Source organism: Lampetra fluviatilis, chromosome 37 (assembly GCF_964198595.1).
Source record: "Lampetra fluviatilis chromosome 37, kcLamFluv1.1, whole genome shotgun sequence".
NCBI classification, from domain to species: Eukaryota; Metazoa; Chordata; class Hyperoartia; order Petromyzontiformes; family Petromyzontidae; genus Lampetra; species Lampetra fluviatilis.
The window spans coordinates 9,714,607-10,002,964 of NC_136311.1; the positions used below are offsets into that span (position 1 = coordinate 9,714,607).

At 50.4% G+C, this 288,358-nt stretch overlaps 4 protein-coding genes across 4 annotated transcripts; 3 read left to right on the forward strand and 1 right to left on the reverse strand.

Moving 5' to 3' along the window:
* The first annotated feature begins 5,961 nt into the window (after positions 1-5,961).
* NLK (nemo like kinase) lies at positions 5,962-175,369 on the forward strand. Its single transcript, XM_078873811.1, has 11 exons — positions 5,962-8,043; positions 111,471-111,600; positions 127,603-127,658; positions 150,801-150,907; positions 152,353-152,438; positions 155,276-155,485; positions 158,367-158,468; positions 166,824-166,910; positions 167,584-167,782; positions 170,028-170,121; positions 170,545-175,369. Exons 1-11 carry the CDS (start codon positions 7,484-7,486, stop codon positions 170,597-170,599), a joined length of 1,686 nt encoding a protein of 561 aa, XP_078729937.1. The 5' UTR covers positions 5,962-7,483; the 3' UTR covers positions 170,600-175,369.
* A 19,323-nt stretch (positions 175,370-194,692) lies between these two features.
* TMEM97 (transmembrane protein 97) lies at positions 194,693-199,665 on the forward strand. The gene is made up of 3 exons (XM_078873812.1): positions 194,693-194,855; positions 195,678-195,822; positions 197,459-199,665. Exons 1-3 carry the CDS (start codon positions 194,739-194,741, stop codon positions 197,740-197,742), a joined length of 546 nt encoding a protein of 181 aa, XP_078729938.1. The 5' UTR covers positions 194,693-194,738; the 3' UTR covers positions 197,743-199,665.
* Positions 199,666-201,740: 2,075 nt separating this feature from the next.
* Positions 201,741-210,645, reverse strand: IFT20 (intraflagellar transport 20). The gene is made up of 4 exons (XM_078873814.1): positions 210,327-210,645; positions 206,346-206,431; positions 205,137-205,240; positions 201,741-203,916 (listed from the first exon to the last, which is right to left on the reverse strand). The coding sequence occupies exons 1-4, from the start codon at positions 210,451-210,453 to the stop codon at positions 203,835-203,837; spliced, it is 399 nt and encodes a 132-aa protein (XP_078729940.1). The 5' UTR covers positions 210,454-210,645; the 3' UTR covers positions 201,741-203,834.
* Positions 210,646-214,048: 3,403 nt separating this feature from the next.
* On the forward strand, positions 214,049-224,446 carry TNFAIP1 (TNF alpha induced protein 1). The gene is made up of 6 exons (XM_078873813.1): positions 214,049-214,857; positions 217,767-217,936; positions 218,619-218,708; positions 219,458-219,510; positions 219,867-220,062; positions 220,550-224,446. Exons 1-6 carry the CDS (start codon positions 214,386-214,388, stop codon positions 220,772-220,774), a joined length of 1,206 nt encoding a protein of 401 aa, XP_078729939.1. The 5' UTR covers positions 214,049-214,385; the 3' UTR covers positions 220,775-224,446.
* The last annotated feature ends 63,912 nt before the right edge of the window (positions 224,447-288,358 follow it).

The window sequence follows — 288,358 nt, forward strand, 5'->3', positions numbered from 1 at the left end:
GTCAGCTCGATTGGATCACGGGAAGTGGGTTAAAAAACGACCGAAAGATTTGCACGGTCGTAAGCAAGCAAGCGAACTTAATATAAAGGATTTTAAAAAATGGAATACATTGCAAAATATTGCAACCACATTTAATAATGCACGTTACTTTTTAAGGACTCTTTTGTATGACTTGATTTCTAACGGTGCTACAAAATATGAAATGGAGCATCACGATGGATCTCTTTAACAGCAGGATGTATACCCTTTCCCTTGGCAGGAAATAACATCAAAGGGCGCATCTACAGGAACACTGAGGGCCCGGTGTGATAATCTGGTGACCTACAAAAATCCATGACCTTTTGCAGCCTGCCAAAAATATCTTCGCGTGAAGTGCATCCACTGGGTATTCGCCAACTCTTTTGAAGTGTAAAACACAAAAAATGAATAAGTAAATGAAATTCCAGTGCTCGTGGGTAATTTTATATTGTGATTGGCATGAGCACTCACTCCTTTCACGGGTTTGCATGTAAACAAGAACAGATGCCACCAGACTAAGTTCATTTGTCAAGGCAGTTGACTATCTGTGGTCATATCTCTCCCTTGCAAAAGAGCATTGTATCTCAATGAGCTAGCACGGATTGAAAATAAATAAATAAGAATTCCATATGTCCATTCTAGCATCACAATAAACGATGCATAATAAATGCGAGTCATAATCACACGCGTGCCTGGTTGAATACAAAATAAACTGCATCTACACTGACACCACCGACCATGACAATGTTTAATCATGCCAAAAATTGGATGCCTCTATAGACAATAGAGCAAAACGTGACGTTAAATCTGCAGTAACAAAATCAGATGGCCCACGCTCATATATTTAACCCTATCAGTTATTTCCAGCCATTAACATGTCAATAAATTAATGCGCTGTCTGATATTCAAAGTTGTCCTGGTCGTGTTGTGATTTTTCTAATCACTGCCACATTAAGTTCACCATCAGTGACCATCAGGCTGGCTGTAAGATACTGCGTTAGCCCTTGCTGCGCGTGACATGTCTAGTAACAAAGGGGGTGGGGGAGCATTGGTGTGGGCACTGCGCTGTGGACCTGGCAATGCACCAATCTACATTGCTTCTGCACAGGAGTCGGATCTCATTGCTCCATGATTTTTCGTTGGCTTTCATGTTTGGCGTTCTCCCTTTGGCTGTCATTCCGTCGTGAGTCTCAGGCCTCCATCGGCCCGTTGGCACCTACAGCAGTTCTAGATTTGAAGCTTTCGTGACTGCAAGGATTCATATTCTTAGGTTTTTTCGGTGAAGTCACGTAGGTAAAAAAAATAAAAATTAATAAAAGTGAAATAAAAAATAAAATAAAAATCACGACGTTTCGGAGGCAACACAAGCTTCCGTCTTCAGGTGGAACCGTCACAGCACGATAGCTGTATCAAGAAGACGGAAGCTTGTGTTGCCTCCGAAACGTCGTGATTTTTATTTCTTTTTAATTTTACTTTTATTAATTTTAATTTTTTACCTACGTGACTTTACCGAAAAAACCTACAGCAGTGTCCTGCTCAAGACCCCCAGCTACCTTTCATGGCAGTCACATGGTGTCTGTCCTTTGCATTCGTTTTCTGATCCACGTGCTCCTCTTTCTTTCTCTCAGTGGAATTCCAAGCGTGCAAGTGTTCCTCCATCAGTAAGTATGTTTCCATTTAATGTCGTAGCATGTAATATCCACCGATTGAAACCTTTATTTAGGTACAGTGGCACTGTTACTTTTCATCATCTATTTCAGTATTGCAAAAGCATTAAAAACGTATTATTTATTTAATAATGTTGTTGTTAAATTTTCCGGTTATATCCCTTCAATGCACGTTAATTTGTAGCATTAACTTGTGTGGAACTTTTGCTTTGCTGACATTTATATTGAGTCCAACTTTGCAAGGCTTCTCCATGAAGTTATTTCATCATTTCCTGTTATTGAATGCTCTTGGTTGTTATAATAATAATAAAAAAGTACTATTAAAAAAATTAAGATTGTAAAATATTTTCTAAACTTTGATGTTTATTTCTCCAACAGGCAACTGGACATATGGGACAGGTTTGTTCGTATCTCAGGGAGTTCGTAAGTCGAATATTCGTAAGTAAAGGAGTCCCTGTAATGATAATACAATATGAGCGAAACTTATCAAGTTGTATTGCAATCGTTTACCCTATTGCTGAAAAGTTGCCAAACTAATCAAAGTGTTGCTCAAAATCTGGAGTGAAAAAACAAACCAGAGCAAAGCAAGCTATTTGCTCATATTTTGTGCTATGAAGAAGGCCCATTACCTGAAACGTCACTTAATATATTTTTCTTTTCAAGGCCCGAGTGTTACTGACGAATATGTAGATTTTTTTTATTATTAACAAATATGCAAACGCATTTTGGCCTGAGAGCTCCCTCGTCTTCCGTGCTGCTAATTAAACACTCGTGATGACAAACGCATTTTGGAAAGTGTTACATCATAAATCCATATGTTTGCACAATTATTGTTATTATTTTCCTCCTCATTTGTCTGTAAACATAAAGAGACAGTCTTTTAAAATTCCGGTCAAATGAAAGGTTGTGACATTTTCGCCACGGCCACGAGAGGGCGATGGCGTTCCCAACTCGCACTGAGAACTAGGCCCCAATGACACACAATTGGAATAAGCAGCCATAAGATATTTTTTTGGGGTTAGATTTCGTAAATATAAATGTGTCGCTAAACACGCCACCACCCGATACAGCCCATTGGTAAGGTTTGTCACGTAAACAAAACGTGCCAATTCGTTACTAGTTCAGCACACACCCGCTGTGTTGGAGAGTAAACCCACAACGTTTACAATACGACTATGACGTTTCGCCGGTAATTACAACCAGCCCCATCAGGCGACAGCCAGAGTTGTGGAGAACTCATCCTGCTTCGGTCTTAAACAGAGGGATACATATTTACAAATAAATTTACCTTCATATTTACGCGTTAACCCAAAACAACCTCTTATTGGGTGACACAAGCCTACGAATAAGCAGATCATTTATCTCCTTCACACATCTCTCTCTCTCTGTGCATTATATATATATTTAAAATGTACACTTCTCATCAACCACAATGTCTTCTGGGAGTGCATAATTTCAATAGCATTGATTCCATACCACACACAGTTCAGTGGGCATTAAGCTCAGAGGAAGTGGTAACCGAGGAGTAAAAGCAATGGAACAACAGTGGCTGGCGAGATGACCAGGTGGGATCGGTGAGATTCTGCGGCAGAGGCAGAGTCGGCATCACTGAGGTAAGGCAGGGGTTCAAATCCGTGTTTCGTCCAACCTTGGGTAACCCAGATTCTCGATCATAGCGAATTCATGTTAACCCAGTCATAAATATTCACAAAAACGCATGTCAAATTTGGGCGTTCGTCTCATTCGAATACAGTGCATTCCAGTTTCTGAGAATAAAAAAAGCTGGACTAGTGATTAACTCCGCGTGAAGAATTTAACACGTAGGCTTTCACCATCAACATTATGAACTATAATTGATTTTTGGGTCAGATGACGCGAGTAAAATACCTGATAATCCTGGTTCTGTCAACGAAACGTCGTATAACATTTTTATATGTTGCGAGGTTGCTCTCCAACACACCGGTGTGCTGAAGCAGTAATAAATTGGCACGTTTGTTCACGTGACAACTTTATTAGTTGTCTGTGTTGGGCTGAGGTGGGTTTATGACACGCATTTTTCCGACGCGATCTAACCCCTATTTATTTTATCCGTTTGAAGAGTGCACACTATTAAACGCGAACCCACCAGCCTATGAACGTGATGTCAGATCGTTCTGACGCCATATTATTGGGCCGATTGACGACACACGCTGGTGCACTGCTCACTGCTATGAATTCATGACCGAAATGTCTGTCTCACGCGGCGTGGTGTATTCCGCAAATATGGTCGACTGTGAGAGCGGGCACAAGCCGGCGTGAGTAGATTAAACGTTGAGTTTTATAAGGGCACCACGGGGTGACCAGCCCCTCCCCACCCAGCCCCACCCCTCCCACCCCCCTCCCAGCCCCACCCTCCCCACTCTCCCCTCCCCACCCAACCCCTCCCCACCCAGCCCCTCCCCACCCTCCCCTCCCCACCCAGCCCCTCTCCACTCAGCCCCTCCCCACCCTCCCCACGCAGCCCCTCCCCACCCTCCCCTCTCCACCCAGCCCCACCTCTCCCATTTTTGGATTCACGACGGACGGACGGGCACAATAATCCCCTGTGGGCTGGTGGAACCAGGTGGTTCTTACCAGCATAATTATGCCTTCAGTGACGTTAAAGAGGACCGTTTCTCACGCCTGTTCCAAAGCGTGGCAGCGAATTCTGGTCTCGTTCTCACGTTCGCGGTTCATGAGGACATTTATCTCGCAAGAGGCAATCACAGCAAGACTCAAATCAACAAACAGCTGTGATAATTGCCATACCTAGGTTGCGTGTCCCGGGCTGACACGAAAGTGTTAAGCTTGGTTAAACAAAAAAATATAAATACTTTAAAAGTTAGTCGAGTGCGTCATAATTGTCAATCTCGTGACGTCAGTGTTTCGCCACTCCGAATTCTCTTCACGCGTCAACTCGGAAAGGTCAATAGAGCGCTAATGACTGTGACCCTGGCCGTGATTTCCAGGTCCCGTCTCTCGTTAACGACGCTTCCGTGTCGTGTCGAGCAGCAGCGGGCCGGCTCCCGGGCGAGCGTCGACAAATTGAGTGTTTTTTTGGGTCGCGTCCTTCGTTTAAGGAATAAACAACAAAAACAACCTCTACACATTCGTCAGTGAGCCTTGAGAGTAAACCTATACGAGAAGCGACCCTGAATAGCACGCGAATGTTTGTTTTTGCTGTGCTTGTGAACAATTGACAACGCAGCATCACAAAGTCATTTGTTTGGCTTTATACTGGTAGGAACCTCCTGGTTACACCAGCCCACAGGGGATTATTGTGTCCGTCGTGCAGGGAGGGGCTGAGTGGGGAGGGAGGGGCTGGGTGGGGCTGGGTGGGGAGGGGCTGGGTGGGGAGGGAGGGGCTGGGTGGGGCTGGGTGGGGAGGGTGGGGCTGGGTGGGGGGTGGGAGGGGTGAGGCTGGCTGAGAAGGGGCTGGTCACCCCGTGGTCCCCTTATAAAACTCAACGTTTAACCTACTCACGCCGGCTTGTGCCCGCCCTCACAGTCGGCCATATTTGCGGAATACACCACGCCGCTGTTGACCCTGGCCATTGACCGAGCAACCCAACCTTCCTACCAGCTCCCTCCGCAGGAATGTGTTATAGGCTGAGTGCCGCCCCTGCAACCCTCGGCAAGGCATGACCAGCTACACACACACGTGGTCGCATAGGTATGACCCGCTGCAAACACACGTGGTCGCTCGCTGCACAGACACACACACGTGGTCGCGCACAGCTGTTGTGGGGGAGAAGCGCCGACCGCCCTGTCTCCCGCCCACGTGACCTTCCACGTGCTCTCCACGCTCCTCCCACATCTCGCACCACGCCTCCCCCATCTCTCGTCCCGCCCACGCCCCACCCCCCTCCGCTGTCGGCCCCGCCCACGTCGCGAGGCGCGTGCGCGCGCCCAAGCGAGCACTTCCCCCCAAGGCCAATCGGACGCGAGCTCGCACAAAGAGCGCTCGTCCTATTGGTCGCGAGCCCAGGAGCGCGCGCCTCCACGGCGGGGGTGGGGGTTTAGGGGGCGGGGACGAGCCGGTGCAGCCGTCCAATGGGCGTGTGGGGCGGGCGCGCGGATGCGGATAAATTTGAGGGGGGGGGGGTGGCCCCGTTGTTAGCCCGGCGGGTGGTGGGCGGTGATTGGTGGGCGGTGTCGGTGGGCGGAGCGATCACGAGTGTGGGCGGGGCGATCACGAGTGTGGGCGGGGCGATCACGAGTGTAGGCGGGGCGATCACGAGGGTGGGCGGGGCGATTACGAGTGTGGGCGGGGCGATCACGAGTGTGGGCGGTGCGATCACGAGTGTGGGCGGAGCGATCACGAGTGTGGGCGGGGCGATCGCGAGTGTGGGCGGAGCTTGCCGCAGGGGGTGGCGCCTCGCGGGCCCGGGCCTCGCCTTTTGTTCGCGTCGCGCCGAGCGGCGAGGACGAGGCGGAGGAGGAGGCGGCGGCTCGGGCTGCCCTCCTTCCCTCCCTGCCTCCCTGGGTCTCTCCCCACAACCGCGGTGTCTTCCCCCGGGGTCACTCGACGTGCTACGCGTTGCTTCCCCATTTCCTTCGCACGCACGCCGCGGTGCCGGCCCTCGGCAACAGTCCGGGAACGAGCGCGGGCTTGCTCCCATCGGCAACCCGGCGTCGGCCACAGGAGGAGAAGGAGTGAGTGGTCGAGGGCGATCGGCGTGGATACAACAAACAAACAGCGAGTGAGTGGGCTAGGGGGGACGTGAAAAGGACGGGATCCCGGCGGGCTGCGAGGAGCTCCGAGCGAGCTGGCACCAGCCGAGCCGGGCCCAGCCGGCCTGGGGTTGCGGCCGGACTGGGGTGGCCGAGCCCGGCCGGGCCGGGTTTGCCCAGGAACGGACGAGCAGGGGAGGAGGTCGCGCCGGGCTCGGCTCCTGGAGCTACTGCCCCTGCGGGGGTGACGGGGTCGGGATGGCCGTGGACACTCAACACAATCGCCACCACCACCGCCACCACCTCCGTCGCGATTGTTCGAGCGGCAGCCGAGTTGCGTTGTCGTCGTCGTCTGCGGCGGCGTTGTTGTTGGCGTCGTTGGCACACGCACTGAGCTGAGAGTCGGGTGGTCGGGCACTGGCGCCAAGTCCCCGGCCTCTCCTCCTGCTCCTCCAACCCCCACACACCTCCTGCTGCACCAGCTGCGCTGCAACCTCCCCCCCCCCCGGGGCCATCGCCATCCAGCAGCAGCAGCGCGTCTCGTCCGACTCGCAACACCACCGACATCACCACCAACACCAACACCACTGACATCAACACCACCACCGACATCACCACCGACATCACCACCAACATCACCACCGACATCACTACCACCACCGACACCACCACCAACACCCACCCGCCTGCTCACTTCACTGTCGACCACTTCACCTGCGCCATCATCATCGTGCTGATCATCCACCCACGTCCGCCCGCCCCCAGCGCTAATAATCCCATTAGCATCACCACCTCGCTCATCTTCACGACGAGCACCCCCCCCCCATCCTAAATCATCTCCCAGAACCATCACCGGCACACCACCCACCCCTCTCTACTCTTCCTCCACCACCACCACCACCAACCACATCAATCCACATCTCCCTTTTCACCACCATCATCATCGCCACTTGAGCTCCATCATCTCACTCGCGCCCATCAACGCTCGGCCACCTCCCTCCGTCGCTGTTGTTGTTGAGTGAAGTAGTCGAGACGAAGACGAAGCAGCAGCAGTATCAGCAGCATCAGCAGCAGTGGAACAAGACGTGCTGCCCTCCTCCTCCTCCATGGCGCTGTGCGGTGCAGCCGCCGCCGCGGGACAGAGGCAGACGGCGACTCGGCTCATGGTCTACAACGGCGGCGTCCCCGCGGCCACGGCGGCCGTGGGGCCGGCCCACAACCACCACAACCACCACCACAACCATCACCACCACCACAGCCACAGCCAGCAGCAGCAACACCACAGCCAGCAGCAGCAGCACCACAGCCAGCAGCAGCAGCAGCATGCCGCTCACTTCCACCCGCAGCCTCAGCCACAACAACAACAGCAACAACAACAACAGCAACAACAACAACATCCTGCAGCAGCGGTGCATCCTCAGCACCCGGCGTCGGGTCCTCACGACTCGAGGCAGCCTTACTTCCCCTCGCCTGCACCCGCAGCGCCCGTGCAGGCTGCCGCATCTGCAGCGGTACATTCGCATCAGCATCACCATCATCAGCAGCACCACCAACCCCAGCAGCCCCAGCAGCAGCAGCAGCAAGCCCCGGCAGGACCTCGGCTGCCTCCCGCGGGAGACGTGGAGCCGGATCGGCCCATCGGCTACGGCGCGTTCGGCGTTGTCTGGTAAGGCGATGATCTTCACTCAACCTCCTTGCCTCGTCTTCTTTTTAATAAAGTGCCGCGTGGCCAACAACAATAGCAGCAGCAGCAGCAGCAAGGTCGGTCGGTAATCGGCTTTGGTGGTGGTGGTGGTGGTTGTTGCACGGCTGTGGTCAAAGGATGTTTGGGATGAACGGTGTAGGTGGAACTCTACAAAAAAAACACACGCGCGGCTGCGTGGTTGGGGAGGACATGGCAGTGCAGTACAACACGTGGGTTGATTCTCTCGAAATGCGTGGTGGGATATCTCCTGGTCCTCCCGGTTTCCGCGCACACAAGCTGAACCACCACTCATTACACTGCACTATACACTACACTCCACCACCACCCAACCTCCCCACACCGCCGCCTCTCGAAATGTGTGGGGGGATATCTCCTGGTCCTCCGGTTTCCGCGAACACAAAAGCCGAACCAACCACTCATTACACTACACTATACACTACACTCCACCTCCCACCGCCGCCTCCAATGAAGCAAGACCCTCTTGACTCACCAGTCTTGAGACTCTGAGACTTTCTGTGTAAACAGGGGGGGGGTTATTGTTATGTAGTTACAGCAGTGCGTGGCTGTGTGCCGCAAACCAGTCAACACATACGGTTTAGCTGTCTTCTTGTGCGGGGAAATTGAGTTTGCAGCTCCAATACGCCGTTTCAATCTGGGCTAACAAACATTTTTCAAATCAGTTTGTGTTTCTCCCTTGCGATGGGACTTTGTAAGATGAACGTTGAGATTGATAAGGGCACGGCGTGACCAATAAGGGGGTAGTGTAGTGTGTAGTGTATTGTGTCATGTATATGATGAACGTTGAGATTTATAAGGGCACGGCGTGAGCAATCAGGTCTGAATTGGTCTGTAATAAGATAGGGGCACTGATAAGGGGTAGTGTATAGTGTAGTGTATAGTCGTGTATTGTGTCGTGTATATGATGAACGTCGAGATTTATAAGGGCACGGCGTGAGCAATAAGGTTTTAATTGGTCTGTAATAAGATGGGGGGGCACTGCTAAGGGGTTGACAGAATGAACACGACCGATCTGGACAGATCTCTTGAAGCTAAGCAGGGTCCACCACCGACTCAACCATTGCATAACACACACACACACACAGGTCTCTTTTGGTTGTGGAGGGGCTCCGTGTTGGCACGGGGAGGGAGATTCAGGGCAGCAAACTCCGTCTGTTGGACTGTACTATGTATGCTCCAACGTCTATGCTCGGCAGCCCGCACTGACCAGCGTAGCCAACAACAACAACAAAAAGTGGTCACGTGGCCCCCCACGATCGGCACGACGTGGGGAGACGCACTCATCCAGCAGTGGATTGACACAAGAAGATGTGTACGTGTGCGCGCACTGCACACGTGTGCGCGCACTGCACACGTGTGCGCGCACTGCACACGTGTTGTCGTAATCATCGCCACTCAGGGGAGACAAAGGCGGTCGCGCGTGGTTGCTGCCCCCCCCCCCACACACACCTCGTGTGCCGTGCCGGCCTTCATATGTTGCTACTCGCTCACAACACGTGGCCTAACAGTCTGTTACAGGGCTACACGAGGGGGGGGGGGGTGTTTGTCGTCTTTGTTGTTGTTCAGGTGGCATCTTCTTCTCATTCTCTTGAGCCCGCTGGCTATTGGGAGGATCTCGTTTGACTGCACTGGGTCGAGGGAAGGGGGTCTGGAGGTCGTCCTTCCTTGCGTCTGGCTTGTTTTGTTCTTGCCGCTGTGTCTCCCCCCCCACCCACACCCACACCACCTTTGCATGGCTTTGTTGAACAAAAGCGAGACGAGGCGAGCTTGTGCGTGTGCCGGTGACCGGAGGTAGACGAACCCCGCCACGCACGACAAAGCGAGGCGAAGACTTAAGGGAGGCGTCGTTGCATTTGGGTTTTTGCGATAATAGTGGACGCGCACACACCGCACACACGCACGGCACACCGCACGCACACCACACACCGCACGCACACACGGCACACCGCACGCACACCACACACCGCACGCACACACGGCACACCGCACGCACACCACACACCGCACGCACACACGGCACACCGCACGCACACCACACACCGCACGCACACACGGCACACCGCACGCACACCACACACCGCACGCACACCACACACCGCACGCACACACACCACACACACACCAAACACACACCAAACACACACCGCGCACGGCACGCTCACGGCACGCACAGGACACACACGGTACTGGCACGCACACACACCGCACACACACCGCACATACCACACGGCACACACCGCACATACCACACGGCACACACACCGCACACACCACACGGCACACACACCGCACACACACCGCACACACACCGCACACACACCGCACACACCACACGGCACACACACCGCACACACCACACGGCACACACACCACACGGCACACACACACCGCACACCGCACACACACGGCACTCGCACACCGCGCACACACACCGCACACACCACACGGCACACACACACGGCACACACACACGGCACACACACACCGCACACACACCGCACACACCGCACACACACACCGCATACACGGCACACACACATGACATACACACCGCACACACACACACACCACACACACACACGGTTTCTCCTCCTTATCGAGCGAGCGGCGGTAGCCGTGCTGGCCAGCGTGCGTGATTGACAGCGGTGATCAATGATGGGGACTTAATTGAACGTCGTCGTTTCTCCACCAAACCCCCCACGTGGGTTCGCATCACCTTCGGCCAGTGCCGTTTTGCCATTGGCGAATTTCTCGTCGATTTCCCCCGCAGTTCGTTTTGAGACAGAGAGAGAGAGACCCCTTGCCACCCATGGACCTGTCTTTGTGGAGAGCACGTGGATAACCAGGGGTAATTCTTCCTCCGACTTTAATCCCCCCCCCCAGCCCACCCCACCACCGGTTCGCCACTACCAATCATTGCAGTGCAGTGCATTACTTAATTTTGTCAACTAGAGGATTACACCGATTATATTTTTTCCAGCCTCTTGTGACTCGGAGATAAGCCGGTGATGTCATCAAGCTACGGGTCAATGTAGGCAAACGCGACCCATCCCTTTTGCGATTGCTATTTTTTAAAATTTTTTAAAACATCGCCGCTTGCTTTATTTATCTCCGCTAACGTGCTGCGTTCCATGCCCGGAGTAGAACGTGTCCGAGAGTACGTCCATCATCCACGGGAGTTTTGAGCGATAAAATGTAGCTCCTGTAGAGCTGCGGTCGGTGGATTATTACGTCTCGGGGTCTCGAGAGATGGCGGCGACTCTGAGTGAGAGTGGCTTTCATCCAGCAGTGGATTGGTCATGGCTGATGATTTAATTGAGGATACATCTCACGATCGCAATCTTATCGCGTGGCCTGCTCGACGGACGCTGCCGTTATTCCGTTGGTTAATAAAAGTAAAATAAAAATCACGACGTTTCGGAGGCAACACAAGCTTCCGTCTTCAGGTGGAACCGTCACAGCACGCTTGCTGTATCAAGTAAATGAGAAATTCCAAGAGATACTACTCCGTATATATACTGGTTGAGGGGGGGATGAGTCAGGACAGGCCCCCTTTTTATTAATATGGTAAGGTTGGTACGGCTTGAAACTATGGCTAGTCTGCATAACAAAGGACTGAGCCTTTGTTATGTAGACTGGCTGAGATGGGGGGGGGTTGCCAGAGTTGTTAAAAAACAACCTAAGAATATGAATCATTGCAGTCACGAAAGCTTCAAATCTAGAATTCCGTTGGTTGTTCGGGGGGTACCCATTCGAGTTGCCATGGTGATTGCGGTATCTATGGTGTGCGTTGCTGCTGCTGGTGCCACGTCGCGATGAAACGTGGTTGAGTGCCAGTCGGACAGCTGGCAACATTTACTCCACGTGTGCTGAGGACCGTGGAGGCAGCGTTGCCGCATTTGCTTCTCCGCCGAAAGCAGGACATCCCACGGTTGATTGTGATGACTTGACAAAGGAATACCAAAATACGGTCCTTTTTTGGAGGTTTAAGTAGTGAAACGATTACAATTAAACTGCTTGCACACAACAAGATAACACGGCTTCACCAAAATAAATGTGTTAGCGCTACATCCGGGGCTTAATTTCTCACTGAAATAATTTCCATGTTCGCATTGTAAACTGGAGTCGGCACTTTTTGACCAGTTTCCACGACTTCAGCCAGATGGATATCTGGATGTGATGTGCCGGGAATGGAAATACTGTGTTTTAGATTTTCGCAACCAGCAGTGTGGTACTCAAACCAAAAGCACCGATCGACGCGAGTTTCCTCCAATTGATGGCCCTGGCAAATTGATGGCCGTGTCAGTTTTAGAAGAACACAAAATATTTCAAAGTGTGTGCAGTGCTGTGTCCCAAATCTTCCACTGCGTGCAGTGGGGGTGGGGTAAAGTGTCTTGTCGCTCCATGTTCTACGACGCCTCTGACCGGTCTGGAAGACCCCAGATAAAAGGTTGAGTGTACTGTCAAATGTTGTCGTGCCGTGTGTGTGTGTGTACGGCCCTCATTTGTCAGTCCGCTTTTGGACAAGGGCCTCCTCCCCCATGCCGTGGGTGGGCCATGGGGGTTATTTGACCATATTTCACCACACTGTTTCAGTGTGGGTTGCTAAAGGCGAGGAGGTATAGAGAGAGGGAGCACTTTACCAATGCAACAATGGATTTCGATGCAATGCCGTCCCTGCTGATAATTAATCGCACCTTCGCTCACTGCCTACAGTACCTGTTTTTATGCACGGTAGTCGTCCACCCAAGTACTGTCCAGGATGAACCCTGCTCGGCGTAATAGCGCATAGCAGTGCACCACGGTGTCATGCCACGTGTTTTGTATTATATTGTATTTATTCTACAGAAAGCACCGCTGAGGACTACACGTTCCCCTGTCGGTACCGGAGTTGTGGTTTTCACCTTCGCACCGTTTCACTCTTCTGTGCTGCAGCTTGTCACATTCCGCCGATGTGTACGCGCTTTGTGTGCGTCGTTGTGTACTACGGGATGATGCTGTGGTGTAAAAGATTAACACGCTGGACTTGCTATCCAGACGTCGACGGTTCGGACTCCCGGCACGGCAGTATAAACAGTGCTGCAGGTTTATTAAATCCACCCTCCCTCTGCCTCTGTCCACCCAGCAAGTATAAATAAATGGGTTGAAAACGATTTGTCGATTGGCGGTTCTAAGTAATGTGTGGGGGGTGCCTCCCACATCTTCCCCAGATGTCTGGCCAGCATGGGACAGGAGGCCAAAATACAATCTAGGAGAGGCTGTCCAAGAGCTCCTCCTTCTGCCAGCAATGGTGTGAACAAGATATTCCAGGGGCTGCAGCATTACCTTGCCAACTGAATAGAGGACCACCGCTGAGGACCCGGCTACGCTGTTCCCATGTTTGTGGAGTGCTGCTTTTCACCCTAGCACCATCGCACTCCTGTGTCGTGCAGCATGCCGTGTGTAGCAGTGCGTACGTGGTTTTGTGTGGTTTAATGTATCCGGGAAATCGTTTCAGAGTCTCAAGACTCTCATTCGTGGGGGTCATGCATTGGGACGTTTGACCAATTCCTGCTATTCTCGCGTATTATGGCAATATGTTCGGGAGCCGAGTGCAATGTCGAGGTCTGCTAGCCACGAGAAGGCTTCGGGATGAAGTTTAGGTAGTTTTGCTCTTCCTCCATTGAAGGAGCGCGAACTAAAGTGGTTTACTATGTGGTCAGTAGCTTGGGCGACATGGTCACAGTTGCACTGTGGTTTATATTTATGGAGGAGATGTGCACATCGGCCTGCTGATCTTCTGATGCGGTTGATGGTTACGCCGGCTTCTTTGAGGAATGTGAAAGTCAGGTGGTGCGATGTTTGTGAGGGGTCTCGAATGAGGTGTTTGTTCTGGACGTCCACGTTCTTCCGTATCTAGGTGAGAGTCCAGGATGGTGCGTTTTATGTTTGAGAGGAAAGCAGAATACCCAGGCAACATTCACCACGCATACGGGGAGATAACGTTTTGATTTAAAGCTTTCGTGACTGCAGGGATTCATCTTCTTGGTTCTTTCTGTAAAGTCACGTAGAAGGGAAGTAATAAAAGAATAAAAATAAAACATAATCAAATAATTCTCACGATGTTTCGGCCACAACGCAAGCAGCCGTCCTCAGGTGAAGAACAGGTCTGTCGGGAAGACAGCATGTCAAGAGGAATTTAATAAGTTTAATAAATTCCTCTTGATATGCAAATTATTTTGTCAAGGCGCTCTTCCCACTCCAACCCAGCTTAAATATACGCTCCAAGCCTGGTGGTGTTTCATTCAGACGCTGTCTTCCCGACAGACCTGTTCTTCACCTGAGAACGGCTGCTTGCGTTGTGGCCGAAACGTCGCGAGAATTGTATTTTATTATGTTTTATTTTTATTATTTTATTATTTCCCTTCTACGTGACTTTACCGAAAGAACCAAGAAGAAGGGGAGATAACGTTCTCAAGTTTTGCGCAGGAAGGTTCACAATTCCACTTTCCATTGTCTCTTGACCACCTCTCGTGGGAATATCATGGGTTTGCATGATCCTCCAACCCTTGCCTGCAATACACCGAGTCACAGACGTACACTGCACAGCCGGCATATTGCTATAAAATTCCATTCCGATATTGAAATTTGGGTCTGTGTTCCGGTCACAATGGATTTAACTTCAGGTACATTGTTGAAGGACCTAACACTTGTTTTTTTAAGCGTGGAAGCTTTTGCATAATGCACTTTTATTTATCTGGTGTCTGATGAGCCAATTGTAAAACCGAGAGCAGCATTTGTTCTGCAATGGACTACAGTGCAGAAGTAATGCGGCAAGTGAAGTCCGTTTATTCACGCGTTGCAAAGTTGATTTTCCCGTGTGTAGTTGAACATCCAGAAAAATCACAAGGCCCACGGTGCTTTGAAGGCCATCTGCCATATTTGAGGTACATCAAATAGCTTCCACATCACCGGAATTACGTTTTCCAGGTCCGCGGACAGGAGGTAGGCATAATCCTTTGGTTCAGCCTGAACGTGTGACAACTCAAAGGACTTCCCATGGCTTTCTGCGCTTCTCGGCGCTCGGCTTGTTTTAAAAGTGTTTTTTTTTCCTCTCTCTCGTTCGACGCGCACGCACGGCCCACGCCGACGGTGTCGCGCGAGTCTCCGAGGGCCTGCCAGTCAGAATAAACACGACTTGCATGAATTCGCCGCGTCCTGCGCGTTGTGATAGAGCATGGGGTCACTGCGGCGGCTGAGCAACGTCAAAGTGTCGGCAGTCCGTGACAACCGCGAGTTGGTGAATGCCCTCGCAAGCCCGCAGCCCTTCCCTGTTTAATAACGGCTCTTACCCAAGTGCCAGATATTGAGCTGCAGCTGATTTTCAACCCTCCACCACTCAAAATGTCACACACGATACATTGGGTCCCTGGCAAGCATTCGCAAAGAGACGGTTTAGAAAGCCGTCAGTAATTTTGCATTAATTGGCTGTGGCAAGCAAGACCATTATTTAGCTGTGACGGTCCCACCTGATGACGGAGACTTGTGTTGCCTCCGAAACGTCGTGATTGATTATTTCTTTCTATTATTATTTCTAATATTTGTATTATTTATTTTTACCTACCTAAGAGTATGAATCCTTGCAGTCACGAAAGCTTCAAATCTAGAAAGAAACAAGACCATTGTTTTTTAAAAGTGTTAGAAGAGCCGCATTTATGTCGGTGCAAACTGTGTTATTGGATAACGTTCCCAGATTCTGTTTTAAGTGCCAGAGGTCTGGTTACGTTCAAAGCTATGAGCTCATTAACTGTAAGAACACTTGATAACCGTTGGACCACGCGGTTGCACAAGATGATAACGTGGTGGAAGAGGAGTCGAGGATTGTAATGTAATCGCCACCACAGTACCGATAATCAGTATTGTATCTCCTCGGGTAAAGAACACATTACTAAATTACAGTATAAATAATGCCGTGAGCTCTGGGTTAGAATATGCTCCGGAAATACAACGGCACCCCAAACGTGTACCCAGTGCCAATAATGTTATACAAGTCTGATCTCACACACACCTACCATATTATAAGACTCACTCCCAACTTTTACTGCGTAAGATGCAACCCCCCCACCCGGCCCCCCCCCCCCCCCCCCAAAACTTTTACCGTTAAATACATTGAAAAAAGTCTCGTCTTATATTCCGCCGGAACATGGTACAACTCTCGATTTAAAGCTTTCGTGACTGCAGGGATTCATCTTCTTGGTTCTTTCGGTAAAGTCACGTGACTTTACCGAAAGAACCAAGTAGATGGTACAACTCCTCGTGGCTATTTAGCGTCGCGCCTTGTACACAATCTACTCCGCACACGATTGATGAACGGAGGCGAGTGATTTTTGGAACGACGCCTTCGGTCTGCCGCCGTCACCAACAGATGGATCTGTGAGCATCGCCTCGAGGACTGCAAGTCCTCTGTGCTTCTGTGTTGCCTTTGCACCAAACGCTGTGGGAACAATTGAGACACTCTGTGGCTTGCAACTTAGTTCTAGGTGACCGGGTTTGGGCCCCCCCCCCCCTGCCTGCCCCCCCCACCCCCCCTGGTGCTTGAACTGTTAATATCCGAACGGCTAAAAAGACAAAGATCCCCCGTGTAGCCTTAACAGACTGTTGGGGCAAGTGCTGTTAGCGAGCACCTATGAAGGTCAGCACGGCACACGAGGGGGTGGGTGGCCGGCACCACGCCCGGCCGCCTTTGTCTCCCTCGTGGCGATGTTTACTGCACACCGCACCAGGTACTTATTTTGAGGCTGAGTCGACCTAGGGGAGGCCCAGGACCGGTTCAGATAATCTTCACCGGTGTTGGTCGTGAGCGGGAATCGAACTCGGGTCGCCGGGTTCATAGCGCAGCGCGGTAACCGCCACACTGCCGCTCCCCACACGTGTTACGACAGTGATGCCCGTCTCCATGCGTTTAACTTTCTACCTTTTGCCCTAACAGTAGTATAAACTGTATTCTCCGCATTTTAAGATGCAATTTTTTTCTCCTGCGTTTTAAAACAAGAGTTGAGGTTGTGCGTTTTTATAGTGTGGTACACATGTGTGTGTGAGATCATATTATTTCAACTTTATTGGCATTGTAGTTTCTGGAACGTCGCATAATCTGGAGAAGACGGTAGTTGCTACCCGAAATAGTTTTACCCCTGAGACATAATTCCAGCCAATCTATGTACGTAGAAAAATTTAATGTTTTTTTTTCAAATGACAAGGCACTTATTTTGAATAAGATGATCGGCTTTTTATTTAATGCGACATCGCCAATGAATTAGTTTCATTTGCCTTAATTGCAGTGAAAGTAAATGAATAGAAGGCTTTGTATGAAGGTACTTGCTACCCACTGTTTTTGTGTATGATGTTGTGTGACTGACAAAAAACCGTCTGCCGATGCTGTTACAATGTCGAAAGCTCTTGACCCAGGGCATTGTTGGATTATGTGGCACGGGTGTGCAAGGTTTTGTGGGCTGTGGGCAAGGTAAGCCTTTATCAGCTTGGGCCAGCTGTGCTTTGGCCTAACAGAAATGTCCAAGATACAGCCCATGCGCACTTCATTAAGTGTTCCGTTGCTCAATAGGGAACAACCTTTTACCACCATTGTAAATGTGCGTGTGGGTCAAAGCGAAAATGTGGAAAATGTGAGCGGCGCTTTATAGATGGGGTAGTTTGGAATTTTACGTGTGCGTGTTTGTATTAACTTTTTTTTTTATCGTGGTATGTTCTAGTATAAAAACAGGCCATCTTGAACACCCAGTAACATGAAAATGCTTCTGCCTCAGTGGGTGGAGAAGCGAAAATTGCAATTGTGCGCGCACTGCGTGGAACACAGGCCCGCGTAGGCCGTTTGATGGTCGCCCATAATCCATTGTGGATTGGAAAAAGATCCACTTTATATTTAAATGTCGGAAGCCAATGGGGCATCCAGATAAATGAGGACACGCATACACTCACGCATGCGTGCCTAACTGCTTTACATGCATACCTGCTTGTGAAAGCACGGGCTTTCTCTGGAAATGTCTCGGCGGGCATGCCGTGCCAGTTAGTGCGATGTAGGCAGCGCTTAATATCATCTCGGGCTCTGCGGAGTTGGTAACCCAGAAAATTATTTCCCTCCTCTGCACACCGTATCCAGGGTATGCCTCCACGCAATGGTCGTGGCGTCGTAGTCACATGTCACCTACCTACTCCAGTCGACCAATAACAATCCAGCAAATATTTGTTAATCAATTCAGCCCTGGGATGATGGGGAATGTGTCTTTCATGGGAGAGGTTGTGTTCATCTTCTTTTGCGAGGGTTTTAATTGTAAATACATATTTCCCTCCTTAAAAAGTCCAAAACTGTACTTGATTTAATATACAGAAGTAGAATTTTTACCACGAGTCATGGGATATATGACTTAAGTAGGAAGCAGAATACTATAAAATGTGCATTGGAAAATCTAACGGTGCTCGGTGTTGCGAAATAATAAAATGTAAAGCAGCCTTACAGACTACTCAGCATTGATACCAATTGTCAGTTCTCCGAGCACTTTAATCGCAATGTTCTTGCGAATCAATTCCAGAATTGAAAATGTTAATTACACACCCACTGATATGTGTGTGTTTGGAGTAAATCTGTATGCAGCAATTAGAACCGCCCTCAACGTCTTAAAAAAGAAATCGCACATACATTCCGACTTCTCTTGCCGAAACCAGATGTCTGCACCCATGATGTGTGAGCAGTGAATAATGAAAGAATGTCACCACCATCATATTAATGATAATGAAGGTTTTGTTCATCCAGGACGAGTTTCGCTAAGTTTCAAAACCCGTCTTCTTTAGTGTCCTGTATCGACACATCCAATTCCTTTTCTAATCATCATTTCTGCCTGTATCCCGCACAGTATTCGCTCACTCTCGTCGAGCGAAAGAACAACTTGATGGCTGATTTTAGAGGGCAGAGAAAACCCGAGTACCCGACCAGAGTAGACGCCTGCATATCGGAGAACATCACACGTAGATCTGAGCAGTCGGCTCGCAAGCCTGCTTGCTGTACTGCTAGCATCTGGCCACCACACAGCCCCTGGGGTGTTGTCCAGGATAGCATGTCCCATTGTGCCGAGCTGCTCGTGTGGTGCTTTTGAGTGTGAAATTGCATCCAGTGCGACAGGTGAAGCTTTGAATGGAGGTGAGAGGGCACCGTTTGACCTCTGTACTGTGACCCTGCGCTTGGCTGTCATGGTGTCGTCTTTTACACCAAGCTTAACACAAGCAGCCGACCGCATCATATTGCCCCGTCGTAACTCCACGGCGGCAGTCACGTCTAATTTAGCTGCCAATAATAAAAGGTAAATAAATAAATATGCTGGCGTCCATTTGTCAGTCCACTGCTGGATGGAGGTCTCGTCCGTGCGGTGTCGGTCGCAGTGGTTGCACGATGGTGCGTCGCCACGCAATGTCGGCGGCGTAAGAACGGCGTGGACTCGGTTTGGTGGTGGGGAGGTCCGGAACCGGCTTCAGATGGCTGCTCCGGTGCGAAGCCACGGCATGGAATCGAACTCGGGTCGCTGTGGTTCTCAGCGTGGTGTGCGAACCTCCAGTCCCATCCCTCTCTGGGACTTGTTGTTTTGCTGCCTTGCCCGAGCTTGCAGTTGGTGTTGACGAGTCGGCAATTTCTACTTGTATACTTTCCATTCTTATTTTGCGACTTGCTTGTCGTTTTTTTTGTACCATGTGTTGATGAAACTTGCTGACCCGCCCCGACTGGATGTCTGTGAAAAATAGATCCTCATAGCTCATCGGATTCCTTTTCCAGTTTATTAAATCACGATTTTGATTATTCCAGGAAAAAATGCGGTCTGACGCTTCCAGACTAATTGCCCCCAGAGGGGTGGAGGGCGGGGGGGGGCAACGGAGCCCACTGTCGCGCACATCACGAATGTTCCGTGTGCGTAACCCGAACTGACATTGTGAAGTTGCCGGGGTGGCCGTTGGTTTTTTGTAATTAAAAGTTAAAGAATTACGGTCTGGAGTGTGCCGCCTCCGCCGGGGATGTGCCGGAGCACAGAGCCGCAGGAATGCCACGCCGCCGAGTTGGTGGCGGACGGGAAAGAAAAAGCCCGGCGCCACAATCTACCGCGGTAAATCGGCATTTTTGCATTGAAAAGGGAGGGAGGTTTTTTCTTTTTATTTTTCGCAGGAAAATTGAGCCCTAAGCAGTGTGACATTTGCACGCGCAATTATGTTGCAAATTTTCGAAGGAATAAAAATGTAATTCGATGAAATTAACTGTCTAAATGTGTTTTTTTAAAATACGTAAACCGCTCGTAATAACGTTCCCTAGTTCCCCACCGCCTTTGGATAGGTTTTACGATAATGGTGGTGGAATTACGATGAATGCAGTATTCGGTTTAAAAATAGATATAAAATCACTCGTCACAACACTGACAGGTTTAACTGCATTAAGTACATAGCATGAAATAACTACGCCGCTTCTCCGTATTATGAGATGCTTCGGAAAAGTAAGATGCGCCCGAAACTTTGGGGTAATTTTGAGACGAAAAAATAGTGTGCGGTTTTATAATCGGTAGAATGCACTGCTCTATTGAGAGCCATCTTGCAGAAGATGGTCGTGGCTTGCGCTGCTTAGCGTTGGGAGAGAGTCGCCTCGTTTTCTGATTTATTCTGAACAAATATGTTTGCACGCATCTTCCAGAAGATGATGCATTACTATGGAGAGTACTTTTTCGGAAGATGGTCTTTAACAACTAATATTAAAAACACATTCTCCGGAATACACGTACAGTTAAAACCTCATTATTTCGGTTCTTGATCATTCGTAATTGGGGATAATTCGGCGCTGCTGCACTTTCGGCGTGTATACGGTTCATTTGAAATTCGCCACGAGCCGAATTGCCGTACCGAATTGTCAAATTTCGGCACGCACGTGGTGAGACGCCGCGCGCCACGACCATAACTACGACTCAGTCCGGTGGCGAGCGTCAGTGCAGACCTGTTGCTTTGCACTTTACCTTGCTGATGCACTCACTCTGTGCACGCCAACCCTCTCAGAGACGTCGTCGACACCGACATCAAGAAGTAATGGGAAGGGGAACCGAGGTACGAATCCCTGAGGTCTGCGAGACAAATCCAAAGTTTTGGATGGAGTTGATGCGGCCGTGTGTCAACATGTATGGTGTTTGAAGAGTTTGGAAAACAAATTTTGAAAATAATTATTGGGGTAGGAGGCAATGGGGGGGGGGGGTGGAGAGAGTGACATTGTAAATAATTCTGAATATTGTATAATTCGGCAAAGCAAAAGCCTAGTCAAATTATTTTTCTGCCCAACTTTTGCTTTTAATTTACAGGTGCATTTTATAACTTTGAAAACGGTCGTATCCACAGCGAAATAAAATACATATCTGCCATCTTCAACAATAATATGCTAGTATTTAATTTAATTTATTATTTTATCTTTATACGTGACTTTACCAAAAGAACCAAAGAATAATTCCTGCAGTCACGAAAGCTCCAAATTAAGTTTAATATCCCCCCAATTTACGTCTCTCCCTTGTACGTCGTTTCGCGAACACGTAGTCACTTCATCGTTGACACCGCTACCCGATTTGCGTCGCCTCAACCCCGCACCTACGTCGCTGGCGGCATCGTTCCGCCCTTCCTCGTTATCCGTCGCCTCGGCCATTGCCTTGACCAACCCTGCAAGCAAACAACTTTGCCTCGCACGTACGGAAGAAATGTACTCGAACCGTAGGGTACAATTCATTATTCACGTGTACGGTATTTCGGTGACTTTGGGAGAAGAGAAAAAAAAATCGCTTTGACTCGCGCCGTTCCGATTATTCATCGCACCTTCCAGGAACGCATGCCCGACCCGTAAAAACCCGGGGATGTGGCTGTACACGTTTTGCGAGCGTGTCATTTTAACCTCGAAAAAATTAACCCGTAAAAACAAAGTTTTTCACTCTAAATCATTTATATGCGTGGCGGCTAGAGTCCTCTCGTCCTCTGGCTTGAGATGGCTGCCACCTATGGGTCAGATGATTGTCTGCCAGCATTAAGCAATTGGTAATTAAATATTTTAAAAAAATTCCCTAAACAGTGTAAAATTTTGGAAACATTTTTTCACGAAAATAAATTGTCACAACGAGTCTGTGTGGAAAATGTCAGCTCGATTGGATCACGGGAAGTGGGTTAAAAAACGACCGAAAGATTTGCACGGTCGTAAGCAAGCAAGCACGCAAACAACCAAGCAAGCGAACTTAATATAAAGGCTTTAAAAATACACCGCACCGTAACCTGGCGCGTCCACACCCCCCCACCCCCAGGTTTTAATTCGCAGGCAGTGCGATCAGGAACCTCGCAAAACAAGCGCCCAACTCTCCCGGCAGCTGTCTTTGCCCCACGGTTTTCGCGTGCTCGCCGCCGAGCGAGTTCAAGAGAGCCCTGCGATTTGCAAGTTTCTTTTTTCTTTCTGCGGTGTGCACAATTATCGCGGAGTGCCATCTGCTGTCGGGTGGACATTGAAGAGGAGGAGGGTGGGGGGGGGGACCCCCGTTTTTACATTGTTCACAGGAGTAGCCCCGTTAAACGGTGGTGCGCGTAGGCCACACAACAAATCTGATCCTTTGTCTTCCCACATTGTGTGGATCTTGGGCGGTGGTGGGGGGGGGTTATTTGACCATACTTCGCCATTCTGGCCAGTGCGGCTCGGTGAAGGTGGGGGAACATAGATGTGTGAGCGTAGTACAGTGCAACGGCGTGTTTTGCTACACGTTGTGTTCTTCTGTTATCATTCGTGGCATAGCAGGGGCTCTTGTGACTTGCAATCTGAATGTAAGAGTTCAAATCACTGTCCGGGGTCAACTCAGACTTTCATACTTTGGAAGAGTAGGCCAAAGTGCCCTTCTCGTAGAAGCCCTTCCGCCAGCCGTGACGTATGCAAGTAAGCGCAGAGTTGCATCGCTTCGTTGAGCTATCATTTAGGGCCTGGCTCGCTTATGAAGAAGGGCCTTGACTGGTGGAATAAAATTGTTTATCGTTTAGCTCCTTAACATCGGAACCTTAAGGAGAAAGTCCAGAGTGTTTCTTTGGGGGTCGTTACGTTCGTGGGAACGCCTGAACGACGATCACCCTCGACAGCGCCCAGTTTCCAAAGTGCGTTTTTGACAAAGTGCCGCGCTACGAACGCGCTCGCTCGTGATTTAAAGCACCGGGTTGATAAGGGCTATTTGTGGAGTTCGTCGCAAAAGACATTTTGAATTAAGCGTGCGCTAACAGCTCTGGACCGGGCTCTTGTTGAGTAAAAATTTTGAAAAAATGCGTCCGCTAACAGGTCAGATGGCCGTAGTAAATGGGCCCTGGTGAGCACATGCAACTCGGCCGCTGTGAACAATGCACGCACCTCGGATAAATGCTGCTGCCACCACTACGCAAGGCTAATCCAGCCAACGACAACAAGGCGTGCTTACGTCTCGTATTTGTGTCCCGCTCCGCTTGTACGCAGGCTCGAGCAATATATATATGTCTACTTGTGGCTTGTTATGCACGCAAGCCAGTGGGCCATTTCCCCCCCACCACACCACCCACCCACCCACCCCCCCACGCACCGCCGCCCCTGTAAATCCCATCCGAGGCGGCCGGCCGGAAAATTAAAAGCCGGCCTCGAGCATAATCCAGCACAGTGTGGCCATGTGAGAGCACGGGCACAACGCGCGTCGCACACGTACGCGCCGGGCACTCGCACGCATACCCGAGCATCGAACGCTCGCTCGCTCGCTCGCTTCCTCGTGCGTGCGTCTGTGAGCTCGTGCCTCCGGGGGGCACGCTTCAGAGTGGCGGCGCAGGCGTGCACGGCTAATTAGCGGCGTGGATGCACGCGTGTTATTGCGCGCACACCCTTTCCCTCGGGAGCCGGAATGGCCGTCGCTGCGGCGACATGGTGGGGGGGGGGGGTCTGCAATCCTAGCCCCCCCCCCGTCCGTGCAGACGGCTCTCTCCCCGGCAAGGGCCGACGTCCCCCGCTGATGCACAGCCCTCGAGCGCGGAAAACAGCGAGAGCAGTCGGGGGGTGGGCGATGCTGCCACGGTGAAAGTGGCGAGCGCAACTGCAACTTTCAAATGTCGAGATTGGCTGGCAGTTTGATTTCTTCCGGCGTGGCACTTGAAATGATTCTCTGATGCCTCCCCTCCCCGTCATACCAACTTCTGTCCACCCGGCAGTTTTTTAAACGGGTGCACCACGGTTAGTCGATCGGCAGGTCGTGTGCGGTGGAGGGATAAGTCTCCCGCTTCCATGATGTCTGGGCAGGCCCAATACGCCCTCTGGAGAGACTCTCGAGAGCTCCCTCTCGCGGAGGCTCTTCGCTGGCAGTGGTGCGAGCGAGCGGTTGCAGGGCTGCGCCTTGACCTGTATACCTTTTGTAGCTGAACGAACAAAGGGCTCATCACTAAGCAGCTCTTCGTTCACCCTAGCAGCCGTGGCACGAAAATGTTCTGATTTCGGAGGTCACGATTCCATGAACGTGTCGTTTTTTATTTTTGTCCGTCTTTACTCATTGATTGCACAATTTTGTTTGCATTGGTCTAATTGACCGTGGCATAAAATGCACAAATAATTTGCCTAAATATATTATTATCGATTCAAAGTGTGCATCTTGACTAGTACGGTAACGGTGCTTTGTGATGGATGAATTTATGGATCGCCGATTAGCACGGTTGGCTACGCTCGGTGCGAAAGACGTTCAACATACGTACGTACAAACATACAAACGCGTGTCGGTGGCCTTTAAAAAAAATAAAACTTCCGTCCCCAAGGTGAGCTGTGGATTTGCTTATGCACATTGCTCTCGCGAACGCAATTTGCTTAAGTTCCTCCCATGCGAAAACGTCCATCAGCATTATTTTATTGAGGTACTGTGTATTTACATGCATGGCAAAATCAAAGTAAAGTGATGGTCTTAGCATTTTCTTAAATTCAAATTAACCAATAAAATGCTATAGTTTGCAACCGCAGAAATTACCCAGGTGGTACCGGTAACCACTTAAGGAACTTCAAGTTGAGGCAGATTTAAAAATAAAATATGCCTGGTAATAATTCTCACGCCCCCCCCCCCCCTTGCAATCCAATGCATTGTCACGTTTCGGCAATGTAATGTAATTCTAGATTCTGATTGCTGTATTTTTTATTTAGTGGTGTGCTGTAGCGCCGCGGGTGACTGCAGGGGTCACGTGAACTAATTCCGCTCAACAAAATTAGGAATTGAAAGCGCCTGATTCTCACAGGTACGGCGGTCTGCCCACATTACGAACGTGCATGAATGTGGTGCGATGTTAACTACCTCGCCTGGTATGCAGGAGCTCGTGGGTTCGATCCTGACCCTGACGATGCCTGATGTATATTTGGAGTTTGCGTGTTCTCTCTCCCTGCGGTTTTTCCCTCCACATGTAGAATCAACGCACGTTTAGAGTCTTTGCCTGCTATAAATGTCCACGTGATAATCCACTTTGCTGAGCTATCACTTGTAGCCAGGGCCTTAACTGGTCAAATAAAAAAAACTGTGTCGATGACCACCTATGAAAGGGGCCAACTCGCCCGCAGTCGTAACACCTTCAGCCCTGTTGTTCCACAGTCACAGCCCGCGAGAAGGCGATGGGGATTTGTGTGGAACTTTGTCCTTGCTACAGAGGTCACGGGGACCCGTCTGACCCATGTTGATATTCACGGTTGAATTCAATCGCGTATTAACGATTGCTGGTGTGGAGCGGCGGCGCTGCGGCTATTGCACCGCACTACGAACCAAGCTTCCCAGAGTTCAAATCCGGACGGTGGCCAACGCCTCACCAACTCCGATTAGCACGATTGGCTAAGTACGGTGCGACCAGAAGTTCAACATGCGTACGTACAAAACTTCCACTGGCCAGCGTGGTGAAGTACGGTCAAACAATTATTGTTCTTTACCTTGATTGTGCAGCCATGCCAGACAGCAGCTGTTCGTACGAAGAAGGATTAGTAACGCAAGCACGAGGTTAACCCAAGGGTACGTTTGAGGCATCGGAAATTATGGCACCGTGGTAATAATAACAATTAAATGTGAGCATTAATTACGAAGTTATTAGTCATAAATAATGTTCATAGTTGACACTTTAATTACAGTACGTGCGTCACGTCGCGAGTGCAGAACTTATGCCACATCCGTGGATCGTTAATATTATTCTGGTGAATCGTAGCGAATGTGTACCGGCACAGATTGCTGTTATTGGAGGAGGTGTTGGTTGTTTTTTTTTGTCGCATTATTATTACTTCCTACGACCAGATTCCCATCAGTACATCAGGTGCAGCGTCTCACAAGGAACTTAGCGCTCTGCTCTCTGATAAGCTGAGAGGGATTTAAAAAAAGCTGGATTTCTTAAGCCTCTCAAGCCCCCCCCCTTCCCTGCCCCTTATCCCCCTCCACTTTGCTGCCCCCCCCCCCGACCCCCATCCTCACTTGACCTCCCCTCACATCCACTTGTCAAGAAATCTCCACCGCCATCATTATTTCATGAAACACAAAATAGACGTCTCCCATGCAGTTGCGTCGGACGTAACGAATGGCCGTTAAGTGCTTTTTGTTGTTGGTTGATTTTCTGTTGGGGCTGCCGCGGTGTAACGGTTACCGCACTCGACTTGAAATCCGGAGATCAGCATTTCGATCTCCCGGCGTGGCAGTTAAAGCAGGTTTCTTAAATACCTCCACCTGGCAGTTAACGTCGGCATCTTTACTTGTACTGGAGGAATTCGATGAGCTATGAAGCTCCTTTTGTTATCACAGACTTCCAGTTAAATTCACAGATGTCCGGTAAAACCACCACAGGTCCCTGAAGTGGAGGCCTTCCTGCTGGCAGTGGTGTTTGCTTGCAATTGCAGGGCTGCAACTGAACTTTTTTCTCTTCTTGTAGTTTGTCGAAGTTGGTTCTCACTCGACGTTTGACGGTTGCATCTATTCATCGATTGTGAAGGCTCGCATTAACGCGCGTCACGTGACGCGTACACGAGATTGGTTTTTGTTTCCCCGATTTGTGCAAATCGTAAGCGAGGTGACGTTACGCCTAAGCCAACGGGAGCAAGCAAAACTCTGAACTGGGCAAACATTTTAAACGATACGAGTGAGAGGGTTAAAAAGGGAGATGGTTCTTGATTCTGAGATGGAATTGTGGGCCCCCCCCCCACCACGACTGTTGATTGTCCTGCGGGGTGACTTTGCACACCTGCGGGTTGCAGCTGACCCATGACGGGGTCCCGTCGGTACAGCAGGCTTGGCTGTGGCACATTTAACCCCCCCCCCCCAATCAGGTGCTGCCACATGCCTCTAAATAGGCATCTTAAAACAGTTAAAAATCAGCACGCAATTAGAGAATAATTTTTTTATTGATGCACTAAGTGCAGATAATTTGACGGATTTGCTGGCAAAACCAGCGTGTGGTTTTACTCTCGCAAAACAATGTTTCGTTGTCATGTTAGTCCATTAAGCGAGATCGTTTACGTCCATTAACATTTTAAGACGGCGTGTCTGATGATAGTTTTCCATTTCTGCTCGCTGTCGGGGAACGGTTGCTTATTTTAAACCGATAACCTCTGAACCTGGTCCCAGACGCACGGACACACATACTCTGCGCAATCTCTTTCAACAGATATTCCAACTCGTTTCCCTACAAGCAAATGATCATGGATTTGAATTGGCTGGCAAATATTGAATCGCTGCAGGACTCGTCGCCACGTTGAATATTTGGAGGGCTTTAGTCTCCCCAGTGTACCCGCCCCTGCCACGTTTCTATGGCCACCACGATGTGTGCTCGCAGCGTTCTGGAACCGGGCTCGCTGGTTTAGCCCCTGTTCCCATGACAGCCCAACAACAAGCGAGCTTGAAAAGAGGATCCCAGGGTCTCCGCCAGAGGTCACAATCGGGTACCCGTACCCTACCCGATACCCAGCTACCCGTACCCGGCCGGGTACGGGTACCCGTTTGCGACCCTGGTGCGGCCGGGTACGGGTACGGGCAGGCCGTGAGTCACTGGTGAGTAGCCGTTTGTCACTCATTTCGGGTAGGGTACGGGTACGGGTAGGGAACGGGTACCCGTACCCGGGCGGGTATGGGTTACGGGTCGCCGTTTGCGACCCTGGTGCAGCCGGGTACGGGTAGGGGTAAGGAATCAAAACCCGTTTGCGACCTCTGGTCTGTGCTTCAGGAAGGGGAAGCCACACGTACTTTTGCCCTGGGGCCGACCTTGGAAGCAGTTGCGATTGTCACCACGTCGGTGCCGAAAGGGGGGACGTCTTTGACGATCGGGGCCGAGTTGAACTTCAAGGCCATATTTTTTTGCGAGGCAAAAATACATTTTTACTTTTTGAAGTTCTTACCCTCGCCCATTTGCCACGTTGAATGTTGCAAAAAACATCTTTTTGCATCCCCCGTCCCACAGCTCTCCAATGTATTTTCAGATTTGTCCCGCGCATGTACGTAGGTACGTATGTTCAACTTCTTTCACACCATACGTAGCCAAACCGTGCTTTATCGGAGGTGCGAGCGATGTCTGCCATTTGCCCCGGCACGAACAAAACGATGCGTGGGTCCGCAACCCGAAAACTCTTCGGGGTAGCCATCCAGCGGAACCGCGGACACCCGCAGCGTCGTATTTCTCTCAGACCCTTGGGTGAAAAGTACGAAGGGGGAAAGGGGGAAAGGGTGTGGGGGTGAGCAGGTATGGGGCCGAGCCCACGAGGGCTTCGTGTGCTCGTGAAGTGTGGGGGCGCGGACCCGCGCCTTGCTGCTGATCCTGGAGCCTTCGTCAGGCCATTCCTGGGCCATCGAGCCTGGCTGCCAGCGGTTGTGTAAACGTAGCACGAGCGTGAGGTTAGCCAGCACAGCCCTCGGTGCGTTGTGCACCAGTTCGCAAGTTCGTCGAAGGCGCTCTTTAAGGCAATGCCGTTTTTTTTTGTACGAACAATTGTGGTTCCCGGAACATTTGTTTAGCTTTATCTTCAATCCGACACATCCAGAGAGAAGGACGAAAAACTTGCAGGATATCAGTTGCGAAAGTAAATATTAGGTGTGCTTTTTATGTAATAGTCTCATGTCTTTTAGCTGAACGATTTGTTTTTCCTACTACACCCTTGGCGCGATCTGGATCCAATGAGACCACACTTGTCAACGTTGAGTAATTCTTCGTTGAGTCGCATGACACGTTACACATTTTGCAAGCTTATATATTAACATTGCATGACGGTACTGGTGGGTAACAAAAACAACAATACTAAATCGGCTATTTATCAAGTGTTTGTGCGAGATGTTAACTGCCTCGACTGGTATACAGGAGGTCGCGGGTTCGATCCCAACCCTGCCCGCCGCCCGTAATATTTCATGTCTCTCTCCCCGTGGCCGCGTGGATTTTTCTCCAGTTTCTCTGGGTTTTCCCTCCAGATATATAAACATGCGTTTAGAGTATTTGGCTGCTGTGAATTTCCGCATGATAAGCCACTTAGTTGAGCGGACACTTGTGGCCAGGTACGCCTCTGAAAAAGAGCTACGTAGCTCAGTGGGCCTTATATGGTTAAATATTAAATAGTTTAATAGTTTTAGTCTTTAATAGTTTGAAATGCAAATAGCATCTCAGGCTGCAGGTAACTTTTTTTTCTTCAGTATCAGAGGGGAAAAGCAGTTTTAACACGTAGTAGGCTTTCGCGACGAAATTTTACACGTATTAGATTGGTTATTGTTGGGGTTCGATCGCGTAAATATAACAACCCCCCCTCCCCCCATTACGGGAAAGCGTTTGGTTGCAGCGGTATCGGTGAACGCGTTGGGCACGACAACTACGCGGCAATCGCCGCCTCGAGGCGGCGGACGCGTGCGGCACGGAGAGGTGGAGCAGTTTTGCTCGCTTTGAACCAAGCAAGGTTCGAGGACTGTGGAAAGCGGTGCTTAAAGGTTTTTTTCTTGTTCGAAGCACTGCGCAGTTGAGCCCCTTTGAGTCGCTACGGAGCGTGCGGTGATTTTTGAACGCTCGGCGCAGTGATTTGAGCAGCGCCGGGGTTCAGATTCACTCCGGGGGGCTTTCTTAGGCCTTGGATTTTGAGTTTTTCCTTCCCTCCCTTCCCCCTCCCTTCCCCCTCCCCAACAAAATGTTACTTACACATTTAGTGATTTTCTGCTCCCTTGAGCACTGGTGGCATGTTTAGCGATACATTTATATATTCATGCGATCTAACCCAAAAAAACCTGTGGTGTGGATGATATTGGTCACCTATGTGTTAAACCGACTGTCAGACCCTTGGTCATCTCTTGTGTTTTTTTACAGCCATGGGCCGTCGGTGAATATTCCACATTCCACAAATGGCACGGGCAAAGTCTGTCCATAGGACAACCACTGCTGACCCCCCCCCTCCACCACCGTACATTGTTACTAATTTGTAATTAAAGTAGTTGCTGTACGACTACCAGTATTGTGCCAACATTTAAGTGACCTTGTTAATTGTAACTGTAATTTAGCCTTTAAATTCGCATATATCCTATTTCAAAACTAGAGATGAAATAACCGTGGTAAATAATAATGGAGTATTTGATAGTGGGGTGTGGGTGGTGGTTGTGGTGGCGGTGTCAAGATTGGCCTCTTTGGAGGAGGCTCGTGAAGGACACCTCTGGGTAGTTGGAGACAGAGGAGAGTTGTCGGCCTCCAGCAACAACGGAGGGCAGAGGAGCGCTGCTCCAACAAAAAGCAGAGCACCGAGTGGCCAAAACACGGCAAGTTGCCACAGTATGGGGCACAGGTGGTGCATTGGCCATTCATCTCATTATTCAACCCATGGCACCTGGATCTGCCCCGCGATCTCCTGTCAGCGGACGTTCAACACTTCACGGGGCCTTAAAGTGTACTTAGCCTGGCACAAGCGTCGTGGTGACGTCACCGCCACTTAGTGGCGAATGGCGGTTGTTGTTGTTGTTGTTGGTGGTGGAAAGTACAGCAAAGAGAAGCAATTGGAATATCCAACGAAGTAGCCTCTCTAAACCGCTAATGCCCCAGATCCCCGTCGGTGCCACATGATGCGCGATGCGGTTCTGTGTGCCGGGGGGGGGGGTGGGGGGTTGTGGCGTGGAGTTGCGGCACACGATGGTTCGACGGCCTCGTGCCGTGCCCGTGCGATTATAAAAGTGAAGCGGCGTCGTCTCATTTCCTTTCCGCACCGAGCTCTGTGTCCGGAGCCGGGTCCCCTCTGGGCCATGCAGGTGAAAAAAATGCAGAGCCCACGCTCGCTCACTCGCTCGCTCGCGCAGGAGTATGCCGATATAAATAAATGAGAACCGATGAAATTGCATGGCTTTGGTTTATTTATGAGTCTCCGCTAATGTCAGATGTGGCAGCTGGATGCTGCCCTCTGCTTGGTTGATGACCCTGCGGGCTTACTTGCAGTGGCCGACACGACATCACGATGTTTAATTTTTCCTCTAAATGCGCCACACCTCACCAGAGACTGTTGTACAATAATGTCCACAGCAAGCGTCTCGCAAAATACATTTGGTTACAGTATTTTACTGTTAATTTTCCACGAGCACACATGCTAAGCAAGTTTAGATGTGTTTGCCTCTTGCCTTGGATTTATTTTTAATTCATGACACTAAAAGTTATTTTCCCAATTAGTTTGCAATGACATTGAGCTCAAGAACACGACTGTTCTCAAACGCATGTTGCGTCACCTTTCACACTTGATGCTCACAAGCCAAAGAGCGGACGACGGACAATTGCGAACGGTTTTGGCGGTCGTGCGGTCCAGCCTTTCTGCGCTTTGTTTTCCGGATCGTTCCGCGTTTCGCTCAGGCACGGTGTCGGACGTTTCGCTCCACGTCACGGCAGCTTCTTGGGGAGCCGAATCGTTCGAATCGAGGAGCTCCCGAGCATGTGGAACCAAACGTGGGACATCACGCCGGGCCCTGCGCGGCAACAACCCACCAGCGGAGCGCACAGCCAAACCGGAAGACATTTGAAACATTCGATTTAAAGCTTTCGTGACTGCAGGGATTCATCTTCTTGGTTCTTTCGGTAAAGTCACGTAGAAGGGAAGTAATAAAATAAATAATTTATTATGCTTTTTTATTATTATTTTATTACTTTCCTTCTACGTGACTTTACCGAAAGAACCAGGAAGATTTGAAACCTTGTTTTAAATCTAGATTGAAAACTCATCTCTTTGGAGCTGCTCTGTTGTGTTTAGTTTGTCGTCCTTCCCCCGGGACCTCCGATTAGCACGGTTGGATACGTACGGTGCGAAAGAAGTTCATCATACATGCGTACATAATATACATCCATACATGCAAACAGAAATTGAGGCGGTGGATATTGGCGGGGGGAGGGTGACCAGGTAATGGTTTCAAGTCTGTGAGGTTTTACTGGGTTAACGAGCATAATAAATATATATATAACTGCCAGGTTAAGCACGTTAAATATTAATTCAATAAGAAAACATGTTTTTTTTTTACAGCTTTTCACTCGTTAGCCGTTGCAAATAATTCAAATATTTCGTAATTTGGAAGACTAAAATAATGATTATCTACAGCAAGGTTTGCTGAACAATAGATGATGCCCTTTCGGAGTTGGCGCAACTCTGAGACACACGAGAGCATATGACTACACGGCCGTAGGCGTGGCAAAATATTCATCATTTCAAAAAGCTACAGGGCACCGACGCAAGAGAAAGTGTCAGCTGGGAACTTCGTATATGCCCACAGCCAAGCAGTGTCGGGGAAAATATTAGATTGTGTATTCCTCGGGCAGGGATCCAACTGATGAAATGGAGAGGTGTGTTGTGGAGTCGCTCCTGGAAAAACTGAACTTGGTATGATGAAAAGTAACGTGCCACGTGCCGAAATAATCACATTTTGAATCTGTGCATAGCTCCTGCCGTGGCATTCAGAAACATGGACATTGACCAATGCATATGGAACAAAAGTTGGAATCTGGAGCTGGCGGGAGCTCGATAAACTGTTGTCGCGCCGCGTGACCTGAGCGGGAGTGAGATTTGGCAGAGGCCATCATTCAGCAGTAGATAGATCATAGCTGATGATAGATAATTCCAGTCATGAGAATAGGTTTCTCCCTTTTTTCTGGCAACAAAACAGGTGTTAATATATTCTTGGTTCTTTCGGTAATGTCGCGTAGAAGGGAAATAATAAAATAATATAAAAAAATACAAATTTCAAATTTTCTTTTAGTGGATTTCACACCTGACGATGATTGCTTGTGTTGCAGTCGAAACGTCGTGAGAATTTTTTATTGTTTTATATTAATATTATTTTATTATTTCCCTTCTACGTGACTTTACCGAAATAACCAAGAATACGAATCCCTGCAGTCACGAAAGCTTTAAATCAAGATGTTAAGATGTTAAAACACCAAACTGAAACCTTTTTACAACGAATCATGTGTGCATTAACCACAAGACTTGTGGTCAGAATCCAAACAATCCCGGGTTGATTCCCAGCAAACGGACGTTACCTGAGGAGGCTCCTTCGTGCAGCGGCGTGAGCGTCCGCGAATTTGAGGTGATGGTGTGGGTGAGGTCGTGGCGCCGGCCACACCAACCCCCGCGCGCTTAACATGCCACGGCCGCCCCGGGTAGGTGGTTGCGAACAGCGGTTGTCCCACAAAGCGAAATTAGATTTTATATTTTTTGAAAGGGATATGCCCAGCAAATATACCTAAAATGTACACGCAAAACGAGACGTTTGTAGTATGTACCGGTAATGACGCGGTCGTACACGAATAAATGCAATGGGATGTGATTCATATATTAATTTGTTATAAAATACTGGCTTTTACGTGTGTGGTAATTAAACAACACTGGTAATAATAATGCATCAACTTGGCATACAATTTGCAGTGGACGATGTTAATCACGAGCGCCGGCTTCCTTATTGGGCTGTTTCTTGATGTTTGCGGGTAGAATGTTCCGAATTCCTGGCTTCTAATTTTCGGAGCGTTTCGCCTCCTTTGGAAAGCAAGCGAGAGAGAGAGAGGGACCTTGCCGGATGTGCGTGTAGAAGTACACAGCGCACACGTGTGGGTCGCGTCGTTCTGAATTGCGAATGTCAGGCCATGCTTCCACTGCCGCATGAAGGACGTAGTGTCAACCCGATTGTACACAACCCCTGCCAAGCCCTTGCCCCCCACTCCCCGACCCCCCCCCCCCCCCAGTTGCCAGAACATTGCTGCCTGGACAGAAGCCTCCTTCATTCTGCTCTCTGGATATGGAACCGCCTCCCCGTTGAGCACATTGTCGGCGAGGTCACCGATGATTCTGAGTCTTCAGGCCTTCAAATGCCGAGCTCTCGCATGGACATCTCCTAACTTCGCCACACGCCTCCTAGGGACACCGAGTTTTATGAACTGCGGTGACGAATTATTATGCCGATTTAGATGTATTAATTCATGTTTGAATATTGCTATTGTTCACAATTGCGCCCAATGCAAATGAAACCGTGCTAATGTTTTGCGATATCTGCGTGTATCTCTCTCCTAAAAGTAGAAGCCATCCGTTTTTTTTGTTCTACAAAAAACAATTCTGCATCTTCATTCGTTGGGCACATCAAACAGACCTCATGTCATTGTCATAGGGTTACAATCGAATATCAGCCATTGTACATGCAGTGTGGTTGCTGTAGTCATCACTGACCAAATAGAAAGCCTATTGTTCTCACTTTGATAATGACCCAGGTGACGTGTGTTGCTTTGGATTCTAATTTGCTTGCTATTGGCTTTCGGGGAACAGTACAACTTTCTCCGTGCACATTTTTGTGAGGTCGAGCGTGCTTAGGTGCTCATGTAAGGTGATCACTTGATTAGGGGTGGGATGATTCGCTCCGCCCTGGCGATTCGATACACTCTCACGATGCGTTTTAACAATCGTGGCGAACGGGCAGCACCTGCGTTTGCTGCAAGAGCGATCGCGTCGCTTACAGCGAAGTCTACGTGCTGTCACTCGACTGCTGGGCGAGGGCCTTCCCATGCCCGTGGGGTTCGCAGGGGGGCGTGGGTTATTTGACCGTAACTCACCGTGCTGGTGCTTGCGGATTAGGAACGATGGGTAGCACATACGTAGGAGCCTGATAGTACGACACAATGATTGATTTTGCTGCCTTGTACTTCGCTGCCCACTTCCTAGCCCTATATCCTGTAACAACGTGTTTATGCACGGTGGCTACACGTCCAATCAACACGCAGGCTCAAGTCTGCTTAGCCTCCGAGATCTTGCGCAATCGGGCATCTTCCAGGCGATGTTGGCCGTAGGCTTCGTGCAGAGGAAGAGGTCAACTTTTTACAGTGCGTGACTCGGCGCGCATATCGTTAAAGCCGAAGAATCGATCGTGATCTCTGGATCTCGGTGATGCACCGTTCCGCACCGTGCTACTCATCGAGCACCCGTGGTGTCGGTCGGCGCGTTTGGGAGTCGGGTGTGAAACGCGGCGTGTTTGGCAGTGCACTCGACAGGGGCCCGCCCCCGTTGGGCTGACACGAGGGGAATTGTCAAGCACTCGCACATGTCCAAATTGCAAATGTTGCATTTGCTCTTAAACGTTTCGTATTAAACTTGCTTTTCACATTTTTTTGGCGCAGCTGACGCGTACAAAATGCCAATTTTTTACGTTAAATAAACGAGTCACGCAGATGGGTTGAGTGACACTTTATTTTTTCATGAATTGTGAGTTTGACGGTGTTTGTTTTATTACGCAAACTATATTCATGATTTATAAGCGGTCCAGAGCTCGTTGGTGAAACCGCAATGTACGTATGTATGTTGAACCTCTTTTGCACCGTACATAGCCAACCGTGCTCATCGGAGGTCCATACAATGCAATCTGGATTTTTTTTTTTAAGCGTCTAAACGTGACCGCATGTCAAAGCACGGTACAAACAGCGGGATGCTTGCCCACGTAGAGTTTTGGAGTGGGTGGGTTTTTAAGGCTTTCATTTTGGCAGGGACAGAGCTGCAGAATGTTACAGGCCAGAGACTAAATTTCGATTTAAAGCTTTCGTGACTGCAGGGATTCATCTTCTTGGTTCTTTCGGTAAAGTCACGTAGAAGGTAAATAATAAAATAATAAAAATAAAACATAATAAAATACAATTCTCACGACGTTTCGGCCACAACGCAAGCAGCCGTCCTCAGGTGAAGAACAGGTCTGTCGGAAAGACAGCGTCTGAATGATACACCACCAGGCTTGGAGCGTATATTTAAGCTGGGTTGGAGGGGGAAGAGCGCCTTGACAAAGGAAGGCACCCTTCCCCCTCCAACCCAGCTTAAATATACGCTCCAAGCCTGGTGGTGTATCATTCAGACGCTGTCTTTCCGACAGACCTGTTCTTCACCTGAGGAGGGCCAGAGACTCTTCATCGAGTGAAACGGTCATTCATGGTCAGCCAAGATCAAAATCTCAGACACGAACAGGGGAACTGCCGGAGTGAGGAAGTCGCACACGTTCGGAGCAGCAGCAGCAGATAAAGAGCGACCACCCGGCGAGTGGAAGTTTGACTTGGGGTTTTGACAGAGGCAGACGTGGAACCCGGTATACTGGTCACCAATCTGTAGCCCACCTCAGCAGGAAAGGTAGGCAGACAGGGGGGTGAGTCCACGGAGGATGTTGAGCATGATGAAGGGCGATCTTGTTGTGGTCGATTTGGAAACTGGCTTTTGGGGGCCTCTGGAGGGATCTGACGGGAGCTGGGTTTTGTGGGCCCTTTCGGGAATGTGGGGGGTGGGGGGCAGTCTGGTGGTGCCATTCTGGATCATTGAAGGTTCAGGATTTGTGGAGGCCTTAGCTGAGAGAGAAGGAATAGATGTGCTATCGAATACATTTTTAGCACCAATTTGGAAACGACATCTATATATATACACACACACACACAAACGGTCAAACGCTTAAATCATTTTAGCCTGGGAATTCAACCGAGCTCCTATCCCATTTGGGTACATGCTGCACGAGAGCACCTTCTTGGTTCTTTCGGTAAAGTCACGTAGAAGGGAAGTAATAAAATAATAAAAATAAAACATAATAAAACAATTCTCACGACGTTTCGGCTACAACGCAAGCAGCCGTCTTCAGGTGAAGAATGAGACACTGCTTCACCTGAAGACGGCTGCTTGCGTTGTAGCCGAAACGTCGTGAGAATTGTTTTATTATGTTTTATTTTTATTATTTTATTACTTCCCTTCTACGTAACTTTACCTAAAGAACCAAGAAGATGAATCCCTGCAGTCACGAAAGCTTTAAAACGAGAGCACCTTTTAAGTAAGATTGATGTGACGCTTGATGTGGCTCCTGTGGCCGGACTTAAGTCCACCTTTGTATCTCCAGACAAAAGGTACTAATATCTGTACCGATCTACCCAACCGCAGTGAGCACTACCCCATCCAGTCGCCATGCTGAAAGACCTAAAGATCCACCGTCGTCAAGTCTCTATTTACACATTGTTGGGGCAAGCACTGTCAGCGGGCAAAGGTACACGAGGAGGGGGGGGGTGTGGCTGGCCAACGCCACATCCAGCCGCCTATGTCTCCCCTTGTGACGATGTTTACGACACACCTCATTGGGGGGGGGAGACCCTGGACCGGTTCTCAAATATATTCGCCGCTCATTGTTCGCGAGCGGGAATCGCAACCGATTGCCCCACTAACCCCGCTCCTCGCAACCAGCCGCGTCGCGAGACAATAGCGCACCTGCGGACCCAGCAACGACCTGGCTGCCCCGCTCTGAACATGCAGCCCGTGGCAATGTGCCGGCAGTCAAAGGGGCGCCGGACGGGAAGTGCACATGTGCGCGGCGCAATGCTTTCCAGCGACGATAACGGGTGCAGTGGAGGAGGGAGGGGTGGTGCGGTTTTGAACAGCAGGCACGGAACGGGCACGGTCCAAACCGCAGAGGTTTCACGCACACGCTCACGGTGTGTGTGTGAACAAAGATAAAGATCCCCCCCCCCCGTATAGCCTTAACAGACTGTTGGGGCAAGTGCTGTGAGCGAGCAGCACCTACGAAGGCCGCCCACGGCACACGAGGGTGTGGGTGGCCAGCACCACGCGCGGCCGTCTTTGTCGCCCCAGTGGCGATTGTTTACACATCGCACCGGGCCCAGGACTAGTTCGGATAATCGTCGCTGGTGTTGTTGGCCGTGAGCGGGAATCGAACTCGGGGCGCCGGGTTCGTAGCGCAGCGCGCCGACTGTTACACACGCACACACGCCCACTTGGCGACGCTCTCGGCATCATCATTGGCATCATCATTGGCATCATCATTGGCATCATCATTGGCATTATCATTGGCATCATCATTGGCATCGCACTGGCATCACACCGGTGTGGCTTGCAGGAGGGGGTTTCCCGCCTTCCAGAGGCAGAATGTCTGAGCGGCTCGCGTTTGATATTTCGATTGGTGACCCGGCGCCCCACACTGGACATCTGTGCAAAAAGAGCTTCAAAGGTCGTCGGATTTCCTCCTCCCGTCTTAAACGAAGTCGTTCGTCACGTGGCTCGAGGAATCAACCGCTTGAAAAAAGTAATCGATCAACAAATTTGATTCGATCAATCTAAATCATCGCCTCGTCGTCATCGCTCCCGTGTGTACGAGCGATGATCGAGGCTCCTTGCCTGTTTATTCGGATATTGCTCCTTGCCAACTTGCCAACAATCAAGAGACGATTGTTCTGGCGGCTGCGCGTGGTGGCGGACGGAACAAGCGCACCGCCTGTCCGGTGAGCCGGTGTTACAGCAGAGCCAGCGGCGATTTTAGATCCGTGACGGTGCCGCGTGGGTTCTATTTTTTTCACGGGGGGGAGGGGTGAGAAATACCAACGTGAAGTATTTTCTTTTAAGTGGCAATTATCAAAAACTCCGAGATCGCTCGAGAGAGAGGGGAGCCCCGCTGCGTTCCGCCGACGCCGGGCGCAAGAGAAAGATGACAAAATCGCTCGCGTTCGGGAAAGAAATCGATCGCGGCTACCCGTGTAACCGCAGTCTGTCTCCGCTCCTTGAAAAAAAAAATTTCTTAACGGCCTTTCACCTGTTTGCAGAGAGAGCGGCGGTGGTGGGGGCGACATTTGTAGTGTATCAACGACGTGGGGCAATGAAATCGGCCTGTGCGCACGTGTGTGCGCACAGGCCTAGCGCACGTGTGTGCGCACAGGCCTAGCGCATGTGTGTGCGCACAGGCCTAGCGCACGTGTGTGCGCACAGGCCTAGCGCACGTGTGTGCGCTAGGCGGATTGTTGTTGTTACATCACGGGGGTTCGTGAGAGGCGGCAGAGGCGAGCCTGCGGAGGCATTCATCCAGCAGCGGATTGAACCCGACCGATGATGATGATGATGAGGATTGCAAAGGAGCCGCTTGCCACCCTGATGGAGAGATGTCTTGTGGGGGGGGGTCGTTTGTCTGTAATGCTGCAAACAAACCCCGGTCGTGCGTCATCAGAATTAATGAAAGGAAATAACAAAGGCTAATAGTGTAGGGTTTCTCGGTAACTTTTAACAAAATTACTCCAGTGACGGGTCGTCGGCATGTCAGCATCTTTCTAGAGTGGAAATTTTGTTTGGCCGCCTTCGTCCGGATTGGGGTGGTGAGATTTGATTCGATTAAACGCCGGCGATTGTGGCGATGCCGACGGCAGCGGCCACGCGCCGCCTGCGTGCGTGGGGGGGGGGGCTCGTGAGCCCGCGTAGATCCGCACGCACACCCCACACGCACACCTCGCACACAAGCACACACGCACACCACACAAGCACACACGCACACCTCACACACACCTCACACACAAGCACACACGCACACACGCACACCCCACATGCACACACGCACACACACACGCACACACGCACACCCCACACGCACACCTCACACACAAGCACACATGCACACCACACACGGGCACACACACTCACCATGCACGCACAGCACACACGCACACCCCACATGCATGCACACACACCCCACATGCACAGACGCACAACCCTCCACCCCCACACGCACACCCTACACCGCACACGCACACACATGAGCGTTCACGCCTTCACCACCTCGCTGATCTCGTCTAGGAGGCATAAACCATCATCACATGAACTCCGGTCATCCTCACAGCAGCAGCAGCGGCTTTTGGCTGGCGATCGAACAGAGACAGGTCACTGCATCACGTTCCCTCCATATGTGCTGCTGTGGCCGTCTGGAACGCTCTTCCTTTCCGATGTTCAGAAGCGACTGGAGCTATATGCACTTTTCAAGACGGATTAAACACTCATTTCTTCCGACCTACTTTTGGTGTTTAGTTTGTTGTCCTTTCCCCCGCACCTTCGATTGGCACGGTTGGCTACGTACTGTGCGAAAGAAGTTCATGCATACGTACATAATGTGCTGGAATGTACAAAATCTAAAGGTACTCCGTTGAGCCATATAAACCACGGGGGGTAGGGTGGCAGGCGTGGTGGTGAGCTCCTACTGGGCCCACGTGTCACACCCTAGGGGGGCATGGGGTGGATGTAACCACAGCCTTTATCTCTCGGTATCGATATTCATCTATGCTCGCCCACTAGGCACATAACAATTCACCCCGCTCGCAGCGGTGCAATTTGTCAGTTGAGAGTCTACGCAAAAATAAATTGCCTTCTTTTTCTAATATCATGTAAAGGCAGCGCCTCTAGCGGCTGCCACAGTCGTGCGAGCCAATTACTTACAAGATTTATGATAATCTATCCGTACGCGCACAATTCCGTTGGCGGAGCACGAGCGCAAGGAATGTGATTTTAATTGATGAATCGGCGTATCCGTGACGTGCCCTAGCCCACGAGCTCACCCGGCGGATGAATGGGTAGCCCCGAGAGAGAGTTTCGTTGGATGGAGACGATGGAATTTCGTGGGTTTGGCAGAGGTCGCAATCAGGTACCTGATACCCGTACCCTACCCGATACCCGGGTACCCATACCTGGCCGGGTACGGGTACCCATTTGCGACCCTGGTGCGGCCGGGTACGGGGGTAGGCCGTGAGTCACTGGTGAGTAACCGTTTGTCACTCATTTCCCAACGTCTTGTCTCTTCTCACAATTCAAGTTCCTAGAATCAACCGACCCGCGCCTGCAACATGGCTTCATCCCAGAAGTCGCGACCCTGGTGCGGCCGGGTACGGGTAAGGAATCAAAACCCGTTTGCAACCTCTGGGGTTGGGTAGAGGAGCACCAGTTTATTGTATCGACAGGGGGGGGGGGGGGTCCCGCATGCCTCTTTTCTCTGGCTGAGCAAGTGGAGAGTTGGGGGATGGTGGTGGTTGATCAAGTGGGGAGCACGCAGGGGATGACGTTTATTATTTTAAGAGCACGCTGCGTGAAGTGGCCCTTTGTAAACACTGAAGCGCCCGTTAATAATGGCAATTCTGTCGCCGGGTTAGTGACTTTTATCATCCGAATGATATATTTTAAGATTGCGTGCCTGGTAAGTGGGTATATTAAGCGGCGCACTTGCAACAGAAATTCTCCAGCGTTGTTAGGCGTTCCGTAATATGGGGGAAAGTGCGGCGGTTAGCGCCGCTGCACCACGCACACGGTGACCCGAGTTCAATTCCCAGCCGCGGCGAACATCGCTGGCGAGTGATATCTTAACCGCCCCCCCCACTCCTGGCCCCCCACCCCTTTCACAAAGCCGTAGTGACCGGCATGGTGAAGTATGCCCAACAACACCCACAGCCGACAGTGTGGAGGCCTTCATCCAGCACTGGATCGACAGAGGGCTGTGAATTAGAGATGTTAAATTGAGAGCGGGAATTGAACCCGGTGGCCCGAGTTCGATTCCCGCTCTCATGGTCACCAACACCAGTGACGATTATCTGAGCCGGTCCTGGGCCCTGCCCTAGGCCAACGCGGCCTCAATTGAGTACCTGGTGCAGTGTGTAAAAACATCACCACTGGGGAGACAAAGGCGGCCGGGCGTGGTGCTGGCCACCCACCTCCTCGTGTGCCGTTCCAGCTTTCATAGGTGCTCGCTAACAGCACTTGCCCCAACAGTCTGTTACAGGCTATACGGGGAAACGTTGTCTTCGTGTATGTGTTTGAGTTGGTGTGCTCCCAGTCGTGTGCGGTGAAAGTCCCATGAGCATGTTGGCAGAAATGCAGTCCTAAGATTTAGTGCATACAAAAATGGATTATACGTATTGACTTGCATATAAGTATTCTGTTCGTACCCTTTCCGACTAAGTATGTTTTTGTTCATTGAGCGGTTCTGTCTATCAGATCTTTTAACAAACAAAGTTTGTGCATGAACGGCCAACTTCATTCCGTTCTCTTCCTACAAATGTGAAAGATGTAAAAGTATAATAAGATGCTCACTTAGCAGATGGACTTGCCCAGCTTGCGTGTTTTCTCTTTTGACATAAAAAAAATGTTATCCAGACTTTGATCGGCATTGCAGAATTCAGAGAGGAAAACCAACAATAGGCCGCATTTGAGTTTAGCAGTGGTTCAATACATGCCAGACTTGTGATAACCGTGTCAAATGCCAACGGGGTATGTCTTTCTGTCATTTAAAGTCATTCGTTTCAGCCCAAAACACAAAACTTAGTCGATGATAGCTTACATAATTAACTTTTCAATCCAGATTGAAAACTCATTTATTTATTACGGCTTTTCTTGTGTTTAGCTTGTTGTCCTTAGCCCGCACTACCGATTAGCACGGTTGGCTACGTACGGTGCGAAAGTAGTGCCACATACGTACAGACAATAATGTGGGGGACGCTGTGCCCGTGGCGTAATATCAGACTCGACTTTCAATCCGGAGGTCGCCGCTTCGATTTCCTGGTGCAGCAGTTGCAACAACAACAACGGTGCAAAGCGCCTTTTACATTCCTCCGCCTCCGTCCTCCCAGCAGCACCGATGGAGACTCTGACGGTGAGTCCGTCGGCAGCTCACACGCGATGGAGTAGAGTGCAGGTCACTCTCGCACCTCTTCCAGGGCATCTGGCCAGCGTGAGTGATGAGGCCCAATAACCCAGTTGCACGAGTCAACATTGCAAGGCTTGCACCTTTAACATTTCTTTCGGAGTAATATTAATCGTAATACGCAGCCCTAATTTTCATGCGCGGCACGATGAAGGCCTCTTTCCATGCCACGTGGGGCTCGGAGGTTGCTTGAACATACTTCACCAGACCGGTCAGCGCTGGTTGCTGTAAGGGAGGCAGCCGGGAACTGGCTCTGATGTCACTCGCCGCTGAATGTTCGGGTTGGCTGGGAATTGAACCAAAATAACATCGCAAGAAGTGCGTTTTCACTTCGTTTTGTTTCCATCTACCACCCACGTTGGTGTATTTATGTTTTTCGACTGCTGCAGTTGAAATATCTGAAGAATTCTCTCTCGGGCGTTCGATCTCACTTTGGGATGGGTTATTCGGACCCGAAATGTCAAGTGTCGGCAGGACAGAATGATTCCGTAGCCGGGCGTTACTTGATGCTCGCGCATCTTGCCCGGGGACTCTCTCACTCTTGTTTTGCCTCTCGCAGCATCGCTCTTAAGTGGATTAACGCGTCACAAATCTCGTGCGTGCGTGTGTCCTCAAAGGACAGTGTGCTCAAAGAAATGGAGATACCCAAGTCGGTCCCGGTTTCTGAGCGGTTCCTGCAGACGGGTTCGTCGGGTGAATTTGTAACGTTGCCTGACGACGTTTCGAAGGGCGAAGAGGCCCGATGCGAACGATTGTTCACGGGACGGGGTTCGGAACAGGGAATACACGAGCTGCACTCCGTTCTGTGTCTCCACATGTGAATATGTTTTAACCCGTCGGCCTGTTGGCTTTCCCAGAGCCGGTGTTATGCAGCGGCAGCGTTTGCTCGTGCAAACTAATTCCGGACCGGTTTTGACCTCCGTAGATCTCATCAGCAGAGTCGGGCTTGTTGAACAGATGCTGCTGAATTGCCAGGCAGGAGTGTTCCATGAGCTTTTACAAAAGCTATTTCTTGGAATTAAAAACTATTTTGCTTTACCAACCACGGAATGAGTGCTCTCACAAGCCAACTGGTTTTGCAGTCACTTAAAATTTAACTGGATTTTGTCATCGGTCCTACGACTGCTATTTGGAATTTGAAAATTCATTCCATGAGCGATAATTGCAGCAAAAAAACGTAATTGGTAGCCAATGCTCGTCATAACAATGAGGGCGGTCAATTGGGACACGTAATTATTGTCATCCGTACTGACCCGCCCCGTCTGTGGTTTTCTCTTCGATCTGAACTGTGTTTTTGAATGCTCGTGAACAGGATTGTGACGAGTAGAAGCACGTATCAATGCGATTTACTCGGCATGGCAACGATTCGTTGATTCACGGACTCGGCCCGGACGAGGAGGAAAAAAGCACTCGCACGCACGGATTGCCCGTAACGCTTTTGCAAGCACACGCGGTGGTCTTTTTAATTAGCGTCGCCTTCCGAGTTCCAAAGCGAGACCGGCATGTGACATCGGAAGATGTTGTCATGGGGGGGAGGGGAGGCGAGCTCGTGTACGCGGCGAGTTACATCATAACCCTGTTTTATTGCCATGATTTTTGTGGGTAACTCCTTTAATTAAGTCCAACACAACTTTCAAATAAATCTTCACTTTCAGTCTGCATCATCTTTACAAACGTTGTCGTGACCCGCTCCCCGTGTTACAGACGGACGTTACAGACAGACGCGCATAGCTCTTGCATTAACGCTTTCATCCTAATTGGGTAGGCATTAAAGAGTACCTCATTGTTCTCTCTGCTGAATCGACCGTGGGGTGTTCATCTGTCTGGACTGTCTTGGGGGCCCACAGGACACATTTCACATTCCCAAGGCCCCTCTCCTCTCCAGAGGACAAATTGCTGCTTATCAGTTTGCGAATGCCGCTATTTTTATGACGGCATTGTAGAAACCAGGGGTTGGCAATCTGCGGTTCCGGAACAGCATGCAGCTCTTGAAATTTTGAGATTTTTTTAAAATAAAAATTTAAAAAAATTGGCTCTTTGTCAGTTGGTTGCCGACCCCTGACCATGGAAATCCAATTTACCATGGAAGGCCAGTTTACCATGGAAGGCCAGTTTACCATGGAAGTCCAGTATACCATGGAAGGCCAGTTTACCACGTCTCCAGAGCCGATTGCGGCTTCGTGACGTATTATTTATGAAGGAGCCACAGTCTCGTATTCACCACGTGAATTGCGGGTTATTGAAATATCGACTTTTTTTGACCGAATTAGAAAAAAAATGTATCTTGTTATTTTGTTTGCAGACCCCCTGGTATAAACCTCGGACAGGGACCGGCGGTGCACTGGATAGCACGCTGCACTATAGACCTGCCTATCCGAGTTGGATTCCCACCCATGTCTAACATCAGTTGCGAGTGATACCTGAACGGACCTGGGCTTCCCCCCCCCCACCCCTTCACCACCGCACACTCAACAGAATGGCTAAGTATGTTCAAACAACCCTCTTATTACTGCCACAGTATGGGGGAGACCTTAATCCAGCAGTCGCTTGACAAAAAACTGGAATGTGTTTTATTATTTTACGCACTCCATCAACGCGATACGCTGTCGTAAACATTCTCGACAGCTCTGCTACCCCGAGCTTGGCGGTGGAAGTTCCACATTTTTACAGTGAAGTCGGTCACCTTTTCGACTGTCCCCTCACCCTCGCGCAAAGCGGTAACCGTTTTTCTCACCAAGTTTTTTGACGACCCCCCCCGCATCCCCACGGAGATTAAACTCGCAACTTTACAGCTTACAAGTACGAGCACTCCTGGACGGCGAGTGTCCCGTGACCGGTCGGAGTTTTCTTTTGTCCAGGAGTAACGGGGGATGGCCAGTCCCGCACTCCGTTGGTTGGTGTGGCACAACGCACACGAGACGATTCCGTCGCAGCGTGGTCCCTGGTGGCCTTGCAAGCCCGGCCGCATGGCTCCGTTTCCCGTAAGGCTTATGGAAAAAAAAACAAAGTGCGTGTGAAAATTACACACAAACCACTGGAGCCTTGCTTTGGCTTCATAGTTATCGTGTTTACAGACTTACTTTTAGTTTAACGAGCAGAGTGGAAAACTTTCATGTTCCCTATAAAGGCAACCGTTTTTTGAAACTAATGTATTTCGAATAAAAAATTCATAAGCCGTAAGCCGTCCATAAACGTTGTTAGCCGTGAACTTAATTAAAATCTGAGTTACGTTTAGTTTTTTTCCGATTGCGAAACTGGCCGTGGCGCACAAGCGCATACATCAACATCCCAACACATTCGTCAATAACATTCCCACCCCCCCCCCCCCCCCCGACAAGAAATATGTTATGAAGGGTGAAGGGACATTGCCCAAAATGTCACCTAAAATGGCATCTATTTTCCCTTTCGAGCAGTGTTATTGACGAATGTGTTGGGTTGCCGTTGTGGATGGCCATTACACCCGCCGTGATTTTTTTGTGTGTGTGCTTCGTGCGTTAAAAACGTCGTCGCTTGGAACTTAGTCCAAAAAGTGGACCCCCCCTCCATGCTCCGGAAGATCACGTCCTTCGTACCGACGTGTTTCGGACATTTTGTGGACATTTTGCTACTATCGACCGGCTGTTCACCCGGCAGTAGTAATGGGTTTATGCCGGTGCATCGGCAGGGCCGCGTGTAGCCGCTGTAAAGTGCGGGTGCTCACCACCTCTTTTCGAGGTGTTTTTAGCCAGCGTGGAGGAGGAGGCCAAAATGTCTCTTGCGAGGGTGCTTTTCAGAGCTTCCTCTCGCGGGAGGCACTTGTGCCGCTCGTGTTTTGAGCAATTGCACGGCAGCACCATTTATCACTTTTTACACCGGACAGGAGGCTGTTGTGTTGGGCGGTTTGAGAGCGGGCGAGCGAGCGAGCCTCGTGCCATGTCACAACGAAGACCGTCTTTTCCGCTGGGCTTAAGCGGCGAGCGTCACAAAGCCGTTTAGTCGAACGCACGGTGGGACGCACTCGGCACCTCTTGGCACGAGCTTCCAGGTTGCGTGCCGACAGGGCCCTTGGGCGGGCGAGCGAGTGCGGGCACACGGCGAGCTGTTCCTTGCGCTGCCGGGCTCGCCCACGGGTTCACGCGACTCCGGCATTACCCCCCCCCACCTCGCTCGCTGTGCCGTGCTCTCGCCAATCGCGGGGCAGGGAGAGAGAGGCACCGCGCTCTGACGAGTGTCACGTGGCACCGGCCTTGAAACGCACTGACCGGGATTACCCCAGAGGCGTAATGCGATCGCACGCTGAGGTGGCAGATTACCCAAGGGCTGTGGGCGGTTTGAGTTGCACGTCCGACCCTCATTGACGACGGGCGTTACCACAATGTGCCACATCGAACCCAATCACGAGTACGTTTATTATCCACGCCGTTATCACAGCGCCAGGTTGTCTTGCGGAGGCTTTATGTTTCACCGACGATTGTAGTTTTCCATAAACATTGGGAGTTTAAGGGGCGACGTTGCAATGTGGCTTTACCCAATCGGGTAATTTGTGGAATATTTTTTGTATTGTACTTGCCCCTCTTTTTCGAATAATTTCACGGGGTCTTTAAAATCCATTGTGAAGCAGGCGCCACATAGTTTTGATGGTTAATAACCCTGCTGTGTTTGCTAGGGAGGCCACTGGGCTTGAACCACATAGTGGGCCGTGGAGGTGAGAGTGGGCCGTGGGGTGAGAGTTGGCTGGGAGGGTGATATTGGGCCGCAGAAGTAAGAGAGTGGGCCAGGGGGGGTGACAGTGGGCTGGGGGGGGGGATGAGAGTGGGCCTTAGGGGTGAGAGCTAGGTGAGCCACGGGTGTGGGAGAGGGTGGGGCCATGGGTGAGAGAGAGTGGGCCGCGGGGGTGAGTGAGAGAGTGGGCCGCGGGTGTGGGAGAGGGTGGGCCACGGGTGTGAGAGAGTGGCTCTGCTTGAGCAGCGGCAGGGGCAAAGTGAGCGTTTGGGTTTCACGGCGGCGCGTGGTAACGCTCCGCCTGCTGCTGCTCCTGCACTTCTGCCAGTCGCACGATCACGATGAGAAATCACGCCGCCGGCAATGCTCACCGCCCCCCATTCCACTGCCCCCCCCCCACCTCGTCACCAGCCGGACCGTGGATATTTTCCCGTCTGTCTCAAGGACGGAGTAAAAATAGCTTCTGTTTTTTTTTTATTCGGCAGTTCGTGTGTGTGTGTTAATTGACTTGAGCAGCAGCATGTTCAAGTGAGTTGCATTTTAATGAGCAATGATGTTAAAACGATAAAGAGGTTTGTTTTGCGGGATTTATAAGGTATGGTGAAGTGATTATGGCAAAGTGATTTGTCAGCTCTGCTAAGTTAACACCTCAGTGGGGATGGTTTAGTTGTATTTGTTTGTGTTTGGGGGATTTATTTACCTTTCTTCTACTTTGCAATCCTGTCGTGTTTTCGCAGTTTGTTGTTGTAACGTTCTTACCCGAACCGACTGGACATCTATGAAAAAGAGCTTTGTAGTTCATCGGATTCCTCCAGTGTAAATACATATTCTGTTAATGTCATCATCAAAGGACTCAACAATTATCAATGCCATCCTGGGCCTTAATCTCCACATTACCAGTGGGGTCCATTGCTAGGTTTGGTGTTAAAAACTGCACCCGTTGGTCGTTTCGCCGAAAGTTCACTGCCGACAATGGGAAGAACAGTGCCACTTGCTGACTCAAGCACCTGGGTACGGAGTGCGGTGTCGTGATGTCGAACAGAGGGGCGGGCGGGGGTGGTAGTGGTGAGCCAGCATCGAATGAGATCGGACGGAGCTTGACCCAGGGACCTGCTGCGCTCGCTCGGAGAACTCGAAGAAGCCACTTGGGTCGCGTGAGGAACACGCACGAGTCAACGTAAGCGTTCTCGTTCTACGTATCTGTCTTGTGTCTCGTAAACACGGTGGATACGCGGACGACGTGTGTCTCCCTTCATTAAACTGCGTCTCCACACTCTTTGGTTTTTTCGGTAAAGTCACGTAGGTGAAAATAATAAAAATAAATAAGAATACAAATAAAGAATGAAAATAGAAATAACTAAAATTAAATCGCGATGTTTCGGGCGCAACACAAGCGTCCGTCATCAGTTGGGGACAACCACAGCGAAAACAGTTGCTGAAGTATGCCTCCACGTAAAATAAAACGCTTTTCTTTGTTTTCACACAAGCCATCAGCCCCACAGCCTTCTGGGAGTGCGTGATCGCAGCAGCATCTATTCAGTGCGAGCAACCTCTGCACTGGCTTCGACCTACTTTGTCTCATCAGCAGTCAAGGTTGCTTCAATCCGTGTCTCTGAACTGCCAGATGTTATAGGCAGAGAGGGCCCTTGCTCTAAAATGTGGGTTATTTATTATGTGTTGAGAATTTAAACAGAATTGTCAGCGTGCTTCCCCCCCCCCCGTGCTACCATCGCACCTCGGTGCGTGTGCCAGAATGGCAGTGGTGGCGCACGGCTAGCCAACGTGGCGGCGCTCCCAAGACCGACGGCGTTTTACTTTTCGCTCCTCGCCGCCGTTATTGAGCCGCACGCGCCATCGCACTCCGTCGAATATGCCCGTCGGGGTATGAGCGCGGTGCACTTCGTTTGAGACGAGAGGGGCACTTGGAAGTGGCGTCGGCAGCCGCCCCCCCCCCCCACCTCGTGTTGGGGATGGGGGCGTGGGGGGGGGGTTGGCTCATTATGGCGAGGTGTCCTGCAGCGACACGTGACCAAGACGAAACACCCCACGGCCCTTGGCGATGAACCCAGACGTAAGGGGGTTGCGTTCTCTCTCTCTCTCTGCGGCCCTTTCACCAGGCAGAGAATAAACCCGCTGAGCGTGACCGTCCCAACATGTTCATCTACCTCCTCGAAGTGAAATGTAATTGGCTTCTTCGTGAATGGGTTTTAGTCTCGCGGCGAACACAACTCCCGGCGTGTCGGTTGAAACGACGATGGTGCCACGCGTTCTTAAATGTCTAAATCACCGGTGGTCAACCTGCGTCCTTTCCAAGCTCCTGAATTCACGACTCGCGGCTCTATCGAAGGGACGTAACGTAGAGCATGCTGTCACGTTCGTAGCTAAGAGCAATGACTTGAAGTTGCACGATATAATATTACAGTAAAACCTTGGACTGCGAGCATAATTCGTTCCCGAAACGTGTTTGTAATCCAAAGCAACTCGTATATCAGTTGTGATCACGTGACGCTCGGGAGACAACGCTAATGCACGTACTACTCGTATTGCAAGACCTTGCTCGTTTATCAAATTAATATTTATTTAAAAAAATTGCTCGTTTTGCAAAACACTCGCAAACCAAGGTTTTACTGTATCTGTACACGTGCCTCTTTGCAGAGCCCATGGGTACTGTGACAGGTTGGCCATCCCTGGTCAAAATAATCCCCCCCCTCCCCCACCACCTCTGTCCACCCAGCAGTACAATTGGTTACACCGCAGTTAGTTGATCGGCAGGTCCGAGACGGCTGGCCTGTGTGGAAGAGTAGGCCAAGATACCCACGAGAAGGGGCTAAGCTATGTCTGCGTCCAGTGGTGGCCCTCCTACCAGCAGGGGCATGTGCAAGTAAGTTGGAGGGCTGCACCTTGGCTTTTTTTGCCAAAGTTGCATGAAAAATTGGTAGCATCAAACTATTTTGTTTTCTTCATATGTGAGAAGGGGTTTGTTATTGCAGCAAATTTTTTTTTTATTGTGACAAAATCTCTTGCCCACGAGAGGCCGGACAAATTAATAAGTGGCTGACGAACCCCACAGAATGCATTTAAGGCAGGTGAGAGGAACCCTTGACATGCACATTCTGGGTCATGTGGGAGACCTGGGGGGGGGGGGGGGGGACACTGCTGGTGCCAGTGGTGGTCAAGGCCATTTAAGGGCCCTCACCCGAAATGCTTTCCCCCCCCTTTTTCATTTAACGAAATCCTTTGGTCACATGTAGTGAGATTATAGAAATGTAGACTGTAGATGTAGTGAGATGAGAGACAAGATACGCAGACAAGGTTGAGATGCAGAATAGATCGCGTAAATATATAAATGTGTCGTTAAACGCGCATCTGCCCGACACGGCCAATTAGTAAGGTTTGTCACGTAAGCAAAACGTGCCAATTAGTTACTGGTTCAGCATTCCGGTGTGTTGGAGAGTAAACCACCACAACATTTACATTGTGGTGTGCTGAACTAGTAACGAACTGGCATGTGTTGTTTATGTGACAAGTCTGTGTCGGGTGGTGGCGGGTTTAAGGACACGCTTATATTTACGCGATCTAACCCAAAAAAACCTATTGTCGATAATATTGCTTGCGAAAGCGTCCTGCTTGTTAAAGGTGGAGATGAGAGATAGTAATAGCTTTTGATATTAATCAAATTGTTACGTCTTTTGTTACGGATTGGATTTGAGCTGAATTAATGCGCCCTTATTTTTTTCATGAAAACCCAGGGCCCCCTTGAACTTACTTGATTTTCTTTTGCCCTGCGCTGCCACTGACTAGTGAGAGACTGTTAGCTTCGAGGCTGTCTCTTATGAGGCTGTCCTTTATGAGGCAGACAAGTAGTGTGGCCATTGTTGGGGGCATTGCGAATTAAAACGCAGCAGTGTGCTGACAATCTTTGGATGGAGAGTTTTGTTTGCTTTCGGTAAACATAAACGAAAAAATGTTAAACTGGCTGGTTCATCAGACCGTGAAACGTTGTATGCATTCCACCTTGAGGTTATTTGTATAATTTGGTACCGAGTTATGCAATTAACTCGTGAAATTATAGTTTAAAAATGTAATTTTATTTGCTCTTGATTTTTCTTGTTGAGGCAATGAGTCCAATTGTGTAACGGCACCTGTTAATTTGGCCCTGGAGGTAGAGTTGAAACGGATTCATCAAGTAAATAATTATTTACCTTTTAATGTATTTAGTTATCCATTAATCGGCAGCCATTTTAAAATGGTGGCTGCCAGGCACCCGACCTCCAAAATGCGGCAGACTTATGAGTGGTGATGTCATCAATGCCATTTTAGATTTGGACTCTCTGATAATTATTAAAATGGTCGATTACTTTCCCGATTATCGAAAAAAAAATTTGGGGAAAAAAGCCCTTTTTTCTGATCCACATTTACTGCTGGATCGGAGGTGATAGGCGTGGCTTAGTGACATCATCAGCCGTGTCACGCTGGGCATGGCTTTTTGAGCCCTGCAGTGGCAAGATGTTATCTACCTCGCCCGGTTTACAGGAGGTCGTGGGTTCGATCCCAACCCTGACGATGCCTGCTGCTGTATATTTGGAGTTTGCGTGTCTCTCCCCATAGTCACGTGGATTTTTCTCCACTTCTTTGTCTGGTTTTTCCCTCCACATTTGGAAAATATGCGTTTAGGGTATTTGGCTGCTATAAATATGCACGTGATAAGCCACTTCGTTGGGCTATCATTTGTGGCCAGGTCGCTTCTGAAAAAGAGCTACATAGCTCAGTGGGCCTGACCTGGTAAAATAAAAAAAATGTAGTTTTTAATAGTTGAGTATCCTGCCTTCGGAAGGCAGGTGATGTGAGGGCAACCTCCATTTACAGGGGCCTGAGTAATAAAGGCCAAAAGTGTAGTTGGTTACAGCTTAATTGGTTAATTGTCCCAGTTGTAATGCCTTTTAAATGTTAAATGCCACGCTTATAGTACATGTTTTGATCATCACAGGTTGGACATTTTTATTTATTTACGTATTTTCTATGCGCATTGTTATGCTCATATAATTTGCTTAATGGCAGCAATTTTGATAGATTCATAGATTTACAGTCGTTGACGCTTGGGGCTCTGCCCAGATGTAGGTGACAGTTGTGCTGACCCAGCGTGGAATCCAGTCATGCCGCCTGCGTAGGGTTTTCGCGGTCGTTGCTGTGCAGCCCTCGGACGTATTTTCGGGGTCGTAACGCGTGTTGTTCAGCACCGTGTCCCGACGTTCCGCTCCAGGTGCTGGGGGTGAGGGGGGGTTCTTCAGGAACCGAATATTCACTTCCCGATCGTGGGATTCCCTGGATGAGTTTTAGATATCCCTCGCCGCTGATGTTTGACACTGCTCGGAATCGAACCCAGGTCACCGGGTTTTAAATTATGCAGCGAGCTGACAACTGCACCACCAACTCCGCCCCTTGCTTATGCAGTGCCCTGCTAAAAATATGACCATCGCAAACTGCTAAATCGGTTTTTGAAATGCCGTGACCGAATATCGAGCTCTTGAAGAAGCTCCTAGCACTTGCAGCGAAACGTTGGACATCGTACCAAACGTCCTTCCCTGCTTCGCTCAATGCCGTCCTTCACAGTGGCTCCACTCAGGGGTATCGTGATCGTCCAGGAGAAGCAAGTTTTAACTCTCATTCTAAAAATACCTTTTTCTTTTACAACCTGGGCCATTCCCCCCCCCCCCCCATAACCTCTGACCCGAGGTCGTACAGAAATCCTGGCGTGTGGCCCCTTCTGTGACCCCCGTCCCCGTGCCTGACATGGTAACAAACGAGCTTAAAAAAAAAACCCCAGGAGTGTTTGGCCTGCAAACACTTGAGCAGGGCGGGATGGTGGGGGGGGTGAGCCTCCTCTGTTTCATCCCCCTCGCAGCAGCAGTGCTGGGATGAATTTCACAGTCAGCTGTTGGGCTCCTGCGTGAACAAAAACAACAACAAACAAACTAACAAACAGAGACACGGGGCCCCCTCTGGCAGAGAGGGAGCCGGCCGGATGGTGGAGTCGTTTGGAGAGCGCGACACATAACACGGATAGGTGCCCAAATCGAATGCTGATTTGAAGTGGGGTGGGGTCAGCTCGTGACCAATCATCCCTGTCGAGTTGATAAAAATAACCTTTACCGTTTTGGAGGACCTAAAAGGGTTTTTGACGGAGTAACTTGGGCCCCGCCCCCCGCTGTAGAAATGTGGAGTTTTTCCACCGCTGGCTCGGAGCGACGAGACGGGGTCTGACCTTTTTGTGAGGCAGTTTTCGTCGATCGGATTATTACCAAAAAAATTGTTAATGCGAAACAGTTTGGATGAATATATCTTGTCATGAATATAATAAAGGAATATTTTTTTATTCTAGGAATGAGAATTAACGAATAGTAGCAAATTATTTTCTGACGCATGTTTATGCAGTAAAAAAAAAACATTCTTTTACAGATCTTCGTCAATCCACTATGGAATGTATCGTCAACTTCCTTCGCACCGTACATAGCTAACCGTTCTAATCGGAGAGAGACAACTAAACACAAAAAGCAGGTCTACATAAAATTAGCTCCAGTGGCTTTTTATTATCAGAAGGAGGAGCGTTCCAGATGGCCACAGAAGCGTACCTGAAAGCGTGCGATGCACTCACCGTCTTTGTTCAGTGTTTAGCCAAAATCCGGAGTTTGTGTGATCGTTCATGCTCCTTGGTGAGACCAGCAAGGTGTTGTGGTTCATTTGTGGCAAGCACTTTGTGTGTAATGCGTGCAACATCATAATGTATTCGTTGGGCAACCGGAAGCCAATGAGGGCTTCCCCCATCCCGTATCATTCTGGAGCGTTATTTGACCATACTTCGCCATGCTGGCCAGTGCAGGTTGGTGAATGGAATGCCCCAGACCAGTTGAGTCACCGCTCTGCCATGGCCGGGAATAAAACTCCGTTTTCGCCGGGTTCATAACGGCACGGAGCTTTCCACAGTGTCTCCCCTTCGCCCCTTGTTTACGCAATGCGGTGCTAAAATACGTCACGTCGCCAACTGCTGAATAATTATTTCATTATTGCACTCGTTGCACGGTGCTCGGTCGCTGGGTAATGTTTTCTGTTATTTGCAAACGACATCTCGGCATATTGTGTGCATGCGGGCATGCAAATAAATATGGCCGGGTGCGTATTTCAGCAGGTGATAAAAAGCGTGAAGTTCAAATAACTTCTTTTTTTACGGAACCTGCAAGCGCAGAAATGTACAGAAGGTCGCTTAAGTGCAAGGGCCGTAACTTTATGTATAAATAGATAAATCTGACGCTTTGGCGAGCTCATCAGGCAGCACATTGCACGTGAGCGCTAAATCAAAAGGGGGCACACGTGGTCCTAAGTGGCAAAGGGCAGACGCAGGGTGCCTGGGCTCACACGCGTGTGACTCTCCTCCACCCCTCGCGACAGTCGCCCGCCTGCCTCCGGTGCTCCGTGCTCAGCTGCCATCGTCGGTGGCAATCCGCTCTGCTCCCGCTCGCCGCGAAGCAGCCCACGGGAAAAACTGCCTCGGCTCGTTCCCTCCTTTTCGAGGATCCGTGGATCGTCCCCCTGCTGTTATCCATGCCGATTGTTTTTACATTGATGACTGGCACCGCTCCGCTTTGGTGAAATTGAACCCCATCCTGTGGCAGCCCCCTGTGCCCGCACCGTGTGACCCCCTCCGCGCTGTCAGTTCCTCGGCACTTTTAAGTTTATCTGAAGCAGGGAGCTCACAAGAAATGTTGCGCTCGTTTCTGCGAGTAGAAAATTGAGAGGTGGGGACGTCCACATCATCCTGCAGGTGATTATTGTGGTTGTGGCAAAGAGCTTGGCGCTCAAGCGCGCGGGCCTGCTGTACCGCAGCGGACAGCTGTCTTGAATAGAAAGTGGCCGCGCACGCGAAAAGATGAGGGGAGTGCGGATCACCGCTCGAGCCAAGTGACCCGCGCTCCTAGTGTGTCCACTGCCTCGGGCGTCAACATATTCTGGAGGAATGCGTTCAGTGCAGCGCACTGCCCCTTGCATGATTTGGCACCAAGAAGCTGCGGGAAAAAATTTGGCGGCGGTACCGCAAGAGACCCATTACACTCCGTAGGAGTGTTTAGGCACAGCGGTTGACCTTAAGGAGCATCCCGGGACGAGCGCTAGGCCCCTACTTTCTCGTGAATTACCGGGCACGGCAGGAGCCCCTGGCTACGAACGGGCCTGGGACCCAATGTGCTGGGGTGGACAGCAGGGTCTACCATCGGCCTCCTCAGCATCTCCCGCTGGGGCCCAGAGGGCCCACTACGTGCCAGCACCAGTGAGGGGCTATTTGCAAACAACGTAAGGGAGAGAGATGGCCCCGAACAGCCGATTGAGCCCCACTTGCCCCACGATGGTGACATGCACCGACACAGGGGCATAGTAGTACCTTAGGGCCCGGGGGGACCATGACGAAGAGCAGGAGGAGACGCTGCTGGGTTTGTGGCCCTTAAGAGATCGGCGGCCAGAAGGGCTTCAATGGCGCAGAAACGGGGGAGTCCGTCAAGAGAACACGGAGCTGGAGGAGGCCTTGGAGCCTGAGAGGTTCCAGAGGAGGCCCTCAGGCAGGCCCAGGAGAGAGCCCTGGTGAGTGGGTTCAGAGAGCCTACAAGACGCCTTGGAGTAGAGATTTTAAATCTCCTCCTGGACAGGTCGAAGGTTGGTCGTGCCCATGTCAGGATAGGAGAAGGCCAGGGTACCTCGGAGACCCACAAAGTCCCTCCAAAAGAAGGAGGTGAAATGGGGCCCTGAGGAGGGCTTGTGGGACTCGAATGAGGATTCCCACCCCACTTCCTTTGCATGGCAATTCCTCGCATGGGAATGCAAAGAGGCTGAGGGAGCGGCCGCGTTTGACGGCCTTGGAGCGATCGCCCCACACCTCTCCGAGGAGGGGGACGATGAGAAGGATGAGGGCAAGAGACAGTTTCTGTGGGTGTGACCCACGGACGTTTAACCGTGCTTAGACAACCTCCCTAATGAGGGCGGACCTCTACAAAAGGTCGATGGCCGAGGTTGGTCGGAGCGCGGCGGGAGGACGACGGGTTCCTGCTCAACGGATTCGTGGTGCAAGCCTCGCGGGCCATTAAAATGGCAGAAGCAATTTAGGCCGCGATGGGCGCAGCACAGGGGGTGTGCGGGCAGGTCTTCCTGACCAGAGAGGAGAAAGCTGGCCGCCTCCTGAGCGGAGGCAGAAAAAGCTGATCGGAGGAGCGGAGGGGAGGAGGGGCAAAGTGCCCAGGCGGTTCTCGGTAATCCTTGGTCATGTGGAGGCCGCCGCCGCGGTGGACACGGCTCCGCGGGCCAGATTACCGTGTGTGTGCACTTCAGTGCTCCCTCCTGGATAGCTGGGATTTCTCGTACGGCAACATGGGCCACTTCGTATAATTGTCTTGGTGGTGGGGGGGGGGGGGGGCGGTGCGGGGGTTGGAGGGAAAGATCTCGTGGTGGTTAAGATCCCCGCGGCCACGGGAGATGGCGGATAGAGAGACGGTGCCGAGCGGCTCAGCTTGTGGGGGGGGGGGGGGGGTGGTTCTTGTTGGGGAAAAAAATGGCCGTTGCGCGCCCCGAGGTATCCCGAGCAATTCGTACAAAGGTTCAGGGAGGCCCGGAAATAAAACTGGGTTCATGTCCGGAGGCGAACGTGATGGCGAGGCGATATTGCGTCGAGGTACCGGCGGCAAGAACTGTTCGTCAATGGGCACGCCATGTCTTTGCCATTGGACGGGAGGCCCGGAGTATTTCTTCCCACCGTTTCCGATAGTAATCCCAAGGTACCGGAAAATATTGGGATGGGAACAGGGCTCAGGCCGTCCTCGCCGCTCCCAATTGGCCCAGGAAGACGCGGTTTTCTGTGTGCGAGGCATCTCAGGTCCCATTTTTGAGGCCGGATTTGCTCGGTAAATTCATCCTGTAATCCGCGATTACCCGTGATATTCCTCCAGTCGATGACAGTGGAGTAAATTCGCAGTTAACCCTGCGGATGATGAAATTCTGACATTTCGTCCATCACATCCTTGCACGTAGCATTAGTTCTGCTCTACTGCCGTAGTCAAGTGACAAGGCAATAGCCCCTGCCTACTCAATGTGTGCTGCGAAGAAGGTCCATTGCCTGAAACGTTGCCTAAGACTGATACATTTCTCATTTTCGGGAAAGTGCGCCTGACGAACGCGTCGTTGTCCGTTCTTTGTTCCCCCGAGGAGGGCTTCATGCGGAACAGGGAGGGCGGGCTCCCTCCCCACCTCCGTCACATCCTCCACACCGCGGCCATCGCCCCCACGGTGACCGCTGATTTACGAGCGAGATCGTGGGCTCGTTTAACGAGTCGCGGCGTTGAACCCCCCGCCCGCTCTGCCGCCCGCGCCGCCGCCGCCGCTAATGGACGCCCCTCGCGTGCAAAGCGCTGCCCCCGCGCCAACGTTAGCGCCAGATGCGTGTGCAGCCGTTTTGGCCCCGGCTGTGGCTCCGTACGTGAAGCTGTTTCCTTATTGCTACGCTGCTGTTGATTCACTGCCTGTCTGGACCTCTGGCATAAATACACAAGAGTCGTAATGGCGATGTATTCTGGATGCTCTTAACCTCGGGTATGAACACTGAAACCCTAAGAATCTTAGCACTGCTTTAGTCTGGCTCTCTAAGCCTCGGTCATTTACACAGCATGCTAAGAATCTTACCGCTGCTTTAGCCTGGCTCTCTTAAGCCTCGGATATTAAGAGTGTACCCTAAGAATCTTAATGGTGCTTTAGTCTGGCTCTCTGAACCGGGGGTATTAATATACAGCAGTACCCTCTTTATCCTAAAGGTGTTCTAGTCTGGCTTTTTGTGCTGGGAGAAATACCGTTGAACACAATCTTACCTGTTCCTGAATTGGGCTGTGTGTCCTTAAGGTATTAGCAATGAACCATCGTCGTCAGTTATGATTAACCCACTGTTGTGTCAAGTGCTGCCCAAGCCTTTCTTTCACCAACCTGCCACTGACCAGTCTGGTGAAGTATGGTCAAACAACCCCCCCTTCCTCCCCACCGCCCCACCGATGACGGGCATACTTAAACCGATGAACCATAACAATAGTAAAACACCGTGATGCCCCCCCCCCCCCTCCAGGTTGATGGCACAACCTCAATTAATTAGCAGGCACGGCGTGGGAACACCCAACAGTGATGAGTGGGAAGGGTGTCGTGATCGCCAATCACCACCCACTCGTGTGCTGGGCCATCGTTAACGGGCGCCCGCTGAAAAGAACACGGAGCTCTGCGTCTCTGGAAGCCGGAACGAGCGGGTCGATATCTTCACTCGCGTTGCGAAATATGGAAGAGTGTCGGCAGAGAGTGGTTCTCACCGCCTTTTCTGTATCTGCTCAACCGGCAGGAATATTCCCATCTGTTTGTTGTTATTATTAGTCTCTAAAGAGAATAAGTTCGTGCTCTGGTGTTGTACCACTCTTGTTTTTTTTCTCCCCGATAAGAGGCTGCAGATAGGAAAAATACTATGGGGGGTGGCGGGGGGACCGAGTTATATAGCTGCTCACCCTGAGCTATGAATGCTCTGATACGTTCATTGTCTTTGTGCTTCTAGATTTGAAGCTTTCGTGACTGCAAGGAATCATCTTCTTAGGTTTTTTCGGTAAAGTCACGTAGAAAGTAAAATAAAATAAAAACAAAAATCACGACGTTTCGGAGGCAACACAAGTCTCCGTCCCACCTGATGACGGAGACTTGTGTTGCCTCCGAAACGTCGTGATTTTTGTTTTTATTTTATTTTACTTTCTACGTGACTTTACCGAAAAAACCTAAGAAGATGTCTTTGTGCTGTTCACCGTTTGGCATTCTCTGGTATGACACTGGTGAGACTGGGCCATTTAAGAAGGCTGTCCTCTGGTCTATATTATCAGAGCATGTTTGTTTGCATTTTAACCACAAGTACGTGTGGTTAATACAGACTTGAATCCTTGCAAAAGGTTTCTATTTGATGTTTGAACATTTTAACACCTGGTTTCATTGCCAGAAAGGGTAAAACCATTTCATGAAAAATGCCATTTCATAAAACATTCCAGCTCCTGGCATGATTACATCACGAAAAGAATACTTTTTTCTTTTTATAATTGCAGCTACAAACAATACTGTTCATGCACATCTGTTTGCTTGCCACGGAAGCGGCGTTACATTTACACGGACAGAATCTTAATTGAAATTTCCATGAACACATAAAATGCACTTGCACCAAATGGGCCTGGCTCTAAGCTGATCCCATTACGAGTCACTGCAGCCAGTGCGAGATGAGCCCGTTTGGTTGAATTTAGGAAGCTCGTACCCACCCCCCACCCCCCCCCACCCCACCCCCCCCCACCCCCCCCACCCCCCCCATGTAATATTCACGTGGAGCAACCAGAACGTTTCGGGAGGGAGCAAAGATTTATTTTTTTAAGTCACGCTGACCTAATGGGAGCCATATGGCCCCTTTGTTTATCATCACCAAATGTACTGATCGTCTCGCTGGCTGTAAAGGACAACATATGCACGAGGGGTGACCACCCCGAGATGGAGCAATGAGATTCGTTCGTGAGCAGGGATGCGGCGAACGGTAGCAACACCGTGCTAGGAGTGATGTTGGATGGCGTAGCGAGGCCTTCATCTAGCAGCGGGTAGACAATCGCCGATGGCAATGACGATCATAAGTCCTGTCGGTCATATTGCCAAACTGATTCCGGCCCAAGCAGGAGATGGGTTGTCAGTCGTCCACCTTTGGTGGCCCTTTGCAAGTGGGAGGAATTCAGCTTTGCTACGGTAGGGAATGAGTCTCTGCCATGGGACTATGTCAGTGTTGCCTCGCTACGAAAGTTTGTACCTATTTCATCGATCCCCAAAGGGACGATGGTCGGTCCGAGTGAACTCCCCTCCCCCCTCCCCCAACAGTAATTTTAACTCTCGATCTTCTGATTGTCGATTGCTTATGACCGCATCGCTAACCCCGCTTTGGGCATTCTATGACTCTATATTAGGACTCTCTAATTGGCCGAATGGTAGCGCGCGTTTGCCGCTCGTCGCACGGTGCGAACCCAGAGGCCGCCCCGGTTAATGCTGGGGGTGTAAGAGAGGGGCCGTGTGGGCTGCTGTCATGATACCAATTTTGCCACGATGATGCTCGCATATCTGACCTAATTTGGTAAAAGCCACATAGCAGCATCCCCCCCTTACGGTGACGCGACTGCAGACTGTAAAAATCTTCAACTTAGCACCTTCGTGATAGCCTTGCACTCTCTGAATATCGCCATTGGGGATGGTGGGGGGGGAGGGGGCGGCGCATTTGCGCGCTCGTCACAGGTTCGCGGTTTGGAAACCCCGGCGGGCCACCCTGATTAATGGTGCATGCGTGCTCACCACGGAAATGCACAACGCTGCCTGCCGTTCGCAAGAGTAGTCCGTTGCGTCGCCAGCGTCGCGGCCCGAATTTGTTTTATTTGCCAAGAAATTCCTCGCAGAATTCCTCGATCGGAATATCCGTAGCAACCGGTCGTTGCTTGGCAGTGCCCTCCTGCAAATGAGTTATGAGGCTCGTTGAGGCTTCCCTTGGTGTAAACAAGCATTACAATAATCGCGCAAAGACCAAATGCGCCAATTATAATTCTGTTTTCTTCATGCATATGTTCAGTAGCCGAATGCCAATGTCGAGGTCTGCTCGCCACGGGAGGGTTTCAGGAGAGAGTTCGTGGAGTTTTGCTGCTCCTCCGTTGAAGGGGAGTGCAAGATTACAAGTTGATCTTACTGTGGTCCAGAGCTTGGGTTGCATGGCCCCGTTCACATCGGGGCTTTTCTTCAATGTTATGAATGCACTGATAATTGAATTTGATGCCCCGGAGAGGTGGTTGAGATGCGCAGGGGGTCAGACCATTGAGCGCGCAGCACTGCCGAGATCAGCCAGGTCGTCAATTTGTCGTCTTGTTCCCGCTCTTAAAGAGTTAAAAACTAAATCCACTCTGTGCAGGGCATACGAACGGCTTGTGCCCCTCGTGCGGATAAAGAGGCACGTTCAGGAGACTCGGAAATTAAGTCTGTGATGTTGTCTTCTGACATTGTTCCGTGACACGCTGGTGCGCACTGCTCGCTGCGACAATTCCAAACGTAAACATCTTCGCCGCAGGACTGTCAATGGACAAGAACATAATGAGTAGCGTTAAATAAATATAATATATCTTTCATCGAGTGACACTTTATCAAAATGTGCAGTTTAAATTTCGATTTAAAGCTTTCGTGACTGCAGGGATTCATCTTCTTGGTTCTTTCGGTAAAGTCACGTAGAAGGGAAGTAATAAAATAATAAAAATAAAACATAATAAAATAATTCTCACGACGTTTTGGCCACAACGCAAGCAGCCGTCCTCAGGTGAAGACCAGGTCTGTCGGGGAGACAGGTTTGTCGGGGAGACAGCGTATCATTCAGACGCTGTCTCCCCGACAGACCTGGTCTTCACCTGAGGACGGCTGCTTGCGTTGTGGCCGAAACGTCGTGAGAATTATTTTATTATGTTTTATTTTTATTATTTTATTACTTCCCTTCTACGTGACTTTACCGAAAGAACCAAGAAAATGTGCAGTTTGTTCAAGTCTTGTGAGTCTGGCCCATCAAGTGAGTGTTTTTTTCTGTGGTCACATGGGTGTTTCTTCAGGTTCCCACGCACACTAATTGAATGTTCACTGCGTCTTAACTAACGTCCCTTTTTTAATTGCCGGCAGCCGGCGATGGCGTCGCGACGTCACAGCTTTGCAAAGCGGCCCAGTGGTGTGCGGCAGCCCGGGGGGGGGGGGGGGGGGGGGGCCACCCTCTTGTTTTTGGAGCAGGTGCCCACGTCTTGGGCAGAGGAGAGAAGCCTTGCGGGCCCGTGGTTTATTTTTTTCTACCCCGAGGACATTTCGACGTGCGCCGCCCATGTGCGACGTGTACGGAAGACAACAGTCCCGGCCCGGCCCGTTATCGCAATTACTGCATTTTAGGTTTTATCAGTTTGCGCCGCGCCTGTTCACTTGCTCATTTAAATCGTGATTGGAGAGCAAAGTGCCCGACAATAACGCAAAGCGGTCGGCAACAAACGCCACCGTATTAGATAGCGGTTAATGTTTTCGTTGGGCAAGGTCATTCGAAGAGGCCTGGGATTTAAAGGGGGCAGTGGGAGGGGATGAACGGGAAGCAGAGGTCGCAACCGGGTACCCGATACCCATACCCTACCCGATACCCGACTACCCGTACCCGGCCGGGTACGGGTACCCGTTTGCGACCCTGGTGCGGCCGGGTACAGGTACGGGTAGGCCGTGAGTCACTAGTGAGTAGCCGTTTGTCACTCATTTCGGGTAGGGTACGGGTACGGGTCGAGTACGGGTTCCCGGCCGGGTACGGGGACGGGTACCCATTTGCGACCCTGATGCGGCCAGGTACGGGAACGGGTAAGGAATCAAAACCCGTTTGCGACCTCTGACGGGAAGGAGAGAAGTATTTTGTCTGGCGAATACGCGGGTTGAACACGTCATTGACGAGGCACATTTGCCCGTTCTTCTCGATGGTTGAAAGAGCACGCGCGGTGCAAACCGAAAACGCGTCTCGTTTGTAATTGGCTGTATCCTGCCGCCGTGCGTAGACACACACGGTCTGTGGGCGTCTCATGGAATCGTGGCTTTTCCCCCGGGGATGCTCGCGTGCGTCACATGAATGTACCCGTGTGTGATTTTGGAGGTTTGTATGGCTTGTATGTTGAACTTCTTTTGCGCCGTACACGTCGCCAACACGTGCTAATCGGCGGTGCGTATTTAGAGGTCGGCGCACCGCTGTGTTCTTAAGCAACCAGAGGCCAAAACGGGGTGGTGTGGCATTGGGGACATAAAGAAAGTCCACCATGGTTGCCGGTCTCACCAACTTGTTTGTGGGTGATGCCAGCCGTGATGGCGACACCAAAAGCACTACAGTTACTCGCCTACCTTTAGGTCTATGAAGGTGAACAGGGGGGGAATCGTCAATTTTACATTATTTATTAACCTGAGAGAGATGGAAGAAAAACCTTTTTCAAAGTACATCCTGACTCACAGCTCCCAACAAATGTCAGACATTTGTCCCAACAGCTCCGTTGTCAGGGAGGGTGGATTACAGAAGCTTCTGTTGTGGGTGGAGTGTGTTAAAAAATTAACCGTAAAAACAAAGTTTTTCACTATAAATCCTTTATATGCGTGGCGGCTAGAGTCCTCTCGTCCTCTGGCTTGAGATGGCTGCCACCTATGGGTCAGATGATTGCCTGCCACCATTAAGCAATTGGTAATTAAATATAATATTTTTTTACCTAAAAAGTGTAAAATTTTGAAAAAAAGAAATTGTCACGCACAACGAGTCTGTGTGCAAAATGTCAGCTCGATTGGATCACGGGAAGTGGGTCAAAAAACGACCGAAAGATTTGCACGGTCGTAAGCGCGCAAGCAAGCAAGCAAGTAAACTTAATATAAAGGATTTAAAAAAGATACTGCATTTGGACTGATCCTACAAAGACAAAGATCCCCCGTATAACCTGTAACATACTGTTAGGGCAAGTCCTGTTAGCGAGCATCTATGAAGGCAGGCACCGCACACGAGGGGGTGGCTGGCCAGCACCACGCCTGGCTGCCTTTGTCTCCCCAGTGGCGATGATTTTTACACACCGCACCAGGTACTCATTTGAGGCCGAGCCGACCTCGGGGAGGCCCAGGACCGGTTCTGATAATCATCACCGGTGTTAGGCCGTGAGCGAGAATCGAACTCGGGCCGCCGGGTTCGTAACGTGGCGTAGCGCTAACCGCTGCACTACCGCTCCCCGCGACAGTGCAGTTGTTCGCGCGCTGCGCTACTTATCCCGCACGCGCATTCACAACGGGAACATCTGAATGCATGGCTCGGCAATGCGCACACGCATGAGCGAGAGCCTTGCGCAGGCAGTTTCACTTCACCCCCGCAGGCTTTGTGATTTGAAGTCTACGGCTGAGACAATACCGCGGGGTGTTCATCTCTCTCGTGGCACCCCCTTTTCAGAGGGCTTAAGAGTGCATTTCGCTTTTTCTTTATTTCTACGTAACTCTCTCTCTTCGGGCGTTTTTGTTGCTTCTGCCAAGCCCCTTGAGCCCGTGCCACCAAACGGACCGTCGTCGCGCTCTGACGGCCACGTCGTCCGCCCGCGCGCCTCCTGGATATACGCGCGTCAACGAATGGCGCGTGTCGACACTGCCGTGCCGTATCGGACGAGGTGGTGGTGGCGCCTTTCGTTTGTGCTTCTTGGGGAAAACGAGGGCCCTTGAAAATATGGACGTGGACGTGCGCCAGCCTCGCATCGTGTGGCAGCGGTGGCGCCGTAGCCAAAACTGGGACGTCGTGACGTGTTAACTACCTCGCCTGGTATATAGGAGGTCGTGGGTTCTATCCCGACCCTGATGCCTGCTGTATATTTGGAGTTTGCGTGTCTCTCTCCCCGTGGTCACGTGGCATTTTTTCCGGGTCCTCCGGTTTTTCCCTTCATGTTTAGAAACATGCGCTTTGAGTTTTTTTGGTTACCATACATTTCGACATTGTAGGCCACTTCGTTGAGCTATCATTGGTGGCCAGGTGCGCTTCTGAAAAATAGTTCTATAGCTCAGTCGGCCTTACCTGATTAAAGTAACAAAATAGCATCGTTTTAAATAGGACCTTTTCAGCAGAGTATTTTTAACTCGTCCGCGAATTCCAGGGCACGTATTTAAACAAGAAAAGAGATCGACGTAGAGACTTGTGTGTAACCCATTGCTTCCACCCCTCCACGCGGTGCTTTACAGCGGGCCGCGTTCTCAAGCAGTGCATCGTGGGAAGGCGGCTCTTTAGCAGAGAGAGCACGCAAATGGAACGCCGGCCACCCTCAACAACAGCCAGAGCAGTACCAGTGTTGAACCGTTTTTTACACCGTGATGGATGGCTGGCACTGTGTTCGTGTCAATAGCGCTTCAAGCACACGCGCACTGTTTTCCGTGTAAATTGTAAAAATAAACAACAACAACAACAAAAAATGGTGCGGGGAACGTGGCAAGCAAGTTTCTTTATTTCTTAGCTGGAGGGGGAGGGAGGGACGCTGTTTATAATGAGTTTGTGTGTGGTATTGATTTTTTGCGTTGAACGCGGTCCCATAATCTATATGGAGTGCTCTTGCCAATAACATCTGGTAATCCATCAGCATTTGTTTAACAAGCTTGGCTCTGCTGATGAGACCCAGAAGGTCAATCCTGCACCCGAGTTTTCTTGCTTAAACACGTGCTACTTGTAAACGTAGGTCTGGAAAAGCCAATAGACTGATGTACTGAAACTTATTCTACTTCTACTCGGAGACAGCACGGAGTGCACGCTTGGACGCGCACTTACGAAGTGCGAGTGCATTCCTCTTAATTTCATCGTGACGCGTGCGGGCGGTTTAGAAAGAGATTGAGGGTAAAGCCACCTTGGTTATGCATTCCATTGATACGCCCTTGGTTAACGTGTTTGACCGCCTTAGCGTTATCTTCGCGCTCGCTCCGCATCTTTGTTCGACATTCGGCGCTTCCTTTCCGAGGGCGGGGGGGGGAAACAAACCACCCCACCCGCCCTTACATGAAAGGCGCTGTGGCCGCTGCTTTGCTGCTGCTGTAGCTGATGCTGTTGCGGCTGCTGCTGCTGCTGCTTCTCTTGCCCGTGATCCAGCTGGGGCAGGGTGGGCGGCGAGGACCCTGAGGCCTGCGCCGCGAGTCCTTGGCAGACCCGGGACCACTTTTTCTCGTGTAGCCCCCCCCCAGGCTATTGAACGCTCTTCCACGATATACCAGATGGATCTGCGAGTCCGTGGACGTTTTGAAAATGCGCCTTAAAACCTATTTATACGCTTCAACTTGTTAAACTTTGACTTCCGTGATACAGGTTTTTTTTTTGGGGTTAGCTCGCGTAAATAAATAAATGTGTCGTTAAACCCGCCACCACCCGACACAGCCAACTAGTAAGATTTGTCGCGTAAACAGAACGTGGCCAATTCGTCACTAGCACAGCACGCCGGTGTGTTGGAGAGCAAAGCCACAACATTTACAATCTGAGTCCGACGTTTCGCCAGTAATTACAACCAGCTTCATCAGGCGATAGCCAGATTTGTGGAGAAATCCTGTTTCGTGATGGCATCGCTTCATTTCGTAAATGATTCCTAAAATGTATTTATAACGTCGTTTTTATGCCGAGTGTCGTCTGCTGCTGCTGTGTCCTGTACAGCGCTTTTGAGATCCTCGATGAAAAGCCGCCACGTAAATGTAATTATCACTGTTGTTACTTTCCAAGCAGAGGTTCCCCCGCCTCCCCGCCGCCCGCCGGCCTGCGCGTGCCGTTGGGATGCCGCCGCTCTCCGTGCCCTGGCGGCGCATTGGCGGCGGCGGCGCAGGATCGCACCCTCCGAGGGCGGCGTGCGGAGCCAGACGCACGCGGCTCACTCCCGCCGGCGTGCTGCGTGCTGCGTGCGTTTGACCGAGCTTGGCGGTTCACCGCCGCGGCGCTTGCGAGGGAATCCTTGGCGAGGCGGAGACCGTTGACGGGGCCGCATGTTCATTTGCTTGCGGTCGCCGCTGCCGCGAGGGCGTTCGGAGATGGGGGTGGGGGGGCCCCGGAGAAGCGTAAGCGTCTCCCGTCGTCACACGTGGTGGTGGCGGTGGCGGTGGCGGGGATGCGGAGGGGGGAACGCGTCGCGCGCGGACTATGCGGCCGAGGCGGCGCGATCGTCCGTTCGGTGGTTCTCGCGTCCTTTGTTTATTTTCTTTCTTCGCAAAGTTGCCGAGCACAGGCCCGGAAGGCCCAGCATTGCCAAGCGGCTGGCTATGGGGACGGCATTTTTATTTTCTCCAAATGGGGTAAGAGATGAGAGTCGACGCATTTCTTGAAATGAGCCAAGGCTATGAGAGCTTCGGAACGGTGGACGATGGGTGGCGAGATTTGAAGGGCGGGCAGTGTGGGGAAGCGGCACAAAGAGAAGTGTCGTCACCTGCAGCTGTGGTGGTGGGTGGTGGTGGTCTGCTCGACCGAGTCCTCGCGGCCGGTGGTATTGACGAAGTGAAAACTCGCGGGAACGGCCATCGTGTTTTTATAGTCGCCATCGCAGAGGTGATAAGGAAACGACTGACCACCGATGCGCGAGTAAATCGTAGAACGCCGAATTATCAAATCAACCTGCTGCACATTAGTTCAGTCCCGTCCAGTGAAGCTAGAACTGGATGCGTCCACCCCAGATATGACGGGCAGCCTTACAACTTTGGCCAAATTAGGGCCGTGTGATCGCAGCAATGATTGCTCAGAGCTGCCGACGAGCGCTTTGTTGTTGTGTGTGCTCGCCTGGTAACGAGACCCCCCATGGCGCGACACCCGCAACAGTCCCTTAGAAAAACCGAGTCCAGTTGTAGGTCTTGCTTCGCGGTGATATGTCCCGTTCTCTCATTAATGGGACCGTGGCACTGCAGCGGCTGTCCTTTCTCTGTTAAGTAGCACGCGGATTTTCTTTTATTTCTGCCGTCTGTCCGTTGTGTGTGTGTGTGTGTGTTTTTGTTGCACATCTGACCTAGTTTTTTTGTAACTGCTGGCCATCCCCCAAGCAGCATTGTATGTTTGTTGTGGGGAGCGCTAGTGTAGCGGTTAGCGCGCTGCGCCACGAACTTGGTGACACGAGTTCGATTCCCGCTCACGGCCGACACCAGTGACGATTATCTGAACCGGTCCTGGGCCTCCCCTAGGTCGACTCGCCCCCAAATGAGTACCTGGTGCGGTGTGTAAAACATTGCCACTGGGGAGACAAAGGCGGCCGGGCGTGGTGCTGGCCACCCACCCCCTCGCGTGCCGTTCCGGCCTTCATAGGTGCTCGCTAACAGCACTTGCCCCAACAGTCTGTTGAGGCTACACGGGGGATCTTCTTTTGTTACACGTCTGACCTAGTTTTTGTTGTAATGGCTGGATGTTCCCCAAGCAGCAGTGTGTGTGTGTGTGCCGGAAATGAAAGTCTGGGGTCCCTAAAATGTTGCATCGATTCTCTTGCTCGAGGGGCAAAGGAAACAACAAATCGAGCAGTTGTTAATGCGTGTGCGCTGCGCGAGACTCCCCAAGAATTCGCAGACGCAATTAATTCTTGTAGGTTGGTGTAAAAGGCGCAACAACAATGAAAAACCAACACGTGGACTATTCAATTTAGACCGGCTTCCCCACCCCCCCCATCTCATCAAACTCCTCAAGGCACGCCATGCATCGCAGCCCAGTTTCCTGATGAGGAGACGATTGGATAATGTGGACGGCAGCTGGACTCCGGGACGGTTGCAGGAACGGAGTTTTGAGAAGCTCTCACGGGGTCGGGCGCACAGGGGGGAGGGAGGGGGTTGGTTAAGGAAGATTTAATGCGTAAGGCTTTCGCGACCAATATCATTTTTGGGTTAGATCGCGTAAATATATAAATGTGTCGTTAAAACCCGCCACCGCCCGACAGAGCCAACTAGTAAGGGTTCATCTTCTTGGTTCTTTCGGTAAAGTAACGTAGAATGGAAATAATAAAATAATTAAAATAAAACTAATAAAATAATTCTCACGACGTTTCGGCCACAACGCAAGCAGCCGTCCTCAGGTGGAGAACAGGTCTGTCGAGAAGACAGAGTCTGAAAGCTTTAAATCGAAATAGTAAGGGTTGTCACGTAAACGGAACGTGCCAATTCGTCACTAGCACAGCACTAACCGATGTGTGTTGGTGGCTTGGCTCTCCAACACACCGGTGTGTTGGTGGCGGGTTTTAACGACACATTGAAATATTAACGCGATCTAACCCCAAAAACCTCTTTTATGGGTGGCTAAGGGGAGACTTTGCGCTCACCCCGGCGTGCACGAAAGGCCACGCGAGCGTGCCCTCGGTGGCGAACCGCTCCGTGCCCCCGTCGCGCAGATAACGCCACGCAACATTTTTCTGAAACGCGTCCCTGAGGGATGTTCCCCGGCACTCTTCCCCCCCCGCCCCTCCCTCGGGTGCAGGGTGGATGATTAACATCGCTGGATCTTGAAGAGAGAGAGGAGCTGGGTAACGGCCGGCCCTCGTCTAGCAGTTGGATCGACCTCAGCCGACGATGACGAACTTGTTTTTATCTGTGTGTGTGTGCGTGAATCCGATAACGCGCGAGTCGGTCTGCCCAGAAGGGTTGAATTTGCTTCGCCGTTCGTCCGGGTGGCGGTCGAGTCGTCATCGGCCGTAGCGATGAGACCCGATCCTTCGTCAGTGACCGCCCCCCTCCTTGCTCCCGCGCCCCCCCCCCCTCACTCCCGCGCCCCCCCCCCGCCACCTTCATTTGAACAACGTCGTCGCTGCTCCCTCCCGCCGTGGGTGGGGGGGGGCGCGGGGGGTGGAACGCGCTCGTAACACGACGTAGCAGGAAATCGAAGCGCACTTTATTAAGCGGTTTGGGGGGAAGTTATTACTTTTAGATCGGACGGCCAGACAGATTGGACGGGTGCACGGATGTGTGATGTGTGGCGTGTGATGTGTGTGCGGTGGGAGAGGGGGGGGGCAGCAGCTGGGACGAGAGACGGGACACGGACGGCACACGCGAGTGCCCCCCCCCCCGATCGCCGTGGGTCACCCGCGGGGGCGCACGGCACGGGTGCGACGCTTGCCCCCGCCGCCGCCACGTGGATGCCAGGGCCTCCCCTGAAGCGCGCTGCTTCAACTAAAAAAGGAATAAAATAGCGAGAAACTAAATATTCGTCGTGACAGCGCGGCTCGGGCAGCAGCAGCAGCAGCCGCGACGTGACCCAGGCAGCGCTGGAGGAAGCTGGGTGTGTGTTTGTGTGTGCGTGTGTGCTCGCTCGCGCGTGTGTTTGTTTGCACGTACGCGCTTACATTCCCTGCATATCTGTGTAGTGCATGTGCAAGTCTGTGTGTGTGTGTACAATGAATGTGCGTGTCTGTGTGGTGTGTGTGTACATCTGCGCTACGAACTCGGTGGTCCGAGTTCGATTCCCGCTCACGGCCAGTGACAATTATCTAAACCGGTCCTGGGCCTCCATTAGGTCGACTCTGACTTAAATGAGTACCTGGTGTGGTGTGTAAACATCGCCACTGGGAAGGCAAAGGCGACTGGGCTTGCTGCTGGCCACCCACCCCCTCGTGAGCCGAGCAGCCCTTCATAGGTGCTCGCTAACAGCACTTGCCTCAACCGACTGTTTAGGCTATACAGAGAATCTTTGTCTTTGTGCGTATCCATTGCGGTGTGCGGGTGTGTGTGCAAAGTGCATGTTGTGCGCGCATGCATGTGTGTGCGTGTGCGTGCATTCCCCGCGTGTGCGTGCCAGCCGTGACGAATCGCAGAATGCCGCGAACGTTTGGCGCAGCGGACGCACGTCGATGGCACGCTCGTGGAACTATTTCTCTCATGCCCGAGCCCGACGTTTGGCACGCGGCGTTTCCCGTGGGTGTTGGAGAGAGTGGTGAATGTCGCGTGTGCTCCTGTGGTGTACAAACGGGCGGAGGGAGATGCACATGCTCAACGCGTACGACCCCATCCGTGGGCCCGGCCATCGACTTGCGACGTGTTGGTCCGATTCTGCCCCCGCACCTCCGAATGCCACTGTTGGCTACGTACGGTGCGAAAGAAGTTCTCCACACCCACACACGTAGATACATGCTGCTCAAGCTCAGTGTGTGGATTGAAACTGCAAACCATAATTTTCCAGAGGCAAACAATCATTACACTAAAATGTCTCCCTTTATTGAGTCTGTGTGCTTTTGTGTATTTTGGCATTTGTGTTTTGTATATTGCCTGCGGAAAGCCGGTTGGCTGTTCATTTCTCAGTGCATTATGTTGCTTATTCCTGTAACGACAGGGGCCAAATGCAGCCGATGAGACTCGATCAAAACCGGTCTGAAGTTCGGCTGCTAGAACAAATCCTGCTGGACAACATTGGGTTTAGATGGCCCACAGGCTGATGGACATGAACGTTATTTTATTTTTGTGGTGATGTAACACATCCCTGCCTTGCTTATTATCACGAATCTCATCTTTCACGAAAAGGTTGACTCCAGATCGGCATCGTAACAATTTTCAAACAATGCTCAGTGTCAAACGCAGAACCCTTTGTGACATCCTTGTCATCGTCCATGAACAACGTCCTTTGGCCAGAGAGAAAATTTGGCACAAACACCACGATGAACCCCGACCTTGCAGTTGCAGCTCGTTGCACCGAGTGTCTGTGCCGTGTACGAGCGTGCGTGCGTGTGTTCACGCCTGTGCTGTGTTCGCATAGTGTAGGGGAGCGGTAGTGTTTCGGTTGGCGCGCTGCGCTACGAACCTGGCGACCCGGGTTCGATTCCCGCTCACAGCCGACACCAGTGAGGATTATCTGAACCGGTCCTGGGCCTCCCCTTTGTCGACTCTGCCTCAAATGAGTACCGGGTGCGTTGTGTAGTAAACATCGCTAGCACTGGAGAGACAAAGGCGGCCGGGCGTGGTGCTGGCCACCCACCCTTTCGTTCTGGCCTTCATAGGTGCTCGCTAACAGCACTTGCCCCAAACGTCTGCTAAGGCTTGTACGGGAGATCTTTGCCTTTATCTTTGCTGTGTTCGCGGCGGCCACCTGCGCGCGCCGCGCTTGTTTAGTTTCCGACTTGTTCACGCCCGACTGGCGCCCGCCGAGATGTTGGATCTTCTTAACGGGGAGGTCGAGCCGTGGCGTGGAGTGGATTGTACGACGACGCCGGCACGCGATGCAATTTGCACATCGCGGCATGGTGCCTCCTGACGTCAGTTGTTTTTGCAGCAGACACCGCTTCTCTTCGCTCTTCATTCCAATCGGCTCCTTGATGCTGGCCGATGCTTCCACGACCTTCCACGACCATCATCATCATATCTCATCTGTTGCTCATTTTCCCTGTCATTCCTGTCCGTCCTCATGCCTCTTCCACTCCACCGGCCCGTATCGTTCCTGGTCGTCCTCAATCGCTCGCGTTGCGATTGCTTTTTCTGGATTTCCGTTTAGTTCCCATGATGCTGGCATGACCGTACGCCATAACAGTCTGAATTCATCCATCCTCTCCAATATCGTTTGTTTCATCAAGTTCTTTCTAATGTTTACATTTCGTATTCTATCTCACGCCGTTACTCCCATTCTTAATTTTGCAAGAGGCATGACGCTGTGGAAATGAATTGTCATACAGGTAAACTGTAAACTTTTTATTTACTTCTTCTTGGTTCTTTCAGTAGATGAATCCCTGCAGTCACGAAAGCTTTAAATCGAAATTTTTATTTACTTATTTTAAAAAAGCCTGTCCAACCCCCGTACAAGCTGACCCAATGGCAAGAGGCTCTAGAGCCCATTTATCTCCTGTTAACATTCTCAATGACCTGGGATCCATTTTTTTGGTGATGAGAATCGGTGGATCTGGACATCTCCACGTGCCTTGGCCTTCTCCGAGGTTGTAACTCTCTCTCCCTGTCGGCGCGGAATGTCAACAGACGCCATCGCCGCGTGGAGAGGCAGGCAACTGTGGACCGACCTTTCCATAGCACACATTGTGTTGCCCTCGGCATGAATTCAGTGCCGACTAATACCACTCTGACCTGCCCGGGTAACGTGGCGATGTCCTGTTGTGGTTTTGTCACGTGCGTTATTTCACTGCCGTTATTGGCGTGGGCCAAGGCCGGATTTACGTCCAATGGTGAATCCTTAACGGGGTCAAACACATCCTTTCCACGCACCTGAATGCGCGTTTGGGCTGTTGACACAGTGGCCTTAAATATGTTGAATTGAGGTGGAGAATTTCAGAAGGGCACAATTTTTTTTCTCACTGATATTTTCCATTTCTGTGCTTGGAAGCACAGTACGATAAGAAGGAGGCGTGTAATCGTACACTCCCAGCGATTCGATACGAATTCACGATTCAATCATGATTTAATTTTATAAACATATATTTTGGATTATTTTTTATTGTCTTTCATTTTTGTCTCGTCTCGTTTTTATGGTTTTATCCGGGCAATTAGCCCAAATGTAACATTGGCATCTCAGTTGCGTATAATTAGCATGAATAATGTACACTCAATTCTCACGCATGATTTGATGTATGTGTTAGGCGTAATAATTATTAAAGGCCGATTTGAATCGATGCATCTTTTAATGCCTCGTAATATTGTCGCGAGTTCACATTCTAGCTTGGAGGGGGTGGGATTGACGCTGCCCCCTGGTCTCTCTCCGGGTCACTAACACGACTACCACATTGGCACAATTCTATCGCGTTTGTCCCACGAGGAGACTGGGGCCCCACCATGACAATGTGAAATGTTAGCTTCTGGTGCAGAGCTGCCAGCTGAGATGAGGCACAGACCCACCCACGCGTTTTGTTTTTAGCAAAGGAGAGGCACTCTTAACGTTGACCCCCCCCCCCCCCAGACGAAGGTCCTCTTCTAGCAGTTGGATTTACAAATTGGGTTTTTTTCGCGTACGAGGGATCGCATGTGCATCGCAGCCATGTGCGATTCTCTCGCCTGTGCCATTGCATGTTCAAGAATACCCGAAAACGCACAGAACACGCGTGGCAACAGATCGCGGAGAGCGCCATCACGCTTAAGCCGAGCCGACAGATTGTAAGGGACCGCCATCACTTTTGATCTTTCCACAGTTCTGGAGGAGAGGTGGGGGGTGGGCGATGTGGGTGTGGGGTGGGAGCAGCGATTGTTGGGATAAATTTGGTGATGCCTGTGATGCAGTAAATTAGGTTGTGGATGAAATATTTTTTTCGACGAAGCGGTTTTAATTACCAGCATGTCAGCCCCCTTGCGATGCCGCCAATTGCCCGAGGATCATGGTTACGGTGACAAATACGAGGCATTATGGAATACAGCACTCGGAGAACGTTATATTTTTACATGCGCCAGATGGCCCGCGCAATTATTGGCGCGTGTGCATTTGCAGAGCGATCCGTCTTCCCTTGCAATATTCTCATCATTACGCCATCACAGCAGCGTGAACCGGAAGAAGCTGTGAACTGGTTTTACCCCCACAGCACAGCGTGGTTTCCACTGCGTGAGCGTATGCCGCCAAGACCCAGTGGGACACTCGTTGCTGAAGCTCTCAAAGTCAAAGAGTCCCCGGCTCCGACTTGGCAATAGGATCGTGGACACTTCAGGCGATTGACCCATAAAAGCAGCAATTGAAATTCCACATTCTCTTGGCAGGGACTCGGCGCTCTGTAGAACAACCTTGACGTGCCTATTTTATTAACCACAGAGAGATCGTGGGCCTGGTATTTGAACGCGTGACCTTCTGACCTCTTCTACTGAGACATCGTGCGGGTGATGTTTTTCTTTCCCCCACTGGATATTCGGCGTGCCGAGCCAGAACCAAATCCTGAAGTGCTCGTCTCACAAGACATCATTATATGGCTCGGGTCTAAGCAGGCCCAGTGGCGAGGCCTTATGACACTTTTGTTGCATGTGACATCGGTCAGTACATTGGAAGAACACAGCGTCACCACGTCATCTACATGCCTCTCAACTTGGTTATTTGCCTGTGACATCGGTCAGCCCAGTTTTACTGTGACGGGATAGCATCACCGCATCATCTGCATGCAACTGGAACTACAATAACCTTGCTGTCAAGGAGCATAAACCATCACGCGAACTCTGGTCACCCACGCAGCAGCGGCTTTTTGCCTTACCTTCGAACAAAGACGGTCACCGCATTGCGCGCTTTCATATGCCCTTCTGCGGCCGTCAGGAACACTCTGTCTTCTGATATTTGCAACCCACTGGAGCTATGCACTTTAAATCTGTTTTGTAAACTAATTTCTTTAAAACTGCTTTTAGTGTTTCGTTTTTCGCCCTTCCCCCTCTGTCACCTCGGTTGGCTATGTGCGGTGCGAAAGAAGTTCACTGTACGTACACGCGCACAGCTTGATTTGTTAATTGCCTGTGACGACCGTGGCGGCAGTACAATAATAACAAACCTTGGGTGCCCTCTCCTGCACTGTGCCTGGGCCATCGACCGTACGTGGTTCTGGCATGGCTTAGGTTGTACAGTCGAAAAGAGAGGGTAATACAAAAAATTATTGTTTACATTTATAAAGCGCTTTTCACCCAGAGGTCGCAGGACGCTGCACAGAGCTAAAAGCAAGTAAGTAAATCACTCGCATAATTCTAAAACCTAATATAAGCCACGCATGCTCGTGATTTGACCTCAGATGCAAATACCCCCCCCTCCCAACACTCCAAAAACACGTAACCAAATTAATCTGGAGAAAAGGCCCTTAAGAAAATAAATGTCACCTTTGTTGGCTTCCCGTGATACAGCTTTGCCTGCCTCGGCGGCCCTCCCACGCACGGGTGGGCGGTGTGGTGGCGTCCCAACATAGCCCAGGGGGGCATGGGGGGGGGGAAGCCTCTGGCAAGATGCTCAACAAATCGCGGTGGCGGAGCAGTCCATGGGGGTTGGGGAGCGCGAGTCGTGGTATCGGCGCTGCTGCTCTAACGTGTTTACGAGAAAGAACATTGGGAAACGAAGGCGGGTTTTATCGCGTGGTCTAGCTGACGCATGGGGGGTATCCCCCCCCCTCCCCCTCCTTATAATCCGTGTAATCTTAGCCGACGGCCAGAAGCCTCCGTTTTATCTAATTATGAGGCCTGGGACTCTGTAACAGCTTAAATGGCTGCACTTATTAGCGTGTCACGCACATGTCTGCTTTGCCCTGAGATTTTCGTTCATTTTGTTGTTTGTCTTTTTGATTGTACGTGTGTACGTTGAACCTTTTGTCGCACCGTACGTGACCATCCGTGCTAATCGGAGGTGCCACTGGAAGATATACCGCGATGAAATAATGAATAGCCATAACGATCTTTACGCGAGGCCTGTGAACGTCACGGCTTAAAGGGCTGCACGTATTCGCCTATCGCACAGCTGATGGCTGCCATCTTGAAAATGGCACTTTGTTTTTAATTGAACGTGGAGTGACGTTAAAACAAAAAATAAATGAAAAGCGACACGGAGTGCGCCGCATTCCCTTAGCTCTGACACACACAAGTGGACGGAATCATTCTGTTGTGTGCACGTGCAACGATGTTTGATCGGCAAACAAAATACCGTGTCGCTCTTTGACTCGGTCTGAGCCTTGTGGCAGTAAAGTGTCACATGCCTGTTGCCTCTTTTGGACTGAGGACTCCTTGGGCGCAGATTATTTTTTTTTTGCGTTTGCCTCTTGACGCCCTGTCTGATGCCCGGACCTCCTGGCGGACCCGTCTTGTTGGAACGAGCGGCGACGTATTTTAGCAAAATGTGGAATAACAGAGACCGCATTTGTCCGTACCAGAGCTGGGACTATCGGTCTACAATTTACGCGAAACGTGACCTCCGACTTTTGGACTCAAACAAGCCTGTGGCAACGTGCAACTGAAGAGCGTGGCAGATGTTACAATGAGAGTTGGGGAAGATGGTCACTTCGGTTAGAAAATCGACAAAAAATTATAATGCGATGTCCTTTTCATGCAGGCCATGACGTGCCCCCAATAAAAAATGGCTGCCGTCCCCACAAGCCACACCCGGAGCGACTTGGCTGAGATCGCCATGCCCAGTCCGTTAGCTCCCATCCAGCATCACTTGCGGAAATTGAGATGAGACTTTTGTGCCATCTGATAAGTCGAGTAATTGAACTGATAATCGGTAGAGTAACCGCGTGCTTGCTTAATTGGATAGCACGGCGCTTAGTCAATGCCGCTGGCGTTCACGCCTGACCATCGACCCTTTGCTGACCCTCGCTGCTACCTTTGCACTTCACCAGAGCTCCTCAACCAGACCTTTGTGCCCCAAAAGGAGACTTGCTGACGTTTTATGGGTGTCCTGTTTTAGACGGTCTGCCTGACGGTCCAACCTTTATTCATGTGGCAGTCGCTGACACGCTCCAACTGCATCACATCAAATCCATCCGAATACCGGACACCCATAAAACTAAATAATCTGATACGAATAATGCTAATTCTTCCAAACCATTCCCCACAGACGGGCCTGGCCCTTGCAGCTTACTCAAAGCCAGCAGAGATCTAGGCAAGGAAGTGTATCTACTCGGCATGTAAAAATGCGGCATGTTTAAGCACACACCGGGCTTACAATGCAATGCTTTTAGGGTGATGCATTACTCCAAAGTGCGCCAAAAGTGACACTGGGATATGTGGCTGTTTGGAGGTGCGTGGGCAGTGAAGGCTGTGGCAGGGTGTATGGGTATACGCTGTCGAGGTTTCGTACGGTTTATGAACGCTTTGTTGCAAATGGACTCCAAATGTGGCATGCTTTTCCAGCGGGTTACTGCAAGATGCTTCTGTGCTATTCAGCTGGGAACACGTCTGCAAAATGTAACGCTCTTTTTTTTTTTATCCCACCATCCTAATTGAAATCTCGTGCCTCAAGTTGCCGGCTGGGGTGGACAGCCACTTGCTGGACGAGATTACGCCCTTTTTTTTTAAATCAAACTACTGCGCAGATGTTTCAAGAAATGCAGGGTGGGGGGGGGGAAGCGGCCTTGCGCTTAAGCAGATTACGGCTGTCCACGTGAATTGTCACGGCGGTCCTCTGATGCAAAGTCTTTGATGTGCTCTCGCCAAAGACACCCGCAAATATAATTGTGCTCGTCTCCTACCTGTGTGTGTCCCCCCCCCTCACTTCGTACAATTAAGAATGGATTTACGGTCTCCGAAGCTGTCCCTCGCTCCCACTGTTTTCCCATGTGTCGTGTTTTTTGGTGCGCAGGAAAGCCAAGGGCCTAAAGGCCTCGAAACGCCTTTAAGCCGCTCCTTTGTTATTCGATCGCGGGCCCCCAAAACATCTTAGTCGCAGGCAACAAAACATCAGGGCGTAATAGATAAGAGAGTGAGTGTTTCTTGAAATGAGTTGTAAGGTTGTAAGAATTTTTGGGGGGTACGTGCCTGGCGTGACGCGGTGACTGATGACACCGTTGTGGTGCCATCACCCCTCTCCCTCCCAGTTGAATTGGTTGCCTCACTCGTTGGTCAGCGGTTGCAATTAAAACGAAAACTATTTCAAACTACGAACTATTTTTTTTATTTTACCACGTAAGACCTACTGAAGCGTAGAGCTCTTTTTTCAGAAGTCGACCTGGCCTGGCTGCAAATTATAGCAAGAACGAAGCGTCTTATCGCGTGGACCTTTATAGCAACCAAATACTTTAAATGTGTGGTGTTGATTCTAAATGTGAAAGGGGGGGAAAAAACACGGAGGACCCGGAGAAAAATCCACGCGACCACGGGGAGAGAGAAAGCGAGACACGCCAAATCCAAATATAAAGCAGACGTCGGGGTCGAGATGTAACCCACAACCTCCTCTATACCAGGCGAGGTATTTAACATCTCTCCACCATGGCGAGTTCTAGTCACTAGCCCTATGATTGTGACCGCAGTCTAACCCAGGGGGGGGGGGGGTTTTCTAAAAGCCAGCAGCTAATCCTCATTCGATGTGACTTTGCTCACCCACTCTACAACTCATTTCCTTTAAGTGTCGCTTTCAGTAATGTGGCATAATTAAAGCACCGTTGCCTGGGGTTGAGGGGCGGAGGTGCGGGTTGCCTGGAGTGATAGCCACGTAGATAATTGAACAGATGATGACACGGAGAATTAACGGTGGAATGCTGAAGAGGCCCTTCTGGTCAATCATCGTGAGCCAAAGGCCTCGGATGGAGGCAGCAGCAGTCCCTTATCAGGGCTTACGGGATGGGGGTGCGCACCACGATAATGGAGGTGCTATTATTTGCCCACCTGCCTCGGCTTAATCACCACAGCGATGGCCATTATTGCGGCTGCCTCCGCGCACCGCCAAAGAGTGCCTTGGGGCTAAGTGTGCAACGCAGTCGATGCCACGCTGCCACGCGCGAGCCGCTCTCTTCGCTTTCCCCTCCTCCGTTGCCAATGCCAACCGAGCCGAGCTGAGCGTGCTCGGGGGTTCTTTTTTTTTATTCCACGCTTCCTGACGATTGCACACCTGGGTTTTTTTTTTCCTGGAATGCTCAGCCCGAGTTGCCCCCCCCTGCTCTCCTTGTTTGACAAATTAGATGTCTGGGAAATGTCGCGGTGGTTTCCCCCCCCCCCCTTTCTTTCTTTTTAGACCAAGGCGGTAACAGTAGAAATTGGGTGCGTGCTTGCATTTATTTGTTGGCCTTTAGAATTGGAACTGCCTCTGCAGCGTGCTCCTTATTGGGAGCAAGCACGGGCGACGGGAAAGGCTTTGCCGAGGGCCCCTTCATGAGGCAGTGTTAATTATAAAAACAATCTATTTTTGTATTTTAAAAGGTAAGGCCCACTGAGCTATTTGTGTAGCTCTTTTCTAGAAGCTGCTACCTGGCTATCACAAATTACAGCTCAACGAAGTGTCTTGCAATGCGGAAATTCGTAGCAACCAAATACTCTAAACGCATGTTTCTAAATGTGGAGGGAAAAACAGGAGGACCCGGAGAAAAATCCACGCGAACGTGGGGAGAACATTACATCTCCAAATATTCAGGCATCGGGTCGGGATCGAACCCACGACCTCCTGTATACCAGGTGAGATAGTTAACATCTCGCCAAAATGGCGTAAAAATCGTTCGTCCACTAACCACCTAGGGTTTAAACCTTTGAGGTACACAAAAAACAGGGACATAGTTAAAAAGCATCGCTTTTAATAGCCTGGGAAGGCTTACAGATTTTCCACGATTGCTTTATCAAAAATAGGGTGATCTTGGGAAAACCGGGACAGGTGGCAACCATATCACCAACCACACCCTGGCATTTCAAGGAATGATCACAGTAGAATTAAAGAAATTTTAATTGTTTTGCCTTGTTTGTGCGGTCTCAATCCTTCCGTTAGACTAATGGGAACGTTTGATGTGAATTTGCGCTTAATTTGTGTAATTCGTGTTTCTTAATTTTGAGACACCAATTTGATACATGTGTGAGGTATGAGAATCAATTTTAAGCTAATTTTTATTATTATTATTCATAGCTAAATAATTGTTCTACAAATGACGGAAGAGATGTGAAATGATCTTCGTGAAAGTCAGAGCCGGGGGTCATTCCAATCTGCATCTTGATGCAGTCTTAATTTTTCCGTTGGATCACATGACCAGAAGCACCCAATCATATTGATGGATCCCCATAGTAACAATAGACACGTGTCGCCGGAAAACTAGGAATAATCGGACACAAACAGCTTTCTTTTGCAAAATAATAATTAGGTCTTTCATTGCAACATCCACAAGTGAATCCGTGTACTGTAATGTCAGATTTATCCCCAAAAATACATATGAAAATTGCCCCTGCATCTATACTAGCGTTTCATAATCGGAAATTTTAGTTTCGTATTGATGTGAAAAGGTGACGCCATAGCGAGTGATGTCACTTCCATTGCGCAATGTCGGTGCCCTTCCCAACAAAATTGCCGTCAAATGATGCATAGCTGTCAACCCATACGGTTTGCCCCGTATTCTTGTACATGGTAATTGAGTTTTCAGGTCCATAGGCGTACAGCCGTTTCAATACGGGCACAAAGAAATGTGTTTTTGTCTATTTGTTTGCGGTGCTCCCTTGTGATGGGGCTTTGTAGGATGAACGTTGAGGTTTGTAAGGGGGCACGGGGTGACCAATAAGGTCTGAATTGGTCTGTAGTAAGGGGTTGGCAGGTATGAATGATGCCACTTAACAATGCTTAAGGTAACTTTTACTTAAATGATTAAAATACTGTTAATAAGGAAGCTTTATTAAAAGAACATAAATTGAGTTATTAAAGTTATCACATATACTGCATACACAAAGACATTGATACCAAATGTTGATCCATTTAAAACCTAAAATGCGAAATTTAATTAAAAATTCTGCCCGAGTGTCCAAAATTTTGACATTTGAAAAACAAAATTGGAATGTGAAACTCATCCCTTATGTATTTGTGGGTCTAGGTGTTGGTTTTAATAGAAGAATACACAGTGCTTATTAAACAGCCATCACTCAACCACATTTAGAATTAAAACCTGCAGAAACCAAATGACCTCAACACATGCTAAGTTGCTTCAGTAACATTTAATTACTATAATAAGGCTATTTATTTCCTTTCGGACTACATAAGCGATCTGGAAACCATCGTTCATCCAAGTTATTTACACTATATATGCAAATATTACCTTTAAGCGAGTGCGACAGAAGAAATTAGTTGAGTCATATCGTGAACCTGAAATCGTGAAAACGTATTGATCGTGGCAGGATAGAATTGCTTCTTGTTTAATTCACGTATGATTTTTCATAGTCTGCTTCATGAAACACAAGGTACTAAACAAAATGCCAGCGAGCCAAAAAAGCAATATGCTTAATCCGGTAAAGTAAAATAAAAAATAAAAATCTCAGTTTAACGGTAGTCTAGGGTGGCAAAACAAAACACTTATTGGCAATGCGCACGCGCAGGCCGTCACGCGCCGCGTTTGTTCCCTTGTTGCCGCTGACGAATCATCTCGCGAGCATTCTGGAGGCGAGCTCGTGTGGCCCCAGCAGCAGCACGTTCGCCCGCTCGTCGCAGAGAGCCCCGTGGTTCGAGACCCACGGGCCGCCCTGGTTAATCCTGCGTGTTCGTGGTCCCAGCAGCAGCACGTTCGCCCGCTCGTCGCCGAGAGCCTCGTGGTTCGAGACCCACGGGCCGCCCTGGTTAATCCTGCTCGTTCGTGGTCCCAGCAGCAGTGCGTTCGCCCGCTCGTCGCAGAGAGTCCTGTAGTTCGAGACCCACAGGCTGCCCTGGTTAATCCTGCGCGTGTTTATTCATACGCTATGGTCATCAACGCCTTCCTCCCCCCCCAATAGGCTTGGTTAAGGAGTCGCTGAGGAAGATGGCTGTGGGGGGAGGTCGTGTGCAGATTGTAAATGTTGTGGCTTGGCTCTCCAACACACCTGTGTGCTGTACTAGTGGCGAATTGGCCACGTGTTGTTTACGTGACAAACCCTTACTAGTTGGCTGTGTCAGGTGGTGGCGGGTTTTAACGACACATTTATATATTAACGCGATCTAACCCAAAAAAACTTCTTATGGACTAAATTAACGCATACGCTATGACAATATATGAATTAGCCGAGTTCCCCGAGTGCTGGATACGAGAATGGTGTTCTAATGTCAATGTCCAGAGCTTGTCGGTGACTGCTGATGTGGACCAGATTTGACATAAAATAGCAAAGTCTGGTATTAAACATGGTAAATACATGCTCCGTCTGCTTTGCAGTGGAAGTTAAAGACCTTTTTTGAAAGAGATTTGGCGGCGTGTTGCGTGTGGTCACGATCCAAATCTGCCAAATTGTAAAAAAAAAAAATGTTACCCTCATGTGGGGACATCCCTTGCCAGTTTCAAAGTGTAAGAGTAGGTTTCACCCTTTCTGGCAATAAAAACAGGAGGTGGTAAGATGTTCAAGCACCAAACTCAAAGCTTTTGCAAGGAATCATGTCTGCATTAACCACGCGTACTTGCGGTGAACGTGTAAATAAACCCAAAACAAAACAAAAAAAGGCAATGCATATGCTGTCAGAGGATGGTTTTTTTTTGCATGTTCACCACCACAAGTACGTGTAGTTAATGCAGACATGATTCCTTGCAAAACGGTTCAGTTTGGTGTTTTAACATCTTAACACCTCCTGTTTTATTGCCAGAAAGGGTAAATACCCTTAGGTTTTTTCGGTAAAGTCACGTAGGTAAAAATAAAAAAATCGGCATCTCTTGGGGAAGGCCAGCGTCTCAAAGCTGTGACTTCTTGTCTCGTTGTCTGTTAAAGACTCTTAACAGATCGGTGAATTTCCCCTCCGTAGAGGGCATTAATTCTAGATTTGAAGCTTTCGTGACTGCAAGGATTCATACTCCTTAGGTTTTTTTCGGTATAGTCACGTAGGTAAAAATAAAACATGAAAATCGGCATCTCTTGAGAAAGGCCATCGTCTCGATAAGCGACAAAACCTAAGAGTATGAATCCTTGCAGTCACGAAAGCTTCAACTCTAGAAAGAAAGGGTAAAACCTACTCTTACAAATGTACCCTGCGAAAACGGTGGAAGCTCTCTCCTCCCGGGGTAAATAAATGTTGTCATCCAACGCGACCCTCTGGCGTGCGATGCCGGAGTCGACGCTTTGGCGGCCGTCGCCACCCACGCCGCCACGCACAGCTGCAGCACCTGGGGGTGCCCCCGTGGGCCCGGCTTGTTCCATCCCGGGCTTGTTGGGCGCCGACTTGCGCGCGCGCCGTGCTGTTAGAGGAACCCGCAAAAAAAAAGACGTTGGCTCAAGCTCACGTAGAATAATTAGTGGGGGCTGGGGGGTTTGTTGTTGTTGCTGTTGTGTCGCGTTCCATGGTTAGGTATGCGACCGTATTTTCTGGAATTATAAAACGCTCCGGAAAGTAAGACACACCCCAAACTTGATATATTTATGCAGCAATGATCCCTCCTCCTCAACTGCAATCCAGTGGAGCGCGGCAATCCTGGATCACCGTTCAGTTCGCATGCCGATTTTCTTATTTATTTATTTTGCCCACTGTGACGCACACACAATCTTGAGTAGCATAGCATCTGTAAACTCTGGAGTTGCACTATACAGTGTATGCAAATCGGAAATAATTAAATTCTTACACGTTTGATTTGAGTGCGTGTGTCGCAAGTAAAAAATAATTGATTCTTACACGTTTGATTCAAGCGCGTGCGTCGCAGGTTTGAAATCGATTTCAAGCGACGACTTGTTGCATCTCTGCTTGTAATGCACGTTGCAAAGAAACAGTGCGGCGAGCGGTGGTGCAGCGCTTCGCGCTACGCTGCGCTACTATTTGAACGGGTCCTGGGCCTCGCCTAGGTCGACTCTGCCTCAAATGAGTGCCTGGTGCGTTGTGTAAACGTCGCCACTGGGGAGACAAAGGCGGTCGGACGCGGTGCTGGCCACCCACCCCATGCGTACCGTGCCGGCCTTCATAGGTGCTCGCTAACAGCCCTTGCCCCAAGAGTCTGCTAAGGCTACATGGGGGATCTTTGCGTTTTTCGAGTGCGGATCGCCGTTTAAACTTGGCAAATCCGCCCTCTCGGTGTTCCTACTGCCTTGGGCGTGGGCCGTGCGGTAAGCGGTCCACCCCAAAGTGGGGGCAACCCAGGATACCCAACGCTAGGCTCACACGGGAGCGACCAGGTGCAGGCAGGTGCCCCTGGGAGGAGTGGGCCACCGGCACCGCACGCCGAACTGGAGAGCGGGGCAACACCAACGCTCCGTCGAGCACTCAAGCCTGAGCACCCCCCCCCCCCCCCAATTTGCCGTGGTTCTCGGACCTTGTTGGCCAAGGCGGTGGGTAAGGCACAGCAGCTCACGCTGAGGCCAGAGGGGAGAGTGCTGTGCCAAGACCTCCAAGCAGTGAGCTAGTTACATCGTGGTGCGGGTGGCGGCTTCCCCCCCCCTCCATTCCATCAGGGGGGGGGGCGGTGTTGGCCAGCACTAAATTAAATTAATAATTTTTTGAGTACCCGGAACATGTGTGGCATTCATTTGTACCAATCCGGAGTGTGTCCGTGTTCAAATGTGAATCTCGGTTTGGACACAAGTACCATACAACTCTGCTTTAAACAGCTTGTGGGCTGGTGTGAGGTGGATTGTCACATCGGAGACGGCTTGGAAGGGCCTTCCGCCAGCAGTGGATCGATCACGGCTGGCGACGGTGCTTCCAGCTTCCTTCAATCCCCAGCGATGAAGATTCATTGCCGAAGCGATGTTAAACAACCGTGTTTATTGACATCGCATCAATTCAAATTAGATGACGTGTAAAAAAAAAAATAGAAATGCTACAATTCCTCTGCTGCTGCATATGTAGTCTTCGCTGACCGGGCTGCAGGGAGCGAGTGCCCAGCGGACGCGGCAGTGCGCAGCGCGAGCTTTGACAAGCTGCTGCGGCACAACGGAGCGATGGCGTCGACGGCGACTCTTCGTCTCCGCCGTGATCAGTCGGCCCGCTCGCGCCCCGTCGCCGGATTGCCTCCGTGCGTGCCTCGTTTCCCCCCTGGGCGACCCCCGATCACGCGACGCGATCACAGCCGTTGCCGGGGGCCGTGAGTGCGCGCGCGGCTGCTCGCGACGCCCCCGAGGTGGTCGAAAATCGGACGGGAATGTCGGGAGCCGTCCTAATTGGAGCGAACGTCGCCGCGGCGATCGTCGAGCTGGGAGGGCGGGAGGACCGCTCCGGTGGAAGTCGCCATACATCAGCGGCGTCTCGGTGCTCATGAGTCAAAGCCTGCTTGTGGTGTGACCTGGGATCGCCTTCTCATTATCACGCAGCAGCAGCAGCAGCAGCTGCAAAGGCTCCCCAGGAGGACGGCCGTGCCTCCGTAAAAAAAAACAACAACCCCCGGATAAAATTAGTGCTGCGCACCGTAATGGAGAGGCGCCTCAATTATTTATTTCGGCAGCGGCAGCAGCAGCAGCATTTGGAACTGATTAAATAATGAACACTCCGTGGGTACGGATATTATCCCCGGGCACGAGCACGCGCACGCGTTTGTGCGACAGGGCGGAAGGGAAAGCGCGCATGTGAGCGGTGCGGTAGCTGGCGGATGCGCTGCAGTAGAACGGGGACGAGGGTGAGTGGTGGGGAGGTGTGTGGAGGACAGACGGTTGTGAGGAGATGGTGCTGCTGTTGCTGTTCGCTGCTGGAGAATGATCATCGGCAGGATCTGGATGCCGGTTTGTCACGTGAAAGGGGGTCCCGTGTCTCACTCTCGTTTTTTGTTGTTGTTGCGCGGGATTGTGTCGCCGCGGAAAATCCCCGTGCGGCCTGCGGGCTCTTCCCCAAATTAACTTACATTTAGTGCCAACGTTTTTTCAACCCTTGAGGGCACGCAAAAAGCCTTTCGGGGAGGGCACGGGCCGCCGCACGGATTCCGTGCGGGAGAAATTGGGAGCGCGCCCGGAGAACATCAGCGTCGCTGCGGCAAAACACCGTAATTGGCACGACGCGAATGCCTTGCTATCTCCGCGCTGAGCGGAGGTGTGGACGCGTGGTCTCTGTGTGAATTGTGGCCTTAGTAACCTGGAGGGGGGGTCGGGTGTGTGTGAGGTGGGGGGGCACCGGTGGTATTGATTGAGGGGCCCCACTGTACCACTGGTTGAGAACCACCGCTCCGCCGCTGTAGTCCTCCGTTCTGACCTGGGAGTTTAGAAACACGCGTTTACACGTTTCAGATAAATTTGCGGCTATAAATGTCCAGATGGTGGGCCCACTTTGTTGAGCTGTCATTTGTGGCCAGGTCGATTTTGGAAAAGAAGTTGATACCTTGGGTGGGTTTTGCCTGGTAGGATGGGGATTGTTTTAGTTGTATTTTTCTTCTTGGTTCTTTCGGTAAAGTCACGTAGAAGGGAAATAATAAAATGATAGAAAGAACCAAGAAAGAAAGAATCAAGAAGATGAATCCCTGCAGTCACGAAAGCTTTAAATCGAAATTTAGTTGTATTTGTTTGTGTTTTGGTGATTTGTTTACCTTTCTTGTACTTTGCACTCCGATTGTGTTTTTGTTCTGTTTGTTGTTGTAACGTTCTTACCCCGTGCCCCAACTGGACATCTCTGTAAAAAAAAAAGACCTTTATAGCTCATCGGATTCCTGCAGGATAAATAAATATTCTGATCGTGAGTTTACAGTAATCTTGTGCACGCAGTGCGGACCCTCGGACACTGCACGGTGTTTTGGAGCCGCGTGTTCGATGGTTTCATATGTCGGAGAAAGCACCCGTCCTTTCCCCATTCGCAGTTTTGCCGCTGCTGGTATCAGCATCGAAGAGCCTCCCTGTGAATCCTTGACACGTTACATGGCACAGTGGTTGGCAGCGCTGCAACTTGCAATCCGGAGGCCCCCGCCGGTTTTAGTCCACCCGGCTGCGTTAAGTGGTCGACGGCACCGGTTCGTCGACCCGTTTACGAATGTGAGCTTCTATTTTTATTTTTCATTTCCTAGTTAGTGCATTGGCCAGGTTGGTTTGCGATGGTGGGGTAAAGTGTGGGTACTCCACACCTCTTCCAAGACGTCCGAGCAGTGCGGAATCGCAGGCCCCCCCAGGTGCTCTCTAGAGGGGCTCTCCGGAGCGCTCGCTCTCTCTAGCGGAGGGCCCCAATCCGCCAGCAGCGACATGAGAAAGACATTGCGGGGCTGCACCTTTGCCCCTTTGGCATTCTCAGGACAATTATGTATTTTGTACATTTTTGTGACACCCATTGTCAAGATGCACGTTCTGTGGTTGCCATGACGATGGCAATACAATTGAGGTTAAGCAAAATCACCCTTTGGCTATGCACGTGCGTAACATTGATTTGTGCAATGTGCGGCCCTCTTATCAAGCCACTGCTGGTTGTGGTGGCTTGCTTTTGTTTTCGCTTGACATACTTCACTTCGGTGGTCCAGTGCAGGTCGGTGAAGTTGGGGCTGGTGGGCCGGGACCATTTCGGATCACTGGTTTTAACGGCCGTGGCTGGGAATCGAACCCGGGTGGATGGGTTCATGGCGAGCACCGCTCTAACCTCTGAGCGGTGCTGTGTGCTCGTGGCAGCTGGCTTCGCTGAACCCACCAGCAAATGCTGGACGTGATTGTTCGCTCGCCCTAGACTGACGTGCGTGATTAACAAGGGTAATTGTCCACGGCTATGAATATACAGCAAAATGGTTTTTATTAAAAATAGTCGGGTGACATTTTGACCTTTTGTAATGTGCTCTGGCAATTTTGGCAGACATTGCTCTAATGAAATGCTAGCCATCTGATAACCTTGAAGATACGGGTTTTTTTGTGGCTTTTTCCTATTTGTATTCCAAATTGTGCTACCAAATCATGCCTATAAATAAAAACTGTCAATATAGAACCCAGGGCAGAAAGCAGTGTAACATCTGTTGGAGAATGGTTTAATAATAATAATACGAATAATTTACATTTATAAATCTCCTGTTTGCAAGATTATCAACGTGCTGTGTATGTTAAACGTGTACATCATGGGTAAAGTGGGAGAGAAAAAATCCGAAGGCAAATTGAAGAATGTTCCCAGAAGATGACCGCACAAAACTACTTCCAACATCCCTCAAATTAACAACAACAACAAGGTGTTAGTTTCACAGAGCGTCGCTCTCGCGAATTGCATCTTAGCGCCGTCGAGGAATCAGAAATGAGCTCCGATGCAGCCCAGGCGGTGAGCCGGTGCCAAAAATTGCCAAAGATCTGCAGTCCTTGAAATGCACGGTTAGGCTGGGAGGGTGCCGATTTAAAGTGGCTTAATCGGTACCATCACGAGGAACAGTGAATGCTGTTGGTGTGGTCGGTAACAACTGAGCACAATAGATGTATTTGACGTATGTTGAACTTCTTTCGCACCGTACGTAGCCAACCGTGCTAATCAGAGATGCGGGGGAAGGATAACAAACTAAACACAAAAGCAGTTTTAATGAAATGAGTTTTAAATCTAGATTTAAAAGTGCAAAGCTCCGGTGGCTTCCTAATATTGGAAGGAAGAGCGTTCCAGACGGCCGCAGAAGCGCATCTGAAAGCGTGCGGTGCCGTGACCGTCTTCATTCGATGGCCAGCCAAAAGCCGCTGCTGTGAAGATGACCGGAGTTGGTGTGATGGTGCCTGCTCCTTGACGAGATTGCCTGGTGACTGAACAACCGTCGAAGTGAAATGCCAAATCTTTGCTCTGTGCCCCGTGAACAAACACTGACCGGTGTAAGTTCATTCACGAAGCTGACGAGAGACAAAACCAGGGCGATTCCTGCAAGTACTGAAGCCTACAGTGGCTCTCGTGTCCCGTCTTACCGCAATGCAGCGTGTTGAATGACGTTGAATGTTCCACGTATTCCAACTCGCTTTTCAATCGCGTTTGACGTTACAGAAGCGTGCTTGAAAGTCAATCCGGGGTGCGCGAGAGCCTAGGAGCTTCGGAAATGCGTGCGTGTGTCGGAATGACAGGTCGCACCCATTAAATCTGGCAGCCTTTTTTTTTACTTAGCATCAGCTCCCCCTGCCCTCGACGGGAGAAGCAAGGAGTGGCATCATGGACTGACGACATGTCACTTTGATGGGAAATAACTTGCATTGAGAGACAGTTGCCGACCTTCCCCCAGGTAAAATGCCTTGCCGTTTTATTTTTTAATTGAAATGACGTGTGTCCCTTCGCAGTTGCTATACGTCTCCGTGTACACGGGCGGAATACGTTTCTTTCTAGTTGGTGGCACATAACAGGTGGGGCACACCCAGATAACATTTCATTCGGGAGTGACGGGGGGGGGGCGCTGGAGGACACATTGCCTACCCGAGATGATGGAGCAATGAAATCGGCTCGTGTGCGTAATGTCGCGGAATCGTGAGGAGGTGGCGGCAGCTTGGGGGGGAAGGCCTTCATCCAGCAGTGGATTGAACATGCCTGATGACGGTGATGATGAGTACAAAGTTGGAAATAATTTTTGTTCATTAGTTCTTTGGGAAAGAAATTTCACAATAGTCTTTGACATTAAATACAAAAACACTTACCGTATGATGATATATTTAAAAAAAATTGTTGTTAACATTCAACGGCCACCTAAATGTTTGATGGTGGGGGAGGGGGGCTGCTACCGCCCCACTACCGCCCCCCCCTCCATTCTCCGGGTGTGCCACCGGCACGCAACGTGATGCAGAGCGGTAAACATACTGTTGGAGGCAGAAAAACAACAATAAAATCATTATTATCGTACGAAAGTCTCTAAAAATTTGCGGAGAAGAAGAAGAGAAATTACGCTTTTTGCAGCTAGCCATCCCGAGCGCGCGCGCACTGTTAGTTAGATGCATAAAGAGGCTTTGGGTAACGTGTGAATGTTTTAGCGTCGAGGAGATGAAAGCTAGCTGGTGTGATCCTATTTTTCGATACTGGCCCCTCGGGGTACCGCGCTGTTGCCTGCTTCAGCTCGCTATCGGTGGCAATTAGGGGGTGGCTCTCTCTGCATCATCCTCGTTGCGCTCGTCACAGGCGGGTGTCGCTGGAGTAATTGCGCTAATGTGAAAAAATAGCCTTGTTGGCCTATTTTTAAGGGGTGTCTGCCCTTTTTTTTAATCCTCCTGTTTGCAAAAGTACGGTTAATTATCGAGTTTGCACGCACGCACGCACACAAAAACTCGTCGAAAAGCGAGCGCACGGTGCATTATTTTGCTTCGAGGCACGGGGGACGTGGGCGTGTAATGCCACCCCGTTCGCCTCGTTAAGATTCCACTGTTTTACACGGAGGTGGAGGAGAGCTTTTTGCCTTGTGGACGATGTTACGTTGTTTTAGTCGCACAGGTGAGCCGTTGTTAAGGCTCTCTCTTTAACCCGTCCGTGTGGACTTGTTTTAGAAATATCCCCTGGTGGTGCATGAGGTCCCCCTCCCCCCCTGAGTTGTTTACGGATTCCTCCCGCGTTTCCAAGCACTTCTTTTTCCCCCCCTATCAGGACCCCTCTGAAAATGTCTCGAGACTCATTGAGACTTGTTGTGGCATTTTGAATTGCGGCCACGACAACCTGTTCACCCGTAGACTCACACGGTTGGTTGTCCTTTCTCCACACCTGCTTTTTAGCACGGTTGGCTACGTACGGTTACGAAAGAAGTTCAACACGCATACAGACCGAGAGCCGCAGACCCGCAGACCGTGGCCTTTCTATTCAAACAACCGCCGGGGGTATTTGTCGTCCGCCTTACAGTGAACCGAATAGTTCCATACGGCAAGTACGGTACGGTACACCACCGGCTCGCCGTGGGCAGAGGTTGCGGGTGAATATGTGAAGAGGTTGGATACATGAACACCCGTAGGAAATTATTGTTTCGCCATGCGCTAATGCTGCATTTGGTGTTGTCAGGTTGGTAAAGCGGTCGGGGCGGATACGCGACGTTGCCGCGTGCTTGGGCGGGGGAAAAAAGTAAGCGAGTGTACGTGAGATCAAGAAGGCATTGTACGTACGCGCATGTTGAACTTCTTTCGCACCGTACGTAGCCAACCGCGCTAATCGAATGGTCACACTCGTGGAAATGTACCATACACGAGTCTAAAATAGCGGTTAGTGCACACACGTACCTGCACTGAATGCGGGCCGCCAATTGCTCGGGGGTGGACGTGCGACATTGGGCTGTAATCGCAAAGCTTGCAAGGATCGCTCCCCAAGCTGTCGTGTCAATTTCACGGAGAGAGCGTGCGAACCGACTCGCACCTCGGCCGAGGCGCCACCGGGGAGGAGGGAGCCGCGGCGTTGACCGACCGCCGAGCCTGCACCCGGGCTCGTGGCCGGGCCGGCGTGCGCATGTGGCCGGGCCGGCGTGCGTTTTGATCGTCGCAACAGACGGTCGGAGCATCGTCCCTCTCCCCCAATTCCCCCGTCGCCATCGATCCAGGTGGCGCGCAGACCGCTCGCTTTCCCTCCCGTCAGCCGCCACGTGACGGCGGCCCCGGTGCGCGTGCCCCACCGCTTGCGCGTGCCCCGTGTAGAAATCCCTAATCGTGCGACGTGGCGTGCGCATTAATTGGCAGGTGTCCGTTAATGTTCGCAAGTAACCCCCCCCCCCAGCTTTGTTCTGAAATTTTCCCAGCCCCGCGTATTGCGCAAGCACGTCCACTTCTGTGGGCTTGCGTGTTCGAAGTGCTGCGTTTTCGCCGCCCTTTTGCTACTAACTACTTTCTTTTCGTCGCTACCTTATGTGGCCTCCCAGCTGCGGTCGTTTCCCCCCCCCCCCACTGTGCCGTGCAACGTTCGGCGTGATGTCCGCCGACGTTGTGCTCTGCGTGTCCGGGTGGAGCCTTTTCGGCGTCCGAATTCTTCACGGCGGCACAACCCAGTAGCAACACACCGCAGCCAACCGGCACAACCGCGAAAACCGACCCGGCAGCAACCAATCGCATTGCTCGTCGAGCAGTCGGCGCCTCGTGATAGACCCCGAGTGCAGTGTGCTAACGGACAAGAGGTCCGTGTGTTCGGTGAGCGCTACACGCTTTGGGTTAATATCTCCTTTTGGAAACTCCCACGGGAGCTGGCAGGCTCAAATAAAAAAAGCATGACTTTGGTTTTCTCCCAAATAAAAGTTCGCCCCTGTGCACTTAAACGCATCTCTCGAAAAGCCCCGGTTGACGTGTTAGTTCGTTAGTGAGTGAGTTGAGAAGATTGCTTTATTGCTACTTTCTGGTGAAAATCTATATTGCCTGCATCGCCAACAGCGACGGGGTAAAGCGCCGATGCGACGTGTTTCCTGTTCCCACAGTATTCCAAGTTCAAAGGGGAGCAGCACTCATCTCCCCGCCCCCCTGGGGGCAGTGCTTGAAAATCTGTATTTTCACGGCAGGGGTGAGACTGCCATTGACTTTCTTAGGGAGTGGTGCTTAGTCTATTGGCTAAGGAGGGGATAATGGGGCTGAGCTATGTCGCTGACCAGGCTTTGAACTCTGGATCTGGCAAAAGTGAGATGAGCCGCCTTAAGCACATGACCACCCAAGTCGCATCTTAATGGGGGTGGAATAAAATAAGCACCGTGTAAAGGAAGGTTGGGGAAAGGATGTGCACATGTTATTTGTGCCTCCGTGTGTATTTGCGGGAGAGGTGGCAGTGCAATGGTTTGCCCAACGCGCTATGAACCCAGCAGATCCGGCAGAACACTAAACGACCAAGAACACTGGCCGATATTTGCACCGGGCCAGGGCCTCCCCTAGGTCGACGCAACCTTAAATGAGTATCTGGTGCGGTGTGTGTAAACATCAACATTGGGGTAGAAAAGGCGGCCAGGCGAGGTGTTGGCCACCCCCTCGTGCGCCGTCCCGGGCCTTGACGTCGGTGCTCGCTGAACGGCACTTGTTCCAACAGTTTGTTAAAGCTATGGGGTGGGGGGGGGTCTCTCTTTGTCTTGTGTGTGCGTGCATGTGTGCGCGCACAGCCTGCGATGCCATCGGAGGGCTTCGAAACCCATCCACGAAAGCCATTGCCCCAAGCTGCAGGGTACAATTTGTCACATTTCCGCATTAATGCTCCATTTGTCAATTTCCGAGCGAGTGGGTGAGGAGAGTGGCTCTCGCGACGGAAAATAACGGCGGGCGCCCCCCCACCCCCTTCCACCCCCCGTTACGCCGACGTGCCGCGCACTTCAGTGTCCTCTACGCGGAGTGCCGGGGCATTCCTGCGCGCCGCTGCCATCGACACCGGCAGCAGGGCCACCGGGGAAGCCCCGGCTTTGGGTCAGATGAGGTGTTGGAACGGAGTGGCTTCTGGGGCTGGGCTATTGGCAGGCGAGGAAGGTGACGGAAACGTCCTTGGGCTGACGGCGAGACGTTAACTCCCTCGACTGATATATACAGGCGGTCGTGAGTTCGAACCCAACCCTGACGCCTGTATATTTCGATTCATAATCAACGTTTTTGGGTTTAGATAGCGTTATTTGTAAATGTGTCGTAACCCTCCACCACCCGACACGGCCGATCAGTAAAAAAGTGTCACGTTGACAAAAGACAAATAGTTCACTGCTTTAGCCCACCGGTGTGTTGAAGCGTGAAACCACAACATTTACAATTTTTGAGTACGACGTTTCACTGGTAATTGCATCCAGCATCAGCGGGGCAATTCGCCAGAATGGTGAGGCTCTGCTTTGGCTCCCCGAGTTTGCGTGTCTCTTTCTCTCTCTCTGCCCGTGGTGACGTGCATTTTTCTCTGAGTCCTCTGGTTTTTCGCCTCCACGTTAAAAATCATGCGTTTAGAGTATTTGGCTGCTATACATTTTCATATGATAAGCCGCCACTTCGTTGAGCTATCATTTGTGGCTAGGTCGCTTCTGAAAAAGAGCTATGGTAGCTCAATCGGCCTTACCTGGTAAAATAAAACATTTAAAAAATAGGTGTGGGGAGTGGGAAAAGGTCTGGTGGCTTTCTGGGGTTAAGTCCGATGTTTGTTAAAGAAAGCTGGGGTATTGGTGGGAGAGTTAGGTGGTGGAAACGTCCTTGGGCTGACGGCAAGAAGTTAACTACCTCTTCTCCTGGTGTGCAGGAGGTCGTGGGTTCGATCCCGACCCCTGACGCCTGCTGCTGTATATTTTGAGTTTGTGTGTCCCTCTCCCTGTGGTCGCGTGAATTTTTCTCCACGTCCTCCGGTTTTTCCCCCACATTTAGGAATCAATATTGCGCTTAGAAGCTGTGGCTGCTATAAATGTCCACGTGATGATAAGCCCACTTCGTTGAGCTATCATTTGCGGATGGCCAGGTCGCTTCTGAAAAACAAGCTGTCCAGCTCAGTGAGCCTTACCTGGTAAAATACAGAATAGTTTAGTTTCGACACAAGAGGAGGAGTGGTGACACACACACAAGGGTGAACATTTGGTGTTGCTCCATCAATGGAACCTTGTTTCACGAGGATTACAGATTTTTATCGCAAATTTATTTCACTCGTCGCGCTTTCTGGTTGCGTCCCACCAACAAAATGACCATCTTCCGTTTCGCGAAACTTTGCCGTGTAACGCGACCTTTTTTTTGCTCGTCCTTTATCTTCAGGGCCACTCCGCAGGCCCCTCCTCGGCGAAGCTTTTCCGTCGTTTCCTGGAGTCTATTTTATAATGCCTGGGAAATCTGGGGGGGGAAATAATTATCACGAAACGAAGAAATCTGAACTGGAAAAAACGAATTTGGCCGACCTGGCTCCCGGTGTCTTTCACACATCTTCACGGATAAAGAATAAAACTTGCGGGGTAAAGAGTGATTTTTTTTTCTTCTTCTATGAACGAGCGATCCGTGCTGTGTTGTGGATCTTAGGGGTGAGACAACCGGAGCTCTTGTGGGAGAGGGAAGGGAGGGAAAAAGCCTTGAAAACATTCATGGAGGACCCCAGTTACATTTCAACTCAAGGGAGGCGTTTGATATTGGGGCACACACACCGTGCACGCACGCACACACACCACGCACACACACACCCGCGCGCACGCGCACGCACACACAACGCGCACGCACGCACACACTCCGCGCACACACACGCACACACACGCGCACGCACACACACCGCGCACACACGCGCACACTGAGATTTTTGGCTTGGGGAGGGGGGGTCAGGTGTCCCCCCCTCATTTTGCCTCTGTATAAAAGATGGTACTCGCTTACGGAGCTGGGGGCAGGCCTGTCCTTTGATCAGCTTGCTCACAAATATCCCCACTATAAAGGCACTTGCTGAGCTTTCATGAGTGTGGCGAATATATATGTGTGTGTGTGTGCGATTTGTAACCTTGATCATTACCCGTGTAGTATCGATAATTCAGTGTTAATGTGCCGTTTTTGTTGGGGGACTACTGCCGTGTAAGTTGTTATCTTGGTGTGGTCTGGGACTGCTTTGTTGTTGTTTTTGGCTGCCTTGCGAAATCTTGATCAATCAGACCTAAATGACTAATGAAATAATGAATTTGTATTTTTAATGACTTTAATGCTTTACGATTTTCTCCATGTTGCACTCTTATCAGTTTTTTTGCACTCTTGTTGCGACTCGCGCGAGCTCGCGGCTGGTCAATGCCGCGGCCAAGAAGCCGATTGAGTGAAAACGGCGCGCGCCATTTCGTGTTTTTTTTTGTCTTGCCGTAAGGAGAGCGAACAGCCGACATTTCACTTATTATTTTAGAATGTTTATGGTGAAGCGCATCGGAGATAACGAGCTCTTGAGAGCAAAAACCGACGTAGCTAATTGCATTTCGGTAAACTTTCTCCTGAAATTGAGGAATGATTCGTCATGCTGAGTCTCGAGACTTATTTGTTTGAAACGCCCTGCACTGACGCGACTTGTCACTTGTATTTAATGAGTGTTTTACTTCACGTCCAGAATTCAGAGTGCTATGAGAAACCCCTACGCATGCGAGCTTGAATAACACCGAGCGCAGCCATCGCAGCATCGCGCCTACGACACCTGGCAAGCCCTGGAGGTCGCCCTTCTAGGCACTAAACTGGCACAAACCCCCGGCTTGGCTTCGCGAGGACTGCCCGAGGCTGGGCCCTTTCAGAACGATTTGGCCGCTGGAAAATAGTTTGTTTAACCCTGTCTGTAACACAAACATACAGACCAAAAAGAACTGAACGGTGCGTAAAGGGGCACCTTTTGGCTGCGCGTTGGCGTTACACCGAGGGACCGAGAGGAGAGGTACGCGTGGATCGGTAGAGGGTACGCAGGTCAACGGTAACATTCCCATTGTGAAGGGAAAGTAACATTGGGCTTTGGGCAGGACACGTCGCTCGAAGATGGATTTGGACGGTCAAGAATAATCGCGGAGTCGCACCCAAGGATGGAAACGCCGCGACACCTGCCGAGGAGATGGAGCGACGAAATCTGTCGCTGGGTGGATTATTACATTGCGGGGTCGCGAGCGGTGGCTGCGGTGGCTGCGGCTTAGTTTGAGGGAGTGGCCTTCATCCAGCAGTGGATGGACAATCGCTGATGATGATGTTGAGTATAATTTAGGTGGCGGTGGAACCTCATTAATAATCTTGCAGTGCACAAGCAAAATGAAAGGCCGATGGTGAAGAAGCCTTCTTCATTGTGCATTCGTGATAATCCTCGTTCACTCGCCAACTGATTTCACTTGTTAGTGGGGAGGGGGGAGGGGGCTCTGCACTGCCTACTTATACGTTGGCTGTGATCTCCGTGGCCCCTATTAGGCCCTTCATTGTAGCTAATTGCGTACGTTTAATTCCCCTCAACGTACGTGCGTGTGTGTGGAAGGAGACGGAGCAATATCTGTGACGAGCCTTTCTCTCGAGAAAGAGCTGTTTGTTTAAAACAGCCTCCGCTTCAAAGCCTCGTAACATAACACCCGTGTAACACGATTTTTGTTCCTGGGTAGTAAGTGTTATTTTGTAATTGCGTATGCCTCCAAAAGTATTGAAAATGGCTGTTATTCCCCACAAACTTTGCTTTTGTGACCTGGACTTTACGTGAAGGAATGACACAAATGCACACCACGTTTTCTCATTGAAAATAGGTACATTTCAAAATATCACTGTCCTGGTCACAAAAGTTTGTGGGGAATAAGAGCCTTTTTCTGTACTTGAGGCAAAAGCAATTAGAAACTAACACTGACTACCCAGGAACAAAAAACTTTTTTTTTGTTACACAGCGAGCTATAATCAGCCGCCCGCTGTGTGGTGAGCATTGCAGTTTTACTTTTTAAAAGGAAACGTTGAAAATGCTGCGTTTCCAACGGGCAACACTGCGGGCTCGGTCTCCGGGCCGCATATTCCGACGTGTTTCCCTCCTTTTATATCCCCGCCACGTACGCGTTCGTAAATATTTGCCGGTGGACTGGGGATTAAATTGACGAAGCGTCTCGGCTCGGGTGAAGCGATTTAAGCAGGTGGGGCCGCTCTTTTGGGAAAACGACTTGAACGTGAAAAGCGACGGCTCCTTGGAACAAAAAAAACCACGCTTGACCAGTGCGGGGATCGTCCACGACCTGCTTATGGCACACGGATCAGAAGCACCGGGGGCATCGACAAGCGTCAAAGCAAAAAAGCTGAAAAGTCCACAAAGACGCCATCAAGTTTGAGGTTTATTTTGTGTTTAACCGGGGCGAGAACTCAAAAGTGTGGGGGGGGGTCAGGACGAGTGTCATTTGCAAGGGTGAGATCTGGGTCGCCAAAACGTCAAAAGCAAAACAAACAAAAGAAATAGTACAGCAATGAGGTAAAGGCAAACAAAACATGTCAAGTGAAAACGTTTACAACGTATCTGTCGTTGGCCAAACACCCCAATGCAAACGGCAATGAGAGGTGCTCACATGGAATTGCGCCACGAGGCAGAAAGAGGGGAACGCTTTGATGGAAGAACAATCGCAAGTTAGGGTCATCATCATCATCATGATCGTCGTCGTCGTCATCATCTTATTGTTTGTTAATAAGTCTGCTGTGCAGGAGACGTCGCTGAAAAGGGATCATGTCCAACGGATGACACTGATGACCGAGACGTCTGCCAGTCGCAGGGCGGAGGGAGTCCCGTTCACCGCTGAATCTCGGAACGCGCGAGCGGCTAGGCGCTAATGAGAGGTGTGACGCCGCCGTTTTTTAAGAGACATTGTACTGCAGCGACACGACCCGCGCTCTCTATGAAAGCTGGCGCCAAAATTTGCCGAACGTGTGGCCTTGTGGGGAACCTTCATCGGCACATCTTCCACACCTTGTCGTCCGGTCGGACGACGTACCGCTCAAGTTATTTTATTTTAGTTTTTTTGTCCGATTCCCTTCGGACGATGGACACGTACACGTCATCGGAACGGAGTCGATGACGCGCACGAACGAAATTGGAATGGGAAAAGGGTTGAGGAGAGAGAACTTGCCCGAGACTACGACTCCCAGCGTGGAGGCGGAGCGGCGAGATCGGCTCCTGTCGGAGCGAGACGACGAATCGTTGGCAGCGGTGAGACCGCGAGGGACTGGCGGCGACTCGGGGAGTTAATCGACCAGCAGTGGATCGACCACGGCTGACGACGATGCATCACGCGGCTGACCCGTCCTGTCAATTAGGAGCAGTTTCGGAGGAGACGCCCTCCCCGAACGCTTTCGCCGGAGCTGCTCGTGGACGTGGGCAAAGACGTCGGTGCGCAGAGGGGCACCTCGGGAGAGCCGACTCGCCAGTAAATTTACCGCGAGTTTAATCAACCGCATACTGCCGACACTGAGGGAGATTAATTAATGTTAAAGGGCGTCCTCTGCACCAATAGGCCAGATAACAAATCCACACGCCGCTGGCCGGTAGTACGGCGGTGGTGTGCACGAGGCCTTTAATGAGAGAGCGCACGAAGCCTACCGAAAAATACATCAATGTACAGTAATTTGATTTGTGTAATTGCCCCTGTCGCGTCGGTTGACGGCTCAAAGTTTCATGGCAAAAAATGTACCGTTGACGGGGGGGGGGGGGGAGAAACGTGGGAGTCGTGAACGGTTGTGAAGTGAACGCCGCTCTCGTCACGCGGAGGCCTGAAGCTGACGCGTAGAGCCGCGTGCACTGCCATGGCAAGTCGCGGGGGGCGGTTCATGATTCATTTATAATTATCGCCGTAATTGGTGGAGTTGTTGGCAACAACAGAAAAATAAAACAAGAGTGTAGGTCCATCGGCGGTTGATGTACGAGCGACGTTTTTCTTTGCGGAATAATATTAGGGTCTTTTTTTTTGTAAAAACAGTATCGGGTGGCAATTAATTGGTGAAAATCCTTGCGTACGATCGTGGTACGTGCATCGCCGAAACATTCATTTTCTTTAGAATGAATCGTTTATGAAAGCTACAAAGTACACGCTAATTATAATATATACGTGCGTTTGACTGCGCAAGGACGTAGGTTATCTGCGTTCGTGCTGCACGGCCCTGCGACGTGTTTCCGGGTCGTGCCGTGTGCTTTTTCCTTGCACGGTGTCCGACGTTTCGCTCCACGTTCTGGGGGGGGATTTTTTTGTTGTTGGAATGGTCGTGCCCAACGACGTGCATGGCAACAACAACAACAACAAAACGCATCGGAGAGCGGGCTCCGTGAATTACGGCGAGGAGAATGAAACAAGACGGGTGATACGAATGCGACGGTAAAAGCGACCCCCCCCCCCCCCCCAAATCGTGACGCAAACCGTGGCAGTTGATCAAATCGGTGGGGCTTTTGAGGGTGCTGAATTGTATATGCTACAAATAGCTCCGCTGCATGTCCAGTATATCTTCGTGTGTAAGGGTGTCCCCCCCGAGTTCAAGTCCCCTGTCAGGGCCACTCGGCAGCGCCACCTTCCTTACCGGAGCCAACGGGAGTTTTGAGTAGTGGCTGATCAGCACCGAAGTGCCAACAGTTAAGTGGCGTTCTCCATTTAGCGTTGAATCCTACCGTAAGAATGTGGCATTTTCAGTCGGTTTTGTTGCTGCGAGACATGAGCACCGTGAAGGTGCCTAGAGGCTGATAGGGCTTTGAAACACGGCCCCGTGGCGTAACAACTCGCACACTGGACCTGCAATGCAGAGATCTTCTGGCGCGGCAGTTCCAACAGTGAAAACCTTTCTAACACATTCCTCCTGCGGAGGGAGCTGGTAGGAACGTTGGGTTGCTCGGTCAATGGCCAGGGTCAACGGCGGCGTGGTGTATTCCGCAAATATGGCCGACTGTGAGGGCGGGCACAAGCCGGCGTGAGTAGGTTAAACGTTGAGTTTTATAAGGGCACCACAGGGTGACCAGCCCCTCCCCCACCCCTCCCACCCCTCCCACCCCCCACCTAGCCCCACCCACCCTCCCCACCCAGCCCCTGCCCACCCAGCTCCTCCCCACCCTTCGCACCCAGCCCCTCTCCACCCTCCCCTCTCCACCCAGCCCCACCCCTCCCTATTTTGGATGCACGACGGACGGATGGACACAATAATCCCCTGTGGGCTGGTGGAACCAGGTGGTTTCTACCAGTAAAATCCTCCCTCCTCCGGTCCACCCAGCAGTATACGTGGGTTCACCACAGTTAGCCAATGGGCATGTCGCTTGTGGTGGTGGTGGTGGTGGTGAAGTAAAGTGTTGATACTCCGACCCCCTTCCGAGACTCTCTGTCCAAACGTAGAAGAGTAGGCCAAAATACCCTCCGGAGGGTCAATCTCTCGAGCTCTCACCAGCTGTGGCCTGAGCGAAACAACATCGCAGGGCTGCAACCTTTACCTTTCAATTGCACCTGCATCTCAAAGTGTGCTGGTCGGATTAAATAATAAGGGCGTTGTGCATCACAGGGACGAGAGAAAGGTCTGGGGGCCTGGACCCGAATAGGGCCATGGAGGATGACAGCACAGATGGTTGGGGGGTGGGGGGGGGAAGGGAGTTCCAGATCTGGAGAGCAACACCAGACAAAAAGGGGGCAATAGAATTCCCATTTATCATAGGACCTTTTTTATTTGCCACTATCAAAATATGACTAATGAAAATATATTTTACCCCTTTTTGGCAATAACACGGGTGTCCGCGATGTTCAAACTCCAAATAGGTACCTTTTGCAACATCTGTTTTATTCTAGATTTGAAGCTTTCGTGACTGCAAGGATTCATACTCTTTGTTTTTTTCGGTAAAGTCACGTGGGTAAAACAATTAATAAAATAAAATGAATGAAAATAACTAAATGCTGTGCCTTTTTTTACACCTGATGAGGGAGGCTTCTGTTGCCTCTGAAACGTCGTGATTTAATTTAGTTGTTTTAATAAATTTTATTTTATTGATTTACCTCTGTGACTTTACCGACAAAACCAAAGAGTTTCTGTTTTATTGCCAGATAGGGGGTCAAAACCTCTTCTTATTTTTCAAAATTCCCATTTGAGTTCAGCAGTGATGTCCTCGAGTGATCCTCACCGATTAATTTGTGTGGTTTGAACAGTTTATATTGCATGGGGGGGGGGGGGGGGAGACAGTTTTACCCTACGAAACATTTATTTCAATATATATATGAACAAAAACATGTTTCGCTAACATATTTGAGTACCTTCAAATGTGCATGTCGCGGAGAAGATTGTATTAGAGCATGGATAATAATGGGTGAAAGGGGAGTGTGCTTTCCGAAATCGAAATGATTTCCTTGTACTTCACAGCACCCCGTCGCTTGCTCCCTATCACGTGTCCCGCACAAGCGAGCGAAGCGCGATTATCTATTATTGGTTTTGCCGCGTGCGATTTTAATTTTTTTTTTCTTTTCCTCTCGTCAATCTGCATTGCAACGGCTTGACGTGCACGTTTAAAAAAAAAATGCAAAACGCGCCACTGCATCTTTGCGCGCGCGCGCGCACAGTCAAGGCCGACGAATAGCTTCGGCAAAAATTAGGTCAGTCGTTTTTAGGAAGATAAAGCGGCAGCGCGCGCACGCACGCACCCACGCACGCGTACATCCTCGCGCGTTCACGCTGTTCGCGCGTGCCACAGCACGTTAGAACACGTAACGGACGGACGTGACAACAAATGTATTTTTAGCAACGCTCTTTCGGCCTCTCGGCCACGACAACGACGACGTCAAACGCAACCGTTCAGCGGCATTGAAGGTGCCACAATATGCAGGAGAGCCTGCGTGCATTGTTTGTAAACACCCTCTTTGCACTGTGGTTTGTGTGCTCGCTCTATTTCTTTCACGGTAATCGTGAAACGAGTGAGTGAGAGAGAGAGCGAGCGAGCCCGGCGCGTTCAGGGCACGGCGGAGGAAGTGATGCGCGTCGTGCGTGCGTACACACAGCGTACCCACGCACGATCTCAAACTTAATTCCGAATTGGCATCTGTTCTGACGGCCACGACAACAACAACAACAACAACAACAAAAGAAGACGAAGATCCCCCGGATAGCCTGAACAGCCGGAGCGGTGGCTTAGCAAAAGAGCGAGTGGCTCGCGAGTTCAAATCTTGGTTGGGGTGGGGTGGGGGGGTTGACTCAGGCCCTGTCCTCTAACCCTCCCGGGCCGATGAAATGAGTACTCGTCATATTGACAGACCCGCCCCTGCCATAGCAATGTGGAATTTTCACCACTGGCTCTGGAGGCGAGCACTGCGTGTGTGTTGACACCGTGCTCTAGAATTCACTCCGTGGGGTGAACTGGTGAGCATTGCAATGAGAAAGCCCTCTTTTGCTCAGAACAAGGAATTTCTGTGCATTGTTCGTTTGAACTGTGGCTTGCGACCTCATCCTTTAATTCTCCTTTCCCCCATTGTCATTCTAACCCCTGCCCAAAGTACTGTGAGTCAACAGGTAAGGCCCACTGAGCTGCAGCTGCTTAGCTCTCTTTAAGAAGTGGCATGGTCACAACGGAGTGGCTTATCACGTGCACATTTAGCGCAGCCAAATACTCTAAATCAGGGGTCGGGAACCTTTTTGACTGGGAGAGCCATAAAAGCCAAATATTTCTAAATATATTGCATTGAGAGCCATATAGTATTTTTAACGTATAATAAATTAAATATGTCTTACTTTTAATGCGACTTCTGGTGCTGCATGGTTTTGCTGATGGCCTTGTAGTCTGGTTCGTACGTGGTGAGGTTGAGCTTCATGCAGGCGTTGAGGCCCCGTGACCCGTGAAATTTATCTTCAAAACTAATTTCTGTTTACTTTAAAATGACACAGTATTATTAAGCAATATCACAAGTATTTAAAAATCAGTTCCAAACTGATTTTTTTATTTTTTTTTCAACTCAAAATTGTCTGGGAGCCATATGCCGTCACCAGAAGAGCCATATATGGCTCGCGAGCCATAGGTTCCCGACCGCTGCTCTAAATGCACAAACCGGAGGACACGGAGAAAAATCTACGTGACCACGGTGGGAGAGAGGGTCAAGGGTTCGGGATCGAACCCACGACCTCCTGTATACCAGGCTAGGTAGTTAACAATCTCCTAGCCACCGTGTCTCGAGACGGTGCTGTAGCCGCATGGCGGGACAAGTGCCTTGACATGTGCCACCGAGCAAGTTGCTCTAGGGGCTGACGATTGGATCCCTGCACGCGGCTTGCCACGCGGGTTGGCACGCTGGTTGCCACGCTGGTTGCCACGCTGTGAACATGATGTCTACACCAGATACGTTCTACGGGAATCGCGTTGTCTGTTTTTCACAATAGAGTTATGTCGGCGATTATCGTCGCACATTTTATTTGTAAAAGTATACGACCATATTTCTCTTGGAAAATATTGACGGAATAGCAAACACAATAATTACAGTTCTAAATAAATGCCTTGTACCCGTTTAATTGATGCTTAGCACAGTCCTTTTTTATACAAATTGACAGCAGGGTAGTTACATGACATCATTATTTCGTGGTCCTATTATTTAATTATCTGCTGCGTAACCGGCAATCGCACGCGTTTATAAGTGCCATTGGTTGTAAATGTGCGACAGTTAATCAGCATCGGAATATTTATTTAAACTGGGGGAATCCGATGAGCTATTAAGCTCTTTTACAAGCGGACCCACGCCGAGTGACCTGTACAAAGACGAAAGAACACTCGGGCAATTCTGGACGCAGCACAAACCGATGTCTTGCAACATTCGGCATGTCGTGAAAAACGAGTAATCGTATTGCGACAAGGGGAAGCGCCGCTACTGCTACCGAGCGCTGCTGCTGCCAGGGCAGCGACGTTTCCCGCGTGGCGACAGATGTCACGGAGGAGTCTCGGTTAAAAAGTGTAACCTTTTTTTTCCCCCCCCTCTAAAGTGTATTGCCTGAACATGCGCGCTGAGAGCTTGATGATTAGGTAATACATTAATTAACATTTAATTTTAAGCAAACCGTGAATTATTACACGAGGCAAAAAATAAGTTTGCTAATGGATATTACTGCGGTCAATTAAAACGTACATGATGATGACTAATGGCCCTAACATTGTCTCGTCATTATCATTAAACAATCTCGGGTTCTTCCGCCGGATGCGTCACCTTTTCGCGTGCGTGCCCGATGCCAGCAGCGGCGACACAAAGCGACCGCACCTCGTTTTGGTATTTAAGGCGCTGAGCGTCTTTGTTGCACGCGACTCCGTTTGGGCAGCACACAAACTGTGCCCGCACGCCTCCCGGGCGGAATAGCCCGCGATTGACGTTGCGTTCCTCCGGGCCCGGTTATCCTGACCTTATCACAAATTGTAGACCGCGCCATCCCTGCTGCGGGGGGACGATGGCCGCCGCTGCTGCCCCGTCTTGGCACCACGCGGCCGAGAGGTCAGCGGCCGGGGGGGGGGGGGCGGCGACCTTACAAGCGAACCCTTCGCAGGGCGCGTGATAGCCGTGCAACGGTTGAAGGATGTGGCACAAGGAAGGAGAAAGCCGGTGGCGAGGTGTGCTGGATTCACAATGGTTAGCCGTGATGCTGTTATTATCAATATATTGCACTGAAGTCCAAAGGTGGAGCGGTGGTTTGCGGTGACTAGCGGCACTTTTCCACCCAACGGAGTTCGATTGCTGGTCACGGCTAACATCGGTGACGAGTGATCATGATGTGAGCCATGCACGGGGTGCCCGCATCGCCGTTACTGATCCGCACCGGCCAGCGAGGTGAAGTATGGGAAAATAATCACACGACTCTGCACGGCTTGGTGTGGTCTTCATCCAGATTTGAATTGACAGAGTTTTGTGTGTACATATATATGTCCTGGTGAGGGGTGGGGTAGCGTTTAGCACGCTGCGCTATGAACCCGGCAACCGAGTTTGATTCCCGCTCACGGCCAACACCAGTTACCATTATTTGAACCGGTCCTGGGCCTACCCTAGGTCGACTCGGCCTCAACCGAGTACCTGGTGTGGTGACTAAACATCACCACTGGGTCGTGGTGCTGGCATCCCACCTCCTTGGGTTGCCGTGCCGGCCTTCATAGGTGCTCGCTAACAGCACTTGCCCCCAACAGTCTGTTACAGGCTATACGGAGGATCTTTGTCTTTTACCATTTTTTTTTTTACATTATTGTAACAATCACATACTGTGCTCCAAGCCTGCCCACTACCCTGCCAACCGCCCCCCCCCGCCTCTCGGCCCCCCCTGCACCACACACGAAGTGAGGAATTGCCCAGCCGTGGGCGAGATTTAATCCATCGACATGAAAGGGGTAAAAACCCTGAAGTGAAAATATGCGCCGTGTAGCCCCGGAGTGGGCCTTTACGAGCACAGAGCGTTGCACCTGTGGGCGCAGCAGCGAGAGGCTCACGGGGCGTGCGCCGCCGCTGCAAGTCCGCATCAAAGGCGATTGTGACGATTTAACATATTTCACTCAAAGCGGGCCCTTTGTCAAAAGCAGCCCCCCCCCACTCCAAGGTGCCTTAAAAGTAACTCGCGCCCTTTCGCGTTTTCTTCAGCGCCGTGCCAGCAAATTCAACCTCAAACTGTCGCATTTAGCGCATCGGCCACACGCAGACACCCGCTCGGACGCGCGGTGCACGCGCACCGAAATGGCCACGTGGATCGGCCGTGCGTTTTAGTCCGCGCTGGATGAAAAAAAAGCAGACTTCTGAGTGCGTTGACTGAAGTTTCAATGGAAGACGTTTCCTTGGCGCTGAAAGCGAAGTTCACACAAAGGCTGCTGCGTCCCCAGCGCCGGCCCGGATTGGCCGTCGCTGTCGTTTCCCCGCGCGTTTTCCTGCTCTGATTTTTTTTTTCCCGTTCATTCGTCTCAGGTGGCAAACGGTGTTCTTTGACGACGTTTGTGCAACCGGGGCTCTGCTGAGCGAGCCCTAGGTGCGATCCAGGAGGCGCCAGGTTGTTATCCACCGCGGGAGCTTGGACCGTGCCGCTTGCGAGCGGCGCGTCGTATACGACGCTGTGACGCCGTGTCCTCGGGTGCGCCGACCGACGTCACACACAAAAAATGCGTCATTGGCCTCCCCTGGCCCTGCTTGGCCCCGAGCCAGATTCAGATGTCGTATCACAGTTTGGTTCTGGTTCGGCACGGCAGATGGCGAGTGGAAAACCAACCCACACTTCGAAGGCCCTGCTGCCTCGGCCCGGATATGTGCCATTGAACAAAGGGTATTAGATTTCCTTCATATTTATAATCGGGAGAGAACTCTTCTAAAACAACAATCTAATTTGCAAGCGGAAACCTGGGCAAAAACAAATGCAACGTCGTGAAAACATTTCCAGTGTGATAAAACGTGTAAAGCAAGTACGTACGCTACTTTTACCGCGCGAATTTGCCACTCTAACCAAAGAATAATTGGGCAGTCGTTTATCATGACCGTTTTAATGAATTTTTACGGTAGGTTTTATGTTTTCAGTGCGATAACTCTTCTGCCGCTAGTGGTTTGATTGTCTTGTTGATGGAAAGTGCCTTCCTGCCAACTACCAAAAGAAAAATCATCAAATGGGCCCAAAAATGGCACTCATCTGCCAGTTTTATTACCCACCAGCAACGGATCTCGCCACGGTGGCGTTCGATCCTGACCCTGGCGGCCAACATATTTGTACGTTCTCCCTGTGGTCTCGTAGATTTTTCTCCAGGTCCTCCGGTGTTTCCTTCCACAATTATAGTCTTGTGTTCAGAGTATTTGGCTGCTATAAATTTCCACATGATAGGAAGCCCACTTCGTTGAGCTATCAGTTGTGGCCAGGTCGCTTCTGACAAAATAGCTATAGAGCCTTACCTGGTAAAATAAAAAATTTTTGTTTAGTTTGTTTGTTATGAGGTGCACTCTAAGGCTTGAGCAGCGCAACTTGCAGAACAAAGCGCCAGCAGACACACAAGCGCACGCAGTAGGTACCGCGACACGTGCGGTGTGCCCGCTGCTCCGACAGCGAGTGAGCGAGACAATCTAGATTTGAAGTTTTCGTGACTGCAGGGATCCATACTCTTGCTGCGGTTTTCCCACCTGATGATGATGATGATGATTGCTTGTGCTGCAATCGAAACGTCGTGATTTAATTTATTTTATTTTATACCTACGTGACTTTACCGAAAGAACCCAAAAAGTATGAGCGAGACAGTTTGGCCCGCGTCGAAAAATCTGCAGCGCCGCTGAGCGAATACTGCTGGTTTCACGTGAAGCGGTCCTGCTCGAGTCACGTGAGAAACGTAACGGAGCTTTATCCACCACGGAGCTCATCACGTGTCGTGTGCACGGAGAGCAAGTTGTGCCTTCTCCAGTCCAGATTGTCTTGGGCGTCGTTTTTCCCGTTAGGCGTGCCCGTCTCTTCGACGAGAGTGGATTCATCTTCTTGGTTCTTTCGGTAAAGTCACGTAAAATGGAAATAATAAAATAAGAAAAATAATATTTGATTGTTTTATTTTTGTTATTTTATTATTTCCATTTTACGTGACTTTACCGAAAGAACCAAGAAGATGAATCCCTGCAGTCACGAAAGCTTTAAATCGAGAGTGGATTCTTCGCGCAAGTGTAACGTCGCATATCGAATCGTAACGTAACCGCCCTGACCACATTGACCGCCCACGCCACAGTGCAGCATTTGTGCACGGTGTAACTGTCCTATTTGTGTAGATATTCACGTTTTTTACACACATCCACGTATACCTTTGAGTCCCCAGCGAGCCGGATATGTGCGACGTCGTTTCCGTATTTCACGTCCCATCGTTTTCAAGGGAATAGCATTCTGTGCCGTAACCCAGGATACTAATATGACAATCACACATTTTAATATTTCAATAGTTATGGATGTGCCAAAATAAACTCCCCCGCTCTGGTATGAGGAGGCAGCTTTTTATAGTTGTTCATGGGAGGAATCGATTTGCTTGCAAGAGAAAAGCAATAAAACTCACAATTACTGATGGCTGTTATCGATTGATAAATAGTGAACGCACGATGCGGTGTACGCACTTTTAACGTCCTCTCTTTTAATACAAAACATCTTTTGAGCATCCGAGTGCCATCTTGTGCTTCGTTAAATGTACATATTTTTTCCCCTCCACTGTCCAGTTGAGCTTAACTGCCGCAAAGAGATGGAAACTATTCCTTGGGGAGAGCATGGCCCAGTGCTGCGGGACTGGGGACAAAGTTGGATGCTTGCATATTTTTACCGCACACACATCGTCGGTTTTACTTGGGTGTAATAATGGTGCAAACATTGGATGTAAACGCTTTAGGTGCAGCCCTGCAATTGCTAGCTCTCATGCTGCTCCAGAGGGCCCCTCTACAGGGTGCTTGGCCTCATCTTCCACACCAGCCAGATGCCTCGGGAGAGAGGTGGGAGAGTAGCCCACACTCTGGTCCTAATACACGCGAGCTGCCGATGGACGGAGCCGTCAGTCTCCATCCGCACTGCTGCTGGGAGGACGGAGGGGTGTAGGCGAGACGTTAACTACCTCGCCTGGTATACAGGCGGTCGTGGGTTTGATCCTGACCCTGACGCCTGTACGATTGGAGTTTGCATGTCTCTCGCCCGGTGGTCGTTCGGATTTTTCTCCGCGTCCTCCGGTTTTGCCCTCCACATTTAGAATCAACATGAAGCGTTTAGGCTATTTGGCTGCTGTGAATGACCACGTGATAAGCCCACTTCGTTGAGCTGTCATTTGTGGCCAGCTCGCTTCTGAAAACGAGCTACTCGGCTTAGTGGACTTTACTAGGTAAAAATACATATAGTAAAAAACATGTAGTTCATTTAGGAAACTCTCGCCTTTGTTTCAAACTGCCGCGCCGGGAGATCCAGTCGAGCCGGCGACGTCTGGATCGCAAGTCCGGTTTTCTTGCTAACCGAGACACCACTGCAGCATCTTCAACATCGCCTCTTTGTCAGTACGCTTTGCGTCGTTATCTGTCTGTGTGTGTTCATATTTCTACCTGCGTTTGACTTTTTGGAACCCGCGGTAATTAATATCTAACCTTGTTATTTGTATCGATCGCTGCTGCTTGCGATATTGGAGCGAGCGTGCGTGCGCGTTGGTGTCCGTGCCATTGGACCCCCACCCCCCTCCTCCCCCTATTGATTTAAAATGCAAGTGCCGTCGACGATGTTAGCGTCAACGAAGACTGCTTTGTCACGGGAAGTTTGTTTATTTGTTTTGTGATTTTTATCCGTGCCCGTAAATAATGCCCACGTCACCCTTGGACCCCAAGGATCTTACGCCGATCCCCAATATAATTGTACGATTTCCAAGAATAGCGCAAAATCGCCCTCGCCCTCTTCAAGATCCTCAGCGTAATCGTCTTCGTCGTCAGCCCAGCCTGCCTCTCCCCTCCAATCCCGCTCTTGCTTTCCCCTCCACACGAGCAGTCAAGGCCCACTATGTCGGTTTTGCTCATCTCGTTATTTCAGATTTCGGTGGGAGATCGCTCCGTTCTCTCCTCTGCGACTGCCGATGTCTGGAACTCTTCAACCTTCTGAACGTTTTCACCGCAGGCTCCCCCCCCACCGCCACACACCCCCTGTTAAGTCCGAACGCGAGACTTCTAAATGCGCCTTCTTCTCTCCAATTTGGATGCTAAATGACTTCTCTCTACTCTCGAGCCTCTTCCCTATCTCTTCTACATTTGTCTCCCTGTAGGCGTCCCTGCGTGTACTAATTTAACCCTCCCACCATAACCCCCCCTCCCCTTGTTTGAATCGAACGTCCTCTTTCATTACACGCGGAATACCTTCGTGCAAGTCGGAATTGCACTGTGGGTTGTTGCGTTTGCGCGGACGCTTTCAGACGTCGGTGACGGTGCAAGTGTGACCGAGGCTGATATGGGCCTGGCAGTATATTTTTCGTGGAGTAATTGACGTGCATGCCCTTCAACGCAATACTTTAAGCCTCCGCATGATTGTCTCTCTGCCTAAAACATTGGTTGAGTGCAAGGACCGTAGACCGGTTTTGCCATTCGTTGTGCTCATCAGCAGAATCGCCCTTGCTTGAACCAATGCCGGTAAACTGCACGCGGTTCGTGGCCGCGGACCCCTGTTGTTGTTGATGATGATGATGATGGGGTGGCGGTGCTGGTGTTTGCAGCAGTGTGCAGCACTCGTGGTGCTTCTATCTGCCAGACGGTCTCGGTTAACTCGTGACAACCTGGGTCCGCGCCGCCGTCACCTCCTGCCAACGAGCCTTCCCCACACTTCACACGATCGCACGTAGCCCGTGCACCTCGCCCGACACAAGCGCCACAGGGGGTGGCGGCTGTCGCTGACGTTCCGTGTGCGCGCGCGCTGTGCCCACGACAGGTCGGTGACCGACCCACGGGACGGGAAGCGAGTGGCGCTCAAGAAGATGCCCAACGTCTTCCAGAACCTGGTCTCTTGCAAGAGGGTCTTCCGTGAGCTCAAGATGCTCTGCTTCTTCAAGCACGACAACGTGAGTGCCCCCCCCCCGTCCCCGCCCCCCCCCCCACACCCGAGCACGCCACGCCGACGGCTCCCGTGCTGTGCCGCGGTCAAGGTGGTGATGCCGTGTGTGTACGTGTGTGTGTTTGTGGGGAGCGGTGGTGCAGCGGTTAGCGCGCTACGCTATGAATCCGGCGACCCGACTTCGATTCCCGCTCACGGCCAACACCAGTGACGATTATCTGAACCGGTCCTGGGCCTCCCCTAGGTCGACTCAGCCTCCTTTGTCTCCCTAACATCGCCGTTAGGGAGACAAAGGTGGCCGGGCGTGGTGTTGGCCACCCACTAGTGTGCCATGCCGGCCTTCATAGGTGCTCACGAACAGCACTTGCCCCAACAGTCTGCTAAAGGCTATCCGGGGGGATTTATTTTCTTTGTTTTCATGTTGAACTTCTTTCGCGCACCCTATGTAGTCAACCGTGCTCTGCAGAGCTGCAGGGGCAAGGAACAACAAACTAAGACGCAAAAAGTAGTTCCAAAGAATTTCGTTTTCAGTCGAGATGTAAAAGTACAGAGCTCCCATGGGCTTCCGAATATCGGAAGGAAGAGCATTCCCAGACGGCCGTAGAAGCGCGTCTGGAGGGGGAGGGGGGCGGGGGGGGGGGGTTTAATTCCATATCGGAGCACCGAGTGCTCGCAATCCAAAATATTTCCGTTGCAGGGTTGAGGACAAACTGTCCCCTGCTCTTGTCGAGCTGGGTCCGGCTAAGGGTGCCGTCGAGCGCGGATAACAAAAAAACATATTTCGCCACTTGAGTGCGTTTGCTTTGGCAGCGGCGCGCTAGCGGGGGGGGGGGTTGTGCTTTACGGCCAAAGCGCGAGAGAGCGGCGGGAGCGCGGAAACTCTTCCGTGGCGCGACACGCAGGAGCGGCGTCAGCTTTGAGGCGTCGAATCAACGCCCCATCTTCTGCCTCGCGTCACCGGCGACCGTGCTCTCGGAGACCGTCGTTTCACCCCCCCCCCCCCCCCATCGGCGCGCCCCCCACGCAGTTCTGTCCGCGGCAGATCTGGAAGTGCGGAGCGTCGACGGGGGGTGGCGAGGCATCCGGACACCTTTCTGTGATGGAGTCTTCCCTACCCGCAACATTTTTTAGACCTTATTATTATTATTGGCCCATCTATCATCATTCCTTCCAGCTAAGCATCGTGTCCCTGATCCATTATGATGTCATTTGCCGGCCATAATTTCCCTGCACCACCAATTAGCACTTTTGGCTACGTACGGTGCAAAATAAGTTAAACGTACATACATACATACACATCATAGTCTTGAGATGCCATACTCTTATCTGCAGCACATGACCCAATCTTATCGCTCCATCTCCGTCGCGGTCGCCCTCTCGGGCATGTCCTCCTTTGGCTCCGATTCCATTCCCAGTCTCGGCCATTGGCTATCAGACGTTTAGCAGAATCCCTCTTAACGACCACCCCTGTTAACGACTAATCACTTAGCGACGGGCCTCCATAGAGCCAGTGTGTAGTGTATAGTAGTGTAGTGTACAGTGTAGTGTATAGTAGTGTAGTGCCTCCATAGAGCCCAATGTGTTCGCTTGCCGACCATTCCCCTGTTAACGACGGGCATACGACGAGCACGCGACCGCCATTTTCGGCCAATCGGCGATCTCCAAAGTGGTCTGACCAGGCCTCGGCCAATCAGCGACGTCCGTTTACAAGTGTTGGGGCATTGTTTACATTCAGGAAAACTTCTACAGTACTCGCATAACAACCAAACCACTTAACGGCCGGTTTCGTGGAACCAATTACCAAATGGAAGGAAAAATTATAATAGGTTTCACCCTTTCTGGCAACGAATTAGGTGTTAAGATGTTGAAACACCAAATAGAAACCTTTTGCAAGGAATCAAGTCTGCATTGACCACAGACAGTACTTGCGGTGAAACATGCAAACAAACATCGCTCTGATAATAATATCTGGGCATTGCCTTTGAAACCGATTGGCCTACATATCAGAGACGGCAGCAGCCTTCTTTGGGGCCTCGTCTCAGTACTAGCGTCAGGCCAGAGAGGAACGCCAAAAGTGAAGAGCACAGAGGCAATGCCACTATCAGAGAGCCTTTCTAGCTCGGGGCGAGCAGCTGCAAAATGGGACCTTTTTTGCGAATATCAAAGTATTTACTTTGTATCAAAGTGTTTACTTTGATTCTGACAAAACGCATGTTGATTTAGAATCAGCATCACGCGTTTTGAGTATTTGGGTGCTACAAACATTTACACGTGACGATAAGCCACGTGGTCGGGCTATCATTTGTGGTCTGGTCGCTTCTGAAAAAGGGCTGCGTGGCTCAGTGGGCCTTACCTGGTAAAATAAAAATAGTTCGGTCGAGATTTTACAGTTTTAACGTGCATATCACCTTGATTATTTTGCACGATTTTATGCATTTGTTCTCACAAAGCATTTATTTTCAACCTCTCCTTCCCCAAGTGATACGGTGCTTTTGGAGATCGTAATCAATTTTCTAAAATTGGCATAACATTTTCATGAATAATAAAAGAATCAATTCTCACGCGCAATTTGATGCGTGCATAATGAGCGTAAGAATGTGCTTTAATTGCTCGGTCATTAGATGGCCCACTTATACATTTCCTGCTTGTCTCCGGATGCATTGTGCGCCGCTCATCTAGCGTTGTCTGTTCGGAGAAAAGGAAGTTTGACACCATTTGCCAAGATTTAAATTAGACACTTTCTTGGGTCGCGTTGGCGGTCCGCATAGAAGCGAAAATGTTCTGCGATTGTCTCTAGCCAATAACCACCTGAGTGAGAATTTGCAAGTGCGGCAATGATGTGGAAGAGATTTAAACAATTGAATGAAAACAATTAAAAGCGCTAGAAATTTGGCACATTTGCGACGTGGCCAACTTTGTGTGAGGTCCTGGTGACTCGGCACTTAGCCGAATGCTTGCTTCCAGCTCAATTAAGAAAGCCGATACTTGACCCCAACATTTACATGAAATATTGACCATGCGATAAATCCGGCTTGTGAGATATGATGATGATGTATTGAAATGGTGCGTTACATATCTCGATTCTAATCGCGTGCCATCAATATTGTGCGGCTAGGCTCGGTGGCGCTTGTGCGTGCGCGTGCTCACGTGCGCTCCTACATTGATGAACCACCCTAATCAGGACTAATTGGGTAGGGACTGCCTCTGCGCTCTCAAAAAAATGTTCAGATTAGCAATTTTTCTAGCAATAGATTCTCGCCGACATGCAAAGCGAGCCGCCGTTGCATAAGAAACACAAATGCGCACATTCATATGTAAATTGGACCTTTTGTCTAATTTCCCCTGGTTATTCATTATTTTTCGCCACCAGGAGGACGCTAATAAGGCCGCCCCCTCCCCCCCCCCCCAGTTAATGTGCCTCGTGTACACGGCGGTGCGAGCCTGCACACTTCGCGAGAGCCTTCCCGTAAGTCCGGGTTGACGCTCGCCGCCGAGACGCTGTTGTCGCACGCTGGGGCAAAGCGGGCGCGGCGACTTTGACGGGCGGTGCCGCGCGTTGCCTCGCGCCGCACCGCCAAGACGCTCGGAGAAAGCCCGCCCGCGCGCACGCGCAGGCGGGGAAACGCGCAGAAACTGTCTCAAACGGACCAAACTCATGAGGATCTCGGAGCGCTGCGTGATCAGGCAACTTGGCTTGCCGGTCACCGGATATCGAACGCGTGCCACGATAGGCGTGCCTCTCTCGGATGCCTCGAATTTTCCACGGGATAATGCGCGTCTCGTCTTTTTAACGCTCCCCCAAAGCAAGGCAGACGGTGTTAACGCGTGCGCTCTGCCCGTCAGTCTGTCTGTCGCGCACGGGTTGCGCGGGGATGATGGGGGTGGGGTGGGGGGGGTGCATGATAAAATCTCATGAAGACGATTCAATATGAATTCAACTTTAGTAGAAAGAGTTGCGTTGTTATTCGGGACTTTGGTCATAGAAAATTGGACACATTGATCAAAGTGTTGCCCGTGCCCTCCCTGGCAGAGCTGCTATTAAAAGCCCTGTTGTCGCATCGTGCCCTGTGGCCCAAATTGCTCCGAACGAACACCTGGCGCGATCGCTGCCGTTATTATCGCTAAATAAATACGTCCGGGGATACATTCCTGGGGGTAAAAGCCTCGCCACAGAATCCGTGCACTTGGAGTAGATGATAATTACGTTGCGGTTACATTATTCCACACGGGTGGGGGGGGGGATTTTTGGACTTCCCGTTGGCAAATATTAATAACTGTCCGGTGTTGTATGAGGTGTATTTTTCATCGACGCTCATGTGGGTGTGGCTCTGTGGTCAGAATTTTTTGACTCGGTGGGAAATTTGCGATTGCAAACGCCGTTCGGGATTGACCCCTTCATTCCCCTTCAAGCTTCTGGCATTGATTATATGTGATTCCCACAATAAATCGTCGCCCTCCTTGTCATAGGAATGTGGAATTTCCACTCCTGGTTCATGGCCAGCCAATGGAGATGTAAGCATCACCTAATTGCCCATTAGAAAGACATTTGGTGTTTGTTTACTTTTAACGACAGAATGTAAGTGCCAGTGGCTTCGTAACTGGGACATCTAAGTAATAATAAAACAATTTGCACGCAGGAAAAGTGTGGGTACTGCCATCTCCTGCAAGAGGTTAGGCCCAGTGTGAAAGAGTTGGCCAGAATACTGAAATTTCAGTGTGTAGGAGTGAATTCCAATCAATGCAGTTTCAGTGTTTGATGGACAACCCAAGGCCAAAATGTTCATCAGCTACGACGGCGCTTGGTGAATTTTCACCGCCTGCAAGGGCGATAAAAATGCTTTTTTTGCACACGCGCGTTCGCAAACTTTATAGCAGCCCAATTGCTGTATTTGTGCGTGCGTACGTACCATACCATCGGTTTATTTTACAGTGACCAGCCAGTTTAAATCTCTTAAATGAACGAGAACCTTCCGGTGTCGGTCAACTCCACTGACGTCGCATCGGCAGCTTACTGCTGGAGGGGGCCTCCAAAGAGAGGGGGCTCTGCAAAGGGTGTTTTAGCCTACTCCTCCGACGCTGGCCAGAACAACTTGGAAAACGGTGGGAGTGCCCACAATCTACCCCGCCCCCCGGGTGACCAGCACCAACTTCAACCCGTGCACGCACGTACGTTGAGCTTCTTGTCGCACGAGCGTACGTAGCCAACCGCGTTGGCCTCGCGGTGTGCCCCCGCTTTATACTGCTGGGTGGACGTAAGGCGGCGGAGGAGTGGGTGTGGTGGTAGGCGACTTGGAGCCTGCACCATTGTTGCAACTGCCGCGCCGGGAGATGGAATAGAACCGCCGACTTGACCATTACGCCACGGCGGCATTCCGCTCCCGCTCCCCCCCCCCGCCCCCCTCCCCCTTTGCTGGTAGGGGTCGCGCAACGAATGAAGCCGTGGCGAAGGGTCGAAGTGTTCCAAAAAAACTTGCGCGTTCACGTGCGGGGTGCTAAGGAGCCTTAATGCATGCGTGCGGGGAGGCAGCGCGCTGCCAGATGGACCGACAAGTGAATTACGCAGGAAGCTGTCAGCCAGCGCTTTATCCCCCTGTCTGTGGCATTAAGGGATCTCGGAGGAGCACGTCAGAGACGTGCGCTCGGAGTGACTCGAAGAGATGCGAGAGTGGAAACACATGAATTAAAGAATAAACAAACCAAAAAAATCAAATGTGCCACATCGGCTGTGCAGTTTGCGGCGGGACACTTTATATATATCCACATATTAAACAAAAAAAATCCAGAACTTGATATATAAAACGAATTGTCACGTAATAGTGGGGTTAGGATATGTGCAACAGAGAGGGGAGGTGTGCAGATGGTCAAATGGGGGATGGAACAAACGTGTAGGCGTGTGAGATGGATTACAGCTGCTCTTGGTTGTGGAGGAGGTGGTAAAGCACTGAAACCCTCGTCACTGGATTTAGACGATGATGACGATGACGACGGTAACATTCATTCTTTTGTTCTCACTGCCTCCCCTGTAATGCGTTCCCAAAACCACCCATCGCTCAACCAAGCCTCTCTTCTCCTTGCACGCCCAAAAATAGAATTAAAGGAACCCGATGTTTTGGGCTATAGCTGCTGCAGTATCTGCCTTGCGTTATTATCCCTTAGATTCAGTTTACATTCTTTGAAGTGAGTTTTTATGCTGTTGGTCAAATCTCACCGAAAGCCCCGAGGCAGCGCAGACAAAAGCCAAAAAAAGACAAAAATAACAAAGCTGGGATTGAGATCGAGAACGACTCTTTAAAGATCGCTGGCGCATGCACACTCCCCGTGTTTGGATTGCCAAAGCTAAACAAAAACCTCGGTATAAATTGAAGTGGTCCATGATCAATCACGGACCCGTACGACCGCAACCATCAGCTGCCCCCTTACGCGCGCCATTGCTCAGCCGTGGCGAGCGCCGGTCCGTGCAGGGGGGGGGGTGGGTCCGGGGGGGGGGGCGCAGGTTTTAGCTCGTCGGGGCCTGTTTGTTTCTTCGTGAGTGCCGCCAATCCACAGGGCTCTTCTTTAAATCTTTTAAAACGGTAGAGATTCTTTTGCCGCGTCCTTCGGATTGCACCGCCGCGTGCTGTTAAGGTGCGATGTCAGACGTTTCGGTCCATGCCCCGGGAACTTCTCGGTTTGCCTGCAGGTACTTGAGCAATTTTTTGTTGCAGCACGTTTCAAAAAATTGTTTGTTAAAATCTGGCTTTTTTTTGCATGTCATTTTGTCCCCGTCCGATGTCCCGCGGGCGGATTCAACACAGCTTGCGCCAGCTGCATTTCTCTTGCCCTGTCCTAACAAAACATTTTTGTTATTGTCCTCATCATCATTGATATCAACGAACTCGTTCACACGACGGCCACTGACCACACACCCTGAGCGAAGCCATGCTTTTTTTTTCCCCTTCCCCGCCGAAGAAGCTTCCCATCGCGCGGAGAGCAAAACTGAATTGAGTTTCCTGCAGAAGATCCCAGCACGCGGAGCGAAACGTCGGACGTCACACGCCGAGCTGCCCTTCAGCAGGGCCGAGCATTGTTTTAGCGCAAACGCAAACAAAAAAAAAGACCCCGTTCGGCAGAGGCGGGCGGAGGTTTTTTTTTTGTTTTCAGAAGCTCAGAAGGGCCCTGCTCCCCCCGTGGTAGTCTCCACGATTGTGCGCACTAAAAAAAAAAGCGCGGCCAATGCTTTACAAACACAGCGACCGCTTATTTAATGCTGGTGACAGCAGGGGGTGTAAAGTGATTGTGTCTGTGCCGGGTGACCTTTTACAATCTAAATTTATATACGTTACAAAGACAAAGATCCCCCCCCCCCCCCCCCGGATAGCCTTCAGCAGACTGTCGGGGCAAGTGCTGTTAGCGAGCACCTATGAAGGCCGGCACGGTGGCACACGAGGGGGTGGGTGGCCAGCACCACGCCCGACCGCCTTTGTCTCCCCAGTGGCGATGTTTACACACCGCACCAGGTACGCATTTCAGGCTGAGTCGACCTAGGGGAGGCCCAGGACCGGTTCAGATAATCGTCACTGGTGTTGGCCGTGAGCGGGAATCGAACCTGGGTCGCCAGGTTCATAGCGCAGCACGCTAACCGCTACACTACCGCTCCCCACTGCACACACGCGCGCACACATGCGTACACACATTCAGACGCGTATATACGAGCATGCATGTTTATTATGCGTGCCAAGCCCCTATGTGTGTTCACGCTTAAAGCAGCGTTTTGTTTTCCCAAGCAGAGATGGTCACTGAGCTATATTTGTCGTCTATAATATCTTCAACTATCCTTGCAAAGTGTCGAATTATACACATTTGCAAAAGGAGAAAATAAATAAGTAACCAACAGTTTTGATTTAAAGCTTTCGTGATTGCAGGGATTCATATTATTGTTTCTTTCGGTAAAGTCACGTAGAAGTGAAATAATAAAGTTAAAATGAAATAATAGAAATATATAAAACAATAAGATTCTCACGACGTTTCAACTGCAACACAAGCAATCATCATCAGGTGTGAAATCCACACGGGATGATGATTGCTTGTGTTGCAGTCGAAACGTCGTGAGAATGTTATTGTTTATGTATATATATTATTTTATTATTTCCCTTTTACGTGACTTTACCGAAAAGAACCAAGAATATCTAACCAACAGTTATGAATTTACTTGAGTGTATTTTCGCTTATAATTTCTTTTCAAATTGAACGCAGCGTGTCAATTTAATGTAACGCCAAACTTTTTTTTCCGACGGCCCCCTTCCGTATGTCACCGCGGGTCGCCAAAATGAACTTCTCACACGGGGGATGGCACGGCGCTTTGTTGATATCCGCAGGAAATTACACGGCGACTGTTTGTCTCTTCCAAATGCAATGTGGGTGGTGGTGTCAAGCGCAGTGACGGCCACACTCTCACCAGTTCACTTTGTTGTTAAGGCAGCGCTTAATTCAGACGTTGTTATACCCATAGGTTGAAAGCAAGCAAACTAGAATCTGTCCGTCCACACAGACGTCTGTCCCGTCAGCCTGTGAGTATCTTTTGGACTCCGTTCCGTTCGGCAGCGTTTGTTTAGCTGGGCCCAGAGGTCGCAACCGGGTACCCGATACCCGTACCCGGCCGGGTACGGGTACGGGTAGCCGTTTGCGACCCTGGTGTGGCCGGGTACGGGTAAGGAATCAAAACCCGTTTGCGACCTCTGGCTGGGCCCTCTCTGACCTAGGTCTCGTTAGAGCCCTCTATGAAAACTACAGTTGGTGCCGAAGTGACCCAAGTTTTGGTGGGGGGGGGGGGAAGCAGACAAATACGTTTCCTTCGCATGTCTCTGCCCTGCACGTAAAAAAAAACACATTTTGCACACATTCCCATCAGCCATGCGACCTCTGGGTGCGCATCATTGCGGCAGCGTTGCTGCAGCACAATCAAAACCATGGACCGGTTTTGACATGCGGTGTCTCACCACCAGAGTGTGAGGCTTGCTTGAACTAACGCTCGTGAACTACCAGGTTGTTATAGCCAAAAAAAACCCTCTCTTTAAGATGCGGGTCCTAGTTTGATGCGAAACTATAATACAAAACGCCGACTAATGTCCTTGCCTAGAATCATCTGATGTTTAATTGGTCACAACACCTCCAGTCAAGCTTTCAAGGAACTCAAAATTGGAAGATATTTTATTTACGTCTCATCCTTCACTGTCTCTTGCGCATTAAGTGGACAGCACACACAAGTGCGTGCATGTGTGTTGGTGCGAGATTTGACCACAATTTTGCGTGAGTTGACATGGCTAGCTTAACACTGGGCTTTAAGCTCATGGTGGCTCTCTCCCCTGTTGTTCCCCGTTCTGTTAGCCAGCCCTCTTCCCATGATGCTGGACTGCAGTATCAGATGAATAGGTAAAGATAAAGGTGCAGCCCTGCAATGTCCTGCCCATGCCTCTGCTTGCAGAGGGTCTCCAATGAGAGGGAGCTCTAGAGAGTCCTTCTAGTGGGTATTTGGCCTACTCTTCCACATTGACTAGACTTCTTGGAAGCGGGTGAGAGTTGTCCGAATTTTACCCAGCCACACTCTACCAGCCATTCGGATATTTGGGTGGACAGGGGTGTGTGGAAAGATTGAATAAACTTGCTCCGCTGTTGGAATATCCACGCCGTGGGATGGAACCGGCGACCTCTGGATTGCAATTCCGGTGTGCAAGAGCCGTCCATGCCATGAGCAGCAATTCCCTAAAACGTCCACGTCTTTTGTCGTACGTCAATTTGTGTGCCCGTCTTTGATTGAGGGTTTGCTTGTTGATCAATATCTGTTCATGGGGGAAAAAAAGCTGCTCGTCCATCAATTCACAACTCATAAATCTGTCACCTTAAAAGTTCTCAAGCGATCGAATTAAAGTGTGAACGCCAACTATGTTCGGCCAATCGGATTGCTCGCTTTGTCACTTTCAGGAGGGGGGCCGTAGCGACGAAACATTTGCCCGTTCCCTGCTTTACAAGGCGGTGTGTGAGTTGGCGCAGTGGGAACGGTGGTATCGCATGCTGCGCTATGAAGCCGAACGACCAGGGTTCAATTCCCAGCCACGACTGACATTGGTGAAAAATGATAAGAACAATACATGGACTTCCCCCACTTAGTGGTCTGTTCGTAAGTCGATTTGTTCGTAAATCTAACTTTACTCCTGTCGATTCCAAACATTAAACACAGGGAATGGCTTTAAAAAAGTTGTATAATCTCCTGTAGATGTAGATGCCACTGCTTCTTCTTGTTGTTATCTTACAGTTAGATTCTAATGCACCACTGAGATGACCGAATCGAGCGATTTGAAAATGTCCGGAATTCTCTATTTTAATTCCAGAGGCAATGTCACTGCCGCCGATCTCGGGCCTTATGAGAAAAAAAAAGAAAATCTAATTTGGTTGATAACCCGCGTGGGTTGCAGTGGCAACAACCGGCTCCGGTTGGGGGCGAGTAGGGGGGGGGGAGGTTGTTTTTGGGGCCGCAGGTGCGTGCCTGTGCGCGTGCCTGTGTGCATGTGCGTGCGTGCGTAGGAGGGGGGTGGTGGCGCTGCAGCCGCAGCCGTGAGCCTGCTTCTAAAATCTGCTGAAATCCACGGGAGCCGCATTGATTTATCAGAGGCCGCGCTATTTTTACCCAAGCTTGCCACGTCGCCGCCGCTCGGATAAGATGAAGCACTCGCGTACGCGCTCCCCCGCAGGCCCAGTAATTGGCTGCAAGGCTCTGCCCCCCCCCCTGCCCCCCCCAGCCCCCCTCCCTCCAGCCCTCCCCCAGCCCTCCTCTTGGTCCCAAATACCGACCCCCACCCCTTCCACCCAGCAATGGGGGGAGCGGTCGACGTTCACAAGGCGAGCGGAGGAGCGGAGAGGGGAAATCCGAGAAATGATTAAATACATTTAAACGGTGCCTGCGGGTGCTGCTGTGGTGCGATGGTGCACACTCTGGACTTTAACGTTGTTATTGTTGTTGTTATTATTACTCCGCTTCTTTAGCCTGGAAAGCTCTCGTCGAATCTGGAGAAAAATTTTTTCAGGAGGGTCTCTCTTGAGCTTTCTCAAGTGGGAGGTCCTTTCAACAATGCCTTACATGCCACAGATAGTTACATATTCAGCAGAGTTAGTTTGATTCTGGGTGGAGCGGTATTGCAGTGGTTCGCAAAACTGCAGCGACCTGGCTTTGATTCCTGGCCGCGGATAACGGCGGTGGCAGGCGATCTCTGAAAAGGTTCTGTTCTGCCTTCACCAACACTGCACTGACTAGGGTGGTGAAGTTTGATCAAACAATTCCCATGATTGGCACAGCGGTGGCAAGATGTTAACTACCTCGCCTGGTATACAGGAAGTTGTGGGTTCGATCCCGACCCTGACGCCTGCTGCTGTATATTTCGAGATTTTGCATTTCTCTCTCTCTCTCTCCCCCCGTGGTCGCGTGGATTTGTCTCCGGGTCCTCCGGTTTTGCCCTCCACATTTCGAAACGTGCGTTTTAGAGGATTTGGCTGCTATGCATTTCCACGTGATAAGCCACTTCGTTGAGCTGTCATTTGTGGTCAGGTTGCTTCTAAAGAAACTATATAGCTCAGCGGGCCTTCCTTGGTGAAATAGAAAAAATGTTAGTTTAGTTTTTAGAGGCGGCCTTCATCCGGTATTAAATGAATAAAGGACAGTTTTTCTTGCCCTTGGCGGTGTCTCGTTGCCGCTGGTTATTTGGACGGGGGTTTGCGCGCGATCACCGCGACGATCCTCGTATTTTTTTGCCGTGATGTGCCATCACAATGCTATCGGTGATCATTTTGACGGCCGTCTCGGTCATCCTCGCGTCTTGAGTCTCGGCGGCGATCCCGTTGTGCCAAACTAGCGACGTTGATGGTAATCGGCGAAAGGTCACAAGTGACGACGGCCGTGACGATTGCCGACCGCTCGCGCCGTACGCGCTTGCATGTGCATCGAGCGTCAACATTGCGGGGGGGCAACAGCAGCAACAGCAGCAGATGTGTCAGTTTGGTCTGTGTTTTTGGTGGCATGTAAATACGAGCAGCCTTGTGTTCTTAAGGCTTTTTCTGGACAGTGTCGCAGCAGGCTGATGGCACCAGGCGAATAGCCGCGCTCGTTTAATCGCTCGTGATTTATCGCCGCATGCCGACCGTGAATACCTCCAGACACCCCACGCTGGCTGCTGCGCATGTTGCAAATAAATAAATAGGCAGAGGCGCAGCCATGCAATTGCTTGCTCATCCCACCGCTGGCTGAAGGGGCCTCCGCCGGAAGGAGCTCTATAGGGTATTTGGCCTCCTCTTCCACGCTTACCAGACATCTTGGAAGGGAGGGGGGGGGAGTACCACCACTCTTAGGCTTTCGCGACCAATATTATTCATAATAAACATTTTTGGGTTGGATCGCGTTATTTATAAATGTGTCGTAACCCTCCACCACCCGACACAGCCAATCAGCATCTGGCGAATTGCCCGATGATGCTGGATGTAATTACCAGCGAAACGTCGCACTCAAAAACTGTAAATGTTGTGGTTTCACGCTTCAACACACCGGTGGGCTAAAGCAGTGAACTATTTGTCTTTTGTCAACGTGACACTTTTTTGCTGTTTGGCCGTGTCGGGTGGTGGAGGGTTACGACACATTTATAAATAACGCGATCTAACCCAAAAACGTTTATTATGAACCTACATTCTGCCCTACCGATAGACTGTGTAGTTGTAATATATAGGGGGAGGTGGGCGGAATAAAAGCTCTATTTGAAAAGGGCACTGAAGAAAAGTAACCGTCAACGCTGCTATACAGTGGCCTTTTTCAAGCGACGGGATTTTTTTTTTTTACACACATCGGCAAATGAGCAGGCGGTGTGGCTGCTGGGTCAGCACACGGAATGATCGTCCGAGATGCTACAGAACCTCAACTGCCGAACTTTGAACCCCCCCAGACTCGAAAATCTCTTGAACCGTGGTTTTACGCTGCCTAATCACGAGGACGCCCGGGCGATCCCCAGATAGAGGAGGGGGAGGGTGGCCTTGCAAAATGTCTGGGTTTGACATTCTTAGTGAAGATATGCATTTAACAAGCGAACTCTCCGTGCCCCGCACGTCCACAATTTGCTGTCAACAAAATCAGCGTGGGGCCGGATGTGCCTTTCTTTTTGTTGCGAGCGCAAGACGAACGAGTCTCGACCCTCGCTGCACGCGCGACAATTTCACCGCCGCGGCTCCGTCATTTAACTATTTATAGCACCGTGCGAAGCAAGAGAGGGCCCCAATGTGCCGCAATTTCTGATGAACACTTTGAAATAAATTTCCGACAACTTCAAAGCCCCGAGGTGTGGTTCAATCCCCTTTCCTTCTACCCAGACGTTCGTGTGTTTATGCGAGAACCTTCAGAATGTTCCGTAAAAGTATAGTGCATTTTTGCTCGTGTACAGCGCTGTTGACGCAGCGTCGGACAATAATAAAAACATTCGGCCTATCGGTTCGGCTCAAGGATGAGCGAATGCCAAAAGTGTATGGCTTCAAATTTGACTTCAAAGATTCGACTGTGGCGGTCCCACCTGATGACGGAGACTTGTGTTGCCTCCGAAACGTCGTGATTTTTATTATTTTATTTTTATTAATTTTAATTTCATTTTTTACCTACGTGACTTTACCGAAAAAACTAAGAGTATGAATCCTTGCAGTCACAAAAGCTTCAAATCTAGACTCCGTTACCGTTAGGGCAGAGCAGCACAGCACAGCGTCTCACTCCGTCTCTCGCGATTGCCTTACCCAGCGTGCTTGACGGGGGGGTGGGACTTACCTCGCGGCCGCGCGTTTTCGCAGCGGCATCATATTCGTTCTGTCCTCGAATGCAGCCATCCAGTGGTACACATTGGAGCCTAATCTCATGCTCAAGAAGAAGAAGAATTACTATTTACAACCCTTGCGTCAATCCACTCCCGGATTATTTTAATCGTGTGCAATTTTAAACAACAGCCGTATCAGACATGAGTACATCTGTAATCGGCATTAATCATTGGTTCACTGCAGCTCACAAGACCTCGGTCCCTGCGAGGCTTGCGGCGGAGTTAGTAGATGTCCATGTTAGTAGATGTCCATGTGGTGCTCAGCATTTGAAGGCCTGAAGACTCGGAATCACCGGTGACCTCGCCGACAGTGTGTTCAGGGAGAGGCAGTTCCATATCCGGACAGCAGAATGAATGGGTGCTTCTGTCGAGGGAGCACGCTATGGATGAAGGCCCCCCCCCCTCCTCCCCACGTCATTGTCGGTCATGGAGGTTGTGTTGACCGTGCTTTGCCACGCCGGTTGTGGGGGGCGGTGTTGGTGAAGTGTTGGGGCAGTCGCCGCCAGGATCAGTTCAGATATCGCTCACCGCTGGTGTTAACCATGGACAGGAATCCGTCGCAGGTTTCGTAGAGCAATGTACGAACCAGGTCTTGCCACCATTCCACCCATTATTCATATTACGTGGCGTTAAAGTGCTCTGTTTTTTTTACCACCGTGAAGTCATTCGTTGTCGATGCTGAGAGTAAATCACACTTGCAGGAATCACAATTATTATTTTAAATCTCAATTAAGCCTGAGATGAGAGCTTCATTTGAGCTGGAACTATCTGGGTCGGCATCCGGAAAAAAATATCTGCATCCCCAGAGCACCACCTCTCGCTACGGGCTGTGGCTACCAGTCACGTGCCCACTCCAGTTCCACCAATGAACCAAAAAATATTCGGTGAAAATGAAGCCCTGCGTGGGACGGTGCTTATACAGGGTGCTTACAAAATATTTTAACACTTATATGAGACTATCGTTTTCAAAGAATTGATTAAGAATACACTAACATGATGACAAATGTAATGTTAATAGCTTCAAAAGTCAGTCTCCACTTGTTCGCCATCGTTGTGAACACATGGCCTGAAATCTTCTCCAGGTGGTGTTGTTGCAAATTCTCAGGAGTGTTAACATTTTATTTAAGCACCCTGTAATACCTACCCCGTTGGCTCTCCTCAGCCAGTTGGAAGCAATTCCACGTTCGTATGGCATGGATCAGTCTCGACATCAGATCCAACCAGTGATCTCTATAAATAGATGTGCGTTTCGTGGCCATTTCACTGTCGATGGCACACCCTGCCCAGCCAGCACGATGTGGACAACCGTACCTCGGGGCCATGAGATGTAATCTGTCACACGCGTGTTTGTGAAGCGGCAGCAGAAAAAAAAGTACATTGTGACAACGGCGCGTCTTATCATTTTCCCCTTTGTCTCTGTCGTCTCTCGGTTGACGCGGTCGCAGGACAATTATCGTCATTATTTTGGTGGTGGGAGGGGGGCGGTGTGGGTAAGCGGACTTTTGAGCCGCGATAACGGTGATTGACGACAGCTCTCCAAAGTGTTTTTGGGTTTGTGCGCCGGCTTTTGTTTGGCACGATGTCTGATGTTGCTTGCCACCATTTTGGAAGCTTTGTCAGGAACCGAATTCTGTAAGGAAAAGCTCCCCAACAGGTGTAGTGAAATGTCGGCCATCGTGTGTCGATCAACACGCGGCACATCGCGAAAATACGTCGGAGGACGGTACAGCACAACCGGGAAAACCTATGCCATAGTAATGGTGGCAAGATGTTAACTACCTCGTCTGGTATACAGGAAGATGTGGGTTCAATCCCGACCCTGACGCATGTATATTTGTAGTTTACATGTTCTCTCCGTGGTCGCGTGGATTTTTCTCCAGGCCCTCTGGGGTTTTCCTTCCACAGAATCAAAATCAAGTCCAGAGTATCACGGTTTGGCTCCTGTTGGGCATAGCGACCACCCGTACCATCGAGGCATCGCGCTGGCTCGGCATAGATGTGCCAGCGGAAAAGAAGGGGTCTCTGTTTGTGACTCCACATGCACTGGGTGGGGGGGTCCATTGTTTGTGTCGTTCTTAAAGCCATGTGCTCACACCACTGTCTCTCCCCTCCCCACCCTGGGCCTGTTGTTTCTCTGCCTGCAGGTCCTTTCAGCCCTCGACATCCTGCAGCCACCCCACCTCGACTACTTTGAAGAAATGTATCCTTTTTGGAGGTGCACGCCGGTTGGTCTAAGTGTAGTGTATGTCGACTGAGGCTCACACACACCGTTGTAGGAGGCAACGCGTTTACTAAACAATTCACTGTACACCGGGTTCTGTTGCTAAGTGTGGCTAACTTGTTCTAGGCTGCTCACTATGTGCCTGTCTGTGAACTCTCTTGATCCCCGAACGAGCCCCGAATCTCCGAACGCGCTGCACTTTTATCCCTTGGCCCCGGCCCCCGCCCCTTGCTGTATCAAGGACGGCGCCCCCGTTTCTGGCCACGTGTCCTTAACTCCTCCAATCGAGGCCGCGCTTCCGGTCACGTGTTCTTAGCTCGTCCAATCGAGGCACCGCTTCTGGTCACGTGTCCTTAGCTCGACCAATCGGGGCACCCGGCGCTCCTCCACCACTGTGGCTGTATTCACGGCACTAAGTACTCGTTGGGTCTTTCGGTAGAGTCCAGTAGATGGGACGATTGCTTGTGTTGCGATCGAAACGTCGTGATTTTTTATTACTTTTGATTATTTTTCTATCTACGTCACTTTACCGAAAGACCCCAAAGAGTGTGAATTCCTGCAGTCACGAAAGCTTTAAGTCACTATAGAAGTGCGTGTGTGTGCACAATGGGGAGCGGTGGTGTAACAGTTACTGCGCTGCGCTACAAACCCGGTGACCCGGGTTCAATTCCCGCTCACGGCCAACACCAGTGACAATTATCTGAACCGGTCCTGGGCTTCCCCTAGGTCGACTCGGTCTCAAATAAGTACCTGGTGCAGTGTGTAAACATCGTCAATGGGGAGACAAAGGTGGTCAGGTGTGGTGCTGGCCACCCACCCCCTCGTGTGCCACCGTGCCGGTATTCATAGGTGCTCGCTAACAGCACTTGCCCCAACAGTCTGTGAAGGCTATACGGGGAATCTTTGTTTTGTATGTGAACTGGTCCTGGGCCTCCCTTAGGTCGACTCGGCCTCAAATGAGTACCTGGTGCAGTGTGTAAACATCGTCAATGGGGAGACAAAGGCGGTCGGGCGTGGTTGCTGGCCAAACACCTGCGCGTGTGCCACTGTTCCGGCCTTCATAGGTGTTCGCTAACAGTACTTGCCACAACAGTCTGTGAAGGCTATACGGGGAATCTTTGTCTGTTTTGTGTGCGCGCGTCTTTGACCATTGTGGGGAGTGGCAGTGTCACGGACAGCGCACTGCGCTGTGAAGTTTGGTGTCTCTCTGACCACACCACAACCCCCCCGTCGTGTGCAGTTACGGCCTAAATCAGGTCTTCACCAACAGCACTTGCCCAACATCCTGTGTGGGCTCTATACAGAGTGGGTCTTTGTCATTGTTTGGCCATCGCCGGACTCAAAAAGTGGGAAGGTCGGGAGTTCAAATCCCAGTAGGGGGTTTATTCGGCCCATCATCCCCCCCAGAGTCATAAAAACATGGTTACTGATTTGTCCTATTTTCTATGTCTGCACAATTGCGCTGCCGCTCAAGCGAGCACTGCTTTGGAAGGAAGCTCACCGGTGGTCGTTCTTTGGATCCACTCGGCCCCGCTATAGGAATGTGGAATGGTCACAATCAGAAACGAGCCCCCAATCTGGTGATCGCCGCCCCGGGGGAGAGACGTGTTTTGGACGCGGGGCGAGCGTTCGCCGAGTTTTGTACCTGGGCAGGAACTGCAGACGATGTGCGGTGACTAAGATGGCACCAGGGGGAACTCATCCCATCGCGGACGAACGCGCACAGTCTGTACCCTGCGCCTGAGCTCGCGGAGCGTTGATTGCGCCGCGGTGTTTTGCGCAAATTCCCTTTCAAGCTCCGCTCGTGGCTGTGAACCTCCGGGGTGGGTGCCTCATCCCAGTAGCCGGGAGCACCGCTCGCTCGCTCGTGCGAGTGGCTCGGCTCGGCTCGTCTTAATCGGCAACGCTCCTGCGAGGTCGCGCCGCCGCAGTCGCAGTCGTCGCGCCTGGTTCGCTTCGACTGCGCGGTGTTCAATTTCTGTCTTCAAGCACGCGACGACGCGTTGAAATTCATTCGTTCTTTTTTTTTGCAATGAAGAGGAGCCCGGAAGGACATGGTTACTGTCGGTCGCATTTTTTGGGTGATCGGGCGGTTACCTTGGTGGCCCCCAGTTGTGTAATTCCCGACCATTGGACATCAGCCTTACGGACAAAACAGCTTTCTTCTAATTATCCCTTTGTCTCTCTGGCTCTCACTCTGCCATCCCACTTTATTATCTGCGTCATTTTCTTTTCATTCTCACTCACGGTGCCTTGAGACATTACCGTGACAGGTACTTCATTAGCGCTAATTATTATTCTTATTTGTAATAATCGGAGGCCTTTCTGTGCAGTGCTCCGGACACGGCGTCCCATCGCGAGCTCCTCCAGCGTGTTCCATCCCGTCCTCTGCGTATTGTAAATGTTACCGTTAATCAAAATGTTAACATCGGTCGAAACCATGGGGGTCCTATGGGAGGCGAAACGTCAACCGAAAAAAACGCTAACTAATGTCACTGTTAACCGAGGGACTTTGATGGAGACGCAACAATCCCACGGGAGTGGGTGAGGTTATCCGGGGGATAACCGCTGTTGACTACCCACGCAAATTTGTGCTCGTTTTACCGTCCATGGCAAGGATGAGGCCTGTCCAGGATTGGTGGGTCACAAACACTTTGGCCAGAGTAGCGCCCGCCTGGGATTTTCCACGGCACAGCTCCGTCGGTGACGGGCGGCCGGGTTTGCGCATCGCGCCACGTTACACCGCACCCTCCTGAGCTGGCAACTGGAACCTGTCTTCTGGTCCGTTCATTGGCTCAAGCAGCCCAGGGAAATGTGGGGGTTACTGACTCCCGTGACGCACGGGTGGGTAGGCAGATAGACAAACGCAAATCCCCCATGAAAAGCCATACAAGACTGTTGGTGCTAGTGTTGTTTACGAACACCTTTTTGAAGGCTGGAACGGGCGCACAAGAGTGGTGCGATCAGCCCCACGCCCAGCCGCCTTTGTCTCCCCAGTGCCCATGTTTTACGCGTCGCGCGTTTCGGGCAAACGAACGCACGAGCGCACGCCCGAGGCAGGGGCTGCCCATTACCCCGCGCCAGGCCGGATGGGAGATAAAACGAGGTTCCGCATTTTCTCTGCATTTGTTTACTAATGCCCTCCTTGCATCCCAGGGGGGGGAGGTAGGGGGCAGGGATTGTCGCCTTCTAACGGGGAGCGTTAATTTTGGAGCGTTAATTTTGGAGCGATTGTTGCAAAAATGGCAGCGCGTGGTCGGGGGGTGCCGGCTATTTTTATCCCAGCGCGGCAGCCGCTAAATAAAGAATGATCTAATATCGTGCCTTTTATTATTAAGGGGTGAATTATTAACACGGGATGGTTGAGCAAAAACACAACACGATATTTATTTAATGTGAGAGAAACAGCTCTGTAGGAGGCGACGCACGTATATCTGCGGCCTGCGTGTAGATGTCAGCCACTCGCACGGCTCTCTGCAGCATCGCCTCCCCCCTCTGTTCCTCTCTCGGTGACATGTCTGACGTCCCTTCGTCTCGTCTCTCTCTCTCTCATGTGTGGCCTCGGCGTATTCGCCGCGGGTGCGACCGAGGCGCCGTTGGTGGCAAGATGTTAACTCCCTCGCCTCATATGGAGGAGGTGGTGGGTTCGATCCCGACCCTGGTATCTGCTGTATATTTGGAGTTTGCGTGTTCTCCCCTGTGGGTCGCGTGGATTTTTCTCAGTTTTTTCCCTCCGCGTTTCGAATCGACATCACGCGTTTCGAGAAATTTGCCTGCTGTACGTTTGCACGCGGTGAGTCGCGTCGTTGAGCTGTCGTTTGTGGTGGCGTAGTAGCCAGGTCGCTCCTGAACAACAGCTTTGCAGCTCGGTGGGGCCTCATATGATGAAATACAAAATAACATTTAAAATATGTATATATGCATAACGCTGGTGGACCGTTTTCATGTACAAATCAAATTGCGGATACTTAAAAAAAAAAATTGCTCGCAATAAATATTGGTTTAATAATTGTGTATTTAAAAAAAAAGTGATTGCGTTGGCCAGTTGTGCATAGGCGCGACTAACACAAACTTAACAATAATAATGTTCTAAAAGGGGAAGAGCTGAGAGGCAATGTAACGGAAAATGGACCTTAATAGCACAGTGACTAAAATATGTCTTATCATAGTAATGACGACTATTTTTCTCACCGATGACGACAAATGTCTTCATGCGCTCTCATTCGGAAATTCCTCGTGGCGTTGCGCTCCTGTCGTCTCTGTCGATGTGACCAAGGAAGTGAGAACGGCAGCCAAGTCGGCACTTTCACGGCAATCCGTCCGGGTGCCGCCCTGGTCGTAGCCGCTGGCGCTGCTGGCGCTGGCTGCCTGCGACGCTCGTCGGCAAGGGGACCGGGAGAGGGGGGGGGCGGCAGCGTCCCCAGCCTACGCACCCCACCCCCCCCCCCCCCTTTGCGCCCTCTTGCGTGGTCCCCGAACCTCGCTATCGATTGTGGCTGAGGGGGTCTCGGCGGCTTAAGTGGAGGCTGGTGGTATTGTGGGGGGGTGTGGGTGCTCTGGGTATTGAGCGGTGGGCAGGCAGGCAGGGGGGGGGGGAGGCTGTATGGCCGGGCCGCGCAGTGGCAGGGCGAGCGAGACACTTGAGAGCGACCTTTGTGCCCTCCCGTTGCCATGGCTTGATGGGTGACCTTTCCGGGACCCTCGTTTGAGTGTTTGGTGAACGGTAAAACAATGGGTGATCCAGCCGTGGTTGAATATTTGTAAATAAATAAATAACTGCGGTTCTTGGGGGGGGGGGCGAGGGGGGGGGTGTTGGCGAATATAATAGATGGCTGTAGCTGCATTGTAATTGGAGGCAGCTTTCCCCTGTGCTGCTCTCCCCCACCGTCCCCGTAAGAGCGCAGGATTTAGAGGACCTGACAAAAGCGAGCAGCCCTAGAGGAAGGGAGGAAGGAAGTGGGGACGCGAGTGTTTACAGCGCCGTCGTGCCGGCCCTGCGGCTGCGCCCGTGCGTCAGGGGACGGCGCGCAGCGACTACCGCTTTGTGGAAGTTCCAGCGGAGACCAGCTCCTGCCGTGCGAATGCGGAATGTCCGTCGCTGCCTTGAAGGCCCCCCCCCCCACCATCGCAGCCGTGAGCGCGTTAATACCCGTCACGCGAGCCCCTTGATGAACCCGGATCGCCTGTCTGCGTTATCGCACGATGGGCGCGCAGTTGCAGGTCGTCTGCGTGGACTTCGGTGCAGTCGCCGACTTGCAGTTCGACTGCAGACTGAAACGTATCCTCGGCAAATTCTGAGCCGCGTTGCAGCGCCGCGTCGAGGGAGCTGCCGGTGACGGTACAGAGCCGAGTCGCCGAGCATTGTGGGAAGGGAGGGGGGGGGTGAGAAGCGCGAGGGCTGACGAAGAATCGAGTCTCATCGCTACCGCCGATCGGGACTCAACCGCCCCGACAATTCAACCCCAGACATTCCTTCTCGTGAGGGGGGGTGGGAGGGGCAATTGGTGTGCGAATGATCACGCGAAAAAAAAAAACACGAGGACGCTGAACAGAAGCTCAGGGATGGCAATGCAAGCTAACGTCTCCCAAACTTTGTTGTGCCATCGCGATACAGCGCTGGGCTTGCGTACGAAGGTGAAAGGCGCTGGGCAGTCCTGCAATTCCTTGCTCACCCCACTCGTGGAACAAGGGGCCCTCCGCTCGAGGGTGCCCTCGAGAGAGGACCCTCTCGGCTGATGTGTTTTGGCCTACTCTTCCACACTGACCCAGACGTCTTGGAGGAGGTGTGCGAGCTTCTCGCCCTGCACCCCACCGCACGCAAACTTGTCGGTCGTGGTCCTGTGCCGTACCCAATTATATTGCCAAGCAAGACATCGGCCGCCGGTGGGATTCAAGGCACTTGGCCTATTGTTTCAATTGCCGCGCCGGGAGGTCGAACGTGGCGACATCTCGTTTGCCAATCTCAGCCTGCCGACCACTAATACCGCGGCAGCGTCCGTCCGTCCGTCCGTGCGAAGACCTACGGGGCGCAATTGTACAAGCGCATACAATTCCGCAACGCGTTACGCTACCTGTGCATTTGTGTCATCTGTGCGTTTACGAGCTGATGGTTTTTGTTTCTGTCCTCGCGCGGAGGGAGCGGCGCTTCCGCTTGCCGTAGGGCCCGTTGTGGCGAGCGCCTCCAATGGAGAGAGCCCAACTTTAATCGGCTAGTCAATTTGGGCGTGACAGCGCCGCTTGGCGCTCTCGGTATAATCTCGTGTGCCACGGGAACTTTTAATGTCCGCTGGTAGACCCCCCCCCCCCTCACATATGAAGCCGTTACACAGATTGCGTCAATTAATCAACGCTCCCGGATAATTGTTGCGTTAACGGATTTTCGCCGAGGAGTGAACGTGACCCGCGTGGGGATCGTCGAAGCGAGCTCTAGCGCATTATATATATTTTTTTTTGCCGGTCGGATATCGCTCCTCGGTTTCGGTCTCTCCTGCCAGACTCCCCAACAGCAAGAGCAGCAGCAGCACGCTTTGTGAGCGTGCTGCTGCTGCTGCCCGCTGCACTCTGCACTCTGCCGGCGCTGTCGCCGGTGAAGCTGCCGCCGCTGCCACCATGGCCACTGCCTGCCTTTGCACGTGCACACGTGCAGCCCGTTTTGTCGATCCACTGCTGGATGAGGGCTTCCCCCACCCCCCCACCCCCCCCACCTCGCCTCCCCCGTGCCTCGCATGGCCCGTGCGCAGGTGCTCCGTGGATTATTACTCGACAGGATTGTCAGAGATGGCAGCGGCTTGGGAAGGGCTTTCATCCGGCAGTGGATTAACAGCCAGGGCTGATGGTGATGATGATGATGAATGCTGATTAGGCTGTAGAATATTATGCACGTTTGGATTTGATTCTTCTTGAAACTGACGGCTCCTTAAGAACAGGTTAACTTTTGGGATTAACTCGCGATTAGTTGAACATCTCTAAACGTTTTTGTTAAATCACGGTTAGCTTAAAACAACAACAAAAACTTGATATGCTGCAACAAATAAAAAGAGCAATAGCCCAATTTTAATCTTCCAATGTAATTCGAGAAGAGGCACGAGGTGCAAACTTCTGTGACCTTTTTGTAAGCCGATGCACGAGCGGCTGCTTGGCTGAAGTTGAACGCTTTCTGAGAAGTGGTCCCGGGGAATTGACCTTTTCGTGCGATAAGTGGCCGATTTTTCTCTCGCGATCCCACATGCAAATGCGAAGGCAGTTGCGTTCAACTTGTTTTATTTTTGAATCGCGTGCGTGTGAGCGTTCCCCCCCCCCGCCCCCCACTTTAATGGGGGGAAACGGATAGCTTGCCTTTGTCTACCATTGCCGCATCGAGTCCACGGTTTGATTCCTCCGTCTGTGCCGTCGATTTGTGTGAACGGGTTGATAGAAGAGTGCGCCAACCCACTGTGCCACCGCTCTTGAGCCACTCGTGACTTATCTCCGATTGCGTTGTGACCCACAGTCTGCCCCGTCGCCGCGTGACGTCCTACCCACCGTTCACCTGCGGTTCTTCACCAGGGTGAACTTTGCGTTTCCAGGATGAACCCTTCCAACAGCGTTGCCCTATACTCTCTCTAAAGTGCAACAAAAAGTAGATTTTACCATTTACAAAATAATTTATTGAATCTAAGTGCAATGAATGCTTCGAGTCTACCTGAAATCGGTCACATAAATTTGCTGCAGACACAGTCCAAACCGTGATTTTTTTTTTTCAAACAAGGTGCGCAAAGAATTTGTAAAATAATGGAGGCATTAAACTTCAAAGGCAAAGGAAGGCAGCGTTGAGTGTCCGCACGCAGCGATCGTAATGTAGACACTCCCGGCTGGGGGAAAATAAGGATTGATCTTTATGCGAGTGTTTTTCGCGAAGTTAAAAGGGCGCGTTATGTACGGGGGGTGGGGGGGGGCAGTCGCCTGACGCGCTACGCTTCCGTCACGCACGAGCTCCGTCGTGTGCCGCTGGGCACCCGGAGAACTGAATCTTATTTAATTTTAGCTCGTGGTGAAAAATCATTACGATTTATAATTAGACGCATCGCACGTACGTATCGTGCGCCATTGAAGCACTTCCCAGCGAGCGACCTGCGGCCGCAGACGTTACTTCAGGCCGCTTGCGCGCTAACAAAACGGGCGCTGCTGGTTAATCTTCCGATTACGTCTCAATTAGCTAATTGACAGCGCGAAGTGGAGCCGAGGTGAGATCCGAGAAGCTCGCGTCCCGCCCCCCCCCCCCCCCACCGCAGCCCACCCAGCAGGGGCCTTGTGCCATCGTTTGGCAGCGGGTGACGGGTCGCCGTTAACCGTCGCGTTGGCGCACGATCCGCCCCCGTTGCCCGTGCGGCGTCAGAAAGGCGCGCTTCCTCGTGTTCCGGGGTTCGCCGCGGGTTAGCTCGATGGGCGGGGGTCGCGTGTCCTGGGGGGTTACAGCGCGGGTGCCACCACCACCGCCGCAGGGACATCCGACTGGAGAGTACTCGTGCTGCTGCTGCTGCTGGGGTGCAGCGGTTCGCAACGCCGGACTGACTCGGACGTGCGACCAGAGGCCGCCAATTCAGTTCTATCTCCCGGCACGGCAGTTGAAACAATGGGGCAGGTGTTTTTTTTTTATCCACCCCACCCCCTCCCACCCCCGCTAACCACACCTCTATCCACAAGGACGGATCACAGTTTAGTCAATTGGCAGGTGTCGTGTGTGGTGGGATAATGTGTGCACGCTCCCCCACCCACCCTCTTCCAAGATATCTCACTCCCGTTCAATGTCCCATTCAGCGTCTCATTACAATTCAATGTCCCATTTAGTGTGTCATTCAATGTCTCATTCAATGTCCCATTCAGTGTCTCATTCCAATTCAATGTCCCATTTAGTGTGTCATTCAATGTCTCATTCAATGTCTCATTCCCATTCAATGCCCCATTCAGTGCCTCATTCAATGTCTCGTCCCTTTTCAATACCTCATCCCATTCAGCGTCTCGTTCTCTTCCATTGTCTCATTCCCATAAAATTCCGATTGAATGCGAGTCGGCGACTGCTCGCAGGCGGAGCGACTTGCGCCGTGCGTGCGTGCGTGCGTGCGCCGCGGTGGTGGGAGAGACGCACTCACCGTGGGAGTCACTTGGCAGTGGATGCCACGGTGGCACCCGCCGCTTCACGTCTTTAATAGCCTTGTTCTGGGACCCAGTCGGTGTTACAAAACATTAAAGCCTGGGCGTGAAGGGTCCTCCTCCTCCCTCCTCCTCCCTCCTCTCTTCTTTTCCTTCTTCCTCCTCCTCCTTCGTCTTTCTCTTCTCCTTTCCCATCGAATGTGCCGTAACAAAATCTGCACACGCGGGTTACGATAAAATTAGAAATCGGCGCCATCATCAACAGCGAGCATCTCTTCTTGGTTCTTTCGGTAAAGTGACGTAGAAGGGAAATAATAAAATAATAAAAATTAAACAGAATAAAATACAATTCTCACGACGTTTCGGCCACAACGCAAGCAGCCGTCCTCATGTGAAGAACAGGTCTATCCGACAGAATACGTCATGAGAATTGTATTTCATTATGTTTTATTTTTATTCTTTTATTATTTCCCTTCTACGTGACTTTACCGAAAGAACCAAGAAGATGAATCCCTGCAGTCACGAAAGCTTTAAAGCGAGCATCTCATTTCACCAAGCTAATCTGGCAAAATCCTGGGGAGTTCGGTGGCACTGTGGGCACTGGCCAATGCACGACCCTTCAAACCACGTGGGATTCCTCCCGCCACCCCCGATAGGTCTTCACCTTCCTTCCCGCGTGCACGCCGCTGCCTTAGAGAGAGGTCGTAGATGAGGGGGTGAAGGCGCAGCCCTGCGGTTACAGCGTCAACGCCACCGCTAGCGAACGGAGCCCTCGGCTAGAAGGGCGCTATGAGACCTCCTTTACCAGTGGCAAAATATAGTAGTAGGTTTTTACCCTGGTCCAACACCAATGGAGACTAGGCTCTCAGGCAAGCTGTCTCGGGTGTGGACCAATCAACTTGAAGGACAGTGCATATCATTACCATTATCAGAGTTGTTTCTTGTTGTTTGCATTTTGACTGCTTGTGTTGCGGTTATTGCAAACATGATGCCTTGTATTTTTCGATTTAAAGCTTTCGTGACTGCAGGGATTCATCTTCTTGGTTCTTTCGGTAAAGTCACGTAGAAGGGAAATAATAAAATAATAAAAATACAACATAATAAAATAATATAATAAAAAAAGATAAAATAATTATTTTGATTTTTTTTTCCCTTCTACGTGACTTTACCGAAAGAACCAAGAAGATGATGCCTTGTATGAAGGTGTCAGTTTTGTACCAGTTTAAAGGGTAAAAACCTACTACCAGAAGGTGCTTCGGGCCGCTCTTCCGCACTCGCCAGAGGCCTCGGGTCGAGGTGGCAGCACCCGGCGGACGCTGATGTTCGTCTGGATGGAGCGGATGTTGAAGGGGAGTGTGTCGTGGCGCATCGATGAATGTTGATTTCTTAACGCGCGTTTTGAATGCACGTGGGAGGAAACCAGAGTAGGTGGAAAAAAAAATTATGAATGGGCGACGGTGGGGGGCGGGAAACGTTTAGCGCTTCATACAGACGCATTGAAAATAATTATTGGCTGTACGTCCGCTCTGCAGCCCCAACCTGCAACACTTGGTTTCCCCAGGCAGTCTCAAACGCAGGTACGTACGTACGCGTACCGTGTGAACTGCTTTCGCGTGCCGTACGTAGCCAACCGCGTTAATCGCAGGTGTGGTGGGGGAGGAAGGGATAAAAAAAAGTACTAAACGGAATCAAATTTTCCTCTTTGCGAGATCCTGCAGTAGCATCGGAGTGCATTTGGGGGATCGATGGGTCATTCGGATGGGGACCGCAGAGGTGTTATGCGTGTCATTGGCAGTTCCAGCTCCCATTAGGAAACGGACTTAAGGATGTAGCTTTGAACATTATTGTGGAAAAAAAGCGACATTTTGTAAGATCCAATGACTGAAAAATGATGCTTTTAGCCCGTTGAAGGGAGGCATTTTCACAGTTCGCAGCAACTGAACAAAGGAGGACGATTTTTTTTGTTACCCTTATTCGAGAATGTTAAGTGAATCATGGCCAGGCGTATGAGCTGACACGGCGTTCTTTATTGGTGGCTTGGCAAAAGACCTCGGGCGGTAGCGCGCCAGTGAGTCAAAACGCAACTCTTTGATGCCTCCGTAGATCTCGTCCCAAGATAAATCCTCATCTCGATCCAACGTGAACACCCAAACGCTGCCTTCCATTTGAAGTTGACATTTCAATTACTTACGCGTTTTTTTTCAGACGTTCGTGATTTTTGTTTTTTGTCGCCATCTGCAGCAATTTCATGAAACGCTAATTCAGGAAGACTCGAAGGCCTTCATTATGCTCGAGTTCAATTAACTTGTTGTCTTAGTGAAACGTTGACTTTCATCGTAATTTAGAGAGGGAAAAAAACGTGTGTTAGTGCCGTTTGAAGGGTGTTTGTGAGTGAAACCAGAGCTCATCCTGGTGAAGCTCAGGTGCTCGTTAATTAGTTGGTGAATCCTCTTCATCCCCTGTGGGACACGCCCCAAGAGAGGTTGGTCGCTGCTGCCGGCTCGGCCTTCACGGTCTCGCGCCAGCTGGTCTTGGGTCTCCCAGGTTTCCTTTTGCCCGGTAGTGTCCATCTTCGGGGCAATGTTTTATATACGGTCGCTGCTCCATTCTGAGAACATGTCCCGAGCCATCTGAGTCGCCATCTCTCGATGTCTGTGCGTGATGCTGGGTCCACCGGTCTTCTTGTACAGTTCGGTGTTGTGGACTTGGTCTTGTCCGGAAGATGCAGCGGATTCCCCTCGGGCATCCGTTATGGAAGCAGGTCCTCGTAGAAAGCTTCAAATCTAGAATTAGCTCGTAGTAAAATTAAACGTTCTGATCGCGTGGCCCCCGGACCAGACTTCTCCTGAACGAGAGCTTCATATCATCAGATTCCCCCTCCTCCTCTTCTGGTGTGAACAAACTGATTCTGGTTCTGACACGGGGGCATGCGCCACCGATGCCGTCGTTGCGTTTGCCGTTGGAGGCAAGTACCCGCCAGCTGAGCAATGCCGCCGCGGTGTATCGGTGCGCACACTGGCACGGGGACCCAGGCGTCGCCGGATTCTATCTCCCGGCGCGGCAGTTGAAGCAATGTGCGCGCGAGTTTCCTTAAATCCTCCCGCCTCTGTCCACCCAGCGTCGCAGTTAGTCAATTGTCAGGCCCCACATATGGCGAGTTAAAGTGTGTGGGTCCTCTGGCCGGTGTCGAAGGGTAGGCCAAAATTCCCTCTTTAGTGTGACTATCTAGAGATCCTTCCAGTGCAGCACGGGCGTGAGCCGGTAAATTGCAGGACTGCACCGTGACGTCTTGATCTACGTAACTGTGATATCTTAACCTGTGATTTCTTAATCTGCGTAACTGCGAATGTCTCTGCGCGTCTCTAGCAAGAGGCGATGCTCTCGCCGCGGGCTCTCTCATCAGCCGGCCGTGTGTGCCGTCCATATCGGCCTTCCTGGAAATTCTCGTGTTTGCATCGCGGATTCAATTGAAATGCTCTCGATAGGAGAATTCCACCCTTGTTTTAGCAACGTTGACAAAACCACAACAACACAAAAACTCTTTGTCTCGACAATCAGTGTGAAGCTTTTCTTCAGGTCAATAAATTACAAACATTCGTGACAGTATATAACCCCGGGTCGTTAAAAAGCCCTCGACTTGATGCACGAGCGAGCGCTGCGTGTACCCTCGTCTCTCTCGCTCGGTGCCGACCCTTCGCTGAGACTTCCTCGCTGCTTTGCCAGTAGCCCTCTCCGGACTCGCCACGGGACGAACGCACAGGTGGACTTCCCACAAAGTGGTGCTCATCTTAGCAACTGTAGAGGAATAACGATGACGACGACGATGATTATTATTGTGAAGGTGAGCCGAGTTTGACCCCACCTGGGATTTCAACTCTTTCAATTGAACGCATGTGTAGCCAGCAGTGCGGGGGGTAGAACAACACTCACGGGTGACCTAAGCCACGGCTCGCAAGGCCCACATACGTGGCTCCCGGGCAGTTTCAAGTGTGCCTCGATAGAGATGCAGCCGATTCGTACTTTTTCACTTCACTCCGCACCTCCGATTAGCGTACAGATAATCGTTACCGGTGTTTGCCGTGAGCGGGGATCGAATCCGGGTCGCCAGGTTCGTAGCGCTAACCGCTCTACTACCGCCGCTCCCGATGCAGCGCGCACGCACACGGGCTCCGGGACGCACGCGGAATCCTCTCTCCGTGCTCGTTCCCTCCTCCCGCGGGAGAACGCCCGCATGACGGGGAGCGCACGGCGCGCGACCGCACACCATTTTCGCTATCGACTCGTGGTTTAGCCGACGTGTTGGCGATGTTGGCAGGGGGGGAGGGACATCATTGGGTGCCCCATCCCTCCACCGCCCCCCCCCCCCACCCTTACGTGACTTGGAACGCGCTTCGCCCATATTTGCCCAAACTCGCGGAGCACCGGGGCGGCCGGTGAGGAAGGAACGGGCGAGAATCAATTTTCACGCAAAACGTTCGGCTGCATCGTTTCCTTTTAACTATCGACCCCGAACAAAATCCATTCCAGCGGCTGAAGGAGTTGGGGGGGGCGGGGGGGTAGATGATGGATCCGTGTTATCTTTCCTGCCCATCGCAAATTGGATGAGAGTGTTGAGGCGGCGCGTGACGAGTGATTAATGTGGTCCCCCTCGCTTGCCGGGGCCATGGGTCACGCCCTCCACCTGAGCGGCGATCCGGCCACTCCTCCTCCTCTCATCCCCCAGCGCCAACAAACCTCTCCGCGCCGTCGTTCTCCGGTGAACGCTCACCCCCTGTCCCACACCGGCACGCACCTTCCGGCGAGCGCGGTTGGCTTCGTACGGCGCGTGAAAGTGTGCGCTGGTGCCGAGCGCCACACGCACTGCGCTACGACCCGCACCTCCGATTGGCTACGTACGGTGCGAAAGAAGTTCAGCATGCGTGCATACATACGCATGTTTCTGGGGTTCATCGTGTGAACTGCGAGGTGGGCGACGTCGATCGGCTGTTCAAACGACGCGCCGGATACATTAGGCGCTCTGCCGTGTTTCGGGTTATTCCAGATGAGGCCTTGTTGTAGCTGTCAATCTTCCGCGCGCCTGAACACAACCCCCCGCTCCGCATTACGCGATGAGCTGGCCCAGGGTATCTGGCCGGCGTGGGATGCTGGGTCAGGAGAGACACTCCCCCAATACTTAACCACGATTGATTTTTCACTCTCTGAAACTTACAATTATCCGGGCCTGCCAAAGTGTTGCATTTTTAAACAGGAAGCGATGAAAGGTGACTTCTGTTGTCCTTTTACTTTTTCGCTTTGCTGCCACGGTGCAGTTTGCGCCGCGAGATGCCCTCGGAGCCGCGAAGCTTGTCCCCCCGCGGTGCCTTACGAGGCACGGCATTAGTCCCCTGCCACCGACGGATAAACGTCGCCTGGCATGGTGCTTGGGCTTACGCGCTGTACAACTCTCCGATACGTTTTCTGGTCGGTACCGCGTGTCGTTGGGCCTGCTTTGTCAGCAGCTGAATTCGACTTTTTATTTTTTTTTAGGAATTAAAATTCACTTCCTGAAGAAGGTCCCCCAGCTTGTGGAGCGAAACGTCTGACACACAAACTATAGAACTAAACAACATTTTTATTTTACCAGGTAAGGGCCCCACTAGTGATCTGGCCGCAAATGATAGCCCGACGGAGTGGCTCATGGTGTGGAAATTTATCGCAGCCACATACTCTAAAGGCGTGATGTTGGTTCCAAACGTGGAGGGGAAACACCGGAGGACCCGGAGAAAAATCGTCACAACCACGGGGAGAGAGAGAGACACGCCAACTCCAAATATACGGCAAGCGTCGAGGTCGCGATCGAACGCACGACCTCCCGTATACCAACACCAGGTCTTTATTTAACCTTTTAGAAGTTGCCTGTATTTGCCAGGATTCCATAGTGGCTATCCCCAAGTAAGGTTAAGGACTGGCCCACAGGAATGTGGAATTACCAGCATGAGCTCGGACCCAGTCGTAGTAATGAGCCGCCACGGAAGATTACCATCTCGCCCACCGCGATGCCCCCGTCCTGCTGGACGGCATGCGGCGCCAACCGGAATAGCCACTTGGAATGGGTCTGCTGGTCTCGGTTTTCCCGGTCGCTTTGACGCAGGCGCGCGTGGGCCCCCTCGTGACGGCACGCGCTGCCCGGCGGGGCGCGGGGCAGGGGGGGGCGGCGTTGCGGCGCGACGGGAGAACGCAGCCGCGAGAGTCGGCGGGCCTCTCCGGCAAATCAGTCGGCCGCGGCCAATCGCGGCATCGCCACCACCCCCGTCACACGCCGCGCCGTGTTGCCAACTCGGCGATTTTGTCACCAGATCGAGTGGCTCGGGTTTCCCCGAGGTGACAACAGAATTTCACTTTTCCCTCCCTCTTCCCTCGATATATGACTCTGTGTGTGTCTAGATATAGGGGAGCGGTAGCGTAGCGGGTAGCGCGCTGCGCTACGAACCCGGCGACCCGGGTTCGATTCCCGCTCATGGACACCACCACCCTTAACGATTGTCTGAACCGGTCCTGGGCCTCCCCTAGGTCGACTCGGCCTCAACTGAGTACTTACAGCGATGTGTAAATATCGTCACTAGGGAGACAAAGGCGGCCGGGCGTGGTGTTGGCCACCCACCCCCCTCGTGTGCCGTGCCGGCCTTCATAGGTGCTCTGTTAAGGCTATACGGGGGATCTTCGTCTTTGTTATCTAGATATAATGTATGTCCCCGCTCTCAGGGAGCTATAGGGAAGCACGTATCCCCATTGACTGCCCTGAGCTAGTGGCAAAAATTCCACATTCCCATGGTAGGGCACAGTTTCTCCGTTTTCGGTTTATCCTCACCGCTGTACGCTTATGTATATATGTTTGTGTGTTTGCACAGATGATCGTGTCTGCCGGGAATTATATATTCCGAATGTGTTGAACTTCGCACCGCACGTAACCGACGGTGCCAGTCGGGAGGTGCGGTGCGTGAGATTCGCCGCGCATCGTGCGTGCGCCCGATGCGTGTGGGGTCGGATCACGCGCGAACGTGAAGCTGCGTGCTTTTAAGTGGGGGGCGTGAAACGCTCGCGTTTGCTCACGCACCGTTGTGGTAGAGCAATCCTCTGTAGGGCAGTTTAGCGGTGATTTTTAGCAAGCAGGCTTTTGTAAGCGCCAAAGTGGGGAACGCTCGGGCTTAAAAATCAAAACTAAGAATCGAAATAACGGCGGGCCACATTCGCCGTTGTCGGCAACGTCAATGAGCGCGATGCGAGCTAGGAATTTTAAACGTTGCTTTAGAAAGGGGCGATGCCATCCAGAAACAAAAGCGATATTGGCCAACGAACCGCGTAATTTTCCAAAGAATTTCGGTCAAACTTGGTGCCATCCATTTGGCAATCTCCGCCGCCATCGGCGGGGGTAGACAGATGGCAGGCCTGGTACATCCCCCGGATCCTCCCACCCATTCCGTGCCTTTACTTCTCAAATTTCTGCCGCTGATTAACCCCTTTGTTGCCACGTCTCCTGGCCTCCGCAGGCCCATTTGTCACGGCGGGCCGAGCGGACATCTGGTGAAGCGACCGCGTGCCTGCGTGCGTGCGTGCGTGCGTGCGTGCGCAAGCGCCGTGGGTGCGCTCGCCCCGATGTCTGCGTCAATTTTAATTCGTCCCCCTGCGCGAGCTCCGTGCCAAGAAAGCCAGCCGCAGATCACCGGCGCGTCTCCGGAGCATATTTATTGGATGGCCATGTCATCGCGTTGTTTAGCGCCGTACGGTTCCTTTGTGCTTCGCCCTCTTTGATTGCGTGCGGAGAATCGGGAGGAGGGGATGTCGTCGTCATCGGATGATCTGTCTGGGTGATGCTGGGCTCATAGAGGGCACAGCTCGCAGGCAAAAGGGTTGCAAGGAGACTGACCCGTGCCATGGGAATGTGGAATTTCTACCCCTGGCTTTAGGGCTGGAATTGGAGATGAGCACCCTGCCTGAGCCCGACCCGTGTCATGGGCCACCAGGGCCGCCGTGTCATGGGCCAGTAGAGGCCGCTGTTTTATGGGCCAGTAGGGGCCGCTGTTTTATGGGTCAGCTGGGCTTGCGTGTCACGAGCGACCCAGGCCCGGCGTGCCTTTTGACAAAACGTGAAAAGTGGCGGACAGTGTGGAGTTCCCCCGCGCTAACGTGCGCGTTACTGCATTGTGCGCGCCACTTTGTGTCGTGGGTGTATATACGTCGTCATCTTACTTGCGCAGCAGCAACACGTTGCCGTACACTCATTGATATGCTAATTTTCTCTGCCCCCTCCCTCTCTCCGTCCCCGCCCCCCCTCTCTATATTTAAGGGACCGTCACAGAAACGACCCCTCTCTCTGTGCCGATATGTGTCCTCTCTCTGTGTGTCCTTGTGATGTCTGTCTGCTTATGTCTGTCTATAGTTTTCTAGTTAGATTTTTATTGCTATTTCTTTTATGCCTGATGATGATTGCTTGTGTTGCAATCGAAACGTCGCTATTATTTTAATTTATTATTTTATTTTTAGACGTGACTTAACCGAAAGAACCAAAGAATAATTCCTGCAGTCACGAAAGCTCCAAATTAAGATTACAGAATGGATAGTTGCGTTATTTTTTAGGTTTTTTTTAATTTAAGAAATGTTTACGGATGCTGCTGTGATTGTAACGGTTAGCAACACTGGACCTTGCAACCAGAGGTCATCGGTTCAATTTCATCTCCCGGCCACCGCAGTTGAAACAACGGGGAATGTTTTCAAATCCACCTCCTGACCCCCACCCGGCCACCTCTTCATTGGTCGGTGTGGAAGAGTAGGCCAAGTACCCTGCAGAGGCGCTCTCTTAGAGCTCCCTCTAGTGGAGGCCCTTGTGCTAGCAGTGGTGTGAGCAGGCAATTGCAGCGCTGCACCTTTCCCCCCTTTTCTTTTTGAACATCATTTTAAATGACAATTATTATTTTAACTGCACAACCCTCGAGTGCTTTCTGTGCGTCGTCGTGCCGCCCCCCCCGCCCCCGCACCTCCGATTCGCACGGTTGGTCCACGTACGGTGCGAAAGAAGTTCTACACACATGCGTACGTACGTACAAGCAAAAAGTGTTTCTTCCTCTTCGTGAAGGACGAAGGTGTCGCTTCTCGAGTGCACAGTGGGCTGTTTTGATTTATGCTTTGGAGGAATGTTTCCGGAGACGATTGCGCTGACCTCGCCGATCGGCCGGGATGTTGTTTTACCCTCGCGCCCCCCCCCCCGCCGCCACAGGACGCACAGCTGAGGATTCAGCATCCGGCCACGTCCGTGGTTAACGTTGTGCGGTGTGGCCCCCGCTGTCGGTAACATCGCGGCGGAGTCCCTGGCGCATGCAGTGTCGCGCGTGGCCCGATTCACAACGCACCGCTTGATTGGGCGGGGGGGGGGGGAGTAGAGGGGGGTCGCCTTGGAACGAATGGATACGTTGATCGGGGTGCTATGCGATGCTAGGCCGTCGTCATCACGAAGCGTCCCTGATCGACTCGCACGGACAGAAAGCGCCAAGCTCGCCGTCTTTGCTCTTAGTTCTTTGCCCGGTCTTTATTTAATAATGCACGTTATTGCCCCGTGGCAGGCGGGATGTTTCCGAGTAGCATATGCCATATTATAACAAACGCTGGTAAGTTGTCGCCATAATATTTATCAGGCTAAAGTGGAGGGGGGGGAGAGGACCTCGGCTGTCGGTCGTGCTTCAGTTCGAGTGCCTTGTTTCGAGTTTTTTAAATGTTTACGCCGCACTGAATGCACAGCACCGCTCGGCGCCACGCACGTGTCGACGAGGTTGTGTCGGGGGGGGAACGCGTGGGTCAGTGTCTCCTGAGGACAACCCAGAACATGCAGTGCTGTTGCTCGTCCATGTGCCGCGTAGCGACTCCAAACACGTACGTTGGTTGTAGGAAAAGGCGCGAGGAGATGTTCACGTCACCTTCCACCGTCAAAAGTGCCTCGCCGCTCTCTCTCCCGTTTCTCTCCATCCAATCGCTTCTCTCCTCCCGTCGTTACCTCGTCGCACCTTCCGGCCTATCGCCGTCCGCGTCGGGAGGGGTACGTCTGACGTCGTTCGTCTCCCTGCACCGACGGCGAGTGAGCTTCTTCGTAGGCGCGCTCTCTCAGCCAATAGGGAGCCGTGCTTTGCTCGTCGGCTCCGCGGCCCACGCAATGCTCGCGCACGCGTCCGACTGCCTCCCCGTTTGCGGACGCACGCACAACGGGGCCGTGTGCCGTCCACCCGCGAATGGGTCCGGGGGGTGCTTTTTGCGTTGTACCGGGCGTGCTGTTCGCCGCGATGTTTCTCACCTTCCGGTCCGCGTCCTCGGAGCCTCTTCGCGTCATGCGGCCGTTGTGAAGGAGCTCCCGGGCTCGCGGAGCGAAACGTCGAACGTCGCGCCGACGTGCGGAGCGAGAGAGAGTAGGAAAAGAGAGGTTGACTCTCGGTTGGAATTTTCACTTTGCGCTGTGGTCGTCTTTGAAGCGTTTGGAACTGAACAGTTTTTAATTGATATACGAACGTTTTTTTACGCGAACAAGATTTTAAGTGAAAAAAAAAACCTCCAACGTGGAAACACCAAACCGATGGCAGCCCCAACAGTTTGGAACGATATCCCTCTGCATATTCGCAGCATCACCTCAATCGCCTCCTTCAAGAGAGACTTAAAAACTCACCTCGACAATCATGCTTTCGAGCGACTCTGAGCTTGGCTCCGCGCCTCTGAGTTGCGGCCACTACGTCTGCAAATTTGCGCGCGTTACAAATTGAACTATTATTATTATTATTATCGTCATCGCAAGCCGTGGTCAGTCCACTGCTCGTTGAAGGTCTCCCCACTGCTTGGTGAAGGTCTGCCTAAGCCGCTTCCGTTTCTCACGACTCTGTGCTGCAATAACACCAGCTGGCGTAAGTATGAAACATTAATTTGAGGCTTCTAAAAACTTTGTCACGGTTGAAGGGGAAGCCGACCGGGCCGAATTCTCGGCGGGCGCCCCCACGCGTTACTCACGGCCTCGTCCTGCATCCCAACGCACCCGTGCACGAGTGTGCAAATTGTGCTCGGCTTGTACCGGGCGTGAACTTTGATGGAGGGCAATGAGTAGAGAACGTGAGCTCGGTTCAGTCTCACAAGGTGGTGGGGGCGGGGGGGATGGCACCAGTTGGAGCTTGTTCAGCTCTCTGCACCGTTTTGTATCAGGGTATTAAATTTGCTGCGCGGCGCAAATTTCACCGTCTTAAAAGTGCGCTCGCGCGTTGCCGTGGCGAAACGGTCGACACGCCGGGTGTGCGAATCTGTCGATCTCGAGGTCGCCAGTTGGACCCGTTCTCCCGGCGCGGCAGTTGAAGCACTGGGCAAGCGTCTTGAATACCAACCCCCCCCCACCATAGCCCCCCATCTCACTATCCGCTCAGCGGTATATTCACTCTGTCGAGTGGCCTGACCGTGGGTGCGGCACAGTTGGGCGATCGGTCGGGCGTGTGCGGCAGGGTCAGGTGAAGGTCATCACGCCTCTACCAAGACGTGCGAGCGGTGTGGAAAAGTAGGCCAAGTGACCCTCTTAGAGGGCCTCTCCTAGAGCTCGCTCTGGCATTAGCAGTGGTGTGAGCAGAGCACTTGCTCGGCTGGACCAGTTACTTTGAATGGACCGCGTACATTCACTGGTTGTATTCGCTATGTAACGATCGTGCCGGTTCACCAGAAACGCCTCGCTGATCCACAAGACGGCTTTCAGGAGGGATTTCGCGGCTCCGGTTTGGATAATGATTGTTTGGGCACCCAGAGCAAAAGCCACGCTCTCGTGAAATAGTAATGCTCAGAGCCCCACGCAGATGGTCAGTCCACAGACTCGATTCATTGAATGGACCGAATCTATCGTGTGGACTGCATGCATCGCTGTTCTACCATCTACTGGCATCTCGCAGTCCTTGCTGCCCTTCGCCGCAAACACTTGGTCGGCTCTTTTTACTGTGGCGCTGTCTGAGGATCATTTCTGGAGGCAGTGCAGGGCATGCGTTGAAGTTAATGAATCGTGAAGCTCGCATCATGTGGACACAGCGCCCCTTGCGGTTTGTTACAACAAACCGTAGATGCAAAGCAAAAGTAAGACTGCCCATAAGTCTGGAATCGTACGGAAAAATAACGAATTCGTATTTATGTTTGTTTCTCCAGGCCCAAGATATCTCTTGGTAAGGATGAACGAGTCCAGATAATTCTACTCGTAGGAAATCGGAGTCGGAGGGAGGTCGCTGTTGAACTTAACGGTCTGCATCCAGACGGCGAGCCAATAACACAGAGCTGTGTTTTTCCGTCGATTCCAGACTCATGGGACACCCCGTCTAATAGCGCGTTCGAAAACATGGCGCGAGGTGGCATTGGCCTCGCGCCTACAGCGATAGCACAGCGGCCCCAGCGCTGCGTTACACCTCCAAGCTATCCGCGTTCTAAATTCCGGCAGAGCCCTCCCCTGGGTCGACTCGGCCTTAAACGGAGTGGTGCGGAAACTCGTTGCCGGGGTGGTGCTGGCCAGAGCGCCCCCCTGCCCATCCCCTAGTCCCATGCCCCCGTTAAGATTTTACGATTTGCTCGCTCACGGCGCTGGACCCCGAGGGGGTTTGTAGGGCACGTATACGCGCGGCGTTCATTCCGTTTTTTCGTTCACGATGCTATGAACCCGGCTGCACTTTCTCTGATTCTTGACCATGCGCCAATCGGCGGAGGGTTCCGAATCCAAATCTGGCATGGTTCTCCCCTAGGTCAGCTGAGCCTAAAATGAGCAGGTGGTGGAATGCGTGTCAGCATATGTGTAGAAGGGAGACGCACGGTGGCTGGGTATGATAATTGCCCCACGATTGGCCACGTTTTTCCGTCTTGGGTGCTCGCCCAAATGGTTGTTGGAGGCTAAAAACGCCGACCGTTGCATTTGTCGACGCGTCTGTTGGTACGCGTGTTACTGGATGCACGCAGAGGTCCAAGCTATTGGAGCGCGCTTTGCGTGCACCGTACATTTATATTTCGTGATGCCAACAGCCCATCCCCCCACCCTGCCGTACACGTCTGTGTTAATGTTGTTGTGTGTGTGTGTTTAAACTCTGTGTGCATTGTATGCATGCACAGGGGTTGTGCATGCATAATAGACCTCATTGACATCGCGCTGTGGAGGCTTTCTTTCAGTACTGAATATAAATTAGTGGGGATGCGGCTGCTGCTGCTGGCGCTACTGGCGCTGCACGCGTGTGCGCAGCGGCCGCTCCCCCCCCCCCCCCTTTCTCTACAAATATACAAACATGCTCCAAACACGAGCAAATCGCAAAGCACGTGGTCGTGCGGTCCTGTGCTGTGCGTGGTCGTAACCTCGAACCGCGTTGACACGGGTTTTAGATTTTTTTTTTTCACCGCGGTGAGGACGGGGAGGAGGGTAACGTGGGCGAGCGGTGGTGGCGCGGTTAGCAGCGGCGTTGGCGCGGCCGCCACTCGCCGGCAAACGTTTCTCGCGGTTTCGAGTCCGGCGGCTCCCCGCCCCGCTCCCCCCCCCCACCCCCCTGGTTGATTCTGCGCTCGGCCTGCGCGATTAATCGTGCCGCGAGGTGGGTGTCGTTACACAAACAAAAGAAGATTCCGCGACCTTCTTCGTGAAAAGTATTCGGCGATACGTTGTCGGCCTCGCGCTCAAAATTTTCAAATTTGGGGGGGTGGTGGGATGAGGTGGAAAAGCCACACGGCGACTTTTCTCGCTACGGGTGGCAGAATCGGCCCACTTGCAGGCCGGTGCTGTGTTTGCCGTGCGTCGCACTGAGGCAGCTGCTGGTGGGGGTTGGGGGGGAGGTAGCTATCTAGGTAGCTGAAGTGCGTCTCAAGATGTGGGCGGCGCAGCATAAAGTACAAATACCGTGACCGACGAGATGCGGGACGATTCGAGTGACACGGCCTCGCGCGCCGGAGACCTCGGTTGGTGCCCTTGACCACCCCGGGCTTGCGCTGGCTCAGTTACGTGGTGACGGAGCTGATGCAGAGCGACCTCCACAAGATCATCGTCTCCCCACAGCCGCTCAGCTCGGACCACGTCAAGGTCTTCCTCTACCAGATCCTGCGCGGTAAGGCCCCCCCCCCGATGGGCCCCCCCCCCCCACTTCCCTGCAGCCAACAGAGCCCCCCGCGGCCGATGGCGATCGTCGGCGTGGCCTCGCTGCGGCGGATGATCTCCCGACCGAACACACTTTTAACCTGCCCTGCGTGAGTCACGATTAAGCGGAGTGTGTCACGGAGGCCATGGTGGACGCGGAAATCGTGAATCAAAATAAAATCAAATAAATCATCCGTAAAGGCTTTGAATTGGCCCTTGAAACAAGTTTTGATTTGGGCGCTTGCGTTATTCGCTTTTTAAAAGCGCCAGGCACTCGGCATGGAGGTGTTCACGCAGCGTGGTGGGATGGCAAATCGTGTGACCTCGAAACGAATATTTTTGAGTTGATTCCGATAGTCTCAATTAAACATTCTTTTTTTTTAATTCACGGAATAACTTCATTAAAACAACCTCTTGGTTCGTTTCTTTTTACTTTTAAATGAGGTTTGAAACAAGTTAAATTATTATATTCCCCCCCCACTCCCCTCCTCCCCCACCTCCACACCTCGGCTGTGAATTTTTACTAAAATGTACCGCAACGAAATTGAAGCCTACGAACGTTTACTGTACGAGATTGTGATGTGCGTCTGGGTTTGGCCGCACAGCTTCCCTGGCCAGCTCGGTTATCACTGCCGACCCATTTGTGCCGACCCATTTGTGCCGACCCATTTGTGCCGACCCTTTTGTGCCGAGCGATTTCACACCAAGCCAGCGGGGGAGGAGTTCCCCCGCGACCCGGTCATTCCTGGATTCGTGAGGACCTGAACGTTGATTCACCCGTATCCCCCCACCCCCCTGTCTTCTGATATCAAAATGTAACGGAGCCATCGGCGGTAGTCCTTGCTTGCGTTCGTTGTCATTAGTTCCTCTTGGTCAACGTGGTCTCTTTTGAGCCATCGGGCCAAGACCATTTCCTTCAATATCTCCGTGCAGTGCTCTTTCCACTCGTCTCTCTCGCTCGCTGAATCCCTCGAGCCGAGACGGCTTCCACCCCGTGCGTGATGTGTCACGTGCAGTCACGCCGTGTCATCCACTTGCCCCTCGCCACCCTCCCCCGCTGTGCCCTCCCGTCGCCATCCTTTGCCACGTGGCGTGAATGCGGCTCTGTTTTTTCCCCCCCCGTACCCGAGTAGCCTTCATCCTCTGCCTGTGTCTATTATTTCCGGGACTCCCCTCGGTTCGTTGCGTCTCTTTATATTCGAGACGTTAAGAATTCTGCTCAATGCTTTAATTTCGAAGTCAGCGATTTCCCCTTCCTTCAGTGTCGGTGTTTTTGTCTCTTCCGCAGCGTCCCGCCCGTTTGACCCCTCGCCCTCCGTTGCCTCCTCCTCCTCTCGCCTCTCACGGCCACCCTCACTTACTCCCTGCTTACTCTTATCCCCCCCCCGCACCAACATGCCTGGGAACGCACTGCAGGTCTGAAGTACCTGCACTCGGCAGGCATCCTGCACAGGGACATCAAGCCGGGGAACCTCCTGGTGAACAGCAACTGCGTTCTCAAGGTGAGGGGACACTGAGGGCACAAGTCATGCCCACACGGCTCTCTCCCAACACCGGGGCCTGCTTCTCTTCCCCCCCCCCCCCTCCCACCGTTCAGTCAGGGGGTGAGAAACCCACGGCCGCCAGGCCAAATACGGGCACCTGCCTACGTGCTCTGAAACGGCCCCCCGAAACGAGATTCATGCATCTCGGCAGCACTGATTCGGCATTAGGGGGGCAACGGCATTCAACCTGGCAACGCCCGACACCGCACGGGGTATCTTGCTGCGGTGGCAGGAGTGGTGCCTGCGAGGTGTGTGGTGACGTTTGGCCCTGCCTCTGAGGTCGATTTGGAAACTTGTTCTAATCGGCCCTCCGTGAGGTCAATGTTCCCCTACCCTGCTCAAAGTTCACGTTTTACCCCGTTTGGCCAAGGTTGCCAAGTCCGCAACACCCTGGGCCTTCTCCAGATTGAACGTCACATTTACGGCGGCCGATTCCCGTGCCTTTTCACTCGGGCAAACAAACTCTGCGATCAGGTTCAAATTTGCCAAATCGTGAAAATGACCTCAAAATCACTCCCAATTGGGGACTATACACCATTCATCGCCCCCCTACCGGCAGACGAATGCCCCGGCCGACGTGCAAATAAACCAAAGCGACGACCCCCCCCCCCGTTTGGCCCTTGAGTTTGTGGCGGTGCCACCCGTGGCTCAGGGCTGTCAGCGGGAGGACACTCTCTTTGACTTGAGGGGGGCAAAAACCCAACATCCCGCTGGAGCCGCACGGACTCTTAAGCCAGCGCTGTTCGCGAGCACAGATTGAAGGCCCGTGCGGCGTGGCCAGCGTCGATGTTCACACGACGCACCGGAAGCGTCTTAAATGAGTAAGCCCCCCCCCCCCCCCCGACGGACAGGTTCCAATCCGGCTCGCCACCGCCGCCGATTTCCGCGGCTGTTGAAGCGAAACCGCGGCTCGCCGTGAGCGCCACTGCGCCCCAGCGCGGCGTTGCGAGCTTAGTGAGCGTCGCTCGCCCCACTCAGAAAGGCGCGCAAACGCACCGGCGCGTTAAACGAGCGTTGCGCAGACGCTAAGGTGGTGGGGGGGGGGGGGGTTACCTGGGCGTCAAAAACACCCGCGCAGTTTTCTCTCGCCCGAGCACTCCAGAGCCTGAAATCGTTATTTTTATTATTGATGTTTTTTTAACAAAGCAATCTATGAAAGTGTAGCTTCCTTTCGCGTCTTGATACAGTTTATAACTGGCGGTCGTTACCGTGACTCACGCCGATGGGCTTAGCTAGGATCTTTGAAAGCTCACTCCGTACCTCGGCTGGATGATGGCGGTGCAAGACGGACGCTCGGCGCGGCACGGACTCTCGGCGTGAGGCCGACGATTTGCTCTGAGAAGGGAGGTCGGAGCGCAGGCCGTGTGCGCGCGCCGGGCTCTAGCCTGATGCCGAATTGACAGCCGGATTAGGCGGCCCGGCGCGGGGTCGCTTAAGGGTTTGGACCGTTGGCCGAGTTTGTGGCTCGGGGTTGCGCGCGGCTCTCGAAGCCGGCAGCCACGGCGGTTTTGAAACGTCAAGCCCCCCCGGGCCCTCCGGTCGTGCACCGCGCGCAAAGCGGAGACGCTAAGCCCGCCGCCGTGCCCGTCCGCGCGCCGATTGTGAAATCTCTCGGGTCGCCAAAACCGTTACGAGCAGCAGCCCCGGACTAGACGACCGTCTCGCGTGCGCTGTCCGCAATAGCCAGGTCGGCGCTTCTTCCCCATGCCCAGCGAGCGTGCTACGGTGGAAATTCCAAACTCCTACGGGCGTGGCGGTTCTCGCTTTAGTTACCAGCTCTGATACACCCCAGTACAAAGAAAATGCAGGTGTTGTGAATGACACCTTGCAGCCAGTTGACATGTTATGACTTAGAGCTGCAAATGAGATCACAGGGTCCATTAATATCCACTTTGGACCGCATCCATTAGCAACTCTGGCCCTGCCGTTGACGTCTCTGGGGCATTGACCGCCTGGAAACTGCCGAAGTGGCGAGCACCCCACGCCACTCTGCCGTTTGGTCGTCCGTGTGAGAACCGCAACACCTTGCTGATATCGTCAAAGAGCATAGACCATCACTCGAACTCTGGTCAGCCTTGCAGCAGCGGCTTTGGGCTAGCCATCGGGGCTTCGCTGCGCTACGCTGTCAACGCAGAAGGGTTAGGGAGGGAGGGAGGGAGGTGCAAGCGGAGTTTTCTTTCCGCGCGTAGGTGCATGTTGATTACAGCAGGGAGATTGCGGTCGTTTCATCGTCGGTGAAATTTCCCTCCGCCCCGCCATTGCGACAGGCTTTAGGTCGGCTTAAGTAGGCACAGAAACCCATCAAAGGGGAAGGGAGTTGGCGGACGGTCCTGTAAACATTTCAGACACCTTTCTGCAGATACCCACGCGAATTATTATTTGCAAAGCTTAGGGGAAGGGGAGGGAGGAGGGTGACACAGGCTATTGAATTGAGCCCTCTGAGTCGAGGTATAGTAAATTAAATGGAGCGCATCAAGTATAGTAAACCTGTGTGGAAAGTGTGAAATGTTTACTTTTGGGCGCCATTGCTGGGGACTGATCTCGTTTGCAGCGTTCCCGAGTCCCCCCGTGCACAGCCCCGGGGCCAGGTGTTGGCACGGTGGCCTCACGCCATGCGGTTTGCCGCGCGGTTCCCCGCATTGTCGCCCCGCACCGAGAGGCCTCCTGCGTCGTGCACCGCAAGGCCGCGCGTTCGACGGATTGAAGTCGCCCGTCGGAGCCCCCCGTGACAGGCCCCTCCTCAGCGAGCGTGTCGCCCCCCCCCCACGCCCCCGCATGTTCGCCCCCGCGCGCAGATTTGCGACTTTGGGCTGGCGCGGCTGGAGGAGCCGGACGAGGCGCGGCACATGACGCAGGAGGTGGTGACGCAGTACTACCGGGCCCCCGAGATCCTCATGGGCAGCCGCCACTACTCCAACGCCATCGACATCTGGTCCGTGGGCTGCATCTTCGCCGAGCTGCTGGGACGACGCATCCTCTTCCAGGCGCAGAGCCCCATCCAGCAGGTGCGGCTGGGATCGCGGTTGTAAATGCGACGGTGAAAGTCACCCGCCCCCCCTAGGGGGCCCCGTGTCGTGTGGCCAAGGAGGGCCCGGCGAAGGCGCCTTCCATTCCGTGGCTGCACACCTGACCGCCGCTCTCGACCAGACGGCCACGTAACCCTGCATGATCTTGCTCGACGCTCGCCTCTTCTCCGTCGCCCATTCTCTTCCTCTTCCCTCCCAATCGCCCATCCACTCCTTCACGTCCCTCCCCCCTAACGTTTGGTGATCCCCAGGTTTACCCCTCTGTCGCGGTCACTCATTCCGCAAACCTTGCACGCCTCCCTGCCATTTAAATAATTCCATTCTGTCACCGTTTCTTTTTGAAACTACGTCAAGCGCCTTGAGCGAAGGTGCTCTATGAATATAGAATTAGACGAGATTAGATCCTTGACCATTGTCCGTCATTCCCTTCTCGTGATGTGACCTGCACAAAGCCCACTCATCCTGACAGTTTTTACGTTGCCAATAACCCGCACGCGTTCTCCTACGTGTGCGCCTCTTCCTGTCACTCGGTGTATTTCCAAACGTCAACGCTCCAACGTTTCTTTCTCGAGCATTTAATTTGCTCAAACCTCCAGCCGGTAGGAATTAGAAATGTACTACGTCGACAGCGGTGCGGCGGAGATTTCTCCCGGAGCTCGGCGAGTGGGGAAAGCGCGGCCACCTCGTCTGCGGATGAATGAAAAGAGTCTCGCTTGGAGGGAATCTCAGAAGTATTTCTGTGAAATCTCCTTTCCGCGGACCATAATCTGAACGCACGGGGATTTTCCCAGCTCTTGTGAGCATTCCAAATGGATTCTTCGTCCAATAACCCGCGATGCAGGTCGGCACATCTCGCAAGAGGACAACGTCTGTTTCGGGGAGACCTCCGTCTGCGATGTGTAGAGTGCTGTGATCATGGTTGAATTGACAGCGGAATATCCTGTTATTCCTGTTACAAGCCCTCCTTATATATCCCGGAGAAGGTCATTCTTTCGAAATGCGACTCCTCCTCTCCCCTCGGTAATCGTAAAAGAGCCCTGTTATTACGTTTAAGTAACCTGTCATTAATTACGAGAGTGAATGTGTTACGACGAAAGTGTCCCGTCTCGTTCGCTTTACGCACGTTCACAGAAAGCAGCGACCCGGTGCCTCGGTGGTGAAACAACGACGCGTCCATTCGCAGATGAATAACGAATTTTTTTTATTAGCTCGTGCAAATATATAGGCATCAAATCTCGCGCGGACGAATCATCGTCTTTTCGTGTTCATTGCCCGCAGCGTAAACAACGAGTTCACGAACACCTCCAGTCGCTAGAGGCTGCTACATTCGCCACCTGACAAAAGTAATTCAGTTTCAACAAGTCGTTGAATGTGCCCGGTCCCGTCAGATTTTTTGGAAGACAAAGCAGGCTTCAGCCTCGATAGTCCTGAGGCATTGGTGAGCAAGCGACAGGGTGCAGGAGGCAGCCCACGCCGACCAGCGCGGTGAAGTGCGGTCAAACGTCCCTCGCGGCCCGCGGATGGATGGAAAAGGAGCCGTGAGAGTTTGCACGCCTGCACTCCTGGGCAGCAGCCTCTTGTCGCTTTTTTGTCCGAGCCGTCGCAGCGGCGGCATCAGCCCGCGATGTGGAACAAACGTCAACGGGCCCGCTTCACGACGAGGGGAAGCGTTCAACTTGCACGGACGTTTGCGAAAAGTCGCGTTGTGGTGGCGTTCTTGAAAGTGAAATGGCGAGACGGTGAATAAAAGATAAAAAAATCGGCGCCCTGTAATAGGTCACGGCAGACGCCCACTTAGCGCTGCTCACTTGGCCGTGTGTACAGAATGCCACATCCCAAAGGCGACATTAGTCAGCGGCGCGGCAGGGGGACGCGCCGTTGTGTGGTGGGGCCCGCTCATTGTTCACAGACGTTTGAAACGGGACGGACATTGGGACCGTCGACATTGGGAGTGAAAGTAACGGACCGCCCCCTGCACTTTGTTAAGGCGGCAGCGGCAATGTCTCCATCGTTGTTAGCAGCAGCAGCAGCAGCGCCTGCGGCATTGTTTGGCTGCAGCAGTAACAGCATCTGCACAGGCGTCGTTATCAGCAGCGTCAACACCGGCAGCAGCATAATCGACGGCGTTGTCGTATTCAGCGGTAACATCCATCGTCCGAACACTATTTGCAGGTAATGCAATCACGACGGCCAATTGAGCGTCTGGCCTAGAACTGCTCTGGCTTGGCTGTGTCTGGTCCGGGTAAATGTGGTGCAGCTTGGAGATCGTCGTCATCATAGCTTGGGTGACAATGATACGGCACTGCCCCTGACAGCTACGTGTCTGTGGCGGTTAGCCGCTGCAAATGGCAATGGTCCCCAATGTATTGTCTGGCTGTCACGTCAGGGCAATTATAGGGTTGTAATCACTTCGCCTGCCCTCCCCGGCGACAGAATGAATTATCACGATTTCCGAACTCTCAAGATTTCCAATCCTGGCGACCCCAGAAAAGTCCTGGCAGCAGGGTCATGAGGATTGGAGTCGGGAAACGGCGTTGCAAGGGATTCATCTTCTTGGTTCTTTCGGCAGCTTGTGGCTGCTTGCGTTGTGGCAGAAACGTCGTTAGAACTATATTTTATTATGTAAAATTTTTATTATTTTATTATTTCCCTTCTACGTGACTTTACCGAAAGAACCAAGAAGATGAATCCCTGCAGTCACGAAAGCTTTAAATCGAAAGTTGCAAGGGATGTTGATGACGATGACGGCGACGGTGACGTTGTTTGTCGTGGCCTCTGCGATTGCGACGCTGACAATGACGCTGACAACGACGCTGACGATGGCGGTGCTGATTCCGCGTCCATGTCTTGTCACCCCCAGCTGGACCTCATCACGGACCTGCTCGGCACTCCCTCCATGGAGGCGATGAGGACGGCGTGCGAGGGAGCTCGCGCTCACGTTCTCAGAGGCCCTCACAAGCAGGTGAGATGGGACTGTCGGTGCGAGCGGCGTGAGAACTCTTAAGCGCCTGTTAAAGAGGGCCCGCACGGGGGGCACAAGGGGGTGGTGGTAGTGGCCAGCACCAGGCCCGTGGAACTTTTGCCCTCTTGGTTGCTGATGTTCACACCACCACACCAGGTACAGCGTGTTCCGCGAGGGATTTGTTCCGGAGATGCTCGTGATAGCACACTTTTGGCGGATAACGATATTGGCCTACGAAAACCAATCTTTTTAAAGATTACTTTACCTCGTCACTTCCTCTCTCTCTCTCAGTCGTACAGAGTTCCAAATTGCGAACCGCAAGTTCGCGAATAACGAGGCGAGTCGGCCTTGCAGAGACGCAGGACACGCTGAGATCCCGCTTGCCACTTACGTATGTGTGTTTGTTGAACTTCATTCGCAATAGAACATTGCGAGCCGCCTCCGCCCCGCCGGACAACCGGCAGCGTCGCTTGGGCCCCTGTGCCGCTGTGAGTTTGGTGGAGGCCGGTGGGTCCACGTGGGGGGTTTTTTCTCTCTCTCTCAAGATCTGTACCGAAAAACAGACCGGGTAAGGAGAAAGGGTTGCCCCGACTGCCAAAGCACGGAGAACTGGGTTAACCACTGAGCAGCTGGAGCAAATCTCGTTAAGGCGGATTTGTGAGGAGGGGGCGGGGGGGGGGGGAAGGTTTATTGTCGGTAACCTTCAAGGAAAGCCCCGGAAATAAGGTCTGGTGTTGCAGTTGATTTATAGCGAGGTGGTTGGCCCTGCGCTGGCCTACGTTCCCTGATGCAGTGGAGATGGTGATGGCGGCGACGATGGGTGATGGTGATGGGGTTTGAAGAAGCATCCGCGAACGGTTGTGCGTCAGAGATGTGTTGGACGCCGTGCGGTTGGGAACGCGGCTTTGCTTAAGGCGGGTTTAGCAGTCCGGCTCAGGGTGATAATCGTAAAATATAAAGGCTGTTCAACGGCTTAGGTTTAGTTTGCAACCCTTCTTCGTATATTTATCTCTTTCAAAATGGTGCTCTTACTCCAAAGAGTCTGGGCCCACGTGCAGGAAGGTCTGCGATTCTCCGGGAGGGTATGTGGGAAACAAAACAAACAAACAAAACTTCACGCGAACGACTCTGGTAACTGAATCGACAACAAATCTGACATTATTTCATCATTTCCCCCCCAACCCCCCCCCCCCCCCCGTATTCTCCACGTGGTGTTTTTCCATTATTGCGGGGAGGAAAAAAGAAAAACCCCTGGGCACGAACGCGGCGGCTAAGCTGGTGGAGAAGCGGCGTGCCGGGATTAAGAGCTCACGCTCGCGGTGCCGCCCTCCTCCCCTCTCTCTCCGCCGTTCCTCCGCGCCCCCCGCGCCCTTGAGGCATCAATCCCCTGTCCTTGAATACTGCCGCCCTCACTGCCCTGCTCCTCTTTCCACCACCTCCCCTCCCCCCCCATGTCCTCTTCTTTTTTTTTACCTGCTTAGAGACCCCCAAAGCAGGCCACAGGCTGCACTTCTGTCTGTCTGTCTCGGCTGCTTTTAAGCACTGAGAGCTGAAGATTAATTTTAAAGAGGCTGTCAGTTTAGTCCGAAGGAACATCGGGGCTATTTTTAAATGCGCAACGCTCTTCGTCGTTTTGTGGGTCTCGTGAAAACGGCGGCAAACGAACGTTTTTTTTTGGGAAATGGCTTTGAGGTTACGGGTGCAGTGAGTGCATAAATATGTCCTGTGGTTGATCATCTCCTTGCACAACTTTAGCCGGTTTTTCGCCAAGCTGACATTCCAGTGCGCGCACCTTCGATTAGTGCAGTTGGCTACGTACGGCGCGACAGAAGTTTGACATGCGTATATAGAGGGTGTCCGCACTCATCCAGCTCGCGTGCGGGTGCTGGATGGACCGCTGGCATCGCAAGACTTATGAGAGATGGCAAAAGATTGTGGAGGCCTTCGCCCAGCAATGGAGTACGGTAATCATAGCAGATGATGACGACGATGATGATGATAACGATGATTTCAATGAGCCACCTAGACATTTCTGCAGGGAACTATCAATCTACGGACCATCCTGTAGGAGTGAGTGTTTATAAATCTGATATCGCTGGCAGGCGAATCAAGCGTGCTGGTAATACGACAAATAATAGTGTAAAACGAATTAGTAACTTGCCGAGTAAATACGGCAACCCAAATCTCTTGCAAAGGACATACTGTGTATCTCAATGAGAACGTAACCAGTTAAATATAGAAACACTACGGTGAAATGTTGATCTGACAGGCTGAGGAATGTGAAGCTAATCTGCAATTTTGCCATCTCATAATTGAAGACGTCGCTTTAACTTTCTCACTCGTTCCTCGCGTGTGGATATCAAGGATCGGTAAACGGTGTTAGTGCAGCCACGGCAACCATCTTGCTCGCATCACTGCTTGAGGCATCTCTCATGAGCGCCTCCCTCCTCCAGCGTATTTGGCCTACTCCTCCACACAGGCCAGACAGCTTGGTACCCCGGGGGGCGCAACTATGGGGGGGGGGGGGCGGGGGTGTGGGGGGTATGTGGCAGCGTTTTGCGACGCATAGGGCCCAAGTCGGCCACAAGAGGTGGGCCCCCAATCAACAGATAAACACGTAAACAAATTTTCAGATTTGTTTGTAATGTATTCGTCAAAAATTACCCGCCGTCTATGATGCAGCAAGCCCGGCGATTAACGCGTCTGGCGATCGTATCAATAAAACAGCATCAGGTTGTGCGATCCACCCCCCCTTTAAGGAAATCCTATAGTGATAGTGGCCCGGCATGAAAGCAAGACGCACAATAACTTACCTGTGAGTACTGTACCTTTAAATATTAGCTTTTATTAATACTGTCAATGTGGGACTGTCTTCATCTAAACCCAATACACCCGTTCAACTAAAATAATATACGTAGTTATAGCCTACATATGATAGTATATACGGGGTTAAAAATATCCCTAGCTATTTCAGTAAAAGCGAGTCGGGAGAAAGGAGGGAGATGATGTGTGGGGGGGGGAGCCCACAGTCGTATCTTGCATAGCCCCCCATTTTTAAAAAGGTCCTTGCACCCCTGGGGGGTACCCCCACACTTTACCCCATCGCACACAAACCTGCCGATCGACCAACCGGTGCCAACCCGTTTACACTGCCGGACGGACAGAGGTGGCGTGGGAATAAATAAATAAGAAACAATCATCCACTGCATTCAGAATAACATTGAGTTCATCGTCACGCATCTCGAAAGTGAACGCCACGGTGGCTATGAGATGTTGACTACCTCGCCTGGTGTACAGGGGGGTCGTGGGTTCAATCCCGACCCTTGCGTTTGTATATTTGGAGTTTGCATGTTCTGCCCGTGGTCGCGTGGATTTTTCTCCGGGTCCTCCGGTTTTTCCCTCCACGTTTTGGCTGCGATGCATTCCCACGTGATAAGCCACTTGATTCAGCTATCATTTGTGGCCACGTCGCTTCTGAATAAGAGCTGTAGAGGCTCGGTGAGCCTCACTTGGTAAAATAAAAATCGTTACTAGTTAATAGCAAGCGATCTTGGTGCGTGTATGAAATATCATCTCGCCTTGTCATTTTGGCAAAAACGCTGTTGACTTCAAAGCAAACCGTAACGTGAAAAAAAAACGTCAAAGCTCCTTTGTTAAATTATTATTCCTACTCCAGAAAAAGCGCTTAAACATCGTAAATATAGACGCGCACACAGAGAGCCGCACGACCGCGCGGAGTTTGGCACGAGCGAGCCGTGCTCCCCGCTCGTCTATTCAACGCTCAGTGAAAGCTGCCACGGTGTATTGGGGATTGCGCACTGGGCATGGCGATGCGATCAGTGGTCGACGTTTTTCGATATCCCGGCGCGGCTCCTGCCAGTAGTGGCGTGCGCCAGCAATCGCAGGGCCCACACGTTTACCTTCGTATCTTTTACTGAACTCTGCCTTGCTTGCTAGGGGATGGTGGAACCCAGAGAGTAACCCCCCAACCCTCATTTGCAGCAATCTCCAGGTGATTCTGTCTTTGACTCGGCTCTCCTCTGTATTTGTGTGTCTATGTGCACGTGCATCAGCGGAGATCATGGGAAGCGCTGTGGTTAAAACAAAAAATAATACCCCGGGTGGAATCCAGAGAGCAGTCTGTTGACAGCTCACCTGTGACGACCGTCATTGCAAAACTGTGTTCAGAGAAATGTAGACTTCTCCGCAGTCTCTGTACCTCCGTGTTGTTGTGAAACAAGTTTAGTTGACATACTGTGCGCCACCTGTCACTTGAAATATACGGGAAAAAAATGTATTGCCCGCAAATAGCTTGATTGGCGTCATACGGTACGTAGCAATCATCTCCGCCTTTGCGCGAAAAACGTGGCAGGGGCCTCCTAAAAAAAGCGAGCCATGAGGCTCGGTGAGGGAGCCTATGCCGGGTAAACAACCGCAACAACAACAACAACAGTGATGAGAAACCTTAGCCAGGCCAGCATCGGAGATTGAGGCACGTTTACATTTTTAAACCCAGTTGCCGCATGCGGTTTTGGACGCGTTTTAATGTTTGAAGAATGGGGGGGGGGGGGGGCGAGAAACAAAAAAGCACTGCTGGACCTGAACTGGAGTGTGCGTTGGTCAGTATAAACATAAAATTTAAATGAAACCACGGTCGACTTTTGCAGTTTCTCCCGGCGCTATATTGAGGTCTTGGGGGCACCAATATCCGCCAGCGCTGTGGTGAGCACGCTGCCCCCCCCCCGCCCCCCCCCCCCCCGCCCCCCTTGGCGCCCGTAATAATAGCGCCCCGTGCGAGAGACGCACGCCGACCCAGATTTGGCCAATCCGTTTCAGCTGTGTGCGGTAGATGAGTAGATTAAAGTGGAAAACCGTGAATTCTGCCGGTGGTCTCTGGCGGGAGACATTTTACTCCGACTCCCATTTAACCGTTCCCAATGTTGGGCCCCCGGGTGGTCAGGGAGTCGTTCCCTGGACAGAACCGGCGATGATCAGTTTTGAGCGGTGACGGGCGGGCGGGCGGGCGGGCGCCGCTTCCCCGACCGCGTCCGGGCCCAGCGACACAAGCAGCGCCCACAAATGTGCCAAATGTAAAAAAAAAAACAATAAAGACCCCAACTACCTCCCATCATTCACACACTGCCTTGTAATTACTGCGCTGCCTCGTAATAACTACCACTGCCTCGTAATAATTACCGCTGCCCTGTCACAGTTGCAGCCGCCCTGCAATAACTACTACCTCTGCCGTGCGTGACTCGCATCAGCTCTTTCAAGATCAAGTTTAACAGATCTCGGCGTGTGTTATTCTGTTCGACGGAGCATGGCTTGGTGCTAATCATCTCCTTGGAAGCCCTGAACCGCGAGTTGAAATTCCACATTCGTATGGATGAACATGGTTTTTAAATATATATTTATATATTTTTTAAATCACTATTGCTGGGACACAGGGCCAAATGCCAATAATGCAGAGTGGACAGCACTCATGATAGTCTGCAGCGATGCGTGCTGGTGGGTTCGTGGCGACAACTAGTTTTGTGTACGGTAGTTAATTCAGGTGTCTGGTCACACACCGTTTAACGATCCCCGTGGTTAGTTGGCCGTGCACAATTCTAATTGTACACCGCTCAGTCGGTCTGCTGATGGATGAAGGGCCCCTCTTGAACACGTGGGTCATGGCGGGGTTTGTAAACATACTTCACCGCGCTGGTCAGTGTGGATTGCGGAAGGAAAGGGGTTTGCCCAGGACTGGTTCAGATCAGATATCACTCGCTGCTGCCGTTTCAAAAACAGACGGAATTGAATGCGCAGGGCGCAAACCACTGCACCACCGTTCCCCTTCCATACACAACGTGACCAGGCGGGGAGAGGCCATTAAGTCAAGAGTTCTTTGGCAAGGGGGAGGCCTGGGTTTGCAAATAAGTACGGTTCAAAATACCTCGGGACAAGCTGTACAACCATCAACACTTAATCGCCAGATAAAATGGGGAAAAAGACACACTTTTGCTCGTCACCAAACGTAAATGAAAATGATTTGCAATAATTCAGCGCTTAAATACTGAACGACACATCCAGGATAAAAACGTTCGACAGGTTTGGAAAATAACGACATTCGCAATGGATTATGCAACGCTTTGCGGCGTGCGTTTACCTTTGGAAGTATTTTAATGGCTGTTATGGAATCTTGACGGGGGTAGCTGTCGGGGCAAAACACGTATTCATAATTGTAAATCCAGTCGTCCTTTTTGTTTTTTGCTCTGTGCCTCAAATTTTTTGAACCCTTTGATCAATTTGGCCTGATGTCTCTAGGGTGAGTCCCTAAACAGCTACCCACCTTTGTGCAAAAGTTTAATTTCTAGAGGATCATCGTTAGGAGAATTTTCGTGCCCCATGGGGCGGACAGCTTAGTTGCAGAGCGTTAAAAGAACACATTGTACGTTGACAGTGCCCAACCCTACTCTGGCATCGTTAAACCCCTAGAGGTGACCTCTTAATTATTTAACATCTCACCACGGTGCCGAGTTGTTAAATACGTCGCGTGGTATGCAGGAGGTCGTGGGTTCGATCATGACCCTGTTGCCTCTATATTTAGAGTTTGCACGTGTGTCTCTCCCCGTGGTCGTGTGGGGTTTTCTACAGATATTTTGTTTTTTCCCTCCACATTTAGAATCAGCATCACGCATTTTACGAGTATCCGGCTGCTATACATGTCCACGTGATGATAAGCCACTTCGATGCGCTATCATTTGTGATGGCCGGTTAGCTCATGAAAAAGAACTACATAGCTCAGTTTGTGGGCCTTGCCACAAAAGATGTATTACCGAAGCTAACAACAGAAGGTGTGCGCAGGATTAAGTGCACGTGTGCAAACTGTTAGAACGAATGATCAGCACGAGACTAAAAGAACATCAGTGAAATATGACTGCTCCCTCCCACACGCAACTGTCAGCAGTAGCAGAACACGCGGTGCCAACAAGGACACTCAATTGATTTTGATGTTGAAGTTTTGTGCAAAACTAGCTCCTACTGGCCAAGACTAATTGGAGAATCTAACGAAATTTAATGAAATAAAAGTAATTTTAGCCGTTCGGACAACTACCGCCTTAGTGCTGCGTGGAAGCGAATTACTAATATAATGAGCCAAGAATGTGTGTGTGTGTGTGTCCCGTGCGTGACGTCACTCCACATGAGGCCCATCCCCACCCCCGCATTAATAATCATGAGCTGAACAATTTTTCTATTTAATATTTAAGATTTACTGCAATATACACCCGTCCTTGGACGGGCAAACAAGCTAGTCATCAAATAAGACATTATTTAGATGCATGCCTATGAAGGGCAGCATACTTCAGTAGGGATTACCGTTGGTACGGCTATTTTAATACATACAATAGACAGGAAGGACAAGATCTAAGGGCTCACATAATGCACATGCATAACGTACGTTGACTCATTAATCCCCCCTCCCCCACTTTGCGCAAGAGCGCAGAAGCGTGGTCACCACATCTACGCCTCCTATATAAGGAACGAAACGGGTGGACTTCTCCACAAATCTGGCTGTCGCCTGATGAAGCTGGTTGCAATTACTGGCAAAACGTCGTACTCAGATTGTGAATGTTGTGGCTTGGATGGGCGACCACGCATCGCACAGAGCCACGTGCCACAAGTGCGGCAGAGGCGTTTTTTACGAGCAGCGGAGGGGCAATGCGGCAACGCCCGTTGCTGTCCTGCGCTTCCCCCCCCCCCCCACCACCTTCAAACAACCCACGCTGACCAGCGCGGTGAAGTCATGGTCAGATAACCTCGCGGCCCGCACGGTGTTGGGCGGGGCCCTCATCCGGGGGCGTATCGCGTCAGCGGGCTGCATTTTGACGGTGGACCGGGAAGCGATCTCCTCCACCCGGTCCCCCCCCCCACTTTTTGCGAGCACGACTCTAGAAGGCGGCGGGACAATCGCACTGATCGGTGAAACTTGTCGTAAGACGGAGTGTCCGCATCGGATCCCTCCAGCCTAGATCAGGATTCTGCTTGTGTTTCTGTCCGAGTGGGGTAAATTCTGACTGGTTCGCGCTGTGGCAAGCCCACTTTCAGGCCGGTGCTTTGTTCACCTTGTGCCTCACAGGAGCAGCTGTCATCAGGGACCCCCCCCCCTCCACCCCACCGCTAGGCTTAAAAACATCTGTGCTCTGAGATGTGTGTTTGTTACATTATGGGCGTGATACAAATGCCGCTGGTCGTCGTGTCCCCTCCGTCGTGTCGCCCACACCGACACGCTCCCTGCGCCGTGCCTCGCGTCCCCTGGGCTGCGTGCCTCATTCCCCCGTGTCGTGTGTCCTGCTTCTCTGTGTGGGTCCGCAGTCGTCCCTGGCCGCCCTCTACTCGCTCTCCAACCAGGCCACCCATGAGGCTGTGCACCTCCTCTGCAGGATGCTCGTCTTTGACCCCGTGAGTTGCGCGTCGCTGATTCGGCGAAACAAATCGGCGGTACCGATTTTGTTTAATTCAAATATATTTTTGAAGATTAACTTCACGAATGAAAGTTCACTTGCATATAATTTGTAATAATTTTTTCGAGTTTTTTTTACAATTAAAATACATCACTGAGGTTGACCTCTAGAGGCTATGAGGTCAATGCGCTGAGCTGGCACCGCTGAGACCCTGGCTTCGAGTCCAGGCAGCTGCCGGAGATTCAACTGAGTTCTGGCAAAAAAAAAAACCATCGCATTAAATTCGTTCTGCACTTTAGTTGGCATAAATCAATTCTGGTGGAGAACATTGCTTCAAAACATCCATAGTTTCGTGGAACAAAACGTTTTTCCTACTCTCCAATGTTTTCTGTCGGGCTGCACCACACACCGTTCCACATTACGTCCGATGCCCCGGTCCACGCGTCGGGAGTTTTGCGCGCACGTGGCTGTGAGCGGCAACGTCGTTCGTGGGTACGGCGCGAAAAACACGCCGCGCAGTGGCGCAGCCGTGCACCGCAACCGTTGAAAAAACCCCACGCGGTCGCGTCTATTGCTCGTACGTACGTATGTAGAACTTTTGTGCGCACCCTACGAGAGTCAACTACGGGCAACAAACTAAACACGCCGGCGGCGCGCCTTCCCGTCCTCAGACGAAGCGTATTTCGGCGCGGGACGCCCTGGCGCATCCGTACCTGGAAGAGGGCCGCCTGCGCTACCACACGTGCATGTGCAGCTGCTGCCACAGCGCGGGCACCGGGCGCGTCTACACGGGCGACTTCGAGCCGCCCGCCAACCCGCGCTTCGACGACTCCTTCGAAAAGAACCTCACGTCCGTGCGGCAGGTCAAAGGTCAGCGGGAGGGGGGGTGGGGGTTCTCGGCTCGCCGGCGGAGGAAATCGATGGCGCGCGCGCGTGGTTACTTTGCGTGGCGGGCGATGAGGTGCCGAGCCGACAGAGGTGAAGTAATCGTCGTCGACATGTTTCACGCGCCAAGGAATTGAGTAGTAAGTCAGAAACATTCTAATCTCAGGTACGACGGCGGCGGCGGCAAATACGTTCAGGATCTGAATGCCGGTGTGGAGCTCTGCTAGCCACGAGAGGGCTTCAGGAGAGAGTTCGTGGCGTCTTGCTGTTCCCCACTCCTCCATTGCAGGAAGCGCAGACTGCGGTGGTTTATTCTATGGTCCATAATTTGCGTCGCGTGGCCACAGTCGCACAACTGTGGCTTGCCTTGAATGTTTACCCCGCGGAGGAGATGCGCGCATTTTGATGCGTTTGATGGTTACACCACCAATGTCTATCGAGGACGTCAAAGCCAGAAGGTGCGGCATTTGGATCTCGAATGCGGTGCATGTGCGTGACGTCCGCGTTGTTTCGCAATGTTCGCCGGCGTTTTCGTGGACGGGTTGGTAAGACGGGTCGGCGGGAACTTACGCCGTTAAGTTGTCCTCCCTTCAAAAGTGTCGTTATTGCCTCGCTAGAATCAATCTGCGGCTGTTTTGTTGTCGTGAACCATCGTGCGGCCAGCTCGCCTCTCGCGCTGTTCATTTTGTCGTCACCGTTACTCACCTTCGCCACACCGGCACTTGGAGGCGTCAAAACAAAATATTTCTCGAGAGTTGCGGCGCTGTGAATCTGCCAAGCCGAGCACCGCTTGCCGTCGCTGCTGGCAGTGGCCTGTGGCTTGTGGGCGTCCCCAACAGCGTCACGCATCTCTTAATCAGTGCGGAGTCCACGCGGAGGGTGGGGTGGGGGCGGGGCTCCCAGGGGGGGCACCCAATGTCCAGGCTCTGTCTGGGTTCTGTCTGGGCTCTGTCTAGACACTGTCTGGACACCGCAGGATCATCATCGTGGAAAGCTGTTGGCGCACCCATTGAGACATCCCTACCCTGCATTTCTCTCCGAACAGCAATCACCCAGCCATTTACTCACTTCTATCACCCGTCATTGATTTTTATTTTTGGATTTCCCCCCCCCCCCCCCCCCCCCGTGAGCTGTGTATTTGACCACATGACGAGTCACCCTGGCCCACACACCACAGTGATGATTCTGTGGATTGTCATTCTTCGAAAGCGCAGTTAAAAGATTGTAGATTCTTGTTTGACCTTGCTTCTATTGCCTAATTTATATTGTTTATCCCAATCTGTGTCAATTGTTCCATAAGCTCACATTGTTCAGCCCCTTGCGTGCACTTTCACGTTTAAATCGTGAGCGAAATAATATTGTTTTTTTATTTAATCATTTGTTACCTGCCAGCTTGCATACATTTTCACTGAATTCCATGTCTTTTCATCGACATCAACCCACATCATGAATTACTTGATATCGTACAGCATACAATGTGCAAATCGACGTCCTGAAGCACCTACGCGATTTTAGAAGCACGATCGAACGGGGAGCGCTGCACGTTGGAAGTAGAAAATTACCTTAAAATCACAAATCGCCTTCACTCGTTTGGTATTCATTCCCATGGCGCAAGGCTCTCTCGAATGCGCTACGTTTCACGGACGTAGTCTGTAAGTGGTTTGACATCTGGGGCGATGTTGTGTGTGATTTGCCGTGTGTTCTCCCGATAGCAGGGAGCGGGGGTGGAGCGGTTAGCGCGCTACGCTACGAACCCGGCGACTCGCGTTCGATTCCCGCTCACAACCAACATAAGTGACGATTATTATCTGAACCGGTCCTGGGCCTCCCCTAGGTCGAAACAGCCTCAATTGAGTAGCTGGTGCGGTGTGTAAATATCGCCACTGGGGAGACAAAGGTGGTCGGGCGTGGTGCTGGCCACCTACCCCCTCGTGTACCGTTCCAGCCATCATAGGTGCTCGCTAAGAGCGCTTGCCCCAACAGTCCATTAAGGCTACATGGGGGATCTTTGTCTTTGTCCTCCCGATGGAATACTTTGTCGGTACATTTTCTTTCTCTTTGGACCGTGACACCGGTATAAAACACGGCGGCCGGCAGGCGCCGTTGCCGCGCTTTTGAGAGGTGCTCGCTAACAACGCTTGCCCCAACACGACGTGTAGGCCGGCACGGGAGATGTTTGTCCACGTCGTGCCTTCATCTGCATGCTTTTGTTTTTCTGTTCTGACCTTAGAAATGATCTACCATTTCATCCTGGAGCAGCAGAAGGCATCGCGGGTTCCGCTCTGCATCAACCCGCAGTCTGCGGCCTTCAAGAGCTTCGTCAGGTCTGACCACGACGCTCCCATGTCACGTCCCGGTGCGCATGCAAATCGTTCTATTGTGTCGCCGTTTTCGAAAAAGGGGCTCTGTAAAGATAAAATAAGAAAATTGGAATATTTGGCCAATTCCTCTTCGTTGAGTATTTGCACGCGGTGTAGAAGCCGCGCCCTCGAGGCTCGGCACAAACGGGTTCGCGAACCCGCTCAACCTCACCGGCATCTCCTGGTCACCTCGCGGCCCAGTAGTTTTGGCTTTTGCCGTGTGGGCCTTACCGAACCTCGCCTACCAAAGAACCGGCTCGCTCGCCGGTGCGGGCGCATCGTCGTCACTCGCTGGCGTGGCCCTCACTGCTGCCCCCCTTGCCTGCCCCCCTCCCCACCACCACCATCAACACCCCCCCCCCCCCACCTTGTGTTTAACCCTCGCAGCTCCACGGTGGCACAACCATCGGAGATGCCTCCATCTCCACTCGTGTGGGAGTGAGCAGCGCCGGGGATGCCGACACCCGGGTGGCATGGACGCGCCAACAAGGCAGACAAGGCCGTAGGAGCCGGACTCGCTTCACCGACGATTTCTTATCATTTTTATTATTTTAAATCGATTTTAACAGGAGGGAGAGAGAGAGAAAAAAGTACACTTTGCACACAAGTAGAAATTGCAGCAGCTCCTAAACCCGCTAAGTGCGGAGTAGTTTTAACACCTGTAAACACTGCTGTTAATTTCACAATTGTCTCGTTTAGGATTTGTCTTTGATTATTTTTTTTCGCTTATTTCATTTGTGTTTAATGAAGAAACGAAGTCGGGCCACTGGTTTCCACAGCAGAAGCTGACTGTGGAGTTAGAGACTCGGTTTTTAACAGCGACGAATGTTTAAAGCTGCCATCCGTCACGGCCTGGCTGCCCACGCCGCGCCCTGCGTGAGTGCGAGAGGCCTTAGGGAGAGGAACCCCCCCACGTGAAACGAGACGCCCCCACTGCCACCACCACCACCGCCGCCACCACCACCATCACCACCACCACCATCACCACCGCCGCCGCCACCACCACCATCACCACCACCACCATCACCACCGCCACCACCACCATCACCACCACCGCCACCACCGCCACCACCACTACCACCACCGCCGCCGCCACCGCCACCGCCGCCACCGCCGCCGCCACCACCACCACCGCCCCCCACACACGCCCGTGCGTCTGGAACACAAGCAGCAGCAGCGGCAGCAACAACACCGACTTCAAATGCCGACCGTCGGAGCGTAACGAAGAAACTACGACCTGTGCCCGCGGCGCCTCCAGCCTCTCTTCACGGGGCGGCGTTTCGCAGGATCGCGTTTCGCAGCCGCCGAGGTTTCGGTTGATGCGCGAAGGGAGAGCAGCAGGCTTACATCTTCCTGACAAGATTATAAGTGAGCTTGGTTTCACGGCGGTTTTGGAAACCGGCAAAAGTCATCTCCGCGCTCGGATGTGACAGGATGCCGGAGGGAGCCGCATCTTAGGGCTGTTTGCTGTGCGCTGTCTGTGACGGCACGAGAGAAGAGAGCGCATGCCGTGTCGCCAAGGACTCCGCTGTAAAACGAGGCTGCCCTCTCCCCAGCGCGGTTCGTCCCGGCGTCTCAATTGTGCAGCGGCCACCGCGCCTTCGGAAAAGCCGGGGCGGGAGGAGGAACAAAAAGCGGGGTCGTGGCAGCGCAGGCCATCACTTGAATTCCTCGTCACCACTTGCAACGATAGACGGAGCCTCTTCATCACCGACCCCCTCCATCCCTCATTCCCCAGCCGGGCCACGGGAACACAAGTGTCGGTGTCGAGTCCTCCGTACGCCGCGCGAGCGTCCGCTTCTGGGATCGGCGGCGATCGGCGATGGAGGTGCCACATCGACGGGCCCTGCGTTGAACGTTTTGCAGCTTTCAAACCCCCGCCGTCAATACGCTTCGGTCAACCTTTCAGCCAAAAACGTCGACCAAGGTGTAATTCCTCGTCAGTGTTTGTTTTAACTTCCTAATTATTAAGTGTTATTTATTTCGGGGTTTTTTTGTTGTTGCTCATGCCATTTTTTTCCTCACGACGCATATTTTTTATTCCGATAATGGCAACGTTATGGCCTAGCGTTACAAGTAGGTCATGCTGCTCAGCAGAGATGGGAAGGAGGTAGGGGAGCAAAACCGTCGCATTTTGTGACAACCGGAGGAGATGGCCGGGGCTAGGAGCCGTGCATCAAGTTGACAAATGGTCACGCCAAGATTTGGCTTCAGGGAGTTGAAAGAGACTGTTCTTAACACTGATTCCAACGCCTCAAGCTTCTGCATCGCTAACTGTACATAGTTCGAGAGACGTGAAGATGGCGGCACAGCGATCTAACTGAAGAGTTCCATTTTTTTAAATTGCTTTTTTCAAGTTGTACATCTTTGCTTTGGAGCTGCCTGCATTCAGAATTGACTGGACTGAACAATGAAGCGGAAATAAGTAGTTTTATTTTCCCCCTCCCCCCCCCATAAATATTATCTTTATTATTATTATTCTATTTGCGAATCGAGGCAACGGGATCGCTTTCCCTCGGACTTGGGTTTTCTATGAAGGCCTTCCGCGCTCGCTACCCGCCCACCCCGCACCGCTTCTTCCCGTCGGCCTCGGCCGGGCCCTCGGGACCAAACGAGCGACCTTGGCCACCGCTCCCGCAGCAGCAGCGGGGGTTCCACGTGCCGACAGCGGCGGCGGCGGCGACGTTGTCTTCTAATGCGACGAACCGACGCCCGCGTCCCGAGCCACGCGCCGAGGTTGCTGCGGGAGCGGGCGGCAGGAGGAGGCTCCCGGGAAGGCCCCCCACCCCCCCGCCACCCCCCCCCCCCCCCCCAAGGTTTCCTTCCCACGCCACCTATACACCACAGTGGCTCCCCCAAAAGGTGGTCGGGCCAGCGGCGTCTTTAGGAGGGCAGCCGAGGCCCCGGCCCCCCTAGTTCCAGCTGACCTAAAGCCCCGTGCTCTGATGGGTGGAGCGGTGGGGGGGGGGGCTGGGTGTTGTGCGGGGCTCCAGCCCTTGCGGGGTATCTGGCTGCTGGGTTCTGCGCGGCGGGAGTGACGGGCGCACGTGTGCGTGGCGAGGCTCCGGTACGAGACGCCCCGGTGGAGCTGAATCCTGGCTGCGTGTGGGTTGATTGCGGCCGCGCTTTGGTCATCGATGTGAAAATGTGCAACTCGTTGCTTGGGGTGGGGATGGCGGTGTGCTTGGATAGGAGGCGAAAGGTTTTAGGAGAACAAACGCGCAAGGGTCGGGGTGAATGGTGTCGGGTGGTGGTGGTCGTCGAGGGGGAGGAGGGGAGGGTGTATAGTTTTTGGATTTGGAGTGGTTGAAGGTGTGTGGGTGTGTGTTTGGGGGTTGGGGGGAGCTGAGGCGATCTCGCCTCCTAAACCAGGAAAAGTCTGCGAAAGCATCACTTTTAATTTATCAATGCAATGTGAAGAGTTCAATTTTATGGCAAGAAAGAAAAAAACAAACAAGCATCGCGGCGGGGCGAGGTGGGGGTGGTTGTCCTTTTTATAATTGCAAAAGCCGTCACAGATTTTAAGTTGCTTCACCTTCACAACGGCTCTGGTAGCCCGCGTCATTTGCTTGCGCAGATTTCTTCCAAGCGCCGACGGTGCACAGGCCGCATGGCATCTCCCCGGTCCAGCGTCGTCTCGGAGGCTTTCGTTTCTTCGCGCGCACTCCACCAACACGCCCCGCACCTTAAGACTACCGCGCCGACCAAAAAAAAAAAACCACGAAAAAAAACTTTGCCTGGCACCGACAGGTCCAGTACAAAACCTAATGTGCTACCTTTAATGTGTACAGCTCCGGTAGAATTTTTTGTGGGTTCACTGTAATATAGTCCGGTTTGTAATTTATGCTGATGTTTAAAAAAAAATAATGTATATTTATGCATTGCTTTGGAAGACGGGAGGAGAGACCCTGACCGGCCAGTCCCGTAGATTGAACTGGACCGGTGCGCCGTCGACAAAACTCTTCCTGCCGGAGAGGGCCTTGACACGAGGCCTGACTGTTATTGACAAAACAAAAAAAACTCCCCACAGTTTTAGGAACGCGGTCAAGAAAAACAAAAAAAATAGACCGGGCTTCTGTAAAACCCAAGTATCCAGACCGTGTTTGTAGTTGTACTTCGAGTGGCGGCAAACATGTTTATTCCTTTGGTACTAACTGGATGAGCAGAGGGCCGCTCTAAAAGGAATGTGTGCTGAATAATGTTGGGATTAGTAGTGGAGATTCGTACCTGGCACGGAGGTTTTGCTCGTACGTGTGTGCGTATGTTTGTGTGTGTGTGTAAGTGGTGGAAGGATGCCCTGGTTGTCCCCTCTTCCCCTACATTTGCAAGAAGGGGGGCCCCTCGTTGATTTGTTATAATTTGTTAAAATTGTCCTGGCAAGGATTATTGAACGTCGCCTTGGCCAGGCACACGGAGGAAACGCTTACAGAGCCCCTGTGTGGTTTTATAATGTGGCGGTCTTGCACAGACGCCATTTCTCTGTTCGCCTGCTACAGCGGAGATATTGGGAATTTGAGAACGACCTAAATCTTTGTTTTATTGACCTGGGAAGTTGGAGGCAGTCACCCACCAACGGGGGCGACCCTGGGTCTGTCCCGTGACCAGCCAGCGAGCCTTCTGACACTTGGCGTGGCTTACTAAGTGCGCATAACCTGGCACAAGTGCTGTGGTGACGCCACGGTCACTTCGTGGTGAATGACAGAGCTGTCGTTATTAAGTGGTGAAAGGCAAATTGGAAAACGTCACTTGGGTGCAGTACACGTGCATCACGCTTACCCGATGTCGTGAAACGAAAATGGTGTCTGCAGAAAATGCGATTTTAATTTATTATCCCAACTTGAGACAAATCCTGCATTGAGAACTATCACTGTCCATCCGTGCATGTCAACTCCAGGCAGAAGTCTTCTTCAAATGACACGTAGCAGTACCGGTTTAGGTTGAGCCTATTGTGTCGTGCGCGTAGACATGCTGTGTATGTATGTGTGTGTGCCACTGCACTGCTGAAGGTGTCTGTCTAACTGCTGTGATTATCACTTGGAGCTAGAGAGAGAGACGTCTACAGCGTAACGTTTCAAGGTCACAAATTTCCACTTGCGTCCTGAAACGGTGACATGAGCACGCTTGCACAAAGGTGTCCATCCCACATTAAAGCTCGAGAGAGAGAGACCAACCCCAACAACACCCATATAACCTGTAAGTTCTACAACAACAACAAACAAACACAAACCTCGGGTGGTAGTAATAACAACAACAACAAGCATGTGTACTTGCAGTCAGTGCCTTCACCCGCTCAACGCGTTTGTGCTGAGCGCGGTGGTTTTTTTCCTTCTTCACCACCACCGCGTGTCAATGATTAGAAGCGTCGACGTCGTCATCGCTATCATGCTCCCGAGGCAAGGAAGGGGGGGGGGGATCCTCTGCCAATCTTGATTTGAAGCTTTCGTGACTGCAGGAATCCATTCTCTTTGGTTCTTTCCGTAAAGTCACGTAGAAGGGAAGTAATAAAATAATAAAAATAAAACATAATAAAATACAATTCTCACGACGTTTCGGCCACAACGCAAGCAGCCGTCCTCAGGTGAAGAACAGGTCTGTCGGAAAGACAGCGTCTGAAAATTAATTATTTCCCTTCTACGTGACTTTACCGAAAGAACCAAGAAGATGAATCCCTGCAGTCACGAAAGCTTTAAATCGAAAGTATGGATCCTCTGCCAGTTCTTCCATGGGTCTCAGAGGATTCTCGCGGACGGGGGTGGAGGGGGGGGTGGTAAGATCAACATCGGCAGCTTTGTGCTTCAGCGTTCCCAAGTTGGGCCACGTGGTAACAGCAAACCGAGATTCATCTCCCGTTTTAGCAGGGCCGTTTTAGAAATCCTTTATTTGTGGGTTTTTGTTACATTTAGGGGCCATCCATTTCGTACGTACGCTTGGAGGGGTGAGGGGGTTGACCCAAACGCGTACGCTTGCGTATGGGGGGTTCTACTGACAATGTACGCATAGGAAACGGGGGGGGGTGAAGCCTCTATAATAATTAGTCTACATTGGCCTTCAAATGAGCCACAGTTCAGTGTCTCCAGCTGTGAGACAACAAGTCCTGCCGGGAGAAGTGGGACAGTGGGAGAGGTGTCACTCGTGTGCCACCGTGGCCCTGACTGCAGCTATCACGCAGCAAACATAAGTGGCCAAGGTACGCGACTTAATTATTGAATGCAGCCGGCGGTGGACGATCTGTTTGCTTAAACACGTTAATAGTATGAATCCTTGATCGTTTCTGCGTGGATTAAATATTGGCCGTTCTATAGGATTCGGGGGGGTGGGGGGGTTCAGGCGTACGTACGCAGATGGGAGGGGGAGAGGGATCAGGTTTTGACAGATTTTTGCGTACCTACTAAATGGATTGCCCCTTAAACAAAAACATACATATGAAGTGGGGAGACAAAAAAGTAAGCCCCCCTTTCCTTTTTTAAATCAATCGCTTGATTACCTGAATAATTTTTTAGTTAAAAGTGCCACCGCGCTCTTGAGAACTTGAAAGTGTGAGAGTTTTTTTGCGGTTGTTTTCGTTTGTTTTGTTTTCTAAGCGAGCTGGTGCTTTTTGCGCGTCTTTCTCCACATTGCTGTTCGTGTGAACTGAGCGGGCCCCCTCCCTACGTGGTGTGATGGGTGTCTGTCGCGAGCCTCTCCCCTTAGGGGCCATCCAATTAGTCCGTACGCATGGAGGGGGGGTTAATCCAAATGTGTAGCTTGCGTACGGGGGGTCGAATGACAATGTGCGCATAGGAAACGGGGGTGGGGGGTGAGCCTCGCTAATAATTTGTCTACATTGGCCTTCAAATTAGTTCGTCGGGCGATTGCCTATCTGTTTGCTTAAACACGTTAATATTATTGATCCTTGGTCGTTTCTGCGTGGATTAAATATCGGCCGTTCTATAGGATTCGGTGGGGGGGGGGGGGTCAAGTAATGACAGATGTATGCGTACCTACTACATGGATGGCCCCTTCAGCAACATCTTCTCAGGCGGGCAGCCTCTCTGTGCATTGTGGTGGCAAGAAAGCCCCTTGCACATCATCATCACCCCCCCACACACACACATCAGATATAATCGTAATCACTAATGATAGCTTTGAACACGTGTGGAGTGTAGGTACGCCCCCACCTTACCCTGCACATAGACACAGCCTCCAATTAATCTCGTTATTGTATAGATTCCCAATGTTTTCTCGCTTTATTTCCCACCATCACCCACCACCCGCCTCGACTTTGCCCATCACAATTGTTTGTGGGTTTTGTTGTTGTTCATTAGTTAGACGTAGGTCGTGAAGATGTCGTTTCGCTTGCTTCGTCGATGTTGACCCGAGCGTGCACGTGACGGAGAGTTGAATCGAGGGGTGGGGGCGGAGCCTGGTGCGGGGTGGGCGTGGTCTAGCTTTGGGTGGGCGGGGCCTAGCTTTGGGTGGGCGTGGTCTAGCTTGGTGGGCGGGGCCTATCTTGGGGTAGGCAGGGCCTAGCTTGGGGTGAGCGGAGCCTGGTGGGGGGTGGGCGTGGTCTAGCTTGGGGTGGGCGGGTCCTAGCTTGGTGGGCGGTGTCTAGCTTGTGGTGGGCGTGGTCTAGTTTGGGGTGGGCGGGGCCTAGTTTGGGGTGGGCGGGGCCTAGCTTGGGGTGGGCGTGGTCTAGCTTGGGGTGGGCGGGGTCTTGTTCATGCCCCCCCCCCTTCACCTGAACCAGCATGGCAAGGCTTGCGATACTTTACTTGAAAGTTGCCCATCATTTTATTTATTCATTCATCATTATTACAATTACTACTATTATTATCATCCTGTTTTGTTTATACATTTGTTTTGTTTGTTTGGGAGCTGAAGCAATAAGGACACACAACAAATCAATGTTCACTGGGTGGATGGGGTGGGTGGTGGTATGTAAACAATTGTTTATTCTTACGGGTTTTACTTCACGTTCTGGTGGGCCGCAGTGTCGAGGAAGGGCAGACTTGCCGCCCTCTCCTGCCGCCTTTGAGCGCCTCCTTTCGGCAAGGACCTTCAGGGCTGCCCGCTCTTCTCCTCCACCCACCGTCCTCATCACCCCCCTCCTCCTCCTCCTGTACCTCCCCCAGACATCAATCGCTGGCGACGTCGTTTTGCGCGGTGCGCCTCGCTGCTCTTGCCAAGCCCTTGTCGCCAGCCCATCACCTACGGGGGAGCACGGGGCGTGGCTTTCGTGTTTTAAGTTGACGCGTTGTTACTGTGCGTAAGTCGGTTTGCTACCTCCCTGCAAGAGAAGTCAGGTTGTTGTTGTTGTTGTTTTTTTGGGGGGGTTTTTTGTTTGTTTCCGTAGCGGTTTAATTTGTTTTGATTTCTCGTTGAAGGTTACTGGAAATGAACGCAGACGTCGAGCGATTTTTACGGATTTGGGTTTTTTGAGAGGCTGTTGTTGTTGTTGTGGTTCAGGCATTGGCCGTGCAAGCCCGAGACCCATCCTGTCACACACTCTATCTCCTGCCCAGAGTTGGGCTTGAAATAGGTTGGGATTCTTCTTCTTACTCTTTGGTTTTTTCGGTAAAGTCACGTAGGTGAAAAATAAAAGAAAGAAAAAATGTAAGAGATAAAAATGTAAATAAAAATAAATATTTGTGCTTTTTTTTCACGCCGTTTAATTTGCAACACATTAAATCACGACGTTTCGATTGCAACACAAGCAATCGAAACGTGATTTCATTGATTTTATTTCTATTTTAATCTCTTATTTATTTTTTACCTACGTGACTTTACCGAAAGAACCAAAGAGTATGGATCCTTGCAGTCACGAAAAACTTTTAATCTAAAGTTATTCTTCTTCTCTTGCCTCCTCTTCCAATTTGTAACTTCATTTCAGTCGAGTTGCCGCAGAAGGGTTGGGGAGGGGTGGGGAACATTTCTTCGCTGCTGGTTGTCGCCAGGCGGTGTGCAAGATGAGTGTCGTGCTCAAGAGTCGAGAGATGTTTAGCCTTGGCCAATAAAATTACGTACTACTGTGGGTAGGTTTTGTCTTATGTTTGTCATGAGTTTGCTCTGGGTTTAAAACATCGATTATCGGAACGTTGCCGTAATTGCAGAAAAGAACCCATCGTGTTTTTTTTTGTTAAGTTATTTTTAAAAAACAAAGTGAATTCGTACGTTTTTCAAAAGCAGATCTTTGTGGAAGCCCTGCCGAGAGGCTCTGCGTCGACGGCGTTGCCTCCAACGCCTTGAGCATCACAAGTGTTGATGTCTCTTTTTAAATTTCGATTTGAAGCTTTCGTGACTGCAGGGATTCATCTTCTTGGTTCTTTCGGTAAAGTCACGTAGAAGGGAAATAATATAAAAATAAAATACAATTCTCACGACGTTTCGGCCACAACGCAAGCAGCCGCCCTCAGGCGACGAACAGGTCTGTCGGAAAGACAGCGTCTCTGAATGAGACATTAATTCATTGAATGAGACATTGATTCATTCAGACGCTATCTTTTCGACAGACCTGTTCGTCCCCTGAGGACGGCTGCTTGCGTTGTGGCGAAACGTCGTGAGAATTGTATTTTATTATGTTTTATTATTTTATTATTTCCCTTCTACGTGACTTTACCGAAAGAACCAAGACGATGTCTCTTTTTGTTTAAACTCCGCGGCCGGAGCGAGGTGGGCTCTGGCGGAGCTCCCGATCACACGTCTCGTGTGAACTCTCTCGCCGCGAGTTTTCATCTCCGACAGCCCCGTGTTGATGAAGGCCCACGTGCTTTCAATGTGCATTCTCCGGCGAATTTCTCGTTGGCTCACGTCACGGCCTAGATTTTCCAGATTCATTAATTGTCATCGACACGATAATTGGTTCTTTACCCTTCTATCTGGCAACAAAACTGACACCTTTTTTTGTTGCCAGATAGAAGGGTAAAGAACCAATTATCATATTTTTACTGGCAAATGAGGTTCCCATAGTGTAGATGTCATCAACACCTTACTGAATTGGGGGGGGGGGGGACATCCAGTTTAACACGCAGGCTTTCGCTACCAATATCATCCATAAGAGTTTTGTTTGGGTTAGATCGCGTAATTTACACGATCTAACCCAAAAAAACTGACATGGGGGAAACATACACTTGGCAACATCGCCCTCTACTGTCGACAGATGAATGCTTGCTTTGTTGTTGCAAGCCGGTGCTGTGCACCAGAGGTCGCAACCGGGTAGCCGATACCCGTACCCTACCCGATACCCGGCTACCCGTACCCGGCCAGGTACGGGTACCCATTTGCGACCCTGGTACGGCCGGGTACGGGTAAGGAATCAAAACCCGTTTGCGACCTCTGCTGTGCACACATTGTGCCGCACGCGGACAGCTGCCATTGGGGAGTATTCCACCGTGTTCCGACTGCAGTGGGGGCATTGGAACGGTTGATACGAGAGACGCGTGATGTCAGGGAGTGTGAGGTGCCTATTTATTTCAGCACCCGATAAATGCGTTTCCTTTCCTTATCAGTGGTCAGTCCCAGGCAAATCCCATCAGCCAACTGCTGCTGCAGCTCAGGTGGCTGAGGTGTGGTGGCATGCTCCCAATTGGCTTAGTTAAAAAAAATCTAATAGGAATTTTAATTAAAAAAATAAATCCAAAAAGGTGATATCCATCCATTCCTGCTTGGGATTTGAGTTTTGCTTTGCACGGAATGTGCACGTTGTAAGTCAACCTTTCAAGGATGTTTAAGCAGCCATTTATAATGACGTGTGCTTCACCCAGGATTTCCTCGCTGAGTCTCAAAGACTTTTTTTCTCAGCAGGGTCCTGCCAAGTTTGTTGTTGTTTCAGTCGAGGGTGATGTTGTTTGGTGTAAATCATTTTAATTATTTGCAGGTAGCCTTTCAGCAATGGGATGTTTTTTTGGCCAATACGAGTGACATTGTATGGGGGGGGGGGGTTATTTGTGTGTTTGCGATGGGAGAATGCCAGAGGTCCGCGATTAGAAACCCGTGCAACACAACGAAAAGGCATCCAAATCTGGAATCGAACCCAAGGCCCTAGTTTGCTGTGAGGAACCGGTGTTCCCAGCGTATTAACCCTGCCCATTGCGCCAGCTGTACCATCAGGATTTGCTGACCCCCCCCCTCACACTTAATTGACCCTGTGCCCCGCGCCGGAGGATGTTCGTTTCATACTTTTATTTTTTTCGGTAAAGTCACGTAGGTAAAAAATTAAATTAAAATTAATAAAAATAAAATAATAAAAATCACGACGTTTCGGAGGCAACACAAGTCTCCGTCATCAGGTGATTTGCTGTATCAAATCTGGCTGTGACGGTCCCACCTGATGACGGAGACTTGTGTTGCCTCCGAAACGTCGTGATTTTTATTATTTTATTTTTATTAATTTTAATTTCATTTTTTTTACCTACGTGACTTTACCGAAAAAACTAAAAGTATGAATCCTTGCAGTCACGAAAGCTTCAAATCTAGATGTTCGTTTTACCACTCGGCATTGGTGTAGGGTTCGTGTCAACTCCCCCCCCGCCACCACCACCACTGCCCCTCAGCTCCCTCGGGTGTCCCGGATTGCCGATTCATCCCATCTCAGGCCTGGTGTCACGTGACGTGCGAAGGCAATAAGCTCGCGTTGAGAAGTCGAAGACGAAAGTCGTGCGATTCACAAACAGAAGCAATAGCAATAATTTCAAAGCGTCAACATTTTCACACATTACTGCCTTGAATGTCTCCACAGTTAAGGCAACTTGACGTTCGTACTGTTGCCATATATCTTTACAATTCCATTCGCGATTACAGAAGGGTTGACACATTCGCCAACAACGCTGTCCTAACAGGCAGGAGAACTATTTATTGGGCGACATTTCAGGCAATGATCGCTCCTTCACAGCAGAGACACGTACAGATGTGTTGACTTTTTGTGATCTGTGCACCACTGCCAATGCAGCCAGATCGCATATACAAATAATAAAGCCAATAACAGTAAATTTTTTGAAATATAATATCACTGCTTCTTTGAATAATATGAATTGGCTACTACAACACAAGTTAATTTTCTGTAACCGACACAACCAATAGATAAATACACGAGCATAAAGAAGCCTCAATGTCTAATTGGTTCTTTCGGTAAAGTCACAAAGTCACGTAGAAGGGAAATAATAAAATAATATGTTTTATTTTTATTATTTACCTTCTACGTGACTTTACCGAAATTACCAAGAAGATGAATCCCTGCAGTCACGAAAGCTTTAAATCGAAATTTAAGCCTCAATGTATTGGCCAAAAAAAAAGTGGTGGATCGGATTTACAAAACGCCGCCGAACATTTTTAGAGTGACCATCGGGCTTGAGCGCCGCTTTCGATTGACGAGTGCGGTGATGGGCCCCCCTCTTCCACCCCCAACCCCCCCTCACCTTGCCCCCCCCCCCCTCGGCCTAGTCGGCGATTGGTAACCGAAGGTGTCACGGTGGAGTTGTGGCCTCCCTTCCCCCACGGCACTGCGGGGCTTGGGTCCACGTCCTGCGTCGGCCGCACGGGAAGGTCAGGGTCCATTCGCCTCCGAGGGAACACCTTTTTAGAGCGCCAAGGGGCAGGTGGTTACGTTCACCCGTTCCGAGACGTCTGCAAGTTGCGGTGGTGTGTGGCGGGGGGGGCTGTCTCGTTTGCCGAATCTCGGAGCGCGCGAGCGGCTCTGCGTTAATTGTATTTAGAGAGGCGTAGTAGCGCCGTTGTTTTGAAAAGACGACGTTACTCGCCGCAGGGAACTGTAGCGACACGACCGCCCACAAGCTCTGCCGGAAGCCAGGCTCACACTTGCGATACGTTATTGGTTTCCTACCACCCCTTTTTAAACTGTCGTAGTTTTCGAATGCTCTGCTCATCACTCCGATATCGGCCGATTGTTTTCCTTACGTGGTTTCGGGTGCTACCGCGTGTTGCTCGGCACGATCTTCCGACGTTTTGCTCCACGTGCTGTGAGCTTATTCACTGCACCTGGAGCAAACCGTCACACGCAAGTGCCGAGCAACATGCGGTTCTGCGCAACTGCAAACAACCCTTACGCGGTTTGCGTTTGGCCAATGGGGTTTGGTTTTTTTTCAACACGAGTCTCGCAACACAACAGCCAGGTATACATTCTCGTGTGTACGCTTGGGTCATCGACGTTTTCATCCATCAATGTTTGCGCCTGTTATCGGTGTGTGTGTGTGTGTGTGAAAATGCCAACGGGTTCGTCCACTGCACACACCTGTGAATTGGTTGCACAATCGACCAACATCACCAGGGGGGGGGGGGGTCCTTGATAAACCACTGATAAATATTCCCGTGACATCATGAGCCCGCGTCTGCCCACGGACGGGATTTCGAGTCTGGCGTCAGTGCTGCGTCGATGATTAAAAAAAAAATGAATATTTCAAACGTTGCGAGCATCGTTGCGTTGAAGGTGAATTTGTTAAAATCGCAACAAGAGTCTGCTGTGAATGTAGCTCCAGCGAGTTAAAGGGATCATCTCTCTCTGTGTCTCTCTCTCTCGCTCGCTGCAATTTGCGTTGATATCATTTTAATTTCACCGTACAATCACGTTGATTTTTAAGGAGAAGATACATTATTTAAACAAAAAAAATAACGACGTGCATTACGTTCGCCTCGTTGATATTTATTGAACTTTTAACGTACGTTTTGTGAATGCATCTCATATTTATTGCTAAACTTAAACCACGATTTTTTTTTCTATTGTTGCGTGTACTAACAAATTCTCCTATAACGTGGTAATTGCGTTGCCGAGGAACACTGCGTTACATAATAGAGGGTAGAACATCACAGTCCGCGATAACACGTGAGATGCGTACGCGGGCTGAACAAAGGCCGAGGCATGCGTGGGTAGCATCTAGAAGCATCTAGCAGCATCCCGATGCCTTTGCGTGACGCTAAGCCGAGGCAGCCCGCTACCACCGCTTGTATTCCTACTCGCGCGACGAAAGCTCCGTTCAGCTCGATCGCGTTATATCCAACATCGCATCCCCGTTTAATGTATATTTGACAAAAATTGTGTTCTCTCTACATTCATCGCCATGTATCCAATTTGGCTTTGCGAACGCAACACGCGTTGCAGGGAGGGTGAGACCCCGCGCGTGCTTTCCACTACGGCGCAGCGAGCGACAAAACTTCCACAAACGGGACAGCTCGTCGCGGGGCTGCGGGACCGAGAACATTCGCTGCAGGAGCCGGGGGGGGGGGGTCGAGAGCGTGGAGGGGGGGCACAACTTGCTTCTGGATGCTGAATGTGGCCGTGTTTTGGGCGAGGAGGCGCGCGCGCGTCACGTATGTCTGGAAGATTACACTGTGTGTGTGTGGGGGGGGGGGTCATAGGATATATTTGTTGTCGTGGTTGGTCCGATTTCTCAGCCCATCATTGCTCAAACAAAACCCCGTCGTGTTCCAGTGACTGGCACGAGTCGTCGATGCACGTGCTGTTGTTATGTGTAAAATACGTTGTTGGGTTTTTTTTTTAAACCATGACTTAGTGGTTTAAGTAGTTTATTAATGATTGCCTCCCGTTTTTTTATGCGATTCCGGTAAATGTTGTATTTTTCATTTCCGATTTGCCAATCTGAAAACGAATATTCCTGCTCGCTGCAGTTTCAAATCCTTCGGCTCCAGTCTCCTTCATGTTGGCAGCCCTCTTGCACAATAAAAAACGAGCGCTTTCTATTTTATCACCATCACCACCACTCGCTCCATCTCACCTTTCCGAATTTCTCAAACCGTTTTGAATTCGCTTTGCTCACTCTTAATGGGCAATCGTGGGTGGATTTTTTTTTCCCATTTCACGCCAATCTGAGACGTGTTTGTCAACGCGTGTGCACGCGTTATGATTACACTTTGGCCGTGTGGTCGTCTCGGTCGGTCAACCAACGACACCCGGATCTGTCCCGCGACCTACCAGCGAACCGTCGATACTTCACGTGCACCTAGCCTGGGCACAAACACTCTGGTTGGTGGTGGTGGTGTCACGTCGCTTTAGCGGTGACTGGCGGCTCTTCCCGTTGGTACGATGACCTTGTTGGCATTCACCATCGTTAACTGCTCGATATCTCATTCTTTATTATTTTCCTTTGGGTAAGATCGTGTATGTACAAGCCTCCATCCCCCGCCAGCATGCCTCGAAGCCAATCAAATCAAGTTGTCACGTGGGCCAAATATGTCAATTGATTTGTTGTTTTTTCAGCAAAAACGAAATGTTGACACGCAAGCCGAAACGTTGGACAATTTTATTACGCGTCGGATCACGAGCCGGGGGCGTTTACCAAACAACCTCGGCTCACCAAATTTAAATCGGCAAAACGTCTCGGCCTGACCGAGCGCATCGCTCGCGGGTGGGCGCGCGTTCAACCCCCGGCGCGCCGTGTCAGCCCTCCCCTCCCCGGCAGCCACAGACGGCGCTCAGCACTTCGTACAATCGCGCGCACCCCCCCCCACGCGGCAATGTTGTCGGTGTGATGGCCCCATCTGTGTCACCCCCCCCAGCGTGTTCACGTGGCCTCCCCCCACTCTCACACACACCCGCCGCCGTGTCACGCCGTGCCGCGTCGCGAGTCGCCACCGCCTAGCGCCGTGGGGGGAGGGGGGAGGGGACACAGAGTCCATCGCTCCGTCGTTCACGGGCCACGGACCCACCGTGTGGTGGGTGGGTGGGTGGCTTGTCGCGGCTGCAAATGCTGACAGAGAGTAAGGAGGGAGTGGAGAGTGGCTTTTTGAGCATCGCCACTTAAGCGCGGTTTAGTTCACATGGAGCGCACTCGACGCCTGGAGTTGAATTCTAAGCAGATGGTCACCAAGAGATGTTTTTTTTGTAAACAAACAAAAATATCTGTGATATTTGTGCGATTGTGGGCAAATCCGAGAGCGCGGTGTGGATACTTTAGGCGAGGTGACTTAACGGTAATTCCCCCATGTTTGTGAATGGGGGTGTAGGAGGAATGTTAATGCAATTACACATCATTTAATTTAAAAACATCTTTCATTGATGAGAAACTCATCGGACAGAAACGGCGTGCGCAGGCTGAACATCTGAGAGTAATAATGATGATAATACAAATTTACGCACAAGGTAATTGGCAAACGGCACAACTGTGACCGTAAGATCGGTCGTCCCAGCATGCCTTGCATGTCACGTGCCATCACAGTGCCACGTGTGTTAATGCGCACAGCCTGAGACCACCTTCGAGTCTGCGTGACTCCGTACGACCCACGACCTCGTCTCTTCGTTTATCGTTCCTTTCTCCGAGCAAACATAGCCTTCGTACCTCTGCGAACGTGACACAAGATTATAGATGACCCAGACACCTGTCCCCTGCTCCCCCTCGTTTTTTTTGCATGGGTGGTGCTGCTGCGGAGTTGGTGGGGGGAGGTGCAGGGCGCAGAGTTCGCAGGTCAAGGTGAATGTGGTGATGCATCTCATCTCGCGAGCATTGATACAGTTAGAAGAGGCAATCATTGACCAGTCCCGCTCATCGCCTTCCTCCGAGGGCAGTGCTGGCAGCTGGCGATTTTCACGAGGACGCGACCGCACGGGCAGCTGGAAAGTGCCCCATTAAGAGTTATAATTACACATCACCGCCATCTCGCTCGGCAGGTTACCATTCCAAAACATCACGCTGGGATCTATCTCAGTTGAGTTTAGCCCCCCCTCCCCCGCCCGCCGCCCTCCCCTGAGGTGTGGGTGTTGCCATTGTCGGTTTAAAAATGTGTGCTTTATCAGCATTCAGTAATTTGAGCATCGATATAAAACACGCACAAAATGACTTTAGCAATTGGCACGCGCGCCGTTTAGTTCATGTGACACGTATGCGATCGCGACCAATCTTACGATGTGTAATTAACGATTTCGTGGGTTAGATCGCACAAGTGTAAATGTGTCGTTAAACCCGCCGCCACCCGACAAAGCCAATTTAGTAAGGTTCGTCACGTAAGGAAAACGTGCCAGTCGGTTACCGCTTCAGCCCGCCGGTGTGTTGGAGAATGAATCGACATGTGCACTCTGAGCGCCGTGACGTTTCGCCGGTAATTACATCCCAGCATCGTCGGGCGATGTTTTTGCCACGATTGGGTTTTACTCTCCAACACACCGGCGTGCCGAACTAGTCAGTCACCAACACGTGTCGTTTACGTGAGAACTCTTGCTAATTGGCTACGTCAGGGTGGTGGTGGCGGGTTCAACGGCACATTCATACTTGCGCGAACTCACCCACGAAACCTTCACTGTGATTAATGGATACGAATCGGTTTGCGAATGTGAACGCAGACAGCTGACGCAATTGACGGCCCTGCCGGAGGCCGAGGTGACCTGGTAGGGTTTTTTTCTCGTGCCCTGTTTTTTTCGGGTTGTACCACGTGTGGTGATGATGATGATGTCCGATTTTGTTGTTGTTGCTGTTGTTCAGTTCGAGTTTCTGAAGAAGATCCACAGCGTGCAGCAAACGAAATGCAGTACAACCCGAAAAAAAAGACATCGGGAAAGCTTAGGCAGCTGCACGTGTCAGCCAAGGCAATCCTGTTAATATTTCGTTTGCATAGCTTACTGCTGTTGCTGTTCATGCACAATGCGTTAGGCTTTGATTTGACATTATAGCGGGCATTGCTTGCGTGTGCACCTTCCATTGCTATCCAACGCGAGCCAGCTGCCACGTGGGGGAATTGTGGCGGCGTTCAATCTCCGTCACTTCCCGGCTTAGTCCAATATCACTTACCTTCAAAGCCACGTTACTTCTTTGAGAGGGCGATGATGTTACATTCCCATGACGAATGTGTGTCCACGTATCGTAATGGCGCTGGGAAGTACATCACGATGCAGAAGGTAGTGTCGGATAACAATATACTGACATGTGGCTGGTGTGGTTTATTTCATTTTTACCTCGTCTCTTATGTGATTTTCTTTTGGTGTCATTGTGTAATTTACTTAATGAGCAGATTTCTCAATAATCCCTTCCCCCCCCTCCCCATGCTGGAATCTGGTTGCTGAGCCAGAACCACCATGGTCCTACGTTGCAGTTTCACACAGCAGCAACGCGGCTCCGAGATGACTACATAAAAAAAATGTTTTATGTGTCTTCAGCCTTTTGTTTTGTTAAGGGTCCACCTTATGACGCACGGCTTCGTTTTACATCTCCTTCGCGTTATTTTGTTGTTTTGAGTGAAGTGAAAGCGGCCGATTCGTACGCTTGGCGCGTGAAACAGACGTTGCAAACGGCGCTGCTAAGAAGCAGAAACGTCTGGCCTCGGCCCGTGGAATATTAGTGGGGAAATGTTACAATGCGTGGAAGAGAGGTACAGAGACTACACGTTGCGAAGGTAAAATGAACGTTATCTCATGCCGGGTGGGTGCTCTGATGTGCACTGCTCGTGTTTCTAAACAAATTCACTCTTTTTAATTATTCACGGCAATCGCCAACGCACGAACGCACACAATGGAAGATGACAGGGGGCGATACGGATTCTGAAACATTTAATATGTGCAGATTCTACAGAAATGACTTGAAGGGAAATTAAAAAAAGGATTCTAATTATGATTCCTTTTAATATCCTTTGTTGTTTCCGGATGGGTTTTGTTGTTGTTGTTGTTGCAGTTTGTACAGAACACTGTGTACACTGTTGATGATAAATCGGTCTTGGCCCAAGCACTCGCTCTGCCATATTTAACAAAGTCAAGCCTTCAGCTTCGCGCCCAGGTTTAGAATCCCGCTAAACGTACATTTCTCCAAAAATCTATTTGGATATTAAATATTTCCAAATCCCGACCGGTGACTCTTGAGTGTGACCACGTCGTCTTCACGGTCGCTTTGTAATCCGAGCGTGGTATCCTGGATCAGTGCTCCCGCGTTGAGCGATGTGTGGGCCCTCTGCCTCTCTCTCTCTCTCCCTGTCCCCCAAGCTCCTAGCCAAGCACTACTGCTGGCAACAATCCTCAGGATTTCAGTTGGGTCATCTCAGCACGGGGCTAAACAAATCTCGCCTCGCGTTCGCACTTTAAAAGGTGACAACACGGGGGTTGATGTGATGAACCTCATTCGACTGCCATGGAGACGGGGCCTGCCTTTGCAAGTGGTGGTGTCTGGTCGACGGCTTAAGAGGCGAAAACTCTCTCGGACTCGCAAACGCAACATCACAATCGGATCGATTTGTTTTTTTAGGTGGGGGGAGGTGTAAAATGATTTGAGCACATTTCGGGTTTGTCTGTGTTTTGTTTTCTGCTCCCCCGGGACCATTTTCTCGACCCCGTGTTGGTTAGTTGGTTGGTAGGGTGTTTATGGTCGTGTGTGTGTGTGGCACTGCGTCCTTTCTCGAGTGTGTCCGCACCAACAATAAAAACAAATTTTAGCTCGGCCCCCGAGGGGAGGCTGCGGATTTTTATTATTTTCTGTTTGCCGACACGCTTGTAGCTACTACGAGTGAACTGTGGCCGAGTGATTTTTACCGTGTACCATGTTTGACTTAGGCAAGACCCTGATGCTACTGACTCGTATGTAACGTACTGCTGTATAAGAAAAAAAAATGGAAGGAAAAAGGAAAAAAAAAGAAAAAGCAATATCTGGTTTAAACAAAACTTTTTTTGGAACTCCCTTACTATTACATGTACTTCCATGGTGCACAGCTAGGCACGCAATGTATTTAAATAAAACTTCGACCCTGATTCACTATACCACGTGTCCCTCCTACTTCTATCATTCTCTCCTCCAGCCCTTTCATCGACAACCTCGCCCACCGTATCCACCGCAAAACATTTATATTTTTTTCTAAAGGGGTTTGCAAAGATTTAGGCGCAGCCCTGAAAATGCTCGCTGTTGCCGCCGCTCGCAAAAGGCTCCCTGCGCTCGAGTGAGCGCTATAGAGTCCCTCTAGATCAGTGGTTTTTCTTCTTCTTAACCTGGGGTCCACGCGCACCCCTTGGGGGTGCGAGATGCCCTTTCTGGGCTTTGCGAGACGTGGCAAGATTTTCTTTGAAGGTGAAATCATCGAAGCACAAATGAAGCGCGGGCAACGTAAGAACGCCTACGAACTGAGACGCGACTTGAGAGGCTGTCTGTGTCCACCGGTCGAGATTCTTTTGCGAAAAGGCAAAAGGGTGCCACGACATCTGTGCAGGAGTAATGCCTACAATTAAAACTTAATTCTAGATTTGAAGCTTTCGTGACTGCAAGGATTCATACTCTTAGGTTTTTTCGGTAAAGTCACGCAGGTAAAATATAATAAAAGTAAAATAATAAGAAAATGTATTTATTTTCATTTATTATTATTTTACTTTTATTATTTTTTCCTGAGCTGCCTCGAGTTAGAGGCTCTTCGCGTCAGCAGCGACAGTGAGCGGGCAATTGCAGGGCTGCACCAATGCCCTTAACCCTCTTGTTTTAATGCTCTACTAATTGGCAGTTGGAGACGCGTTCCTAATTGAGCCTGTGGGAAGGAAATGTCTTGCATGCTGAAAGAAGCTAATCACCCGCGTTGTGTTACTGATCTCGGTGGCACAGCCACATTTCACGACAGTGTGGCTTTTGTCTCTATTATATCTCTCTGTTTTTTTTGACGAACCCTCAGCCGGGCTATCTAAGCTCCCTGTCCAATGCTAAGAATGATAAGAATTCTATTGCTGCCTGCGGGGACACTGATGGTGCATTGACGTCTCCATGCACATCGCTGCGTGTGTGTCGTCTATAACGTCACGTGGCTCAAGATGAAAGAGTTTTAGTTTAATTTATTTCCATCACGGTGGCACCTCGTATCATCCATTGCTTTAAATCGCCATAAACGCCAAGACCAAGGGAACATTTTTAATACTGGGAGCCATTCCAGACACAATCTGGCACACAATAATGTCATCAAAGGCAACAAACCAACAGTGCTGTGAACAAGCCATGGGCTGTGGATGTCAATCAGGCCTCCTATAACTCTCCCCTAGTACTGTAATTGACGTGGCATTTTTCTCCGTCTGCGTGCAATCTTATTAGCAAAGTAATTTTCGTGCTGGAATGAACAACAGCAACACGTTTGGTGTGAGAGCAATGCACACTGCTATGTTTCACATGAAGTACAGGTCACGCAAGCTTACGATAGTATTCGGTGCATTGTTATTTTCCTTAATTTAGGCCCATTTTCAATCATCATAGGTTGGCATTGTTTTTCGGTTGGGAATTTCTGAACGTCGGGTGTGAGGGCATCTTTTAAAACGAGCATCACGCGACTCTCCATGACCTGGTTGAGTTGAAGGTCGTGGAAAAAAAACTCGGAGGTTTTCATCCTTTTTGTTTTTACTGGCAAATGAGGATCGGGCCTTAATCAGACTGAGACATGTCAGGCCTGTGATGAAACATGTCCCAATCTAACCAAGAGGTCAGTTTTTTCAGTTTTATTTATTAGGTATAGCCCTGTGAGCCATGGGGCTCTTGAATTGGGTGCAACCGCAACAAACAAAAAACAACAACATGAACAAGAAAACATCTTAAAGTGACTATGTGACAAAGTGCAAACAGAAAATCCAAGAAAAGACAGCAAAATATTGCAGAAAAAGCACCGTACACCAACGCTGTGTGCAAAAATCCCAGTGGGATGCAAGTCGAACAACAACAACCACAAGACAACTTATATTAAGGCCATCAGTCTAACTCCGTACTACAACAAACAAACATGGCCAAACAAACAAACATGGCCAAACAAACATATGGCAACCTTGAGATAGCTTCCATATGTGATAAAGATGCGTTTTCCTTTACGCCAGCGCATCTTGGAGGTCGTTACACGCGATAAGCGGCCGACACATCTCATCTCAGACGATTGAAAGGGGGCACGCTGAGTGGCAGCTGTCCCACGGGCACAATGTGATTTTAGCACCTGTTAAGCCAGGGGTGGGGAACCTTTTTTCTGCCAAGGGCCATTTGTATATTTATAACATCATTCGCGGGCCATACAAAATAATAAACTTAAAAATCAGCCTGTTATATTTGGTCAAGCATTTAATTAACTCACCCTTAATGCGATGGCTGGAACTGCTTCTCTCTGGCGAGGCGTGTGATGTGAGCTGCTATTGATGATGTTGCTACTCGCAACTGCTTTTCAAAGTTTGCTCCTCCAGATTTATTGAATTTCGAGTCCCGCCTGCGGTTGCCTTGGCAGGGCCACACCAAATGATTTCGCGGGCCTCACACGGCCCGCGGGCCGGACGTTCCCCACCGCTGTGTTATGCAATCGGGCACGAGGCAATAGGCCTATCAAAAGCGCACACTCTACCGTGATACATTTTGTACACCACACCGGTACCAGTTCTCCGTACAAATCACTTACAGCCACCCGAACACAGATGCCAATTCCCGGACTCTGTCTGGCCAACCACATCAGAGGCAGTCATCCTCATCACAAGTGCGGCACAAAAAGGAGACATCAACATCAAAGTGTCGAACGCCAAGCACAATTCATCATCGCCTCCGTGAAGTACCTGGGAAGCATGACCACCCATCTTCAAACGGCTAATGTGTGTGTGCGTGTGCGTGGCGTGGCTTAATGAAATTCACGAAAAGCAATTTTCGCTGCACGTTAAAACAAATATTCGGTGAAAATTAAACTGGCCCTTTGCACACGTGTCATGCGCGCATGTTGCCATCGACAGCACCTACCTACCGCAGGTGCATCGGGGACCAATCGCTCACATCGCAGCACTGGATTATATTGCGACACGGATTCTATTGCGGGGTGACATTGTTTGTGCCGCGTATGTGATTGTGACCGTATGCGCCGAGATAATGCACACACTAAGACGCGACGCAGGCTTGTGGATTGTAATGCACGCGTTTATTACGACAGATTTCGTTCTGGATTCGAATTAACGAAGCCCATCTCGCCCAGATGACGACGATGGTTGTGTTTAGGCTTGACGGTGGCAGGCAATAGGTAGGGCCGTCGCGAGAAGTCTCCCACATCATCAGCAGGCCCCAATGATCCGATCGAAATCAGTAATTTCGATCGGATCATTGGGGATTATTAGTAATACATCGGCATTTTGTGACGCCCACTGGCACTGTGTAGCATATTATTACGTACCAGGGACTCTGAGATGATAGGACAATAGTCTGAGTCCATAATTGGCGATAAGTAACGGCAAAGGAGTTATAAGTAACTCAGAATTGTGCGCAGTTGCGTAAACAGCACACGACTTCGCTGAAGGCATCAACAGCTCCAGCGAGCGCGATGCCGATCACACAGCGCGGTTAGAATTCGACCCTCGATCGATGGCTGCGCCATCGGCGCACACGCGTCGAATAAAAAGCAAGGGACAAGTCGTCCTTACTTACTAACAACTCCTCTATCATTTTTCATTGCTGGAGGGGTTGCCCCCCCCCCCTACCTGAAAATCCTGGCTCCGCCATTGGTGCCGAAGCACACATTTTCTTCATTCATTTGGAATTAAAAGCGAGCCACGGTCGGTGCGAATGTGAAGTAGCCTCCACCTGCAAGGGAGGAGGAAATAGCAAAATAATAACTACACGAACTCTCTCGATGGCAAGAACTCGCCATCGGAATTTATCTCCGAATAATCACATGACTGCCATCATTCGCAAGAATAGAATTAGATCGGGCAAGTAATTGTCTCTGGAGGCACGCGTCCGCAATTTCACTTTGTGTCCTCGATATGTGATGAGATTTCGTTGAATTTACGATGCCGGGCGACTGATCATGGGGAGAGGGATGGAGAAATATGAAACGGAGCGGAGTCCGCGGGTGATCTGGCCTCGTGATCCGGGATGGTGTTAGGAGCGGTGCGGCTGTATTTCATGTTGGTTTTAATACATTTTAATGTTGGAATCAGTCTGCTGACCTCCACTGCACTGGCGCTATTCAGGCTCATATACCTCCTGTCGTTTGTGCACTAAAATAGCAGTATCTGTTCTTGGGGGCCGTCCATAAATGACGTCACGCGATTTTTGACAATTTTTGACCCCCCCCCCTCTCGTCACACGGCGTCACAAAGAGTCAGACCCCCCCCTCCAAATATGACGTCACAAAGCTCTGCCCCCTCCCACCCCCCCCAAAACCATATTTCCATTTTGAAAATAAAACATACTTCAAATCGCTTTAAACTATTGTCATTGTAGTGCGTATTTAACGTGGCGCTGCACTCCGATGTTGTAGGAGTGTTGTTATTACAATTAGCGTTCTTATAACAATTCTATATTTATTTAAAGTTGTGCATTTTCATGTGACGTCACATTTCTCACCCCCCCCTCGTCGACCTCTGCAGCAGCATCAGCAGCAGCAAGCAACGCGTGGAATCGCGACGGGGTTGGGGTAAAATCGTGGTACTGGAATCGCTGTCGCTTGGATCGATCCGCGGGATATGGGGGGGGGCGTAAAATCGTGGCACCAAAATCGCCGTCGCTGTGAATCGATCCACGGGGTTGGGGGTAACATCGTGGCACTGGAATCGCCGCCGCTGTGAATCGATCCGCGAGGTGGAGATAAAATCGTGGCAACGGAATCGCCGTCGCTGCGGATCGATCCGCGGGGTGTCCCCCTCCCCCCCGCCCCCTCCCTCCTTTGGCGAGGGAGCGAGAGGATCGGAGGCGATGGCGGCGCTTCGTGTGCTCGAGTGGATCTTCGTATTCTACTTCGCGTCGCACATCCCCATCACGCTGCTCTTCGACTCGCAGGCGCTGCTGCCCAAGGGCGCGCTCCCGTCGCTGGTGAGAGACGTGACACGGAGAGAGACAGAGAGAGACACAGAGACAGAGAGAGACAGAGAGACAAAGAGAGAGAGAGAGACGGAGAGAGAGAGACAGACAGAGAGACAGACACAGAGAGACAGAGAGAGACACAGAGAGACAGGCAGACACAGAGAGAGACACGGAGAGAGAGGGAGACAGAGACACAGACAGAGAGAGAGACAGAGCGAGCGAGGCATCTGGGCATCTTCGTGGTCAGAGATGGACGACGACTCGTGAGGCGAATCGTCATCCCATAGACCTCGTCATCCCATAGACCTCGTCATCCCATATACGCCGTCATCCCATAGGCGCCGTCATCCCATAGACGCTCAGTGGGCCTTTCCTTGTAAAATGAAAACTGGACTCTCATGGTAAACTGGACTTCCACGTTAAACTGGGCTCCCATGGTAAACTGGACTTCCACGTTAAACTGGACTCCCATGGTAAACTGGACTCACATGGTAAATGGACTCCCATGTTTAATGGACTCCCATGGTAAACTGGACTTCAGTAAAAAAAACTCAATATTTCAAGAGCCGCAATGCGGTTCTTTAAAGAGCCAAATGCGGCTGCGGAGCCGCAGGTTCCCGACCCCTGCCCTAGGTTGACTCGGCCTAAAAATTAGTGACGTATGAACAGCGGAACTGAAGAGGGAAAAGCATACAATCCTGATACAGACCATCCACTGGTGTGCCCTACTGGCCTTGCGAGGTTGCTTGCGATTAGCACTTGCCCCAACAGTCTACGCGGTTCAAAAAGGGCTCTTTAAAGTTTAATTTTGTACGTCTGTCTGATTTTCAGCTGAGCGATCCAATGAAGTGGTATATTCAGAAATTTAAGGACCCCCTGATGGCCAATCCACCGGCTTGGTTCTACACCTTCATCTACTGTGAGATCTTCCTGCAGCTCCCCTTCTTCCCCATTGCCGCTTATGCCTTCTACAAGGGTGAGTGAACACACAACATTGTCCATCCATCTTGATTGTAAACTACACTCAAATGTTTTTTGTAACTTTACCGGGTAAGGCCCTCTGAGCTATGTAGCTCATTTTTCAGAAGTGACCCAGCCAACAAATGATGGCCCAACGAAATGGCTCATTGTTGGGACATTTATCGCAGACAAATACTCGAAATGAATGTGGAGGGGAAAATCCACGCGACCACGGGGAGAACATGCAAGCTCCAAATATACAGCAGCAGGCATCAGGGGTCAGGTTCGAACCCACAGCCTCCTGTATACCAGGCGAGGTAGTTAACATCTCACTACCGTGGCACCCTTTGTCTTAGTCCATGTCCCAGAACAGAACTTGGTAGCATCTGAAGTGGAATATCATCATGTAGTACTGATCGTTTTTTTATTTGGTCAGTATTCGTGAATTAATGTTTTTCATTAATATCACCCATGCATATTTTTGAGAAGTATACTTTGCTTTAAAAAAAATTGCCAATACGCTCTGTGCGCGCTATCCTATGATAGTAACTCCACATTCTGTGGTTGTAAATATTCAATTTAAACAAAAGAGCCCAACTCATAGCATTTTCTGGAGTAAAATTTCAAGGCCATACAAAAACAAGGAATACAAATCATGCTTATGCGGGGATTATGTAATGCTTTCCACAATGTATTTGTCTTGGAAGTATTGAATCATTTATTTAGCAGCACAGAAGCCAAAGGTTTGCGTGATCCGATCACAATGCGTATGAATACTTTTAAATCGTACTTTTTGCATGGTTTACGTCTTCAAGTTTTGGGCAACCCTTGGATCAATTTGGCTACTTTTCTTGAGGGTAGGTTTCTAATTATAGCACAACGGTATACTCAAGTTTTGTTCATATTGGATCATTGTCACAAGAGTTATCGTGAGCCAATGCAACGGACAGATGGAGAGACAAACAAATAAAGGCTAATGCATGTGTTCTTAGTGTGGAGTACAATTAACAATGCACATCGATGTGCACTGGAGTGGTGCTCATGTCCTGTTCATAGCCCTTAACCAGCATAAACAAATGTAAATCTAGAATATAGTAGTAGATTTTTACCCTTTAAACTGGTACAAAACTGACACCTTTATACAAGGCATCATGTTTGCAATAACCGCAACACAAGCAGTCAAAATGCAAACAAAAAGAAAGCACTCTGATAATGGTAATGATATGCACTGTCCTTGAAGTTGATTGGTCCACACCCGAGACAGCTTTCCTTAGAGCCTAGTCTCCATTGGTGTTGGACCAGATGACGTCAAAAGGCATACAACTCAAAAACAGTGCACTATCAGAGTATTGAGAGCTCGGGGTAAGCATTTACACTATGAGACCTCCTTTACCAGTGGCAAAATATAGTAGTACCATTATCAGAGTGCTTTCTTTTTGTTTGCATTTTGACTGCTTGTGTTGCGGTTATTGCAAACATGATGCCTTGTATAAAGGTGTCAGTTTTGTACCAGTTTAAAGGGTAAAAACCTATATTTTGCCACTGGTAAAGGAGGTCTCGTAGTGTAAATCTAGAATGTTTGTTTGCAAGCGAATAGGCGGCATTGTGACCACACTGTGCGCGTGCGTGCTGTGCCGGTGTTCTCTCTGCAGGCGGCCGCCGCTGGATCCGCATCCCGGCCCTCGTCTACGCGAGCCACGTGGCCACCTCGCTGCTGCCCATCCTCTCGCACGTGCTTCTGCAGGATTTCACGGTGCCCCCGGGCACCAAGGGCGTTGTGGGCCCCAGCAACGTGCACGAACGCCTCTCCCTGGCTGCCGTGTATCTGCCCTACCTGCTCGTTCCACTGCTCATCATCGCCACCATGTGCCTGAGCAGCACCTACGCCGGCCCGCCTGCCCCCGTCCACTTATCCGCCAAACAAAAGAAGAAGTGATTTGGCTCGGCGTGATGCGTGCGGACAGTGGCTTGTGACCTCACTATCACATTCGTACTTTGTGCGCAAAGAAAAATCATTGAAGCTCCTGCCCCCCCCCCCCCCCGTTTTGTAATGTAACCCGCTAGCCAAATTGCACGTTGAAATTGTTTTCATGTCAGCATAAAATGAGCAGTGTGCGATACCGCCATGGTGCAATGGATAAGCTCGCTGCATTTGCAATGCAGAAGTCGCCGGTACAATCTCCCAGTGCGGCAGTTTAAATAATGAGCAAGTTTCTTAAATCCTCACCCCACCTTGGTTAACTTGGATATATAAATGGATACACCACAGTCGATGGGCGGGTCGTGTATGAATTGAGTAAAGTGTAGGTACCCCCACCTCTTCCAAGACGCATATCAAGCGTGGAAGAGATTGCAAACGTACCTTCGAGGTGGTTTCTCTAAAGCGCCCATTAGTGGAGGCCCTTCCGCCAGCAGTGGCATGAGCAAGCAATTGCAGAATTGCACCTTTACCTAGTTCGTGAACGATATGTACCTGGTGGTGAACATGAACACGTCGTATAAGCCAACATGTAGACGGTGAGCGTAAGGCACGGGCTTAGATGCATTACCTCTCTATGCAGCAATGTGCTCGTCATTACCACCATCAACATGCAGACTTGTCCCGAACTCAATACCGATAAATGTCAGCTCAACTCCACCCAGTAAATTTCTCAACTTAGGGCTGGGTACAGTTTGGAGGCAATGTTAGATATCGCCAAATTGTCGGACAAAAGAAATTCCAAGCCCCGGTCGGTAGTGTAACTCGTCCTTCGCAAAGAGTTGTCTGCTACGGCAAGGAGTTGCGAGAGGAGCACTCCACACGGTGGTGATGGAGGTAAAACTGTCTCTCTTCGCCGTGGATTTGCATGCTCCAACTTGGAATGGCGCGCACCTTTCGCCGATTGGCACAATGCTGACATTGAAACTTTTTCAATTGTGTGATCTGGCCAGTTAATGTTCTGTCATGGAGAGCGGTGGTGGTGACCTTTCGCCGATTGGCACAATGCTGACATTGAAACATTTTCAATTGTGTGATCTGGCTATTTATTAATGTTCTGTCATTGTGGTGGTGACATCTAGAAATATACAAGCTTTTACAAAGTAAAAAAAAAACACTTTGTAAATTAGAGTGCAGATGGTGTACTCTCTTTCTTTTGGGTTGGATCGCGTAAATATATCAATGTGTCGTTAAAACCCGCCACCACCCGACACAGCCAATTAGTAAGGGTTGTCGCGTAAACAGAACTTGGCCAATTCGTCACTAGTACAGCACTAACCGGTGTGTTGGAGAGCCAAGCCACAACATTTACAATCTGAGTACGACGTTTCGCTAGTAATTACAACCAGCTTCATCAGGCAACAGCCAGGTTTGTGTAGAAGTCCACCCGTTTCGTTCCTTAAATAGAGGCCTAGATGTGTGAACACAACTGCAACTGATGGTAAAAATGTGGACAAAAATAATGATGAAATCGAATCGCAATGTCCTGGTCACTATTCTCTCCACCTGAAGCAAAGACCGCTTGTGTTGCGATCGAAACGTCGTGGGCTTTTTGCTTTTAATTTTTGTTTTCTATCTACGTGACTTTACCGAAAGAACCAAGAATATGGGGGGAGGTAGTTCAATGTTTCTTCTTGTTGTTGTAGGACACTTATGTTGAGCCATTTGCAAAATAAGCGTTGCCGCATTAATGTTGGTTTGGAATCTTTGTAAACCTGAAGCTTCGGGAACATGCTATGCATGCTTTTCCCGACAAAGTAACGTGGGCCCAATGATATAATTATCTTTTTGTGATTATTTTTCATGTGATTTAATTTTATTTCCTTATAATTGCTAATTTTCTTTATAAAATAAAAAAAATGTGATCGAGCTGATTTAAAAGTGTTTGTATGCCAATGTGTCACATGACCATTACATCTGAATTCATGAAATTAAGAGCTGGGCTATCTGAATTAGTAATCTATTACTGATTTTCAGTTCAATTGCTCAACTAATCGGATCAAAAAGAATAGTTGCTAGGGAAAACTCACCTATGTTTCCAAATTACTTGGGAGACGTAACTATAAGGGCTATTTTTAAAAGAGATAATTGAAAAATAGTCCAAGCTCTAATTAAACGATACACGTGCTAACAGTGGCTGGGTATGAGTTGGAGTTAAGTTCAATGAGCACTTGAGTTGAAATGGCAAGTGTAAGGGGAGGGGTTGTGTAAATTGTGGTTTATTGGAAGATACATTTTAAGACAGCTTAGCGATGCCAATATTCAGATTTTTAAACAAACTCCGCTTTCTGGCCTGCGACCATGGCAGGCCAGCAAGCTGTGGAGATTCATACATCTTCACGATCCACTCGTCATCGTGCCCACAAGTACTGGGATGACGACGTGTTCCACCACGCCCCTCGTTCACAGCAACCATGGTCAAAAACAAATATGACTACGAAGATGTGCGCCTATGCCCAAATAACGCAAGCAATGTGGCCACATCGCCACAAGGCGGGCTAGAGTGAGCCTGGAAATTGCTTGGATTGGCATCCACGATACACAGCAAGTGTTATACTGGTAGGAACCTGGTTACACCAGCCCACAGGGGATTATTGTGTCCGTCCGTCGTGCAGGGAGGGGCTGGGTGGGGAGCGTGGGGAGGGGCTGGGTGGGGGGAGGGGCTGGGTGGGAGGGGTGGGGCTCGGTGGGGAGGGGCTGGGTGGGGGGTGGGGCTGGGTGAGGAGGGGCTGGTCACCCCATGGTGCCCTTATAAAACTCAACGTTTAACCTACTCACGCCGGCTTGTGCCCGCCCTCACAGTCGGGCATATTTGCGGAATACACCACGCCGCCGTTGACCCTGGCCATTGACCGAGCAACCCAACGTTCCTACCAGCTCCCTCCGCAGGAATGTGTAAGGCGGCAGGGGGCTATGTGGTGGCAAATACATTCCGCTGTACTCCATTTTAACGTCTGCTGTTCGTTCTCGGCCTCGCTCAGCCACACCGATCGGCGCGGTGAAGTATGGTCAAATAACGTGGGGTAGGCCCTCATCCAGCAGTGGATTGACATGCACAAAATGTATAAATTACGTGAATAAGTCCGGTGGTTGTGGAATGTACGGCCGCTTTAGAGCTACACCGGCGCTGTACAATTGTCAACCAATACCGAACCACCGCAAGGTGGTTGCGGCAAGCCGTGATGTCAACACCTACGATTAACACGGTCGGGCTACGTACGGTGCGAAAGAAGTTCAACGCAGGTACATAGCGTGGAGACATCGCGTTTACGTTCCCATTGGTACCAGCAGAGGGCGCGATACGTCCATGAAGGGAATGATAGGCCGGATATCTCGGGAGGCAATTCGGGCTGCGAGGTTACCACTCGTCCCTGGCTTCCACCAAGATCGCCCTCTCTTTCAGGTAGCCATCCTAGAAAAGTCTGCGAATTCTTCCCAGAGACATTAAAAGTGACAGATTGTATTTCGTTGTGGAGTAACGCACGACTCAAGACAATGCTTGTACACGTATCCATCCCCTCCCTTCTCCCTTAACGGTAAGTTATTCTACTTTCATGACACGTCCTGGTGTTAATTTTTGTACATCAGAGGTTGAATGGCCGTGTCCGAGACTAAGGCAATTTACCACCGAGAATATGGGTTAGTTTTTTTGTTGTTGCCCACGATGAAGCCGAATTCTCAAATCGAATTAGTTGATGGCCGCCACAGTTAGATCACCAAAGACTGAATTGAAGAAAAAAAACCCATCATGAAATTAAGGGCTCCACTAATTGTGCCTCATATCAATCGCCACTGGTGGCCCGAAAACGAATTCTGGTAGCTGGGCCCAGGACACGGTGCGCTAATCATTGCGCCACCACTCCATTCTAAATGCACCTCCTTAAAATTTTACTTCAATAAATACAGGCATGATGGAATATAACTGGTTCATCCAGTTCACGATTATCTTTAAATAATGAACCATTGCTAAGGTTGTGAAATGTGATTAAAATAGTTTATTTTTTTACGCACGCAAAAAAACATGCTTGTGGATTGTAATATTGTAAACAAGTCACAAAAATATGTAAGCAATATCAAAGGCAATAAAGCTAAGTACAGATACCTGGATTCTCAGAGCTGTTTAAGAGTTCCACTTCAACCAAAATGTTTTCATTTGTTCAATCCACCCATTACCAACCATTCACACCCCGCTCCGGCTAAACAACACAATGTGTGGAATTGGCAAGGAAATATTCCGTGAATTATACCGTACAGTGTTGACAAAAATTGTATTTCTAAGCCAAACACTGGCGGTCCAGGCGTATAATATAATATAGCATAACAGCTCTTTCCGATATGTGAATATCGGTGAGAAATACTGTCATTTTACTTCACTTGTACCACAGCAGGACAGGGCGGCCCTTGAAATTCAAGCGTTTGGATGAACGCAACACCGTTACCACCGTGTCTACGCATTGCTTCCTCTCGTTCCAGTTGGACCCCTTTGTTACACGGCTGTCTGCAGTTGGTCCATTAACAATAAAGGCGTTCACGTGTAGGGAATGTACGTTTAAATAGAACACCTAAAAAAATTAACCCGTAAAAACAAAGTTTTTCACTATAAATCCTTTATATGCGTGGCATCGGTTTTATTTTATTATTCATTTCTGTTTTTCTTGAGTAAGAGTTTAATTTTGATCACATTGGTATTTTAAACTAAATATGAAAAAAAAAAATTCCTAAAAAGTGGAACATTTTGGAAATTTTTTTTCACGAAAATAGTCACGCACAACGAGTCTGTGTGCAAAATGTCAGCTCGATTGGATCACGGGAAGTGGGTTAAAAAACGACCGAAAGATTTGCACGCTCGTAAGCGCGCAAGCAAGCAAGCAAGTGAACTTAATATAAAGGATTTAAAAAGACTTGCCCGTGCAGAAAGATGGACCGCACCTTAGCGAAGGAAGAGAGATGTTGTTTCATGGGCCGCAGAATCACTCCGTTGATAGCCACTTGTTTTAACACATCGCATTTAGACTGTTGAATAACAAAAAGGATTTTGCTCGTGCACATTCTAAAACATTGAGACTTTCGAATCGTAAATCGATCAAACAATTCACGCATTAATTTATCTCTTCCTGTTTGGAGAGTTTCCATTTATATTCGTGAGCCAGCTGTATCATGACTTGAAAAATCACTATTCCAGGCAATAAATTAACCTTTAGAAATGTCCATAAATTACATGTGTATCTTTCAAGAAATTGGTTTAAATTAAAAAGGGAAAGGAGAAATATGAACAGGTTTTGATTGGTCCAATGCAAAGCAAGCAGTGGGTGGTCACATCTCAAGATAACTTTTAACCAGATACACGTTTCTGCAGCAACATACACAAATACGTTGCAGGTTTTAATCACTGAAATGTCATTTAACAGAGGATAATAGGATCGCTTTAATTAATGCATAAATACAAGAAGAAAAATACAGTACATGAAATATTTTTTTGATAACTGGAATGTCGGTAACTCGAGTTCTAATGTATATTAACTATTGCATGTTCTAATCAAGCTCAGATGCTGATATAATGTGCTGCACGGACACCATCAAACACACTGCATCCTGTGTCTGCTTAAAGAGGCTGCCCACAAGAGGGCACCACTGTGTGCGGGTGTCATGAAAGATCTGGACAATGAAGTCATTTTCAAATACTTCAGAATCAATTATAAAGTGATGAATAAAATTGTGAAATTAACAACCATGCTGTTTCAGATGCTTTTGACACATAGGCTTTCGCGACCCATATTCATAATAAAGGGGTTTCTTTTTCCCCCAACAAGCATTAATAAAGGTACAATATATAAAATCGGTGTGTGATCTGCTTCAAGAAGGGATATTCATAGAAATTTGCCATCGAAGTCTGTGTTTACATGAAGTGTGGGGGACAGAGAGGTTGAGTGGGCCCCTCTCCCTTGCATTCATAAAATATCAGTCGATGACGTTGCAGAGGGCATCGCATGTGTCTGGAGGCGAGAGACACGTGTTGGCTGGCAACCTGCCTTCACACCTGGTAGGTAAGATCACTTCTGCAGTACAAACTGCTCAATGAACTCATTCTGTTCGGCCTCCACCTTAAGAAGAGCTTCGTACTGGATGCGGTATCTGTGGCAAAAGCGGTGGCGGTGCGAAGCGAGAGGACATGAACAAGAGGTTAGCGGTGGGAGACAAGACAAGACCGACCGTGCAAGTGAATTAATCACTCGTGCATCTGCACGGGCAAACTGCATCAGAACCATCGCATGGCAGGCCATTCACTGGTAGTAATTTAGATATTTAATGAGGCTACTCCTGAAACCATCAACGAATCACAAACTTCAACATACCAGCATAGAAACACTGCTGAATGACTCTTCACTATACAAAAGCTGACGACTTGGCATCAAAACCTCAAAATTATGAAGATCACATTGCAAGACCGAATGTATTTATTTTTGTACAAAGTGAAAAATCAACATGGTTGAGATGGTTTGTCAATTATGTCTCTTCTTTGCTGTTTTGTGTCGAACTTGTTATACTGAATCTGGGTTGAAGTTTGTTACACAATAGTATTCTTCTTTCTGTAATGAGAAACACATTCCTGCGGAGGGAGCTGGTAGGAACGTTGGGTTGCTCGGTCAATGGCCAGGGTCAACGGCGGCGTGGTGTATTCCGCAAATATGCCCGACTGTGAGGGCGGCCACAATCCGGCGTGAGTAGGTTAAACGTTGAGTTTTATAAGGGCACCACGGGGTGACAAGCCCCTCCCCACCCAGCCCCACCCCTCCCACCCCCCACCCAGCCCCTCCCCACCCAGCCCCACCCTCCCCACCCAGCCCCTCCCCTCCCCACCCAGCCCCTCCCTCCCCACCCAGCCCCTCCCTGCACGACGGACGGACACAATAATCCCCTGTGGGCTGGTGGAACCAGTGGGTTCCTACCAGTATAACTGTGCCAATGTATGTATGTGCCCTGCAACACTTAGTAAAAAGCATAGCTGTTACATGTCAAATATTTACATATGTAGAAGGCTTTTAACCATTCACCCTCATTCACCCCCACAATTCAATTGCCACGACTTTGGGCAACAGTTTTATTCCAGCATGAATGATGTCTTGTACAGATTGTCCTCTTATCATCTGTGCCATTTGCCCAGTTTGTCTTGTACAGACCATTATCCTGACGGCTAAACTAGCACGCAAATAAAATAACAAAAACCCATCCACAAGCGGTTCAATGCACGTTTCGTTGAACACAATAATCTACTTGACTTTGAATCGACACAGAGACGCTTGGTCCACAGCCCGAGACGCGTGGGCAGGAATCCCGGGGCCTCGTGCGCTCACCTCTCCAGCTGGACGTGTTTCTCGGCGATGAGCGCCTGCAGCTGCTGTTGCTGCGCTTCTCGCTGCTTGGCCACTGACTGGAGCTGGTTCCGTGCACCAATCGCCTGCGAGCAAAAGTAACCACAGCCCTCCGTGTCATTTGTTCAACGTTAACTGTGAATTTCCCCAGTGATTAGTCCAGTGCAAGGGGGGAAAAAAAATGTTTGTACCGGTTTTAAGCACACACCAGGGCAATAAACTTCATGGAGAAAATGTGCGCTGATCAGGGCAGTGTATTTGCTCCCGTTAGTGCTTCAGTACATCGTGGGCGTAAAGGCAAACTACATCCGGTGATGTTGACACTTAAAAAAAAAACTCCCGATGAAGGAGAGGGGAAACTACCTTAACCATCCTTCCCTAATGTATGGCTTCACGGCTCCTAGTGTGGAGTGTGGTGCTGTGTGGAGGCGAAGGAGGGATTAGAGTCGGATCAGACGTTATGGATCTGGGCGGTGAAATCCAGCACTGGAGGCAGCGAGGGTTGGTGGATGAGACAAATGACAAAACGGTTTGCGAGACTCCCTTCCCGTGTGCATCGAGATGCAATGCTCTGGCCTGCCAGCAGAATGCAGTACACTAAAGTGTGGACTGATAACGTGTGTTGCCCCCTCGCATGGGTCGCTTTTTAGTGGGTGCTCCAGTTTCCTCCCACATGTAAATATATTAATGTAAAGAGAACTACAGAGCAATTATTGGCACCAGCTTGTCTGTGGTTCCTTAGCGAATGTGAGATGCAATTTGCATGAACGACGCTGAATGAAATTAATCGTTTAAGATATTTTCCTTGGAAGCTTGATCTATGGTTCTGCCGCCCTTAGGCAAATATGTTGCGGGAAAGTGCTTCAGTGTAGATGACCAAAGATATTACATTTTAATGCTACTTATACAGAAAGTATACAATGATTTGACACCTGGCACCTGTGGAGATGACAAAGAGAAAGCTTTTTTTATATTAATCTATGAACAGTTTCTACCAAAGAGAATACAGTCATTTTAATTAAAACAGCTCTAGGTACAAGCTGGCAGCTGACAAAAAGAATGTTCATGTCATTGTAGTGCTCCACAATGCTGCTGTCTGCAGCATGTCCCTTTCATTGGAGTTAATGAAGCGCAAATCATCACAAGCTTAGAAATAACCCTCAGAAGAGAAAAAAACAAACTGTTCTGTACCTTCATTATCTCTTTCTCAACCTCCTTGGCCAGCTGATCCACCATGTCAATGAGTCCACCCACCACTCCCTGAAACTCCGCAATCTCTGCCATGACAATCAACAAGAGACACACACACAAAACAAAGATCCCCCGCATAGCCTTAACAGACTGTAGGGGCAAGTGCTGTTAGCGAGCACCTATCAAGGCCGGCACGGCACGCGAAGGGGTGGGTGGCCAACGCCTTTGTCCCCCTAGTGGCGATGTTTGCACACCGCACCAGGTACTCATTTGAGGCTGAGTCGACCTAGGGGAGGCCCAGGACCTGTTCAGATAATCGTCACTGGGTGTTGGCCGTGAGCAGGAATCGAACTCGGGGCGCCGGGTTTGTACTGCAGCACGCTAACCGCTACACTACCTTATCTGCGCTCCTTAACTGCATCTTTTGCCGAGTCAATCTCTTTGCTTGAGATGAGCAGTGGGCGATATTTAGCCAGTGATGAAAATATTTCATTTCCATGGAGTGTCTCTCCAGTGGATGGCCACTGTTGCGATTCTACAAAACGGTGCCCAATGTTACGCACGCAGGAGGGATGATGGGTTAAGTTGTAATTTTTAGATGTGCACAATAGGCCTACAATTAAGGGTAGTCTTATAATTATGATTTCACAAGGCAGAATTCACATTATTCTGTTAATTATTCCTCCTGTTTACATCAAGGACGTTATTTCCATAATGGAATGCGACACTTTTTCATTAACCATCCATGGACATAGTAAGATTTTTTAAAAATATTTGAAAGGCATCTATAACTAAAGCTGTAAACAATAAAAATGGATATCGTAAAATATGGCTTTCACAGCTGGCGCACACACATAGACTGCCACCTTTAAAACACATCTTCTAATTTCTGCCACTTATTAAGCACATAATGTATCATGGAAAGCACACAGTCTTGCCAAAGCAATGGTGCAAAAGGCCAATAAAATACCCTGGCAGCTGTGTGTGCCATAAACATGTGCACACCTATGCATTTTATGTCAATCTTTAACAAAAAATCTATTTGGTTTCCTAAAGCTGGGACTCTGAGCATCTGTGATTATAACACTGAACCTTCGGAAACTGCTACACAATTTGGCTTTATGAGGCAGATAAATACAACCACATCCCAAGACTATGTACAAAGCATGGAGAGAACATGGGCTAAAACGGGTGTATGTTTTAGCGGAGGGAGTAAACGGGTAGGAGAGTGAAGAAGCCAGACTATAATAATATAATAATTATAATTTATAATGCGCATTCCATCCTAGGATCCCAATGCACAATGCATGGAAAGCTGGAAACAAAAACAGAACCAGGGGCAACCGACCAAACTAAAGAGGGAAGGCCACTTTAAAGAGATGGGTTTTCAAAGCAGACAGCATGGCTCCAAATTATTTAGGACATTGCTTAGTTTAACACGTAGGCTTTCGCGACCAATATCACCAATAATAGAGTTTTTTCGTAATTATAATATATATTCGGGGGGGGGCATCCCCCCCCCCCATATTCAAATATGCTTTACAATGTCTCCCCCAATACATTGCTATGAAATAAATTTCTGTTTATACAGGGTGACCCAAAAAAAACGGGCCCCGTGTACACTTTATGTGATATCTCCTTTATTTATTCATCGATTGCCCTTATTTTACAGGACATGGCAGAATCAACGACCGTGAGTACACCAAGACCCCAGTGGGAGCTGGGACAAAGAATACACTGTGTTAAATTTTACTACAAGACAGGCTCGTTTAAGAAAACCCAGGACAGTTTCATGCGTCAGTTCGAATGTGAAAAGGCTCCATCCAAAAGCAGAATTCAGAACTGGGTGGCCCACTTCGAGAAGTATGGGACCGTGGAGAACCTCAACGCTGCCAGTGAGAACCGTCCAAGCCACTCGGGACGTCCCAAGAAGCGAACAGCCGAGCTGGTCGAAAGTGTGAGAGAGTCTCTCCAGCAGAGTCCGAAACGCTCTGTGCGTAAGCGAAGTCAGTCCCTCGGTATGTCCCGTGAGACTTGCAGGAGAGTGCTGGTGAACGATATCAGGGCTTACCCATACAAAATACAGACGCTGCAGACCCTTACAGCCTCAGACAAGAAGCAGAGGAGCGCTATGGCAGTCAAGATGCTCGAGAAGATCGAGGAGACACCAAGTTTCCTTAACCTCCTTTGGACCTCAGATGAAGCCCACTTCCATCTTGACGGAAAGGCGAACTCCAAGACAAATGTCTTCTGGGGGTCCTCCAGACCCAATGAAGTAGCCACCAAGCCCTTGCACTCTCCTAAGTGCACGGTGTGGGCTGCAATCTCGGCCAGAGGCATCATCGGACCAATCTTCATCGAAGAATCTGGCGCAGCAGTGACAGTCACCAAGGAGCGGTATGTGGAGGTCCTCAAAACCTTCAAGAGTGAGCTCCAGACCCTCTACCCGTCGCTCATGAGCAAGTTCTGGTTCCAGCAAGACGGAGCAAGTTCTCACACCTCAAACCTGTCCCGAGATTGGCTGAAAGAGAACTTCGGAGGCCGAGTGATCAGTCTCAAGACTGATTTTGAGTGGGCACCCCATAGCCCGGACCTAAGCCCCCCAGATTTTTTTCTTTGGGGCTATTTTAAGGACAGAGTCTACGCAGGGAAACCCAGAACCATCACGGAACTCAAGGAAACCATCAGGGAGGAGATGAGAGCCATTACCAATTCAGTCTGTAAGAACGTCATGGACAACTTCGTGCTGCGCCTCAAGAAATGCACGGAGCTAAATGGAGGCCATCTAGAGCACATGCTGTAGAACGGAGAAAAAAAGGCCAAAGACCCTAGTGTTTTGATTTGATGTTTTGAATATAATAAACTAGTTATGACCAAAGTTTCATTTCATTCGGACAAAACACTAAGAAACGGGGCCTAATTAGAGTTGGGGCCCGTTTTTTTTGGGTCACCCTGTATGATTGTGGTTATGGGTGTAGTATATTAATCCCTAATCTCTGCCATTACATACAATGAATTAAGAAAAGGTAAAAAAAATAACAAACAGAGCGATGTAAATACAATACACTGTTAGACATTATTGTCAAAAATAAATAAAAAGTCCATCCCACGTGTTAGTGAATTTTATAATATTTTAGGCAGGAAATTTGTTTTCAAATTTAAATATTTTTTTCTGGGGGGGGGGAGGGACCCCCAGGAAGATTTGGTCCCCCCCAATGTTGACTCCATGGCTATGGCCTTGCCTGGAAGGAAGAGTAGGCCAAGCTCACCTCTTACAGAGAGGCTCACTGGAGGCCTTTCGCCGACTGGAGCGTTAAGTCATTGCAATGTTGCAACTTTAACTTTACATTCGTAATAATCTTGATTTGAAGCTTACGTACATTAAACATCGGCGAGGTTTCGGGAACTCGTCCTTATGCTACGAAGGGCCATGGCCCGAAACGTTATTTTTTGTTGTTGTTGTAAAGCAAAACGCTTCCAATGCAAACAAAGGGCCAATGCCCGAAACGTCGGTGACAGTGTGACCGAGAATGTTGTTGAGTTGTCTAAGAACACAGATGCAGCAAGGAGGGGCCGCCGCCTCCTCATGATTCTCCTCATCATCATTCTCATCATCCTCCTCATCATCCTCCTCATCATCCTCATCATCTTCATCATCATCCTCATCATTATCATCCTCATCATCACTCACCATCATCATCCTTATCATCCTCCTCTTCATCCTCACCATCCTCCTCATCATCATCCTCACCATCCTCCTCATCACCATTATCCTCATCATCCTCATCATCCTCGTCCTCATCATCATCCTCATCATCATCCTCACCATCCTCATCATCATCCTCACCATCCTCCTCATCACCATTATCCTCATCATCCTCGTCCTCATCATCATCCTCATTCTCATCATCTTCATCATCTTCATCATCATCATCCTCCTCCTCATCATTCTCATCATCCTCCCCCTCTCCCCCTCCTCACTCTGCACGAACTCTTTGCACTCCTCGCGAAGCTCGCCCGTCTGTTGCGCCGCCTCGGGCTCCAGCAGCCGCAGCTTGCTCAGCTCGTCGAAGTGGAGGCCCGACTTGGCCAGCACCTCGTCACCCATCGCGCCCTCCTCTTCCTCCTCCTCTTCCTCCTTCTCCTCGTCTCCCGCCTAGAATCCTCTCCGCCACCACCACTGGTCCTCCTTCCCTCGTTCTCCTCTCGTCGTCACGTCTCCTTCTCCGCCTCTTGTTCCTCTTCCTTTCGTTCTCCTCCTCCTCCTTTCATTCACCTCTTCTCGCCCCTCCCCCCCTCCTCCTCCCGCCCCTCCCCCCCTCCTCCTCCTCCCACCTCTTCTCGCCCCTCCCCCCTCCTTTCGTTCACCTCTTCTCGCCCCTCCCCCCTCCTTTCGTTCACCTCTTCTCGCCCCTCCCCCCTCCTCCTTTCGTTCACCTCTTCTCCCCCCCCTCGCCCCTCCTCCCCCCCCTCGCCCCTCCTCCCCCCCCTCGCCCCTCCTCCTTTCGTTCACCTCTTCTCCCCCCCTCCTTTCGTTCACCTCTTCTCCCCCCCCCTCCTTTCGTTCACCTCTTCTCCCCCCCTCCTTTCGTTCACCTCTTCTCGCCCCTCCCCCTCCTCCTCCTCCTCTCTCCTCTTCTTCGTTCCCCTCGGGGGCTTCTCCTCTGGAGTCAAACTCAGGACTCCTAAGCAACGGGCACGACGCCGCTTTGGATTTAGTAGCGCGGTTAAGCGGCCCGTGGAGCCCGGCCCCGCCCCCCGCTGCGCTTATCCGCTGTGTGGAATGCAACGCGCGCATGACGTCACCAAGTCGCCGTGCGCCCGCAACGCGGACTGTGCCACTTTAAGGGGTCAACAACAAAGTCCGGGTTTTACGTCGTGGGCTTTCGGTGCTTTTATAGCTCGCACTATATTTAATACGCGTTATAAATAGGTGTAATATTTATTTAAAGAATAAAATAACGACTGCGAATTCATAGCTATTCGTAAATAACAAAAAAAACGTGAACGCACCCCCGCGTTGAAATGGTTCTGCCCCGGGCGAGGCAGCCGAAGGGGGTGGGGGGGAGTTGTGGGCGGGTGTCGCCTTGGTCACGTGGTCACGGTCGGGGGCAGCGCGTGGTGAGAGTGACGTCACAGTCGAGGGTCGGCTTGGCGGCCATGTTGGTAGAGGAAAGCACGTGGATATTTAGACTGGAGGAATCCGATGAACTCTAAAGCTATTTTTAAACAGATGTGAAGCCGGAACGTTACAACAAACAGTACAAAACCCACGATAGGAGTGCAAAGTACAGGAAAAGTAAACAAATCACTAAAGAAACAGAGCCACATATTCACCAGCACCCTGTAGGAATACAAACACGTGTAACATCAACATGCATCTGGCTTAAGCTTTGCCACGACGGATCATGCTGTCCTCCTGTATAGCCAAATGTTTATTAGCTCATTAGATGTTTCAATCTATTTCTAAAGGCGTTGTTACTGTATAGCGCACTATGAGATACACATTCACATGCCAATACAAATTAATCAGAATTTTTTAAACGAATTCTCATCGAGTCTCCAATCCGCTTTAACTTAATCTTTCTGGCTTATTTATTTTGTGTGCTATGCTTTATGTTTGTTTTCATTTGTTACACGGATGACCCCGTTAATCAAGTTTCCCGTCTATAATTACAACGTCAACACTACAGAGAACGAGTACAGGGTCCTTTATGAATATTACACAACAGATTGTAGATGCCCTAACTTGTTGACGTACAGAAAAAACGGAATCAGAATTGTATTTAATACTGGAGAAATCCGATAAACTATGAAGCTCTTTTCACAGATGTCCAGTAGGGGCATCTCAGAACGTTAGAACAAACAGTACAACTCTCTTAACCACGTGGGTCCTGTGATAAGATGTATTATTACACACTTTTTATATTTAACTCACTCTGTCTGTTGTTGTCGTATCCTCAAATATTGTAACTCAATTTTAACCCACTTCCCAATATGATATCGACTGCAAACTTGGTATACTTATGTCATACTGATGACAATACTATATTCTATATAAAAAAGTATTTTTTTTACATTAATTTGTATATGTTATGTTTCGCCTTGGGTCTAATTGTCCACGCTCAACTCACGTTGGCTGCAAATCACCACTCGTACGGTACATTTCATTAAAGCGTGTTTTTAAAAAAGTATTTTTTTAATATTACTTATTTTTTTTGTTGGTGACAATTTGAAATCGGTCGGATATGGAGTTGCAAATCCAGTTAATTGCAAGATCTGACATTTTAGGCATTTTAGTCTTCGCAACATTACACCATGACCCAGTCTCAAGTGCTTCAGACAAGTCGAGGAATACGATAGCACGAGATTCAAGACCGCTGAAAATAAAATCAAGAGTACATTCAGCGGTTGTGCTACACAGTATAAGGGACATTGATGGAAAGGTTACCTAAGGGGCCGTCCATAAATGACGTCACGGCCTTAGGGGGGGGGGGTCAGACATTTGTGACGATGTGTGACGAGGGGGGTGGGGTTTGAGAAATGTGACGTCACATCAAAATGCGCAACTTTAAATAAATATAAACAACACGTTCTACTTAATTAGACTTTTTAATGTTTTCTCTTACAACATCAGAGTGCAGCGCCACATTAAATACGCACTACAATGACAATAGTTTAAAGAGATTTGAAGCATGTTTTATTTTGGGGGGGGGGCAGAGCTTTGTGACGTCATATTTGAGGGGGGGGTCTGACTTTTTGTGACGTCGTGTGACGAAGGGGGGGGGGGGGTCAAAAATCGTCCAAAATCGCGTGACGTCATTTATGGACGGCCCCTAAACGTGTACCCCAAACATCGTTAAATCGATGTACGATGATTCGTTTTAACGTTACGTATTAATTGGCTTTTTCCGATTGCATTCTCGTTTTTTTAAAAAATTACATTTTCCCATCTCGAAATTACATCGCTTCCCTCGCAATATGCCCGTTCCTGAAAAAGTGCGTAAGTCGAATCGCGCGCGCTGTATGAAGCCTATTTTCCCATCGATGTTATAAGGGGAGGGGGGGGATACGTTACCTAAGATGTACAAAATACGTATAAATTTAACACGATTATTAACATTACAAAAATACTTAGTAGCATCAGCAAGCAGGAGCATCAGTAAGCAGCAACAGCAAGCAGCAGTAGCATCAGCAAACAGCAGTAGCATCAGCAATCAACAGTAGCATCAGTAAGCAGCAACAGCAAGCAGCAGTAGCATCAGCAAACAACAGTAGCATCAACAAACAGCAGCAGTAGCATCAGCAAGCATTAGCATCAGCAAGCAGCAGCAGTAGCATCAGCAATCAACAGTAGCATCAGCAAGCAGCAGCAGTAGCATCAGCAATCAACAGTAGCATCAGCAATCAACAGTAGCATCAGCAAGCAGCAGCAGTAGCATCAGCAATCAACAGTAGCATCAGCAAGCAGCAGCGGTAGCATCAGCAATCAACAGTAGCATCAGCAATCAACAGTAGCATCAGCAAGCAGCAACAGCAAGCGGCAGCAGCATCAGCAAGCAGCAGTATCTGTTCGCTCTCCCTGAGCAAGATGGTGGCGCGATCGAACACACCCCCACCCACAACAACCGCCGCCATTCGTCACTAAGTGGCGGTGACGTCACCACGACGCTTGTGCCAGGCTAGGTGCACCTCGAGGCCACACACCCACTTCCGGGTCCCCCCCCCACTCCTTCCCCACCATCCCGGGCCTCTCCTCGGCTCGCTGTCTCCGCTCAAGGGCCGAGCCGCTCGCTTCCTCCCCAACAACCACCACCAACAACAACAACCACAACAATCACCACAACAACAACCACCACCACCAATTCCTCGCGCGCCATGGTCGCCTAACAATTGCGCTGTTCACGGGCATCTCGGCCGCCTTGTCCGTCCGTCCCCGCGGTGGCCGAGGCGTACAGACTCGTCATCTTCCTGCGCAGCGCCGTCAAGGCGTCGGCCTCCCCATCGGACCCCCCGTCGGCCCCGTGCTCCCCGAGCCTCATGTCAGGGGACCCGGCCTTGGCCGCGGCTGCGGCGGCATCGGCAGCAGCGTCGGCGGCATCGGCATCGTCTCCTCCTACGGCGTCGACTGCTGCGGTTGCGGCGGTCGTGGTGGCCTCGGGAGGGCCGGGTGGCCCCGCGCTCGTGCCGGTGTCGCTGCCATCCGGGGGGGCCCTGGCCCCCCACTTGCCCCTCGTGCAGCAGCAGGCCGTGGTGGCGATGTCCGCGCAGGGTCCCGGCCACGCGCCGGTCGGGCCTTTGTCTGTGTCGGTGCCGCCGATGGCCGCGGGCACCGCGCATGGCCCCAGCGGCCGGGCGGTGTCGTTCAAGGGCGTGAGCCCCAGCAGCAAGTACGTGAAGCTCAACGTGGGCGGAGCGCTCTTCTACACCACCATGCAGACGCTCACCAAGCAGGACACCATGCTCAAGGCCATGTTCAGCGGGCGCATGGAGGTGCTGACGGACAGCGAAGGTGGGTGGTGGGCGGGGGTGGTGTGGTTGGGGTGGTGGTGGAGGTTGGGGTGGTTGGTGTGGTGTGGGTGGTGTGGTGGATGGTTGTGGTATGGTGATGGTGATTGGTGTGGTGTGGTGTGTGTGGTGGTGGTTGGTGTGGTGTGGTTTGTGTGGTGGTGTGGTTTGTGTGGTGGTGTGGTTTGTGTGGTGGTGTGGTGTGTGTGGTGGTGTGGTGTGTGTGGTGGTGGTTGGTGTGGTGGTGGTGGGTGGTTGTGGTATGGTGGTGGTGTTGGTGATGGTGTTGGTGATTGGTGTGGTGTGGTTGGTGTGGTGGTTGGTGTGGTGGTGGTAGTGGTGATTGGTGTGGTGGTGGTTGGTGTGGTGTTGGTGGTGATGTGGGTGGTGTGGTGACGGTAGTGGTGTTGTCAAGAGCACTGCTTTGGAAGATTTGTCGTGGTTCAAAGCCACTGTTGGGTCCATTTAAGAGCCTCCAGTGATTCAATCCATGTCAGGTGCTTGCCTTTTGTACACCGTGCAACGATTGTCACTCTTTTTAGAGTTTCGTGAGCTGGAATTTAGTTAAAAAAATCAAACATTTACCATGGTTCGGTTTTCATGTTCATCTCCTGGTGACCCAGACATTTCATTTATCTTATCACCACACCTAAAGTCTAAACCATGGGTGACTGCCACCTGGATTCCTACCCAGAATCTCGGCAGTGCCGGCTCCGTGCCCTCCTACGCAGTATTTGTCGCCTTGGCTGTTACTGACACTGGGGGGAGGGGACCCTTAGTCATCTTCTTAGGTTTTTTCGGTAAAGTCACGTAGAAAGTAAAATAAAATAAAAACAAAAATCACCCTTAGTCACATTATACACTATGTAACACGATTTTTGTTCCTGGGTAGTGAGTGTTATTTTCTAATTGCTTATGTCTCAAAAGTGTAGAAAATGTCTAATATTCCCCACAAACTTTGCTTTTGTGACCAGGACTTTACGTGAAGGAATGACACAAACGCACACGTTTTCTCATTGAAAATGGATACATTTCAAAATATCACTGTCCTGGTCACAAAAGCAAAACGTTTATGGGGAATAATAGCCATTTCTGTACTTTTGAGGCCATAAGCAATTAGAAAAACACTTTCTACCCAGGAACAAAAAAAAATTGTTACACAGTGAATTATCAGCGTCAAACCTCATGAATTGAATCTTGATGTTAAGCTTTCGTGACTGCAGGAATCCATATTCTTTGGCTCTTTCGGTAAAGTCACGTAGGTAGAAAATAAAATAAATCACGACGTTTCGGGCGCAATACGTGACTTTACCGAAAGAAACAAAGAATACTCATGAATTGATTTACTCTGGGAGAAGATATTTCGAGGTCCTAGCCGTCCAGTGTTTACCCTACGAGATGCGGTGGTGTCGGCAGCATTGTGTTTGATGACCCACCTCCACAATCGCATCAACAACAAAAAGAGAGCCGGCTCTGAATGGATGCACGTGGCAGAAGAGCTACGATTGCCAACAACGTCATCCGATCAAAAACCCAGTCATTTGCTCAAATTGCCGCCCGAAGCCGTCTTGGGCAATCCCCAAGCTGATTTTTTAAATCGGAGAGAGAGCAGCAGCAAGTTGAGTCTCAACATTCGTTCTGTCACAGGTAAATATAGCTACACGCGGACTGCGGCGATTGCAAAGTTGGTGCGATGAACGTCAAAAAATAATGTTGTGCCTGCACATGGACCCAAACTCTTAGCGGGGCGTGTGGTGGGGGTGTTGCACACCCTGCACCACAACTCCTAGCGACCTCCGTTCGATTTCTCTTGCCACCGGATTACAGGCACGTCACGTGGAGATGGCGTAACCCAAGGGTGTCCCGTCACAAGCGGCGCACAAAGCGGTCTTAAGTAAATTTTGCTCCCTTGGTCATTTAGAGCATCGTAATCTTCGGGAGCCGATAATCCAATAACCCCAAATGGGTCCGATCTTGTCAGATTTCGGAAGGCTAAGCAGGATTACAGTCTGGCTAGTGCAGGGGTCGGCAACCAAAATAACAAGAAGAGCCATTTCTTTCCAATTCGGTACAAAATTCTGTATTTCAAGAGCCGCAATGCATCATACATACTGTACATACGTACATATCGTCAAGAAGCAGCCCGTAAAGAGCCGCATGCGGCTCCGGAGCCGTAGGTTGCCGACCCCTGGGCTAGTGCATTGATGGGTGACCACACGCTTACAACGGACGTAATATAGGCTGATGCGAGGGCGCTTTGTGGGCAGCAGGCTGCAATGCAGTAGCATCCTTCATTGTACTGTGCTATGTTGTCAAGTCTGTGTTCCATGCCTTCACCAACCCACAGTGACCCAAGTGGTGACGTATGGGTCAAATAATCCCCACAACCGCACGCTGTAAGGAGGCCCTTATCCAGCAGTGGATTAACACAGGGTAGTTATTGTTTAGATGTTTCACTGTTGTAATGCGATGGTGCTTTTAGTTTGGCGGTTTATTCGGATGTGCGTTTGATCGTGACAGTTGTGACAATTGCCATCTTAGCCATGATGGGCTACACATATACCGTATTTTCCGGTTTATGACATGCACCCTTTGCCCTTGTGTTTTTTTAAACCAAACGTTGGGAGCGATTCTTATAGTCTGGGAGGTGTGTGACCAGAATTGTACAATTTTATTGACACTGGGCACACGGTTTGGAATGCGCCCTTACATTCCGGAGCGTCCCAAGGTACAGCTTTTGAAAAAAAGAAAAAAATTCCACCACATCCAGACTCGTGTTCCTTCTGCGCACCACCAAGATGGCCCGTCAGCCATGTGCCGCTTCACGCAACGAGCCGCCTTTGTCGGGTACCCCCGTGTTCACGCGAGTGCGCCATGCCTCTCTCCCACTCTCACCGCGACGCCGGCGAGCAGGCTGGATCCTGATCGACCGCTGCGGAAAGCACTTTGGCACGATCCTCAACTTCCTGCGCGACGGCGCCGTGCCCCTGCCGGAGTCTCGCACCGAGATCGAGGAGCTGCTCACAGAGGCCAAGTACTACCTGGTGCAGGGTCTGGGACAGCAGTGCCACGCCGCCCTGCAGGTATCATCGCGTCTCTCTGAGCGACTGAGAAACACGCGGACTGAGTGCCCGGGCGCGTGCGTCTCGCCGGGAGGGGCGACCGCGCGGTCCGTGACGCGCGTAGACTTGGACGGACCTGTGTTCTTCGAGGGGCGATTGTGTCCGAAGGCAAACCTAAAACTCCCACTTCGTATGCACTCAAATTAATATGGCAAAGGTGCAGGACTGCGGTCGTGCCATTGTTATGGAAAAGGCCCCCACTAGAGGGAGTTCTTCAGATCCCTTCTAAAAGGGTAATGTTGGCCTACTCTTCCACGCTGGGCAGATGTGTTGCAATAAGTGGGAGAAACCCTGAATTGTCCCTACTCAGAGCACGGTGAGGAGTGAATCATTACATTCTTGCTAAGCACCAGTGCCACAGAGGCTTGTAGAGACTGGATGTCGGATACCAAGACAGAGATATGGAGCCGAGTGCTACCAACTCAGCATAGTTAGCGCACTCTAATACTAAGCCGTGTGGACCATGAGAAAGCCGCGTGGGTATGTACATATGTAAGGTTGACTTAAATGCCCACGGTTGGCTACGTACGGTGCGAAAGAACTTGCACGTACGGGAAGGTGAGCGCGAGCCGGTGAGGTGACGGCGAAGACTGGAGACCACCACGCTCACTTGCGTCTCGTCTTATCTGTTGGCGGTGAGCAGCAGAAGCGTGATGCCGTGGACCCCATTTGCCGTGTCCCCGTCATCACCTCCCTCAAGGAGGAGCAGAAGCTCATCACCACCTCCAACAAGGTGACCCTTTAAGCACACATTGTCACTTTAGAGTTTCAATCACATTCACTCCTGTCACTTGTGCTGCTGCGGGGAGATGCTCTTCCGTGGTGCGTGTGGTTTCCTACTCTACTGAACGATGCTCATCTCCGGTTCTTACTCCGGAGCCACTGGTGGACAAGTCCACATTCTTCTAGCGGGTACAACAGCTCTTGAATTCAAATGAAGTATTACTTTGGTTTTTATCTATCTCGGAATTGTGGAGGACCGAATCGACTCTCCGATCAGGATTTGACCTCCGCAACCTTCCAATTACAATCCACGTGCTCTAACCGCTCGGGCGGGGGAGAGGATTTTCACGAGGCTTCTCTTCCATGTCTGTTGTGTTGTCATGTCTTGCCTGGCCCACACAAGGTGCTGTGAGGCTGTGGATGATTGGTCTTTGCTGCGACCTTTAAAACCTGATATATGGATACAGCAAGCACATGCAAACACCACTTCAGCATCGTGTTTCTATTTAGTTTTGCCGAGACTGCCAACTCATTGGGCATTGGGAATCATTTAACCTCGTGCGAGAAATCCGGGTCTGACAATGGATTCTCCGGTACATAGGTTTAATACCGTGAGTGCAAACGTGCGTGTATGAAATTACCGTGTGTCAAGAGCCTCACGGGAGGAATTGTAATATCATACAAGCAACGTCTGGAAGGGATTATACTCTGCATTAATATTTGGCAGCATAATCCTGATGATCCATTTTCCCCCCACAGCCGGTGGTGAAGTTGCTGTACAATCGTAGCAACAATAAGTACTCCTATACCAGGTGAGCCTCTCGGTTTCGCACCCCCTCACTTTCGTTGCGCTCCGTCTACCGTCTCTCCCACTCTGTGCGGGGCATTGTGCGCCGCACGCCACCACGTGCCACGCACAGCGCGTGCCACGCGCAGCACGCGGAGGCGGCACTGCGTGTGTCGCGCGCGCACCGCGCTGTTGCTGCTGCAAATTAAATGCATCCGACGACAGAACCCACTATTGTGGAGCGTTAGCGAATCGACACGTGATTATTTTTTTTCCTTGTTGATAGTAGAGGGGAGGTTCCGTGCGAATCCACCGCACGCAGGCGCCATCTCCGCCCTCGCTCTGTGGCCCACCTCATTATTGACCGTGTTTTTTCCGCAGCAACTCTGACGACAACATGCTCAAGAACATCGAGCTGTTTGACAAGCTGTCGCTGCGCTTCAACGGGCGCGTGCTCTTCATCAAGGACGTCATCGGAGACGAGATCTGCTGCTGGTCGTTCTACGGGCAGGGCCGCAAGATTGCCGAAGTGTGCTGCACCTCCATCGTCTACGCCACGGAGAAGAAGCAGACCAAGGTGCGGCATGCCACGGCGGTTCTTCGTGGTGTCACAGTGTCGTCTAAGCCCAACACTATCACAAAACTACACCTGGGACAATGGGTCATTTAGGTCGGTCGACTAAAAATGTAAATCGACTCCTCTTTTGTGGTCCAATGCTTGGGCGCCCCTTAAAAATGGTGTCAGCCCACACATCCTGGCTCGCAAAGGCAGAAAACGCCCGTCAGCCGCGTCCAGCGTGACGCGGCTGGTGGGTGCCGATGGCTGTCGCAAAGCCGCTCCGTCGCATTGCGTCCAGCGGCACACGCCGGCGCAGAAGTGACACTTTCTTTTCCCAACCTGAAATGTGAGCCAATTAGTTGAATAACCTTAAGCGATAGATCGGCAGAGGCATTTGATTAATAATCGGATAACCCAGCTCTGGTCCGTTCCCGTCGCTGCCGCAGCGACGCCTTAACCGGCCGCCGTCGCCGCCGCCGCGTTCCGCTCCGTGCGTGCGCCGCAGGTGGAGTTCCCGGAGGCGCGCATCTACGAGGAGACGCTGAACATCCTGCTGTACGAGCCGCGCGACGGCCTGGGGGGCCCTGACAAGGCGCTGCTGGAGGCGACGGGGGGCGCGGCGGGGCGCTCCCACGGGCCTCCCGACGAGGACGACGACCGCGACCGCATCGACCGCGTGCGGCGCATCCACGTCAAGCGGCTCGATGACCGCTCGCACCAGCACCAGTAGCGGTGCCCGCCTCACCACCCCCCCACCCCCCCACCCCCCCCACTCCCCCCAGCTGTGGCCAAAGGCGTCGGTGAGGGTGCAAGGATTGGGGGGGTGGGGTTTCAGGAGGTGAACGGCACTGCGCATGAGACGGTGTGCTGTCGTCGTCGTCGTTGTTGTTGTCCTTCCCCCCCCCGCACCTCCGATTAGCACGGTTGGCTACGTACGGTGCGAAAGAAGTTCAACATCCGCGCGCATACGTACGAGGTAGGATCGGGGGTTGTGGGGGAAAGGAGGGGTGGGGTTGGTCTATGGCAGGCGTCGGTAACCAAAATAACAACAAGAGCCATTCTTTTCGAATTCGGTAAAAAAAACGATGTTTCAAGAGCTGCACAATACATGTAAATACGAGAAACGGTTGTCCATAATACATCACGTCACGAAGCGGTGAGTCCGGCTCCGGACCCGCCGGTTGCCAACCCCTGGCTTGTGGGCACAAGAGCCATTTCCTCCGGTCATAAGGGCACCTTCCGGTTCGTGCGTTACGCCGCCACGAGCTACGTCGCGGGCCAGGGGATCGTTACGTGCGTACGGTACGTTGAATTTCTTTCGCCAACGTACGTAGCCGGACGGTGCTAATCGGAGGTGTGGAGCAGGGCGGCAGACTTTGGTTGTAAGATGAACCGGGAAACCGACTTTGTTGACGGTTTGTGGTCCAAAACAAGACCGCCAGCAGGAGGGGGGGGGGGGTGTTATGTAATACGCATCTGGTGTTCACATCCATTTCAAAGAAAATGTACAAAAAAAAATAACAACTGGAAAGCGCCCATCAGGGTTCTGTCCCTGGCTGTGCCTTTGGCTCCTAAGCGGTGTCATGAGACCGGCACGTGAGGCGAGCCGACGATTCGATGTGTGACGAAGTGAGGCAGGGTTTGGGGGTGGAGGTAGAGAGATCGCTCGTTGCCACCAGAGTCGTTGAGCGCGATCGCTTGCGTTGGCACAGCACGGTTTGTATGGCAAGGTCGACCCACGGGCAATTGTAGGGACTCCGTTCTGATATTCCAAGGTCAGGAGTTGCAGTGTTCGAGCCCCTCATGCATGCGGCTAGTCGCATGAATGCCAGTAGCCGTCGCGGTTACAGGAGTTAATCTTCCTCGCGGACATATCCCTTTTTTCTACCAGTTGTATTTATCTCATAATACACACGACATTGAAAAATGTCATCCAATTTTTCATTGAAAACGCCGTATTTTTCCTGATCACTTTTTTACCTGCCCACCAGTGCAAACAGGAGGTTGTTGCCAGTGGCCAAACATGTGGGTATAGTAGCCGGAACGTCATAGTGCAGAGAGGTCCCTAGGGTCAGTTTGAAAGCTTGTCGTCATGCAGGGAAAAGTTTTTGGGAAAGACGGACGGTTGCCGAGTCGGAAGCAACCACCACGACCCATCGCGGTTCTTCTCGCCGGTTGCTTCCCCCCTCCCCAAGAAAACACCACTCACACCTTAGAAGTCCCTCTGTCCTGCGTGTATACAATGTCGTAGTTTCCAGTCTTGAGATTTCTTTTGTCAGTTAGCGGCCTGTTATCACGTATTTTGAGATGACGAATCGGCGTGGGCCGATTGCGGTGGACCAGCAAAGCGCGAAGGTTTCACCCTGTGGATCAGATTTGTACATCGGCAGCAGGGAGGCAGAGTCGGCGGCGGCGGGCCGATGTTTGTGTGCGGAGAGAAACGGGAGGGAAGGAGGAGGGGTAGTGGGAAACTCTCCCCGCATTCTCATTGAACCAAAATAAATCACCGTCGCGCATAAAGGTCATGCCCCCCCCCCCCCCCGTCTTTTTGCAGGTCGTGTTCTCACTTTACGCATACAAAGGAACCCCCCCCCCCCATTTGTTGAAGCGTGCCACACATAGTTGGACTGATCTGCTACGGTCCCACCTGTTTTGCAGAATTTGAAGTTAGCAGGAGGGGGGGCAGCCGTTAACAACACTACCGGTTGGCAAATGTCATCCGTGGTCCTGGAAGTAACTCTGCCAGCACCGCTGGTTTTAAGCGCGATATTTAACATACTGTAGTGTTTTAAAGGGGGCGCGAGATGATTGTTATATTGTTATGCTTACACTAAATAAAGCAAGGCTAAAATAGGCTTGGCGCGATACAAATTAAAAAGTACTTGGAAAATGTTATAATACGGGCAACTTACTAAACAAGTGCAGCGTGTGTGTGTGTGACTAATAATTTTTTACTACATTGCCAATGTTTAGCTTTGCGTTTAAGGTGCATTTTTTTTTAAAGTGTGTTTTGTACAATTGTTACCCCCCCCCCCGCCCACCCCCCCTAAGTTCAGCTTGCACGATGGGTGGGATGAAGCCTGTTTTCGCAATGCTTGGCTTCGAAGCCAGGATGGATTCCACGCGGAGTAAAAGACGTTGTCGCTGCCACTTGACCGCGTGTAACACGTGCAGTAAGACGCCCAGATGCACACCTTGCACCGCGAAAGGGATTCTTGAAGCGCTGTGCCATTTCAAAACGTGCGTTGTTGGTCAACCATTTGTTTTGTGTTTTTTTTTGCTTTGCTGAAAACTACGACGCCAAAAAAAATTATACGCGGTGTGTATTGTGCCCCGAGGCAGCCGTTATCGGCTTGTTTTAGAATTCTTATTTGGGTGACTTGAGATACCGTGATGTACTTGGGAGAGCACGACCGCATGTCTTTACCCCATCACGAGCCTTGCCCAAACAATCGCCTTAAGCCTGCCCCAAACCCAGGTGTGTAACTGCAACACACGACCGTTAATGGCGTCGTCGGTCAAGGGCATTCATTCATTCCCTGTGGGCTTTACTGGAGAGGAACCATGGCCTTGTGTGCGCGTATTGTGGCGCTCGGAGACATTGGTGGACAGAATTCGAGGAGAAGTAGCGGGCTGGTCATTTTTAATTGTTTGGAAACAAACAAACAAAATAATCGGGGGTCATGAAGATGTGTCGCAGCGATACAATGCAAGCTCGCTGACCCAGGCGAAAGGGAGCGGGGATGGAGATCGAAGTGTGTTTTTTCGTAACGTGCGCGTAAAGAACATCTCTGCGTGTGCCCTTGTTACAGTTTGCAGATCGTATGATGCTTCTGCTCCGTATGACACTTCTGCTCCGCTGCTGCTCAGGGATATTCCCTCTAAAGTGTCTCCGAAGCTGGGGGGGAGTGGGGGTGGGTGCTGAACCACTTTGCCAGGCTCTCTTAAGATTTTTTGAGCTAATCTCAATTTAGTGTTTTCTTGAGCGAATCTCAATTGAGTGTTTTCTTGAGATCGCCTTAACTTGGATGGGCGAGAAGCGCTTGCGTACGCGAAGTTGGCGAGTGCAGTGTTTGCAGCTAGAATGGGTTCCAGCCGATGGAAATATGAGCGACCGAGTGAACTCATTTTGCAGGTGGAAAGACCGGCATGCCGTGGGGGGGGGGTGGGCGTGCGTTGTGCGTGTGCCATGCCAAACCTGCCCTGGGTCGTATATTGCCAGTGTGTCGTGTGTCTCGTGGTGGTTTTTTTTACGTGTGGTGGTGCTAGCTTTTTCTCCACTGCGGTGTGTAAAGAGGAAAGGTGACAATTTTACGAAATAACTGTTTTGGATTTTATTGCGCAGGAATCTTTTTGCTAAGTGTGTACAGTACCGAGAAATAAAACATACATTTAAAAAATGCAGATGTATGCGACGTCCCTTACCGAATGCATGCCGGTAATTATGTTATATTTCCCTAATTTTTACTTGTGTTTATTTGTGGGCTACCTCTTGTGCAGTCGGTGGAAATTGCCGCGCGTCTCGTCAAGCGAAGAAGAGCCACGGAGCCGTGCGGTCGAAATTAAATTACTTGTCTTTGAGCCGAGAGGGGCACTCGTTTGCAACACACAAATGGTATTGGTTCAAAAATTTTTTTTTTACAGCTTACTAATTTGGAGGGAGTCAATGGCGGCGGTTGCCTTCGTGTGATGCTGAGCAGCCTCAATAATGAGAATGTGGAATTCCCAACCACTGTTCTACCAATGGTTGAGCAGCACGCTCCGATGATAATTGGAATGTGGCGTAAACTTTAATCGTGAAACGTTGCCAAAGGGAGCGGCGTTGGGCCAAGGCTTCGTGGGTTCATAACCCGGGGTGCCTGGGGGTGCGAGACGTGGCCGGATTTTTGTTTGAAGGTAAATAATCGAAAACACAAATTAAACACGGGCACGTAAGTACAATTAATTTGTTTCATCAAACCCAATGTACGTGTTAACATTATACACTTTATTGTGAACGAATGAGAACTCGAAGGGGGTGCAAGGCTGCAGTAAAGGTGACGAATCACTGCCCATAGAGGGTGGACACGTGGTTGGGCTCGACTGGGGCCTAATTTCTCATGGAATATTTTCCAGTACCCCCCCCCCACCCCGTATAACATCACGGGGGGAGGGGAGAAGTGGAAATATTTGTTGGAGTTCAACCCTGAACGGCTTCGGAATTAGATTAAAAGTCCCTGGGCTGGACACGTGGGGTCACAAACGCGGCCCGTCGCCGTGCGTTATCACGTGCCGTGCTTTGGAGGGCATCCAGAGACGCCTTGAACAACAAGAAAAATTGACAAATAAGACTGCGGTTGATTACTGGCGGACACCGGCATTCCCAGAAATTGACATTGAGTGCGGAGTGCACACGCGCAAGGGAAGCTGTGTGTGTGTGTGTGCGCGTATTAAAATTGATAGGTTTGGAGTGTACCCGTTGATGTTTTAACAAGTGTCTGTATAAGCATCGTGAGTTACATTAGTTGCATGCATAAATTGGAATTAGCACTGGAGGTTGCATGTTTATTTAAATTACTATGAACGACTATGAGACATCTCCTTTACCAGTGGCAAAATATAGTAGTAGGTTTTTACCATTTCTACTGGTACAAAAACTGACACCTTCATACAAGGCATCATGTTTGCAATAACCACAACAACACAAGCAGTCAAATTGCAAACAAAAATAAACAACTCTGATGATGATAATGATATGCACTGTCCTTGAAGTTGATTGGTCCACACCCGAGACAGTGCATATCATTATCATCATTATCATCATCAGAGTTGTTTATTTTTGTTTGCAATTTGACTGCTTGTGTTGTGGTTATTGCAAACATGATACCTTGTATGAAGGTGTCAGTTTTTGTACCAGTAGCAAGGGTAAAAACCTACTACTATACTATGAACGAGTTCACACATCTGTAAAACGGCAAATGATCTGCTCCCACCTTATAAGTTGAAATGAGTTTGTGCGTTTTTAGAGATATGGACTCATTGCCTGTGTGTATTGATGGACAAGGCAGTCACAAGACTGCTTACTCATAGCCAACGACCAGCTAGCAGAGGTGGGACAAAGTCATTGTTATGCAAGTCCAAGTCGAGTCGCAAGTCATCAAATTCATGACTCGAGTCTGACTCGAGTCCAAGTCACATGACTCGAGTCCACATCTCATAGGTGGGACAAAGTCATTGTTATGCAAGTCCAAGTCGAGTCGCAAGTCATCAAATTCATGACTCGAGTCTGACTCGAGTCCAAGTCACATGACTCGAGTCCACACCTCTGCCAGCTAGCTTACAAAATGCTTCAGAGCAGTTCCGTCAGCCACTCGCTTCAGTTGCTGAAGAAGCTGCGGGCACGCGGAGCGAAACGTCGGACGTGGTAACCGATAATGGCACGGCGATGCGGTGGAGGAGCGGAGTCAAATCACCGTCGCGGAAACGATGGATTGAGTAAATTCTTTCCGTTTTACTGCACGAGTGCAACCCCCCCCCCCCGCAAATCGTAGGTTGCATGCAATCGTGGTGATGTGGCGTTATTGCCTTGATGAAATTCGAGTTTGTTTTCAAGTGATTATTTTTGGTTTTCTTAAGTATGTAACGTATGTGTGTGAACGTTGAGTAGGGCTAAAGGGTTTTTTTGGCTTGAAAACTCTAAAAAACCCCAGCAAGTATGCGTGACCTAAATCCATCTGCCTAATTTAGTGTGTAGTAAATTGTTAAGAATCCATTTTTTATCTATTTTTATATGTATCGTTTATTTGTAGTACGACAGTAAAATGTTGACGTTCAATGTTATGGCGTGTGGCGTACAATGTTATTAAAGATTTGTAAAACATACAACTTTTTTGCATTGAGTCTTTTGATAAGCATGTCCAGTAAAGTTTCCCAGAGAGGCATTGGCTACATTAACACTGCGATGATTTAAAACAAACAATCAGATTTTTTCTGAGTGACCTGGGTGAGCCCCAAGTAAAAAAAATGCTCCAAAGATTCATCATAATCTGAACTCCCAATACAGGAACTCTTATTGTGTGTACGCGTGTTGAACTTCTTTTGCACCGTACGTAGCCAACCGTGCTAATCGGAGATGCCGGGGAAAGGACAACAAACTAAACACACAAAAAGCAGTTCTTAAGATTTGAAGCTTTCGTGACTGCAATGATTCATACTCTTAGGTTTTTTTCGGTAAATTCACGTAGGTAAAAAATTAATTTAAATTAATAAAAGAAAAAGAAAAACCACGACGTTTCGGAGACAACACAAGCTTCACACAAGCTTAGTATATATACACGGTCGGGTCTCTTGGAATTTCTCTTTACTTGATACAGCAATCGTGCTGTGACGGTTCCACCTGAAGACGGAAGCTTGTGTTGCCTCTGAAACGTCGATTTTTTATTTGACTTTTATTCATTTTAATTTTTACCTACGTGACTTTACCGAAAAAACCTAAGAGTACAGTTCTTAAGAAATTCGTTTTTTGCGATCTAGATACAAAAAGTGCAAAGTTATGACATCTTATCGGAAAATGAACCTACGACATTGCCAATGTCTTACCATGCGTTGTACTTTTGCCCGCTATGATAATTATTATAATCTGGCGTTGTTCACGCGGTCTAGAGCATTGAACCTTTACTGCAACCTGCACCTCTTTGTTTCTCAATCGTAAAACAATGTAAAATGTCAAAAAATACACAGTGCTTCCAATGAAACACAGTCGTTGTGCTCTGTGCCCGTGCTCAATTTACGTTTTCGATTATTTACCTTCTAAAAAATAAATCTGGCCACGCCTCGCTACCCCCAGGTAGGGCATCACGCACCCCCTGGATGCACCCCAGGTGAAGAAGAACCACTGGGCTAGAGGAAATCTCCCTCCATTGCGAGTGTCTGCCCAACGTGCCGATGGAATTTCCGACAATGAATTCATTGCCCGTGTGACCAGAGAAACCCTCAAATGTATTGGGGTACCATTCCACGAAGCATCAAATTGTAGGACGTATTGCGGACATCGTTACACAAGCATCAGTGCGTATGTTTGGGCAAATGAAACTCGCTCTTTAAAAAACAAAGTAACAAGTAAAAGACTTAGAAATTGAAATTTTATTACAAAAATCTCCCACGGAATAAGCAAACGTTTGGCACTCATTGTCATCACACGACGAGTTATGTTCGCCGCGGTTTTGTTCGTTGTGATCCCGTGGAGATCGCAAGCGAATGACATCAACAATTAAGAAACTTCACGCGGCAAACTGGCGTAGTGGTTATTACGTGAGGTATCAAGGTGGATGTGTGTGTGTGGGTGCAGGAGATGAGTTACCGCCAAAACATTTCCACGAGTGGCCCTCGTGTGCTCAGCAGAACCAGGGGGAATTTCCCCCCCCCCCCCCGTCACATTATCCTCGTAGCACAAGTAGCTACATATGTAGTAGTAGCTACTACTACAGTGCCGGATGATCCTAGCAGCACAATTAGCTACAAATGTAGTAGCTACGGGCCCCGCACTTTCAAGGGCCCCGCGCTAAATGCTTTTAAGCTATCAATTCCGGTTCAGTGAGTCTGCACTTGCTCTATTACTATAGTACTATACTGCCTTCAACTTTTATGAACGACTAGGTGTTTAAGTTTAGCGATCTGTCGTAATATCTGCCTGTATAGCAAATGAAAAATACAATTACTTTACTATGCAAGTTAAAAATGTATGTGTTTGAATATTTACGTGTTTTAAAAAAATTGTATGGCCCTTTTATAACATATGCTACAGGACCCGCACTAGTTTAATCCGGCACTGCCCCACCACCAAATCACACCGCCTGTTACATATACTCCGTACACTGGATGAGGACTTCCCTCCGCCGTGCGGGTTATTTGACCATACTTCACCAAGCCCGTCAGTGCGGCCTGGTGAAACCCCTTCTTGATTAAGCACCCGTCTTAAAATTTGACATCGCACGATCTCTTTAACGCCAGGGACTGGAGGACATCAGCGAAACGTCCGCACACCAAATTGTTAAAAGTGCGAGGATTTCTCTCCAATTACCTCGGTGGTTGTGGCGCTGCTGCTGAATGAGGAATACGTTGGCACGCGTGCCAACTTTATTAATTGGCTGTGTCAGGTGGCGGAGGGTGTACATCACACACTTTACATCTGACCCAAACATTCTGTAATAGACCACACACACCCCGCTGAAAAATACTCGGGGCTTGGTAACAAATCTGTCAGCGCGCTAACCACTACACTACCGCTCCCCACAATGCATGGTGGCTGGTGTGTACGTATATGTGTGTGTACATACGTACACACCTTAAGGTACAAGGTATGTATGTTTATATATGAACTAGTCAAATGTTTGAGCAATGCTAGGGCTTGTGTTAAGAGTTGTGGGCGTGCTAGAAGGTGCACTTATACTGGTAGGAACGAAGTGAACCAGCCTACAATAGATTATATCGTCCGTCCGATGTCCGATTAGGTGTAGCAGCATCGCCCCCTACTGCAAACACTTGGCAGGACCCTACAAAAACCTTTAGACTCAGTGAGGCTTTCCTGGCTAAACAAGTGTAACATTCCCTTATAATTCCCTGAGATAGTTTTTAATTAAAACATTTTAATTCAAAATTAACTCACAGCGGCCTAAAGCCTACAGCTAGGCCTAAAGCCTAGAACTAGGCCTCAAACTCTCCCTTCGTATCGTACCCCCGCCATTTCATTTTATTATAGCCATTCATTTGTTCGTTCCTACCAGCCCACCCCGCAGGGACCTGTTCAACAGAGTTTTTTACTCATTGTGGTGTGGTTCACTACGTTTATTTACATTACCACATTGTAACAACGTGAACCCTCCGATCCATGCTCCGTAATTAACAGCTTTCTATTTTTACCGACAACCCACGAGGCCTAATTTACATGTTGGAAGAAAAAAAAGGCACGTTTTCGCTCAATATTTCGTGCTAAATTTGTAACAAAAATTGACCATTGAATTCCATGATTGACATTGTTGACGTGAAAATAAAAAGTTCAGAATGATTGCTTGCAGTCAACCCGTGAAGCAGGCCCATGGACTTGATGTTTTCATTTACCCTCGACAGCCGCAGGTCACAGCATTTCTATACTGGTAGGAACCTCCTGGTTACACCAGCCCACAGGGATTATTGTGTCCGTCCGTCCGTCGCGGTTCCAAAAATGGGAGGGGTGGGGCTGGGTGGAGAGGGGAGGGTGGGGAGGGGCTGGGTGGGGAGGGTGGGGAGGGGCTTAGCTTTCGGGAGATTTAGTCGTAAACAAATGGTAACTTAGTAAATAAAAAAATACCTTACTGTTGACAACCATCGCTTTACTTTAAAACAATAAAAACACACGTCTTTTCATTTAAATACGAAGGTTATATACATTATAAACGAATTCTTGAAAATATTCACGTAAAGAAATGGATTCAGAAATTATTCAGGTCAATGTTTAGCAACAACGTACGGGAGCTTTGAGATATTTCCACCAACTGCGGGAAAAGGAAGCATATCTCCCCACATCGTCACCTCGCACGGAACCACGCTGCCACGGTGAACACCAGTTGAGTTGTTACCTTCAGAGATGAAGGACGGTCTGTTTATCACGATTTCCACATGTACAGATTCATTGGGAGTCAGCGAAATTATTTAACCATAAATGGACATGCAAATTACACATAAATGGATGTTCTCATGGCATCAGGACTGCAATGATGGACTCCATCCCTTGTTTATAATTGGGTTTACTAGCGCATAGGTTCTTCAAATGATGAGTTTCAACAGTAGGTGATCATTCCGGACCGGCGTTTCATATTTATGAACCCACGATGCGTAACGCGGGGGGTGCGTCGCTCCACACGTGAAGCGAGCGGAAGTGAAACCCTCGACATCGGAGTCAGAGGGGGGGGGGGTAGGAAACTAAAGCTCAGGGATGAGACCAAAGTCGTAGAAGTCTGAGTGAAGCTCAGACGTTAAGCCCAGCTCGGCGTGCAGGTCAGAGGTCGGGCTGTGGTGGTGGTGGTGGTGGTGATAGTGGTGGCTGCTGCTGCTGCTGCCGCTGTTGCTGTGCACGTGGGCCGACAGTGACTGCATGGCGCCCAAACCGAACGTCTCCTCTCTCAGGATCTCCCAAAAGTCTCCTGGGGGCAAGACGACGCACTCACTCAATGGTTGTTTCATCAATGCCGCCGCAATAATTATCAGCATCATCATCGTCGTCGTCGTCATCACGAACGAACCTCGATCACCTCGCTGATCTCGCCGTGGAGCGTAAACCGTCGTCGCGCTTCTGCGGCCGTCTGGAACGCTCCTCCTTCCGATATTCGCAAGCCACTGGAGCTGTGCACTTCTAAATCGTCTATATTGAAAACTCGTTCCATTAGAACTGCTTTTTGCGTTTAGTTTGTTGTCCTTCCCCCGCACCTCCGATTTGCACGGTTGGCTACGCACGGTGCGAAAGAAGTTCAACATACACACGTACGTCATTATCAGATGCACAGGCGCCTACAGGTAACGATGTACTGTATTGACTTGCCGATCCTGTTAAATAACCTCCAGGATTGAACATAAACCTTGCAACGGTCCACATTGGATCAATTCCGCGTGCCTTGTGGCAGAGTTACCATTGGAATAAACAACGCGGAGTGCAATTACGGAAACACACCACCAGTACCAACGACCGCTCAGGCTCGTGAGCCACTCTGAAGCTCATGTGAATCCGAGTCGCTATGTGAGTCCATGGGTTTCCATGTGGCTCTACGAGCCTGTGCGTGCGTCCTGTGTGAGCCCACACAGTAGTCAGCCACTGTGAACTACACGTTTTCAATGGAGGTAGTGAGTGCAGCTGTTTCACCGCACATCAACTGAACCCATTTGCTGGCTGGCTCACCTTCCACATCGAAGATGATACTCCTCCAACCGTACACGAGAGAGTTGGTAAACTAAGTGTGGGATTGGGTGTCACTAGTTCACTCCTGACTGTGGTTTAAAAGTCTTTTTCTGCTGATTAATGAACCTTCACCTGCGTCGGATCCACAGTAAAGATTCACGTCGGGTCTCAACCCAGGGGAAGCTAGCGAGGCGTTACGTAGCCCACTGCCACTACCAGCCGGCACGTGGAAGTCTGAGGCCGGCATTTCCCATTCCGCGGCGATCAGAAGCCACTTTCATCGTTCACCAAGCGCCAGAGGTCGCAAACGGGTTTTGATTCCTTACCCGTACCCGTACCCGGCCGCACCAGGGTCGCAAATGGGTACCCGTACCAGGCCGGGTACAGGTACCCGTTCCCTACCCGTACCCGTACCCTACCCGTATTGAGTGACAAACGGTGACTCACCAGTGACTCACGGCCTACCCGTACCCGGCCGCACCAGGGTCGCAAACGGGTACCCGTACCCGTACCCGGCTGGGTACGGGTAGCCGGGTATCGGGTAGGGTACGGGTATCGGGTACCCGGTTGCGACCTCTGCCAAGCGCCACGTCTCCGTCCCTTTCAAAAACCACGGCCGGTATTTCTCTGCGCCGTCTCTCCCTTTAAACGTTCACGTCCACCGGGAAACCGCGGGGGGGGGGGGGGTGGGCGGCCGTGCCGCACGAGCACGCACCCTGCAGAGCGAAGTCGGTGATGCTGGGCTGCAGGGCGTCGATCTCGGCATCGGCCGCGGCGCCGGCGCAGGACAGGGCGGCGTGGGACAGCGGCGGCGGCGGCTCGCGGGGCGCCCGCTGGGGCGACTCCTCCGCGGCGGGTGGGCCCTGAGGCTCGCCGCGGCCGCCCCCGCGATGGGGCCGGAGGGGCGGTCGGTGTCCCGGCCCGGCGGGCCGCGCGGGGTCCCGGGCCGCCGGAGGGTGGGCGCAGCGAGCGCCGGGCCAGCGGGAGGGCGGCGCGGGGGACCCGGTGCAGGCCGGCGGGGGCGCCGGCAAAGACCGCGACAGGAACGAGGGCACGGGGTCAGGGGTCGCGGGCTTCTCCGGGACTAAGCGCTCGAGCAGCCCTGAGAGACGCGAAGGGAGGGAAGAGAGATGCGGGGGAGGGAGAGAGGGAGGGATGGTCACGCTCGCTGGGGGCTGAAGGAGAGACGGTGAGAGGGGCAGTGTGTGTAGCGTGGCTGCCACCAGGTCCGAGGCTGGGAGGAGTGGTCCTGTGCTGCAGGCCACATGACTCTGCACTCTTTCACCCGACTCTCGCCTATTAGACAATTATGAGCCGTGAGAAGATTTAGTTGGGGTGGGGGGGGGGTTAATATGCTCTGGCACCCGTATGTCAGAGTCACCAGCAAAGCAGACGGTCTCTTTGAGGCAGAGGGAGGCCCCTGAGTGATCCGGCTGGTTTTAATTACGAGGAAAGTGCCCATTACTGTGGCTGAGACAGCAGCGAATTTCCAGCGTTTGTGCGATATGTCAATACGTGGCAGGAGACCGTTTCTGTCGTTCCCGATGGAGACAACAGGACAACACCGCTCCTTGCGAGAGGGAGCAAATGTGGCGAGAGGCTTTAATTTGTGAAACTTGGACTCCTTGAGGATAGTGCAGCCCCATGGCCGTCGGGTCTCAACGTGATGGGAGTACTGCCATGATAAAGGTCACTGGTGTTATTTCAGTGTACAGCATTTCCATCTGTGACAGAGAGTTTTTGTGGGGGTTAGATGCGTAAATATAAATGCGTCGTTAAACCCGCCACAAAGCTAAATAGTAAGGTTTGTCACGTAAAAAAACATGCCAATTTGTGACTACTTCAGCACACCGGTGTGTTGGAGAGTAAACCCACAACATTTACAATTTACAACATTTACAATGCATTCGAATTGTAAATGTTGCGGGTTTACTCTCCAACACACCAGTGTGCTGAACGAGTAACGAATTTCCATGTTTTGTTTACTCGACAAACCGTATTAATTGGCAGTGTCGGCTTTAAGGACGCATTTATATTTACGCGATCTAACCCAAAAAAAACCTCTTGTGGATAATATCGCTAGCGAAAGCCAACTTCGTGATAAACATTGTTACCATCCGTCAAGATTTCTGGACCTTCTTGTTATTTTTCGTGACTGCAGGGATTCATCTTCTTGGTTCTTTCGGTAAAGTCACGTTATAATTTAATTATGTTTTATATTATTATTTTATTATTTCCATTCTACGTGACTTTACCGAAAGAACCAAGAAGACTTCTTGTTATTCCCACGAATACCAAAGGTCCCAAGTGAAATTTTTTTTGTCATGCATCTCACAAAAGGTGGCAGCCAGCCCCCCCCTGCCCCCCCCAACCGGCGGTGACGAGCTCCGAGGGGCCCTCACCGGGATCCACCATGCTGCGGCCGATGCCCAGCGGGTCCTTGCGCTGCCACTTGTGGATCTCCTGCTCCATGCGGCCCACGCGCTCCGCCACCAGGCTCCACAGGCAGCCCTTGCGGGGGCCCGGCGCCACGCTCGCCAGGGAGGGGGCCAGGGCCGCGGGGCGCGGCGGGTGGGGGGGGGGCCCCCCCCATGTTCGACACCATCACCTCCACCTTGCGGAAGCACTTGTTGAGAGAGAGGTTGTGCCGGATGGAGTTCTTCCAGCCGTCCGGGGCGCTCTGGAATCGCAGCGGACGTCGGTGTGACGACGATGTGATGATGTACCGCTCGATCTATTACCCCCCCCACGCCCCCCCAGTGTTATCCCGATTCCCCTATCGGTGTCACGTCAAGGGGCAAACGAGCCGCCCCACGCAAGCGACGGGTGTAGTGGGCACCGCGGGCAGCATCAGGGGCCAGTGAAGCGAAATCCACGAAACTGTTTCTGCACTTTCCGCCACCGTCGCCAACCCGCGCTGACCGGCGTGGTGAAGTATGGTCGATATGTCTCCAGCAGCCCGCAAAACGGCGTGGGGGTGGCTCTCGTCCGACAGTGGATTGACACGCAACTGTTACTTGTTGATGGCGCGGTGCTGTCCAACACCCGAGTTGGATTCCCCGCCGTGGCTAACAGCAGTGGTGATTGCTATAAATTGGCCTGGGTCCCCCCCGCCTAGATTGCCTCCGCCTTAACGAATTACTCGCTGTTGTCTATAAAGGAAGCCGGATTCAGCTTCGGTCACGCAATCCCCCCCCACCACGCACGCGCGCACACGGACGCACACGCGCGCGCCGTGCCGGCCTCAATAGGGGCTCGCAAACTGAACGCGCGTGGAATGTGCGAGGATTTACCCGGAAGTAGGGGAAGTTCTGGAGGAGGAATGCGTAGATCTCGTTGACGGGAAGACTTCCAGTCTTGCTGTTCTTCAGCGCCAGCGCGATCAGGCAACTTCACGGAGGCACATCGGGGTGAGAGGTGGAGTTGGGATGTGATGTTGGGTTGGATGTGATGTTGGTTTGGGATGTGGGTAGAGTTGGGATGTGATGTTGGGTTGAGATGGGAGGTGGAGTTGGGATGTGGGTAGAGTTGGGATGTGATGTTGGGTTGAGATGGGAGGTGGAGTTGGGATGTGATTTTTGAGTCGGGATGTGGGTAGAGTTGGGATGTGATGTTGGGTTGAGATGGGAGGTGGAGTCGGGATGTGGGTAGAGTTGGGATGTGATGTTGGGTTGAGATGGGAGGTGGAGTCGGGATGTGGGTAGAGTTGGGATGTGATGTTGGGTTGAGATGGGAGGTGGAGTTGGGATGTGATGTTGGGTTGGGATGTGATGTTGGGTTGAGATGGGAGGTGGAGTTGGGATTGATGTTGGGTTGGGATGTGATGTTGGGTTGGGATGTGGGCAGAGTTGGGTTGTGAAGTTAGGTTGAGATGGGAGGTAGATCTTGATTTGAAGCTTTCGTGACTGCAGGAATCCATACTCCTTTGGCTCTTTCGGCAAAGTCACGTGACTTTACCAAAAGAACCAAGGAGTATGGGAGGTAGAGTTGGGATGTGATGTCGGGTTAGGATGGGAGGTAGAGTTGGGATGTGAAGTTGGGCTGAGATGGGAGATGGGAGTGGACGGCGGGCTACAGATCTCACCTGTAGGAGAAGGCCGGCTTGGGGTACGTGCGCTGGGGCTGGAAGGGCAGGGGGGGCCCCGCATGCCGCACGAGGAAGGCGCCGCTCGCGAACAGGAGGTCGGGCCCGGGGGGCGAGTACGACGACGATGACCCCGGATAGGTGCCAGGAGACGTGTGTCCGGGCAGCACCTGGGGTAGGGGGGGGCGGGCATCCAGGATGAGTGCACGCAGATTACGGTGGGAAGCAACAGAACAACAGGTCCACGCGCAGCCCCTGTCCATCCCCACTGCTGGTAACTGGAAAGCGAAGACTAAGTTGAATACGTAGCAGGCTTTCAAGACCACCAATTTCATCCACGATACGGGGGGGGGGGGGTGGGTTAGTTCCCGCCTCCACCACTTCGCGATCACAAGTGACATCACCACATCTGCCCCTCTATATAAGGAACGAAACAGGAGGGTTTCTCCACAAATCTGGCTGTCGCCTGATGAAGCTGGTTGTAATTACTGGTGAAACGTCGTACTCAGATTGCAAATATTGTGGCTTGGCTCTCCAACACACTGGTTAGTGCTGTGCTAGTGACGAATTGGCCACGTTCTGTACTCTTTGGTTCTTTCGGTAAAATCACGTAGGTAGAAATAACATAAAACAAAATGTATTTTTGTTTATTTAAATAACATAAAAAAATGTTATATTTTATTTCTACCTACGTGACTTTACCGAAAGAACCAAAGAGTATGGATTCCTGCAGTCACGAAAGCTTCAAATCAAGATTGGCACGTTCTGTTTACGTGACAACCCTTACTAGTTGGCTGTGTTGGGTGGTGGCGGGTTTAACGACACATTTATATATTTACACGATCTAACCCAAAAAACCTGTATAATGAACAGACTAAGTGTTACTAACCCAACACTAAAACTCACAATAACATTTGTAAGAATCACAACCAAGAGACCAACAATATATACACAATTTAACACATTCCTGCGGAGGGAGCTGGTAGGAACGTTGGGTTGCTCGGTCAATGGCCAGGGTCAACGGCAGCGTGGTGTATTCCGCAAATATGCCCGACTGTGAGGGCGGGCACAAGCCGGCGTGAGTAGGTTAAGCGTTGAGTTTTATAAGGGCACCACGGGGTGACCAGCCCCTCCCCACCCAGCCCCACTCCTCCCACCCCCCACCCAGCCCCACCCTCCCCACCCAGCCTCTACCCACCCTCCCTTCCCCACCCAGCCCCACCCCTCCCATTTTTGGATGCACGACGGACGGACGGACACAATAATCCCCTGTGGGCTGGTGGAACCAGGTGCTTCTTACCAGTAACATTTTTTTATATAAAAACAATTCATTCTCAAAACTACGCGGGACACGCACCAGCTGGGTGCCAGACCAGGCCATTCAACCCACGGCGAGCGCACCACCGCTCCGAGCCACCTCACCTGCGCATTGCGAGCGGCGTGCTGTGCTCGCTCGTAGAAGCAGGCCGAGGGGTCCTCGGTACCCTCTGCAGGAGGAGGAGGAAGATGATGATGATGCTGCTGCTGATGATGATGATGAGAAGGGGCCGACGGTTGGCACTGCGGCGCGTCGCTGCACCTCCACCCGTGGCGGTGGCCGCCGTCGATCGCCGGCTGCAGGTCGAGCGGCTCGAGGAGCACGCGGCTCTCGGCTTGCGCGCGCTGCCGTGGTGGCGGCGGCGGATGAGTCGGAGGAGGCGGATGAGTCGGAGGCGGCTGGGCGCAGTGAGACGTCTCCTTGGCCCAGCACCAGGAGCTCTCGCCTGGACAAGACGCACGAGGCAACACTCGGGTCACGTGCACGGTGGTCCAGATGTCTTGTGACCCGTCCCCCCCCAATTTTTTTTTATTGGCCCCTAATATTTGTGTTCTTTTGCATATATAAATTTCAGTTTTGAATGAATCCTGCTTAACAAAAAGGATTACAGCTCCAGATCATTCATTAATTGCCCCCCGAGCATGTTGTTTAATTGAACCTTGGTTTAAAAACGGGTGTCACAAGACATCTGGAGATCGCCCGAACGGAAGCACGCGCGGCCCGCGCTCGTCAATCCACCGCTGGACGAGGGCCTCCACCGACGTCGCGCGGCTCATCAGGGTCGTCTGGCCGCCCGGTGGGGGTGGGGCAGGGGGTTGGTTGGTGAAGGTCAGGGGTCGGCAAACCCGCGGCTCCGCAGCGGCAAGCGGTGGCTTTGTAAGGACTGCCACGCGACATTTCTCGCCTCTTGAAATACTGAGGTTGGGTTTTTTTTTTGCGTGCGTTTGTTTCACCGAATTCGAATTAAATGTCGCTGCTTCTTCTTGCTGTTACTTCGGTGGCGGAGCCCAGAGCGTGCGTTAGCGGTGTGCCAGAGTCCTGGTCCAAATTTGCCAAATGTAACCCACTACAATACTCGCGAATGACTTAATTGATGATAAAAAAAACCCCATACGCGGCAAGACAGTCCCTTGCTGGCGGGCTTAGACCCACTTCGCAGGCCGGCGCTGCGACCTGACGATGCTCGATGGGGTCTCAAGCTACACGGTGAACGCGATCGCTACACATTTGCTCGTGAGAGTCGTCGTCGCTGTTCTTCAACTCACCGGCGATGCTAAAGCAACAACAATAACAACTGTCGCGTCGTTAATCGCGCGCCCACGTAAACAATTCCATCGGGCTGTTCCGCGAGTGACACTTCGCGTCACGCACGGCGCACATTTGTCCGGATCATAAAGCGTGGCCTGAAATCCAACACCGATCCATCGTGAATGCTAAGTATTTTATATATATATACAATGTTTTAATGTGTTCAAAGCAATGCGATTTGTGTGGCACGGAGGCACTGGCCACCTGTTTGCGGAGGGCCGATGAGGCCCAGACCGTGCAGGTCGAATCCGGGGCAGCGGCCGGAGTCTCCCCGAGTGAGGGGGCTCCTGCCCGGCAGCCAGTCCAGAAGGCCGCGCTCCCGGTGCCCCTCGACTTGCGTCAGCTCCTCCAGCCCATGGCTGCCCAGGACAAACTCCCTGCAACGCCATCACCCACCAACATCAAAATCCGTGGTTTTGAATTGGTCTTCATTGGCACCAGCAGCAGCAGCAGCCGGGGTCAAATCAACTCCTGGATGAAGGTCACGCCTCCCCCCCCCACCCAATTTTTTGTAGTGCACTCTGACCCCAGCGTCCGTGCTCTATCCGCTCTCACCAACCCGTACCAATGAACCCCCCCCCCTCCCCAAAGGACCCTCACGGGCATTGGGGGTTGGCCCTCATCAAGCAGTGGGTTGACAAAGCTGCAGGCAGCCAATGGGCTGCAAGGTGGCCTGCAGATGGAGCATCATTTTTTGAGCATTAGCCACGTGCACGTGGGTTCTACTCCCGCGTACAAAGTATTTGGCTGATTAATCGGCGATTTCAGCGGCGGACTTGGCTGCGGTTGTACGCGTTGTCATGCTCGTGCGGGCAACGGGCAGAACTCATTCTCGGTGGTGGAAATGTGCGTGTGTATAATGTATACGTCCGACTCGTGCGCTATCGCGATTGCATCGGCACCACTTTCTGAGTGTTTCAAGTTTGATTTATTAGGTATAGCCCTGTGAGCCATGCGGCTCTTGAGTCGGGTGCAACGGCAACAAACAAAAAACAAAACCATGAACAAGAAAACATCTTAAAGTGAATATGTGACTGAGTGCAAACAAAAAATCTAATTAAATACAGCAAAATATTGCAGAAAAAACACCGTACACCAACGCTGTGTGCAAAAATCCCAGTAGGATGCAAGTTAAACAACCAACAACCACAAGACAATTTAGATTAAAGTTATCAGGCCAACTCCGCACTTCCGCAAGAAACATGGCTTAACCATATGTTTTCGAAATCACTAAAATAAAGCTGTAAAAACAATGTAACAACAGTAATCATAGGAACTGTGTGAGTCGCGTGTCCTCATCCGGCACCAGCTGTCAGGTTTTGAGGCACTGGAGTAATATCACAATGACGGGTGCGTGCGTGTGTGCAATGACAATAGAGCCTGCATGTGGCGTGAGTGAACTGGTGGCTACGGGAGGTAATGACAGGCGAGTCAGCCTGCAGTATGAATGCACTAGTGGCCACGGGAGGTAATAACAGGGGTATCAGTTGTGAGTGTGAAGGGACTGGTGGCCACGGGAGGTAATGACAGGCGAGTCAGCCTGCAGTATGAATGCACTAGTGGCCACGGGAGGTAATAACAGGGGTATCAGTTGTGAGTGTGAAGGGACTGGTGGCCACGGGAGGTAATGACAGGGGAGTCAGCCTGCAGTACGAATACACTAGTGGCCACGGGAGGTAATAACAGGGGTATCAGTTGTGAGTGTGAAGGAACTGGTGGCTACCGCAGGTAATGACAGGAGAGTCAGTTGTGAGTGTGAAGGGACTGGTGGCTACGGGAATGTTCGAGAAGGGAGCGTGGTCAGGTGACGGAAGAGGACCGTGGAGTTTGCCGGTGGAGCGAGAGTCCAGAGTCAGCGAGAAGGATCGAGAAAGGGGGCGTGGCCTCGTGTCGGTATATAAGGGGGAGATGCGCGGGAGACTCGGGGCTGTCGCAGTGGGGGTCTCCGCCCGATGTCAAGCGAACGTGACTTCAATAAAGTGCCATCTCAAGAGAAGTGTGTCAAGTCGTCACTGCACGTGTACCAGTAGCCTGCGCTTTGTAGTCCTCGCAAATGGACAACGTTAGGTCGAAGGCAACCGTCCACGTCAAATCGACAATTTGTCCAAAGCTGCGGAGTTTAGGTAACTGCGAAAAAAACCAGATGAAGTGTGAGGTGTTTGAACATCCTGCCACCTCCTGTTTTGCTGCCAAAAAAAGTCCCAGTTTGAAGTGTGAGGTGGTCAAAGCGCACCGTAAGCGCACCGCTAACTTCCACGACGACAACGCAATTCAATGACTACCACGGAGTTCCACCCCTGACGGCCACGTGTCCTGCCCAAGCCCAGATGCGTGGTCACGACTCGCTGCCCCAGGATTTTGTGTGCGTTCTAAATCGGACGTTATTAATACGGGGTGCTTCCAAAAATGTTTTTTAACACTTCTGAGAATTTGCAACAATACCGCAAGAAATGTGCCTCCGGGCTCTGGAGACCACCTGGAGAAGATTCCAGGCCACGCGTTGACAACGATGGCGAACAAGTGGAGACTCTTTGACTTTTTGAAGCTACGAACATACTTTTGTCATCATGTTACAGTGTGTTATTATCAGTTTTTTTTCCATTGAAAACGATAGTCCCATATAAGTGTTACAAAATTAAGCACCCTGTATTATTATTTATCCCATCTATTCTTATTAACGGTTCAAAATACCTTTTTACAAGGCCGTAGCCATGGAGTCAACATTGGGGGGATCAAATCTTCCAGGGGGTCTGGGGGTCCCCCCCCCAGAAAAAAAATCTAAATTTGAAAACGAATTTCCTGCCATTTCCTACCTAAAATATCAAACAATTCATTAACACGTAGGATGGACTTTTTATTTATTTTTTACAATAATGTTTAATAGTGTATTGTATTACATTGCTCTGTTTTTCTATTTTCCTTTTCTTGTTTCATTGTATGTAATGGCAGAGATTAGGGATTAATAAAATACAACCATAACCACAATCATATAAACAGAAATCGATTTTATAGCAATATATTGGGGGGGGGACATTTTGAGCATATTTGAAAATTGGGTGGGATGTATTATAATTACGGCCTTATCTTTTATCCTGCGCGTGTTCCCTAATCCATGCGTTCAATGATGATGACGACGACGATGTCGCTGCTGATTATGATGATTGCGATGATAACGACGATGATAACCACAGGGGGGTGGGGTTTTCATTAAACAAATATAATCCGCATGTCCCCTTAACGCCACAACTGTGCTCCACAGGGGACTGTGGTGGTTTATTTTTTTTTGTGTTTTGTTTAAACAAATAAAAATTAAAACCCTGGGATCTATTTCCCCAGCTGTTGCGCCATCCCCGTGCATTTTTTTTTCTTTCAGTTGCGTTGAAGGGGGTTGGATGCAGGCAGGCAACTCAACGGGCAAACAGCGGCAAACACTTCGCTCGGTGCACAATGGGGACTTCTGCCATCTGTCAACCGGGGCTATGTCTGTTGGTTGCCCTCAATCTGCGGGGGAAAACTAAAAATCGCTCTTGACCAACTGTCTCGCCGTTTGCTGTTAATGGGCGATTGATGTTACTTGCTGATGCTGATGCTGCTGCTAGCACTGACAAAGGCTCGTAAATAATGCTGCCTGCTGCTATTAAATGCACTATCGCCACACGCAGTCGAACATTTACGTGAATTGAAATCGATGTATCGCTAGGAATTATGGACTGCTCTCTTTGAGACCTGTCAACGTTGGTTGTGTCCCCACGTGATGTCCGGCGCTCTGCTGTTCTGGACGCTTCTTCTGGAGCTGGTGCTGCTCGGAGGTTATTCAGGAACTGAAATGGAAGCTTTTGGGTGAGATCGCGTAAATAAATGTGTCGTTAAACCCGCCACCACCCGACACAGCCAACTGGTAAGGGATTTCACGTAAACAAAACGTGGCAATTCGTCACTGGTACAACACACCGGTGTGTTGACGACAAGTTTAAATTTACGCGATGTAACCCCAACAAAAACCCCCTCTATTATGGATGATATTGGTCGCGAAAGCCTCACGACGCGTTAAACCGAAATGGAAGCTGCCGGAACGTGGTGGGAAATGTCGGAGGAGTTCACTCTGAACAACAAGACCTCGGAAAGCTTCGTCGCTCAACTGCAACGACAAAAAAACCCTACGCGGTCCAATGATCGATTTCCATTTAAAGGCGACTGAAAATGCCTTTACTCGTACTGCTTCTACTGCGAGTACTTGCGGCTAGGAGAATAACCGCATTTACCGCATTTACAGAGAGTGAAAGTCAATCAACAGTTGACTTAACAACACAAATGCTTGCCCTCTGCAAAAAGGGGAAATGAGAAATGAAACGGACAATATGGTGATTTGGGAAACTCCTTTCGAATGCTAATGCTCCGAATTCCGGTGAGGTTTTTTTTCTGTGGCCCGGGCATGGTCACGGGCAACGGGAGTTGAGTTTGGGAGGATCGCCGCTACACTCCACCGTAGCAGCAAGTCGCAGAGGAGTTGAACTCAGCTGTGAAATGTTAATTATGACGAACGTTAAAAGCGTGACATTTAAGAGGTAAAATTTCAATCGAGACTAGGAATCCATCGCAAATGAACATGTGACATTTCACGTTATTTGAATAGTTTCCAATGCAAATAGCAATTTGTTTGGAGGAGTGTAAGTGTTTTTTCTCTCTCTTTCTCTGCAGGACTCAATCGCAACGGGATTGAGTTGTCAGTGACTCGTGAGTGCAACACATCCTAGCCGAAGAAATGTCTTTTAACATCTTAGGCTGAAAATGTCTTCATGCTGGGACGCTGTCGCACGAACTTGAACAAATCTCCGCTTATCTGATTCGTCTTTTTATTACACGCTTTCATTTAACTCACTCTGTCTGTTGTTGTTGTATCCTCAATTATTGTAACTCAATTTTAACCCACTTCCCAATGTGGTATCGACTGCAAACTTGGTATACTTATGGCATACTGATGGCAATACTATATTCTATCATAAGAAATAGATTTTTTTAAACATTATTTTTATGTTATGTTTCGGCTTCGGTCTAATTGTCAATGGTCAACTGACGTTGGCTGTAATTGGCCACGGCATCTTACGTTATGGCAAGCTTCAGGGCCACTTCCTGGAGTCGTGGAATTCTTCCATTACTAGTACATTTCAAAAAAGCGTGTTTTTTAAAAAGTTTTTTTTTTAAATATGACTTTTTCTTCTACAAAATAAAACAACATGCCTTCGACAGCATTTCATTACTCGTGCCAGAATTAATTTCAGATTTAAAAAAAAAGACAATCTTTGAACGTCCGTGCAACGCATTCCCAAAGGGCACACCTCGAAACGCAAACCGACCGACAGACAGACACCACAGACGCGACAGCTCCCAGCCGGAGTGACACACAACGCCCGCGCAGTGGCACAGCGCGCAGTGACACACACACACAGCAGCAGCACCTGACACATTAAGCGAACAATGGATGTTCGCGAAATGGGCCTATCCTCCCCCCCACACCCCCCATCTGCCACGGATTAATTTGTCTGCGGAGATGATGCTGCTGCTGCTGCACGTGGGTTAATCTCTGGAGTTGTTAGGGGGGGGGGGTGCTCGTCATTGTGGGGCTAGGGAGGCGGTGGGGGGTGGGTGATGGGAGCAAACAGGGTTAGGGCGAGTGGGAGGAGGGAGGGCGGTTGGGGTTGATGAGCCAAAAGGGTTGACCGCAAAGGGAGAGAGAAGATGGGTGTGGTGTGCGTGGATTGCGTCATAGGGAGGGTGGGTCATGACTACTGAGCGGGGAGGGGATTCAAGGATGATGACGATGGTGGTGGCGGCTGCACGAGGTGCACAAGCCAATGGGTGACGTGGCCCCTGTAAAGTTCGCAGTGAGCACGTGGTGGAGCGGCCACGTGACCCACCAACATTGCGGGCTGCCCCCTAATCCTGGCGAGCCGAGTTCAATTCCAGGCCGCGGCTAACGTCACTGGCGAGTCGATCGATCGATTGATAGATGTTTATTTTAGGTGCCAAATATCGCCCCTCAATGAAGTGGTCATCGGCGTAAATTGCAGCAGAATATCGGAACCTGTCCAGAACCTCCCCCTACCTCCCCCCGCCACTAACTTCACCAGCCCACACTGACCAGCACAGCGAAGTATGTTCAAACAACCCCCGACGACTGATACGGAGTGGGGAAGCCTTTGTCTCGAAATCGATTTTCATATCTATATAAAAACTGCAAACTAAACCAAAAAAACACTCACAAAAGAACACAGTTCAGGGAAAAAAAACGTTTACCCACCATCCCTCTTATCTGCAAATCCTAATATTTGCATGAGGAAGACGAATCTGCCATCCAATAAAGGAAACACATACTAATTAAATGATTACTAATCAATAATATAATTACAATACCCCCTTCCGCGCGTCTAATTTCTGCACCTGATGGGTTCAGTGATGACGTCATCCTGCTGCACTATTTAAAACCGGAAGCAGGTGGATGGCGTCACTATTCCGGCAACTCGCCTGATGATGCTGGATGCAATTACCAGCGACACGTCATGGAACTCAAATTGTAAAATGTTGTGGATTTACTCTCCAACACACCGGTGGGCTGAAGTAGTAACTAATTGGCGTTTCATTTACGTGACAGATTCCTTACTAATTGGCTGTGTCGGGTGGTGGAGGGTTACGACAACATGTATATTTTACGCGATCTAACCCAAACCCCATTATTACGAATCCTTCTCGTTATCTCGCGGATTGCCGAGGATTTCGGCAAACTTGTGTGGGGTTTTTCCGAATGCTCCCGGTGCCGCCCCCACACGCAAACACTCCCGATACTGCCATGCACAGAGGATCACAGAGGATCGCAGAGCTTGGGCGCAATTTTGACGCTGAGTCGTCACCCTGCTGCTGCTGTCGCTGCTTCTCTCGCTCGTCTTTGGTTTCTCCTGCCACCCATGAGCAGTGCCGGATTAAACTAGTGCGGGGCCTGTGGCATATGTTATAAAGGGGCCCTAAATAAAAAAACATACAAATAAAACACACACAATTTTAACTTGCATAGTAAAGTAATTGTATTTTTTCATTTGCTATACAGCCAGATAATACGACAAATCGCTAACCTTAAACAGCCAGTCGTTCATAAAAGTTGAAGGTGGTATAGTACTATAGTAATCGAGCAAGTGCAGAATCACTGAACCGGAATTGATAGCTTGAAAGCATTTAGCGCGGGGCTCTTGAAAGTGCGGGGCCCGTAGCATGAGTAGCTACTCTTGCTACTAGGATCATCCGGCACTGCTTTTGAGTCATCATCTGTCTCCCTCTCTTTGCGAGCGAGCGAATGCTCTGTGCGGCGTGTTACAAGTTGGACATTTACAAACAACAACAAAACCCTGAGCATGGCCACGACAACCCGTGCCGAACTGCATTTCACGATCCCTGACACGGGCCAACACTTCACCTCGGTTATCCTGAACGTTGTCCAAATTGTAGTAAACACTGCCAAGATCACGCGTGAATTTTTTTTTGATTTTCTGTTTGCACTTAGTCACATAGTCACTTTAAGATGTTTTCTTGTTCATGTTTTTTGTTTGTTGCGGTTGCACCCGATTCAAGAACCGAATGACTCACAGAGCTATACCAAATAAATAAAACTGTCGCTGTTACTCTTCTACCCAAGGAGCGCAGACTGCGGTAGTAGTTTTGTTTTTAAATCCTTTATATTAAGTTCGCTTGCTTGCTTGCTTGCGCGCTTACGACCGTGCAAATCTTTCGGTCGTTTTTTATTTAAATCCTTTATATTAAGTTCGCTTGCTTGCTTGCTTGCGCGCTTACGACCGTGCAAATCTTTCGGTCGTTTTTTATTTAAATCCTTTATATTAAGTTCGCTTGCTTGCTTGCTTGCGCGCTTACGACTGTGCAAATCTTTCGGTCGTTTTTTATTTAAATCCTTTATATTAAGTTCGCTTGCTTGCTTGCTTACGACCGTGCAAATCTTTCGGTCGTTTTTTAACCCACTTCCCGTGATCCAATCGAGCTGACATTTTCCACACAGACTCGTTGTGCGTGACAATTAATTTTCGTGAAATTTTTTTTGCTAAATTTGACACTTTTTAGGAAATTTTTTTTTATATTTAATTACCAATTGCTTAATGCTGCCAGGCAATCATCTGACCCATAGGTGGCAGCCATCTCAAGCCAGAGGACGAGAGGACTCTAGCCGCCACGCATATAAAGGATTTATAGTGAAAAACTTTGTTTTTACGGGTTAATTTTTTTACTGCATCACCAGCACGGCCACAGTGTCACCCCATCTGGCGGCTTGTGTCTTTAACTTCTCCATCAAAAGAAGGATGTGAGCGCATTGGCCTGTTGATACCACGAACAATTATAATCAAATTAGAACCAGTGGCTCTTCACCTGGGGGTGCGAGATGCCCTTTCTGGGGGTGCGAGACGTGACCACATTTTTTGTTAGAAACACGGGCACGTAAATTTCGATTTAAAGCTTTCGTGACTGCAGGGATTCATCTTCTTGGTTCTTTCGGTAAAGTCACGTAGAAGGGAAATAATACATTAATAAAAATAAAACATAATAAAATAATATTTTATTATGTTTTACTTTTATTAGGTTCTTGCTTCTTTCGGTAAAGTCACGTAGAAGAGAAATAATAAATTAATAAAAATAAAACAAAGGGAAATAATAAATTTATACAAATACAACATAATAAAATAATATCTACGTGACTTTACCGAAAGAACCTAGAAGACGGGCACGTAAGTTACAACTTGCTTTGTTTCATCAAACCCCTATGCACTTAAATTTCAAATTTAAAGCTTTCGTGACTGCAAGGATTCATATACTTGGTTCTTTCGGTAAAGTCACGTAGAAAGGAAATAATAAAAATAAAACAATACAATTCTCACGACGTTTAGAAGAAAAGGGGTGCAAGGCTGCAGTGAAGGTTAAGAATCACACTGCATCAGCAACTCGGGGGAGATATTTTTCTACTTCTTCTTCTGAAACAAAAATCTCTGCATTTAGTTCATCGACCGATATCTCCCGCGATCATCGCCGAGTCCCACCCCGCCCGCTTGCTGACTTCATTGCCGGCGACATCGTGACTGTAATGTGTTTAACAATCAGGTTTGGGTTTGATCGAGGGGGGAGGAGGCAATGTGCCTCTGGAGACTCGTGTGTGCGCACACGTGTGTGTCTGTGTGCAATGGCAGTTGGCTGTAAATCATATTCACACAGCTGCTCACTTAACACGCCTGGATGCCCCTGAATCACGGGCCACACGCTGTGCTCCACCCCGACCGCCCTTATCCCTCCCCCGACGGGTGAAAGGGGGATTGGGGGGTGAGGGAGGATGGGGGGGAGGCTGGGAGGGTGGAGAGAGGGCCTCACTGGAGCACTTCCCGTATCGATATTTGCATCATTACCCCCATAGGACCCAACACGCCCCCTTCAGATTAAAAAAGAAACTCATGCATAAAGACCACGGTTGCCAACTGTCCCAGTTTGCCCAATATTGCCATATTTAGAGGCTGTGGTCATGGCAATTCTACAAGTTTGTTTTCATCCTCTTGGTTCTTTCGGTAAAGTCACGTAGAATGAAAAATAACACATAATAAAATTATTTTGTTATGTTTCATTTTTATTATTTTATTATTTCCATTCTACGTGACTTTACCGAAAGAACCAAGAAGATGAATCCCTGCAGTCACGAAAGCTTTAAATCGAAATTTAAGTTTGTTTTCCATGAAAATAAATTCTGCAAGTTTTTTTTTTTCATCCAGGACATCGCCCGGATTTTTGTTGGTCAGTTCATTCGTACCAGCAACTATTCACCGCTCAAAGATGACGCATTTACACGCAGCCCTCTCCGCTTACGGGATCGTTAAATATTCTTCTTTTTCATTATTCCTATGACATGTCCCGGTTAAAAAATGTTTTTGCCGTTGTACCTCAAGAGGTGGCAACCTTAATAAAGGCCCCGTCACGCTGCGTGATGCGATTCTTGCGTGACCGCACGAGGGACATTGGTGACCACCGCGTGTGTCACGATGCATCGATTCCATCCATAAGCTAGTGGCCACGATATTCACCAAAAAAAAGGAATGACCGTATTCTTGAATCGAATCACCGCCCTCAAAGCCAACATTTCATCGAATCGCCGGGAATAAAGGGTGTTGAACCTACGTGACTTTACCGAAAAAACCTAAGAGTATGAATCCTTGCAGTCACGAAAGCTTCAAATCTAGGGAATAAAGGGGTTTAAAGACCCATAATTACGCGTCTAATAACTGGAATTCGTTCTCTGAAAATTGTATTTCTTACAGGGCAGAGTTACAGCATTGACTTTGCATCATTTCAATAAGGTCACGGAGGCTTTGTTTGTACTGTATGTTGAACTTATTTAGCACTGTACGTAGCCAACCGTGCTAATCGGAGGTGCGAGAAATGTTCCCGCCACGGACGTGCATTGTGTCATTTTCACACAATCGTGTCATTTTCACACAATTGTGTCATTTTAACACAATTTATGTTCCCGCCACGAACGTGTATAAGAGCTTTTCTCAGGTTTATGCATCGTCTATAGCGGTCTGTACAGTGGCTCCAAAAGCCACAGGGGCTGGCTGTTACGTTTCCCTAATACGTCTCTCTTTCTCTTTAAATTGCACATATTCCACCACAGGACACAGGAGCAAGTCTCATGCGTCTTGCGTGTGCTACAATACATTTGAGTGGAATAAAAAAATGTATTCTTTTCCGGTAGACTCACATTAATCAATGGGTCGTCCTAAGGAGAGAATGGCCCCAGCTCTATAAATGTGGATTTTCTTCATCCACCACTGGCTCATGGTCAAATACACAAATGTGATTCATATTTTTGGTTCTTTCGGTAAAGTCACGTAGAAGGGAAATAATAATGTTTCATATTTTTATTATTTTATTATTTCCCTTCTACGTGACTTTACCGAAAGAACCAAGAATATGAATCCCTGCAGTCACGAAAGCTTTAAATCAAAACATATGTGATTGTTAAACCAAGCATTGAGACACCAACTGTGACATTGAAAAACATGGTAACCTCACCCCGGCTCCACTCCCAATGTTATCCCGATTGTGCTGTCAGCATCACGTCACGAGACGCAGAAGCCCACTGCTCACAGAGCAGTGCAACCCATTCGTGTTAGACAACGGCTCGCGGAAGAGAGTGTCTCAGAGCTACATCTGAAATCCCTTCCAAGTGATCTCTGGTCCACGAAGCAGGTGACAGCCCGCCTTCCCCCCCCACCCCGTCCGCTCTGCCCACCTTCCAGTAATGCTCGTTGCACGAACGTCAAGCGATTATATCCTGTACATTTCTAGAGCTTGGATTCAGCCAAATTAATTGCAGACACTGAAGAAAGTCGTGTGTGTGTGTGTGTGGTTTTTTAAAAATGAAATACGTCTGTGTCATCGCGCCCTTACTAATTGCACACGAATTGATGCAATGAGTATCACGTCGCGGTCTGCTTTTCGCTTGCAAGTTTCAGATTTACTGCAATACACCCCCGGCCCTTGGACGGGCAAAATGCGAGTTAGTTCATAGTTACCGATGAGCGGTTACCGATACAATACTGCACTTTGTCAGTTTGACACGTCGTCTTTTCCCGAGCCAATATTATCCATGACAGCGTTGTTGGGTTTTTTTGGTGGCGGTGGTGCTGGTGGTGGTGGAGTTGGATCGGAAACACATTCCTGCGGAGGGAGCTGGTAGGAACGTTGGGTTGCTCGGTCAATGGCCAGGGTCAACGGCGGCGTGGTGTATTCCGCAAATATGGCCGACTGTGAGGGCGGGCACAAGCCGGCGTGAGTAGGTTAAACGTTGAGTTTTATAAGGGCACCACGGGGTGACCAGCCCCTTCCCACCCAACCCCACCCCTCCCACCCCCCACCCAGCCCCACCCAGCCCCTCCCCACCCAGCTTCTCCCCACCCTCCCCACCCAGCCCCTCTCCGCCCTCCCCTCCCCACCCAGCCCCACCCTCCCCACCCAGCCCCTCCCTGCACGACGGACACAATAATCCCCTGTGGGCTGATGTAACCAGGAGGTTCCTACCAGTATTAACAACGCATTTAGAGTTACGCGATCGAACCCAACAACAACAAAAGTTGTTTCCCATTATTCCGGACCCCCTTTCTCACACCCTGGGCCACGGAACGCCCACACCAGAGTCGGCAAACGCGAAGCAGCCCCGCCACGATGCATTTCTCGGCCGTCGGAGGGGGCTCCTTCACTCCGCATTCACCCTTTGCGGAACGACACTGAAACGATGTCGCGAAGCTTTTACATCTCCAGCGAGGCCGTCGTCGCGACTAAAAGAACCAGTGCCGAGCGCAATGAGCGCCGGCGCCGAGATCACGGAGAGGAGAGGAGAGGATGCAGGTCGCCTCGAAGGAACTTCCCGTGGTCTCGCTCCCAGTGTGTGGGCGCAGCGGTGTGGTGTGGGGGGTGGTGTGGGGGTGGTGGGTGGGTGGTGGTGGGTGGGTGGTTTGGTGGGTGGTGGTGGGGGTGGTGGTGGGGGTGGTGGTGGTGGGGGTGGTGGTGGGGGTGGTGGTGGTGGGGGTGGGTAGTGGTGGGTGGGGTTGACACGGGCATTGTTCGAGCGGCGTCACGAGCGTAACGGCCGCGGCGTGAGCGAGCTCCCTTGGGGAGCCAGGCGCGTGTGTGTGTGTACAGGACACGTGTGTGTGTGTGTGTACAGGACACGTGTGTGTGTGTGCGCACAGGTGCTCAAGTTTAACTGGAAAGCGTTAAAGGTGACTGTGATTTTAAAGTATTTCTCTCTCCCTCTCTGTCTGTCTCATTAACATGAACAGCGCGTCCAGCCCAGGATGCACGCGCAGCCTTGGCGTGTAGCCACTGGAGCCGTTATGCCGTGTACACAGGCACAGGGTTGGTGGATCACGCAGAGATCAGCGCGTGTGTACTGCGAGACTCCAACACCCCCCGCTGCGAGATTACGAAGAGACGGCGGTACAGCAAGTTGGTTCGCGAAACGCCTGCGGCCTTTTGTGCTGTTCCTTCGTTTTGTCCGGTTACTCTGTCTGGTTTCCTCCCACATCCATAATTATACTTTAACATCAATTGGCCAATCATCCGAATTAACCCTCCCCGCCCCCCGATACAGAGTCTTGGGACTCGGCAATGAGTCTTCTGCTGCATGGATGAACGCACAACCACCGCGCGTGGCGCAGCGGTTAGAACGCCGTTTGCTCGCTAACAGAAGGGCACGAGTTGAATCCGCGCTCAAGGTCCGGTCGACTTTTTCAACCCTTCGGGGTTCCGCGAGTGCCGTGGCTCGTGCGCGCATTGGTCAGCAGCTGACTGCGACGTGGGGAGTCAACAGTGGCTGCGAAGAGGAAATCCCTCGCACCCGCCACTGGAATATGGAATTTCCACCACCGCAGGCTCTCAGAGCAGCCGAAAGACGGAGCGCTAACGTAAATTCTGGCTTAGCAATCATCGGAAGGATTTGATAAACCATTTCGGGTCTTAATTGATTGTGTTCACGCTTACGGTGATTTTCAGACCGCATTCCATTTTCTGCTCCCCCCTCCTCTTTTCCGAACATAGATGGACTCGCCCATCTGGCCAACTGCCAAATCGCTGTCCATGGTGCTGACGTTAAGGAAAAACCGCCACTTTTTTCAAATGTTCTTGCTGTGGATTTCACACCTGATTATGATTGCTTGTGTTGCAGTCGAAACGTCGTGAGAATTTTTATTGTTTAATATTATTTTGTCATTTCCCTTCTACGTGACTTTACCGAAAGAACCAAGAATATAAATGAAACTGTTCGCGGTGGTGCAGTTTCAATTCCTGTGCGCGATGCATTTATTGTGCAGCCTTTGTATGCTTTCTTTTTAAGTCTTCTGGTAGCCTGAGACGTCACTCAAACAAATCTGGCAAAAAAGCAGTAAAGCACTATGGGAACCTCATTTGCCAGTAAAAATATGATAATTGTTTTTTTACCCTTCTATCTGACAACAAAACTGACACCTTTTTACAAGGAGTCATGTTTGCATAGACCGCAATACCTGCAGTCATAATACTCCACTGTGTTCAAGGACCACTCAGAATTCACGAGACCTCCCCCCCCATGAATATTAATCGCGACTGCTCGACGCTCCGATGTGGATCGCCTGAACATTCACGCAAGAGACATTCATTCAGTCTGCCAGAACATTCGAGAAGTCTGCCTTTGGAGTTGCCCGTCAACCTGCCTGAAGCTCCATGCGGTGTCCATCAGCACACGCCTTACATGACTACTACTTACAGCTTACAGGTTTGCACGCCCGTGTCGATTCTCGTATCGGCGGTTACCCAACTTTACCAAAGAGCTGAGCGGAGGCGTCACTCGTAAGAGCCACCCCACGTTGCCCCTTCATCGTAGCCGCGAGCCGTCGATTTGAAATTGCGCCCGCAGCAACGGTGATTTATAAAGGTTCATATAAATATATATATACATCAGCTTAAATCACGTGACTTCTGTGTGACCACCCCGACTCTGAATCACTGCCCCCGCTCCCCTCCCCCTATGAAAACACGCTGCTCCGCCCCGCTCACTGTCGCTTGCTCCTTCACTATTACGCTCTTCGCTGCCCTCTCCGTCACCCTCCAAGTCCCCGACGCCTTGGCTCGGTCATTCCTTCTCCTTCCTCCCTCTCCGCCTTCCTGCTGCTCATCTTGAGCCGTGCGCCCTCTGAGCAGCCTCGGGGAGTTTCGTCACCGGCATCTTTTCACATTTGGCCGGTCACCCTGCCCTGCCCTGTCCCTTTGCACGACCTTTCCGTTAAGTCCTTCACACTGCTCTCCCTTTCCCGCGGTGGCGTGCTACAAGTTTACAAGCGTGAGCTAACCTCGAACTCTGTTACATTGTAAACGTTATCGGTGGCTCACAGTTCCGCAGGCGCACGCTCATGAACGCCGTGCGTTACATGATGTGGCGACACCGTCCCGTGTATGTGTCACCTTAACAAGCGAATCAATTGGTGTAACGCTATCGCAAGTGCTCATTTGTATTCATGCATTGATAACGTGAAAGATACATCTAGATCGGCAGTTGCCAGAACTTGCATCGCGTTTCTCTGTGCAGCAAAATTTTCTCACTGAAAATTTCCCCCCCCCCAAAAAAAAATATACCGTAACTCACGGCTAATGTATTGCCTTTTAGGGAAATGCGGCTCGCTAATTGAAAGCGATGTTTCACGTCAAGGAGGTGGCCTCGACGCCGCAGGTTAAGAACGCGGAATCGATTAACCGGTTTCGATTCAAGCAGCGCTGTCCAGGGTGCTGAAGCAAGGAGCTGCTCCTCTGTTCAGCAAAACGATTTGTTGACGCTGCCGCTGCTGCTGCTGAATCGTTGACAGTGGTGAACAGGTAACAACGACCAAAAAAACAACTCAACACGTCCGTCGATAATAACATTACGGCTATAAAAGGACAAAATGTGAATAATAGACCACGTGTTGGGAAATGGAAATTCTTTCTTCTCTACCTGATGACGACCGCTTGTGTTGCGATCGAAACGTATCTACGTGACTTTACCGAAAGACTCAAAGAATATAAAAATGGAAATTCTGTGAAGAAGATCCATTGCCCGGAAGGTGACCTATCGTATACCGTTCGTCTTCATGTTTTACGGCTAAGACATTCTGCAATGAGTACCGTGTCCTCGTTTCAAACTAAGCAAGGAGATATTAAAGCATTGCAGTGATGCCATGTTGTCATGGGAGGGCGGCAGGGTGGCGAGATGTTAACTACCTCGCCTGGTATACAGGAGGTCGTAGGTCCGATCCCGACCCTGACGCTGCTGCTGCTGCTGTATATTTTGAGTTTGCGTTGTCTCTCATCATCATCACGGTGGCTAGGAGATGTTAACTACCTCGCCTGGTGTACAGGAGGTCGTGGGTCCGATCCCGACCCTGACGCCTGCTGCTGTATATTTGGAGTTTGTGTGTTCTTTCCGTGGCCGCGTGGATGTTTCTCCGGGTCCTCCGGTTCCCCCCCCCTCCACATTTAGAATGAACATCGCGCGGTTTAGAGTATTTTGGCTGCTAAAAAAAACGTCCACACGATAAGCCACGTTTCGTTGAGCAGCTATCATTTGTGTTAGCCAGGTCGCTTCATGAAGACGAGCTATAGAGCTCAGTGGGGGTCTGGTCCTGGCAAAAAAAAATGTTGATCGTGTTTTGTGGCACTGTGCGTTGACTGTTGGTGGAACGTTCGTGTCGGGCCGTATCAGCTGTCACACCCTGGGCCACGGAACGCCCACTCAGAGTCGGCAACGCGAAGCAGAACCGACAGCTACACTTCTCGGCCGTTGAGGGCACTTCACTCCACGTTTAACCTTTGCATGATGACATTCAACAATTTTTAAAAAGTTTTACATTTCCACTACAGTCGTCGCACGTTTACTGTGAACCGCGTACGTTTTCTCACCGTCTTTGCAACTCATCTCAATGAACAGAAGCGTGACAATGTCTACGATATGGAGGATATACTCATTCAATCGACGTTAAGCATTCGAATACAGCACTATAATGCGTGGCATTTATTCCACACATGTGTATGACAGATGCAGCCTTGAAGAGCTTGATGAGATATAATATATGTAACGCGTTTAAAACACGATCGCGAGGCAATTACAACAGCGGCTGGTGTTGCCTGAGACTGCGTGACATGAACATGAAATCGTCAGCGGCCACGGTCCATGCACTGCTGGACGACGGCGCTTTAGCATCCCACCCCTCCTCGCCAGCTGATTCGTGGTTCCATCTCCACAACGGAGGTTCTTCTCGGGCGTGGGACCTCTCTGGGTTCCCAGTCTCTCCACACTCACAGGTCGCCATCCCTACAATCTGGTGACGTGCCCCGCTTATTTTTTCCCATTAGCAAATGCGACGTGTGGTCAATCTGTGCATGCTCTCTGATCCGCGCTTCCCCCCCCTCCCCCCCCCCCCCTTGTTGCCTCGGCAATTTCCCCAAGCATGCACTTCCGCGCACTACTTTTTTGGGGGGGCACTTTTCAACTTTTGTATGCATTGTATTTGTCAACGTGCATGTTTCCCGTCCACGTGTCGTCATCGCAGCTAATTATCGACGCGGATCAACTTTCTTATTCAAGTACATCGAGATGTTGTGTTTCATTATTAAATCGTGACTTAAAGCTTTCGTGACTGCAGGAATACATATTATATGGGTCTTTCGGTAAAGCCATGTAGATAAAAAAAAAATATCACGACGTTTCGATCGCAACACAAGCAATCGTCTTCTCACTTGAAGATTATTATTATTTTTCTATCATCGTGGCTTTACCGAAAGACCCATAGAATTTCGATTTAAAGCTTTCGTGACTGCAGGGATTCATCTTTTTGGTTCTTTCGGTAAAGTCACGTAGAATGGAAATAATAAAATAATTAAACGAAAACATAATAAAATCATTCTCACGACGTTTAGGCCACAACTTTACCGAAAGAACCAAGAAGATGGACCCATAGAATATTTCATTATTAACTTCAGTTTTTTTCCCTCTCATCCACTCATGGTGCATGAAAGACATCATCACTGGGGAAGACAAAGGCGGCCGGACGTGGTGTTGGCCACCCCCTCCTGTGCAGTGCCGGCCTTCATAGGTGCTCGCTAACAGAGAGGCTATACCGGGGACATTTTTCTATTAGCTGTCGACCAAACTGAACGAAACCCACTTGGCGACGATTCCACAAGTTATCTGGCGATGCTGCTGCTGCTGCTGCTGCGTCGGCAGTGATGCACAGTCACAAATAACCAAAACAAAAAACTCAACACATTCTTCAACAACTCTGTCAGTTGATCCGGATCCGCCTTCAACAATCGCCCTGGGTGTACGAACAATGCGTGTGCCATCTGTGTCCCTCCAACAGATATCTGCACTTAAAACAATGGAGGAGCTAGGCACGTTGAGATGTCACGAAGGGCGTAGCAAACGTTGTTCACAGCGACGCTGTCAGACGTTTACACGAAAATTCGACGGGGGGGGGGGGGGGGGGAGGATTATGGCGTAAACAAGAATGGTGAAAATATTTATTATCTCAGATTTAATGATGGATGGCATGGTCACGATGTGACGACCAATGGAAATGCATACGTAGCCCACCGTGCTAATCGTAGGTGCAGTGTGGAGTCTATGGGCAGTGTTAGTCTATGGGCAGTGTTAGTCTATGGGGAGTGGGTAGTGTTAGTCTATGAGCAGTGTTAGTCTATGTGCAGTGTTAGTATATGGGCAGTGTTAAGTCTGTGGGCAGTGTTGAGTCTATGGGCAGTGTTAGTCTATGGGCAGTGTTAGTCTACGGGCAGTGTTGAGTCTATGGGCAGTGTTAGTCTATGTGCAGTGTTAGTCTATGGGCAGTGTTAGTCTATGAGCAGTGTTAGTATATGGGCAGTGTTAGTCTATGGGCAGTGTTAGTCTATGGGCAGTGTTAGTCTATGTGCAGTGTTAGTCTACGGACAGTGTTAGTCTACGTGCAGTGTTAGTCTATGTGCAGTGTTAGTCTATGGGCAGTGCTAGTCTATGGGCAGTGTTAGTTTGCAAATCAAACAAAATCATCTGGCGCTGCTGTTGCTGCTGCTGTGATGTGCAGTGGTGCACACTCACAAATAACAACAACAACAACTGAAACCCAACACGCTCGTCGACAACACCGTGGCCTTGAAAAAAAAGTAAATACTGGGCGATGTTTTCGTGTTCGAAGTGCCTGAGAAGGAGGGACATTATTTGGCAGTGGGATTTCGACGGTGCTTCGTAAAAGAGAGAGGTAGAGAGATTAAACAAACGTGCTCACCTTTTAACCACGGTCTGCAAGCTATACTGGTGATCAGATGACGCGGAGAGCATGATTTAGGTCCTGAAAAAAAACAGAGACGGTGCATGCGTATACTGTACAGGCACACGGAGACATGGCTCATACCCACACGCGCATTCACAATTATCTTAATAATTATATTGTATAATGCGCGTTTCATCCTCGGATCCCAATGCACAATGCGTTAAAAGCAGGAGACCAAAAGCAGAACCGGGGCAACCGACCCAAACTAAAGAGGGAAGGCCACTTTAAAAGAGATGGGGTTTTCAAATCAGACTTAAATCTATCTACCGACTCTGATTTCCTGACTTCAAGTGGGATGGCGTTCCATACACATTGACGCATTTGCGTTGATTGCATGATTTAAAAAACAATACCACCACCTTCGTCATTAACAATGCATTTTAACATAAACATGCACATCAGGCTATGTTATAATCATAATAATCATAATAGTAGCCCCTTTGTCAAGTCACTACTTGATGAATGCCTCCTCCCCCCATGCAGTTTCGGCGGGGGGGGGGGGGGTATGTTCATACTTCCCCTACCGTGCAGGCTATCCCGTATCGGGCTGCGAAAAAATAATAACGACGCGCTTGTGCACAACAGCAAACGCAGCCTCATGAAGGCACAATTATCACGCATAGTCCACTAACACACGATTTCAATTGAACCTAACCCTGCTAAACACCCCCCCCCCCCCAGCACACACAGACACAGACACCCATCAGAGGGTGCGAGACAGTTGCATTGCGCGCTGGGAAATGATCGATACACGTAACGCGAACACCGCTCAGAGTCCAGGCAGACAGAGAGAGAGACAGACAGAGACAGACAGAGAGACAGAGACGTACCCCAGGGTGAGTCGCGGGCAGGGATGCTGCAGTGCAAAGTGCCGAACGGGAGACGGTTTTTAAATGTTCCCGGGCATCGTGCGACGAGCATCACGGCGCAAGCGCGCGAGGCCTCCCCAGTTGCCCGGGGAAACACGTGACCGGAGATCTTATTGGATGATGACAATTTTGAAAGAAAAAAAAACGGAGATGAGGTTTGGGGGAAGGGGTGGCGGGGGGTGGGTGGAGGAGAGGGTTTGGTGAGGGTGGGGGGGGATGGAGGGGAGGGGGTGGGTGGGTGGGGGGAGAATGATGGCAGCATCATCATCATCATCGCCTGCCAGTGCGTTACAATTCTTAGGATTCGCAGTGGAGAATCAGTTCGCAGTTTTACTGCGCATGCGGGAGGAGGGGGGGGGGGTGCCAATTAACCCCGACGAGAAGATGGAATTAGCAAGGGGCACGATGCACAATGCAGCGCAACAAAAAAAACACTGCGATTAATACCGCGGGGGGGGGGACGTCTCTAGAAGGGACGATGGGTGACGCTGGTCACGAACAGTGGCGGAGCGTGTATTGACGCACACGTGTCAACTTCTTTCGCACCGTACGTAGCCCGCCGCGCTAATCGGAGGCGCGAAGTGGCATGAGCCTGGGCACGGGAGGCGTCCCGTGCGAGCAGGACCACCGAAGGGAGATGGAGCGATGGAATGAGATCGTGCGCGGGTGCTAGGGGTGGATTGTCAGGATCGCAGAACGGTGAGATGACGGTGATGAAGAATTGGCGGTAGGTCTTGGATGGTGCATGGCTGATGATTAAGAGTCACACCGACATCCAGATATTTTAGTGGATGTTGGGCAGTAAACCCAAACGACTGTACAGTCGAGTGATCCTGGGTGTCATCGGTATCGAACATTGGCTCTGTTTTTGATTCGTGGAGTGTGGAAACCCATCACGACATATTAAACAATATATTGTTAAGCTCTGTAATTGTTCATACGTCAATCACACCCTCACTGACACGTGTGTGAGTTTGATCCTGGTGATCATCTGCATTGAACATTATCTCTGTTTTCAGTAACAGAGTGTGAAAAATAATCACCATGAAATACAAATAGTGTTAAGCTCTGTAATTGTTCATTCGTCCATCACACCGTCACTGACACGTGTGTGAGATACCGCCCTGACGTCACGACCACCGCGTTGACGTCACGCGTGCTCTGATTTCCTGCCTGATGCAAACCGCTCTCATTAATTAACGAAAAACGCCTTCATATGTAGAGGATCGCAGAACTTTGTGTGTATGTGTGTGGGGGGGGGGGGGGTTATCCGGCTCACCACCGTTTGTTCGCCGTTACTTCTGGGCCCTTTGAGTCGTCGCCTTTCTCTTTCTCTCTTCGAGAATATATTCTTGACATTCTAGATTTGAAGTTTTCGTGACTTCCAGGATCCATACTCTTTGGTTTTTTCGGTGAAGTCACGTGGGTAAAAAACTAAATAAAATAAATTAAAATGAAAACATCTAAATGAAAACAAATCACGACGTTTCGAAGGCAACACAAGACTCCGTCAGCAGGTAGCTGCTCCAGCAAAATTACTTAACGTAATTACTTTACGTAATTACTTTACGTAATTACTTAGTGTAATTACTTAGCTAAGCAATTTTGCTCGAGCAGCCACCTGATGACGGAGGCTTGTGTTGCCTTCGAAACGTCGTGATTTGTTTTAATTTAGCTGTTTTAATTTTAATTTATTTTATTTAGTTTTTTACCTACGTGACTTTACCGAAAAAACCAAATAGTATTCTTGACATTGGTATATTATTACCATATAATATTCTTCACATTGTTATATTATGACTATATAATATTCTTAACATTGTGGTATTATTACTTTCTAATATTCTTGACATTGTTGTAGTATGTATACGTTGACATTATTATATTCTCTGTGCTGACATCCCAATGCAGCATCACGCTGCTCAAGAGTATCAAGACCCCGTTAATCGTTTCTAGGTGGATTAATTATTGTTGCTGTTGTTAACCAATACATTATTAAAGGCGCAATCATTTCGAAATCATGATTTTTTAAAAAGGGGCCGTCCATAAATGACGTCACGCGATTTTTGACGATTTTTGACCCCCCCCCCCTCTCGTCACACGGCGTCACAAAAAGTCAGACCCCCCCTAAAATATGACGTCACAAAGCTCTGCCCCCCCCAGAAATAAAACATGCTTCAAATCGCTTTCAACTATTGTCATTGTAGTGCGTATTTAATGTGGCGCTGCACTCTGATGTCGTAGGAGAAAACATTTAATAAAAAGTAAATTTAATTAAGTAGAACGTGTTGTCTATATTTATTTAAATTTGCGCATTTTGATGTGATGTCACATTTCTCAAACCCCCCCCCCCCTCGTCACACATCATCACAAATGTCTGACCCCCCCCACCTCCCCTAGGTGCGTGACGTCATTTATGGACGGCCCCAAAGACAGAAACATCTCATTCTGACTTAATCAGAGGCTCGTCACGCCCCCTGTCGGTCGGAGGAATGTTGTACAGTACCGCCGCAGGTCTAATCATTGCCAGCTCGCCCGCTCGCTCGCTTTCGTGAAAAGAGAACGACTCAGAGTCGCCAGGAGCAACCACAGAGACGTGCAGAGGAGGCGACAGCCACGTGACGAGCCGGCGACAACAACTGCCCAAGCTCTGCGATCCTCTACGTGCAGTAGACTCTCGACCGTCCGCGTGCGGGTTTATCCGATGTTTGCGGATTAGCTCATCGGATTCCTCTAGGTATACATATTCAGACTCTGAAAATAGTTGAGTTAAAATTTTAGTTAAGTCACTCATCACATTTCTAGATTTGAAACTTTCGTGACTGCAAGGATTCATATTCTTAGGTTTTTTCGGTAAAGTCACGTAGGTAAAAATTTAAATTAATAATAGTAAAATAAAAATCACTACGTTTCGGAGGCAACACAAGCTTCCGTCTTCAGATGGAACCGTCACAGCACGCTTGCTGTATCAAGTAAGTTACTCAAGTAAGAGTCTCTTACTTGATGCAGCAGTCATGCTGTGACGGTTCCATCTGAAGACGGAAGCTTGTGTTGCCTCCGAAACGTCGTGATTTTTATTTTATTTTTATTTTACTTTTATTAATTTCAAATTTTTACCTACGTGACTTTACCGAAAAAACCTAAGAATGAAATGTATCTTTATAGCTCATCGGATTCCTTTAAGTATAAATATTCAAACTGAAAATAGTTGAGTTAAAATGTTAGTTAAGTCACTCATCACAGCCAGCTGTGATGCCACCGCCCACCCTTCCCGGAGCCCCGCCCCCCAATCCCTATCGGGCCACGCCCACCCACCACCCGAAGCCCCGCCCCTATCTAAATTAGGCTCCACCCCCACAGCTCCTCCTACTCCTCGAGCCGTCTTCTGATTGGTCGCAATCGAACCGTGTGCCCAATGGCGCGCGCGTTGCCATTGCCGCGTCACGGGGGATTCGCGATCCACCAATAGGGAGACGGAGTCCTGCCGACCCCCCTTGCCCTTCTCCCCCCCCCCCCGCGATCTGGCGAAGGGGCGTCGATCGATTTATCGTCTCAGCGATTCTTGCAAATCGCTCCGCGGATCGATTCCTTTACCTCTTATTCCTGGTACCAAAAGCCTCTGCAGATTGTAATTTTATTCGTATTTTTTTAATGTATATAATTGGTAGCTAGTGTGAATTTACAACGCTATGAATCTATAGAAATATGAATTAAGGTAATGTCGATTCATATCATAATAATGCCAAAAATAGTCACACAATGTATTATGTCTGAATGCATTGCATCTAGAAATATGCCATCCATACCATCTGTAGGGCTGTACATTTGTCAGTGGTAGAGTTGATGACAGTCTTTGGTCTATAGCCACGTGACGAGCAGCAGAGGGCAGCTCGGCAACGTTCATTGGCCTCCTTTCGAGTGCTGTACTGTACTTCTATGCTCCCACGTTTGATCGCTTGCCTTCGCCAAACCGCAGTGACCGGCGTGGTGAAGTATGGTCGAATAAACCGCACGACACGTGGCGTGAGGAGGCCCTAATCCAGTGGATTAACAGCTGCACATGTCTGTCAAGGTGCGGACATGTAATATTTAGAGGTGCGAATATAGTGGTGAGAATGTAGTGTTGGATCTCTAAAGATAACGAATCCTTATAACCTATAGACAATATTGTGATATTGGCAGTGGTACACGAGCACAAATGACAAAAAAACCTCAACATATTCCTAAATAACGTTTCCCTAAAATTAAATACCTATAAATGTATATTCTAGCACCGCACGTGCATTTGTACGGGATATAACTTAAGTCCAATGTAAGCGATATGGATTTCGTATGAGTAGCCTCCGCTTGAAGTAATTTATCAGACTTTCGGATAGACAATATTGGAGGTATATATACTTCTCGATGACCCTTGAATTTCCCCTCGCCGTTTGGTATTCAGGATGTTGACCTTGCGACATCCTGTAGCCTTTCTAACTCTAGACAAAGCAACGTACAGTTGTGTGAAAAACAGGTTGGGGGATAAGTGCAACCCAATTTTTTGTGTTCACTTCTGCCCCCGTGTCTTGTTATGGCCGCAGCAAATACCGCACGGATTAGAAACTGGCGTCGCTTTAGAATAAATGGCATTGTGGGGTTTAAACGGCACTAGCTATTTCGATCATTCAAGCTGCTATCTGTTACACACTGCACGGTGGTTTATTAATTATGACTTGGAACACGGAAATATGAACTCGAAGATGCTATTCGTTTCCCAACGACACTCGCCCGCCTGCTTTTAAGTGCCCATTCATCATTGCATCTGGTTGGAGCAATGCAGTGCAAGGCGCATTACAATGGCATTGTCATTTAGACATCGTGACCGAGTGGATGCTGGCTCAAAATGTTTGAAATTCAGAATGTCAACAATTTTACAGGGGTGTCCTCAAGAAGAGAAACATTTTTTGCGTATTTCCCCCCCCGTCCCTCCGACGTACCGTTTGAGAGATACATAGCGTGGCAGGCTGGACAGACGGATAGACGCTTGTGAATTATACAGATGATTATTTATGAATTTGGCTGGACATATCTTGACACATATAGGACTGCAGAGCTTGGGAAATAATTGGCGCTTGCTCACCGCCTAGCTGCCTTCCAGCTTGTCTGCGGTCCCCCAGCGATTGTTAGATCCACATTTTATAAACAACACTTTTTTTTGTATATAGACTGTATATATGAAAACATTCTCGTGATGTAAATACTCCAGTATTGTATGAAATATGCTGAACCCGTGCACTTTGACACCGTGGTCTTACACGTGTTCTGTTAGTGGTTGCTCGTTTATGACATTTATATTTACCTTTGTTTACATAGACAGATTAAATTATTCAATCCGGTCAGATTAATCACTCGGATTCTTCCACAGTGAGTGATAATGATAGTCAGTGACTTAAACTGTAGGGTAGTTTTTTTTGTTTTATGAAGGCGTCATTAAGTTGTAAATATGCAGTTATTTATTTTCAAGTTATGAAGTGTTTACTAAATGTATCCGGTGTTTATTACTTCACTACATATGGAGGCTGTCGCAGCGAGAGCACATTCTACGTGAGCGTTCTCGCTTATCCGATTCCTCCAGGATGAACACATGATTCTGATGTGCCGTTGCATTATCCACGCTCTTATGCGGGGCCGGATTAAGGCTATTAAGGGCCTAAGGCTCAGAGGAGGGGACGGCCTCAGTATGTACAGTGTTACATATTACAAAAAAAATTGTAAGTCATGACACATGTACGTAAAATCAACACGACTCAAGATAAATTCATAAAATTAATCACTACACTCTAATTTATAAAAAAAAAAAACATGTTTCTCTTAGCTTTAGCTGTGGCAGAGTCGTTAATGATGCCACCGTGATGATTGGGCATACACAACCAGGAGGGCCTTAGTAGCCTTTGACTCTGCTCTTATTTATGCGTTTGACTGGATGGGGGATATTCATTGTGTGAGTGCGTTGAGTATAAAATACATCATGGATGCAATGTTTTTATTGATGTCAGTACGTGTTTACTAAATGTGTCATTCGGATTTGGGGAGGGGGGGCGGGTTATCCAGTGAGCATGCCAACTTCGTGAGCGAACGTTCGTCCTTTGTTGGGATCAACGTTGGCACGCGTTTGGGATTGTTGGGGCCAACCTTGGCCTGGCGTTCGGATGTTTACTGGGTTAAGTGGCAACGAAGCAGATGCTGCACAATCTTGGCGAACCGCTGTTGTAATGTGTACACCGAGAAAAGTACACGCACATACACACACGATTTGCACGCTGTATAACTTATATATTTTAAATATTTGCTGTACACGTTTCAGCACGTGCATGCCCATGCGTTGGGGGGGGGCACACTTTTACAAAATAAGCGAGATGTTTCCGTTTCAAGCGATTTCTCCAAAAGGTGTTCGATTTAAATGAATAAATAGCCGTGCATCTTTATCCATAGAAACGTGCATTTAGATTATTTAGCTGCTTTAAATGTCCACACATTGATACGCCACTTTGTTTGGCTATCATTTGTGTGCAGGATGCTTCTGAAAAATGAGTTAATAGCTGAGTGGGCTTTACCTGGTCAGACACACAAAAAATAGATAGTTTAATTTCATTTTTTATTTTATTTCTAACTACGTGACTTTACCGAAAGAACCAAAGAGTATAGATAGTTTAGTTTTATTTGTTAAAACTTTCAAGCGATGTCTTAACATTTCCTTCAAATTAAGATTAAATATACTCTTTGGTTTTTTCGGTAAAGTCACGTAGGTAAAAAAATTATGTCATTGTATTTATTTACATTTTTAACCTGCGTGACTTTACCGAAAAAAAACAAATAGTATGAATCCTTGCAGTCACGAAAACTTCCAATTCAAGATTAAATATTCCGATGATTCACTCATTCCTCGATATCGATTCGGCGCGCGGACTCGCTGTTCGTGCCCGTCGATTCGCGGATTCGATCCGGCCCCAGTCAGTGTAGGTACGCTGACTCCGCTCAGCGCCCCCAGCACAGCGAGCAGAGTCCACACTTTAGACGCCGCTTCTCTCTTTCTCCCCTCTCGCTCGCCTTCTTCTACTTCGTTTCATTGTCACACGCGGATCGTTTTCATTTCGTCTTAACGCTGCTGCTGCTGCTGTTGCAACAACACTGCCCCCCCCCCCGTTGTCGTGCTGACAGCGAAGGACACGTGGAGGAAGCGTGGAGGTAAATGGTTGCCGGCGTGCGTCCGTGCGTGTGCGCGTCGCTGGTTTGGCGTGAACTTTGTGCACCTAGCCTGGCACAACGAGACGCGGTGACGTCACCGAGTTATGAATGGCTGCTGCTTGTAGGTGTTGTTGTTTAAGGGCTTGTTGGCAATGTAGTGGTGGGGGTGGGGGGTGGTGTTCAGCGGGCACTGTGCACTACGGGACCCGGTTTTTTCAAAAAATAAATCCGAGTTCGGGTCTCAGTCACGATCCCCTCGGCCTTAATAACCGAGTTGGCACCTCCCGGCGTGAGTGGTGGTGCTTGCTGAGATGTCGGCATTGTGCGTGTGGGCTGGGCCGGTGGGTGGGTGGTGAAACAGCGGCCGCCGGTCGGGCGTGGTGCTTGCCGCTACCCCCCCCTCCATCCCGTGTGGTGGCATCGTGCCAGCTTGCAATAGGTGCTCGCAAACAGCGCTTGGCACACTACACCACCATACCACCACACCACCTTGTTTCATTTGGCTACGTTGATCTCATCCAGGTTGCTCGAGGGAGGGTGGAGGTGGTGGTGGTCTGTCCCGTGGTGACCCTCTGGCACAGGGAGACTTCCCGACGGGACACTTGACGTGGGCCTCCCGGAGTGCACCTAGCCTGGCACGGGAGCTGTGGCGATTTCACTCGGAGGATGACTGCTTTTGCGAGGCTGTTTGGTCGTGGGCAACCACTGGGTCATTTCGGGCTTGAATGAGTTGAGTTGCACGGTGGGGAAGGGGGTGAGAGGAGTGTGGGTGGATCTATTGAATCTGTATATCGGGGGTGCTTAATAGGTGCTCGCTAACAGCATCTGCCCAAGTGGTCGACATCCACAGCTGGATGAGGTCCCATCTCCACGCTGTGCGTGTCGGGTCATCATTGACCATACTTCACCGCGCCGGTCACTGCGGATTTGTGAAGGCGGGGAGCACAGACGTGGGAAGATTTAGGATACCGTAGCAGCCTATAGCACCTGGGATGCACGGTGGACGCACTGTCCAGGCTCATGTGGGTACATCGCTGTGGGGTCCGTACCCAGTAGTTGCTAAGATTGTGCTTACGAGGTTGTCATTCGCATTGTGTTATTGAGATGGTGTTACAGAATTTGCTGATAGATTGCCGTTCATCCCTTTCTGCTGCTGCTCTCTCTCGATATTGGATGGTTAAGTTGGCTGTACTCGAGAAAACATGTACGGTGTACACTGGTTGTCTTATGGGGAAACGCTGGTCTCCGGCACAGGAATGTGGATTTAGAAGAAAAAAAAGTCTTCATCATTGGCTCAGAGCCAAGGAATGTTGTAAACTCGCCCGACCACAGGGCGTCTACGGGGGTCTTGCAGGTGGATCTTGTCTCTTCACTTGGGTTCGGCAGAAGAGTTGGTGACGGCTTGGGTTGCCATTCGCTTTCATCCAGCAGTGGATCGATCACGGATGCCGGCATGAGTGTGCTGCTGCTGTTCCAGTGTGTGTGTGTCTTCTGCCAGCGAACGAAAAATCTCACGGACTTTTAATTGAGAGATGTTTTATAAGTGCCAACTGTTCACTTTAGTGTACGACTATTTATTAGCCCATTTCTGCATGTAACCCCCCCCTCCTCCCCCACGCTTATTCGGTCATGGGGTGGATAGGGGGGGGGGGGTATGACCATACTTCACCATTGCGCTCAGCACTGCGCCGCCGAAGATGATTACGCGTGCGATAGGCAATCGGTGGAGCCGGGGCGACCAGGTTGATATAACACTGACACGGGAATCGAACCCTGAACGCTGGCATCGCAGGGCCAATGTGGAATGTACTACCCATACAGGCTCCAGCAGGTCAAACGGACAAAGAGCTGCCTCCCATTGCTTACATTATTTGTAAGCACTTGGACTCTGGACTTGTAAAACTGTTCGTTTTGTAGGCTCTCTTATCGGCGTTGCGAGTGTGTAAAGTGCCTTGTTAGAACGATGACGAGTGATGTGCAGGTATGGCCCTTGCTCAGTCCGCTGCTGGATGAGGGCCTCGCTCAGTCCACGCGGATTGCGAGGTGTTATTTTGACCATACTTCACCACGCTGGTCGATGCGCATCGGTGTAGGCGGGGAAGGCGAACGTGACGGCGTAGCACAGTATGGGTACATCTCTACTTGCGAACATTCGACTCGCAAACTCTCAGAGATACGAACAAACTTGGTCCGTATGTCCAGTTGCCTGCTCGGACCGAGAGTCTAAGTTCTACCGAAGCGCAATAGATGGCGGTGGTAGCATCTACTTCTGTAGAACGTGAAGAACCAGTGGCATCTACATCTGCAGAACGTGAAGAACCAGTGGCATCTACATCTGCAGAACGTGAAGAACAAGTGGCATCTACATCTGCAGAACGTGAACAACTAGTGGCATCTACATCTGCAGAACGTGAAGAACCAGTGGCATCTACATCTGCAGAACGTGAAGAACCAGTGGCATCTACATCTGCAGAACGTGAAGAACCAGTGGCATCTACATCTGCAGAACGTGAAGAACCAGTGGCATCTACATCTGCAGAACGTGAAGAACCAGTGGCATTTACATCTGCAGGACGTGAAGAACCAGTGGCATCTACATCTGCAGAACGTGAAGAACCAGTGGCATTTACATCTGCAGGAGATCATACAAATTTTAAAGCAATTTCCCGTGTTCAGTGTACATGCCGTGCAACGCGTTTGGAATCGACAGGAGTAAAGTTGGACTTACGAACAGACCTCTGGAACCTATCTCGTTCGTACGTAGAAGGAGTCCCTGTACCGTACACCAATGGCTTTTCCTCAGAGGTCGCAACCGGGTACCCGATACCCGTACCCTACCCGATACCCGGCTACCCGTAACCGGCCGGGTACGGGTACCCGTTTGCGACCCTGGTGCGGCCGGGTACGGGTAGACCGTGAGTCACTGGTGAGTAACTGTTTGTCACTCATTTCCCAACGTCTTGTCTCTACTCACAATTCAAGTTCCTAGAATCAACCCACCCGCGCCTGCAACGTGGCTTCATCCCAGAGGTCGCAATCGGGTACCCGATACCCATACCATACCCGATACCCGGCTACCCGTACCCGGCCGGGTATCGGGTCTTTAGTGTGGCCGCTGGTGGCCTTTAGTGAGGCCCCTGGTGGCCTGTAGTGAGGCCTCTGATGGCCTTTAGTGAGGCCCTTGGTGACATTTGGTGAGGCCCCTGGTGGCCTTTAGTGAGGCCTCTGGTGACCTTTAGTGCGGCCCCTGACGTTGCGGCCCCACGACAATACAAACCCACCACGATGGTTTCAAAATGTGTGGCGGCCTTTGCACACCGATCACAAAGTGTGACCCGCCCTCTAAAACTGAGTTGAACGCTGGGCTGGAGAGTTAACGTATACGATGTGGTGTCGTTGTACACGTCAACTCGCCACTCCGTTCCTTGAATTGTAGATAAGAGTTCGAGGCTCGCAGTAAAGTTTTAGAGCGTCTGAAATATCTCGTTGGCCACATGTTTATCGGTACAGTGCTTGCAACTCTGTCCCTGGGTGTGTGTAATGCGTCAGATTAAATACGAGTGTCTGAGTAACCATGTGTGTGTTTATGACAGTTGTGGATGGGTGGGAGTGTGTGAATGTGTACCTGTGTGTGTGTGTGAATGTGTACCTGTGTGTGTGTGAATGTGTACCTGTGTGTGTGTGTGTGAATGTGTACCTGTGTGTGTGAATGTGTACCTGTGTGTGTGTGTGTGTGAATGTGTACCTGTGTGTGTGAATGTGTACCTGTGTGTGTGTGTGTGAATGTGTACCTGTGTGTGTGTGAATGTGTACCTGTGTGTGTGAATGTGCACCTGTGTGTGTGTGTGAATGTGTACCTGTGTGTGTGTGTGTGAATGTGTACCTGTGTGTGTGTGAATGTGTACCTGTGTGTGTGTGTGTGTGAATGTGTACCTGTGTGTGTGAATGTGCACCTGTGTGTGTGTGAATGTGTACCTGTGTGTGTGTGTGTGTGAATGTGTACCTGTGTGTGTGTGAATGTGTACCTGTGTGTGTGTGTGTGAATGTGTACCTGTGTGTGTGTGAATGTGTACCTGTGTGTGTGTGTGTGAATGTGCACCTGTGTGTGTGAATGTGTACCTGTGTGTGTGTGAATGTGTACGTGTGTGTGTGAATGTGCACCTGTGTGTGTGTGAATGTGTACCTGTGTGTGTGTGTGTGTGAACCTGTGTGTGTGTGTGTGTGAATGTGTACCTGTGTGTGTGTGAATGTGTACCTGTGTGTGTGTGTGTGAATGTGTACCTGTGTGTGTGTGTGTGAATGTGTACCTGTGTGTGTGTGTGTGAATGTGTACCTCTGTGTGTGAATGTGTACCTGTGTGTGTGTGAATGTGTACCTGTGTGTGTGTGTGTGAATGTGTACCTGTGTGTGTGTGTGTGAATGTGCACCTGTGTGTGTGTGAATGTGCACCTGTGTGTGTGTGAATGTGCACCTGTGTGTGTGTGAATGTGTACCTGTGTGTGTGTGTGAATGTGTACCTGTGTGTGTGTGTGAATGTGTACCTGTGTGTGTGTGAATGTGTACCTGTGTGTGTGAATGTGTACCTGTGTGTGTGTGTGAATGTGTACCTGTGTGTGTGTGTGTGAATGTGTACCTGTGTGTGTGTGTGTGAATGTGTACCTGTGTGTGTGTGTGAATGTGTACCTGTGTGTGTGTGTGTGAATGTGTACCTGTGTGTGTGTGTGTGAATGTGTACCTGTGTGTGTGTGTGTGTGAATGTGTACCTGTGTGTGTGTGTGTGTGAATGTGTACCTGTGTGTGTGTGTGTGTGAATGTGTACCTGTGTGTGTGTGTGTGAATGTGTACCTGTGTGTGTGTGTGTGAATGTGTACCTGTGTGTGTGTGTGTGAATGTGTACCTGTGTGTGTGTGTGTGTGTGAATGTGTACCTGTGTGTGTGTGTGAATGTGTACCTGTGTGTGTGTGTGAATGTGTACCTGTGTGTGTGTGTGAATGTGTACCTGTGTGTGTGTGTGTGTGAATGTGTACCTGTGTGTGTGTGTGAATGTGTACCTGTGTGTGTGTGTGAATGTGTACCTGTGTGTGTGTGTGAATGTGTACCTGTGTGTGTGTGTGAATGTGTACCTGTGTGTGTGTGTGTGTACCTGTGTGTGTGTGAGAATGTGCACTTGTGTGTGTGTGAATGTGTACCTGTGTGTGTGTGTGAATGTGTACCTGTGTGTGTGTGTGAATGTGTACCTGTGTGTGTGTGTGGGCGCTGCATTACGAACCCGGAGACCAGAGTTCGATTCCCACTCACGGCCAACAACCAGTGATTTTCTGAACGGGTCACGGTCCTCCCCTAGGTCAACACGACCTCAAATCAGTAGCTGGTGCGGTGTGTAAACATCGCCACTGGGGGAGACAAAGACAGCCGGACTTGCCCCAACAGTCAGTCAAGGCTATAGGGGGGATCTTTGTCTTTGTATGAGGATGAGTTTGTGTGCGTTCCACAGTGTGTACCTGTGTGTGTGTGTGTGGGTTGTCCAGTGCGTTGGGGAGGGAGCGGTGGCGCAGTGGTTAGCGCGCTGTGCTACGAACCGGACGAACCAACACCGAAGACGATTATCTGAACCAGTCCTGGAGCCTACATCGAGGTCGATTCGGTGTTAACACGACTACCTGGTGCGGACGTGTAGACATCGGCAGGGGGGGCGAGGGAGGAGAGACAAAGGCGGCCGGGAGTATATGTGGTGTGTGTGTGTCAGTCCCCCCTTGACTCATCGATGTTGGCGCTTGGTGTGGGCGTGCGTGAATTTTCACGGGTGGGTGACACACGGAAGTTGAAGTGTGTGTGAAGCCATAGAACGATGCACGTGTGTGTGTGTCTCGTCGAAGCATCCTATTGTGAGAAACAGGAATTAGTCGTTTTAAACAAATACTGGCTTTTAAACCATGGCGCTTAATAGTTTGTGCAAAGCCCTCGTCGTGCGTGGCTGTGACTGACCAGTTGTGTCAATTCGCCACCAAATAACAGTTGTGACTTTGTACAGCGAGATGCTCTGATCTGTTTGTGGGGTTGTTCCTGCGTGGACGCATCGGAGAAGTTGTGCCACTACACCTGCGGCAAAAAAACCAAAACACACGTGGACGATTTAAATGTTCCGCGAAAGCTACACTTGTATTACAGTGTATTGCAGAAAGCTGCACAATTATTACAAGACCGTGAGCGGATGATGATGGTGATGATGATCATGGCTGGGGGGGGGGGGGGGCTTTCAACCAGCAGTGGATCGATCGTTGCTCACGATGATGCACGTTACGATATTTTCTCAGGAACCGTTTCGTGTTTTTGGTCTCTCGAGTTGCATTAAAAAAATAAATAGACCACAACGTTCCAGACGGGGTAGTTTGGGCGTCGCGGGCCGACGGTAGTGGAACGTGACTCATATTTAAATGACTCGTCAAACCAACCGGCGTAGAATGTTGTCTTTAAATGTGCCTTTAAATGTAGCTTATGCGAATGTGCGTTTAGTGGCGAGTGACATCACTGACATCGACTCTGCTCTTGGTAAATCGGTAACGTCTGAACTGGATGACCTTTGAAGCTTACGCGAACACTTATCTGGCCCCACATGATTTACGCTACAGGGATGATGAATTATTGTTGAACGATATACAGGAGAAGCTGGACATGAAACACCCATTGGAAGCAAGGCTCTCTGTGTGTTTATATCCAAAGTAGTGTTTGTAGTCCGAAGCGTCACTTTGCCTTCACCCACCAGTTTAATGTAAGCGCGTGTCTGCTTATACCCAGCGCATACTCTACTACTCTGTTAGGAAGTCAGCAGTTTTAGTTTTTTGGGGAATGCTGGGAATGATGAATTTTCATCATTGGCTCAGGACTGCAGACCAGAGATGAGTCAGCTGCTGCGTTGCTCGTTCTCAGGAGAAATTTGCAGTAGGGGTGGGGGTGATGATTTACTAAATTGTCTCCAAATTGACTAAATTGTGGGTAATTTTTTGTTCTTTTTAATTTGGCAAACTTGGACCACGAAACAGGCGTGCGCGCACACACACAAATGGCCTACTCTTGCCAACGACGTCACGTGATCTTTAATGTCCAACGTGAATCTAGCGCCAGACAATGTTTTGGTTGTTTCGGTTAACATCTACGCGCTCGCAGTATTAACCAGGGCGGCCACCCGCTTGCGAATGGCCGTGTGAGCGTCTGCGGCAGACGGAGATTACAGTGCCGCTGGGCCCAGGTCTGCTCGTGCGCGATGTTTTACTGTCGATTTATTTTTACGTCTTTAACTTTTGGTATGCGGCTGTGGGTTTTCTAACGATAACAAAAAAACCTTTAAAAAAATGTTTATATCTGTTGGTCTTGATAATTCTATGGGCGCCTGCATTAATACGCGCAGTTAGTTCTGCGAAACCTGTGCAAATGTGCATCGTTGGTGGAATGTGACAAAAGTTCAATTGTCCCCTCGATTCATAAAACGCGGATTATGCAACAGCGAAAGAATACAGGCACTATAAAACAAACTTGTTGTTCACCAAATGTCGAATTGGAGGGGGTGGGGGGGGTTGAAGGCGCAGAACGTGTTGTACGTTTGTATTTATCTGTAGAGTAATCGGTTGTTACCCGATGATATGTTTGAGGTCACTGACCCTCGACGAATGAGGAGCAATTAATTAAAGCAGCTCGCATCTAATTTGTCCGCGCGCTTAATCTGTAACCCGGATGGATAATAATCTGTCCTCTGGATGATGGGAGAGTTAACTGCATGAATTGCCGGTGCATGCCACAGACATTAAGCCCACTTTCAGGATTACAGTATACCATATATATAATCTATTTATATAAAAAAAACATTATTGTTTACAGTCATTTATCAGTGTCGAAGTGAGGCACCAGATGAGGATGCTCAATCTACTGCTGCATGTTTTTTTTTAAACTTCACGTAACTTCACCACGCCAGTCATTGTGGTTTGGTGAAGGGGGGGGGGTGGAGGGTTTGGGGCGAGCACCCCCACCCAAATCTGATGTTAGCTGTGGCCGGAAATCAAACTCGGAGTCACCAGGTTCACAGCACGGTCCTATATAACCACTGTGCCACCACGTGTGAGTGTGCGAGGATTTTTTTCCTTCCCCAAATCAATTTCATCAATCCACCAACAAAATCCGTCCAGGCCACGTGCTGCCAATTTCACCCAACGTTCCTTCCCAGTGACAAGCGTGCATTGTAGGCGGATGTAAGACATTGTGGCCGATGACCGGGCCTTGAGAGCACAACTTAGAAGACAAAGCAGCAACACTTGGCGGAGTTTATAAATAGGTCCACACTCTTTGGCTTTCGCACACCCAACAGACGGGGGGTCCATTTAATTCACTGCCTCGCCCGAAGTAGCGGTTCACATTTATTTCGCTTGTCACGGTTGTGTGTTTTTTTTCATGCTGTTGCGGCAGCACGTGTGTCGTACCTGATTTGAACTGGTCGTGAATTGGCACGTTTTGTCCACGCGACACAAACCTTGCTATTTGATCGTGTGTCGGGTGGTGGCGGATTTGAACGACGTGTTTATTTTTACGCGATCTAACCCCCCCCCCCCCAAATAAAAATAAACCTATAATGGATAATATTGGTTGCGAATGCCCGCTACGTGTTCAAAACTGATTTGTACTCTTAGGCAATAATAAAGAGTCCTGTAACCTTTTGGACTTGGACCACCTGCGTTTTGGACATTGCACCTGAACTGGGGGTAACACATTCCTGCGGAGGGAGCTGGTAGGAACGTTGGGTTGCTCGGTCAATGGCCAGGGTCTACGGCGGCGTGGTGGATTCCGCAAATATGCCCGACTATGAGGGCGGGCACAAGCCAGTGTGAGTAGGTTAAACGTTGAGTTTTATAAGGGCACCACGGGGTGACCAGCCCCTCTCCACCCAGCCCCACCCCTCCCACCCCCCACCCAGCCCCACCTTCCTCGCCCAGCCCCTCCCCACCCTCCCCACCCAGCCCCTCCCCACCCTTCCCTCCCCACCCAGCCTCTCCCCACCCTCCCCTCTCCACCCAGCCCCACCCCTCCCATTTTTGGATGCACGACGGACGGACACAATAATCCCCTGTGGGCTGGTGTAACCAGGAGGTTCCTACCAGTAACAAAAAAAATACCCCAAAAGAGTCCAACTAAGGTTAGCTGAGCGTGACTGGGTGCGTGAGTACGGCCGTGTGAAGGAACTTCTTCTTTGCACGCTTGTCCACATTTCCTAGAGTTGGGGTGAACTGATAATGTCTGCGCTTGCACCACTTGGAAGTATACACCACTTACAGTTCGTGTTGTGTTTTATGTGCAATCTCTTGGTGGCGAGATGTTGTGTTCCTCGCCCGGTATGCACGAGGTTGTGGGCAGAGGTCGCAAACGGGTTTTGATTCCTTACCCGTACCCGGCCGCACCAGGGTCGCAAACGGGTACCCGTACCCTACCCGATACCCGGCTACCCGTACCCGGCTGGGTATCGGGTAGGGTACGGGTACGAGTACCCGATTGCGACCTCTGGGATGAAGCCATGTTGCAGGCGCGGGTGGGTTGATTCTAGGAACTTGAATTGTGAGAAGAGACAAGACGTTGGGAAATGAGTGACAAACGGTTACTCACCAGTGACTCACGGCCTACCCGTACCCGTACCCGGCCGCACCAGGGTCGCAAACGGGTACCCGTACCCGTACCCGGCCGGGTACGGGTAGCCGGGTATCGGGTAGGGTACGGGTATCGGGTACCTGGTTGCGACCTCTGGTTGTGGGTTTCGGTCCCCACCCTGACGATGCCTGCTGTATAGTTTGAGTTTGCATGTTCTCCGGGTCCTCCGGTTTTTCCCTCCACAGTAAGGAACATGCGTTGAGAGTATTTGGCTGCTATGCATTTCAAGATAAGGCCACCTCGTTAAGCTATCATTTGTGATAGCCAGGTCGCTTCTAAAAAAGAGTTATATTATCTTAATTTGAAGCTTTCGTGACTGCAGGAATCAATACTCTTTCGGTAAAGTCACGTAGGTAGAAGAACACATAATAAAAGAAAATAAAACACGATGTTTCGGTCGCAACACAAGCGTCCGTCTTCAGGTGAGAAAAAATGATCTGCTGTTGTGGCTTTATATAGGCACGGAAGGGGAGAGGGAAGGGGGGGGTCACAGGGGAGAGGGGGGAGGGTTTGTGGCGTGCAGGGACGGGAGGGGGGGCTAGCACCGGGGGGAGAGGGGGGAGGGGCCTTACCTGGTAAAAAAAAACTGCAAATAGCTATTTGCCTATTCTTGGTTCTTTCGGTAAAGTCACGTAGAAGGGAAATAATATAAATATAAAAGAATATTTTTTTATTATTTCCGTTCTACGTGACTTTACCGAAAGAACCAAGAATATGAATCCCTGCAGTCACGAAAGCTTTAAATCAAAAGCTATTTGCATGTTAGGCTCAGGTCTATTTCATTCCTAATGTCACCATTTGGGCTTCCACATCCATTTGCTTGATTTGTCCTTTAAAATAAAGGCGTGCATTATTTTCAAGCCTTTTTGCTGGTTGTGAATTCAAGTAGACAACAGGTAACACTTTACATCAAGCGTATGTATGAATAGAAATTCTATTTGAAGTATTATGGGTTTTTTGCATCTAATTCAGTAGGTTATTGCAGCTTTTGTTTCAGGATATACGTGTGTTTTAAAAAAAATATTGCAGTATTATATTGGTGATGCACTTGGCAGCTATTGCGGTTGCTGCATATGCATAGCACCTATATTCTTTGGGTATTTCGGTAAAGTCGCGTTGATAGGTTCAAAGAAAATAATTAAAAACACAAAAAATTACAAAAAACACAAAAAACGACGACGTATTTTTGGTTATTTTCTTTGAACCTATCTCCGTGACTTTACCGAAAGACCCAAAGAAGATGAATACCTGCAGTCACGAAAGCTTTAAGTCAATGCATAGCAGCCTCAATGCACTTCACGTGAGGTGGCTGTTCCAAAGCTCTTCAACAGCACCCAGAGAGCCTCAGACCAGCAGTGCTTTAAAGTGTTAACTTGCCTCTTAAGTGGCTCTTGATTGATTCAGAAAAGCAATATTGAGAACTGTGAATTGCAGCACTTGCATCATTGTTCACCTTTATTTGTCATAAAAAAAAGTGTTTTGGTGTCGCTACCATTTTTAGCGATTGTTCTAATTGGGAGTATTTTGATGAGATGAACGTGGCTATTGTGTTTCTTTGTGCGACATGCGACCTCGATTCAGTGGTCTATGCGCTATTTCCACTTGTTGCCAGCTTTGATTTGCCTTGGTGAGTGCGCACGCGTTGAACGGGAGCTGTGTGCACGTGACAATCTAACGGGGCTTTGTTGTGTCACAGAAATGCACGGCATTTACACCACCCCTAGCACGTGGGTGATTTGACCATCTTCGGGCGCATTAAGATGCCACGTGGTACGCATGCCCCTGTTCTGAAAGCTTTCGTATCCATGTATTTTTTTTGTATCCTCCTTGCAGACGTATCGGTGTCCCTCTTTGGAGATAGCCATACTGAAGCTGCAGCTTGCAAGTGGGTGTAATGTGAAAGCAAACGTTTGGCATCCGGGTTTTTAGGAAGTTTTTTGTTGTTGTTTGCCCCGCTTTTGTCCTGATCGCGCTGTCGGCGTCAAACAACGGGAATCTCTCTCCCCTGGGGAGCAGCGGTCGTCCTTTCCTCGTTCGAGAAGGGCCCCACAGGATGTCGCAGGGCGACCTCTGAGCAGAGGTCGCAACTGGGTACCCGATACCCGTACCCTACCCGATACCCGGCTACCCGTACCCGGCTGGGTACGGGTACGGGTAGCCGTTTGCGACCCTGTTGCGGCCGGGTTACGGGTAGGGCGTGAGTCACTGGTGAGTAACCGTTTGTCACTCATTTTGGGTAGGGTACGGGTAGGGTACGGGTACCCGTACCCGGTTGGGTACGGGTACGGGTACTCATTTGCGACTCTGGTGCGGCCGGGTACGGGTAGGGGTAAGGAATCAAAACCCGTTTGCGACCTCTGCCTCTGAGATCCCTTCACGTGACCCCTGTTCCACACTGAAGGGGGCAGCACTTACCCACCACCTCCTCTGCCGCTGATAGTAATGTTAGTGGCACGCCAAACGGTGTATTTATTCCTCCGAGCTAAAATGCATCCAAATTAAGTTCAGAGACAAATTGAATGTCACGTGTGTGTTTTTTTTTGTGCGTGCATTCATTGGTGACTGGAATGAGAACATCAACTTTACTGCAATCGAGAATCTGATTTAATCGCAGGCGGATTGCCCCTGGTCTAAACTCCGTATCTCATCGGTGCCCCCTCACAGCTCTGACCTCGGAGCCACGCGGCCACCCCAACTGTTTGGCGTGCTCTTTAATCACGATAATATCTGCGGGAGGATACGCTGGTGGAATATTGCACGGGCAAGAATCGTAGACATCCCCATTAATGTAGCATTTAAAAAAAACAAATTGCCTTGGGCAGGACGCGATGTTAACGATAACAGACCAGGCTGAATTTGAGCCAGTATGGAGACTCACAAGATAGCAGTGGGGTGGGTAGAGTGATGTAATCTGGACTCTCTCGCTGTGTAGGACTAGAAACAATTGTTTCCACATTCGAAATGTTAATCCTGAAGTGGATAGAGACTGGTGAAATGAAAATCACGCATTGTGTTGTCCTGGAGCATCATGGATAAAAACAGAACTCCGTTCTCTGTATCCATGAATTTAAAAAAAATGTGTCAGTCCATCGGCCTATGGGCTTTCCAGACCAATGTTCCAGGGCAATCATATTAAGCAGCATTTGATGAGGCAAGCAAGCAAACTTTGGACCAGTTTCGACCCTCTCTGTGTATGTGACAGGTCTACAAGCATCCTGCTATCACCACGTGTGCGGCCGGGTGCTTTTGATGTTGCTCAGCCATTTGTTTGTGATGAAGGAACCACTTCTGGGTGGGTGGGGTGGAGAGAATGGCAGCGTTCCGAATGATAGCTCTCCCATTCAATATTCATCGCGTTGTGGTGTTGTGCAAACGAGAGGGAGTGGTGTGGAAATGTGTTTTTTTAAATGGTGAGGCAAGTCACGCGCGCCAAGCAGCAGCACCCCCTTTGTGATCGACCCTTGGTGGCTTCGCTCGTGGGTGAACGGGGAACGAGGCCCCCCCCCCCCGCTTCTCTCTCTCACTGCACTACGGGGCAGTGAGCCACAGCCCTTGTGAAGAGCGCTACAGTGGAGGTATGCGGGTGGTCCCTTTTTTTGTTTCGCCGCTTAATGCTGCTGCTGTGTCTATTTGCACAGTTTTGGCGTGCAGGCTAAGGGCAACCTGATATAGTTACCATAGAGTCAAGTGGAAAAAGTGGTTCTACCGTGAATCATGTGACTGACTCTTTGCTCATGGCGTTGCGCATGCCTCACCTTCCGACTGCATTTTTTTGTGGGTGGGGGGGGCGGGCGGTGATCGGTGGTGGCGCAATTGGTTATCTGAGCGTGCTAAGAATCCAGTGACATGTTCGATTCTGAAACCCCCCTCCCCCCCCGGCTAACTTCAGTGTCGAGTTCTATACATCAGAACTGGCTCCAGACCCTCCCACCTGGTATGGTGTGTAGACATCGGCACTGGGGAGACAAAGGCAGCTGGGTGTGGCGATGACAACACCACCACCACCCCGTAAGGCAGCGCCAACGTTAATCGGTGCTCGCGAACAACAACACTTTAGCCCAAAGGTGTGTTCACGGCTTACACGGAGGATGTTTTTGTGTGTTTTCGTGCCTGCCCTCCTTGGCTTAATTGTGTTTGTTGGGCCAACACATCGGCAACGGGAGAGCCGCAAAACCACCGCGGTGACATGCGCCGCTGCTCCCGCCTCTGTATGCCCATTGTCGCAAGTGCTGCTCCAGGAAGCGGTGCGCGCACATCGCAAGGCCCCATTGCATCCCGTAGCAAACCTACGGCGAGAGGAGAGAGAGAGGCACGCACACACACGGGAGACCCGTGAAGACGCAGGGAAGCCGGAGCTAGAGAGATGTACACAATGTGATCCTCGGGGTGCTTCACCTGTCTGCCCAGGGTTTTTGGCGAATATTTTGCGGGATGGTTGAGCAATTGGCGCATTGTGCTTTGTGTGGCACGGATTCATTTGCGACCGAGATCTGGTGGCTGTAACGCGTCGTGCTTCCAATGCGGTGTGCCGCACAGATTCGATGGGCCGAGGCCCACTGAGAAATTTCGTCTGAATTTGGCCTGTCGAAAAGGTGACAGCCGTAGGCGGTCCATTATAGATACCCCACTGATTTCCTACGGCTCTCTGCTCAACACGCGATTGATCATTGCGAAAGCGATGGCTCCACATGTTACAGACGATTACGTGTATCAATAAGAATGAATCGCCGTATTGAGATTGGCGTGATACATGTGAAGTATTGGAAATGACGGCAGGAAACTCCTTGACGGGTAACACACTTCTTTTATTAAATCTTCACTTATCTCGATACAACGTGTAGTCTCTATTCTTCCGCGTACGGTCACCAGACACCGGTACAACTCGTAACCTCTTCTCTTCTTATAACACACCGTACTGAACTCGTGTAGACTCCAAGCCTCTAGCTACACACACCTCACTCGTCTCGTGTAGACTCGCCTCGTGTAAACCCTATGCCTCTGGCTACACACACATCACTCGTCTCGTGTAGACTCTTCTCGTGTAGACCCTATGCCTCCGGCTACACACATATCACTTGTCTCGGGTAGATTCCTCTTGTGTAGACTCGTCTCGTGTAGACCCTACGCCTCTGGCTACACCTATACCACTCGTCTCGTGTAGACTCTAGGCCCCGGCTACACACTCGGCATGCTGACACTGCATGCTCACACTACCCCCGCCTCTGGGTTACACAGAGTCCCGGTCCTCTCAGGACAGCGGGACTAGGTACCGCAGGGCCCTGGCTCTTCTTCCCGTCTTCTGTCTTCGCTGGTTACACTCCCCCTGTGCGCCTGTGCGCATCCCCTTATATAGTCGTTCCTCCCGGGAGACGGAGCGGATGCGGACCTCGATGCGAGCATCGCTTGTTGGTGAACCAATCACAACGCGCTATCTCTACGATCCTTTCTCCCCAACGCGTGTTTTCACTCACCACCCAATCACGCCGCGCTGGCACCTGATCGCTACCCCAGCGCGTATCACCACTACACATGTACGGGCTTGGAAGCAAAGTGTCGCTTTATCTACATTATGGAGAAATCTAACCTTATTTCAGGTGGGATATCTATAAATGTCACCCCAGTATTTACGACACACACGGCAGAGGGAGAGACGGAGGAACGTGGAGAGAGCGAGAAGACACGAGGGGGAGGAGGAGGGGAGGGGAGGGTTGGCTTTGGTTCTGACGCGGGAACTCACCTGGGGCCCAATTGCCGTGTGGTCACGTGACCTGCACACCTGAGCGCTCTCTCCCTTCCTGGCTGCGCTGCTCACGACCCGAGTTAATGATAGACGTGGAGGGTGTTTAGTGGTCTTGTACTGAAAGTAATTACATTCCACTCTTGTGCAACTGTGAGTATAACTTGCCTATATATTGCAGTTTATAGTTGGTGGGGGGGTGGGATTAAAAAAAAACAACCACTGCGTGAAAATAAAAACGTAGCTGCAGAAACGGGTTTTGCTACGGCGGCTGATTGTGGTATGATAGAGGCGCGATTATGTTCAGCTCTGGCTGCGGCTGAAGCAGTGTTAATGTTGATAATGGAACTGGGGGGTGGCATGTTGTCGGTTGTTGTAAACGTTCGATTCCAGTGGTGGTCCCGGTTTTTAAATACTGCGGGTGAACTAAACCGTAAACGCACGCGCGCAGCGGACGTGAAAGATCCCGTGAAGTCATTCGCAAGAGTAGGCCGCTGTCTGCTTGTGTCATTGTCCAAATTCGCAAATTGTAAAGAATACTCGAAAACTATTAAATTCGAATACATGGCAATGATTGCCCCCCCCACCTCCTCCTGCGAAAACACGGCCGGAGCCTCCTGAAACGGAGTCCCAAGGCGCCATGAGGCTTTCCTGGATAAATAATATAATCATAGTAGAAACGTAAACAGTAAAAAGTGACAGGAATTGTGTGTTTTTATTTTATTCGAGTCAACGGTGGCTGTATATGGATGAAAATCGTCAAAAAAACGTGTTGATGACCGAATATCCAACCAAAGACCGAAACTTTGACTACGACAAAATGCGTGATTAGAGTTTGAACGAAGATAGCTTGGTAACGTTGCTTGAGAATTGCAGTGCACCGAGTTCACCGATTGGCCGTCCTGATAATATCACAGTGGAAAAAATTCCGTGTCCCTGGCACCAACGTTTCAACAACGAGGAGTGGACAAATGATTTGCATCCTTAGTCGACTGAAACACATTCCTGCGGAGGGAGCTGGTAGGAACGTTGGGTTGCTCAGTCAATGGCCAGGGTCAACGGCGGCGTGGTGAGTTCCGCAAATATGCCCGACTGTGAGGGCGGGCACAAGCCGGCGTGAGTAGGTTAAACGTTGAGTTTTATAAGGGCACCACGGGGTGACCAGCCCCTCCCCACCCAGCCCCAACCCTCCCGCCCCCCACCCAGCCCCACTCTCCCCACCCCTCCCGCCCCCCACCCAGCCCCACCCAGCCTCTCCCCACCCTCCCCTCCCCACCCAACCCCTCCCCACCCTCCCCACCCAGCCTCTCCCCACCCTCCCCTCTCCACCCAGCCCCACTCCTCCCATTTTTGGATGCAGGACGGACGGACACAATAATCCCCTGTGGGCTGGTGTAACCAGGAGGTTCCTACCAGTAATAGAGAAAGACTATTTAAAATCCGCAGGCTTATTCTTGAGTTAAAAACTCCACAGATTGTCACTGACTAGACTGATACCATTACTAAAATATGAGAAAAATCTTGAGTGTATTACTACCGGGCTGAATTCAGGAACTTAAAGTTATGTGGGTGTGTATATATATGCATGCTGTGATGTTGGAATGTGGGATTTTTTTTCGCATTGAGGAAGCCGCTGCAATTAGAAATCCAAAGCCAACTCGTTGCACCATTTCCGCCTGGGAACATGTCTCTTACACCACACACACACGCGCGCGCACGCGCTGTGACCCTCCCGATTGAAATTGTCATTGTTCAGGCTGCCTCTCCATTGACAAACCAATTATTTTCCCCTTGCGGTAGTTTGTTGTGGTCGGACGTTGAACCCAATGTCGCATGGTTCACAAGTGCAGTTGCCCTACAACCGAAATGCCACCGTTCACACCGTTAAGCATGCGTTATGGGAATACAAACCGTGTTTGCACGCGCTAATTGACGCATCCATCGCAGACAAAATAATTGGAGTGCAAAATTGTTGATCATATATTGGTTTCAACATATGATAATGATAATAATATAGCATTTTAGCCATGTGTAAGTCCACTACTGGATGGAGGCCTCCCCACGCCATACCAGTCTTGGGTGTTGTGTGCCAACCACTCTACCACCCCCATGCATGTTTACGTGCACATGATGTGTGTCACCAACATCAGCGCTGGGGTGAGCGGGGACAAAGACGATCGGGAGTCGAAGTAAATCAGTGGGATCGATAGTGGCGCTCTGCGCTGGCCTTAATGAGTTCTGGCTAACATGAATTGCCACTATTGCCTATGAACATCCAGAGCCCTGATGACAATCCACTGCTGGATGAGGGCCTCCCCCGCCTCATTTGGCCGTACTTCACGCCGGTCGGTGCGGTTTGGTGACTGTGTGTAGGGAGAGTGCACGGCACTGTCCAACAATGGAGGTAACCGGCGTGCCCGTCTGCGACGTTAACCTCCTGCAGCAGCCCTTCGGCCGCCCGTCGTTTCGTACGGCGGCCGCCCGTCCGAGCACCTTCCAGGCTCGGTGCTGCGCATCCCCCGCCTACGATGAGCACGCTCTGGCCGCGTACGGTGGGAAAGAAGTCCCGGCGCGCTCGCGTCTTCCGTTCCCTGCTGCGATGGCCGGGCACGTTCCGTGCGAGTGGGGTTGGAGGCCGTTGACCCTCCGTACGTTGACGCGCGGCGCGTTAACGATGCCGCCAGATGATGCGTGGATCTCGCGTGCGCGCGCTGCGTTCTCCGCGTCTCTGGCATTAAATTTGCATGGGATGAGACAATCTCGCCGAGGAACATTGTGAGATGTTACTGTACAGTAACAGGTCGACGCCGGCTCGCGGACCGCTTATCGCCGCCTCCTGAAGCGTTTGTCAAACGATGTAAAAAAATTCACGTGGCTTCAACTTTTAATTTGCGTTCGGGACAGCCAGGAAAAGTAGGGAGGTTAACGCTTCTCGTTTCCGGTCTGTGTGTTCTCTTTTCCTCCGGTTTGATGGCGAGCGGCTCTTGTCTGACACTGTTTTAAGTACACCACCGTTTGGCTTCAGTTTGGCGAACTAAACGATAATACGGGCGTACGGTGCAAGTGGTCACACCGCAGTTAGTTCATCTTCGGCAGGTTGGGCGTGGTGGGGTGAGGTGTTGTGGGAGCTCCCAACTCTTCCCAGGCGTCTGGCCAACGTGGAAGAGGAGGCCAAAATACCATCGAGGTCACAATATAGAAGACCTTTCTGAACTCATCGATGGTAAACAATGCGGGTTTGCAAGAGTAAAAAACGAGCGCAAATAAATGACGTCACGCACGCAGAGGCATCCTTTGACTTTTTAAAATTCAAACTTAATTTGAAGCTTTCGTGACTGCAGGAATTACTCTTTGGTTCTTTCGGTAAAGTCACGTAAGAAATAAAATAAATAATAGAGTACGACGTTTCGATTGCAACACAAGCAACCGTCATCAGGTAGCACTAAATTTGAGAGAGAGACAAGACACGGAGACACACAGTCACTTAGCTCGTTAGGATACACCTCTCAAAAATTAATTCACACTTTTATTTCTCAGACACCGCATTGGGTCATGCAACTACTCTGTTGAAACGAAATTGAACAAGGGGCGGCGGGTGGTGGGAGGGGTACAGCAGTAGCCAACAGAGATTTGAGAAGCCACCGCTCCAGATGGACTCCCTTGAGCTTTCTACGATGGTGGCCCTTCTCTCAGCAGTGGCTTGAAGGCTTTACGGGGCCCCCATCGTTTGCGGGGGGGGGGGGGGCCATCGTTTGCGGAGCCCCCACTTCAACCTTCGTCACCGTTTTACAGTGCATTGGAGTTAATTGCATCAGTGGCGTGATAAAATGGCAGGGGTGATGTGGTCGTAAAGGTGTTGGTTGGTTGACTGCTTCACCAGCACACAGGCCACAGATCGCTTCAACCGCTGACTCGGAGGTTGCAGCACAATTTGGTGGGATCTTCTCTCCATTGTTGGCTCAGGGCCGGGCAGTGGAAATTCCACGTTCAGAGAGTTGAGGTGGGGTGGGTCCGCTGGTCTCATTTGAATCGGCAACTGTGTTGACTTTGCACAAAGGTGGTGTACTCAATTTTATCAGCACTTGAGGGTGCATAATGCTGATTCAGTGCACAAAGTTAGCGTATGACTCACAAACCTCCGATTGATTGTGAGTCAAGCACTCTTGCCGCAAGTCCCACTTGGCCTCATGAAGTAAGCGCAATAAATTGCAGGGCTGCACCTTTGTTTTTAAAAAGGTTATCTTTTTTTGAGAATGATCTGGCCCCCCCAATCTTTGCTGGCAAGTAAGATAACCACCAGGCAACTTGGCCACCCTAGGCTGAAACAATGATGCCGTAAAAGACTTGTTGAATGTGTGAAGAATTTAGATGATTTCTATATATTCTGAATGTCTTTGCTTTGGTCTGGGGATAGGCCTCTGCAGATGAGACATCATGTAACTGTTACTGCTTCCGTAACAAAACGAGCAAAATAAAACTGCCTTTAAATAGACTTTGATCAGGGCTTGTACTACACCGCTGAGTAACACGTTGCTTAACAATTTGATCAATATGTATGTATATGTACGTACGTTGAACTTTCGCATTGTACGTAGCCGACCGCGCTAATCGGAGGTGTGGATGCATAGACCTTCCACTGATATCGTTGCCTGATTTCATACTCTTGGAGAAAAAGGAATACAGAAAACAAGCTGACAAGTGTGCAAAGTAGCGTGGCGAGATACATGCTTGGAATTGCAGTGAGAGACTGAACGAGGAACACGTGCGTTAGAGAACATAGGCATGTGAACGACATAGTCATGTTAACGACATAGGCATGTTAACGACATAGTCATGTCATACTTTGAAGAAAAGTAACACAATTACTCAACCCATTCATCAATAACACTGCGTTAAAAGGAAAAATACGATGTAATAGACCATTGCCCAGAACCGTCACCTATTATAAAGGATGCTTTAAAAAAATGTCAACACTGATATGGGACTGGTTTTTAACACACTGTAACGTGATGACAAATGTAAATGTTAATAGCTTCAAAGAGTCAGAGTCTCCCACTCGTCAACACGTGGCCTGGAATCTTGTCCATGTGGTGGTCTCCAGAGCCCTGAGACACATTTCTTGTGCTATTATTGCAAATTCTCAGAAGTTTTACCTTTTTTTTTAAGCACCCCTGTTTTTATATTTCCTTTTTAAGGCAGTGTTCTTGACAAATGTGTTGCGTTGGTCGTTGTTGCTTGTACACCACTGCGGATGCAGCATCACCACATTCACTGTGAAGAAAAGCCAAGTGGGCCCTGGGCAGGGACGCTCCACCTCTCCTCCGCCAACTTCACTGGCTTCCCGTTTACTACACCGTCATCTTTTCAAATACCTGACGGTCGTCTTTAAATCTCTCCGTGGCCTTTCCCACCCACCCACCTTATCTTGCCTCTCTCATTTTTTAAGTCTCTCCCCCCCCCCTTCTCTCTCTATCCCTCCCCTGTGGACCAATCTTGTTTTCGATCTTTCTCCCTCCTTGCATCTCCTATCACTGGAATCGAATTCTCCTGTATGTCAACCTCCTTCTGTTCCTGTCTTGAAGCCTCAACCTCTCAACCTCTTCTCCATCGTCGATTCCCTCCCCTCACCCTTCCCCTCCCCTCGATCCCGTCCCTCCCCTGCCCTTTCGTGATCCCGTGTCCCCTTTGTTACGGTCACCCATTCCTCGGCCCTTGCAACTGCCCTCGCCGTCGAAATCCCTCTTTATTTTTGTTCACGCTTTTAAACTATGTAAAGCGCCTTCAGCCAAGGCGCTCGATAAATAGAAAATAAGACGAGGATGGTGGCCGACGGGCAAGACTGGTGATGGAGTGGCAGCCAAGGAACGGAATGTGTTCGCGAGGATAACTGCCGTGAAGACGGAGCGATCTGATTGGTTGAGGTGCCGGGCAGGGTCGTTAGAGGTGGCGGCCAATCGGGAGGCCTTCATCCAGCCATGGACTGGCCAGCGATTTTGGTGAATAACAAACGCACCTACATTTATTTAGACTTGGGCTTTCCGTTTGTTGAAGTCATTGATTCCTCGACTCATTAAGCCACGGGGAAAAAAAGTCTCGCTGCTGGACGTACAGTGATGAGCGGGGGTTTGGTCATATCAACGACGTTATCGGTCTCGTCATTCTGGGCGTGGCCTGTAGGGGGTTTCCTGCCTTCGGTTGGTGAGGTGTGGTCAGGTAACTCCCCAGCACCTGTACGTGCGAAGTGAAAATGCCCTCGTTTTCCAGGAGTAGATTGCCAAAAGGGCGACTTCCTTCCTTGCACGGCCCGACTCTGGAATTGCCTCCCAATGGTCTCTTTTTCCCCAGCTCTTAAAATCACATTTGCGCCATCCAAGAAACGTGTGAACTCCCGTAGATTGAAACTTTGATGGCAGTGCTGTTTGTTGCTGACCGATTTGAGGTTTCGGTTCCTTTGTGTGTGCGTGCTCAGCATCTCTGTCAAGCACACAACAGGTTCGGTGTATTTTCGTTAACAAAATCGTCGTCGTTTATTGCATGTGGCAGATTGCTGAAGAGATTTCCGGGATTATCCCGCAACAGTCGCGCAGAGAAGTCTGCGTGCGTCAGTGTCGGGATAGGGAGGAGAGCTCAAAGAATGTTGGACAGGTGGCTGGTGCCGTGCCAATATAGCCGCATTTCCTTTCCACGCTGGTGCACTTTAGACTTTTTATCAAATTGCCCATTGACACAGTAGAGCGGTGTTGCAATAAAGTGCTCGACACTGCTGCGTGTGCGACTCCCTACACGTGCGTCGCGAGAGCGTCGCAGCGACAGGTTACCGAACGCCCGGCATCGGCGTGCCGAGTGCAGCTTCTGCATCGTGCAAAGTTCGCGACGGGTACGTGCCTGGCTCGTAACGAGGACGCCACCCCCATAGTGTGCAACGGTTGTTGGCACATTGAACTTGCAATCCGGAGATCGCCGGGTTCTATCATCTGGCACGGCAAGCTGAGACCAGTTTTTGCCGGTACCAAAACGGTGAAAAAAGATTATGATTTTTACACTTTCCAGCAATATTACAGGGGTTAAGATGTTCACACTTGATGCCTTACAACAGGGGTGTCTATTCTGGTGTTTGCAGATCCTAACACCTCCTGTATTATTGCCGGCAAGGGTAAAACTTATTATTTTTTCATCAGTTGAAACAATGGTATCAGTTTGTTAGACTTTCCCTCCTCCCTGCCCCCTTTGTGGGGTGCTTCTGCCAGCAGAGGCAGGAGCAAGCA

Bases quoted from the DNA above. Each gene is read 5' to 3' on its own strand.
- TMEM97 (XM_078873812.1), top strand. From the start codon at position 194,739: ATGGCGGCGCTTCGTGTGCTCGAGTGGATCTTCGTATTCTACTTCGCG. The intron at 194,856-195,677 runs GTGAGAGACGTG...TCTGATTTTCAG, and splicing joins AGGGCGCGCTCCCGTCGCTG to CTGAGCGATCCAATGAAGTG. The intron at 195,823-197,458 runs GTGAGTGAACAC...TTCTCTCTGCAG, and splicing joins CGCTTATGCCTTCTACAAGG to GCGGCCGCCGCTGGATCCGC.
- TNFAIP1 (XM_078873813.1), top strand. From the start codon at position 214,386: ATGTCAGGGGACCCGGCCTTGGCCGCGGCTGCGGCGGCATCGGCAGCA. The intron at 214,858-217,766 runs GTGGGTGGTGGG...GCCGGCGAGCAG, and splicing joins GGTGCTGACGGACAGCGAAG to GCTGGATCCTGATCGACCGC. The intron at 218,709-219,457 runs GTGACCCTTTAA...TTCCCCCCACAG, and splicing joins TCATCACCACCTCCAACAAG to CCGGTGGTGAAGTTGCTGTA.
- NLK (XM_078873811.1), top strand. From the start codon at position 7,484: ATGGCGCTGTGCGGTGCAGCCGCCGCCGCGGGACAGAGGCAGACGGCG. The intron at 127,659-150,800 runs GTATCCTTTTTG...GCGCTGGCTCAG, and splicing joins CTCGACTACTTTGAAGAAAT to TTACGTGGTGACGGAGCTGA. The intron at 152,439-155,275 runs GTGAGGGGACAC...CCCCGCGCGCAG, and splicing joins ACAGCAACTGCGTTCTCAAG to ATTTGCGACTTTGGGCTGGC.
- IFT20 (XM_078873814.1), bottom strand. From the start codon at position 210,453: ATGGGTGACGAGGTGCTGGCCAAGTCGGGCCTCCACTTCGACGAGCTG. The intron at 206,432-210,326 runs GTGAGGAGGGGG...TTGTCATGGCAG, and splicing joins GTGCAAAGAGTTCGTGCAGA to AGATTGCGGAGTTTCAGGGA. The intron at 203,917-205,136 runs GTGAGCGCACGA...CTTTTGCCACAG, and splicing joins AAACACGTCCAGCTGGAGAG to ATACCGCATCCAGTACGAAG.